The sequence below is a fragment of the Microtus oregoni genome, unplaced genomic scaffold (genome assembly GCF_018167655.1).
Source record: "Microtus oregoni isolate MIOR12 unplaced genomic scaffold, Mior012 000069F_ref0000032, whole genome shotgun sequence".
Classification (NCBI taxonomy): domain Eukaryota; kingdom Metazoa; phylum Chordata; class Mammalia; order Rodentia; family Cricetidae; genus Microtus; species Microtus oregoni.
This window is the reverse complement of record NW_024543976.1, coordinates 2,622,127-2,910,484: the sequence shown is the minus strand read 5'-3', so window position 1 is coordinate 2,910,484 and position 288,358 is coordinate 2,622,127. Positions and strand designations below refer to the sequence as shown.

The 288,358-nt window shown below is 41.0% G+C and overlaps 2 protein-coding genes across 7 annotated transcripts; one reads left to right on the top strand and one right to left on the bottom strand.

The window, feature by feature from the left end:
- The first annotated feature begins 54,275 nt into the window (after nucleotides 1–54,275).
- On the top strand, nucleotides 54,276–220,470 carry LOC121440579 (5-hydroxytryptamine receptor 4). Of its 4 annotated transcripts, none has more exons than XM_041641331.1 (7): nucleotides 54,276–54,530; nucleotides 73,563–73,635; nucleotides 132,654–132,779; nucleotides 133,974–134,174; nucleotides 149,725–149,878; nucleotides 161,885–162,453; nucleotides 219,720–220,470. In XM_041641331.1, exons 2-7 carry the CDS (start codon nucleotides 73,610–73,612, stop codon nucleotides 219,805–219,807), a joined length of 1,164 nt encoding a protein of 387 aa, XP_041497265.1. In that variant the 5' UTR covers nucleotides 54,276–54,530; nucleotides 73,563–73,609; the 3' UTR covers nucleotides 219,808–220,470. The 4 variants fall into 4 exon arrangements, with proteins under 4 accessions (XP_041497265.1, XP_041497268.1, XP_041497266.1 ...); XM_041641334.1 differs by lacking the exon at nucleotides 219,720–220,470 and adding an exon at nucleotides 187,706–188,465; XM_041641332.1 differs by lacking the exon at nucleotides 54,276–54,530 and adding an exon at nucleotides 54,753–54,800.
- Nucleotides 220,471–227,375: 6,905 nt separating this feature from the next.
- Nucleotides 227,376–269,912, bottom strand: LOC121440667 (F-box only protein 38). 3 transcript variants are annotated; one of them, XM_041641462.1, is made up of 22 exons: nucleotides 269,844–269,912; nucleotides 261,669–261,855; nucleotides 258,934–259,067; nucleotides 256,210–256,373; nucleotides 255,841–256,006; nucleotides 252,427–252,564; nucleotides 251,280–251,417; nucleotides 248,906–248,999; nucleotides 247,624–247,754; nucleotides 243,957–244,127; nucleotides 242,240–242,382; nucleotides 241,238–241,451; nucleotides 238,928–239,047; nucleotides 237,388–237,567; nucleotides 236,201–236,935; nucleotides 234,448–234,548; nucleotides 234,148–234,250; nucleotides 231,277–231,443; nucleotides 230,080–230,225; nucleotides 229,438–229,541; nucleotides 228,974–229,087; nucleotides 227,376–228,194 (listed from the first exon to the last, which is right to left on the bottom strand). In XM_041641462.1, the coding sequence occupies exons 2-22, from the start codon at nucleotides 261,794–261,796 to the stop codon at nucleotides 228,016–228,018; spliced, it is 3,570 nt and encodes a 1,189-aa protein (XP_041497396.1). In that variant the 5' UTR covers nucleotides 261,797–261,855; nucleotides 269,844–269,912; the 3' UTR covers nucleotides 227,376–228,015. The 3 variants fall into 3 exon arrangements, with proteins under 3 accessions (XP_041497396.1, XP_041497395.1, XP_041497397.1); XM_041641461.1 differs by having other exon boundaries at nucleotides 269,803–269,908; XM_041641463.1 differs by having other exon boundaries at nucleotides 236,426–236,935; nucleotides 269,803–269,908.
- Nucleotides 269,913–288,358: the final 18,446 nt, after the last annotated feature.

The following is a 288,358-nucleotide window of genomic DNA, read 5'->3' as shown; positions in this document are numbered from 1 at the left end:
TTGCAATTGTTACAACTGCTCTGTGGTGTCACTTAGGTCCTAGACACAGGTATTACCATCAAGAACATGTGACCTAATCTTCAAGGTGCAAGATAGCCATTCTAACCCGCTATCATGTCTACATTCCTGACAGGAAGAGAAGGCATAAAGAGAAAAAAGGAAAGGAGCTGACTGACTGAATGACCATGAAGGCCTTACTTGGAAGTTAGTTACTTGGACACCCTTATTTTAAGGTGACTCCAGAAAATCGCATTAAATCAGTGTTTAGTGATGCCCTCAGCCGAGCTGAATCTCTCTCTTGCTTAAAGACAAAGGAACAATGGATGAGAAGTAGGCCATTACCAGTTTCTGTCACACCACATTTTGACAGTATATTCTAAGTAAAGATCTTTAAATGCTAATTATTCTGTTACATAACAATAGAACTTAATCTCATCTAGCTGTATTTCTGTGCCTCTCTTCTATATTCCTCCCTCTATTCCACCCACTCTAATTTCTGGTAGCCACTGTTCTATTCTCTTCCTTTGCGGTCCATTTTGAGGATAGAGAGCCCCACTTTTGACCTTGCTCAATGGGAACATGCACAGTAATACCATTCTACGCTCTAGGAATGCTTAACTTAAGTTTCAGGGAAGATGCAAGTATTTTAAAAAAGCATTTTCTCATCTTTATAGATAATCATCATCAATCCTTACATTGTGCCTTAGGCTGCCAAGTACCCTCCCTCGGTCTTGGGCTGCTTAGGCGAGCACATAGATCCCTTCATCTGGGAGACTATTAAGATCCTTATTTGCCATGTGGTACTCAGCAGTGATCATTAAAAATAGATGCAAAGAGAAAGGCCTTTAGAATTCTTTAGCAGGCTGAGAAGCAGCCCTCATGTTCCTAGATTCTTGACAGTAGGTTCACTTGTAAATACTCTGGAAGCAAAAAGCTGGTGCTTCTTGTCCAGGACCCCTTCTACTTGGATTTCTGTTTTCTCTAAGATATTTACTAGAATTTCTGTGACCATGAGTTGTTTCCTGTGTTAGATGTAATCCCAACGTGAGCTTCAGGAGGCCATCATGAAACTCTAAACTTGGAACAATAACAATGATAAGAACTCAAAACACTCATTGTGCAACTGTCTGGCTATTGATATCTTTTAAATGTTTCTGGCTTATGGGGATAAAGATTGACTGAGAGGGCAATGTAATAGGAAAAGAGGTGGGCAAGGAAATCATGAACAATTGTGAGCTCAATACAAACAAAATGCCCAGTACATAGCAGATTGGCATGTGTTCATTTAATGCTAGCTTTCTTTGTACTTTGTGATTCTGGGGTGAAAAGCTTAAGAATTGTCAAGGAGGCAAACTCACAAAGGAGATTTCATCTAAGCTAACCAGGACTTTTTTTTTTGTGCTGTCATCCAGAAATAATTAGAAAATTAGAATCAAAGTTACTGCGTTCCATTTCTTACCAAAGCTTAAAAGAACTTCCCTGTGCTTTGGGGGGACCAATCATTTATTATTTGTGGGTGTCTGTGCCTCACTCAGAGAATATTTCCACTAGCAAAAATACAGCTCCCTTATCTCCCCACACCCACTCCCAGACCTCTCCTGCCCGCATCAACTGTTGTTTTCAGGGTGCACAAAGAAGAGCTCATACCCTTGGCTTCACTGGTGGTGTCTGTCTAGGAGTTTGTGGTTGCGTTTTGAGGAGATGTCACTTTCCCAGGGAAGTCTCCTTGTCCTTGTCTTGGCTGATGTTGTCTCAAAGAAACCATCAGTGTGCAAGGTTCAGAAGCAGTGACATGCAGTACTTAGATTCCCTTTCTTCCTGGGGACATATATCATTAATTAAAAGCAGATTCCAAAGACTCTACCAGGTATATAAATTCTCACACTGGAATGAATTGAAAATGAATCTATGGGTCCCAGCTTTGTGTTGCTCACTGTGTGATTCCACAGAGGCAGTGAGATATTTGCTACATGCCATAGTTAATGTAGATGGTTAATATTCTTTATTAAAATTCTTTAGTTTGTCCCCCCAATTAATGTAGCCTCCAAAACCTTCTCTCAACTGGCCTTTGACCCTTTTTCTTTTGAGTCACTACCACTACTCTGTACCCTATAAATGAACTATAGCAAACAAATAATAATTAAGTCATATTTGAGGCAGCTCTGTGTGCTGTGTGAAACTCTACCATAAGATCCATTAAGCTCAAAGCAAGACTTCCTGGAACTGAGACTGCTGACCGCATGACGAGTTGTGGGTATATTCCATAAGGAAATTTTTGCACAAGATTTATTTCTGTCCCCTTTCAAATTCCTGGAGACCATTATCTGGCTTTAATCCCAGTTTCTACTAACTTCCATTAATCCCATCTTTGGTTGATCCTTCTGGGTTTCAGGAATGTTGTTTACACTGTTCCAGACCAGTAGATGACCCCACACTGTGGTCCCTATCTGAAACATCTGAAATGTAACTGTTTCCAGGGAGTCCTTAAAATCACAGAGACAGTACAGATTAACATGCTTCCTTTGTTACCCATAGGGAGATCTAGATCACCACTCGCCCAGCCTTGGCCAACTATGATAAGTCAAAACTGTTTGCAAGCATACAAAATAAGGGACAGAAAGAAATTTAGCAGCTGCCTTGATTAACACCCTCCATACCATTCATTCTTGAGCTCTCATTGACTGACAGTCACATGGATATATGTAGAATGCACTGCCAAGTGTATCCACTATGTAGTGAGCTATAATACGTATTCTTGTGTATGTGACATGCCATTGATTTTAGTGAAAATCTCTCAAAGACAACTTCATAACAAAGTGCGTCTTCACGTGTGGTACTGCCACAAATTAATCTATTTAGTTCTTGTAGAATCTGGTAATTGAAATGAGCAGAATATACTACACTACTGAAGGCCAGAAAACGGAAGTTTATGATGATGTGTAATATGATTTGTTTGTCATTGGATGTAATTTGATTTACAGGAATATGAAATGGAAATTAATAGCTATTACCTTGAAACCAGACATTATTTTTTTGGGGGGGAGGGTGATGTGTATACGATAGATTTGATTATGACTTTAAGGCGTATGTGTTAAGTTCATACTCACACATCCCAGTACAGATCTGGGTCCTTCTGGGAAGCCAGCAGGTATGAGAACACTGGGCACCATGTGGCACTGATTGCTGGAGGTGTGGAAGAGCAGCTCCTTCTAAGTGGATCATAGTCTTTCCAGAATAAAAGTTCCGGGTTCCCTTGTCTCTCCAGTCCATTCTTTCATATTACCCTCCTGCAGCCTGTGGTTGAGGTTATCAGTGCTGAACCCTTCCTTCCCTCCACTGTGCCCTAACATCTCCTCTCCCACCTCCCTATCATTTCTCATCTCCCCGTTTCAGCTTCTCAATTGTTGTATCGTTTGCAGTCAGTGAATACCATCTGCCACATTTCCTGGGTTTCTGTTCTTCCTCTTTCCAATATTTCCACCCCATTGACACCAGGCAAACCTCTCTCAGTTCCTGCTACCACAGACCCTTACTGACCTCTAAATTGGTTCTTCACACAAGTGTAGCTGGTCATTCTTCTCAAATCTTTTTGCTGTGGAAGAATCTGACTTAGTGGTCGTTTCATCTTTAGGATTTACAGTGTAAGGCTCTGGGCATCAATAATTCACTATAGCCAAGGGCTGAAGTTAGCGCAGCATGTCTAGTAGCCAAGACAACTCTACTGCACTCAAGAGAAACATTTAATAAACAAGACATTATACTAACCATTGAGTTTCTTTAAATGCCCCTTGTAGTTGACTCTTCTTTTAACTAGGCTCTTTGCCATCTGAAAGTATTTTACTTGGACTTCTCCAACAGGTGGGTTTCTTTTCTTCCCTTATAACTTACTGCATTTGAATAACTCTCCCAACTAAACAATAAATCCAGAGATAAGTATCACCTGTGTAGATCCTTTCAAAGCAACAACAAACAATTCTATGGATGCAAGACATTCACATGACTTAAAAAGCAAAGTGAGGGAGTTCCTAACTGGAAACGTCTTCCTCTTATCCCTAATGTCTCTGGTGACAGTCACTTTAAAATACTTTGTCTACCTCTTGTTAGATTAACTTAGTATTTCTAAGCATTATGATTTGATTGTTTTATCCTTAGTAATTAATTTGAAATATTCTCTTTCCCATGCCTTGTTACGATAGGCTGTGGTTCTGCTATATTATACCAATCTTGTTTCCCTCTCATGCCTTGCTATGCACACTGGTTTATTACTATTTTAAAAATGAAAGTTGGGGGCTGGAGAGATGGCTCAGCAGTTAAGTGCACTGACTGTTCTTCTAGAGGATCTGGGTTCAATTCCCAGCACCCACATGGCAGCTCACAACTGTCTGAAAATGCAGTTCCACGAGATCTGACACCTTCACACCAATGCACATAAAATAAAGATAAATAAGTCATTAAAAATGTTTTTAAAAAAAGAAAGTTGGGAGGGAAAGGTGGTAGGGAGATAGGAATTGGCAGGGAGGGAATGGGGGATAGATTTGACCCATACACATTATACACATATATGCTCTTAAATCAAACATTTAGAAATAAAATCCAGATCCAGTCTTCACCAGCTCTTCTCATTAGTGGACACTCTCCACCCTTTCCCAGTTCAGAGCATCAGCCAGAGGGCGCCTGGAAAGTAAACAAGGGCTTTGCAAAGGGTCTTCTCTATTTTTTATGAATTTGTAAAGGGTCTTCAGCTTACTCAGAACCCAAGTCCTTACAGTGTCCTTCCTAGCTCTGCTCTCTATGCTGGGGTTAATCTCACTGCCCCCTCTCATCTGTCTTCACTGTTCTTTATGTAGCTAACATAGGTTCTTTCCCCTGGGGTCATAGAGGAGCAGCCTACCCCACACTCAGGCAGTTGGAGTTGTTACTGGCAGTTGATAGCAGCTGGAGGCGGGAGAGTCATTCTTCATTGAGGGTGTAAGCATCTTGCGCTTTAGCGGAGGGCCCCACCTCCATGCACATATAGACAGCCCTAAGTGGACTTACTATTTATTTAACAAATAAAAGAATGATGAAGAGGAAGACATGATGTAGTTGGGGTATGTGCTTATGAGGAGAGGAATTTGAGGAAGCAAATCAGGGGTGAACGTGACCATGTGTCTAGACACACGTGAAATTCTCAAATAGTAAAAACTTGCAGTAAAATAAAATGGCAACAGCTAAAGTGTCAATTGATCTATGAAACAAAACGGTGATTTCAGGTGATATGCTCACTCCCAATTGCAGTACCATGGCAGGGCCTCTTCCTTCCTCTCTAGGAGGATAAAGGAGCTCCATGTATCATCACCTGCACATCTCATTATAAATGCCCCATAATACCTGGGGTTGGCTTTCAAAGAAAGGGACTAACGTTTCTCTAATGCATTTAATTGTGACTCTGAGAAAATATTTTATCATGTTAGAGCTTTCATATGCTACTTGAAAACATATTTAATGAGATATACATAATACAATCTGCTCAGTTTAGAGTTTACAGTTCTAGTGTATCATGAGCTGATGATATCATGGGGTATCGTGTATCTCCCTAAATTTGTGCCAGGACCTCAACATGTATTTGGGTGCAGGTCTTTAGAGAAGTAATTGTGTTCAAATGAGGCCAGGAGGGCTGGGCCCTGATCCAGTATCATTAATAGGTTCTGAGAAGAGTTTTCTGTGTTTACAGAGAGCAGTGGCCATGGGAAGGCGAATCAGCCAGAGGATAGCCTCGTTCAAGTCAGAGAGAGAAAGCCAACTCTTACCAGCTTGACCTTGGCCTTGGGGATCCTTCCAAGATTCCTATTATTTAAGATACCAAACCACCTAGTCTGTTTGTGGTATTCATTTGTGAAAGTCACAGGAAGTGAATCCAGCTGGTTTTCAGTACATTCATAATACATGTAGTCATCATCATTATTGTCAATTTTAGAGCAATTATGTCACCTCACAAGGAAACCCCATACTTCTTATCTATTCCCACTTACTTTTCTCACTGTTATAGGCATGGGTGAGAGTCCAGAGGGCTCCCACTGAGATTTCCAGGTACAATTTCTGGAATAAGGAATTGGACTAGGGACACAAGGATAGTGATAGAAATAGAGACAGTTTATAAGAAAAAGAAGGGCATTCCTGTGATTGGATGTGGGCTAAATAGCTGGTATTGGGTTCAAAACACAAAAGTCCTATGTTCATGAATGACGACCCGTTATAGGCCAGTTACATAGCACCCACCCCTCCCATAGTTGTGTATCACATGCTTTTCTTGTGCGTGCTCTGTCCCTTAATTTTAGTCATTATTCTTGCAGAGAACCTGAATCTGTGTTGGGTGGCTCACAGTTGCCTGTAACTCCAGCTCCAGAGGAATCTGATTCCTCTAGCCTTCTTGGTCACCTATACTCACATGCATGTACATGTATATGTATGTATGTGTGTATGTACACATACATATACAAACACATAGACACATGTTTAAAAATGAGGAAACTAAATCTTTTAGAAATCCATTTTCCAAATGAAGCTCATAAAGATTCACTGTTTTCTCTCCATTTTACAGTTTTAGCTTTTAAATTTAGATTTGATCCATTTTGAGCTAATGTTTATGTGATATAAAGTCAGAATCCAACTACATTTCTTTGCATTTCTCTAGTGGGTTGTCCCAGTACCTCGTGTTGAAAATGCTATTTTTTTCTTACATAAGGTGATCTCTGTGTTCGTATTTAACATAACTTGGCCACAGAAACAAGTTTATTTCTAATCCTATCAGTTTTACTCTATTGATCTTAGGCACCATTGTTTTATAGTATTTAAATGAGGGTGTGTTAGTCTTTCTAAATACTTCATCTTTTTCAATATTGTTTTGAATTTTCTGCACCTATCAAAATTATGCATTAATTTTAGAAGCAACTGGAAAACTACATAGAGAAATTAGGTGAGGTTCACACAAGGAGTCTACCAAATCTGTAAATCAGCTTGGTGAGTATTGCTATCTTGAATATTGAGTGTTGTTGCTTGCCTTCAAGGCTCAGGAAATGGTCAGGAAGAGGGGCAGACAGGTGTAAGAGCCAGAGGTAGGACGAACTCGAGTGACAAGATCTTCTGCCATGGTAAAACTGATGCACACGAACTCACAGAAATGATGATGGCTGCACAAGACCTCGGTAAACATTCTAGCATGGAACGGGGAGGAGCTTGGGAGTCCACATCCCTAGCTGAGATTGGTTGCTAAGGGAGAGGGATTTGGGTTTTTTTTTTAAAGAGTGCATCCTCTGGAAAGGAAGCCATACTCCAGTGGGTGGCACCAGACCCGAGTGTATGGGCAACACAGATTGGACTCAGAGACTGAAAACAAAAAGATAGCAAAGACATTGAGATGGCAGGGGATTAAGGGTGAGGGGGGAACCAGGAGTTAGTAGGAAGGAGCAGATGGTAAATGTGACCAAAACACATTGTATGTAAGGATTAAATTCTCAAGGAATTAATAACAATGTTACAGTAAGAGGAATATTAAACAGCATTGCAAATCTACATAAACTATCTTTGTTACAATTGTATTTTTTTATTTATTTTATTTTATTTTTTTTTTAATTTATTTATTTATTAAGGATTTCTGCCTCGTCCCCACAACCGCTTCCCATTTCCCTCCCCCTCCCCCGATCAAGTCCCCCCTCCCTCATCTGCTCGAAGAGCAATCAGGGTTCCCTGACCTGTGGGAAGCCCAAGGACTGCCCACCTCTATCCAGGTCTCCTAAGGTGAGCATTCAAATTGCCTAGGCTCCCACAAAGCCAGTACGTGCAGTAGGATCAAAAACCCACTGCAATTGTTCTTGAATTCTCAGTATTCCTCATTGTCCGCTATGTTCAGCTAGTCCGGATTTATCCCATGTTTTTTCAGACCTAGGCCAGCTGGCCTTGGTGAGATCCCAATAGAACATCCCCATTGTCTTAGTGTGTGGGTGTATTTTACATACTAAGATATGATTCAAAAATACTTTAAGGATTAAAAGTCATGCAAATAAAAATTGAGTATTTTGATTTATAAGCATCAAGTGTTTATAATTCATTTAGATTTTATTTTGATAATGCTTACGATTTTCAGGGCCAAAAGTTTATTTATTTTCTTAAATTTATTTGGTATTCCTTTTGATAGTGTTGAAAATTCAACTCTCTAAATTTCATTTTTTGGTTGAAATGACAAATGTATAGAAATAAATTGTGTTTTTTTCTGTGCTAAACTTATGCCCTCAAATTTGCTGAATTTTGCATTAGTTTTAATTGTTTTTATATGGCCTCCCTAGGCTTTATATATGTAGTCACACTGTGACTAAAGGCAACTGATGCCTCTCTATCAACCTGGAGATGTTTTTGCTTTCTTCTCTCGTCTAATTGCTCAGACATCACTTTTTTTTTTCTTTTTCTTGTTTTTGAGACCGGGTCTTTCTGCGTAGTCCCATCTGTCCTGAACTCACTATGTAGAAAAGGCTGTCCTCGCATGCTCAGAGATCATCCTGCCTCTGCTCATTTAAACATTACTTTCTAAAAAAAAAAAAAGTTGAAGAGATGCTGGCAGCATACTCTTTGCAAAATTTAGAATGAAAGCATTTAGTCTAAAGGAGTGATTCTCAATCAATATCCTGCGTATTAGATATTTGCATTATGATTTGTCACAGTAGTAAAGTCACAGTTATGAAGTAACAGTGAAAATAATTTTATGGCTGTGAGTCACCGTAGCATGAGGAGCTGTATTACAGGGTGACAGCATTAGGAAGGTTGAGAACCACTGGCTTAAAGTCTGAAGTATGTCTCCTGCAGACAGCACATTTGGAGCTTGTTTTGTTCATTCATTCTGTTAAAGCCTATATTAATTTCATATCAATGTAGTTGGAATATATCTGTCAGTTTTTCTTCTGTCTTCTTGTTCTCATGTCTTTATTTTCCATGACTCTTTCTTCACTGACTTCTTTTGGAGTAAAGGAATATTTTAAGTAGCATTAGCTCTTACATATAGTATAGCTGATTAAAAACAACTTTGTACGTAAAAACAATTTAATTCAAGTATAATGTAGAAATGTTACTTCTAGCTAACCTTTGTCTTATGATATTATTTTTGCAGGTTTTATGTCTATGGATGTGGCATTCTCAGTAAAACACTTTTGTAGTTATTTGGTTATATAGCTTAATGCCTTTTGAATATGCTGGCAGAAGAATGGCGGCATGTGCATAGCCACAGGCGTTGTCATGGTAACCTTCCCCTTCATCATTTCTGCAGGTCTTCTGTTCTTCTGAGTTCAACTTAGCATGTAGAGTTGTTTCCTGTTTGGATACAACTTAATCCCATCTAGGCCCTTTGTGCCTCTTTGTGACTGCATCACATTTCTCTATTAATAGGCCTAATAATATAAACTGCAATATTGTTCAATGCAGCTGCTTCTTAAATCAATAAAAATAGGAAAGGAGAAGGAGTATGTTTATATTGTCTTAGGTACATAGTCAGCTTTATTGATACTCTTTTATTTTTAATCACATTACATTCAGAGACTGCATACCCTGAGTCTTGAGAATGTTTGATGCTTATAAAATGATAGGGAAATAACAGTTTTACTCAGTGTATAGGAATCTGGAAATTTTTTTGTCTTGCTTTGATTTTTAAAATATCATTTCTCTGGACATGGAATTTTTGACTGGCAGATCTTTTTCTTTTCTTTGAACAGGTTATCATTCCATTGTCTTCTCATAATTTTTGCTCTCATAAGAAGACACCTTATTTGCATTGCTATTCAAGTGATAAGCCATTTTCTCTTGTCACTCAAGATTCCCTTCTTTCTTCGGCTTTCGACATTTGTACAGTGATAGATTAGAGGACTCTACATTTATACCACTTATCCTGGGGAATGCTGTTGCATAATCCTATCGTAGGTTTTTCTGAGGCTCTGCTTCTCTATTTGTTCCTTTTCTTGTCTGCTTTTTGGATTCTATGACCTCTATAGAGCTATCTTTCCATTGAAATTTATTTTATCTGTGTGTTGCTAAGTGTTCACAGGTGCTCACATGGCTCCGAAGAGGGTATTAGATAGAGTTATAGGTAGTTTCTGAGCTGCCCTGTGTGGGTGCTGGGAACTGAATTCTGGCCCTGTGAGAGAGCATCAAGTGCTCTTATCAGCTGAGCAATGTCTCTTGGCCCAGGACAACGTTTTCTTTGCCAGTTCAAATTTACTGATGAATTTCTCTAGTAAAAATTTTATTTCTAGTATTGTACCTTTAATTATCAAAATTCCATCTGGTTCTTTAAAAGCTAATTTCTAGATCTTTACTGATACTGGGTTTTCTGTTTGGTATAACTTTGTCACCATTGTCCCTTTACTTCTTTAATCAGGGCTTTCTTTAGTTTTTTTTTAGAAATGTTTGTCATGGCCACTTAGAGAGCTTTGTTTATTAAATTTTGGATTTTATAGGCATTTTTTTTGCCCACTTTTCTCCTCCACTATATTATATTTCCCTTTCTTTTTCTTATCTTTAAAGCTGTTTCTAAACAACATTTTAATAAATATAATTATAGTTCTGGGTTCTGCTCTCCTCTCTGTCCCGCTGCTGTGACCTTTCGTTGCTGTGTCCCTAGTGCCCAGATGAGTTTTTAGTGCTGTCCCCATCCCTTGCCCAAAGTGTTCAGACCTCTTACGTGGCAGCTCTGTAGATCTCCTCAGGTTATCACACTGCTCCGTGCTTTTCTCAAACCTTAGAAAAATAAGGACTAGGTTTTAGATTCTGTCAAATGAACTGTTGCTATAATTTTGTTATGAACAAACTTGAAGTCAAATTATTAGCTAGAATGTTTTCCTTTCATTGTGCCTTCTAACTGCATGTGTTCTATTTGTTAGCTGACATCTAGTGTGGAATTAACTTACTTGATTGAATTTGCTTCTTTTGATGAAAATTCATATTCTAGAAGATGAAAATTAACCATGGTACTCCCCACACTGCACACACTGCACATACATATGCGCACATGTGTTTGTGTGTGCTTTTTTATGTGTGTTTGTGTGTGTGTGTGTGTGTGTGTGTGTGTGTGTGTGCTCACGGGTGTTTGTGCTGCAATCACCATTAGGATGAAGGTCAATTTTCTCCCTTTAATAGTAGTTTGTGAAGTTTGCTAATTTTTTTAGTTTGGGAGAGATAAATAGATAATTAAGCTATAATTTGGAACTTGAAAGTTTGGAGGCTATTGTGATAGGAATGTTTTCAGGATATCTTTGTCAGTGTGTTTATCACTGGTATGTAGGAAAGCTACTGATTTTTGTAAGCTGGCTTATTCCACCACTTTACTGAAAGTTTTGATCATTTCTAGAAGTTTTCTGGTGTGGTTTTTTTAGATAACAAGTTCTTTTATATATAAAATGTAATATCATCTACAAATAAAGATAAGTTGACTTCTTTTTTTTTTTTTCTTATTTGATCTAGAAGCTACCTTCCCTGAGGACTAGCTCTCATAGTATCTAAAGTGCTATTCATACTGCCAAGGAGGAAAAGCAGTCAACAGCCCTATCTAGCTGTAAAACCTACGAACCACAATAACCAGCATGGGACAATACCCATAAGGATACAACAGAGGCACATTTCTTGGGAGTAATCAGCGGAAGTCCAGCTGGACTGAAGGCTGACTCAATCGGAAGGAATTCAGGCCTGGTAATGTAAGCCAGCCAACTACCAATGGTGGGAGAGGACCTGGGACCTGGAGGGGAATGTACCACTGCTACTTTTACAAACCAGGAGAATTTCTAATGTCATTTTAACACTTATCCTTGCACACACAGATTGCTCCTCAAAGAAGCTTCTTTCAGCAGCTGATAGGAACCATTACAAAAATCCACAGCTGGCCAAAATTAAAAGAAGAACTGACTGTGGGGTAGAGGAAATATGATACATCTGCAATACAGCTGCTCAGTGAGTATCTCAGAAAAGGGAGCAGATGTCAGAAGAGCCCAAGGACCGGAACATTTGCTGGGAGCTTGTGTCTTCTATATATGACAGGGAAGAACACCATTTACATTTACATGATAAAACCCCACAAGTTGACTTTCCAGTGTGAATGGAGAAAAATCTCATGAGGCTCTATCCCTAGATAATGAACTACAGGAAATTAACTTAAGCTACTTAGAATGGGGGAATCTGCCTTCTTTAGGGATGAACCTCCTGATGAGTTCTCTAATCCTGTGGTTAGTCCTAAACACACATACACATGAGGAACACCTAATGGACTCAACAGGATATAATATTCTTAAAGAAGAGGTCATGAATTTGTTGAGAGGGGATGGAAGGGTCACAAGAGGAGTTGGATGGATAGAAGTGGTATAAATACAGCATCAATGCAAGAAATTCTCATAAAAATTAAATTTGAAAATATACATCGTCTTAAAAGAAGACATGAGTTTCAATGGAAACACTTCTCAAATATGTAGTGTTGGCATTGGTCTACTCTTTGGTCTACCTCACATAAGTCTTTAGGACCAAATCAGAGAAGGTGACGGTGTGGAGTATGTAATTAATAGTATTAATTAAGTGGTAACTATAGCAAGCATTGTATTATGAGAACATTGTTCATTATTTCGATGAACCTTTGTGACAACTGTGAGAGGTAGCATTAATTTTATACATCATTAGTTAGTCTGTTATGCCACGATTTCAAAGCATTGAGAGTAATTTCTCCCAAGCAGTTGGCAAAGCCAGCGTTTAAATACAGGTTATCAAACATCAAAACCCACGACTTTATCTTGAAAGCTATTATAAGGGAAAATATAAGTCAACATAAAGGAAAATAGGGTTAGGTGTTGCTTAATTTAGGGGCTACATTCTGAGAAATGCACCTTCACTTAGTTCATCATTGTGCCAACATCATGAAGTGTGTTTACACAAATCAAACTGGAATATGTAGAAGGCACCTACTCAACCTGGCTTCTTGACATGGTTAGGAGACACATTTAATGTAAGATGCATGAGACTGCTGCCTGTGAATTGAGCCATGATGTTTTTGCTGCAACCTCTATACAAGGAGTATATTCTTTTCTTTTCTTTTTTTTTCAAGACAGGGTTTCTCTGTGTAGCTTTTGGAGCCTGTCCTGGAACTTGCTCTGTAGACCACGCTGGCCTCGAACTCAGAGAGATCCACCTGAGTGCTGGGATTAAAAATGTGTGCCACCCCCCCCCCCCGGCTACAAGGAGTATATTCTAATGATAAAATCATGACTTTTTTCTCGCTAACCATCAAGTATGTATATGTTATATTTTTATGACCAGCACCTTTGTAGGTTAACATGCTCTTTGTACAGAGTTTATTCAAAGGGGGACATGACTTTTGTTAATGGGTTAAATGGAAGAATCAAAATATTTCTTTGTAGACAGATGGACAGCTTATTTAACTCAATTGTCGAATTTCCCCCAATGGCCTTTTAAGAACTCTTCAGATCAAATATCTTAATGATTTTGATTTTGTCAGAAATAAAAGGATATTATATTGAGTGTGTAGCTCACCTTCATAATTCAGAAATTTAGAGCTTTCATCAAGAGATTAGGAGATTTATTTTTAATGAGCCATGAAAAACCATTCCAGTATAAATACCCATTCTATTTCCCAGTGTCTCTGAGGTTTGGTGGATAAATCCATTTTTTCACACTTTGAAACTTGGTCATCCATCAGTGTTATAGTGCTCATTGAGAAAGAGCCCTTATTGTTGGTCTAGTCCCTCCTATGTATACAAACACAGGACTTTGTACCAATAATCATATGCTCCCCTTGAGATGCCAATTTGATATTAATCTATAACAATTATCAAAAGAAGTTTTATTACTGTTTCAGCGACCTACTGAGCACAGTACTATATCAGGCAACCCTTGCCTTAGGAGCATTTCAATGCCAAGTCAAGTTATACATGGCTAAGTAGAGGGGTATGAGCCCATAGTACATTTATTATATAGTGAGAACTACAAAGTTATTGTATTTTTACCATTTAAAAATACCTGGAGCAAGTCAGTGGATGAAATAACATCTTGAACCTGTCTTAATCTGTAGAAAAGTCCTGCCTCCTAAGGTCTGTCCATCCTGTCTGAGGTCCTTAGTCAACTCAGAGATGCTGTACTATGTCTCAGTGTTCACTATTGCCCAAGAGAAGCAAACACCACCATCCCATGTCTCCAAACTCATTTTTGTTTGTTTATTTAATTGCTGGGCATGCAAGGCAAGTCTGGAAGCTTTGGCGAGCCTCAGTTTCTTTACTTGTGTAGCGTGGATATTGATAATAAATTCTCTGTGAATTTCTGCTGTGAAGATAAAAGTAAGTAAAGTCTGGGAAACATTTTATAAACTGTGAAGTGCTGTGAAAAAAAAGTTATCATTTTAACAGCGATGTTTTGGCAGAGTCTAGATGCCAGCCAGAAACAGGCTGACTCAGAAGCAGGTTTGTAGGGGAGCTGGCAGCCTGCTGGGGCATTGCTAAGGAAACCAGTAGAAACACAAACGTCCCTAAGCTCTATCCTTATCTGTCTACTGCAGAGTATCTGCCAAGAGCACAAACAGTGCAAGGCTCTGGTCACGGAGAATTTGCCAAAGTTAGCAGCTTCCGTTTGTGGAGGATGAGAAAGTGGGAGTGGCTCCAAGGGAAGAAGGTGTTTCTTTTAGTTCAAAGAAGAAAGCCCTTCCTGAACATTTCTATCCTGTGTGTGCGGTGCCATCTGGGAGGCGAAGAGGAAGGGAAGCCTTTGTCCCTGGCAACTTTAAGATGTTTGTAAGGAGATCACATTAGGTAGAAGAAGTCCTGGGTGTGCCTGTGGGCTCCACCAATGGATTCCACTATCCGCATCCTTGCTGAACATAAGGAACAAATGAGAAGAGAATAGGTCTACGACTCTGACAATTGGACCCGTGATAGTCCCCTATGTTCCTTTATATTCTGAAAAAATCTCTCATGTAATTCTCCTCTATGCCACTAGTAGTTCCACCGTAAGCCATGGTTTCTGTGATGGACTTCCTTTCCTCCCGCCTTTTCTTTTGAAATAGAGGCTAGCCAGCATGCATGCCAACCTCAGCATTCTAAATAGAATTCCTCATTCTATGAGATATTCCTCCTTCCCTGGGTCTCTTCCTTCATATTATAGCTATTGTTATTAGAAAGCTATATTCTTCAAATGGGTTCTTGGCCCTGCTCCTTCTCTTACCTATCATAATGGCAATTGAGGTGCACTGTCTTCATGCCACCCAGTTTGTCTAGTCCCACTTCATCACACTGAGCATTCTGTTGGGATCTTTATTACATCTTGCATGGATCATTGGGTTAGGCACCATTTCTGCCTTCTAGTTGCTTTTTTTTTTAAATCAGACATTTCATTGAATCAACCATAAAAGGAACAAAGGCAAGACTAGAAAACAAGAGAGACAAACATGATCATTGCCTAGCCCAACTGTCATCAGAGAGGCTTCACCCAGCAACTGATGGAAACAAATGCAGACCCACAATTAAATATTAGGCAGAGCCTGAGAAACCCCAAGGAAGAGGGAGAGAAAGGATTGTAGGAGCCAGAGGGGTCCAGGACACCACAAGAAAACCCAACACACAGAACCAACTAAGCTAGGCTCATAGGGCCTCACAGAGACTGAACCAACAACCAGCAAGCTTGCATGGAACTGGCCTAGACCCTCTGCATATAGGTTACAGTTGTGTAGCTTGGTGTTCTTGTAGGACTCCTAACAGAGGGAGCAGCGGCTGTCTCTGACTCTGTTACCTCCTTTTGGGACCCTTTCTTCCTACTGGGTTGCCCCTTCGAGTCTCACTGCAGCTTCATATACTATGACTGACTGATATTCACGGTAGGGCTGCCCTTTTCTCAAGAGAAACAGAAGAGGAGGAGTGGATGGGGTTGGGGTAAGGAGAGGGGTTGGGAGAAAAGGAGAGAGGGGAAACTGCAGTTGGGTTGTAAAAACAACAACAAAACCAAAATAAACAGATAAATAAAATAAAATGTAAAACTATAAAAAGTGAAAAGAGAAAAAGAATTTTATTTTTAATAAATTTTTGGTTTCTGTACAAAAATCAGTTTCATGGTGATATTTTTATACACACCATCATACACGGTCACTTTTATGTCTCTTCCAGAAGCTGCCAATGCCTATTTTTAAAAGACAAAGTCACGCGTGCTGTTTCTCTGCTTGAAATCATCTTCTTGACTACTTCCTTTCCCTTCCATAGCAGATGAGCCCGCTCCCCTTAAGGAAAACATTGGGAATCTTGTGATCAAAGAAATAATCGTGGTGTCTTGTGGGTCTTCGTGTGGGGTGGATTTAGCTAAGCTCTCAGCATGACCAAGATTCCTCACCCACAACAAGGGGTGGTTGTAGGAAATGCAGAGAAAACTAGGTATATAATCGAGATTGTTTTAAAAATATTTTTCTCAAAATTCTATTGGGCATTAGCAACTTTTTAGGTTTCTGGGTTATTTTTAGCTTGAGTCATTGCAGCTATCAGATAAATAAGAGATGTAGTAAAAGAACAGGCTGAGATGAACAGGCTGAGATGCCCACCGGGCTCCAGTGGATAATTCCAAAGCCATGGTCACATGAGCCATTCTGGTGTCTTAGTTAAGGTTACTATTACTGTAATAAAACACCATGACCAAAGAAACTTGGGGAGGAAAGGGCTTATTCAACTTAGACTTCAATTTCACAGTTTTCCATAAAGGAGATCAGGACAGGAACTGAAAACAGGGCAGGGACCTGGAGGGAGGAGCTGATTCAGAGGCCATGGAAGAGTGCTGCCTACTGGCTTGCTCTTCCTGTTTTTTTCAGCTTCCTTCCTTCCTTCCTTCCTTCCTCCCTCCCTCCCTCCCTCCCTCCTTCCTTCCTTCCTTCCTTCCTCCCTTCCTTTCTTTATAATTTTAAGTTTTTTATTCGTTTTACATACCAACCACAGTTTCCTTACCTTCCCTCCTCCCACTCCCCTACCATCTTCTCCCTAACTCATCCCCATCCACTCCTTAGAAAGAGTAAGGCCTCTCATAGGGAGTCAACAAAACCTGGCAGAACCAAGCCCCTCCCCTTGCATCAAGGCTGAGCAAGACAATAGGGAATTGACTCCAAAAACCCCCGGCTCATGCACCAGGGATAGATCCTGGTCCCTCTGCCAGGAGCCCCTCAAACAGACCAAGTTACACAACTGTTGTCCCACATGCAGAGGGCCTAGTTCGGTCCCATGCAGGCTCCTCAGCTGAAGTGAGGACCCCTAGTTCAGGGATGACACCACCTATAATGGGCTGGGCCCTCCTCTATCAACACTAATTAAGAAAATGCCCTACAGGATTGCCTACAGCCTGGTCTTATGGAGACCTTTACTCAATTGAGGCTTCCTCCGCTCTAATGGCTATAGCTTGTGTCAAGTTGACATAAACCTAGCTGCTACAACTGGCTAGGCTTAATGACTCTCTCTCTCTCTCAAAAAAAAAAAAAATGTCAGAATACACTGTAAGCATGCCTGAAATTGTCAAAGAACAAATCAATGAAAGACAAAACAAATAGAAGGAAAACAGACTAGAAAGTCTGTGACCTGCACTTGTAAGAGAATTGGATTTGATTTCACCATTACTGAGAGCAAGTGAATGGATTAGGTCCATCAGATGCCATAAAAATAAAGTTCATAGTTAACTCTGGGAATGCTTATGCGTTAACTAGAAGGAGTCAGAGTTTGTTTCCTACAGCATTTCAACAACAATCCTTTTTAGAATTTAGTTGTTGGGTTTTTTGTTTCTGTTTGTTTTAAAGCTGCTCTCGGGACTTTTATTACGTTTAAAATAATATGTCTAGTTCTGAATTAAATTTATTTTCCACAGAACATGTTTACATGCACAATTATGGTGCCTTTATGAAATCCAGTGATTCTCTACATTTGATGAAATCTGCTACTACTTAACTTCTCAGGGAAGTGTCTCTCTCTAAATCCTGGTTTTCCAATAATAAATAATAAAGGAATCCCTTTAAGGAGATGTGTGTGGTGAAATGCGGTAATAAACTTATGTGTTTAGAAAAGCAGTATCGTCAACAAAATAAGTAGCTGCTGGGATGGTAGCACAGATGAGGACAATGGGGAAGAAGAAACAGGAGGAGCAGATAAAGATGAAGACAGTGAAATTCCCCTCAGGGATGCAGTGCTTCCACAAGGCTGTGCTGTAGGAAGGATGCAAATTCATGGTGTGGACAAAGCTTTCCTGGCCCAGCCTCTTCCCCAGGAATACACTGTCCCTCCTCCGGGAGGCACTGATGAAACCAGCGTGCACTTTGTGGCAAGTGTGATGGCCACCCCCACTTCCCTGGCTTACGAACACTTTCCACTCATATGGAAAGGAAACTTTAATACTTCCTACTGACAGGGAAAGATCGGGTTTAAGCATTTGATACTTGAAAAATTTGAGAGACAGGAATTACTCTGAGCTTGATCCATAGAAATCACATTTCAAACACATGAGTGTGTCAGACGGTTGTTTTCATGGAACAAGGGAAGTCTATGAGCCTCTGTCTTGATAGGCGAACAGAAAACCCATTGTCCTCGGAGCTTCCCTTTCTCTAGAGTCATAGAAGAAACCCTCTGGTTGTAATCTTCCATGGCTAGCACTAAAAAATGTTTTGTCTGCGTTTGCATGGCTCCTTAGCCGGCAAGCAAGGTATCTGAAATGCGAAGTTTAAAGGGACATTCTTTGCTAAGAGGTGATGTTTTCCTCAGACAGATCTCACTCGGGTCCTGATGCCTACTATAAGATGGCTCTGAGAATCAAAGCTGAGGTCCCTACTATTTATGGAAATCAGAGGCCCATGTCCTCTTATCCATATTGATGACTCTCATTTTTCTAATATTTCCTATTTCAGCACAAATTATCCCAGGATCTCAGAGTGTGGGAAATCAAGGCCCACAGAAGGTTCTGCACTGAAGGTGTCTCCCTTGGGCCTCTAAGATTTCTCTGAGGAAACACAAAGGTTTGGCTGGTTTTGAAACTCTCTCTTTCTGGAGCTCTCTTTCTCTGGGCATGTGTGTCAGGGTGTGTATGCACATACATGTGTGTTAATGCATATGTACACAGAGGTAAACAGCAGACAAACACAGACATAAATAAACACAGCTTAATATCTTCGCAAATGATTTTGCTTACTCCTATTACAGATAGGGATGCCGAGGTTCTGAGAGATGACACAATTCATAAACCACAGAGCACTAGTAAGTAGCAGTGATAAGCTGCTCCTTGGCATCAATTCTCTCACCAGCTTCCCCAGGCTCAGCCCAAGGCTCTTACATTCTTACAACAACTATGAGGAATGAAAATTTTACTTCCCTAGATTTTCAGCTACTTCAAAATTCTTGGATTAAATGACAGATGCTGTGGTCTTCTGCCTTCCCAGATGAATTTGAATGTCTGTGATGGCAGGAAAGTGTCCAGTTCTAGAATAAAGTTAACATTAAAGCCATGAAGGACTGTCATGCTATAAGCTTTAGAGACCAGTTAGCCACACTTTGGCGTATTTTACCTGTAAGTTGTGCTATTCCATGTGATTTGGTTTTAAACAGCAGAATTTTACTCTGTAACATACGTCAATCTATTGGCATGATCTGGAGTGATTGACTGATCAAAAGCAGAGAAAGAAAATCCCAGCTTTAGAAAAGGCAGGACTGGACCTCAAGGGCCCAAGATTATGCTGCCCAGCGGTGCTAGTCTTGGCCAAGTGTCCATAATATTGCAGACCACAAGAGTTCATTTTCTCACATTGAATGTCCAAGATCAAGTATTGGGAGGGTTGAATTTTGGGGATGTCTTTCTTTTGAATTGAAGATGGCTCCCACCTCCCTGATTTCTTAAGAGATTTGTCTTTTGCATCCATCACTTTCAGGGTCTTCCCGTAAGGATTGTGGTCCCTTTGTCCTTGTTTCTCACCCTATATAACTTACTTTTATCTTAATTATCTCCTTAAAGGCCCTAGCTCCAGAACCAGACAGTCTAGATTTAGGGTTCAGTTTCACAATGGTGTGAAGGTAATGTTTGTTCAGTAGAAACCATACTTTGAGTTAATCTTTTCTCAATTTGTGGGTATTATTCTCTTGTGATGGTGGGCATCAGCAAGCCTTAGTATCTAGCTAGTCATGTGGCCACCAAGGTGAACTCCAGGACAGTGAACTGTGCTAATGTACTATGATCCTGGGTAAGGTAAATATAATCAAGGTAGTTCTGTCCTGCAGTGTTTATAACAATTGATAACGTTACTGGGACACTCTCTCATCATACGTGTAGAAGCACCTGCATAGTCACATGGGAGTCGGTTAAAGTTTCAAACATGTATGACAATTTAATTTTTGGCACTGGTCTTTTCTGGTGTCTTCTGGGGGACAAACCTGCTCCAAATTCTTCGGTTCTTGGCCTCCATGTTTTAAGCTTATATTTCTAGGGATTCTGCACTGGCTTGGATCATGGAGCCAATCCCCAAGGGTGTCTGTCCTGATACCACTGCAAAGGCCATGATAAATGGGAATGAAGACAGTTTTATAGGAAAAAATGGAAGATATTTATGAAAGGAGACTGCAGAGGAGATGGAACTGATGATAGTTGGTCAAAAACCATTTGGTTATTTTCCTCAATAACAGTGTAGTGGGAATTCCACTGTCCAGGAAATAGGGCTCTTCTGTTTTCTTTGAGGACAGGGGAACTTGATATGATCATACGTTGCCTTTGTTCTTCACCCGTTCTCGAGGTAGCCCTGTAAACCACTCTGAGGGATAAAAACTTAAAAACGCTTTTAGACCATACACTCCTTCACAAATGGGAATAGTATGATCCAGATGTAGAGGAGTCTTGCCAATATTCCTAGCTTCCCAGCAAACTTGGCCTGGGTATGGATCACAGCATTGAGCTTGCAGTTCCAGTACTGGGCAGCCCCTGGTTTTGTTGTGGCAATCACTGGGCACTTCGTTCAAAGCAAGGTCAATTTGGGAACTACACTGCATAGCTCACTGGGGGTATTTTTAGATGCTAATTGCTTTCTCACAATTTTTTAAAGAAAAAAAAAGTTCAACAATATCCAGATAGTCAAGAAGAGAAATTGCAAACACTGTGGGCAGTGGATATCATGCATCAGCTAAGATCAGACAGACTGAAAAAAGTTCTGTGTGACTGATTTGCTGGCTGATTGGAAGTGAAGAAAAGCTGGGAGCCTTTAGCCTTTGGTTCTCAAGCTTGGCTCCACATCAGAGCCCAGGGAAAATTCCTGTAATTGTTGGCTTTGGAGCTGTTCGAGTTGGGCTGGATCCCAGCCTTGCCATGACTCCTCTGTGTGGCTTGTTCTGGTTTCTTAAGATTTGCAGGCACCGGTTCCCCATCTGTAAAAGTGACACTCTGATGATGTTCAACATCATAGGCTTATTTGGAGAATCAAACAAAATCTTTGTGGACCATGTCCAGTGTATGGTCTGGAGTCCGCAAATGCTCTAAAAGGTTATGGTCATTGGAGTCTTTTTCCTTTGACATGTCTCTCTCTCTCTCTCTCTCTCTCTCTCTCTCTCTATATATATATATATATATATATATATATATATATATATATATGACCCTGTTGCATACACATATCTATTGTTTGTAACAGTTTAGGAAGACCTGCTAAACATGCTAAAAATCCCATAAAATCCAACTAAGTTATCCCATGAAACTGAAAAATGAAAAGCGTTTGATCCAGAAGATCCCTTTTGTTTTCAAGTTAAAGACACTTTGACAGCAGCAGATGGTCTTGTCCAAAGCGGAGTAAGTTGTTCTTGCCTTTTTGGGAGATCAGTGTACAAGGGTTCACACACTCCATTTGCCTTTGTGAATAAAGGGTCTAAGAAGCTGTAGCTGAGGAACAGAGAACAAACGATGACTTGCCTTCTCCCCTCCCCTCCCTCCCCTCCCCTCCCCTCTCCTCTCCTTTCCTCTTCATCTCCTGCTTGTGGGTTCAGGGTAAAAAGGATGGAACGGATGAAGAAGCCAGGCTAGTCCAAGAAATTGATGGAGTAATTGGCTGCCAGCACTTGGGGAAACTTTAATATTGCTAACAAAGTTCCTATTATCACATTGTGAGGTTGTTTCCACAAACATGAGTTATGCCGATAAAGAAAGCAGTGTTATTACAAAGTCTGCATGCAGACTGAATTGTGAATTGTGTTAGTGTTTGTGAGAAAGGTTTATGAACAGAGTTCATTTATGGTTAGGTAAAACTATATTTTCTTATAACATTCATTTTCCTTTCCCTTTCAGTCTTCTAGAGTTACTAACAATGATATGGGATACCCCCCCCCCCCATCATCTTTACACCTCAAAACACCAACATCTGAAGAGACGAGAGGTAAAAATTAAAGAGTCTGTGAAAATATATTGGCTTGCCAGGTTAGAACTTAAATTTGTAAATTCTGTAAATGAATTGAAATTGCAATAGAATTGGTGGTAGGGGCTTTTGTGTAAAGTCTGGATGGTCTCATATAGGTTAACTATAAAAGGGTATGTGTTATCAGTAAGTAACCTAAAAATGATGAAAAAAATAATAGAAGAGGGTTAAGAAACCTGGATTTTGAGGTATATGTTGCTTTGTATCCCAGCTTGCTTCCTGCAGACTCATGGCACAAGCCAGCACCAAGCACTCCAGGTGTGGTGTATATGGGTCAGAGAGTCATGAGAAACTTGCCATGGTTTTACAAGTTCTGAGCTTCAGCTGGGGTCAGCAGAAGCACTGAATGACTCAACAAGTGGGAGGTAGAATTGCTTCAAGGATTACCCATCCTTAGAGCTTCAGTTCAATGTTGTTGTTCTGGGGCCTCAGTGGTAGCTGAAAACAGACTCCTACCATCTTACTTGACCTCCCTCTGCATCTCTGCATCCATACAGAATGCTGATTGGATTCTAAGTGCATGCACTACGTCTTGGATAAGATGTCAGCTACAGAATTATGCATTTGAACACTTAGGCCCCAACTGGTGACATTGTCTTACAACCTAGTGGAACTTTGGGAAGTAAAACTTAGCTGGTGGGACCAGTTCTCTAGTAGAGAGGGGGAGGGGATATGTGAGGTTTATAACCTTACCCTGTTTTCTAATCCATAAAGATGTAAGCAAGCAGCCTTATACTCCTGCCATTATAGCCTTGAGCCTCGACCGTTGTCATGAGGGGCTCTACTCTCAAATTATAAGACAAAAATCACTCTTATCTTCATTAAGCAACTTCCTATCAAGTGTTTGATCTCAGAAATGAGAAAAGTAAATAATGCAACATGCACCCTACAAAAAGCAACTGCAACCATGCCTTTTCTATGATGTAGAGTCTATCAATTCTAACCCTATTCAGAGAGGAAACACAGATACTATTTCTTGACAGGTAAATCTACTTTATATGCAAAGACAAGTGTGTGGCCTGGAATATTGGTGTGATCATCTGTGGAAAATTCTGGCTCATACTTCTCAATAGCATCAAACACTTCCCAAGAACTTAGGCTTCTGGGGTTTGTGGAAAAAACGTGTATGATAAAATTCAGAAAGTGGTTGTTTATTCCCACAATATCTGTGTCCCTATTGTGCCAGTGATTATGTCTTGCCAGGCCAGTCATCATTCTACCTTGCAGGGCTTACAGGTTTCTCAGCTGGATATGAATGATGGTCACATTTCTCCTCTAATAGCATGCGCAACACTTTCCAGTACTCTGAAAGCTGATATATTCAGTCAGTCTTACTGTCAAGTTCTGTGGGGGTAATCAAGAATAGTGGCAATAGCCTGAAATGTTTAAGGCTTCAGTGAAAACCTATCATCATCATTTATGCCCCAGCAATGCTTAAGGAAGCATGGACAGCCCATTTATGGTGATTTCCAGTTGTTCCTATCCTAGGCACTCCTAGATGCTTGTGTTATTGTCATACCCAAGGTTCCACAGTCTTCTTTTATCCACCATCATTCACTCTCATAACATGGCCGAAGTATCTCAAGTGCTGTTGTCATATCCTGTAGTTTGCTTCCTTATGTAGATGGGAATGTTTCTTAACATCATCAATGCACAGCCTATCTCTTCCTGTGATGCCAACAATCTTCCTGAGACCTGCCATCTCAAACACATTCAACTGCTGTTCTGAGGAGCATTTCATTTTCCAGGTTTCTGAGCTCAAGACAAGTGTTTAATATACTTGTAATTTTGTTGTTGTCGTTATGTCTCTTGCTGATCAAACTTTTCCTTGTGCCTGAAATGCAGCCCTCCCTACCCCTTTCTGATGTGGGATTCCCCTCTGTATACTGTGAATACCATTGTTAATAAAGAATCTGTTTTATCCAGTGGCTTAGTACAACAGAGGTAGGCGGGGAAAACTAAACTGAATGCTGAAAGAAAGGAGGAAGAGTCAGGGAGAAGCCATGGAGCTGCTGCCAGAGACAAATGTGCTGAAACCTTGCCAGTAAGCCACAAGCTTCATGGTAAAATATAAAGTAATGGAAAAGGGTTAAATTAAGATGTAAAAGCTAACCAATAAGAAGTTAGAGCTAATGGGCCAAGCAGTGATTTAATTAATACAGTTTCTTTGTGGTTATTTCGGGAGTCTGGGCATCCAGGAAACAAACAAGCAGCCTCCCTATAACATCTATTGCTTCCTGACATCTAAAATAGTTCTCTCCTTTAAACTGAGGTTTTCTCCTAGATAGACAAAGTTGACTGTTTTCTTGAGGTTTTGATTCTTAATTACAATGTTAAAATCCTTGTGCACCCTTCCCGCGTGCTGTATCTCAGTCTTCTTGGTCTTTACTTTCATACTAAGGTGTTCACTGACTTCCACGACTCTATTTCCCACGGTCTGCAGCTCAGTTGGACTTTCAACATGTTGTGCTGTATCATCAGCAAGACACAAGTTATTGATTTGCATACTACCCATCTGCACGCCTATCTCATCATCCTCCAGGGTTGTTGCTATTATTAATTCCAGGATATTTAATATATTCCTTAATATATTATATAAGATGTATTAATATCTTAATAATATTACAGTGACCAACCCATTGATCAACAACTCTAAAAGAAGTAACACATTCTTGTAATTGAGCCTCTGGTGTCTTGTATAGACATTGTGGCTCCATTATAGAGAGACTTCATTTAACTTCTCTCTCTCTCTCTCTCTCTCTCTCTCCTATGTGTGTGTGTGTGTATTTTTAGTAAGCTTCTACAGTAGTAGGTTTCCATACAACGTTTCAAAAGGCCTTTAATGCTTCTTATTTCTATCTCCCCATACCCTTTACCCCGCCATCTCCTCACCCATCCCAAATTAACCATTTCTGTATCATTATTGTTTTTTAATCCTTGATACCAATCCATTCTATCTCCTTTTCATTGAAAGCCTTTCTCCACAGCCCTTTAGTAAGTTCCTGATCTCTAGGAGTGTTCCAAATGAAATATGCATATCTGAACATACAAAGCTAACATCCATAGATAAGACAGAATATGAGGTACTTGGTTTTCTGGATCTGAGTTAGCTCACTTAAAAGGATAGTTTCCAGCTGTATCTACTTATCTGAGCATTTTATGATTTCATTTTTCTAAACAACTGAATAGTATTCATTTGTGTTAAAACACCACTTTTGAAAATTATCTGATCAGCAGTTGGCAGACAAATAGGTTATTTTCATATCCTGGCTGTTGTCAATAATCAATGAACATGGATGAACGGTTGTCTCTAGTGTAGAATACAGGACCCTTTGTGTACATGTTCAAGAATGATACAGCTGGATCATTTGGTCAATTTAATTTTAGCTTTTTGAAGAACCCCACACTGATTTTAATAGTGGATTACAATTTGAATACCCACCAGCAGTGAAGACTGTTCAACTCTCCTGACATCCATGCTAGCATTTTCTGTCATTTGTGAGTTTTTGGACTTTGGACATTATGACTAGGGAGAAATGAGATCTCAGAATAATTTTAATCATTGCTTATACTCTGTATCTCTGAACTGTGAATCCCCATAGAAGGGAGGGAGAATTTTTAAAGGCTGCTCAGAAAACTTCTTTTTAGATTTTCTTATGTTTGTACAGTGAGAGGAGACAAATGAAGACCATGGACCCTAGAAGCCCTCATGTTCTCAGATGTTGAGTATCCATCACTAATGCCAGAGATGAGAGGCCCCATAAACTGTTCTTTGTCCTATATTTTTAAAATAGAATGGCAACTGGAACTCAATGCCTCCACACGTGCCCTTGACTGTTCTATGCTAGTAAGAACCAAGTGATGTGGACATGTCCAAGGATGCCTTGCTTATCTTGTAGGTACACGTGGAGTTAGAGAGACAGTCAGTCAGACCACAGATGGTGAAGGTACATTTATCTGATAAGATCCTACCATCTAACCACTGAAAACTTGTCAGCCTCACACAAAAACAGTGAATCTCTGTCTTAGAATTCCAGTAATGAGAACTGAACTCCAGTGTAGGGAAGAACGTGAGCTGTAACAAACCAATTCCTGCCTTCTGGAGAAGATAGATGTGTGTAAATCATTCACCTGCCACCATCACCTATAGTTATAGCTTTATTTGTATGATGACTTCTTTATTCATTATTGATTATCTTTCCCCCTGAGGATGGGATGTGTACGTTTTCAGAATAAGACTGCTGCAGCAAATATAGAACTACAAAGTTGAATCAGCAAAGAGAAATGAGCTGGAAAAAGATGAATGCCCTAGACACATGTATTTGAGGCACACATTTTGGAAAGTTTATTTTTTAAGCTCTTAATCTTGTCTAGTTCTCATAGTTTTTTAGATTCATCTAAGTGTGAGGTTTAGAATCTCTGTATATTAGCAATGCTGGAGATGTGCTGAGAATTTATTTGTTTGTTTAAAAACACCACCCTTGATGGAAAGAAGCACAGTGTGGAGTGGGTCTTCCACTTCCTGTTCTGATTATTTTCTCACACTTACCTTGTTTCTGATTCTGCAGACTAGAGATTGGTTTAGGTCAACTCTGGACCACACCAAAGAACAAAAGATCAATGAGAAGTCAAGAAGTAACTGAGGTTCTGTCAGCCCTTTGCCTTCTTCATAGCTGGAAGTTCTTTTCTCTCTGTGGCATTAGGCAGGAGTGTCCCAAAGGTAAGATTATGGCTGCAGCTTCTGTGAGTAAGCCTGGCCTGGGAAGGCAATGCACCTAGACAGCAGCGGGGCTGGAAACCTTGCTGCCATTTGAGCTTAGAGAAAGCATTTCTACATGACCTAAGGCAAATCGCTTTCCTCTCACTGCATCCTAAACTACCCCAAGAAAAAGGGATTAAAAAGAGAAAGGAAGGTTATTGGTAAGCCCTTTCCAGGCTTTTCTTCTCAGTCTCACTTTTGTATACCTCTGGCTGGGAGAGCGCCACCAGCACCAGAATCCAGAATCGCCAACCTAATAGTAATATTAGTTTATGAAATTTGACTTTTGTATTTTTTTTTAAAAAATCAAGTTCAATCCCCTTAGATACTGGCTGAATACATCGTGCAATTATTAGGCTCTGTGAATCAGCAGAGAAAGTCTTTTAGAGGAGAAGGCTTCTTCCTGCTTCCAAGGACCATCTAGTGGTAGTTTTGGTTGAGGGAGCACCTGCTTGACTAGATATTAAAGATTCTCCAGCTGTTCCACATGCATTTTCCCAGTTACCATTCTTGTTAACAGGAATTATATCTAAACAGAAATTAAAAGAATTCTCTCTTAATGCTTCAACACTAAGCAAAGTGCTTAGCATAAGGATGGTGTGTAAAGGAAGTGATTAAGGATGCATTCTTATTAGTTCTAGGCTCTGCAATGAGGTGTTAGTGTTTATTTTATTCATCAAAGTCTTTCTAGCAGCCCTCTAGGTACAGCGGAAAGCCACTTGCTATCTCAAGTCCCTGGAGCTTTAATTCCTTGTTTAATTATAAAAGACAGTGGCGAGCAGCAAGGCAGGACTACCAAGGGAGGGAAATACTCAAACTGGTAATAGAGAATGGGGTGTCTATTCCAGATTTATCTGCCCAGTGAATGGCTCCTGTCATTGTAAGTGCGTGGGTACTTTGGAAGTGCAGGTTGAGAGAAACTGGTAGAAGGACTTTGTTCTGTGATAGCAACTTTGTGGAGGACTAAGACCGTAGTTCATAACAATAGCTACAAGCAAATGCTAGAGAATTTGGTCGGCCACAAGGAAAAGGATTCAGGGCTCACCAAAGAGGGAGATTGCATTAAAATGAGGAAGGTTCTGGATGTATGTCTGAAGAGAGCACTTGGCAGAAGGCAAAGGAAAGAAGAGAACAGAGAACACCCATCGCTTTATCTGATCAACTGAGGTCACTCTCAATTTCCTCAACATGAGTATTTCCCACCTTAGTGAAAGGTATCTAGTCTCAGGTCTTTCTGGATACTGACTTTATCACAGAACAAAGTGGGGCTAATTTACTTTTATTCTTGAGTAGTACTTTTTCTCCTTTAACTTTTCTGAGATCATTACAAACACCTACCAAGTTGGTATAGGTGAAACCCAAGAACCAGATTGTATTCTTTCTGATCTACCCTCATTTATAAAAGTTAATTCCTTCCCTATGTATTGGCTTTTCCCCACACTGAGAAATTTGTGTGTTTGTCCATCCTTGTATTGAGAATCAGACAATGGAAGCTGACAGACCATATTAGCTGATGATACTTACTTAGAACACAAAGGCAGAGAGGACTTTCAGGGCTGTGCAGAAAGCATGAAGCTTAGAAGAACTTGGTCATTGATACATATAAGCAAAACATCAAAGAGTTGAAGGGAAGAACTCTAAAGGTGTTTAAAATCCTGGCAGGAGTCATTTCAGGCCAAGGGAAAGAAGAGCCGAGAGCACAGCTTCTGCATTTCAGGGACAGGGAGGACCAGGGTGGTTGAGACAGTGATGGGGTGGGTACAGAAGAACATGAGGGCAGAGGGCAGAAAGTTGCCGATCCTGCAGTCCTTGGGATGATACCAAGAAGAGATTTAAACAGTTGTTTGGACATGTGTGTTTCAGCCCATGCCCAAGCGACCCCATGCCTCCACGTTTCTTTCTGCTACTCTATCACTTTTAAACCATCAGCATCTCTTAGTTGACTCATTCAAAGCCTGACACTTGACTTTCACATTCATTTCATCCGCACTGTCAAAGCACGGTGCTTCATGGTCTTTGAAATACAAATTGGATTACACACAAGTAAGGGAATTCTTATTGCATTCTGAGTATTAGCTGAACTGTTTTTACATCACAAATGTCCTGGTCAGCTTTCTGCAGTGTAGTGAGCCTCCTTCCCATTTCTCCAACACCGACTCTCTGCCTGAGAGTTCCCTGGCTCCTGACACTTCAGTTTCTGCTTTGTTTCTAGCTCTTAGCCCAGATGCTTCTTCCTGAGAGAAACCCTGATGATTTCCTGCAGGTCACCTGTGCACTTCATATGACTGCGTTTAGTTTTGCTTGCTTTTCAGTTTTCTGTTTTCCCTTCTAGACCGTGTACACCAAAGTTTGAAAGACTATAGCAAAGTGCTTACATTTTGCTCTTGGTACTTAGTAAAAATTGATTGGGAGGGGCAGAGTGTTTAATTGAGAAATGGGGAAGGAGAAAATTCAAAGAGAAAATCGTGTCTCCTAGAAGCGACAGGGAGACTGAATCTATGATACCTCAACAATAAAGCTGCCTAAACAGGACCCGAGCAATGACAATATAAGTAGACAAATTAACGTGAAAGGGGGACAATCTCATGAGGCCTAACCTATAGACAAATAGCTATAGGCATTTAAGGACTGCTGAGGGAGGGGCAATCGTCACAGGGATCAGGCTCCTAATTGGTTGTCCAGTTCCAAGTGATCAGCACTGAAATCACATACAAACAATACTAAAGAGAATCCGCAGGTTATAGTTATATATTTATGTATTTATATATACATGAAATAATTTACAATCAAAGAAGAAGAGACCATGAATTAGAGAGGGGATGGGAGTATACACGTAATGAACAGGAGGGAGGAAAAGGAAGGGGGAAATGATATCATTATATTTTACTTTAAAAAATAAAAAGGATATATTTAAAAAATCTAACCAAAGGAATAAATTTAAAAATTAAAAAAGATAATAGTTTATACCTTGGCAGGTTTTATAATCTCCTTTCTTCTCTCTCTCTCTCTCTGTCCCTTCTTCCCCACACACACAAATTGTAGTTTAAGATCTATGAGTAAACTTCATAATTAAAGCAGGACCATTATTTCATACACCGTTTTTTAAATCTTCCTAAAAACAAGAAAGGACAGCAGGTATAATGTGAATGTTTGAAATGGTGACATTTTTTGCTTTGTGAAAATGATATTTTTAGTGTGTTCATCTCCTCTAATTGTTGCTGCATTTATTTCTGTTCCCATGGGAACCTAGAGAGGGCTGGTTTCCCGGCCCCTCTGGGCTGCAGCAGAAGAGGAGGACCCCCGAGAAGAGGCGCAGTTGAGAGGCATCAATGTTTCCACCCCACAGGGCTCATTGGGGACTTGTATTCCATCAGATATGTGTGCTGCACCACGGAGAAGCAGGCACACCAGAGACTTGGCGGTGGAGGAGAGGCTCACATCAGCGGCTCGTGCTGAGAACCTAGACAACAATGAGGACCCTAAGAGAGACATACATAGATCTAATCTACATGGGTGGTAGAAAAAGACAAGTAAATTGGGAGCATGGGGACCTTGGGGGAGGGCTTAAGGGGAGGGAAAAGGCAGGGAGGGAAGCAGAGAAAAATGTAGAGCTCAATAAAAATCAGTTTTAAACAAAAGGAAGGTTAGAGGGCAGGAAGAGAGAGAGGTCCAGCAAGCTTTCAGGAGAGCAATGGCTACATTACCTGCCCGGTACATGAAATGAGTCTGGGGTTAGCTGGAGAAGAGACGAATTATCTTCTTGTTTGAGTTACTTACTTAATTATCTTCCTGTTTGAATTAAAGATCACAAAGAAAAGTGGAAACAAACACGAGAAACAAATTAAGCCTCAGAAAAGTGAAAAAAAAATGTCCAGACAAAACATATTTGAAGTTTCACCATTATTTATGTCCGACTGTGGAGGGATGCTGCTCTAGCTAAAGAACTGAGAACAATGGAAGAAAAGGATTCCAGTGCCTCCGTGACTCAGTTTTCCCAAGCAAGAGGATCACAGAGACATCTTGGGACACATTTGGGGTGTTCTCATGCAAAGGTTCCTCAGGGTGTTAATGCGCTGGGTACAGTGGACAATGAAAGAGCTGTGTCGATAGGAGCTGGCCCTGGACTTTGGCATCTGCGACCAATAGGTGCCCTAATGCTACCACAGTCTGACCGACTGGTTTGGGAATGGCATTTCCATGAAAAGAACAAATACATATGCCTAGTCGGGCAGTGTACACCTTTAATCACAGTACTTGGGAGGCAGAGGCAGGTGGATCTCTGAATTCAAGGCCTCCTGGTCTACAAAGAGAGTTGCAGAACAGCAGGGCTGTAACACAGAGAAATCCTGTCTCAAAACAAACAAACAAACAAATAACAGAAAAAGAACAAAGCCATACAACCTACAACCACTTCAAAATAAGCCAAATCCTCCCTAAGTGTCTCAACAAGGGATGGGGAGATATTCCAGGAACATTCAGGCACTCTCCTTTCCTTCTTACCCACACTTATGCCTCCATCTGCCAGGTCCTCTATGGTTTTTTTTTAATCTATAACTCCACAAAACATCTTCTTATGACTCTTACGGACATCATTTCCTCTTGATCCTAAGGAAGTATAGCAAGATCTTCTATCAGGTTTGAAAAGGTCAGTTGAAAGTTAATTATTCTAATTTTGTCACAGATCAATTAATATGACTATCAGGACCCAACTTGCTACAGACAGAATTCTAACATGTGAGAAGCAGAAAGACACCGGCCCATTAGTGCACCGTTAGCAGTTGAGAGGTCTAAGGTTGTTGTTTTTCTTGACCCTGTCAACAGTTTGGTGAGTAAGGAAGGAAGTCCAGGTTAAATGCCCATATGTGAGATTAGAACCTATTTTTCTTCTGTTGACTTCCCATCCCCAGACGATTCTGTAGTCAGTGAGGTCACAGCACTACCTTAAGCTGTCTCTCTAGGAAGTCAGAATGCGTCTTCCCTTCTATGTTTATGCTTAAAACAGGGTAACTTTATTTTTATAATTGCCTTTCTTGTTGGTATTTTTACAGATTCCCTAGCTACCCAATTAAATTAAAAGTGTAATATGGAGCAAAAATGTATGGAAACACCTAATAGTCTGCCAAGTTAAAAAGCTTTTATTTTGCAAAGCTGAGTCTATATAGAGAGAGTTTAAAAGTAAATAATCTTAATGACTAGGTACCTGGCCCTGCGCCTTGTAGATAGAGCGTGTCATCTCCCTTGGACCTGGCAGCGGGATCCAGGAGCCTTCTGCTCCCACTTGGTGAGTGGGGCTCACAGAGGTCAGGCTCCAGGGCAAATGATGTGGCCAGGATGTGAGCCCAGTGGAAGACAAAGGCTCTGTGTTCTCCCTCTCTCCTTCATGCTTGTCAAAAGCCAGAACAGAGGGACCAGAATGTGATTCCATTCCCAAGGTCTAGGTTTCACAGCTGGATGTAATGAGAAGCAGTTGCCCCAGTGGTAGACATCCCCAGGACGGGGTTAGTTAATATTACCAAGCTTTCCTACAGGCTGAGGGGTGGGGTATTGTTCTGCATCATAGATAAGGCAGATCAACCAAAGAGTGTCGATATCAGGTTAATGGCCTATCAGTTCCTGTCTAGGACCTTTGCTAAGTTCTCCCATCCCAGAATCTTCTCAGAATCTTCATGACTTAGTCAAGCCAAGAGAAGTACAGTCTTCCTTAGGTCATGGGGCTACACTATTCTCTCTCTCTCTCTCTCTCTCTCTCTCTCTCTCTCTCTCTCCCTCCCTCCTTTTCTCTCCCCCTCCCTCTCTCTCTCTGTTTCTGCCCCTCTCTGTCTATGTTTGTCTTTATATCACCACCACTACCACCACTATCAGGATTTGCTTCTTTATCTTCATAATTCATTTCTGGTGTCATTTTGATTCCTGTAAATAAGATGATAGTCATTATCAATCATTTTTATTAAATTAGCTGTAGCCATCAGCTAGGTTCATGTCAATTTGACACAAGTTAGAGATATTTTGAAAGAGGGAACCTCAACTGAGAAAATGTCTCCCCTAGATTGGCCCATGGGCAAGCCTGTTAGGCATTATTTTGATTAATGATTGATGTAGGAGGGCCCACCTCATCTTGAACAGTGCCACTGGTCCAGGGTGCTATAAGAAAACAGGCTGAATAAGCCAAAAGGAACAAGCTATTAATAACACCCTTCCATGGCCTCTGCCTCAGTTCCTGCATCTGGGTTATTGCCCTTGAATTCTTGTCTTGATTCCCTTTAGTGATGGAGTGTGACCCTAAAAAGCTGTAAGCTGAAATAAACACTTTTCTCCCCAAGTTGTTTTGGTCATGGTATTTTATCATGGTGATAGAATCACTAAAAGTATATAACCATAATGTAGTTTCTTTAGTTTTCTCACAGGCTCATAGGGGAGAAAACAGTAACAAGAACCATTCTTTGGAAGTAAATAGTTTTCCTGGAACTCCTTTGAGGACAAAGCTCAATGATGGTTTCCTAGAAAGATTCTAGGTTTAATGTTTCTTAGACATTCTCACTGTAGCAACACTGCAAATTATTCTTTATATCCAGTTCTTTTTAAAAAGACTCATTATTATTATTATTATTATTATTATTATTATTATTATTATTATGTTTAGTATATGTTTACCTGTATGTCTATGTGTGGGTATATGCATATGAGTGCAGTGCCTTTGGAGGCCAGAAGAGGGCCATGGAGGTGGAAGTCATAGGAGTCTAGGAGCTGCCCAATGAGGGTATTGGGAACACAAGTAAATTCCTCTGCAAGAACTATATATATGCACTTCTTACCACTTAACTATCCCTCTAGGCCTTGTGTTTATTGCTGGCTAGATCTTTAACCCTGGCTCCAAATGCATCACTTTAGAGAGTGTGAGGCATTACATTTAGCTGTTTTTTTTGTTCTGTTTTGTTTTTTTTTTTTTTGTTAAAGAAAACAGAATGCTTCAAATTGAATTGGTTATTCTGGTGTTATGCTTGTTTAAAATGATGGCAAGTAGCCACATGTAGTTATAAGGAATAAAAATAAAAAAATGTGACATAAGTATTAGACATAATTTTCTACTTTGAAGAATTAATGCAAGAAAAGGAGTCCTACTCTCTCACAATTTATGCCATTTACATTTATATGGTGTCAAAGTAAAACGCAGGTATTTGTCCATAAGAAGAAAGCACATTACTGCTGTGTTGCATACCAAGTTCATAGAATGTATGCTTTCCCACATTTTCTGGGAGAGATACTACAGTTCTGCCATTTTAGGGATGAAGTCTGTAGAGGATCTGCATCTATTGAGTGTTGCATAGGTAGATGTTCTGGGTAGCTTCATTTTCTGAAAACTGCAATCCACAAATATTTCCCAAGATATAGATGCTATGTATATGTCTCCCTGGTTTTCTCTCTCTCTCCTTCCCTCCCCCCATCTCAACATTGAAATAAAACTAGGCATAATTGAGTAGAAAATTAATTTCCGTAGCACAAGGGCTTTTAAAATTACAACAAAATCTAATTTCTTAACTACAAAGTCAGAGAAAAGTGGAAATATGTAAAATTCTGTGATAGAAGAGGACCTTCCATTCTGCCTGGTGCTTCATTCCTGCCATGTCAGTACATGCAGCAAATCACTCTTCCCGGTCCCCACAAATATTTAAAGTAAAATTGCATCTTGGACATGACCTCAAAATTTCTGTGAAAAGCAAAACTACATATGTGCAAAGATAGTGGAGTTAGCAGATTCCCCTTGTAAAGAACACCATTGTAAACTATTACGCTACTGCAGAATAAATCCAACCGAGCTAGATTTCTAACTCAGGTAAGTTCTTGTTTCTGACACTGAACACTCATGTTATTGTTGGTTTGCGTTGAGAGTGTGTTATCTGGAAAGCATGTCACCTGGGCCTCTCAAATCACACTCAGCACCTTGAAGTGCTCACTTTAGAAGAAGTATATATAAAAACTGGACCAAAGAGGGGAATGGAAGCTCTTTCCTCCCATTTGCTAGTTCACAAGCATGCATTCACTGATTGAAGTCAAGGAAAGAATTGGGGCTATAGTTTCAATTTGATTTTATTTCGATGTGAATTTTGGACATGTATAATTAAATTTATTAAAATAATATGAAAACACATATTGCCCCAATCTGCTGGTACCATTGGTAGATATTTTTTCAAGGATCTGCTGTAAACTGGATCCTTAAGGAAGAGATGCTGGTCAGTATGGAGTAATGCCTTTGATGGGCTTGAGTTAATGCTCTAAGTCACCTGTTCTTAGGACACTAACTAGGTATATTACCTGTGTGTTACAGCTGTCCCAGGTGCTTAGAAACTAGATAAATTAACAGACTATTCCTATATTTAGAACATTTAAAAAGTTTAGAGAATCTGTACATTAAAAAAAGTAAATACCCAGGTAGGGAAACAACTGACAAACTTAAGAGACATCCTACAGAATGGGAGAAAATCCCTTCCAGCTATCCATTCAACAGGGATACAGGAAACATTTTAAAAAGTGAACACCAAAGAACAAAGAGTCCAGTTAATAAATAGATGGATGAATGAATAAATACAAATAGATAATAGAATACACAAAAAAGTGTCAACTTCTTTAGCCATCAGGAAAAATGCAATTCAAAACTGTATCAAGATTCCAAGAAACCTAGTCCAAATGGCTGCCATAAAGAAAAACAAACAGCAATGAAATACTTATGAGGGGGACTTTATACCCTGTGGATAGGAATGTAAATTAGGGTGTCTGCTATGGACATCAACGTGGAGGTTCCTCAAACACACAGAAGTAGAGCTACTGCATGATCCAATTACATCATTTTGGATATACACTTAAAGGATCCAAAGGGACATAGTGAGATCAGAACTACTTATGTTTATTGTAGTACTTACTATTCACAATAGCAAAACAAAACCAGTCTAGCTACCTACTAGTAACAGAGAACATGAAGCATTTGGTTAATGTATGTATACACATACATACATAGTTTGAATGAAGCTATGTCACCTGTGGTTGATACGATTTTAGCCAACCAGCATGGCTGGCATTTCCAGGTTCCAGGGCCACGCATGTGAGGACAAGCCCTCAGGCAAAAATACATAACCGCCCTGGGGATCTTTTTTTTTTTTTTTTTTTTTTTTTTTTTATAATTTTTTTATTAAGAAAAGAAGAAAAAAAACATAAACAAAAAACAAGTTTCCACCTCCTCCCAGCCTCCCATCTCCCTCCCCCTCCTCCCACCCTTCTCCCCCTCCTCCCACCTTCTACCCCTCCCCCCACTCCTCTCCCCCTCCCTCTCCAGTCCACAGAGCAGTCCAGGTTCCCTGCCCTGTGGCAAGTCCTAGGTCCTCCCCCCTCCGTCCATATCTAGGAAGGTGAACATCCAAACTGCCTAGGCTTCCACAAAGCCAGCACATTAAGTAGGATCAAAACCCCGTGCCATTGTCCTTGGCGTCTCATCAGCCCTCATTGTTCGCCATGTTCAGAGAGTCTGGCTTTATCCCATGCTTTTTCAGTCACAGTCCAGCTGGCCTTGGTGAGCTCCCAGTAGATCAGCTCCACTGTCTCAGTGGGTGGGTGCACGCCTCGTGGTCCCGACTTCTTTGCTCATGTTCTCCCTCCTTCTGCTCCTCATTGGGACCTTGGGAGCTCAGTCCAGTGCTCCAGTGTGGGTCTCTGTCTCTGTCTCCATCCATCACCAGATGAAGGTTCTATGATGATATGCAAGATATTCGTCAGTATTGCTCTCGGATAGGGTCATTTCAGGTTCCCAGTCCTCAGCTACCCAAGGAACTAACTGGGAACCTCATGTTGGGCACTTGGGAGCCCCTCTAGGGTCAAGTCTCTTGCTCACCCTAAAGTGGTTCCCTTAACTAAGAATTGTGGTTCCGTGCTCCCCTATCCACCTTTCCTTTATCCCAATTCTCCTGATTCCCCAAGTCCCCCCTCCTTCCCTTCTACCTTTTCTCTCCCCATCTCCCCTTACCCCCATCCCACCCCACCCCCAAAATCCTAATTTTCTCCCCGGCAATTGGGTCTACTTCCCTTAGCCAAGAGGATAACTATATGTTTTTCCTTGGGTTCACCTTCTTACTTAGCTTCTTTAGGTTCACCTATTGTAGACTCCGTGGCCCTAATTTATGGCTAGAAACCAATTATGAGCGAGTACATCCCATGTTCATCTTTTTGGGTCTGGGACACCTCACTCAGGATAGTGTTTTCTATTTCCATCCATTTGCCTGCAAAATTCGAGAAGTCATTGTTTTTTACCGCAGCGTAGTACTCTAGCGTGTATATATTCCATACTTTCTTCATCCATTCTTCCATTGAAGGGCATCTAGGTTGTTTCCAGGTTCTGGCTATTACAAATAATACTGCTATGAACATAGTTGAACAAATGCTTTTGTCATATGATAGAGCATCTCTTGGGTATATTCCCAGGAGTGGTATTGCTGGGTCCAGGGGTAAGTTGATCCCGAATTTCCTGAGAAACCGAAACACTGACTTCCACAGTGGTTGCACAAGATGGCATTCCCACCAGCAATGGATGAGGGTACCCGTTCCTCCACAGCCTCTCCAGCAAAGGTTATCCTTGGTGTTTTTGACTTTAGCCATTCTGACAGGTGTAAGATGATATCTCAAAGTTGTTTTGATTTGCATTTCCCTGATTGCTAAGGAAGTTGAGCACGACTTTAAGTGTCTTTTGGCCATTTGAACTTCCTCTGCTGAGAATTCTCTGTTCAGTTCAGTGCCCCATTTTTTAATTGGGTTAATTAGCATTTTAAAGTCTAGTTTCTTGAGTTCTCTATATATTTTGGAGATCAGACCTTTGTCTGTTGTGGGGTTGGTGAAGATCTTCTCCCAATCAGTAGGTTGCCTTTGTGTCTTATTGACTATGTCCTTTGCTTTACAGAAGCTTCTCAGTTTAAGTAGGTCCCATTTATTCAATGTTGCCCTTAATGTCTGTGCTTCTGGGGTTATACATAGGAAGCGATCTCCTGTGCCCAGCTCCTGTAGGGTACTTCCCACTTTCTCTTCTATCAGGTTCAGTGTGTTCGGGCTGATATTGAGGTCTTTAATCCATTTGGACTTGAGTTTTGTGCACGGTGATAGATAAGGGTCTATTTTCATTCTTCTACAAGATGACATCCAGTTGTGCCAGCACCATTTGTTGAAGATGCTTTCTTTCTTCCATTTTATACTTTTAGCTCCTTTATCGAAAATCAGGTGTTCATAGGTTTGTGGGATAAAATCCGGGTCTTCTATACGATTCCATTGGTCGACTTCTCTGTTTTTATGCCAGTACCACACTGTTTTCATTACTGTAGCTCTGTAATAGAGTTTGAAGTCAGGGATGGTAATGCCTCCAGAAGATCCTTTATTGTATAGGATTGTTTTGGCTATCCTGGGTTTTTTGTTTTTCCATATAAAGTTGATTATTGTCCTCTCCAGATCTGTGAAGAATTTTGATGGGATCTTGATGGGGATTGCATTGAATCTATAAATAGCCTTTGGTAGAATTGCCATTTTTACTATGTTGATCCTCCCAATCCAAGAGCAAGGGAGGTCCATCCATTTTTTGGTATCCTCTTCAATTTATTTCTTCAATGCCTTAAAGTTCTTGTCAAATAGATCTTTCACTTCCTTGGTTAGATGTACCCCAAGATATTTTATGCTGTTTTTGGCTATTGTGAATGGTGAAGCTTCTCTGATTTCCCTCTCTGCTTCCATATCCTTTGTGTATAAGAGGGCGACTGATTTTTTGGAGTTGATCTTGTATCCTGCCACATTACTAAAGCTGTTTATCAGCTGTAGGAGTTCTTTGGTGGAGTTTTTGGGGTCGCTTATGTACACTATCATATCATCTGCAAATAACGAAAGTTTAACTTCTTCCTTTCCAATTCGAATCCCCTTGATTCCATTATGTTGTCTTATTGCTATTGCTAGAACTTCAAGCACTATATTGAAGAGGTATGGGGAGAGTGGACAGCCTTGTCGTGTTCCTGAGTTAAGTGGGATGGCTTTGAGTTTCTCTCCGTTTAATTTGATGTTAGCTGTCGGCTTGCTGTATATAGCTTTTATTATATTTAGGTATGACCCTTGTATCCCTAATCTCTCCAAGACTTTTAACATAAATGGATGTTGAATTTTGTCAAATGCTTTTTCAGCATCTAATGAAATGATCATATGGTTTTTTTCTTTCAGTTTATTTATATGCTGGATTACATTGATAGATTTTCGTATGTTGAACCAGCCCTGCATCTCAGGAATGAAGCCTACTTGATCATAATGGATAATTTTTCGGATGTGTTCTTGGATTCGATTTGCCAGTATTTTGTTGAGGATTTTTGCGTCGATATTCATGAGTGAGATTGGCCTGTAGTTCTCTTTCCTGGTTGAGTCTTTGAGTGGTTTTGGTATCAGAGTAATTGTGGCTTCATAAAAGGAGTTTGGTAATGACCCTTCTGTTTCTATCTTGTGGAATACATTAAGGAGTATAGGTATTAGATCTTCTTGGAAGATCTGGTAGAATTCCGCATTGAAACCATCTGGTCCTGGGCTTTTTTTGGTAGGGAGGTTTTTGATAACCTCTTCTAATTCTTCGCGACTAACAGGTCTATTTAGATTGTTCACCAGGTCCTGATTTAACTTTGGTATATGATATTTATCTAAAAAAGTATCCATTTCCTTTACATTTTCCAATTTTGTGGCATATAGGCTTTTGTAGTAAGATCTAATGATTCTCTGAATTTCCTCTGTGTCTGTGGTTATGTCCCCCTTTTCATTTCTGATCTTATTAATTTGCAAATTCTCTCTCTGCCGTTTGATTAGCTTGGATAGTGGTTTGTCAATCTTGTTGATTTTCTCCAGGAACCAGCTTTTTGTTTCATTGATTTTTTGTATTGTTTTCTGTGTTTCTATTTTGTTGATTTCAGCCCTCATTTTGATTATTTCCAGTCTTCTACTCCTCCTAGGTGAGTCTGCTTCTTTTTTTTCTAGAGCTTTCAGGTGGGCTGTTAAGTCTCCAATGTGAGCTTTCTCTGTTTTCTTTAAGTGGGCACTTAGTGCTATGAACTTTCCTCTTAGGACTGCTTTCATAGTGTCCCATAAGTTTGAGTATGTTGTTTCTTTATTTTCATTGAATTCCAGGAAGACTTTAATTTCTTTCTTTATTTCTTCCTTAATCCAGCTATGGTTCAATAGTTGACTGTTCAGTTTCCATGACTTTGTATGCTTTCTGGGGGTGGCATTATTGTTGAATTCTAACTTTAATCCATGGTGATCTGATAAGACACAGGTGGTTACTAATATTTTTTTGTAACTGTGGATGTTTGCTTTGTTACCGACTATGTGGTCGATTTTCGAGAAGGTTCCATGAGCTGCAGAGAAGAAGGTATATTCTTTCCTATTTGGATGGAATGTTCTATAGATGTCTGTTAAGTCCATTTGATTCATTACCTTCACTAATTCTCTTATTTCTCTGTTAGGTTCCTGTCTGATTGACCTGTCCATTGGTGAGAGAGGAGTGTTGAAGTCTCCTACTATTAGTGTGTGCGGTTTGATGGCTGCCTTGAATTTTAGCAATGTTTCTTTTATGTACGTGGGTGCTTTTATATTAGGGGCATAGATGTTCAGGATTGAGACTTCATCCTGATGAACTGTTCCTGTTATGAGTATAAAATGCCCCTCTCCATCTCTTCTGATTGATTTAAGTTTAAAGTCAACTTTGTTAGAGATTAGTATGGCCACACCTGCCTGTTTCTTAGGACCATTTGCTTGATAGGCCTTTTCCCAGCCCTTTACTCTGAGTAGGTGCCTGTCTTTGTGGTTGAGGTGTGTTTCTTGTAAACAGCAGAATGTTGGATCCTGTTTTCTTATCCAATCTCTTAGCCTGTGCCTTTTTATAGGTGAGTTGAGTCCATTGACATTAAGTGATATTAATGACCAGTGGTTGTTAACTCCGGTCATTTTTTTTTTTAGTCGTAGAGTTTGTGAGTTTCCCTTCTTTGTTTTGTGTTGGTGAAGGGTCTCTAGATGTCTGAGGTATTGTGGTCATTGTTGGACTCCTTGGTTAGTGATTTTCCTTCAATTACTTTCTGTAAGGCTGGATTTGTGGCTGCGTATTGTTTAAATTTGTTTTTATCCTGGAAAATTTTATTTTCTCCATTTATAGTGAATGAAAGCTTGGCTGGGTATAGTAATCTGGGCTTGCACCCATGGTCTCTCAGTTTCTGCAGTACATCTAACCAGGACCTTCTGGCTTTCATGGTTTCCATGGAGAAGTCAGGTGTAAGTCTGATAGGTTTACCTTTATAAGTAATTTGGCCTTTTTCCTTTGCAGCTCTTAATATTCTTTCCTTATTTTGTATGCTTTGTGTTTTGATAATTATATGGCGAGGGGATGTTTTTTTTTGATCCAGCCTATTCGGTGTTCTGTATGCTTCTTGCACCTTCATAGGAAAATCTTTCCTTAGGTTGGGAAAGTTTTCTTCTATAATTTTATTAAATAGATTTTCTGGACCATTGAGCTGCCCTTCTTCTCCTTCTTCTACTCCTATTATTCTTAGGTTTGGTCTTTTTATTGTGTCCCATATTTCCTGAATGTTTTGTGATGAGAGTTTGTTGGACTTGCTGCTTTCTTTGATCAGTGTGTTTATTTTCTCTATGGTATCTTCAGAATCCGAGAGTCTTTCTTCTATCTCTTGTATTCTGCTGGTTATGCTTGTTTCTGTAGTCTCTATTCGTTTACCTAGATTTTCCATGTCCAGACGGCCCTCTGTTTGTGTTTTCTTCTTTGCCTCCATTTCAGTTTTCAGGTCTTGAACTGTTTCCATTATCTGTTTGATTGTTTTTCCTTGGTTTTCTAGGGTATCATTCACTGATTTATTCAATTCTTCAAACTTTCTGTTATATTTCTCATCCATTTCTATAAGGGCGTTTTTTACATGCTGTTTAAGGGTGTCAATCACTTTCATGAAGTCAATCTTTTCTCCTTCCTCTTGATTAAGGGGTTCTTGTCCTCCCGTTGTGAGGTCGCTTGTTTCTGGTAGCTTCATGTTGCTTTTCAGCTTGTTGGGCGAATTCTTGCCTTGACGTCGGCCCATCTCTTCTTCCAAATGCTCCCTATGGATCTTCTTTTACCGGATTAGGTCTCCTTGCCTACCAAACGCTGTCTCTCCCCAATGTTGGCTCTCCCAATGCTGGGTCTCCCCAATGCTGGGTCTCCTGGCGCCGAAAGATCAGGCCTCCCTGCTGGTTGGGCAGCTCGCAGACAAAGCGCCTACCCCGCTTGGTGCAGGCAGGCCACAGAAACAAAGGAACTGCTGCCCCCCGGGAGCCCCGGCTACTCGGACTCAGCGCCCAGATAGGCTGGGCTGGGCGATGCCACGCGCCAAAAGAGGGCAGTGGGGGCGAAGTGGGGAGGGCTCTGGACGGAAGCTGGGTGGGCCAGGAAGAAAGAGGCAGCACCCGGGGAGTAGAGGCCCTGCAGAGAGCCCAAACAGGACAGGGGGCCAAGAAACCCCCGAGCTCCCCGTCCCAGGCTGGCGCCGTGGGCCAGAAACTCACCCCAATGCTGGGTCTCCTGGCGCCGAAAGATCAGGCCTCCGTGCTGGTTGGGCAGCCCGCAGACAAAGCGCCTACCCCGCTTGGTGCAGGCAGGCCACAGAAACAAAGGAACTGCTGCCCCCCGGGAGCCCCGGCTACTCGGACCCAGCGCCCAGATAGGCTGCGCTGGGCGATGCTACGCGCCAAAAGAGGGCAGTGGGGGCGAAGTGGGGAGGGGTCTGGACGGAAGCTGGGTGGGCCAGGAAGAAAGAGGCAGCAGAGAGCCCAAGCAGGACAGGGGGCCAAGAAACCCCCGAGCTCCCCGTCCCAGGCTGGCGCCGTGGGCCAGAAACTCACCCCAATGCTGGGTCTCCTGGCGCCGAAAGATCAGGCCTCCGTGCTGGTTGGGCAGCCCGCAGACAAAGCGCCTACCCGGCTTGGTGCAGGCAGGCCACAGAAACAAAGGAACTGCTGCCCGCCCGGGAGCCCCGGGTACTCAGACCCAGCGCCCAGATAGGCTGCGCTGGGCGATGCTACGCGCCAAAAGAGGGCAGTGGGGGCGAAGTGGGGAGGGGTCTGGACGGAAGCTGGGTGGGCCAGGAAGAAAGAGGCAGCAGAGAGCCCAAGCAGGACAGGGGGCCAAGGAACCCCCGAGCTCCCCGTCCCAGGCTGGCGCCGTGGGCCAGAAACTCACCCCAATGCTGGGTCTCCTGGCGCCGAAAGATCAGGCCTCCGTGCTGGTTGGGCAGCCCGCAGACAAAGCGCCTACCCCGCTTGGTGCAGGCAGGCCACAGAAACAAAGGAACTGCTGCCCCCCGGGAGCCCCGGCTACTCGGACCCAGCGCCCAGATAGGCTGCGCTGGGCGATGCTACGCGCCAAAAGAGGGCAGTGGGGGCGAAGTGGGGGGGGGGTCTGGACGGAAGCTGGGTGGGCCAGGAAGAAAGAGGCAGCAGAGAGCCCAAGCAGGACAGGGGGCCAAGAAACCCCCGAGCTCCCCGTCCCAGGCTGGCGCCGTGGGCCAGAAACTCACCCCAATGCTGGGTCTCCTGGCGCCGAAAGATCAGGCCTCCGTGCTGGTTGGGCAGCCCGCAGACAAAGCGCCTACCCGGCTTGGTGCAGGCAGGCCACAGAAACAAAGGAACTGCTGCCCGCCCGGGAGCCCCGGGTACTCAGACCCAGCGCCCAGATAGGCTGCGCTGGGCGATGCTACGCGCCAAAAGAGGGCAGTGGGGGCGAAGTGGGGAGGGGTCTGGACGGAAGCTGGGTGGGCCAGGAAGAAAGAGGCAGCAGAGAGCCCAAGCAGGACAGGGGGCCAAGAAACCCCCGAGCTCCCCGTCCCAGGCTGGCGCCGTGGGCCAGAAACTCACCCCAATCCGCCCTGGGGATCTTGAAAGACCCTGTCTGACCCACGTGCAGCATGTTTGCATCACCTACATATGACACAGTTGTGTAAGCCCTTGCGCGCATGCGTGAATTCTGTCATCTGCATATGACGATGTAGCTATGTCATCCCCCTGTGCGCATGTCCTAGGCAGCTTTAAAAGCTGGATGAGCCATCTTCAGCTCTTTCTTTCTGCACACCAACTTCACCAAGCCTGTACACATTGTTAGGAAAAGTCCTAAGACGAGCCGCTCCGTCCGTGCAAAGAAATCCTATCAGGTCAAATCAAACCAAATTAAAACGCCCATGTTTTATTAAATGCACCACTTTTGGGTTGCTGAGAGCATGGCAGGGGAGACAGAAAACCAGGGAGCACTTGCAAAACCTGGGACCACGTGTTCCTCCTTTGGGTGCCCACTTAAATACCCTGTGGGAGTGGTCCTGACCCTCACCTAGGGAGGGGTCAGGACCTGGCATGCTGGGATTTGGAGTCTAGACCAACAAAACTCCCAGGCCAGGGGGCTGGGATGGATACCAGGAGCTGGGTGACGCTCCCAACTTAACATCACTCTAATAAACTCCTAAGTGGGTTTGTCTCGTGTTTCATGCTTCCTTCTCACTCACACTAGGTAATTTCAGTGGTGACATGCTCCTCCAGAGAGGCATAGTCTATCTTACAAAAACCCCAGGGCTAGACTTGGAAAATCTTTCTCTGAGTTGTTTGTCAAGGGAGCCAATGAGACTCCCAAAATAATGTATGTGATTGTTACTGTCCTTGGTTGCCTCCAAGACCTTATTGCTGAAGACACCCACATTTCAGACAGATGCCTAGGAGGAGAGGAGCTGGAATGGGACCTGGAAGTGTCCTCCCTGAGGCTAACTCTCACAGTAACTAAAGATGATACGAAAGCTGCCAGACAAGAAATCAGTCAATCAATATTCCTAGCCAGTTGTAAAAGCTATGAACCACAGGGATGGTCATGACCATCATGGTAGGATAATTTTCAAGGATGTAATAATGACATGTATGTCTTGGGAATAACCAGCAGCTATCTAATTGGATTCAACGCTTGGTTAACAGGAAGGAAGTCATGCCTCTACTGTAAACTTAGCCAGCTACCTGTGGTCCTATTATTGCCACTTTCCTAAGCCAGTATAATTTTAACTACATCCTAAATGCTTATCCCTGTACTCACAGGTAAGTGTAAGCCTCACCCTTTGTAGTGGTTTGAATGAGAATGTCCTTTTAAGCTCATGTGTTTGAATGCTCCCTCTGCAGTTGCTAGAACTGATTAGGGAAAATTAGGAAGTATGGTCTTGTTGGAAGAGGCATGTCACTGGGGGTAAACCTTAAGTTTTAAAAGTCTGTGCCATTGTCAGTTTTCTTTCTCTGTCTGTGGTTGTTGTATGAAACAGCTCTCAGCTACTGCTCTGGCACCAAACTTGCCTGCTATCATGCCTACTGTTACCATGCCTACCCGGCGACCAAGCTCCCACAATGATGGTCATGGACTTACCCTCTGAACTGTAAGAAAACTTTCCAGTTAAATGCTTTCTTTTAGAAATGTCCTTGATCATGGTGCTTTGTCACATCAATAGAAAAGTAACTAAGATGCTCCTCATCGAAGAAACTTCTTTTTGTAGCAGATAAAAACCATTACGGAAATCCACAGTGGTTTAAAAGGCAGAGAAAAACTGACCACAGGAGTCACAGTTTCAATTGATAAAGCATAGTTCTGATTAGTTTCAGGTGCAGCTTATTTAATGTCGTTATTAGAAATGGGGAGAGAGAGGCTAGGAGGAAAGGAAGTGAGCTGGTTACATTTCTGTTGCTGGGATAAAATACCATGAGCAAAGGCAACTTAAAGAAGGGTGGCTCACGTGCTAGAGAAGTACATGTCCCAGAGCTGGGAGATCACATCTCAGCTTCACAGTGGAAGCAGGGAGGAGTGTGAACTGGAGGGAGGGAGTGTGAACTGGATGGGGGTGTGAACTGGAAGGAGGGGATGTGAACTGGAAGGAGGAAGAGGCTACAAACAATCCAAACCTGTCCCCAGTGAAGCACTTTCTCCAGGAAAGCTCCAGCAAGGCCCCAACCAGTGCCACCAGCTGGGGGGAATATTCAAAAGCTTCATTCCAAGGGCCACAGAGGCTCCTTTGAGGAATAGCTGCAGAACACCCCAGTGTGAGCTGCAGGGTTCACACAGTAGGGAAGAGTTCAAACTTTCACTTTGAGGACACAGGACAACAAAGTCTAGGAATGCCTGAGGGGCAAAGAATTGGAGGCTGGGGCGGCAAGTGGTTGCTATCATTAGTCTTAGAGAATTTCTGTTTTAAAGCACAAACAACAAACAAAACACTGTTTATTTTCCAAAAGTTTTTAAATCAATGATCTTAAAGGCTATCTCCTATTTTAATACTACAAACTAAAGCTGAGCGAAGAGCCATTAGATTTCCCATTTATTTGCCACATATATGTTTACCTTTTGCTCGATTTTGCTGTTTTATTTCTCTCACGGTTTTGCCTTTAAAATCCAATTGGTTAATTCACCTTCCCTTTTATATTCTTATCCTTGTATTTATTGTATTTCCTGGTACCTATGTTAAGAGACATTTTATTGACTTTGTACCTTTTCCATCTTCTCTCCCGAAGGTACTTTATGACCTAGGCAGCTTTCTTGATAAAGAAGATACTGAAAGTTGTAAACCGCATACAAAGACAGCATTGTTATCAGTTTATTTGCAGAAAGCCATGATCCCCAAGCATATGCTGCCTGCCTTGTGGCCTTAACAGGTTTCCCTGTTTCTTCTGCTCCACTATTCAGGGACCCTCCTAGAGTAGAAAATGGAAGAAGCCAGAGGGAAGCCTACAGGCCTGAGGTGGAGATGTCCTATGCAGAGGTGAGTAGCCATGTTCCCAGGGCAGTCTATCTGTTTAGAATGCTCTCTGCTTCTGTAGTTTTCTTTCCAGTCCACGCCTGCTATGACGAGCTTTAAGAGGATTATGTAGCCTGCCTAGTTTGCTTTGGGATGCAATTACAGGGCCATGACTCTGAGACTGGCTATGGTCACATCCTCCATTCCGATTTGCCCCTTAACACAGTTGATATCAAGGGCTATTACCAGTCTCTCAAATTATCTATGTTCAGCTTCTTTTTAAAATTAAAACATGTATAATAATCATTTAAAATAAAGTATAGTTATCTGACTTGTGATATGGAGAAAACTCATGCCAATGTTCTTTGATATAACTCATACAATTTTAATCTGCTACTGAAGGCATTTCTATTAAGTGTGCTGTTGGGCATTCCACTTCTTTCTTTTAATAATATTTTGCGACTATTTCCCTGTATTATTTAGATTCTCCTTGAGAGGCATTTGGATATATGCATATATTCATGCTCATGTACATAATGCTTTCCAATGTCCCCATCCATAATTTAAAATTGCACTTAGCTAGAAAACTGTGCAGGATTTCCATATTCCATAGAACATCACCTTCCGATTTGTGAGAGCGCTAGAGGCTCTACAACACAAATGTATTTCAACTTTTTTCTCCTAAGCTTAGGGATTTTCCTTGACGAACAGCAGTGTCTTCATGCAGGCTTGGAGTATATAATGTCTCAGAGGAGTCCAGACCCTGCAATTTCCCTTTGTCCATTGTGACTTTGATTTTCAAGAGGCTGTGGAGTGTGTTCACTCTCCCCAGTGGGAAGAAGCAGGAGCAAAAGGCATTCTGCAAGTTAGAGCCACAATGGGGAGTTTAAGGAATCTTCCCCTAGAGTTCCAAAGAGCACATCTATTTCCATTTCATTGGTCAAAACTCAGCTTAGAGTTGAGATGCTAGGGATGGAGTCCTCTATGACTGAATGAAAGTGAGATTTGGTTACTGTGGCAGTTTGAACGTAATCGGCCCCCATCATATCATAAGGAGTGACACCATTAGGAGGTGTGGTCTTGTTGAAGGAAGTGTGTCACTGTGGAGGCACGCTTGAGGTCTTATATATACTCAAGATATTGCCCAGTTAGTCAGTCCATATCCTATTGCCTTCTGATGAAGTTGTAGTTAGTCACGCTCCCTACCATATTGATAATGGACTGAACCTCTGAACTATAAGCAAGCCACCCAATTAAATGTTTTCTTTGTAAGAGTTGCCATAGTCATGGTGTCTCTTCACAGTGATAGAAACCCTAACTAAGACAGTTACTCATCAGCAAAGATAAAGAGTGAGTGACAGACAGACAGATGCAGTGCTTACATAAGAGCTAAAGGATTATCTAGAACAGTGGTTCCCAACCTTCCTAATGCTGTGGCCCTTTAACACAGTTCCTCATGCTGTAGTGACCCCAACCACAAAATTATTTTATTGCTACTTCAAAATTTTGCTACTGTTATCACTTGCAATATAAATATCTGATGTGCAGGATAGTTGATATGCGACTCCCAAGGGGATTATGACCCACAGATTAAGAGCTGCCAATCTATAGCATCAGGAATTGTTCAAGCCACATAAACATCATCAAGACTTCAATTCCACTTTTTAGAAATTCTGTAGGTTTTTTTTCTTTATGTGTTGTTTTGTTCCAATAGTGAACCTCTCTGAAACAGAAAGATATCTGTAGCATTTCATAAAATTTCATAAAATAACATCTTATACTTCACTGTCCAGTGAGGGAGAGAGGCATTCTTTTTAGGACCTCTTACAGAAAAGCAAGAATATTAATTACTTCCCAAAATCCTGAGCTGAGGCTTTGTGTGTCTTTGGCTCATGCTAGATTAATCCCTTGCTAACTCAAAGATTAAGACAAACAAGGTAGAATATACTGATGGATTTAGTCTGCTGAGGGCTGGTAATGGGTTAGCTTCCCTAAAACATGAATTGTCTAGATATTGCAGAGATACTTTTACTGCACAGAACATGGTGAAATTGCCTGGAGATCATTATTCATTGTGGCTCTTGAAGAAATTATCTTTCGTTTTATACCTAATGAGTTTATGTAGCCATTTTATTTACCATTGACTGACCTCCAGTACATTATTCCTCTCTCCAGTCACCTTGGCAACTCTAAGCAGCCCAGCTCATCTGGTATTTGCTCTTCCATTAAGAAAGGGCTCAATATCTCTTGACTTTTATTCTGCGCGATGGGGACATTGAAGGTTCTTCTTCCATTCATACATCTTCCTGCCTCCACTCTCCACTTAGCTTACCAGATGCATTATTGTTTTTTATAACACTAATTATGCATTCTGTCCCGTCAGTCTAGGTATATCTTTTCAAGCATCTGTAAGTTAGATGGAAAAGTTTGAAATTGGAAAATGACATTTAGATGGTAATGTTATCATAAATATTGTTCCTGGAAAGCCTAGATGTTTACATTTCCCTTGCAGATAATCAAACACAAGCCCGCTTGTGCCTCTAAAATTCAAACACTGTACTTTTTAAACCTCTACTACATGATCAGAGTGTTCTTTAAGTTTTTTAAGGTTTTAATCTGGCACAACTCTATGTTTTCTTTCCCCTAGATACTTTATTTCTGGTCATGTAGGCTGAACGGGACCAGGTACTCCTGCGATCAACAACAACTCTGGATATCTTATATCTAGAAATAGCTCTGGGCTCAACAATGAACCTGGGCCACGGTGCAAACATAGAACTTGTCAGCAAACACATGATAGTGAAAGCAAGCATCTGCTGTGCAATAGTAACTTAAAATGTGTTACATTCATTTGTGCTGTGGACTATTTGTTTAATGATACGCAGAGATATGCTGCGTTCTTTTATGTTTCATTTGTTTAACTCTGTAAAGCTGTGGTGTTGCTCTGTCTGTCTACAACATCTGATTGGTCAAATAAAGAGTTAAATGGCCAATAGTCAGGCAGAAGGGAGAAATAAGGACTGGCAGGTGGAGAGAATAAATAAGAGAAGAAGAGAGAAGAAGGAGGAGAGCCACTGAGTCAGAAGGAAAGAAAGATACATAAACTAGAGAATGATAAAAGCCCAGAGACAAAAGGTAGACGGGATAATTTAAGACAAGTTGGCTAGAAATAAACCAGGCTAAGGCCAGGCATTCATAAGTGAGAACAGGACTCCTTGTGGTTATTTGGGAGCTGGGTGGTGGGGCCCCCAAACTGTGAGAAGAAAATCAACTACGAGCCTCTAATGAAGCAGAGAGGAGCAGGAGAGAGCGAAATAGAAGAAGGAAAACATTGATATTTAAGTGCTAGCTAAAGAAGAGTTAAGCGACACCCCACTTTTCAGATTTCAGCATCAGACAAGTCCAAGGAGAGCAAGAGGTGATGCTGAACCTTGCCCCAAGAACAGGGGTTTCTTCAATATTCCTGACAGATGGTACCCAGTTTGCACTTTAGTACCGACAGTGCCAGACGGTGCCAGATGTGAAGCTCACGTCTGGATGGGATTCTTTTTTTCTGTGATGGCTCAGCCTATCCCCCTCTTTCTCAAATACTAAATTAAATGTCTGTCCTGACTCTGTTTGAGAGTCTCAATCTGCGGAGTGTCCAGTGCACTGAAGGCCATGAGTCATGAATGCTGTTTGACGTAGTTGTTACTGCTAAGACTTTTATTCCTTGCTTGCTCGCAGAAAGACAACCTGAATTCTGCTCTTGGGTCTAATTTGGACACTGCTTTCTACCCACATCATCTCAATATCAGGTTCCTTCATCCTTGTGTGTATGCTGTTTTAACTATGTGAAGGGTCTCTCAGAGTTGTTAGGAGACACTTAAGAAGGTCTATGAAGCAGTTAGCGTTGCAACCAGCAAACAGTAGATGCTCAGTGGATGTTTGTTAATTAATAATAAAATGAGGGTAACACTAGCAATGAATTCGGCTTGTCGCTCATGTTTCCATCATGAATTTTCACACAGCATGTTGAGATTCTCTGCCCAGTCTTGTCTCTTCTAGATGGCTATGAGTAATTTGAGAAGAAGGATCCGATCTTCTTGGGGTCATACCAACTAAGTCTGCACACACGTCTAAGAAAAATGTTGGGACTGGGAGAGTGCTCATGAAGTAAGAGGCTAGTTGCACTACTGTGAGGACGTGAGTTCAGAACCCAGGACTGATGTAAATAACAGAGCATGGCTATGCATGGGCTTGCAACCCAGTGTCGTTGTATGGTGGAGATAAGAGGTTCTCTGGGGCTTCCTGGCCACTGACCAAGGTCCAGGTTCAGAACCTGTCTTAGTGGAATAGGGTGAAGAATATTGAGCAGGACATGCCACAGACTCTCTTATCTCTGCATGCATAAATCACACACACACACACACACAGACACACACACAGAGGAAATTGTAGAAAATGGATATTTACCAACCTCTGGTTTACTAGGTTGCCTTTAAGCGTAAGATTGCAGTTCAAGTAATCCACTAACTCTCCTATTATAATGTTTTATTATTACTTGTAGGAAATCTCAAAGTATTCATATTATGAACAACCCAAATATGGCTGTTATACTCATGGGTGCATCTATCTCTGACCATCTCCACTGCCAGCAATACTGTTTGAAAGCAGAAACCTGCTGCCACTCCCTACTGATGAGGTTGCTGGTGTCTGGCCAAGGATTTGAAAAGCATGATCCATCCCTGAGTGCCAAAGATAGTGCCGCAGTCAAGCCTGAACCCTGTTTCGTTACCGGGCTTGCACAGCCCTGGCCACTGCCTAAAGCCCTCTTTGAACACTGTTTTCCAACTTTATTTCTTTTCTTTATACAACTTCTACTATCCCAGAGATCCTCTGGGGTCAAAAGCCACTTCCTGCAGGCCCACTTTTCTTTTCTTCCCTCCTCAGCCTCGTCTCCTTTATGTAGGACAAAACCTGAGGGGTTTTGAGAGGGACTAACTGCTCTTATGCTTATCCACATCTTCACTGTCCCATTAAATTTATTACTTCAGGTGTATCCCAAATATACTTATTCCGGTCACAGTTCAGTTTGCTCTGCGTTGAATGTGCTTTTTTATTGTTTACACAATTTTGAAGTTGGATTTGTAGAAACTAAGAGAATTCCATATCAAAACAACAAGTTTATCAGACATAAATAAAAACCATTAACCTTTAGTTTGGCTAGGGTTTTGTTTACTGGGTCATGCTCATGGTACCTGTCTTCATGCTCACCCCCAGACTGCTACCCCCAGACTAAATAGCCATTTATTGGATTTTTATTGGTAGTAAAACAGGAATCAGTTAACTGTCCCTTCAAACATAAATATTTAATCCAAACAATATCAGGCCGACTAGAGAATAAAAACCACACCAGAAGGAGTCACGGTGTTCTTATCTGGCCTATAATAGCTTTATTGTCTCAGTTCTCTACTTCGGGCAGCTGGCTTCTCAGCCCCTGAACACTGCTGGATTAACCCAAGTGCTGGCAAGAGAAGTTATTACAAACATGTTGTCTTGGCTTGATGAGGTCTCACTCCTTCTTTCTCAATTCTGCTCACTTTTTTTTTTTTTTTTTTTTTTTGAGAAGACTGGTCCTGAGAGGTTGTTTTCTGGCTGGAGACAGCCCACAGCTTTTGTATGTCTCCGTCTCCTCATCTAGCCCCTCTTGCATTGGAACCACTTGTCATGCTTGAGACACCTCTGCACCTGCGTCTATTTCTTCCCAAGCTTCATCCTTTCATAGACATTCTAGAGGGAAAAGGGATAGGGTATGTGACATTGGCGTGGAGAAGGCTGATTGAAACACAACAGGGTTGGGGTGTAGCAAAGCAGCTGGCTGTCTGCACCACGAGAATCCTGTTAATCACCAGAAAGACGTGGGTGTGACTCTAAAGGGACAAACGTTGTAAAAATTATCCATCACAGCAATAAATTACTTAATGGCTTAGGACATGTGTCACCTCACAGTTGGCTGGATTATAATATGACCCAGCTCTCACTGTGTTAATATCGAGGTTTCTGCAGGGTTGCCGTCCTTTCTAGATTTGGGACAAGGATCAGCCCTGCCTTCAACATTCATCCAAGTTCTGTCTTTTTTTTTTTTTTTTTTTTTTTCATCTTCAAAAGGGATCTTATTGTCCTGAGGGGAAGGGATCTAGGCCAGGAGGAAGACAAACAGAACTTTTTGGTGAAAATGTTGATCAATTTAAACTTTTCAGCCAAGCATAAGCACGGGGGTGGTGCCTGTAATCCCAGCACTCCGGCGGCTAAAACAGGAGTACCTCAGGTTGCAGCCTGGGTCCTGTCTCCAAACTAAGGAGACAATCAAATAACAGGACAAGACAGCAGGGGACTAGCCTAGGATATGTGAGGCCTTGGGTTCAATCCTCAGCACCGAATACAAACCATCCAGGGCAAACTCCTGGCTCACTTCAGTTTGTTCCGGCCCAATTGCAGGTTAATGATTTTTAAGACTGTCTTGGAAGATTTCTTTGCTCACAGAAGTTAATTCTCTGTCTGGCAGGCTTTCCAGGCAGCCTCGGTGGTACTTGAGGGTGAGTTCTTCACCCCATGGTCTTGCGGTCTTTCTCTGATCCAGGCAACAAAGACCCTGCATTCTCGCAACTCTCCTAGCAACGTCTTCTCATTTAAAGCATCGCCCGTTTCATCCTTGTCATTGGAGGCTTTGGTCAGATGGATTTTGCTCTGCCATAGTCCCTCACAGATACTTCAGATCCCTGAGTACCCAGGCCTAGATCTTTGGAGACCCTTCACACTACTGTCTGGTTGCTCCCTCTTTTCTATGAGAGAGCCCTGAAGCTGGCTCTGATCTAGTCACATGGTCAAGGTGACAGGTGGTTAGAGCTGGGAAACCCTGGAAACTTCAGACAGGGAGGCAAAGAGTGGACTAACAAGGTGAGGCTGATCCTTTAGGGAGCCCTGAGACAAACGAAAGCATTAGCTCTGGAGAACTTGCCATCCTGTTTCCAAAGCGCCCCGAATTCTCCTGAATGCCGCTCCCAGACAAGCCTTGCTCTGGGCCAGGCTGAGTCAGCCATAAGAAGAAGGAAGTAGGCTGCACCAAGGAAGGATTGCCCCTGGCACAGGCACCTCAGACGCATTCTCGAGTTTATTGTCTCTGAATAGAGGAAGTGGGCACTCAAAAAAGGTGAACGGATTTGCCCAAGGTCACCCAGGAGTCTGCAGTGAGGCCAGGGCTCGCTCGCGCTCTCCCTCTGTCCCCAGCGAATGGGTACGGTTCTGGTCAGGGAAGCACACTCTGGCCAGACCAGAGGTGTGAGATCTGTGCAGCCTCTGCACCCACTCCTCAGGGCGCCCCTCTGCACAGGTGGCACTCCGCGTGCCCTGTGGGGGCGGCAGCGAGCAGGACCGCAGGGACGCCCAGGCTGGGGGCTGTGGAACCCACGGAGCCCGGCTCAGCTAGGAGGAGGAGGATGCTCTGCATGCCCAGGTGAGCCCAGGCTGGAGTCTCCAGCCTGCAACTGGTGCCAGGCGCCCGCCCGCTCCCCAGCGCGGGGGCTGAAGCCCGCATCTAGGGGGCGGCGGCGAGGGCGCAGGCAGTGGCGGGGAGCGCAGCGCAGCACAGAAGCGGCAGAAGCTGGGCTCTGCGCTAAAGGTAGCCGCAACAATCTGCCAGGGCGCCGCTCTCCTTAGCCTTCCGCAGCCGCGTGTTGCTGAGAGTGCGCCAGGAGATCAGAACCCCAGGAGCCCACGTGTGCAGGTGGGGATGCCGAGAGGGGGCGGGGCGGGATGCCGGGGTTGGGGGGGGGGGGGATTCTGGGTTCTGTACTTCCGACACCCACCAGCCTTTGTCGCAGGGATGGGCTGTGTGTTGGTGTGGGTGGGTGGACTGTCTGTCTGGGTAGGACCTGTCTGCAGCTTGGGACCACTGAAGGTTGAACAGCTGCCCTCCCGCACTTGTGTAGGTAAGTACTTGTGAGACTGCATGTGTGTTCACTGACTATATGAGGTTGTACGTAAAGAGGAGAGGGGAAGAGGAGAGAGAAAGAGAGAGAAGAAAAGGGGGAGAGAGAGAAAGAGGGAGGAAGGAGAGGGAGAAAGGAAGAGGGGAAGAAGCTTATGTTGTGTATCTTTATTGGTGTGTAATTTGATGTATGATGCTTCGGTAGACTGTAGATGATTGTGAGTGTGTGACTGAGTGTTCCCTCTGTGTGTAATGAGATACCTGTTCTTGTGTGTATAAGCAGCAAGCGTGTGTAGTAGCATGAGTGTGTGGCTATTCCTTGCTGCATGGGGATGTCTCAGTCACTGACGGTACTAGGGGCCATCCTGGCTATTGCCTTTCGTAGAATCCAGTCTCAACTGAACATGCTTCTTGTCCAGGCTTGCACCTTGCCCCTGGCACACTGCTGGCTGCTCTTGAAAGAAGTGACTGTTGATTCAGGGGAATGGTAATTGGCAAAGGTGAAGAAGTCATGGCAAGTGCTTGGCTTCTTAGAGTTCAATATTAAGAGAAAATCTGGGCGACTTTCCACCTGACCCATGAAAACAACACAAAATGCTTCTTAAGGAACAGATTTGACGTGAATTGAAAGTGTGTTCCGGTGAGGGGGACACTGGTGAACGTTTGCCCTTTTGGTCTTCATATTGTTGGGATGGATTCTTCAGGTTTTCTTTTAGCTGTTGGTGGCCATGGCTTGTGATTGCTGATAGATGTTTGTCTGGTCCTGGGAGATTTCATCAGCAGTGACCATTGGAGGAGAGGTTGCTTACTGTTTCTTGTGAGCACAGGTAGGGAAGGAAAACAACATTGGTGATGGATGTGGTTGTTGCTTGAGAATCAAGGAAAAAGTCAGAGAAAAGACAAGACCCCCAGAGTTCCAAGAAGCAGGTCCCATCTAGGAAATACGTTTGTACAGAAAAAAATTACAGAGACTAACCAGATGTTGCAACATTCCCAAGTAACTTTTAGATGTTTCCCTTAGTTTCCTCATGCATCCATCCTTGTTCTAATCTCTCTGTTGGGTTTTCATCATTTCCTCTTGTGGGGAATATCTTTGTTAGAATTATTTTCATGTGGTAGAGTCACGGTTGGTGTCTAAACTTTAGGAGATCTAGACCACAGGGAAGTTACCCCGCACCTTTAGTCCCTCTTTTCTGAGCAGGTAGGGGTCCCAGAACCCCACAACAATAACGTGCCTGGTTCCCCCAAGTTTCCTGGGTTTTACTTTTAATGTGATTTCTTAGGCCAACAAACTCACCACCCTCACCCCGATCCCACTCATCCTCACACTTCTTTCCCTGTAGTCACAGACTGAAGGCAACACCTGCCGTTGTCACAAGCAACACAGCATCCCAGCAGGTACCCTTGATTTCCCATGGTGCTGAGGCAGCATCCCCTAAGTCGTCTAAACGAGGTACTGAGGTCACCTTTCCTTTCTCCAGGAACTGGCAATCTTAGTCCACTGGCAGTTTGTCTGTTTTCTCGGACCCAGTTTCCCCCGTTGTACTCTCACCACGGCCACCTCTATCAGGTGAAACCAGTGCTTAGGGACTTTCCGAAGATGGGAAGAGAGACAGACTCTGATTATGAGGAAAATTCAAGGCAAGAGAACAAATGTCGGGAAGATGCGATTCTTGTGATCATGTATGTCCAACTAAAACCTTCTATTAATTCTTGAGGAGTGTCACATGGTGTGACTTAGCTCAGGTTTCTGTCCCCCTCCGTCTTAGTTTCTTTACTTGTAAAAGTGGAAACAAACGATTTCAAGGAGAGACTTGTCCCTAGCTCATTTTGAAGGGTTCTCTCGGCACTGAAACACTCCAATTGCCACCATGTCAGCAAGAATGAGTCTTCCTAGTGTCTCAGGTGAACCTATAAAAATGTGTAACCTTTGTTTGAAAAAAAATATTGTTTGATTTTTGGGAGAAGATGTGGGTACAGAGGAAAAGAGATGTTGTCTTCAGTTTGAGGCTGAGGACTAAGTGCCAACACCATTAGCAGCAGAAGGGTTTTAAAGGCCACTTTGCTTTTCTCTTCATGAGGTACCAGAGTCTATGTCTACCTTATTAAGATAACATCATGTTACATTAGAATTCAGGTTTTCTCAGCCTCAATAGCAGTGGCATTTGGGGCAAATGACTCTTGTCCTATGCATTATCGGGTATTCAACAATATCCCTAGTATCCATTAATAGCACCCCAGAGTTACAACAACCAAATACAAACGCAAGCACTGCTAACTGTGGGAAGACAAAGTCTTCCCACACTCCAGTTGACAATCACCACTATAATTCACACTCCAGCCTGGGAGTCTTCCACAGCACCACTCTACAGCCAAACACTTGCTACAGAGAACAGCCTTCCCACCCTGTCTCAAGTCTGATACCCTCATGCCTTCTCCTTTATCCCTTCTGGATTTTCTCTGCTTAACATCGATGCCTGCAAAGTACTCACGGTGTGCTGAAGCCTGAGAAACATTTCAGAGGCATTAATAGTCTTAATAACTCACATTAACCCAGCCCTTGATATGTGCCAGGCACAGTTCTAAATGCTTTGGGTGGATGGTTGCATTTAATCTTCATTAAGAATCCTAGGAGAGAGACTTCTATTGCCCTCAGTTTAGAAATACAGCGACTCGAGCTTACAGAGGTAAGATAACATGTCCAGTTCTCATTGGGTGTTGGAGCTGGTGTTGGCTGGTGTGCTGTCCTGCTGCAGTTCATTGTTCGGACCTTCACACTTGCAATGCCTTGTATGAATGAGATCTGGTGTTACAGGCTACATAGGAGGAGCTTAAATATCTCTTAGTCTGTTTGTAGGACCAAGTCTGCCTCTAGGAAGGATGCTAAAGGCTCCAGGTTGTAAATAGTGTTCAGTAGCCATATGTAATTCCTCATTGAAAAACAAAGAAAGAAAGAAAGAAAGAAAGAAAGAGAGAAAAAACCAATTACCTTTTTTCATCCAGAGTTAGCTCAAAGGTATGTATCTAGTGAGAGCGGTAGGTGGGCGGGGTTACAGAAGAGGGAGTGTGAAGGGAAAAGGAAGGAGGTGAAAGGCACCAAACAGTGAACAAGACAGTTCTGTTGCTATTAACTACCTTACGGTCAGTCTCTGCCATCAAAGTCAAAGTTCCTGTGTTTCCGTCAACTGTCTCCTTGGTCTTCATGGCCTGCGCCTTGAGCACTCCATTCTGCATGCTATTCACTTTTTCCTATTGGGGCAGAGGTAAAAATAAGATGTAAATGGCTCTTCAACAGGGTAATCGATAGGACTGGTTGTCTGAGTAAGGATGATTCCAATTATTGATAAGCTTTAGAATCCAAGCTTGCCTAAGGAGGCTGACTTTCTTTTAAGACTGCCTGTTGAACCTGCAGATCCATGGGCTCTGACTCACACACCTGTGGTTTGGTTGAAAGCCTGGCCTTCAGTCTTTGATGAGCAACAGACTAATCCCACCGGGCTTGTTAGAGCCCACATCAATGGGCTGTCTTCCCACAGTTTCTGATGTTTCTGGGTTAGGTCCCAAGGATTTTCACTTCTAATGGGTGTCTACATTGCTGTAGACATGGGGTTAAGACTTAGATAATTAAATCAAAGGCCAAATACAGCTTTTTGTTGGGAAGATGACATTTTAAAAATAACCAAGCATTGTATTAATGAGAAGGAATCGATTGGAGCAAAATCCAAAACCAATAAGAGAGATGAACTCACATTTCTCATTAAACATCTGCCTCAGATCTTTTCCTGGCTCTGTCTACACCCACCTCTACCTTAATTTAGATGATAAGGTACCCCATTATTGACAGGATAATCCAGACCCCAAGTCCCTTACTACATCGTATGATGCCAAGTACATCGTGGGAAGCCTCTGTAAGACTAAGGAGCTTTGCTATTCCTCTCTCTAGCTTTTGTTTCTTGGACAGTTGTGTTTCCTTCCCTTTCAGAGCTATATTAGGATAATGAAGAAACTCAGTGGAAATCAGCACATTGATGTGCACCTGATGAAAAATTTAAATACCAATCAGAAAGTTTCCTTTAAAAAATCAGAATTTAAACTCATTCAACCTGTCCATTCCTCCTCAGTGCTGATACCTTTTTTTGTTTTGACCTGATCACATCCAAGCTATGGACCTTTAAGAACTCATACAGAAAGATCTTTTTAAAAAAATAATTTACTTGTCAGGTGTAGTGGCACACATCTTTACTCAGGTGGCAGAGGCATTTCTGTGAGTTCGAGGCTAGCCTGGTCTACATAGTGAGTTCTAGGACAGCCAGAGCTACATCGTGAAACACTGTCTCCAAAACTACAACAACAAAAGATAATTTTACTTATTTTTATTTTACTTGCATGAGTGTTTGCTTGCGTGAGCAAGGCAGGTGTGCACCAAGTGTGTGTCTGATGCCTGGCAAACCAGAGGAGGGCACTGGATCCCTTAACACTGGAGTTACAGAAGGTTGTAAGCAACTACGTGGCTGCTGGGAACCAAACCTGGGTCCCCTGCAAGAAGAGTAGATGCTTTTAACTGCTGAGCCATCTCCCCGGCACCCAGAAAGAGCTTGATATTTATTGTGTGTTATCAAAGTTTAAGTAGAGTCTTATATACCTGGCATTTTTGGATTTTTCTATCAACTCTTTAGAGAAGTACTGTTTCCATGAATTATAGATTTGGAAAGCAGGGCCAAGATATTTTAAGAATTCTTGTGTCCAGAGGTTAGCTGTACTTCTTGGTTCTGCATTACAAAATTTAACAATGGTTTACTTAAATAAAAGTTATAATTTCTTAGCAGGACACTGGGGCTTTTCTTAAGGATTTGATGAAACAGGCTCCAGGACAGAAAGGTAAAAGGTCATTACCAGAGAGCTCAGCTCTGGGAGCTCATGACCTGTTCTTTGTTGTCTTCATTAATGTGACACTCTTTCAAGTCTGTGTCAATCAGTTAGAATTCTCCAGAAATGACTCTCACTGAGTCACTCATCTGTGAACACAAGGTCAAAACTAAGTGGAGCTGTCAAGGACTCAGGCTAGTGGTTTTGGTAGATTTTCCAGTGACAAGAGATCTTTTGAAAAATCTAGTAAATGTTGCCTGTTCTCAAACAACTAGCGTCATGAAGACAGAATTGGAAGCCAGGTTTATTTCCAGAGCTGCCATTTTCTTTCTTCCATTCACCATTCCCTGTGTTTCCCCACAAGCCCATTCCCCCCCATTCCCCATGTTTCCCCACAAGCCCATCCCCCACAGGCCCATACCCCCCACTCACCAGTCCCTGCACAGAGTGCTGATCTTTCCATCTGTGTGCAGCTCCTGGTTTTTCTGGCACACTTCTGTCCTCTGTTTTCTATGCCATTTGGCCCATTCTTTCATTCTGTTCATGTATGTCACACCTTCAACTCACAGATCTCAGGCGTGGGCGGCCGTTACCGGCTTGTCCCAGCCATGCCTCTATATAGTAAATAATTAAGGCAACGGCACACCCTACACATGCTGTGAATTTTGCTGATAACTCTTACACTGTTCAACTTTTCTAACAACCTGGGTGCTAATTTTGTGTTTATTTCCCAATATTTTATCTTGAGAATTCATGGTGAAGTGAAAAGCTGAAGGAATTATGTAAGGAACATCTGTAAGTACAAGCCAGGTAGCTTTTGGAATTCCTATTTTGTTAGAGTTGCTTTATCATAATTCCATAACCCATCAGTTCATTTTTTAATTATAAAGTTGCTATCCTTCTCCCCTATTTTTATATTCGGGAATTGAATTCAAGACAAGTAGCATGGCTTACCCAAGGTCACATGCAGGAGAGTCTATAGGGTTGGGATTGAACTTGGGTCATCTAACTCTGCAACACACTTTCCTGTCTGCCAAGTAGCTGGATCTCCTCAGAGAAGAAAGAGGGAAAGATGAGCTCAAGGCCAGCAAGGTCAGCTAGTTGATAAGCATCCACACTTTCCACCAGTTTGAACCTTAATAAGCAGCTCACCTTCCAAAGAAGTAGTGTCCCTTACTCCTTCTGCACTGAACAGCTTACCCGGGGACCTTTCATAGAACTCATAGACTCATTTCTTCTCAGCATTTTAAATTCACTATGAAAAAGGCAGGTTGGAAAACTACTACTTTAGATAATTTCAAGAACCTTTTGTTGGTGGTTTTTAACTTGAAATAGTAGTTCTGCAAGACAGATAGGCTGACTCTCCTAGGGACACCTGACATCCAGACATTAGTGGCTTACATGAACAAAACAAGGAACTCAATGTGACAGGATGCGGAGAACCTTGCTTGGGCCACGTTGAAAATGTTTTCTCTTTAGGTACTAGTAGATGCTGAGGGGTTATGGAGTCTTTGAAGAGTTCCGTACGTACTAAGCAAAGTTAAGCTGGGAAAGTTGAGCTTGGGGCTCCCTAAGATGGCATCCTTTCATGGGATGGTTTAGCAGTGAAAGACCTGGGCTTTCGAGTGACTTTTAGTGTAACTTTGGACAGCTCCTGTTTTATATGTCTCAGTTTACAAATCTGTGAAATGAGGATAATTGTAGTTCTGCCTCCTAGTATTGTGTGAAGTCAAAAGGGGATGATGCATAGAAGGATTTGGTCATAGGCCCACTTAAAACAATTCTTTGCTGTGTTAAATGGACTTCTCTAAAAATTTGTTGGTACAGTTTCACTTTCCCTATTTTTTTAAGTCGGGGAGGAGATGCTTTTGGGAGGAGAGTATAGACAGGAGCATTTTAAAGGTGACAATTTATTGGTGACATTTTATCTGTAAAGGGTTTGGATTCTTCTCAAGCATTTCCAGGTAATAATTTGTAAATAACCTTTGCTCATTGAGATTGCATTGGCAAATCTAGTTGGATACGATAATTTGCATATTATATTTGGAATATAGAAATCTGCATAAACTATTCTCTAATCTGGGATACTCAGCAGCAATGGAAGGACAGGGGCGGAAGAGATACATATGCTGCAAAGTCCTTGCTCTTGGTATGCTCAGCAAATCCTGGGATCCAAGACTCTTGGTCATTAGGCTGTAAAGACAGATAAAGGAACACTATTGAGGAGGATTTCAGAAGCGATGCTCACTGGATGGATGTTCCCTATCCTTGTAGCCTTTCCTGAATCACCCCACGAATCATCTGCAGCAGAACAACCAACAGGGTATTTGCTAAACAGAGATTCTCGGGTTTTCTGAATCTGCAATTTTGGGAGAGACTTTTAGGTTCGTTCACACCTGAGAGACACCAACTTCAAAGCTTTAATTTAGGTGTAAAGAAAACTTCGGCTTCAGTTGCTCCCAGGTTAATGTCTCTAAAATCAATGCTGAAAAGACACATTAAACATTCTCACGCTCAGTTTCCTTGTGAGCAAGAGGGACAGTTTCTGTGATCACAGACCAGGACAGGAGGCATAAGTCATCTGGTGAGTTGTTTCCATTTTGGAGGCTCACAGTAGGAAATATTCTCCAACAATAGGCATGCATCTTTCAAGAAAAACAGACTGACATCACAGAACTCACTGGGAACCTCATGTATAGGTATGCACTTCTATATTGGTCTTGTGAGGTTAATATTACCCATGTCCCATTATATGGATGACACCATCAGCGTAGGGAGAGTTAAGTAATTTGTCAAGGTCATTCTGGTGTTTGAGAGGACTGGAACAGATTTCAGTTCTTCGAATTAGGGGTTAGCAAACTCTTTGCCCTTTCTTTGTGTGGACTGCAAGATAAGAACCGCTTTACATTTCAAATTGCTAGGAATATTATCAGGTGGAAATTTTACGAAATTCAAACATCCATGTTGATTTGCTGGAATGTTGCCGTACAATTTTATTTCTAGTTTGTCTGTGGCTGCTTTCACACAACCTGCAGAGTTTGATAGTTAGGGGTGTGACTCTGTGCTCTGAAAAACCTAACATGCCTGCTAAGTGACCCTTTATAGAAGGGTACAATATATTGCCCCCCCTGCTTTACACAACTATGCCCATGTGCCCCAGATTCCAGTCATCTGCATTCTGTCCGTGTGAATCCTGCCAACACTCATACCATCTGGAACATGATCTGTACAGCATTTTCCTTTAGGTTAATTAATTTTCCTTAAATAAATTTATTCTTAAAGAATCAAAGCCATAAATGGAAGTCAAAGCACTTGCAAGAAATAGAAGAGACCATAAAACCCATGCACTGCACACACAGTGTGGCTGAGCTAAGCTAACTAGCAGGGACAGGTCCTGCCTACCTTTCCCCTGTATTCCTGCTGATGCCTTCACTGTTTTCCTGTAGACTGTCCTGACTTCCTGACATACCTGCATGGTTTGTAGAGATCTATCCTCAATCTGCTAGATTCCCTTTGTTCATAGGCATCATAGTTGGCATCTGGGAATCCCTGTGGTCCTCTGTGATCAGCCCTAACCAACAAACTACAGGTGTGGGAGAAATGATGTCCCAGTTACCGCCTACTCTTCAGAGCAAGTCTGAGGCATATGATGTCCTCGTTTCCAAGAGTTTCCCTTAAGGGTTTTGTTTCAGTATCTGAATAACGCATTTCTCATGAGCTGCCTCTCATTTGTCTTCCCCTTTCCTTTCCTTTCCTTTCCTTTCCTTCCCTTCCCTTCCCTTCTCTTTCCTTCCCTTCTTTTCCCTTCCCTTCTCTTCCCTTCCCTTCTCTTCCCTCCCCTCCCCCTCTTCTCCCCTCCTCTTCCTTTCCCTTCCCTTCCCTTCCCTTCTTTCCCTTTCCTTCCCTCCCTTCCTTCCCCTCCCTCCTTTTCCTTTCCTTTCCTTCCTTTCTTTACTCTTCTCTCCCTCCCTTCCTCCTTCCCTTCCTTTTTATTTTTTTTTAAATTTATTTGTTTATTAAGGATTTCTGCCTCCTCCCCGCCACCGCCTCCCATTTCCCTCCCCCTCCCCCGATCAAGTCCCCCTCCCTCATCAGCTCGAGGGTTTTTGATCCTACTTCCCTTCCTTTTTAAATATCATCACTCCTTTACCTGCACTCATACCTTCACTAGCCAGATTAACTAACTATCTGCATTTAGTCTACACAAGATGTGCTTCCAGGGCACCTAACTAAAGCAATGGTGTGCTTCCTGCTAAAGATTAGGGACTGGAAGCTTGTTCTTCTTTATTATAACAATGATTAGTGAATAGCAGGAGGATCCTTTTTAAACTTATTTTTGAGGTTATAATTTAATTACACCATTTATCCATTCCCATTCCTCCGCCAAACCCTCTGATGTGTACGTTCTTGCAAACTCTAGGCCTATTTTTTCACTACACACACACCCTCTGAAACAGCAGGGAGATTTCAAAGATAAATTAGCACATATCTGAGTCCTTCTCATCAACATAAACAACAGTGGTTAGAATAGAAAATGAGGAACTCCAGAGATGGCTTTGTGGTTAAGAGTTTGCTGCTCTTCTAGAGGATCCAAGTTTGATTGCCAGCACTCAGGCACATCAGGTAGCTTACAACTCCAGCTCCAGGGCATCAAACACTCTCTCTGGACTCTGAGGGCACCCGTATTCAGCCTCTATATACCCATGTTCTCTCTGTCTCTCTCTCTGTATCTCTCTGTCTCTGTCTCTGTCTCTGTCTCTCTCTCTCTCTCTCAAATGCACACACACAGGCACGTAATTATAACATAAAAGCTTTGTGAATTGAAAAATGAAAACAGAGCCCATTTCTGCCATAAAGTGTGCTAGCATTTAATGCCGGAGCCAGCTGTTCCCTGTCATCATGTTGGTTCTCAAGGGGTATGAGTACCTTGTTTAGCCAGGGCACCACCTTGGTCCTGAAAGTGAGTCTCTGGAGCAGCAGCAGCAGCAGTATTCGTGAGCATGTTATAAACACAGATTCTCTACTCTCACCCTCCACTCCTCCTCTTCAGTAGAAACCAGAAGGGGCATTTTGCTTTAATATGCCCGCTGGTGATTCTCATGCACGAAAACTACGGCCCTACCATAAACAGCCTCTTACTTTGTTCGGTTCTCATTGCGCTTGGATTTCATTGGAAATTCAAAGTCGTCTCAGTCTTACTTCCTCCCCTCAGATGTGACTGATGGTTTTCTGGCCTCGTTTGGAGCCTCCACTGGTGTGGCCTCTTGCCAAGGCACACAGGTCAATAAGTGGAAAGCTCTGGCGATTTGAATGATCCTCATAATGGCAAGCTTCAAACTGCTCTCGAGTTCTATACATCCCTGCTCTGGGGCCCCAAATTTGGGGCTAATTCCTTCCCCAATGGCAAATTATGGTGCTCATTCAACAGGTGCTTGGTGATCTTGCCACCATCTCTCTTCATAGACTCTGGTCAAAAGGAGACATAGATCAAGTGGTCACAAAATCTATTTTAAGTCTCTCTTAATCTCCTTTCCATCCTGAAAGGCAACGATACATCCTTAATTAGACCCAGTTTGTCTCTGGTAAGCCTTCTGTTGATAGTTGGGAATCCCCACCTTGTAAAAAGCCCGTTTTCTACAAACATTCTAGGTCTGTTCCCTTCAGTTACACTTGAAGTTCCTGCTGCTTCTTCATTTTTCCTATGCCCCATTGCTTTCCCTGCAAGACAGACTGAGTGTGCCTCCTCTGTGGTTGCCACTGCTTAAAATAACAGCTTTTAGCAATGCGGCTAAACTTTCCACTGAGTAATACTTTATTTACCCATGGATGTTTTCCTTAGTTATTTTTGAAAATAAAATTAAAGAGTGTTTTACATTCATTCAGACACACACACACACACACACACACACCAGCATACTAATATGGATTTATACTTAAGGAAGTGTGGTTGTAACTTAGGACTAAGTATCCTAGAAGACTTAGCTCAAGTAGCATTTAAGCTACCGACCCTCGTAGATCCAACTTGTGAAACACAGGTACTTCTTTTCCATTTGTGTTGTAAACAGTTGCATCTGCACACTGAAACATAAACACTTAAACAAAAAAAATAATATGAATTTGGGAAGGAGGTTAGAAAGATTGTGAAAACAATATCCTACAAATTCCAAGTGTTTTCTGGGAAAGAAGTCCAAGTAAATAGCTAAGGAGAACAATTTTTCTTGTTTAGTGAAAACTTCACAATTGTATCTTTAGATGATTCTTATTTTATACCACGGTTTTTACTTTAAAAGAGTTGGGACTAGTGGACATCACAGCCAACATAGAGTTTATGGCTGTTTGGAGGTTGTTGGGGTGGCGCTGGTAGGACCATTTACCCTGTGGCTTAAGGTTGGTGGCAGGCTAGACCATCGAGGCAAAGAGGTCAGCAACACACATTTGAGTGAAGAACTCTTTTTTTGGGGGGAGGGGGTCTCGAGACAGGGTTTCTCTGTAGCTTTGGAGCCTGTCCTGCAACTAGCTCTTGTAGACCAGGCTGGCCTCGAACTCACAGAGATCTGCTTGCCTCTGCCTCCCTAGTGCTGGGATTAAAGGCGTGCGCCACCACTCCCAACTTTATAACAGTTAACTCTTATAAATACATACTCTTATTTTTTAGTTCTATCTACAAGATGGGTAGGCTATGTTTGATATGGTATGTATGTTTCCTTTCATGTTTGGAGTCTGTAATTCTCTGATTTTTTTTTTTTTTTTTTTTGCTCTCACCCTACCCAATAATCTGTGACTTTCCACTTCACATCCGGGGAAACTGAGCCCTTGATAGATTTGATTAAGAGGTGATGGAGGAAGGTCATTGGTTAAATAAAAAGAAACTGCTTGGCCCTCATTGGTTAGAAGATAGGTGGGAGGAGTAAACAGAACAGAACGCTGGGAGGAAGAGGAAGTGAGGTCAGACTCCACAGCTCTCCTCTCGGGAGCAGACGCCTCAGAGAGACACCATGCTCCCAGCTCCCAGGTAGATGCACGCGACGAAGCTCCGACCCAGGATGGACATAGGCTAGAATCTTCCCGGTAAGCGCACCTAGGGGCGCTACACAGATGATTAGAAATGGGCTAAATTAATATGTGAGAATTAGCCTAGAAGAGGCTAGATAGAAATGGGCCAAGCGGTGATTAAATGAATACAGTTTGTGTGTTGTTATTTCGGGCATAAGCTAGCCAGGCAGCCGGGGTGCTGGGGACGCAGCCCCGCCGCCCTTATTACTACAAAGAGGAACAGTGAGTCAGTAGCAGCAGGGTAGGGCTGAGAACACACAGCCCATAACCCCTTTGTCCAGTGCTCGTAGCATGCCAGGCTTGTAGCCTTGATTTAGCTATTAAGATACATAATGTTTTACTTATTCCTGACACTTGTCCAAAACAAAGATATCGAGTATGACCTTTGATGCAGAAATGTAACCCATGTAGCCATATTCTATAAAGAAATGCGGTCCATCTGAGCACAGTTATGCATGGATATCCATCCATGTAACCAAACCCAGGGAAAGCAAACAAGACACAGCCAATCAAGCTGAGGTTATGACTTAGCTGCAGGTGGGCAGGTGTTGGCATCATACCAGACTACATCGATCTTCCATTCCAATCGGTGGGGGTCATTGCAGGTGAGTCCAGTGTGCGTATTTCTTATAACAGAGATGCAACCACATACTTTCTGTTAACCTTTAACCACAGTTGCCTAGCAGTATTTCAGGCCATTCTGAGGTGCACTTACCTTGTGGGTTTTCACACCTTCGGTCATTTAAAAACTTAAAAGCCAGAAAACTGAGCCTCAGATCAACAGTGTGCAGGGCTAGAAAGACGAATTCTTCGTCCCCCTCCCCTCTTACTCTTTCAGGAACAGCATTGTGTGTGGACATGTCCATCAAAGAAAATAAGCCCCAAAGAGTCTGAGTTGTATGTTCCTGTCATTTTCTTTTATGACACATACAGTGTTTGAGTAATTCCCGTGGCTCATCTTGTTGTGGTTCCTGAGAGAATACTGAGACACTCACTGTCCCTCACATGACAGAAAGGGTTGTTAGGCTTTCTCTTCATCCCCCACCTACCTCCCACCAACGTACCAGGCTCATTTTCTGGTAGAAACAATCACCAGGTGTTTATCTGAAAGAGATTCACATGGGGAGCACAGCTCAATTTCTCTTAGATTAAGCGATAGTATATAACATAACTGTCATTAACAACCCCTTAGCTTGCGGTAGGAGGGAAAAGTGAGGATGAATCTCAAAGCGACACAGCTCTGTAGAAGTGATGCAACTTGTATGGCCATATCATACACTCGGGGCTGTTTGTGTTGTTAGTTAGTTAAGTAGTAATTAAAGTTCTGAAGTATGTTAAGCCAGAATTCTAAGGGTAGTGAGTAAAAACACTCATCACACACCCACACCACACACACACACCCCCACCCCCTCCACACAGTGAAATTCTCTGAATAAGAGATACTAATGTGCTCATAGCTCTGACTAAATTTTCTCAGCAAACAGCACAAAATACTACAGCGTGTAATTGATTAGTCAAACTAGAATAGGTGCTGATCACTCATCCTCAGTTTGCCTTGGTGTCCTTCCCCGTTAACAGAATAGATACTGTCTCACTGGTTAGCATAATGGCCACACTTTTAATTTTCAATGAGCAAAATGCAACACTGAACATTGTTATAAACACAAGTGGTTTCCACCTCGCATTATAACATTTTTCAAATGTAAACTCAATTTTATTTAACTTTCAATCATTTTTTTTTTGCTACTCGGATTTCTCTTCTAATCTGCATCTCAGAGCAATATTTATTTATTTTTTGAGTATTATTAAGGATTCTTTGAGTTGTGGCAGAACTCTAACTCAAACTGACTTAAAGCAGTAAACTTTGAAACCAGAAAAAGTAAAACAACACCATTGTGGGGGTGGGCCTAGAGAGCAATAGCTAGGGGAATAGTAGGGTGTCAGGTATCTGAAGGGGGGAATTGGTAAAAATGGGAGATGGGATTAGAGAGGAGGCAGTGAGGTAAATAGAGAAGGAGTCAGGAGGGTAAAATAACAATAAGGGTGTGTAGGAAAGGCCATACAGAATCATATATGAACTATCTACCAAAATTCCTAGTACTTCTAATACATGCAAGTCTATTTGTGTATATATACAGTTTATATATGAGAATTTCCCATCTGGGTTGGAATCTATAACCACCAGTTTGCTAAACCAGCATAATCCCTAACTACACTCTAAATATTTATATCTAAGTATTTATTAATTTAATTTATTCATTATATATCTAAATATTTATTACACAGATAAGTGTAGACCTCATCCATCATAAAGGAAAGTTCTCTTACCAGATGGAGACCTTTACAAAAAACCCATGCTAATCAAGATGCAGCGTTAGGGTGGCCCATTCACATGAATATATCTACAACAAAACTCCTGCACCTAACACTCAGAGTTCATTGAGAAAGAGGGTCCAGAAAGACTCTAAGAGCTAGAGAAACAGGAAGTTTTGTGAGATGACATCCCCTAGGGATGTCAGAGAAATCATACCCATATAGTCTCATCATCACGGCTATGCAAGATAAACCTTGAGTTCTGGAATTTATGGTTTTGTGTTCTGTTCCCAGGTTTGCCATGCATTAGCTGTGTAACTTAGAAAGTAAATTAAACTCTTTGACCTGGAGCTGGAGATAAAGATTCAGAGATGGAAGGAAAAAGAAACAGTGTCTGGCATTCATAACTACATAGTTAATTGCAGCTAATTAAAATGAAATGGATTCACCCACTAAAGCAATTGCTTTTATTTTATGTGTATGACTGCTTGCCTACATACATGTTTATGCACCTTGTGTGTGACTATGCCTGTGGAAGCCAGGAGAGGGCACTGGATCCCCTGAGACTAATATTACAGATAATTGTGAGTTGCCATGTGAGTTCTGGGAACAGAACCTCGGACTCTGGAAGAGCAGCCTGTGCCCTTAACTGCTAAGCATCTCCCCACCCTGACTTTGGCTACATTTTACTTATAATGCTGTACTCAAGGATGTTCCTGTGAAATCCTGCCCGCCCTCCCGCCCCGCCACAGTGAGAAAGTTGCAGACTGCCAAAACTCAATTTCCTCATTTGTACAGTGAGTGAATTACTTAGTTTGACTGACATGTCTGCAGAGAGACTGCAATGTGCTGGGAACCTTTCTAGGCTTTGAGGATTTGAGCGTGGTTAAGATAACAACTTATGCTTTTTCAGAGCAATCCGGACTAGCTGAACATAGCGGACAATGAGGAATACTGAGAATTCAAGAACAATTGCAGTGGGTTTTTGATCCTACTGCATGTACTGGCTTTGTGGGAGCCTAGGCAGTTTGAATGCTCACCTTACGAGACCTGGATAGAGGTGGGCAGTCCTTGGGCTTCCCACAGGTCAGGGAACCCTGATTGCTCTTCGAGCAGATGGGGGGGGGGACTTGATCGGGGGAGGGGGAGGGAAATGGGAAGCGGTTGTGGGGACGAGGCAGAAATCCTTAATAAATAAATAAATTTAATAAAAAAAAAGATAACAACTTATGGAAATTTGCGCTGACATGACAGAAACAGAACACAGATGAGAATGCAGCTGACTAGAAGAAATGCATGTACCAGAAAGTAACCAATACAATGTAGAGGACAGGAATTTTCTGGAAAAGAGGTCTGAGATTTTATACGTTGAAAAAAAGACTTCCTGGGGAAGTGACATTTGAGGTGAGAGAATAATTTTTGTTGAATCCACAAAGAGGAAACCAAAGCAGAGTTCTTGGAAGGGGGGTGTCTACTTTTGATGTTCAAGAGAAATGGCACAGCTGCGAGTGTGTGGGCAATAGGATGGACAAGCTGAGTTTGCAGGGAAGCTCAAGCCAGATCGCATGTGTGTATAGTCAGATTAGCTATGACGACCAGTTTAGATTTCGCTGTGAGTGATTGGAAGCTACTTAGCTTAGTTTCTGTTCTACTGCTGTGAGGAGACACCATAACCAAGACCACTTATACCAGGGAAGGGTTCAACTGGGGCTTTGCTTACAGTTTCAGAGGGTTAGTCCATGAACGTCAATGGTAGCGGCTAGGCAGGCTTGGCACTGAAGCGGTAGCTGAAAGCTCACATCTGATCAATACGTTTCAGGCAGAGAGAAATAAGATAGATGGGGCCTGGTGTGGGCTTTTGAAAACTCAAAGCCCATCCCCAGTAGCACACTTTCTAATAAGGTGACAGCTCTTAACCCTTCCTAAATAGTTCCACTAAGTGCGAACCAAGCAGTCAAACATATGAGTCTATAGTGGTCGTTTAAATCACCACACTACTATAACATATGCATACAAGAAATTGTGAGACTTACATTTTTTTTTTAAGAGACAGGGTTTTCTCTCTGTAACTTTGTAGCCTATGCTGGCACTCGCTCTGTAGAACAGGCTGGCCTTGAACTCATAGAGATCTGCCTGCCTCTACTGCCCAAGTGCTGGGATTAAAGGCATGTGCTACCACCGTCCAACTTGTGACTTATATTTTTAAATTACTGACATGCTAGAGGGGAGAGGAAGTGACAGTGACTGTCAGTAAGGAAACCAAATCAAGAGTGTCGTGGTTTAGGGAGAGAGGCGGAGATTTCAGGTAATGTGATTCTGGTTTTGAGCAAGGGGGGGGGGGGATAGGAAAAGAGGAATGAAGATGATGTTTTCAAGTGGTCAGAATGGATGGTTTGGCTATTGGATGGAGGAAAAGAAATTCCTTGTGAGTAACTGAGTTTAATGGTGGAGTGATGAGTTCAACTGGAAGTGTTTTTTAATCGTCCTGCATGAGATGTCAGGTGGGCAATGAGAATCTGGGAATAGCCCACAATGGAGATCAACTTCGGGTGCCTATAGTGAACCTTACACACACACACACACACACACACACACACACACAAACATACATACCACCTGAACAGATATGATCACTCCAGGAATGGTTTTACAGAAAGGAGGGACCCTGCTACTCAATAGTAAGGGCTTTGAACTTGTATATTTCAAATAAAATATTATTTGGCTTGACTTCAAAATGGAAGGTAATGGTGGGCAGAGAGATGTTGGTTCAGGCTGTGCGTGTATTTGTGCATTTGAGGCCCTAGGATCCTGCAGGTGGGGCCTTCCCTTCACTTGCCACAACCCTAAAAATTCTAGGTCTGTGTTAGACTTAGAAATTCTAATAAATACTAAATACTAAAAGCAAAAGGCCTGCCCTATGTCCTCCCCTCCTCTCACGGTTGACCATTTTCTTCCTGATGCTACCCAAGGCATCTAAAGTCTTAGGTTGAATTTCATGGTTCTCTTATGCAGATAAACAAACCTGGAGATTCAATTAGAAAAGCCACAGATGGAATTACAGACTACCAGAGCTGGAAGCTAACCCAGCCATGCTTTCTTACGATCTCTCCCGTGCTCTGAGACGTTAATGATGATGGTGCCTGGACGGAAAGGGCGATTGCCCAGGGTAACCTGGAGAGGCAGCTGGGCTCTGTCCCTTGCATCCTCTAGTTGAACGTGTGGTGGAACAAATAGGAAGCAAACCTTAAAGGTTCTTTCTCATAGGAGGTTAACAGAACTAACTTGGTTATGCGAGAGTTGTGTAGGGGCTTCTGAAAGCCTCCATCCAAGGATCTCCCAGTAATCAGAAATTTAACTTTCTTTACGTGGATGCTAGGATTACTTAGCCTAGAAACGACAAGTGAGCCTTGGAGTCCTGAATATCTAGACTCAAGATTCCTGGACTGGGGTTAGGGAGATGCTCAGTCACTAAAACATTTGCTACAGTAGCATGAGGACCTGAGTTCAGATCCCTGGCACCCACGTAAAAGCCAGTTTGGTCTGGGGCAAGGCAGAGATGGGGATCCCGGATGTTTTCTTGCTAGCCAGTCTAGCCGAACTGGTGAACTTCGGGTTCAGGGACAGAATCTAAAAATCCAAGTTTCAGAGTGATAGAGGAGGCTGCATACCGTCGAACCCTGGCCTCTACATGCATGCACACATACATGAATGTGAGCCTGCACTAACACACACAGATGACAGACAGACGACAGACATAGAGAGTCTGATTCCTGGACTCCCTAGAAAGTATATTTGCCTGTGCATGCACACATTTTCTGTTTCTGGCCAGAAAGTTAGTATTTGCTGGATTATCAAATACCCAACTTTTGCTGTTTATAAAAAGTAACAAACCTGAAAGACCTCTTAGGTAAAAAAAATACCTGACCATTTTAGACCACATACTGTTTAAATTATAGCAGCGCAGTTACCTATTTTCACTCGTTAGTGTATTAAGACAGATCATAGAAATAAGCTATGTTTCTGTGAAGAACGAAGCAAAACAAGTAAGTGGATTAGTACAGAGTGAAGAGAAGTAACCTGTATGCTTTCATCCCAGGAGATCAGTGGAACAGAATCTTTCTGTAGCATTCAGCAAAAGTGCCTCATGCCCCCCCCCCCACCTCAGTGTGCTGGTAGTTCTTTGATATAGCACTGGTTATTAAATCATTCTACAAAATGAAAATCCCAGTCAATAGAAAGCAATACTTGCTTGGCATTTTCTTCCTGTAATGAAGACCTTTATTTTTCCACGTTGCCTTCCTGCCTAACGTCTTATTTTCCTTGCAGGATCCTGTGGGCACTGACATCCAGCACACTCATGCCCATTTCCTGTAATGGACAAACTTGATGCAAATGTGAGGTATGCTACATTTCTGAGTTTATTGTGTGCTGACTGTGGGATTGTGTGCTAGGCAGCCTCTGCAAATCTGTTGTGGTGGTGGAATTGCAAAGCCAAAATGGATATTCTCAGCTGTTTTGTGAATAAACCATGAGTACGGTATACTGTTTGATTATTAGTGCTTTGTTACTATACGCTTAAATGATGAAAACCTAGCTGTTAATGTTTGAATCAGTAGACACCAGTTAAAGGTACATAATCATTTTTGCAATAAGAAAAATGGTGCATTTAAGCAGAAGCAATGCTCTAAAGATGGTCTATCTGTAGCTAAATTTTAGATGTCAATTCAAGTAGCTTTGTCTTGCATGACTTGGTTGGCCTACTTCCATTTTCAGCCCAGGGCATCAGATGGTGGTTATCTGATACCAGTTGTAGTGTTCTGTGTGGAGTTATGTTAACCTAAATGGTTTTGCTGGTGTTGTTCTTGTAATTTTCTGTAAGCCTTGGGGGATAGGATGTTCTTCCTAGAGGTGTATTATGATTTATTTGGCGTTACCAAACAGTGCGAAGAAAGTTGCACTTAAGGCCGCTTACGCGGTCTGCTGTTACAGCACTCGAGGGTGAAGATTACCCACGGGGATAATCTTGAGAGTTGGAAGGCATCCTAATGTCACATCCCAGGAAACAATACTTTTTCTCTTTCATATGAGACCAATGGGGAAGTATGTTCCAGGTGTCAACCAGGGGTCTGTCTTCTGGTTTGCTGTGGCAGAAACTCTGACAGCTGGCTTGACAGGACCTCTGGCTTTCTCTGACTTGAGTGCACTATCTGCCAAAGTTGCCCCGTCATTCCATGAGGGAATTCCTGAAGGGCAGAGAGGGTGTCTCACAATAGAGCAGAGCATCCCTGGCACCTGCTGAGTATTGACTAAAGAGCCTTGATGAGCCAGTCAGTCATCAGTGTAGAATACATATTTCAAATAGCCTTGTGTTCCAGTCCACCTAGATAGAAAAAGGGATAATTTAGCAACACTGTATTTACGCTCTCAGTAGAAAATATGGTGGACTTTGTTATTTACCCAATAGTAGGTAGTTTGATGTCGTTCTAAGACTCCATGTGGAGTTTTAAACCTACTGGCGTGTGTTTTACTTTCCTCTCAAAGCTTGTGAGTTTATTTATGCAGGGAAAACATAGTAGGATACAGAGGACATCGGTTTTCAGTTGTTAACCAAAATTCAGAGTGGGCAGTAGTGATAGTACAACATTACAAAACAGCTTTAAGTTCTCAACGTTGGATCAAATGGGGTCAGTTGGTTAAAACACACCACTGGGGGTGATAATTAAGACACCGTGATCTCTTATGTTGCTAGCTTTTAGACATTTATTTATAGCAGCATTAGCTGTGGATGGCAAAATATGATTCTATTAAGTGAACATTAGCTGTTCTCCTGGGCTATTGTGAAACAATGGTGTGGGATTCAAGATGATCTCACACCCCAGAATGTTGTCTGTGGACTGTTCTCTCAGTCCGTTTTCTAACCGGATCCGATCAACATATGTTCGTCCTTACCCACTCCCCCTCTACCCACAATATTAGTAACAGGCAAATGTCATGGACTTTCTATTCATTTCCTGCTCAGTACAGCCTCTGAGTGTCCATAAAAAAAGGACATTTTGGCTCACACTTGCCAAATTGTGATACATACGTCATTAGTAATTTACAATGAACTTAGGTGATCTTTATTTATTACAGAGAGTAAAATGAATTTCCTTTTATATAAATATATTTAAATTTGAAAGTGAGTTTCTGTAAAGAAAATTATTATTAATAAATTAACGTAAATAATCACAATGGTTCAGTATAAATGATGATATTCTAGAATGTTCTAGGTGTCACTAGATAGAGTAAATTTTACCCCTTTCCAATTGCTGCCTTCAAATGGAAAACAAATACATAATGAGGTGAGTGCTGAAAGTTCTAGGTTCTGGCCCAAGACAGGAATTCTTTTACTTGTTCTGACAGAGGAAAACCAGTGACGGGGAGAGAAAGATAGAACCAAAAGAACATCTGTGCTCAGATGGGAAGTGGCTTAACAACCGATGGTCTTGCAGCTATAACAGACATTGAGATTAGATATACATATTAGTGGATATGTATACCCTCACTGATCTCTCTCTCTCTGTCTCTGTCTCTCTGTCTCTGTCTCTGTCTCTGTCTCTCTCTCTCTCTCTCTTTCTCTCTCTCTCACACACACACACACACACACACTTCACAGTGGTATGTGTATTGAAGTCTCCTAGGACTCAATCTTTTAACAACATTAACTTGCAGAAAATTGGGTGTGGAATGTTTGTATTGTTGGATGTATGAGATCATTGCGAGCTATAATGTTGATTTGTGTCACTCCATCTAATACTTGAACAATTCTAGGAGCTACATATCATTATTATCATATACATCATTATTATCTACTTTACAGTGTATATCAATTAACAAATAAAGGTTATTTATGCTTGGGGTCATTAAATACTGTTTTCTTTTATCCTATAATGGTTTGGTCAAGAAGTTTATGGTGTGTGTGTGTGTGTGTGTGTGTGTGTGTGTGTGTGTGTAAGCTAAAGAGAGATCTGCGGTTACATTTCTGTCTGGGTAAATATGGAAATATAGTTTGGAAAAGTGAATGAACACCCCAAAGAATCAGAGAGGGGTGACATCGCAAACATCTTGGGAGAAATTTCAGAAATAATTCTCACATTCATGGATGGTTAAGATTGAGGAACCTAATCTAATCAACTCTCACAAAACATGAAGGGATGGAGAACTCTTTGGTTGAATTTAGAGCTAAATACAAAGTCTTCCAGTTTGTCAAACCACATTGACTGCTTCAGCTTTTGTTCATTTGCTCGAACTGAATTTGCTTTTATGGCTTCGTCTTTGCAATTATCTATCTGCCAGAGTTCTCGGCTAGCAGCTTCGGGTACTAACCCTGGTAAACATAATCAGAGCTAATTTGGGACCAGCTATCATGAAGTTTAAAAAGTTAAGGCCACAATGTTAGAGGGCCATGTTTTAAAATGGGCAAAGACATGAGGAATGTGGAAGAAGCCCTATAGTGAGATAAGCAGTGAGCCACGTTCTTTGTGCATTATAAGAAGAATAAGAAGATAAACACTAGATCTTGATTGTGGAGGCATGAACTGCAGTGCAGATGCTTTCTCCTGAAGGCTCTCCAATAAGAGCAGGGTTGTAGAGTGGCCTGAGTCACGATGAAGCACCGCAGTGACTCAGGACTGGAGAGCAAGTTCTGACCTTTTCTTCCTTTCATAACTAGTGTCTCACAAGTTTCACGGTCATCTTGCAGCTTTTTCTAAACAATTTGATACGGAATTCAAGGAGTTTGGGCCCCTGTGTCTCTTTTTAGGGCTTTGGGGTAGACAGCTGTCTTCTTTTCTGAGGAGGGTTGGAGGAAAAGGAAGCAGTATATCTAATTTACAGCAGCTGTTCTTCCTAGCTCTCCTTAGAGTTAGGAAGGGTAACTCACTGGTTCTCCCTTCTCTGCAAGACTGGGAAGACATTCAATGTGTCTCTAAAGAATTGCTGTTTCACTTCAGAGACAGCATGAACTCAACGTTTGTATAACTGCATATGCTTCCACTGATACCTATCATCGACTCAGGTGTGACCCCTGAAAGCAAACCAGGTCTCCATTCTTTCTTCCTGTTGCATGTTACAGGTAAAAGGTGTCTGCTTTCCATGACTTTATTCTCTGAATGCTTAGTTCTAGAAAGCACAGGATTCAGGGAAGCATTGTGTAGATAGAAGAAAGCTTTGGTGTGTCTTGAAGCAATGACCCCAGGCGTTGAGTAAAAGTAGTCTTCTTTTCTACTTAGCTTTCTTGTATTGGCAGCTTCTTGCCATCCTGAATTTACCTCTTTACCTGCTGGGATCTCTGAACTTCTCTCTTTACTGCCTCTGCAGTCTCCGGAGCGTCTTCCTTCTTCAATAAGAGCATCCTCATCTGGGATTCTGTTTCTTCTCTTCAAAATGCTTCTGTGTTTTCTTATTAATGTTTCCTATTAGCAAGCAACAAAGCATCTTATGCAGTGAAAAATCATAAATGGTGGCAATCTCCTTCTTATGCTAGGGTTCTAAAACACTGAGAGCCAAGCCTACAATTGGTAAAAGCAAGGGTGCGTAGGTGTTGGGGCTCTCATGTGCATTCATTTTTTTCCTCCCAACTCCTTTTGGTCTCTTTGGCTTCATTTGCTTTCATGATAGCACACCTGCATCGTCGTAGGCTGATTAAAACAGAGAGACAAAGCCCAAAAGTTGTATATTCCAAACACAAAAACAGTGTCTTGCTTCATACAGCATATGACATTAATTAAAAACCATAACAAAGATAAGTGGTTGGGTTTGGAATTAACCAACCAGTTGCCGTAATGTCGTGGTGTGCTTAGTTACAGTTTGTTACTTCAAGACATTGCATTAGGTATCAGTGTGACTACAAAATGTATTGAAATTATCCAGTTTTATAAATGAAGAAAGGGTAACAATTGTGTCAATAGAAAGGTTGGTTTGGGGTCTGATTATTAGTGGTGATGACAATACATATCTTAAGCTTGACAAACGTCTGGGGATGAAGTTAGAATTTTTAATGCTAACTGTTTCAAAGTCTTGAAGCAATTCACAGATGTAAATTGTCCTCCCCAGGGACTGAGCAATATGTAATGGAATCAATTTAGAACTAGGGTTAATTCGTGTTTGTAACCTGGCAATTGGAGCTGGGAACAGGTGCAATGTTAAGGCAGGGAAATGTTGTACAAGAAATTTCTCCTCAGGCTCTGAAACTGTGACATTCATTAGCATATAAGGAGAAACTGAGTGGGTATGGTTTCAAAGGCGTTGTTTTTATATTGCTGTAGATGGGAATAATACTCAGCTTTACAGCCCACCTGACAAAGGGGTGAGTTTTCCATTAATTCTTTTGATTAGATGAGGGACACAGTGAATTTGAGTTGAAACTCACCCTGTATTGAATATCTCTGTGCTTAATAGGGGCCCAGGGAACCTGAAGCAAAGCATGCATCACAGATTACCAGCAGGGCAGCAAGGGGTGTGTGCATTTCCTTACTGTGGATTTCAGCTAACATACCTCCTCCGTAGACAGAGGGCTTTCCAGAGTTCCACAGTGCTTCTGCTCCTCACCCAGTAGATCACTGCAGCAGCTGGGGTCACGTGGCTTATGGAAACAATCCACATGTGGGTTTGGGTCTCACCTTTCCCCGTGACTGGATGCATGGCCCTGAATAGGTTTATTTAGTCTCTAAGCCTTCAGTTTGCAGCTTTTGTCAAAGTTAAAGAACCTGCACATTTCTTGCATCTTGGACACGGACTACTTGGAATAAATGGTGTGAGTTTTGTCCAGGGTCACCATCGAGATCATGAAAAGTGGGTGTTTGTAACTCCTGGGACTGATAATTTCTTGATTGCTTAAATTCACTTTCTACTTAACTGATTGACCTTACTAATAATTTGTTGACATTTTTGAATATTTGCCTCTGATTACATTTATTATCTGGTATGGAAACTAAGGCTTCCAAAGAGGACAGAAAATCTTCAAGATTGTAATAATTACTGATTTATTGGGAACGAAAGCACTGGACGTTGGTACACTATCCAGCACCCCTTCTACTTTATTGTGAGGTACACAAGAACCTGGGCACATTCTTGTCCAGGAATTAGAGAACCTAGGATGAAATCCCATGTACTTTTGATTCCTGGTCTTATACCGAATTCAATATGGCCATCTCTCATTTATATGTAATCAATATAATGGTATATATATTTTTAAGAATGGGATTTTATACATCAGAGGCTAAATCATTTTGAATGTGATCCAATACAGATTTGTTTTATGCCAAGATCTTTCTAGAGAACCACATGTTGTAGAAGGATCACATATAAACAATTCTAAGAATAAAGTTGTCGGCCCCATTAAAAAAAAGAAAAAAGAATGGAGCTTTCATTCAGGAACTTAATTACAAGTTGTCTACAAATGTTGTCACCCAGCACCATGGGTCTCCTGCAGGTGCCGTCACCCAGCGCCATGGGTCTCCTGCAGGTGCCGTCACCCAGCGCCATGGGTCTCCTGCAGGTGCCGTCACCCAGCGCCATGGGTCTCCTGCAGGTGCCGTCACCCAGCGCCATGGGTCTCCTGCAGGTGCCGTCACCCAGCGCCATGGGTCTCCTGCAGGTGCCGTCACCCAGCGCCATGGGTCTCCTGCAGGTGTCGTCACCCAGCGCCATGGGTCTCCTGCAGGTGTCGTCACCCAGCGCCATGGGTCTCCTGCAGTTGCCGTCACCCAGCGCCATGGGTCTCCTGCAGGTGCCGTCACCCAGCGCCATGGGTCTCCTGCAGGTGCCGTCACCCAGCACCATGGGTCTAGAAGTGCTGCTGATGTACCAGTTCTTGCTTCTGAAAGCATTTTTTTTTTCTGCAGAAAACATTTTCTGATACAGGAGAAAAATATATTTTTCACACCATCTCGTCTCCCATTTTTAAACTTCTTATTTAGAAAACAGAACCACAAATCCACAGACAAGGAAATTTTGACAAATACAGTTTTCGATACTCTAGCTCTCTCTGGATGAGATAAGGGCATGAAAGAATAGGCATAGCTCCTCATCATGTGACCTGGGTTCCTTCTGGACTGTGCAGCTGCAGAGTTTGAGGTTGACTGGGATGATAGTAACATCGCCATCTATAGCTGTCTCTTTGACCGTAGAAAGTCTCTGTCCCCACTTATTTTGTGACTTGTGGTAGGAAACTGGATTTTTCCTAACAGGTGGCACTTGGAAGTATCTTGAATTTTGTCTGATTTGCCAGCTGAGTTCTTGTAGCCTCCTGTGCTTTGTGTCTCACCAAGGCAAGCTTTGCCTGTAGCCGATGAATGGCCAGTTGCCTTCTGCCTATAAGAGTGTACCTTGACTCAGACAGAGCAAAAATTATTTTAAATATTCTATATGTGTACTGTATTTTCACTTCCTCCCTTCCTTCTCCTTCCTCTAGCCTCCCCCCATGTTTTCAAACTCCATCTCAAATTTATGACTTCTTTTCTTTAATTGTCATTGATATATATGTATATAAATAAATTAATGAATAAATAAATATATTCTACTGAGTTCATTTAGTGTTCTTCATATATATATATATATATATATATATATATATATAATTTTTTTTTTGAGACAGGGTTTCTCCATAGCTTTTTTGGTTCTGGTTTGGCATTATGTTTATATTCTATACTTTTAGTCAATTTGAGAGGATTGTCTTGAAAAGATACACATAATTTTCCAACCTGCAAATGCGATGCTTTGCACAGTGCTGAATAAAGAACAAGAAGAACGTGTAAAAAAATATGTATATATTTTTAAGGCTGACCCAAGTAACCAAGTGAGGGCTTATCCCTCGGGAAGGCCCATTTTACCTTTCTCAACAGTTATTAATTGCCTATGGCTCTGCATCTAGGAGTGGGACCTTGTGAGATTTTCTCCATCCATGTTGCCATGTCAACAGGCAACCATGTTGTTGGAAAATTTCATGGGTGCAGCTTTCCTGTCACATGTAAAAGACAGTGTCTCAGCAGACATCCTGGTCCTCTTCTCTTAAAATATTTTCACCTCCTCTCCTGTGATGTTTCCCAAGCCCTAGGCATGGGGCTTGTGTTGTAGACAAGAAAAATCCACATTCCTTCAAATCACTACTCACAGTCATCCTCCTGCCTGCCTTTCATGCCACCTACAGAACTGGCTGCTAGTCTCTTGATGTCCTGTTGTCCCTTTGTGGGTTCTTCTGGAGTCCTGCTAGCTCTTGTCAATCTTTAATTGAAATCTCGTATTCTAGTAGCATGCATATAGATAGTTTCTTATGGCCTTACATAAATCAATAACTTGGGGAGGTAGAGGTAATGACTAATTTTGCCAAAAAATGTATCTAAATTATCCTCACTTCCCACCCAGTAAAACTCACCTCGGTACTTAATAGGATTACAGTGTGGTCTGTATTGAAGGGTCATCTGTATTACAGACAGGTTAGGTTATTTTTTTCTTTTTCCTTCTTTGTAAGAATGTGATGTGAGATTCAAGAAACATAAAACTTAAAGTATTGCACTGTGTCTCAAAAAGTGTCATTGTTCAATGCTGTTATAACTTTGTACATAATAGGCATAGATGCATATTTATTATATGACAATAAAATATGAAAGAATAATGAAAATAAAATGCTAACTAAACTTATTTAGTCATTGCATACTGTCCACATTACCAAACTGTGATGTGTTATAATTAAAATAAAGATTTAACCTTACACACATGCACACACATGTACAAACACACAAACACGTCCATATATGCGAAGCACATAATTGATGCTCAGAATTATTTGAATTATTAGGGTTCTACTTATGTCTAATAGCCCCTTGCAGTTCCACAAAAGAACACCAAAGAAATAAAAAGGGTTTCAGAAGAGTGAGGGACTCTTTCTGATATCTCAGTTTACACACACACACACACACACACACACACACACACACACGTATATATAGTGATTTACCCAAGACTAAAATACAAGTCTTTGTTGCCCAAAGCACTGCTTATTTCAAATTATCTCTCTCCAACTGTTCAAAGACAAACTATTTCCTAATGTGTGTATAAATTTAGATTAAAATGTTATATAACCACAACTAAATCTGAAAAAAGGGTCCCAGAGAATAACATTAAAATATAAAATGGTCTATCCTCGATGCTTTGAGCATTTGATAAGAACAGCTTGCCATGATGTAGTCATTCTGTGAAACAGGTGACTTGCATAAGCTCACTTCTGAAAATACTGGACGGTCTTTATTAATAGGTTGCAGTATTATACATGAATCAGCTGAGTCCAAAAGGGATCTTTATTTTTACCAAAGTCACATCTCTGAAAGTTAGAGGACAACTTGTAGAAGTCAATTGCTTCGTTAACCACATGGGTTCCAGAGATTGATCTCACTCCAGTCTATAGAGTCTTACAGTTGGTTCTGTAGAAGTTATGTTGCTGGGAAGGTCTACCATTTGACATTTTAGTCTTGATTCCAAAACCAAAGGTTTAGCAGATATGGTTTGGTTATGGGTTTTTACAAAGTGACTAAAACCCTCGGTGGGGGGCAGGAGAGACAGTTTTCCCAAGTGGCTGTGCTTCCTTCTTACTTGAAAGAAACTGAACTGTTCTGTTACCTAAGGCACTACACAGCATATCGGTGGCCAGAGGGTCTGTGATCTGCTGGTCTGGCCCCATGGTCTTTTGACTTGAGCACTTAATTTGGGAAAACACTAGTTAGAATTATCTCTAAAGAGGCAGGCGGATCTCTGTGAGTTCGAGACCAGCCTGGTCTACAGAGCTAGTTCCAGGACAGGCTCCAAAGCCACAGAGAAACCCTGTCTCAAAAAATCCAAAAAAAAAAAAAAAAAAAGAATTATCTCTAAAGTTACAGATCTATATTATGACATATGCTTTCACCTTGATATTTAATTTATTGTCCTTTAGCAAATGGGATTTGTTCAATTTAAGATATTTTTTTCAAGTAAGGAATCAGAACAGGTTTCTGAATAAACACCTGGTAAGTAATTACCATTTTATCAGCCAGCATTTGAGCCAAGTTCTATTCGCATTTCTAAAGAACTGAAGGAATAACCTTTCCCTCTCTCATCTGCTCACCCTCTTGCTCCCCCAGCGTACAATGGCTTTATCTACTTCAGTGCTGGTGAAAACTTATACAACTACTCATCTCTGATTGCTCAGTGCTAGAGTAATAGATACAGGTGCATACTTATTGTAAGCATCCTAAACTCTCGCTGTGAGAAGCGAGACTCACATTTTCCAGTCTCTTTGTCTCGAGTGCCACGATTGCTCATTTTTATAATAACTTCCAGGAAATGTGTGTAAAGAGATGTATAAAGTTATAGTGATTTTTGTTGCATGTATTTATTTATTTATTTGTATATGTGTGTGTGTGTTGTGTGTGCAGTTACAAGGCCACACGTGGAGGTCAGAGGACAACTTGGGGGTCCTCTTACATAGCTCTAAGTGAGGGTACAGTGAAACTACCTATCCAGATCACTCCATGGGTAGAAAGAAAGGTTTACTGAGGACCAAACTGCCAAGGCAACTTATTTCCCCTCTCCGCAGTGACCTGGGAGAAGGAAGAACACAATGGGGAGAAAAGCAAGCAGAGTTTATGTCAGCACAAAGAACTGGTACAGTCTGTTTGGATTGCTGGAGCACTAGGGAGCTAGTTGTCCCTGCCCAGGATAGTTGACCTTTGGGGCAGATTTAGGGAGATTCCTGGTGAATGGACATTACCTTAAGAGATTTGCTTTATAATGAACTGAATGACATAGGAATTGATTCCTAAAAGGACCAATGATTGTTCTGACTCCTGGAAGAAGAAGGTGGCTTCTTAGGTTCTGAGAGCAAGGAGACTGTCCTTTTATGGAGCCATTTCCTTTCTGAGGTTTCAGGGCTTGCTCTTGCTCTAACTTACAAAGCTTCTGGATGTTTTGTATAATTAGGGAGTATATAAACATTAGGATCCTGACCCTTCTGATAGCTGCTAGCCTTTGATGAATACTTATGGGTGCAAACCACCTACAGCAAGTCTATAGGTGATATCAGAATTATGGAAATTCTTCTACTTTCTATACTCGTTGATGGTGAGAATCCAATTTAGTTCTTTGCAGAGTAAATAATTTCTTCATGGCCTGTGAAGACTATCATGTAAAAAATGCCCAAATATTTGAAAAATAAATAGTACAGTGAGTTCCTGTGAGTTTTAAACAAGCTATGGCAGCTAAGAGCTCAAGCCAACTTAATACTTTAGTACAGAGCATCTCTTTCCCAAAGGGAATGTTTGGATAGTTTGCTCTGAGACTGAACTAAAATTTATCATTGCAGTATTGACAGAAGTTTTGCAAAACAATAAAGTCACCCTAGGGATCTTGAGAATCAGAAGTGTGGCTGATTACTGTTTATAACCTTAAGCATATTGCCTTCCTATTCTTATTTCATTTTATCTTGTGTTTTCGTCTGTTTGCTTGCTTTTGAGACAGGACTTACCACTGCAGCACAGGCTAGCCTCAGAGTGGTAGCAGTCTTTCCGCTTCAGCCACTTTGGCACAAGACATATTTCTTTCTGTGTTGCTATTGTAGATGGGTTCCATCACTTAGTTTGAGAAAGAAGAACAACAGCTAGTCAGTTCTCCTTAACTGAAAGGTTTTATAGGTTGGATAGTCAGCCTGAAGCCATAGAAACAGCTTCTTATCCTAAGCACATAGGTGTGAATAAAAGTAGAAAAAAACACAAAGGTTAATCCTCTTAAGAAAAAAGAAAACCTTTTAAGAAGCTCTATTTATTTGCATGTTTCTAGGGCAGATCATTTGGTACTGGATAACCAATCTGTATTCCCCTTCCTGGGGAAGATTATGTCTACCCCTCTGTGTTCCTTAGTTGTCTGTAGCTTTTTGTCTAGGATTGAAGCCTTGTAGGCGCTCCCCTACACACATCAACATTTCTATTGCTGTCATCCTTGTTCAGGTCCTGTTTAGGCTGAAATATCGGTAAGACTTCAAGAGTGTAGGCTCTGATATTTCTAGGAGACACAATCTCATAGTAAACTTTCTATTACTTGTGCTGGTACATCTTCCTATCCCCTCTTTTGCAATAATCCCCAAACACACACACACACACACACACACACACACACACACACACACACAAATTGAAAAAATGGCCATGAATTTGAAAGAGAGTGAGGTGAGGGGGTGGGTACCTGGAAGGGTTTAGAGGGAGGGGAAGGGAGGGAGAAATGTAATTATATTATCTCATGAAAACACAGAAGCATTTAAGAAAAAGACTCTTACTTTAACTGTTGCAGGGGCACTGATGATGCTAACTAAGTAAAAGTAGGGAAGTTAAAAGTTATTGAAAATACCTCATCTAGTAAAAAAAAATCCCAAGCACTTAGTCATATTTTTTAAAAACCTGTAATTCATATTTGATTAATTTTGACATGCTTCTATCCAATTATGATGAACTGATGAGATTTTACTCTGTGGGGGGAAAAGTAGTAACCTTTTTAGACAGCTTAATTTAGCTGTATTTTTTTCCCTAAGATTACATAACTTTAACTCTGCCATGGGCTTCCTACTCTTCCTACCTACCTTGTCGTTATGCTTCATCATCTTGCTTCTGAAGGAAATTTTGACTGTGCTGAATATATTCCTTCCTACCTACAGGCCCTTTAACGTTTCCCATGACTGACCATTTTCCTTCTAGGGCTGAGTTCTTACTCATACTCAATATGAACTCATTTGTCACCAACGGACTACCCAGAGCTCTGTGAAAGCTCCCACTATCAGTTGTAATTGTCAAAGTTGTTTGTAATTATTCATTTAACGCATGTACATCATGTTTCCAGTAGCACGCACATTGCCTGGCATGTTAGAATGTTGGAGGAACTTAGCTAGGTTTGAAAGGCTTTTATTTCACCTCTCAACACTTTGGGCAATATTGTATTATCAAAAGCCCCATATGAAAAAGGTTTGTGCCCAAGGACTATTAATGACAAGACTACCACCACCATCGGCACACACACACACGCAAACGTGCACACACGCACATGTACACACACACACAAACACACACACCACTGAATCTCAATTGCAACCATAGATTCTGAAACTGAAGAGATGGAAAGATGAACAGCATATGAGTTCTCTGGTTGAAACTGGAATTCCTCTTCTGTGGAATGGGACCTCTAGGGATAAGTTAACTGTGCCCTTTGTTTTTAGCCACTTGTGGGACTGATTCCTTTGCCAGGGCTGTCACCTGACTCCTGCTTCCCCTTTTGCTAACAGACCTGGGAGTACATGATAGATCATTATTTGGGCTATAAGTGTTTTCTTGTTTATTCCATAACAGCTTTATAAAGAGAGATATTCTTGCTTATTTGCATGTTATGGAGCCATGTAAAATTACTAGGTCTGCATACAGAGCTTAAACCTCTAAATACTGTGCTCCAGCACAACTACTATTGAATTTATGAATACTGGTGTTATGCCACCAAGCCCTGAAACCACCATTACTCATTTTGCTTCAATAGTTGTTACTACTACTATAACTATTTATCGTATTAAGCCTTGTTCTCCAGTATCATGACCGTGAGTTGCTAAATCTTTCTTTGTTCTTGACATTGTACTAAGTAAGACCTGTGCAGGCAGTGTTCGGCTTCCCTGGGCTAGAGATGCAAAGAGCGTACCTTGAGAAAGAATGCCTATGGCATATGGACTGACAACATGGATACAATGTGGTGTGGTTAGAGGGAAGATTCTTATTGCAGTTGTGAAAGAGAGAACAGCCAGAGGCATGTGGAAGAGTCCAGATCAGAGAGAGAAATTAGTAGACTGAATACCAGCTGACTGGATCCAGCCATGAGCAGCAAGTGCAGAGTGGAGAGAAAAAGAGAGGGACTAACCAGAGAGAGGGACTAACCATAGAGAGAGGGACTAACTATAGAGAGATGGACAAACCATAGAGAGAGGGACTAACCATAGAGAGGGGGAGCCGAGGGAAATGGAGGGGAAGACAAAGGAAGTGACCATAGCAAAATTTAGCGGGATTATAAGGAAAACGAGTACTTGTGGGAAGGAAGCCCACGAGCTGGAAGGAGGTCAGGATAGGGAAGGAGGTGAGAACTGGTGTGGACGTTGAAGTGTGGAAGAGTTGCTTGTGATGCTGAGAGAGCCCGGAGGCCCGCGTCCAGTTTAGTACGCTAACAGGCACTGCAGGTAGTCATATGCCCCAATGCTTCTTGAAATTTGGGGAAATGGAATATCCTTTGAATCCAACGCATCTCAGGTAGGAGAGGCAGTGTCCTCTGTGACTCAAGATCTCCTGAGGAGACTAGCTCCTTAAATAGCTTGTTTCTCTTTGACTGATTCATACTCAAGAAACTCTCCCTCAGTTTTGATCAGAAGTTCTGTGAGGTCTCAAACCTGGCACAAATGACTAACTGAGGTGCCAACTAACACATCAAATCTGATGCTGGCTGCTATAGAAGGAGCGGCGGGCTGTGTTCCTGGCGCCCGGCCCCCGGCATGGCTAGCTTTACCCAAAATAATTACACAGAAACTGTATTCTTTTAAACACTGCTTGGCCCATTAGTTATAACCTCTTATCGGCTAGCTCTTACATATTGATCTATCCCACTTCTAATATCCATATAGCCACTTGAGTGTGGCTTACTGGGACGAATCTAATGGGCATCCATCTCAGACAGGAGAGTCATGGTGACTGCTTGAATCTGCTTCTTCCTCCCAGCGTTCTGTTCTGTCTACTCCACCTACCTAATTTTCTGTCCTATCAGGCCAAGCGGTTTTCTTTATTAATTAACCAATAAAAGCAACAGATAGATACAAGACCCACCTCCATCAGGCTGCCAGTTTCTTCCAGCATCGCTCAGCCCCTACCTGTCACAGGGTCCTCCTGACCGGCATACCCCACTCCCTACCCAGAACTCTCAAGCCTAGGGACTAGTCTTCCCTTTCCCCTAGCTGATCTTCCCTATATATTCCAGACATTTTGGCTGCATGGTCCTTTTTGGCCCTTTTGGTCTCTTGACTAGTCTCTTGGCCTAAGCCACCCTTCTTGGCTGGTGGCTCCTCTCTTGCTCCCTGTCCCCATCTCTCCTCACATAGCCTGGCTCAGTCTGGCCACATACACTCTGGATTCTCAGATGTCTAGGTCTTTGCCCCTTTCTATAGTCTCCCTTTTATCTGCAATAAACCCTTTCCTCTATAATACCTATATAATAGGAACAGTTATATCTTTCTTTTATTTCTTTTTTCTTTCACTGAAGTTCATTAGCTGCCATCCCTCTGTCTTCTTTTGGTGTCTTCAGAGATGCTGTGCTCAGTCAGGGATCTTGAATGTTAGCACAGGAATACTCTTAAGAAGCCAATCCCCTCCATGCATTAAAATTCCGACTGCAGCGTCCTTCAAAGTAGCTACCCTGCTCAGACTTGAGAATCTCAGTTTGTTTGTTTTTAAATTGTTTTAGTATTCCCAGATAATTGGTTGAATTAGATTTAATAATCAACTAAACCCAGATTAATCGACATCTTAGTGAAGCAAAGCAACAATAATGAGATTGTGTCAAGTTATGCAATGTCTTACTGCCAGGCTTCATTTTGTAGATTAAGATCCCTGATTCCCTTACCCTTCTGCTCTTTTTCTGTGATGTTCTTAAATATCCTAGGCTTAGTTTGGGTGTGGTGGTACACACCTTAATCCCCAGAACTCAGAAAGCCAAGGCAGGCAGATCTCTAGGAAACCAGCCTGGTCTGCATAGTGAGTTTCAGGCCAGCCAGGGCTACACAGGCTGGAGAAGAGAAAGATAACAGGAAACAGGAAAAATCTAGGAATGACTGATGCCTCTTGCTCCATGGCTCTTTCCTGTTCCCTGTTGTCTTTCTCTTCTGCATCCTGCATTGTGTTTCTGCCACCTTGTATCCCACTTGCCCATGGTTTGCTGACTTAATTTTCTTCTCTGCTCAACACTTTCTATCACATTTGTGACCCCCATTTTTCTTCTTCTTGAACTTTATCTCCTAGCCCCAACTTACTGGCAAACATGCTATTTTGCTTTGTAAATACATTTTTAGGGATAGTTGAAACTATAAGTATTCTCTAACAGCATACAAAACCTCTGACTTTGGCTTAAAAGAAGCATAAAACTAACAGTTTGGTGAATAATAAGCTCCCATGTTAATAGTTTATGTCTTTGGTAGCTCAAAGTTTACAATGTTCTTGCGAATGTATTGCTTTCTAATTCTACAACATTCAGTGAAATAGAACAAGTGTTCCTTTCTTTTACTTCTGAATTCTGTTTGTTTTGAAAAGCCACACAAAACCACGATTAGAATACAGACATTCTGATTCTCGGTCCAGTGTTTTCTTACTATGCGTGTGTCAGTAAATGAACATAGGGTGCCATCAGTGTCAGCGTGATGACGGAGATGTCTTGAGATGTGCACTCTAGTTAGGGAGACATCTTAGTTGACGGTACTTATTCTAGGTAGGGATCTATGCAAAGCCTAACTGCAGCTTGGTAAGAAGTTTCTGGGATCTGCAGTTTAATTTATCCCTTAGGACCAGGTTGGTTAGGAGAAAGGCTACTGCATAATAAATACCATTATAATATACAGTTACTGTTCACCGGGTCAGTAAATAATAATATCCACTATATTAAAGGGCAATTTGCATGGTGAAAGTTTTAAATTATAGGCTTATTTTTTTAGGTTTTTTTTAAAGGACTTCCTCAGAACCTCAAACTTCTCGTAGTTCGTATAGATTGGGAGGAATGATTCCTGAAGCCGGTAGGCTGGGAGAAAGCATTGTAACAGGCAGTAAAAAATCTAGCATACATTTGGATGCTAGTTGAAGCTGGAATGCAAGTTGGTATCTAGGTCTTAGGACCCACACAGAAGCTAAGAGCCTAGAGTTGGGCTATACTCCAAGACGCTGCAAGGATGACTTGATGGTGAAAGTTGCCAACAATTGAGCACCAAGTATTCAATTGACCTTTGAATTTCCTTATTATAGATGGACCAGACCTCAAAGGAAGTTCTAATGAGGATAATCATGCCCTATAGACAAGGAAGTGGGGAGTTTCAGAGTGAACACACATCATCAGGGAGGCTCTGTAAGACACTGCTCCCCGAGGCATAGGAAGCATCAGCTATCTACACATGGGGTCCCTAAGTGTTTAGAGTTCCGTTAGTTAGAATTCTCCTAAGAGAACTGAGTTCTGTGGAGGTTAAACAACGGCGGGAGTTCATTAGCTCACTTCATGGGATCCAAACAAGGGCATTGGAATTAATCTTTCCTTTCTTATGCTGTCGTGCTTGTAGGGCTGGGTTGCCCATGTAATAACACCTTGAAGTTCTCAGCTTCTGTCCTAACTACTTTCTATTACAGAGAAAACACACACCTTTCCGATATTTCTAATAAAGCCCCAGAATTAAACTCATGGAAAGAGATTTGCACACATTTACTCACCTCTAAACCCATGCAGATCGTATGACATGTCCCTTTGGAATATCCAGGCATATGAAATGTGGTAGCCAGCCAAGACAATCATCGTTGAAGACGAAATGGGAAGAATGAATTCAATTCGGATCATGTGGACTAAAAATAGGGGCAAACCCAATTCATCTAAGGAAAATGGAATTGTTTTACCAAGTTAAGAAAGAACATGAATACTCCATAGTCTAAAACAGTGATTCTCAACTTGTGGATCACAAGGGATCACAGGGGGCGCCTAAGAAATTTGGAAAACATAGGTATTTACATTAGCATTGATAAAAGTAGCAAGATTACAGTTATGAAACCACAATGGAAATAATTTTGCAGTTGGGGGTTACTACACCATAAGGAACTGTATTAAAGGGTCACAGCATTAGGAAGTTTGAGATCCACTGGTCTAAAGTGTGGGTCTAATACCAGGCCCCACAACCTTCCATGACTAGCTTAAACAGTCAATGTGCTTTTCAACTTCTTTGAAGTTCAGGTTTGAAGGAAGTCCTTTTCTCTCTTAAGTAGGACCTGCATTGCATCCTTCCGAACAATTGAGGTTTTATCGACTGAGGTAAAAGCCCAAAGCAGCCCTGTGGCACAGAAAGCAGGTACTGGCAGGGTGAGCTAGGGTGGTAGCATCCCATGGAACTGGTGAGGCTGGGAGGATCGGGTGTGCTTATGACTTCAAAAGAGCAGATGTCCGAAGACAAGAGCTGAGTGACTGGAGTACAGTTGTATCACTCCTTAGGTGGCAAGGGAGGGCTTTATCCCAAAGCAAACTCGTGGGCCTTTTGCTTCCGTCCTTCAATTGTGTTCGGGCAGAAATCTCGACTGTGGGTGGGAAGCTTATGCCGCACTCATTCCCCCAGCTAACTGATTTTTTGTTATTATATGGAAACCCCAAGGTTTAAATATTTGTTTGACTTTCAAAGAGCTTATTAACAAACACTAATTACTATTCCTGATTTAAACGCATGGTCATTGGAGTTAACATCAGAAATGTAAATTCCCCTGTAAGAAGACATTCTGCGAATTACTCCTCTATTTATAGCTATTCTTCTGACACGTGCAGATACGGCTGTGCGCATATATGGTAAGTGGATATTCGTGTGAAGAGGCGGTGGTGACCATTTTTCTAAGTGAGTGTATTTGCCTGCGTGGGTGTGAATTGTGTGGACACGGCAGCTGTTGAGTCTTGATGCAGTTTTCATCCTGTTAGTCAAAAGCCAGGCTGTGTGTGAGATGAGAAAGATGGAGGGCTAGGTCAGGTTTTCCTGGATGCTGCAATATCACCAGAGCCCAGAGAGAGCACACAGGCCTGTGTGGAAAAGCTCTGCTCAGTAGAAGTACTGTCCGACCACACAGATGCAAACCACAAATGTGATTGCAAGTGGTCTAGCAACTATACAGAAAGATAAGGAAAAGACAGTTGAAATTAATTTTAATGATTTATAACGTATAACAATACATCCAGAATATTATTTATGCATGTGATATCATATATCAATATATTTATTGAGGCCGTTAACAGTTTTGGTTACTTAGTTTTCAAAATTTCAGACTAACCCCATTTAAATGTCTAATCATTGCAAGTGGCTAAGAGAAACCACATTGGAGCGCTGTCGGCCCATATTTCTGTATAATGTGGCAGTCAGGCGATAAAGCCATAGCCCCCATCCGAGGTGGTCTCATAGATCTGCAGACAAGCTGTCTCTGCCTAACAAAAGGCAGGATGTTTGGTGCTTCTTTCTTTGTAATTTGGAGGATATCTTATAGAGATGCTAATTCAGGCCTACTTGACAGCTAGCATACAGGTAGAATGCAGATGTGACTAAAGCCCATTCACCTGGTTGCCTAGGAGACAACCTAATGTGTTTTCCTGCTCAATTTATGTAATGATATATAAGCTATTTGGATAATAAACGAAAGAGATCTTCAGGAGATTGTCAGAAGAAAAGACCCTGAGATGCCCTTCCATGATGACCATGCGAGTTGTGTCTGATTATTCCTCGCGACTCCATACCAGTCCCAGTTAGGGAAAATAATTATCTGTGTTGGACCCACACGGGCCTCAACAGAGTGCAGTGGCAGAACCTAGGTCCCAGAGCCAGAAAACTGCCAAGAAGACCACCGCTGGCCTTCTAAAGCCTCACCCAGATTCCACCATTACTGTGAACGCTGCCAATCTGCTTTTCCTTTTTAATTCTTTTTGGGGGGTCCTATTATGTCTTCATCATCTTTAACAAAATATTTCTTTTATTGTTATTGCGTATATGATGTGTATGTGGGAGCGTGCATGCTCTAACAGCTGTGGAGGTCAGGGGACAATACTGCGGAGCCCGAGGACAGAATGCACACTGTCAAGTAGACACAGAAGCGTTTTTTACACCCTCTGTGCTGTGTCTGTAGCTCTGACCCTCGCCACACTTCAGAGTATCTGAGACAGCGTCTACCAACTGAGCAATCACTTGATGAGTAACTTCCAACCATCTTGCCAGTAGAGTTTGACCTCTGAAAAAATCCCAATAGTCCCCTACTGTCAGCACCTGCTGAGCTATCCCTGAGCTGGGTACAAGACCTTAACTTGCCCCAAATGGCCATCAGCCCACAGGACAGAGATCACCTCCTGGCATACTTACCTATTAAATTAATTTTATCTGTTGCCTGTCCTTCCACACTGGCTGTTTCTAGTAGGTATTTTTAGCATGAAATACTAAATTCTTTTTGTCTTCTGTATCCATTTAAATATTATCAGTTACTTCACTGCAGACTAATCAAGCTATATTTTCCAAATTCCTTTTTTGGACCTGATATGGCTCATGTTTTTCTGTTTTCTTTTTGTGATTCTGTCAAATTATAACTCATTTCTTGCTGTTGGCCTTTTAAAAAAAATTCTACTATAGCTTCACAATCTTGGCTGGACCAGATAAACCACACAAAGAAGTGTGGGGACTCCCTCCCTTGTAATTGTCTTGTTTATGGTTGGGGATGGGGCTGTGTGAGATCCTGCTGACACTCCTTCCTTGGGTCTCACTGCAAACTGCATCATGCTATCTGTTTTAACATTTGGTCTACAGTGAAAGTCTGAACTGAGGCTAGTGTCCTAGCTTTAGGTTTCAATATTAACTTGACAGTTGCAGAGCGTTTAGACACAATTTGCTTCCTTAGTCAGGAGAGACCTTTTTTTAATGCAATTAGTAATGCAGAAGTAATAGTGACTTGAATTTCATATCGAATCAACAAGATCTCCTAACCTTGAACTTCAAAGATGCTCATCTATTCCTTGAGTGACGACGCAGCTGGTTAAAAAGCTCAGGTTCATTGCTGATGTGCAGGGGTTCTCATCAACCAAGCAGCTTCGGAGGGGGCTGTGGCTGTGCACATCCCCCAGGAAAGTGAAGAAAATGCAGAGGGCTAAAGGTCTGTAGCGAGCAGTGGAGGATGAAGTAGCACTTTGGACTAGCAGTAGCTTGTGAACTGTAAGCATCTCGAGGACCCTAGGTTCCAGTCTCTTATACTGTGAGAGTTATTTTCAGCTTGTGGAAATCCACAGAGTTTATGAACTTTAGTACAGGGATATGGCTACTACTGTCCACCTGAGACCCAAGGAAGAGAGTTGGAGAAATGCTCTTGCTACTCACTTGCTCATGCCTCTTCCTGGTGCTGGCCAGAGGGAAAGAAAGCTAATTGATGAGGTCCATATGCCAAGCCCAGATGGAGAAGAAATGGGTTCAAAGAAGACCTGGAGCCCACAGGCTAATGGTAGGGACAGGTTAAGAAGACCTGGAGCCCACAGGCTAATGGTAGGGACAGGTTAGGAAGACCTGGAGCCCTCAGGCTAATGGTAGGGACAGGTTAGGATTATTGATAGATGGAGAGAAAGATGCTGGATACCACTGGATTTATCTGACCCTATAATTGATGTATCCATTTCTACTGGAAATTTTATCGATATAGCCAGAAATTAATTTTTTAAAACCACTTTGAATTTGGGTTTGTAACATTTAAAACTATAGTCTACTAGAGTTGTTAAAGCTAAAAACCAGGCAAAAGACTCAAACAAAGGTCGTTTTAGTAGAAATAAAAAGGAAATGAACTATTTGAACTGGGAAACTAATAGTGCTAGCTAGCTATGGTTGGATTCGAAGGAAGATGTAGTAAGATTAGTAGAGCTGTCTTGCCATAGATGACTTACCTGTTGTCCATTCTTCCAAGTTTTATAGTAATAGATAACTATGACATGATATAGGAGTCATTAAAATTGCATTGACTATTATTAAATATATAACGCAAGCAACAAATATATTTATGGGCAATATAAGGAAAGGGTATGCTTGTGTATATACATAAAATAATCTGAAATATTATGTGCATAGGTATTTACACTGCCTGCCACAGATAAGAGAGATCATGGGAGCTGTTCATACATCTGTCTGTATTGCACAACTTTTATTTAGTGGCCATATATTATTTTGTAATAAAAATAAAGTAATACAGACATAGCACAGTCAAGAACATTGTATTTTTTCTTCCTAGCAACTGAACTGAGCAAGTTCTGATCACGATAGGAGACAAAATTCTCCTGGAATTAATAGCCTGGGTGGACAGCGCAGTAGGAGAGTAAGAAGAGAGCCTGCTTTCTGGGACCAGGAAGGAGGCTATGAAGCACCCAGGCTGTGAAATACGGTCTGAACCAGAGAAATTGAGGGCCTTCTCCCCTCTTTTCATCTCTTGAGATGATTATTGTTATAACAGTTTGTGTCAACTTTTCATCAAGGAGAATTTTGAAAAAACGTTGAGTACCAGAAAGATTTGAAATAAGTGTACGTTTTCCTTTCCTCGTGTGTGTCCAAGAGTATTTACTCCTGTGGTTATGAAGACGACTCTTGATGGCTGCTTGTATAATCCAGCTGCCCAGAATCCATTCATTGTGCTGGTACATGGCCCTTGTTGCTTAGCAACAGGGATGGAATTGCTATGTGTGCTTCTCAATAGCCATAGAGTCCTGTTCTTTATTTTCCATTTAAAAAAATAAACAGAAGAAAGACGGAGGAAAGACCACGGAAAACAAAGTGGAAAAAAAAAGATCCATTTGACCTTCCAGATGCAAAACATAGTGTATGTCTCAGTTTAAGTAGGTGAACAATTTTGGCAAAAATTTTGTTTTTGTCCCAGTGAGGAATTGATTGACAAGTGAAAGTTTCCAAGTCAGCGTTTGATTGAGCAGTCCGGAAGAATGGGAACTTAATCATGTCTTTAGGAAGTATCTGCTTACATGCTCACGAGGAAAGCGAGTCCTCTCTTGTTTGAAGACTGTCTTATTAAGGTTGATCCTTAACCCTGTGGCTTCCCTTTGCATCCTCATGCATCTCATAATCTGTATTTTCAGATTCTATAATTTGTATGATGGTGAATTCTGTCACTGTCCTTTAGACCAGAATCATACAGAAAGATCCTTAAGAGCAACACCTAAGTGGATTACAATGTAGTCAAAAATCACCCTGAACATTCCTCAACATAAATAGTGAGTGCAAATGCAAACAAAGGTGTCTTTTCCTCGATGAGTCCATACGTTGGTTTCCAAGCATTGGGACAAATCCTTTTTCCTTCCTTGTGAGCTGTCTGCAACAACTGGCTAGCTTGGAGGATATGTGTTGCTTGACTTTTCAATACATAGATCTTTGATTTGCAAACAGAGTCTCAGTGTCTGTACCTAGTGATGACCGTGGGGAACTGGACTGGAGGAGAACAGATAGATGCCAGCCTTTGTCTCCGGCTTTTCTGGGAACCTGAGATTCCTCCGTGTATAGTGAGCAGAATCGCCTGCAGCGTAACAGCCTCCTCTCTTGGAATCAGTTGAGTCTATATTGCAGCACTATGATAGGAATCCCCGCCTGCTCCTCTGGCATCTATGATCTTTTTAAGGCCAGGAGCACCCCACTCTTACCATTCAATAAATCAGTCAATAGATGATTACCCATTGTTATTCTGCATATGCAGCCCAGAACCAGAACAGGAAAGGCTTGAATTGAATCCGAAGTGGTGCAAACAAGCTCCCTCCATGACATATTACTCCATAACAGAATGTATGTTTTGATTAGCTATATCGCACCACTTTCTACATGTATTCCAGGTCCTGTGTGCTCCTTCATTTACTCATAAATTCTATTTTCTTGCAACGGAGAGCAGCCTTCCCCATCTCTTCACATGACATTGCATCACCTTTACCGAGTCCTAGATTACATGTCATTTTCTAGGGAAAAGCCTGAATTAACTGTCTGTACTCCAACATACGTCTTACACATTTTGTTGGTTTCTCATTTTAGTACTTATGAGATTTTCATGGTCAGGTTTGCCTGCAAGGCTTTATGATGCTTAAAGATAAACACCGTCTTTCTTTACCCAGCTTCTTACTACAGTAGTGCCCAGCCAATATTAATTCAGGGATGTGGATGTAAAGCCGACTTTCACTGTTGCTTCTAAAGCGGCCTTATATACACCATTTGTTGAGGCTGCTGTCTTTTCTCCAGCGTGTTTAATTTAACCTCTTCATAAAAACGTCAGATGGCAGCAGGTGCGTGGATCTATATCTCAGCCCTCAGCTCTTTCTCACTGATCCGTGTGTCTTTGGATGCCAGTAGTGGGCAATTATTCTTGTTCTACCTCTGTAGTATAACATGAAATTAGAGATGGTGACACCTCCAGGAGGTTATTTATTTATTTATTTAAAATTTAAAATTATTTTGGCTATCCTTTGTGTTATCATTTCTTTTCATTTCTGTGAAGGATTGAGTGGGAATTCTTTTGAATCTGTAGATTGCTTGTGGTAGACAAGCAATTCATTTTCATATATTAATTCTGCTAATCCGTGAACATGGGAGGTCTTTCCATCTGGTATTCTCTTCAGCACTTTTCTTCAGTGTCGAAAAGTTTTCATTGTGTATGCTTAGAGTTATTCCCCAGTACGTCTTGAGGCCATGGTGAGCGAGATCGCTTCCCTGATTTCTTTCTTTTTCTGTTTATCATTGGTTTCTAGGAAGGCTGTTGTTTTTTGTGTGTTGATTTTATATCCTGTGACTTTGTTGAATGCATTTTTCAGATGTCGGATGTGGGAACTTTGGTGGGTTCTTTAAGAGTCTTTTAATAAATTATCTGCAAATAAGAAGATTCTGACTTCTTTTTTATTAAGAATTTTTTAAGTCTTTAATACAATCTTTTCTCATTTTACATAGCTATCCCCGTTCCCATTTCCTTCCCTCCTCCTGTGTCCCCCCCTCACCCCACCATTCACTTCTCAGAAAGGGTAAGGCTTCCAATGGGGTGTCAACAAAGTTTGAAACTTCACTTAGAGGCAAGACCAAGACCTTCCCCTGTATCAAGGCTGAGAGCAAGGTTTGACTCCAAAAAGGAAGTGCTCCTAAACACCAGTTCAAGCACAACAGATATATCCTGGCCCCACTGTCAGTGGCCCCACAGACTGCCCAAGCCTCACAACTGTCCCCCACATTCAGTGGGCCTAGTTTGGTCCTATGCAGGTTTCCCCACTATCAGTCCAGAGTCAGTGAGCTCTCACTAGCTCTGGTCAGCTGTTTCTATATGTATCACCATCAGTGGAGAGGGCACTTAAATTGGCCTTCTCCTGTAATCAGATTGATGACTACCTTAATTGTAATCATAGAACTTTTGACCAGCAACAGATGGAAGCAGGAACAGAGATCTACAGCGAAGCACTGGGCTGAGCTACCTGAGGCCAGCCCAAGAGAAGAAGGAACAATAATATTAGCAAAGGAGTCAAGACCATGACACTGACTTCTTTCCCTATCTGCGTTCCCTCTTTTTCCTTCACGTCTTCTATTGCCAGTTAAGAATTCAAGCAATATACTGACATTAATTAATCTCTTTAAGGTAAAGTTTGTTCTAATGTTTCCAAGGCCTTCAGGAGCAGCTTTAAGTTACCCAAATGAGGTCTCTCCAGCTTTAGTGTAGGCACTTGGTGTTATAAACATCCCTCTTAGGACTGCTTCAATTGTGTTCCATAATTTTAATATGTCATGTATTTATTTTCACTCAATTCTAGGAATTTTAAATTTTCCTTCTTGATTTTTCTTTGAATCCATCATTTTATTCAGTAGTTCATTGAGTTTTTCTTGAGTTTGTTCTGTTAGTGTGTACTTCCAGTCATCAGCATTGCTGTAGACATCCAGGTTTTTTCTTTTTGTCCTAAATTTGTTGAGACTTGCTTTGTGTCCTAATAGGTGATTAGCTTTAGAGAAAATCCCATCGGCTGCTGAGAAGAGAGTGTACTCTTTAGTGTTTGGGTGGAATGTTCTGTCATTGTCTGTTAGATCCTTTTCTTTTTAAAATGACATTGTGATATCATTTAGCACCCAGATTTCACTATTGAGATTTTGTCTGTATGAGCAGTCTATTAGTGAGAGAATAGTATTGAAGTCACCCACCATTGCTGTGTTAGGGACATTTTGTGATTTTTAGATATAATATTTATGAAACTAGATGCCTTGTTTTTGCTGCATAAATGTTTAGAATTATAGCATCCATTCAGAGAATATTTCCTTTAATGAATATGGGATGTCTCTGTCTCTTGTCCTGTCTCTTCTGACTACTTTTGGTTTGTAATCCCTTTTGCATGGTATCAGAATAGCTGTGCCTGCTGTGCCTTTGCCCCATTTTCTTGGAGTACCATAGTACTATTTTCCATCCCTTTACTCTAAGATTTCATTATTCCATTCTGTTGGTCTGTCTCTTTGTTATGTAAATGGAGACTATTAATGTTGAGAGTTCATATTGAATAATGTTTATTAGTTCCTGCTATTTTTTGTGGTTGTATTATTTTCTTAGACCTCTTTAGTTAACTGTTTTGTTACTATATATTCCCTGTTACCTCTTGGATATGTTTAATAGTCTCTTCAGATCAAAATATATGTTTCTCTGTAGAGCTGGTTTTGAGTACATAAATTCCTTAAGTCTGTTTTTATTGTGACAATTTTTTCTTTCTCAAAGGTCATCAAAATCAAAGGTCATCATCCTTTGATCTGGTTCTTTCTTCTTCATATATAACTATTATTCACAGGTTTGGTCCTTTCATAGTGTCAAAGATTTCCTTTATAGCTGCATTTCTTTTTTTTTTTTTTTTTTTTTTTTTTTTTTTTTTTTTTGGTTTTTTCGAGACAGGGTTTCTCTGTGGCTTTTGGAGCCTGTCCTGGAACTAGCTCTGTAGACCAGGCTGGTCTCGAACTCACAGAGATCCGCCTACCTCTGCCTCCCGAGTGCTGGGATTAAAGGCGTGCGCCACCATCGCCCGGCTTCTAGCTGCATTTCTTAATTGGAGACTCCACCTTCCACTATCAGGGAACACTTGCCATTATCTGGTAACGTTTTTAGTTATGATGCTGAAAGATGCTTCTGGTGCTCTTGGCATCCAATGGCCTGCTGTCAGTTTTTCTGTGAAACAGCCTTTGTACTAGTAAAAAAGCATATACTCTGTCTTTACTGTTAGAAATGCTGAGTTACTGTTAATGAGGTTGAGCAACCTTGGGCTGGAGACAAGGACAATGGGATGAGTGCGGAAATGGTTCTGGGTTGGTAAATATGGGTTGAGCACCCACGTAAATACTGTGGACCCTGGGCAGTCTACAGTGGGAACTGTTGTGAAATAATGAAAATTCAGCCATGTTTTTTAAGAAGCCAACTCAATTTTTTCAGTTCATTTTACATTCTAGATATTAACTCCTTGTCTGAATTATAACTTCCAGAGATTTCCTCCCATTGTTTGAGTCTCTTTCCTTCCTTCTTTCCTTCCTTCCTTCCTTCCTTCCTTCCTTCCTTCTTTCCTTCCTTCCTTCTTTACTTCTTTCCTTCCTTCTTTCCTTCCTTCCTTCCTTCTTTACTTCCTTCCTTCTTTCCTTCCTTCCTTCTTTACTTCTTTCCTTCCTTCCTTCCTTCTTTCCTTCCTTCCTTCTTTCCTTCCTTCCTTCTTTACTTCTTTACTTCCTTCCTTCCTTCTTTCCTTCCTTCCTTCTTTACTTCCTTCCTTCCTTCTTTCCTTCCTTCCTTCTTTACTTCTTTACTTCCTTCCCTCCTTCTTTACTTCCTTCCTTCCTTCTTTCCTTCCTTCCTTCTTTCCTTCCTTCTTTCCTTCCTTCCTTCTTTCCTTCCTTCCTTCCTTCTTTCCTTCCTTCCTTCTTTACTTCCTTCCTTCCTCCCTTCCTTCCTTCCTTCTTTCCTTCCGTCCTTCCTTCTTTTTTCCTTTCTTCCTTCTTTACTTCCTTCTTTCCCTCCCTCCCTTCCCTTCCCCTTCCTTCCTTCCTTCCTTCCTTCCTTCCATCTTTCCTTCCTTCCTTCCTTTTTTATTCTTTTTGTTCAGCAGTCTTTTAATTTCAGGTGATCCTATTGGTCAGTTCTGGTTATTATTTCCCATGCTATTGGAGCTCTTTCCAGAAAACTCTCATGTGTTTTGAAGGTTTTCCCCTTGGTTTTCTTTGAGAAGGTTCAGTGTTTCACTTTTTATATTCAGGATTTTGATCCATATAAAACTTTTATTTATTTTATTTTCGGGGGTACAGGGTGAGAGAGATGGGCATATCTTCTTTCTTCTGCATGTGATTCACTTCTGTGGGAATGTAAACTTGTGCAGTCACTGTGGAAATCTATGTGGAGGATTATCAAAAAGTAAAACCAGAACTACCACATGAGCCATCTATACCAGTCTTAACTACACAGCCAGCCAAGGGACTATAAATCTTGGCAGGTCAATGAGATAATGACTGCAGAATACATTAAAGCTACAAAAATCGTTGAAGTCTTCTGTTAAAAATGTTATATTGCTGCATTGTGGGATTTGTCAATCCCATCTCCATGTCTGGAGTGTTTTCACTCCCTGTTGATGGAATGCATCCTGTGTCCTGAAGTCTGCATGCCATATCTACCCCAGAGAGGCATACACTTGGAAGAAAAAGCTATGGTGGTGCACATGCCTTGAGGAACCTGTTTCCTAGCAGAACAGGTAGTGGTGGGTCTGAGATTTGAAGAAAAAAAAGTAAACGTTGCTCTAGCGTCTTCCCCAGACACCGCAGTGTAAACTCTTTCACCTGTGCCACTGGCGTCCATGGGACTGGAATATTCTCTGAGTTGATGCTCGGTGCTGTTCCACTGTTTTGCAATTAGGTGCCTAGCATCCATGGCTCTTTAACCTTCCCAAAGAGTCTGGAGCTGCCCAGGTTTTTTCAGGGAGAGCCTTCTTTATCAAGGTAGCTCAAAATACATTTGAAGTTGCAAATGCTGTCTGATCCCCCTGTGTGGTCACATCTGTTTTTCTATCTTTAAATTATTTGTATTAAAGAAAAGCAGAATATCGTTCTGTTATGCCAGGTAGGATTTCTGAAGATCTCTATCTTTTATGTATTTGCTTTCAATTTTTTTTCTATCATACGCAATTGGTTTTTAAAAGCAGTAGAAAATAAATACATGAGAAAGCTTGTTCTCTTATAGCTTTACTCCATTTATGAAACATGGGAAATGAAAGCTCACATAGGCATTTTGGAATTGCCTTGCAATGATTGTAGAAAGCTATCATCGTAGCTCTCATACTTCATGGAAACTTTCAAGATCAGGATTTAAGCCAGCTTTGTTCCTGACTGTGTGTCTTACTCAGGGTTACCATTGCTGTGATGAAGCTACATGAGCAAAAGCAAGCAGTGTGTGTGGGGGGGCGGTTACTTTGCTTGCACGTCTACATCATAGCCCCTTGTTGAAAGAGGTCATGGCAGGAACTCAAGCAAAGCAAGAACCTAGAGGCAGAAGCTGGTGCAGAGTCCGCAGAGGACTGCTGCTCACTGGCTTATTTAGCCTGCTTTCTTTGATCAGTTGAACAGTAATTAGAGTCTGGATGTCTCAGCTGGTCTTCAGTATATTCTGGAATCGTAAAGAAGTAGGCTCTAATGTCAGTGAAGGGATTGTCTTGCCACTAAGAGTGAAGGCAAACAGACAAAGAGAGCAAGTTCGTTCTTTCTTTCTTTCGAAATTCTTCTTCTTCTTCTTCTTCTTCTTCTTCTTCTTCTTCTTCTTCTTCTTCTTCTTCTCTTTATCCTCCTCCTCCTCCTCCTCCTCCTCCTCCTCCTCCTCCTCCTCCTCTTTTTCCTTCTCTTCCTCCTCCTCCTCCTTGGTGTGGCCCAGATTAAAGGCGAATCTTCCTGCCTCAAAAGATCTGGATAAAAAAATAAACCCTCATAGGTGTGCCCAAAATCTTACTAGTAAAGTTAAGATGAAGTTGGTCATCCCCTAACAGAGGCCAGCAAGACCCTGAGAGGAAGCATAGGAGGGGAGGAACTGTGCCAAAGAACCTTTAGAATGCAGCCTTGATATGGGTTGAGAGGTTGAGTCTGGGTCGCTGACTGTTCCTTCTAAACTGAACTTCCCCAGGATTTCAGGTGGGAAGATATAAGCTCCAAAAATGGAAAAATAAAAAATAAAAGACACAGGCTAAATTTCCCTTTGCTGCAGGTCATACACTTCCATTAAGGCTTCCTTAAAGGAACAGTGTTGTCACCAGTAGCTTGGATACCCAGTCATTCTACCTTAAAAGAATAAACAGTGATTAGTTATATAAAGTGACAGGAAAGAAATGTAGTAATATGAGCGGCGGGGCTGCGTCCCCAGCACCCCAGCTGCCCACATGGCTAGCTTATGCTCCGAAATAACAACACACAAACTGTATTCATTTAAACACTGCTTGGCCCTTTAGCTCTAGCCCTTACAAGCTAATTCTCACATCCCAATCAACCCATCTCTAATAATCTGTGAGCACCGGTCTTACCGGGAAAGGTTAACCTGGCGGCTTGCTTCATCGCGTGCGTCTGCCTGGGAGAGGGGCATGGCATCTCTCTGAGGCGTCTGCTCCCGAGAGGAGAGCTGTGGAGTCTGAGCTCACTTCCTCTTCCTCCCAGCGTTCTGCTCTGTTTACTCCACCTACCTATGTTCTAACCAATAAAATGGGCCAAGGCAGTTCCTTTATTAGCCAATGACCTTCCTCCATCAAAGAAAGACACAGGTACAAATTAGTGAAGGAGAATAGAGATGCAGATGTGTCCTCATGAGGGAGGGGCAGGCCTCCCACCTCTCCAGGTTCTGATGGAAGAAAATGTCTGAGAAAGATGGGCTCAGCTCAGGCAGAGCCCATCACCCCAGCTTCCTCCAAACCTTAGGATTTCAAAGAATCTCTGACTTGCACCAATTCACCCTGGTATTAGATGCTCAAGTATATATTAAATCCCAGATGTACTACTAGCTTACTCTGTGACCTGAAAAACCGTCCCTCAAGTGTCAGTTTTTCCAGCCTCAAGGGAAGGTGATGGGCACAAACTATATCAATTTTCTCCTACTTCTGATAACTGTGCAGTTAAGAATCTTCAAGGCCCTTATTCAATACTTCGGGATAATAACTTTGGTTTATTTACTCATGGTCAGTTATAGTTAGCTACTGCTGGCACTGGTAGCACCTCAAGTCTTCCTACTTTTCACCCTGATGCAAAGCTAGCTGCCAAGTACCAAGGCAGCGACATAAGTTCCCACAGGAGCGGTCAAATGTGACACAGTAGCCAGCAATGGCAGCACAGCTGAGTTCCACAGTGCATGCCTTCCCCAGCGGCAGAGGCATCGGAATGTTTCCGCAATGCTGGGCTGCCAGTGTCCACCTTATACAAGAAATGAACATGTCTATGAGTTTCTGCAGCCATCAGCGTAGACTTAAGAGGATAGGGAATAGCAGGGACTGCGGGGTGATGAAAGTAGGGACATCCATTATCTCATCTGTTAGCTATCACAGTATTCATTGGCTTTTTAGACATGCAGCCCACCATGGATCTCGCTGCCGTCCTCAGCCCCAAACACATTGGTGGAATTCAATTATTTGTGTCTAGAGACCAGGCTGTATCGCCACTTTCCTCCTCTCCTAAATAGAAGCTCCTTGTGGCTAGATTCTGACATACCTTCTACATTTTATACTCTATGAAACTAAAGATAGAGTGGTTTCAGGATTCATTCATTTCATTCACTTATTCCTAAAAGCAAAAATAAAGAAAAATCTGCCAAGTCTAGCTCATAAATATTCATCAAATATTGTCTTAGGAGCCTAGAATTCTAGAACAAATAGAATTACATAACATTTAGTTGACAAATATTAGGTGCCAACTCTGGCTCCAGGCATTGTTGTGACCTCTGGAACACAGAAATAAACAAGGCAGGGACGTTCCTTGCCCTTCTGCAGAGCAGCAACAGGTATGTGCGAATATAAAGCATGATCTAGTGGTTTGTGTGAACTAAGAAAGACTTGGGTAGCAGAGAAGTAACAGAAAAATAAAGAAGAGCAATCAGAACTGGCTGGTATAAAACTCTGTAGCCAGGAACGAGAGTGTCCAGCTTGAGGAAATAAAATCAGGGTCACACTCTCTAGGCAACACGTTAGGTTACAGAGGGGATCAGGAAATGAACTGAGCACGGGGGCAGGACTTGGAATGGGGCAAACTCTCTTACCCATAGGCAGGATGAGAACTGCAGTTTAGCTGCAGCGAAAGAATGGGTTCCGTTTTCTCTAAGAGTATAGCCCAGGAATATTTCAGGTAGCACAAAATGGTCTTGAAGTTTGTTTGTTTTTCTAAGAACGCAAAGTTGTGTGACTACGGAGGAAGGGTGGATTTGGGAAGAGTTGGGAAGGTAGATAGGATCCAAACACATTGTATGCAATTTGAAACTCTCACCCCTGGAAACATATATATGGGTAACATTATACTGGAGCGAGCAGGTCACATTTAGAAATATGTGCATATATAAATACATACGCATGCAAGAATAATAAGTGAAAAAAGAGGATGAGATTTGAAGGAGAGTGGGCAGGGATATGTGGGAAGGTTTGGAGAAAGGAAAGGGAAGGGAGAAATGTAACTAGCATATGAAAAAGATGAGCCGAATTTGAGAGAGAGCATGGTCATGGATATTGGGGGAGCAGGTGTGAGGAAAAAGAAGGGAAATGATATAATTATAATTTCAATAATTAAAAACAGTTTATAAAAGATAAAAAAGAAAGAGGGACTTCATGTTACAGCTGCAGGAAATAATGATAATGCGAACTACACAAGAACTGAAACTCCACATGCAGTTAGCAAGGAGTTTTGTCTGGAATTGGAGTTCATTCCTGAGCAGAGAACCCGCTTACCATGCCCAGGCTTCAGCACACACCTGCACTAAGCAATGGGTGCTATCTTAGTTCACCAAATTTCTGAAATGTATTGTCTAAATATAAGAAATGAACACACTTCCCTTGGGCATGTAGTTTGCTTGTAGTTTGGACTCAGTTTTGGACAACTCTAAAGCTTAAAAAACTCTCATATTGAAGAATTAAGCATATGACAAATTTTATATTATTCAAAGTAGGTTTTAAAATTTTTAATTCATTTTAAGAATATACAATAGTGGGTGCCATTATGTCATTTCATATGCATTTATCATTGTATTTTATTCTTTTTCATAACCCCTGTTACCTCTCATTTCCAGTTCTGCCTTATCCCTTCCTACTTCAAAATAATACCTCTTCCCTTTCCAAGTCTTAGATTAGATGATAGATAGATAAACAGATAATAAGCGAAGTAAAACAAGGTCACCATTTAGATATGAATTTGAATTTAGTTCTGAGAACTCTAAGGAAAAGCAATTTCCCACAAGCTACATATTCTGTGTAAAAACCCAACACAGAATATCATTTGTATCATTAGAATGAAGTGGAGAGCTAGACAGGAGAGAAGGCTGGCTGTGTCCCGTAGGTTTAATTTAAAGAAAGGATGAGGATGTACGAATACTTAATGTATTTCCCTAGTTGTCAAATCAAGTTGGCAGCAACTGATAGCTATGGATGATTTGAAAATCCTCCTTTAGGCAGGGAAGAGCCCATCAGTTGGTTATTCAATACCCAATGGTCAGCCCTAAGAACATAAACACAGGTAACATTATACAGACTGAGCAGGTTGTATTTAGGAACAAACATTTATATGCAAAAACTATGTATGTATGTATATTAAAACAATGAAAATGAAGCCATGGATATGAAGGAGAACAAAGAAGAGTATATAGACTTTAGAGAACTCAAAGGGAAGGGGAAATGATGTATTGTATTTTAATAACACGTCAGGCATGAATTCCCGCCTATTGAGCCAGCCTTATGAGACACCTGTTGGTTACTGCCAGGCTGTAAATGCCACCTATTTCACCTTTCAGAATAGCTCTCCATTCTGGTTTGTGTGCCTTTTCCCAAATAGTGTTATTGACTGCTTTTCTCTCTTGGCAGTCTGCATAGCTCCTTCTGGTACTGTGAGATATACTCAGGTAAGAACCTTCCAGATTGGTTCCTGCTCAATTTATCCAAATACTCTGTTCAAAAAGTGTATTGTCTTCAGCTATAGGGTTTTATCGTCAATTTCTGGTAAGCAGCCCAGGGCCATGTTAACAGCCTATATTGGGAGTGGGTATCTTGAACTCCTCCCCCTGATCAACAGCTTGAAAGGGTGTTTCCCATGGCTGACACCTGTTTATATATTACTTCACACACACACACACACACACACACACACAATCACACACACATACACACAATCACACACAATCACACACACATACACACAATCACACACAATCACACACTGGTAAATAAACATAAAATAATATGATCCCCTTTGGTCTTTAAAAACACCTTTAGTGTTATTTACACATCTTGTGCTCTGTTGCTCTCCCTATCCCTCTCAAAGTATCCAAGTAAACCTGTCTGTCTTCCCCACTTCCCCATTCATATCAGCTGTGTTTGACTGTCCTCCTCTCTAGAATACCCCTGTCCCCACCATGGTCCCTTTTTAATTTCCTGGAATCTACTGTTACACCAGACTAGACTCTCACATCTAAAAGTTCAGAGCTAGGATCTACAGCTAAGAGAAAGTACATATTGTTTGTCTTCAGGGTCTGAATTGTATCATTCAGTAGAGTAGTTTCCAGTTCCATCCATTAACTGTACATGTCTGTTTTTCTTTCCAGCTGAATAGGATCCATAGTGTATATGTCCTGCATTTTCATCAGCCATCAGCCATTTGTCAGTTGAATGGCATTGAGACGGTTTCCATTTCCCAGCTACTGGGAATAGAGCAAGAGCGAAAATGGCTGAGTAAGCACCTGTAGAATAGTATGCCGAGCCCTTCGAGCTTATGCCAAGGAGCGGCATAGCTGGGCCATAGCGTAGAGTTTTTTTTTTGCAATCCTACCAACAGAGAATGAGGGTTTCCCTTTCCCGACTCCTGGCCAGAACCTATTAACAACTGCTGGCTTGTTCTTGGCCATTCTGATTGGGGTTAAGGTAAAATCTCAAAGTGGTTTTGATTTACATTTCCCCAACTGTTTGTTAATGGTTTTATTTTAAACATCTTTTAAAACATTTATTAGCCATTTTATTTATTCTTTAGAGAACTCTCTGTTTAGATCCATAGCCTATTTTTTTAAAATTGGATCACTTTTTTCTTGACTCTGTTTTTTTGAGTTCTTTTTATATCCTTAATATATTCTATATATATTCTTTTCATATTGAAATGAAGGGAGCTAATGACTCCTGCAAAAGCCAGCTTTCTTCCGAGCATCAGACAATTTGTACTCTGAGGGTGAAGAGGAGTCGCAGGAGTAAAGTGTCCACTCACAAGGGCAAGCCGCATAGGGTGGACAATCCACCTGCTGCAAAAACATGGTTTTCCATACAGGCATATAAATAAATGACAGTAGCCAGTTGTAGTGGCTACCCTGAAGTGAACTCTCTCCTATCTGCTGTACCTACAAGGGGCATGAAAGCATAATCCAAGAAAAGTTCCATGTTGTTGAAGAAACTGACTCAGGGTTACAGGCTCTCGTCTTGCTTTCTTGGGGTTTTATCTCAAGCACTCAGAAATCTCCTCATGGGACTTCATTCTTGGACTGTGTTTCAACATACTACTACACTTTCCTAAGGAGTATAATTCCCAGCTACTTTCTAAGTACCCATCCTTATATCTAACGATAAGTACAGCTCTTGCCCCCGCCCAGTCTAAGAAGCTTATTTTTTTGCAGCAGAAAGTGACCATCCAAGAAAACCGTAGTTAGTGACTCTGTCCAGAATCACCCACACAGGTACCCATCCCCGGCTGATACATCTACAACACTTCTGCAAACCACAAGAAGGTGTAACATGACGTTGGAGAGGATCTTGTTACCACTAAATAAAGGCAAATACAAAAAGGAAATAAGCTAGGCAGAGAAACATAACGAAATTCACACATGGATCCAATGTGATATGATCATGGAGATGTTTCTGTAATTGCAAAACACTAGAATCTATATGTATGCTCATGAACAGGAGAATAAAAATCATTGTCATAGAGCAAACTCTCACAGTTAAGTGAGAAACATATGAATATTGATATATTATATATATTTACTATCGAAGTTAAAAAAGGATATATTTTGAATATTGTTCCAACACAACGTGTAGCATTTTGCTTACATAAAATTAAAAATACTAAAAATATAGAATAAAATTCAATATAGAAATATAGAATAGAATTCAATATAGAAATATTGCATCGTTCTGGAATACTTAATGTACTTGCTTAATGTACTCAAATAATTAAAAAAGCACAGGAATAAGATAACTTCCATATGTGGGGCACAGTTACCTCTGTTGAGTAAGTGGGAGGAGGATGTAAACAGAAAGGAGGATTGCACAAAGCAGCAAGCAGATGATAATGGAATACAACCTTTTACGGAAGATGTTTATCTTAGCTGTCAAAGATCTTGAAGACTGTGAGGAAATCTCGAAGCTAGCATAGATCATCCTAATTTGGCTGGCAGTGGATCAGTGAGCAGCATTTGCCTCCTTTTCCAGTTTTTACAACACTTCATATCCACCGGTCTTCATTTGCAGCTTACAACCAAGGCTGTAAAACAATACACCCGCTCTTCATGAAATAAAATGTACCAGGATTTTGAAATTCATACATTTTTATTTTAGTACTTCTCATTTCAGATCAGCTACTAACTTCCGCTTTTATCAGGCAATATTTTAAATATCTCTTTATGATACTGAAGTGAAATAAGTCTTTCCTTGAGAAAATTTATTTATGCATGAATAAAAAATCTCAACATTGTTCACGAACTAGAATATTTTAGAAGTTTGAGTAATTTATAATAAAATTACACATGGGATATAAATACCTAGGTTTGTCTAAAGTAGAAACAACAAAGGCTCTGGCATATATGTGTTACACATTGAGGGCCAGTGGATGTGACAATTTCTCACAGCCTAAAGAGTGTACGCTGGATTAACAGCTCCAATACCGTGATTGGCTGCAGGCGACACCTAACAAAGGCATGAACGGAATGAACTCATAGCCGTCTTTCCATCTAGCTAGTATAAATAAGGAACCGTGGAAAATTCTTCATGTTTACAAGTAGAAGAAGCTGAATACTAGATTATTGTATTTACACAAATGCCTGGGAATGCATGTTAGCCTCATAGAGACTATGGGCTGTATTTTCTGCATGAGCGATTCTCTGGCGTATCGCAGTATGTTACCTGCCCTCCCCATTAGGACCTGCTGTGTTCTCTAAATCATAACCATGCCCAAATGTCTCCATTAGTCATCACAAACAGCCCCCTGGAGATTATACTACATCCACTAAAAACCATGATTCAGATGGGGATACACATAAGGGAAGTCTCTGAACTTACCAAGATCAGAGCTCAAAACCCAACTGACTGACTCAGTAACTCACTGCACTGCTGTCTGTTGGGGGCTGCGGACCACCAGACCCTGAATTTCCTGTAAACAACTCATTTTCCTCTGCTCTGAGCAGCCTGAAGCTCCTCTGAGCACGAGACCCTGATGGGAGGGGAGTGGTTTCTAGTGGCTGCAGCTGAAAGATCCCCAGAGCTGGGGTGTGGCCAGAGCACTACATAAGCTGCCCCTGAGCACAATAAAGTGGGCATTCTGGGCATTCTTGTTTCAAGGATGACCTGTGTCCCTATCTATACTCCGTCTGTGTGTGTGCAAATCAGCCCTCGCCCAAGGCTCGCAGACCATACCGTAGCACATAGAGCAGATGTAGTTTTTTTACAGTTGTCTACCCTGATAATCCAGACAGGGACTATGCTGGTGTCATCCCCAGTATTCTTAGGGCAATCTGTGACTCCTCACTGAGTTGTCAGGGCAATGATAAGGCACAGCTCCGGTGCCGCCACTCAGATCCGCTTTTCCGATCTCATTCTGGCTCGCTACCTCTTTCTACTCTCTGCACTCCAGTGGCTCTTCTCCTCTGCTACACTAGGCCATGTGCTTGTTACTGCTGCACCAGCAGCCTTGCTCCTGCTTACTGCCTGCTTTTCAGTAACTCCTGTTCTCCCTCCAGTCTCACTTCAATGGTCACTTCTTGGAAAAACATTGTCTTGTCTTTCACAGTGCAGCTCCTGCTAGGGCCAAATGCTTCCCTCCCAGCATCCCCTTTTCCACAGATGCAGTTTGGGGTTTTTGCCTTCCCTACTGGCTTCTGAGTTCTGTGTGGGAAGACTTGTATCTGTTTTCTCTGCTTAGTGCCCATGAGTCTACATTTGCAAATACTTTGTTGGCTGCATGCACACATGCCTGAGTGGACAAGAGATGATCGGATGAACACATGGCCAAACATGCCTGACTAACCTGACATTCCTTGGCCAAACCTCTTTTTGAGTCAGTGAGTTTGTTTGTTTTCTGCTTTGTAGCAGAGCTTACATGCCAGCTACCTGGAGAAATTAATGACTTAATGTTTGACCTATTTGGCAAGGACAATGTGTTAACCTTCTAGTTTGATGGATTAAAGAAAGGGAAAGCGACAACTTGTGAGTATGCCACAAATGTAAGAGTGGCTGGGTTTCACAAGAGAGCGAGGCTCTCCTTTATCTCCACTTGAACAAGCAGCTCATAGACATACCCATTCCCAAAGCTACATGTTCCTTAAGCTACAGCAACTCAAATTAAAAGTTGTCCTGTTGGGCTAGAGAGATGGCTCAGTGGTTAAGACACCAGCTGCTCTTCCAGAGGACCAGGGTTCAATTCTCAGCACCTGTGTGGCAGCTCACAATGGTCTTTAATTCCAGTCCCAGGTGATCCGATGCCCTCTTCTTGCCTTCTTGATTCAAGGCACTCGTATATGGGCATGCATGCAAACAGAGCACCCATCTGCACAAAAACAGAATAACAAAAAGCAAATAAACAAAACAAAAAACTACTCCTGTCATCTTTGAGGCTAGCTACAGTGAGTTCCAGATCAGCTAGGGATTGCACAGTGAAATTCTATCTCCAAAAAAAAAAAAAAAGGAAGAAAAAAAATCTCCTCTCATTAATTGTTTTCTGCCACACTCATTTTTAAATGTCTTGAGCCCCTTTGTTAAAGGACAGTAGAATAAAGGAAACTGTAGATCACCTTTGTAGGTCTTTAAAATATGTTTTTGAAAATTTGATATATGACATACTGTATTTACATCATTCCCATCTCCTGTGACCCTCCATCCTTTTAATTCATGCCTTCTTCACTGTTATTAATTAAACACACATATGTCCATATAAATGCTTGCTTGTCTGCATATGTCCTTAGGGTTGGCCATTTAGGATGAGATAACCTGTTAGGAGGTATATTCCCGGAGAAATCTGCTGTCTCCCCTCTCCTGCCAGTCATGAATTGCATACGGTTATTTGTCTAAGTTCCCCATTCACACTGGCATTTTGGCTCGTTTTGCCATTGTGCTGTCTTGTTGAGATCACCACATCGTTACACATTCGTGCGTGTAGTTCCCCATCCTATTTAGAGGACAGTCTTGCTGCAGATGCCCTGTTCTGCTTGTCCTTACAAACTTCCCACCTTCTCGTCCATGACATTCTCTGAGCACTTGTGTTATACACACATATCATTTGGAGATGGATACTATGTGCTCATTTATTCTGCTTATTTCCATCAACCCTGGGTTTTAGTGATGGTCTCTCTGCTGCAGAAAGAAGTTTCTTGGATGAGGAGTGATAGTCACGCTTAGGAATGGGTGGAAGGATGGATATTTAGAATGTGTTGGGAATTATACTGGCTTAGGGAAGTGGACATAGCAGGATCTCTTCTTTGGCCGTTATCAGTACAGCCAGTATTTACATGGGTAGTTTTACAGTACCAGGCATGATTCCCTTCTGTAGTGGGCCTTGAGTCCTTCCAAATCAATCACTAATCTCCATTTTCATCAGATGATTACTTTAAACATTCTCGATCATACTTAAGTGAACTAAGTCCATGATCAAGTTAACTTATTTGTGCACAGATGAAAATGACAGCTGTTAGTTACTTCCAAGATACAAATGCCATTATTATCATACCAGTGGGGATGTCTTGGGTTGCTGGTAATTTGTTGTGATTCTTAGGCTTTGCAACTGGGTAGGCTAGTGATCGCTTTTCTCCCTTGAAGTTTTTCTCATGCAGAAACGTCAAATACTATGAAAGCTAGTCCTCTGAGAAGGGGCTTCTGGGTTGATTCCAGCTTGATTCCTTTAAGACCCATGTTTGAAGTCAAACCCGAGATTGGTGTGCATTTATGTTTAGATCTTCTGTTTTGCTCCATTGATCTGAATGACTGTTTTGGTGGCAGTGTCATTTCTGGTTTTATTAATATAGATATGTAATATAGTTTGCAATCTGCTATTGCAATCCTTCCAGTATTGTTCTTTTTGCTCAGAATTGTATTGCTATCTAGGGTTTTATCTAGGAATTTTCCTATTTCTTTCAAGAAATGCCATATAAATTGTAATTGAGATTTTACTGAATCTATCAATGTTTTTTGATGGGATGGTCATTTGATAATATCATTTAATATTAATATACATTCTACTTAGTGGCCCATGTAGAGACTCAAGAATAGATTATATATTGAAATACAAAACAAATATTAACAAACTAAGAAAAACTGTAGTACCTCTTTGTAGCCTATCTGACCACAGTATAAGAAAACGTAAAATCAATGACAAAGAATTCTGTAGTAAATACACAAACTCACAGAGATTAAGCAATACAATTACTGAATGATCAATATGTTGAAGAAGAAATTGAGAAAGAAAAATTTTAAGTCTTGGAATGAAATAAAAATGGGAACACAACATAAAAACACCTCCGGAACCCATAAAAAGCAGTCCCAAAGAGAAATCTATAGCTACAAGTGTCTTCATTGAAAAAGTCAGAAACTGCAAATACACAATGATGCGACTTAAGAATTTGAAGAAGCAAGAATAAATCAAACACGAATCAAGTAGATGGTAATGAATAAAAAACATCAGAGCAGAAAGAATGAACGGAATCAGACGTGAGCAGGCAAACTTTACAAGAGACAGAAAAGAAAGTCAGAATGTAACAAAGAAGTGCTTTATAAACCTTTGCTCCATTAATTTATAAAATCTAAAAGAAATAGACAATTTTCCAAGTTAATTCAAACCACCAAAATTAAACCAAGAAGAGAACAACGTAGCAACTTGGAGCATAATAAGTCAGGAAATTTAAACAATAATAAATGCTGCCAACAGAAAAAAAATAAAACAACAATAACAAACAAAAACCAAATGAGCCTAACTAGATTCACAGCAGAATCCCTACTGTCTTTCAAAGAAGTTCTACTTCTGATATTCTTAAACTAATAAAAGCAATAGAAAGTCCTTCTATGAAGCCAGTACCAGTCTAATACCCAAACCAGATAAAGACACAGCAGAAAACTACTGCTCAATATTTCTGATGAACATAGATTAAAAAATGCTCAATAAAATACTTGTAAACAGAAACCAGATATATATCAAAGACATCATCCATCATATCCAAATAGACTTTATAACTCTGCTGTGTGGATCACTCAACATACGTAAGTCAATAAAAGTAATACACCACAAAAATGAACTTAATGACAAAAAATCATATGATTATCTCAATAGATGCAGGAAAAACCTTTGGCAAAATCAAACATGCATCCGGGATAAATACCATATTGAGAGTAGGGCTAGAGAAATATACCTCAACATAATAAAATCTACATGTGACAAACCCACAGCCCAAATCATCCAAAATGGAGATAAAGGTGAAGAAACCCCATTAAATTCAGGAAACAGATGGGCGCTCAATATCCCCACTCACTTGTAACATAGTGTTTGAAGTAGTAGCTCAATCCATAAGAGAAGGAAACTAAAGGGATACAAGTAAAAAAATAAGTCAAAATTTTCCCTATTTATATGATATGATATTATTATATGTAAGAAATACAAAAAATTTCAAGATAAAACTTCTATATTTGGTCAATATTTTCATAAAAGTACCAGGGTGAAATACAAAAATTAGGTATCTCCCCAGTGTGTATGATGTCAACAACCAAAAGCTATACCGCAAAGAGATAATTGGTGGCCCTAATGCACCTAACTCAGGAATAGTTAACCCCACTGTCTTGTTATAAGTCAACAAATAAACTTCTATGTTAGACTAAATCACAGATGAACTGGATTAAATATGTATCTACAGAATACTTGATCTAATATAGGTAGCATACACATTCCTCTTTCCAACCCAAGAAAAATTTCGTAAAATCTATCCTATTACAGACTACAAACCAAACCTTCACATACATGACAAAATCAAAATACTATTTTGTATTAGATCATTCTGTGGGAAAACTAGAAACCAACAGTAGGAGAAAACACAGAGACTCCACAAATACTTGGATATGTAGCAATCCATGTTTTTAAAAAACAAAACAAATAGTAAGTCATTGAGAAAGCAGGAAAGTCATTTTAAAATAGACTCCAAAGAAAATAACAAAATAACTTATCAAATTTTATGGAGCCAAGACAGTTCTAACAGAAAAGTATATAGTTATTAATACTTTGAGTAAAAAAAAATCAGGCATATCTAAACTAAACAAGTATACATCCCAGGGGCTTGGAGAAGAAGAAAAATCCAGTCAAACCTAAATGGCAGAGAGCAAGACACAGTAAAGGTCAGGCCAGAGGTCAGTGAAATAGACACTACAATGATAAAACAAAAAAAAATCAATCATAAAAATGGTTATTCATTGGAAAATAAACAAGATGGTCAATCTCCTATATAACGAAGGAAAAATTAAAGAGCTCAAATTATTAAAATAAGTGATGAAAATGGGGAATGTTACAACAAACTACAGTGAAATCCAGAGATTTACTAGGGAATTCTTTGAAAAACTTATATTAAAAAAGAAAAGAAAATTTCTAGACATGCATTACCTACCAAAATTAAATCAAGATATAATAGCAAGCAACAAGATTTAAGCAGTAATAAAAATTTCTCCACAAAGAAAAGTCCAGGACTGTGAGGACTGACTGATGAATTCTATCAAATCTTCAGGAAAATAGTCACATGAGTATTTCTTAAACTCTTCTAAAAAGTAGAAATGGGGGGAATAAAACCTACCAAACTCATTCTACAATGTCATAATTACCTTGATACTCAAACCAAATAAAAACAGTTAAAACGCAAAGCTATGGACTGATTTGCCTGATGAACACTGTTGCAAAATTTTCAATAAAATATTTGTAAACCAAATTCAAGAACATGTGAAAAAAATTATATAAACTCACCAAGTTGATTTCCTGCCATTGGTACAAGGCTAATTGAACATACACAAATGAATAAACCTATTACAATATATGTAAAGATATAAAGAGAGAAATTGCATAATCATCTGAATGGATATAGAAAGGCATTTGAAAAGGCTTAGCATACCTTCACTATAAAAGTTCTGAAGAAGCTAGTCATAGAAGGAAGATATCATAACATAGTAAACATTGTACATGATAAGCTTATAGCCAATACTAAAGTAACTGGAGAAAACCTGAAAGTGTTTTCTCTATAATCTTCAGCAAAACAAGATCTCCATCTTCTCTACCCTTCCCTTTTTCCCTTCTTCCCCCCATGACCCTTTCTCTCTCTTTCTTCTTCTTTTTATTTTGAGACAGGGCTTCTCTGTGTAGCTTTGGAACCTCCCCTAGAACTTGTTCTGTAGACCAGGTTAGCCTTTAACTCACAGAGATCTGCCTGCTTCTGCCTCCTGAGTTTTGGGATTAAAGGCATGCATCACTGCCTCCCCAATTTTCTCAAAGAGAGAAAAGCAGAGAGAGAGAGAGAGAGAGAGAGAGAGAGAGAGAGAGAGAGAGAGGAAAACCAGGAAATAAATCAAATTATTATTTGAAAATTATATGAACCTATATTTAAACAATTCTAAAGATTCCACTTAAAAACTCAAAGCTTTAATAAACACTTTCAGCATAGTATCATACAAAATCAACCTACAAAAATCAGTAGTTTTTCTATATACTAATAACGAATGTATTGAGAAACAAATCAGAAAAAATATTCCATTCATAATTGCTTCAACAAACAACACTCACTAATGAAGAAGCCTAGCCAAGCACATGGAAGACTTCCACAATGACATTGAGCAAGATTCCAGAAGATAAAAAGATCTCTCATGGTCATGGGTTGGCAAAATTAATGTGAAAATGTCAACATTACCAAAAGAGTCTATAGATGCAATATAATCTCCATAAGACTACAACAGCATTCCTCAAAGCGCTGGAAAAAGCAATCCTGGAACCCTAGATAGACTTGGAAACAGAGACAGGAAGAAAGACACAACAATGATTGATCTCAAATTGTAAGTCTGTACTAGCAAAGATAGCATTTTATCTAAACAAAAATAGAAATGTAGCTTCAACAGAGTAGAAAGGAGGATCCATAAATAAACCCACACAGCTGTTGCCACATAGTTTGGACAAAGGTGTTGTGGTGACTAATCTTCACTGTCAACATGACTGGATTTATAGTCACCATGGAAACGCAACTCTAGATGTGTCTGTAAGAATGTTTCCAGAAAGGTTAAATCGTGGAGGGAAAACCCACCCTGAATGTGGGTGACACTGCCCCATGGGCTGAGGTTTTGAATAGAAGGAGAAACGGTACTGAGTACCAGCATCCATTTCTCTCTGACTCCTAACTGGGATACAGTGTGACCAGCTTCCTCATCCTGTCGTCATGGCATTGCCATCATTGTGTATGTAACCTCAAACTGTAATCCAAAGCAAACTCTTTGTCAAGGGCGCATTGGAGAAAATCCCTTTAAAGAAATGGTGCTGGGAAACTGGGGTCTTCCTATGTAAAAGAATCCAAGTAGATCCGTATCTCTCATTCTGCACTAAGCTAATTCAAAATGAATTAAAGACCTTAATATCAGACCTGAAACCTTGAAGGAACCAAAGGAAAACACTTCACAATCTGGGCAGAGGTAAGGACTTTGTGCAAAAAACTTCAGCATCACAGGAAATTATTCAAAGAATTGGCAAAATTACAAGAGATTAAAATAAACAACAGCATAAAGAGTCACAAGTCTTTGTCAGCTATACATCAGGTAGAGGATCTGTATCTACAATATGTAAAGAACTGCAAAAATTGCTTACCTAACTTCAGGAATAGGATTTACGCAAGTTTTCAAATGAATTGTCACTGAAGAATACATAAAATTTCATTCATAAAATGTTCATTTTCTTTTTTGCTTGCTATAATGAAAAGAATCAGTTGTTTTTTCACCAAAAAGTATATATTATCAGTAGCCAGAACACAGGCAGCTTATTGTCAAAGGAATTAACACTGCTGTAGCCACTATGCCTAATGGCATAATATTTTCTTCATTTCAGGAAATTCCTATTGTAAAAGTGATGCATGCCCCTTGTGTTGTGGTTGTCAATCTGGAATTTCGCACTGTATGCAGTCGTCTTTGTAAATATGCCTAATTTGAATGAAGAATTGCAAAAAATAAACATCAAAATAGCTTTCAATTGCTAAGTGGGCTGGTGAATCAAAATAGATATTCCTCAAAGAAGAATATAAATGCAGATAAATATTTTTTAAAGTGCTCGATGTTGTTAGCCATCAGGGAAATGGAATTACCCCAGTCAGAGTGGCAATCACGGAGAAAACAAACGCAGCAAATACTGATGACATTGTGGAAAGGGGGAGTTTTACATACCGCTGGTGGGACTATAAACTTGTCTAGTCTGTGTGGAAATCAGTATGTAGGTTTCTCAACTGGAACGAAGTGAGATCCTAGACGGAGAGGTCCAGGTAGACAGGAAGATGTAGGGGGCGGGCAGCATCTGATGAGAAAGCTGGGAGTGAGATGTGCTTGGCTCATCCTGGGAACTCTAAGGAAGCCTGGGAGCCCCTCTATCTGGATCAGTGGAGGAAATAGGAATCTAGCTCTCTAAGATCACAATTTAGGTCACGATTGAGGCTTTGGGTGTTGCTATCCAGGGAGTGGCGAGGCATGTCGAGGGTAGTAAGTACAGAAGTGGTACATTACAGGCAAGATGTTTTGCAAAGCTTATCCAGCCTTACGGATGACTGCAGTGTGTGTGGAAAGCAGTGGATGCCGGGTCACACGTTTTTTTTTTGGGGGGGGGGTAGGGGAAAAAGTCATGCAGCTATACGGCTGGATGCCACAGAACAGGAACCAGAACAGGAGCTGATGAAGGGCCAGATATAAGGTGACATCCAGAAGGCAGAGCTGGGAGGATTTGCTGACAGGTGTGAATAGTAGAGAAGGAGACATAAAAAAAAAAAAATGATTCCAGATTGCTGCCTGATCAACTGGAATGGTGGGTTTGCCCTGTAGTAGGATGGAAAGCAGGCTGAGGTAAGAAAAACAAGAGTTGAATTGAGGCCACATAGATTTAAGCTGCCTGATGAACTGCCTCCCCCCACCCCAAATGGGTAGGAGAATGGATACTTAGGAATGTCTAGACAAAGACAAAAGAAAGACCCCTCTTGGGGGTTGGCTGGAAATTAGGGAGAAGTGAGAGACTGAGAAAATAGTAAAGAATAAAGAAGGAAGACAGAGGCGTGGTGCTTTGTCAACGGCTCAGCCAATAGGAAGGCATCACTTTCACTGATGGAGGAAACCCAGGTAAATGAAAGCCCAAATTAAACAAGATCTTGTTAGTGGCTCCTTTGGTCTTACTGTTTCTACACTATGTTCTTCGAAATTTTTATTTATATTTTAATATTTTTAGTCTTGGTCTTTCTTATATAGCCTTGGCTAGCCTAGAACTCCCTCTGCAGCCTAGGCTGGCCTCAAAGTTCATGTCTCAGCCTCCCAACTTCTTAGATTATACCCATGTACCACCACAGCTGGCATCTCAATATCTTTAAATCACTTTTGTCTCTGGTTCCTAAAGATTGAGGGCCATCAAACTTTTTTTCATGAAAGGCCATGGAGTAGGCCGTTAGCTGGCCAGAAAGCTCCCACAATAATCCCTGGGCTCTGTCTATGTGGCGTGAATGTCACCATTAAAATGCAGAAGCCCATGAAGGGTGGTGTTTGTGTTCCAGTGAAAATCGTATTTACAAAAATGCAGTGGGCTGACCTTGGCCACCGACTGTTGTTTGGCTATCCCAGCAGCAGAGTAACATTAAACAGGGGTTTATTTTGTTTTGTTTTCCCTTCATTTAAATGAACTGGAGGCAGGTCATTAGCAGACTGTGAGAATCTGCTCTCACTTGAGCGCTTCATGAAGTGAATGATTGACCACAACGGAGAGGCCACATACAATTCCCGTTCTTCCCCCACCCTCCCACACTGACCTTCTTACAATCAAGGTAATCCTTTCAAAGAAATCACCATCCAAACACTAAAAAGATATTATTGTACATTTTAGCACGGAGGAAGATATTTCTGTACTCAGTAGGCATCTTCCCAAACAGTTGTGGGTAAAGAGATATTGGCAAAGTAAGTCCAAGATGCTATATGGAATCCACAAATAAACATGAACGTGTCTCTATCTGCTCCCTTTCTATTCTGTTAGAATGAACTTTCTTAAAATGATGGAACCTCTTTTATGGTCTAATTTATAAACACTATCATTAATCATGTCACATCCCAAAAGAATGGACCCATAGCAATTGACACACTGGAGTGGAGAGGCTCTTCCCTAACGTAGTTGGTACTTTGTCAGATTGGTTCTGGATTTGGTTTACAACACTCACACATGGCTCAGAGAATGGTGTCTTTGATTTTGATGTCCTTTGTACTCTCTTTCTTTTGTAACTTAACTCTGTAATGCTCTGTATAGACGAAACCTCTTTGAACTTTGAAGCTTTTCGCATGCGGTAGTGCACTGTATAGACAAACCTCTTTGAACTTTGGAGCTTTTCTCATGCCTGCTATGTGGGATCTTTGGTTTCAAATGTGCTTTTAGGAGGATCCAGGAGAATGTCAGTCCGTGCGGTTTCAGTTCCGAATTACCTAACTGTCAGCACACGTGTACCAACTACTTCTCTTCAAAATCGGTGTGAGCTATTTTAATACTATAAAGAAATTCCATTATATATAATTTCTATCCCATAGGACTTACTCTTTGTTTATACCATTTCATATAGCCAGCATGTATTACGAATATTAAGCTGTCATCGTCAGCCTATTTTTCTTAAGCTCTTAGACAAAAAGTTAAACTTCAGCATGTCTTTTCTCTAAAGGAAATTTACTCAGTTTCAAATTAGCATGCCTCTAGTTAATGAAATAACACTGAACTTGCAACCAGAATACATGGGCTTAAATCCCAGCTCCACCATTTGACAGATGCAGAATACTGTCTCTGGACCATGTGGCAGTATAGCAGTGTCAGATGGCATAACTGTGAAGATAAATAAGCCAGCACAATAACAACAGCAACAACAATTTAAAAAAACCTTCCCTGAAGTATGATTAAGTGAAGCACAATTAATAAAATCTCAGGTTCAGAAACTGAGGTTCAACCTGAAGATCTGAAAAGCAAAAGAGCCAGCCACTGGCTCTTACCTCCATTTCAGTCTGAAATGGCGGTCCTGCCTCCAGGAATCTCAGAATGAGATTGTGTGTTTGAGAGCTATCTTCCCCCATTTTATACTACTCTCTAGGGCTGGGATTAAAGGCAGGCACCACCCAGTTTCTATGGTAACAAGTGTGGCTACTGGGATTAAAGGTGGGTGTCATTGTGACTACTGAAATTAAAGGTGTATGCTACCATAATCTGGTCTGTAAGGTGAACCAGTGGGACTGCTTTACTCTCAAATCTTCAGGCAGTCTTTATATATTAAAATATAATTGAAATACCACTACATTTCCCCTTTTTGTCTAAAATAAAAAGAAGACTATAACTAATATAAGAAAACTATATATAATAAGTACAATGACTGTATACGATATATACAGGCAGTAAATACATCAACAACGTCTAGATCCATATCTATCACCATGCACGAAACTCAAGTCCAAATGGATTAAAGATCTCAATATCAATCTGAACACACTGAACCTGATAGAAGAGAAAGTGGGAAATAGTCTACAACATATGGGCACAGGAGACCACTTCCTATGTATAACCCCTGTAGCACAGACAATAAGGGCAACATTGAATAAATGGGACCTCCTAAAACTGAGAAGCTTCTGTAAAGCAAAGGACACTGTCATTAAGACAAAAAGGCAACCTACTGAGCAGGAACCTGGAGGCAAGAGCTGATGCGGAAGCCATGGAGGAGTGCTGATGAGTAGCTTGACTCATCATGGCTTGCTCAGACTGCTTTCTTACAGAACCAGGACCCCCAGCCTGGGGATGGCACCACCTACAAGAGGCTTGGCCCTCCTGCATCAATCTCTAATTAAGAAAACGCCCTACAGGTTTGCCTACAGTCTGATCTTCCTAATTGAGGCTATTTTCTCTCAGATGACTAAAGCTTGTGTCAAGTTGACATTAAACTTTCCAGAACACCTATCTTCCACAATTATTGCTAAGCCTTGGAAGGCGGGGGAATGGTTCATATGTTTCATCTAGGGCTAGACATTCTTTAGTCTCTTATTTTCTTCACTCTGGCCATTTGTGGGTCTCTATGTGCTATATACTACAAATAAAATTTTTTCTGACGGCGATAAGAAATGTATTAATCCATGGGTATAATGATGAAGCATTGGGGGTTGGTTTAATATTATGTCAATATAGCAAAATAATAGTAATAGGTTATCTGCTAGCACCTATGACCTGTCTACCTACAGGTGCTTGGCTAGATAATGGTGCTAGGTATTGTTTTCATATTGGGAAGTAGGACTCAAATCTAATAAAAAAGTCATGAGTTACTTCCTTGATGGTCATGCTACTATTGTGCCAGAGAGCATATCTTGCTGGACCAGTCATTACTGTAGCTTGTTGGTTTCACAGCTCGTAATGATTGATTATTACTTTTCCTTTTCAGTAGTATACATATTATCTTCCAGCTCTATCAAAGATAGCCAGTAGGGATGAAAGTCCAGGTCAATCCCAGCTTGATTTTTCTACGTTCTATGATTCAAGTATATAGTTTCTTCATCAGTAGGGTCTTTCCATTGCATTCTGGAAGGTAACTGTGATGGTTTTAATGAAAACAACCCCATAGTTTCACAGGGACTGCCACTATTGGTATTGTGGCCTTGTTGGAGGTGATGTGGTGTTGTTGGAGGAAGTGTGTCACTGAGGGTGGGCTTTGAGGTCTCAGATGCTCAAACCAGGCTTAATGCCTCATTGTCTCTTCCTGCTATCTGCAGATCCAGATATAGAACTCTCGGCTCCTATGTCAGCACCATGTCTGTCTGCATGCTATCATGTTTCCCATCGTGATGACAAAACATCTGGACTGTAAGCCAGCCCCAAATAAATGTTTTTCTTTATAAGAGTTTCCATGGTCATGGTGTCTCTCTTTACAGCAATAGAAACCCTAAGACGGTAATCAAGAACATTAGCATTGCCCTATACTGACTGAAAGTCTTTGAGACCTTATTACTAACAACTCCAAAATGAGTATCCTAGTCCTGACACTGAACATTATTATTTGCTAGCCTCTGATGTCTAGAAGGGACATTGTTGCTCTGTTATAGGGTAACACTCTGTGTGTGTGTGTGTGTGTGTGTGTGTGTGTGTGTGTGTGTGTGCAGGTATGTGTGTGTTTATGGAAGCTCCTATAGTTCTAACTTTCTATTTGTCTTTTTTGTAAGGTCTTGTATTATTTATCCCTTCTTGTTCTCCCACCTCTATCATGCCCTTCCCTCACCAAAACCAATTTAATCCTTCCTGCTCAATTATTCCTATTTAACTCCTTTAGCCCTATATTTCATTCCATTCTATCTCCTCTGCCTTAAAAGCTTCTCCCCCATGGCTCCTTAATAATTTACTAGCCTCCATGTGTATTCTAAATAAAATTCACATCTGAAAGTTCAAAGCTAACCATCCCAAATGAGAGAAAATATACAACGTTTGTCTTTCTGGTTCTGGGTTACTTCGTTCAGAATGATTTACTTGCCGATTTCATAATTTTATTTTTCTTAATACCGGAATAATATTCTGTTGTACAAATATGGCATATTTTTATTATACATTTCATCAGTTGATTGACATTAAAGCTGTTTTCATTTCCTAGCTATTATGAATAGAGTGGCAATGAATGCGGATGAGCAGGTATCTCCACTTTAAGATAGAAAATCCTTTGGGAGCCGGGCGATAGTGGTGCACGCCTTTAATCCCAGCACTTGGGAGGCAGAGGCAGGCGGATCTCTGTGAGTTCGAGACCAGCCTGGTCTACAGAGCTAGTTCCAGGACAGGCTCAAAAGCCACGGAGAAACCCTGTCTCGAAAAACCAAAAAAAAAAAAAAAAAAAAAAAGAAGGAAAGAAAAAAAGAAAATCCTTTGGGTATATACTCAAGAGTGGTGTAGCTTTTTTTTAGATCTTTAAGGTATCTCCACACTGATTTCTGTAGTGGAAATGCCAGTTTGCAGTGCCACCATCAGTGAAGAGGTGTTCCCTTTTCCCTCCGTGTTCATGCAAATATATATTGTCAGGTTTGTTTTGCTTTCTGGGTTAAAAACCTTAGCCATTCTGACTTGGCTAAGATGAAGTTTCAAGGTAGTTTTGATTTGCATTTCTCTGGTGAGTAAAATTGTTGGATATTTAAAAACTGTTTTTTAGATGTTTAGATTTGAGGTCCGTGCCCTACTTAAATTTTTTATTTGTTTTGTTTCTTTGATGATATATATTTTGAGTTATGTGTATATTCTAAGTACTAACCTTCTGTAAAATGTGTGTCTAGCAAAGACTTTTCCCATTATATGGGTTGGCTCTTCACTCAAGTGAAGGTGCCTTTCTGTACAGAAACATTTTAGTTTACTAAGATCTCATTTATTAATTGTTGGTTTTAATGTCGATAACTTCAAGGCCCTGTTCAGAAAGTCTTTCTTTTGCTAGTGAGTTCAGATTGGTTTCCTACTCTATCAGATTCAGGAAATTAGGTCTTATGTTGCCTGATCCATTTGATGTTGAGTTGAGTTTTATACAGGATTTGAGATAAGGATTGCATTTCAATCTTCCACACATAGCTACCTGGTCTTATCAGCATCATTTTCTGTCTCCCCCAATGTATATTTTTGCACTCTTTATCAAAAGTCAGGTGGCAAAATTCCATTGATCAATGTGTGTATATGTGTTTGTGTGTATTTATGTGTGTGTGTATGAGAGAGAGAGAGAGAGAGAGAGAGAGAGAGAGAGAGAGATTGTGTTAATGCTAGTACCATGCAAAGTAACTTGAAATGGTGATACTGCCCACAGGTTTTTGCTCTTGTTGTTCAGGGTTGGTTTGGGCTATTTTAGATCTTTAGAGTTTCGTTATGAAATTTAAGATTATTTTTAAATTTTCTGTGAGGAATTGTGTTTGAATTTTGATAAGGATTGCACTGAATCTGTAGATTGTTTTGAATAAGATGGATATTTCCCCAATATTGATCATAACAATCCATGAGCATGTAATATCTTTCCAAATCTTCTGACAAGTTATATACATCAGGAATTCATACATTTCTTTTAGATTTTTCAATTTAGTAGAATGTATGTCTTTAAAATATGTTCTAAAGATCTTATGAAAGTCATTAGTATGATATAATGCCTCTTTTTATCTATAATTTATTAATTTGGGTCTTCTCTTCCTTGTTGGTGATCATTAATTATTGATTCCTGCTATTTTGTTGTATTGGTGTAGAAGTTTCTCCCTTTTGATTTATTGTTCTGGGATTATTTATTTGTGACTTCTTGGGTGTCGTTAGCCTCTTCATACTGAAGTTTTCCTTCTAGTGCTTTCTATAGAGCTGACTTGATAGGCAGAAATTGCTTAAATTTGGTTTTATTATAGACTGTTTTTCTTTCTCTATCAATTGTGAGTGATAGTTTTGCTGGGAATAGTGATCTAGGCTGACATCTGGGGTTTCTTAATGAAATCTTAGAATTTGTGGCTGTGTGGGTCCATGGGTGTTTTTGCTGGTGACATAAAGGGGTAGACATAGGCTAAGAGGAAAGAATGAGATGGGCAGTGAGATAGAGCTAAGTATAACCTAGGACAGCATCAAGAGACGGTATCCCCAGGGAATAGATATGGGTTGGGAGGAGAGGCTCCTAAAGAATTAAGTCTGGAGAACCAGAGTAAAGGAGCTATGGGACAGTGAGTATGTACCAAGAGTGATCTTATATTTGTCTCACTAGGTTTGTTTTTTCTATTTGTCTTTTAAATAACTGATTCTTGGTTTCTCTATATTGCTTTATATTTTCATTTCATTAAGTCCTGTCTACCCATTATTTCCTTCTATGTGCTGATTGAAGATTTGGCTTGCTTTATTTTTATTGCTTTGTTTTGTTTTTCAAGGCCCAAAGGTACATCATTAAGTTATTTATTTGAGATTAAGCAGGTGAGAAACTGGAAAACATCAAAGACTACAAAATGACAGGAACTAATGCACACCTTTTAATACTAATTCCAAATATTAATGATCTTAGTTTCCCAGACATAAAACACAGCCTAGCAGCTTTGATTTAAAATCAGGTTCTTAATATTTATTGCCTCCAGGAGATGTATCTTGCTACCAAAGCCAGACTCTTTGTGTGGTTTATTGGTATCAGTTGCCTCGTGTATATATTTATCTTTCTTTTTGTCTGAAGGAGTCCTTTTCTGTAAAGCAGATTTAATTAGTTCTTTGGCGTGTTTTTATTGTGAACAATACTGATAATTTTGTTGACTATTGTTGTCTTTGTTGACAGTTGTTATCCCAAAACTTGAAATGTAATATGACAAGCCTGTCTCACTTTTAAAGTTTGAAGATTCAGCTATTATTCTGATGGGCCTGCCTTTATATATGATTTGTTTCTCACTTACAGATTTTAGTATGCTCTCTTTGCTCTGCAGGCTGATACATTGAAACCCTGAAAACAATGCTGTCCTCTGTGTGTGTGTGTGTGTGTGTGTGTGTGTGTGTGTGTGTGTGTGTTTAAAAGAAAAAAACATTTCAATAGAATTTATGGAAAGAAATCGAGAAAACTAGAGCACAATAACACTGGGGAATAATTAAGACTGACTCAGATGTGATACTGAGTAATTCTTTTATATACATACAAATTGACCATCCCAATAAAACTATGTTGAAAAGAGAACTTCATCATTGGACTAAGATCTTTGTCAGAGGAAAAGCCTACCATTCCTAATGTTAGCATCGCCACATACAGGGGAAACATCTCTGAAAAGACACAGTGTGAATTCACAGAGGATTCCGGGACACTCAAATATGCCCATGCAGCTCTTTCTGTACCCATCCCCACCTCACAATCTCGGTGCACTCACACAACACAGGATGCTCTCAAGAAACTTTCCTTTTGTTCTTCCTTCTACAATGCCACATTTATCTGGTGCTCTGACGTTGTTTCGGACTTTCTCGGTATCTTCAGCTGCTACCTTCTCTACAGTATGTTGAAGTCAAGACTCTGGCCCGCTTCTTGGATGTTTACATTCTTCCCCAAGGCAAATACCATGTGTATTTCCTGCCTGAATAACCCTTCTCAGTTGTAGATATAGGTACCTAGCTGTCTATTTAAGATGTATACTCGAAGCTCTTACAGGTATTTCACATCTTATTTTTCCATTGAATAATTATACCATATATATGTATGCAAATTAGAAATATAGATTCACTTTTGCTTCTTACCACTACCCATGCTATTACTCTTTGAGTATTGGATATTAAATAACATATATGCGAATGTTGCCCCTTTTGTGGGAAGCACTGTCTTCTTTGCACCTATAAATTTTCAAACATTTTTATGATTGAGATTATGATTACAGCATTTCTTCCTTCTTTTTCCTTGCTCCAAAACTTCCTTTATACCCTCCCATTCTCTTTCAAATTCATGGCCTCTTCTTTCATTGTTATTGTGTGCAAACATATATGCATACACATATATACATATATTCCTAAACATAATATTCTCAGTTCATATAATGTTGTTTGTATTATGCTTTTTGGGCTGACCATTTTGGCACTGGACAAGCAGTTGGTGTGCTCTTCTGTGGGGAGGACCACCTCTCCTGCCTCCTCGTAGCTCTCATTCTGCCAACATCAGCATCTCACCAGGGAGGAACAGCCCTAAGAGGCTGCTTCTCATTACTTTTGTGAACTCATTTCAGGTGCTTTCCTACCCGAGAGAGAACACAGAAAGGAGTTACCATCTCAAGGCATTTCCTCTTGAGCTCTACTCAGTTTCCTCGATGTCTGTGTCCTCTCCAAAGGTCACCTGGATATCATCTGCAGTGTTCCTGGACTACCTAACATTTCCCTCTCGTTTAATCGCTCTGTATCACACCTTCATGCTTATGCCCTTTAGAGTTTTATAATCCAGGTCTAATTCAGAAGATTGGAGAGATGAATTATAAAGATCTGAATCCATTCCACAGCATGTGCAGTAGAATTGCCAGGCAGAGTAGCATTGTCACTGAAATCCGAACATGGGTGAAGCAGACACAAGAGGACACCTGGGCTTAGTAGCACACTAGTATAGCCGAATTGATAAGCCCCAGGTATAGTGAAAGACCCTGCTTCAATGCACAGGTGGAGCGGTGACTGAGGAAGATATCTGAGGTCAGCCTCCGGCTTCTGTGTGCGTGCACAACCACATGCACCTCATTCTCCCTGCACAAAATAAAAGAAGGTGTGCTTCAGGAAGAACCTGAGTGGCACAGAGGGCGAGCAAGCTAGAATCCCATGCTTCACCTGAGATGCTCCACGCCGGAATCTGTAACTGGAGAGGATACTCAGTGAATCACCGAGATGAAAGCAAGGGAACTACTTTGAAGCTCTGACCATGCCTGCATTTGTTCTTTGGCTGTCCCTGTCTACCTTCTCTGCTTCCACCACAGTGGGCTTTATCCGTGTCCAGCACAGCACTCGGCATATGGTTGCCTCTCAGTGTGTATTTGATGGGTGTTGAGACATCGGCTCAAACTTCTATAAAGCTAATCCATAAAGAAACCGAGGCTCAGAGAAAATAAGTGAGTGTTGTAAAGTCACGTAGCTTATTATTAATAAAGCCAGGATAGAATCGAGCACGTTTGTAGCATGATATGCACCTTATCCTATTGTGTGTATAGGCTTCTGAAATTTATAACAATTATTTGTTATCAGCGCTGTCCTTTGACATTGGCTTTATATAAACTAACTTAGCATAGAATACCCAGGTTTAGTCTTTCCTTTTGCTTTGACTAAGAACAGAGAAAATGTTAAACACAGCCTACAATTTTGTAAAATCTCTTTATTAATGGGTCAAAAGATCTCTGAAAAAAATGTAAGAAAATCTCTCACAGGAAGAGCTGTCAAAGAACCCACTTAGTGTAGATGGCAGCTCTGTGGTGAGAACTGTCTCATTGCTCTTGCCAGGGTTCCTGGAGGGTGTCAGAGGCCACCCAGGGATCTAACGTAGGTTTTGAAAAAGTGGCTCCTGATTTATTTTAATTGTTGCAACTGGCATTTATACTTACTTTTGCCTAATTATAAAAGTTCTCTCTGTGGATACGTTGTGCTTATCACTCACAATTTAATGGCTAACATCTTCCAACTGCTAATTGGCGTGCAACAGATGAACCACGACATTAACCCTCTGACCCACATTCTTTAAATATAGATTCTTTGCAGCCAGAGGTGCTAGTTACAGACACTCTGAACATGATTGTTTTCTTTTCGTAAAAGGAGAAAATCAACCCAAGGAAAGTGGTTCTGATGGGGAAGGTGAGTTATGCAGAGAATCTACCTGCTAAGGGTATATTCGTATCAGCCCTTGTAGGTAAGAAAGGGACCTAAATTACTCAGCCCAGCTGGCCACTAGCACAGAAGTCTTGTGTACTAACATCCTGATGCATACTCATCTGTATATTTTTTATTATAATAAATCACAAATAGACCTTTTTACTGGTAATGTACTTCATAATGATTATAATTGCACACTTCAGTAATAAGTACGTGCATAATGGTGCGGAACTATTATCATCAATACTGTTTCCAGAACTTCCCCTGTACTCCGAAGGATCACTCTGCACCTATTAAGTAATAATTTCCCACTCCCTTTTACCCCAAAACTTAGGGAGTCATTATTCCACTCTCTTTCCTTGTGGATATATCTATTTTATGAGTCTAATGTAGGCAGAATCATGGATTTGTCCGTTCATTCTTTTCGTGCATTTCACCTGGTGTGATGTCTTTAAGGTACATCGACTTACAAAATAATCTTAAAAGTTATTTCAGGTAGTCAACACCTTGAAGATGAGAAATGTGTGTTGGCTACTGGACATGGCCTTAGGGTTGATCAGACAAGAATGGCAAAAAGCAGCCAAACGCTGAAAGCACATTTTATAAAGAATGGGTATTAACGCTGGAGAGATGGCACAGTGGATCAGAGCACAGTTGCTATTCCAGAGGACCCAGGTTTGATTCCCAGCACCTACATAATAGCTATAAATCATTGGTAATTTCAGTTCCAGAGGATTTGACACTCTCTTTTGACCTCTGTGGGCCCACATGTGATGTATGTATATATATATATATATATATATATATATACACACACACACACACACACACACACACACACATGCAGGCAAAGTACTCATACACATAAACTAAGTTTTTTTAATTATAGAGAATGATGAGCATACAATACAAAGCCCTGAGGAGGAAGATGATTCAGAGGTTCTCTGAGTCTTTGAGTTAGAGCCTGGAAAGAGCACACAGAAAACAAACCATTATCACCTTCTTTATTAGGCTCTTTATCTCAATCAATATGGCTCAAGTTAAAATTAGGTTTTGGTGAGCAAATCACTGTGTTTTTATTGGATTAGATCTTCCCTCTTCAGTGTTTGAAGGCTGGAGCTTAAGTATAGAAGGGTGATTTAGGTAAACAATTCTTTTTGTGTGAACTCCAGCCCTAAGCATTTCAGTCAATGTAAGGAAAGACAGAGTGAAGTGTCTTCCACAGTCTCCCACTGGCTAAGGATCATTTCTTATCCCCAGCGGCATGCTTTCTTCTGGGCATGCCGACAGGAAGAAGTTGTGAACAGGGTCGAATTTAGAACTGAGCCAACTCTGGATATTAGGGGTCAATGCTCATTTTAATTTTTCGGTCAAAGAAGTGCGGTATAGACAGGAGATTCTTGGTTTTTGGGACCTTGTGTTCTGTGTGTTGTGTTGAAGTGAAAAATGTCCTCTCACAAACCAGACACTCAACTATCCCAACAACTTTGACTTTCTTCCTTCAGTTTTCTGTGCTGACACGGACAGTTCACGTCCAGAAGTTTAAAACCATTTTCAAACTTTTTTTGTTTGTTTTGTTTTTTGAGAAAGTGTTTCTCTCTGTAGATTTGACTGTCCTGGAATTCATTATGTATACCAAACTGGCCTTGAAGTCACTGAGATCCACCTGCCTCTTCCTCCTGAGTGCTGACATTAAAACTCAAGCTTCTTAAAAAGAGCTTTTTGTGACATTAGGAACATGATTGTTTCTTACAGTTTCTGAGCAACCAGAAAATATTTTGCTTTCATTGAGAAGAAGCATTCACTTCAAGTTAATAAAACAAAATCCTGAGCTTATGCTTGTAGGAGAGAATTTGTAGAGTCTAATCAGGTGCTGAAATTGGCAAGAACACGAATTTGAAGTATCAACATGACATAAGGTGACAGAAAAATAACACAGTCATAAAGTAGACGATGAGATTGAGCTTCTTGTCTCATATACTTCCCAGAACCTGAGGTCATTTGTGAATTATCACAAGAACACCTTTCAAGCATGGCTGTCCCTTCCCAGACAGCCCACCTATAAAGCACAGCTTTTACTCAAGCTATACTGAAACTCAGAAAAGAGTAGCCCTTGCATTCATGCAGCCCTTGGTTTCAGTTCCTATCATTCATTGATCAACCGTCATCTCCTCCATCTGATAAGTGAGAATGATGCATTGAACACACACCAGTGAGTAAAACAACTGGGGTCCTTGTGTTATGGTGCCTGCACTGTAGATGAGACAGGTGTGCAAAAACAAATCGACCAAGTGAATACCTGAGTATTATACGAGGTGAATCTCAAGGGAAGAATGAAACAAAATAGCACCATGCAGTCAAGGCTAGAGATTCCCCTCCTCAGACCTCTGCTCATATTCTCCAGGCATCCAGGAAAGCCCAACAAGACTCTGGCAAGTTTAGCTGTTACTACTGCTGATTGATGGTGAAGTGAACTTCCTGGAGATTGAACGGAAGCTGAATTCCTTCCCAGTGTCATTGAGGCTCCCTTACATCTTTGTGTTTTGTTTTCACATGTCCTCCAGTTCCAATGAGGGTTTCGGGTCCGTGGAGAAGGTCGTGCTGCTAACATTCCTCTCGGTGGTTATCCTGATGGCCATCCTGGGCAACCTGCTGGTGATGGTGGCTGTGTGCAGGGACAGGCAGCTCAGGTGAGCACTACAGGGGAACCTCTGGTGAAACACGGGTGTCAGAGGGATCACCCTGGAAAATTGGCTCTGAACAATTTCCATTTTAATTTCTCACGTTCATGAGAACAGGTTTTGAAAGACAGAAAAGGGATCATATATAATCCTACAACCCCAACACTAACATAACCACAGGAGCACCCTGAGCTAATTCCATCATGTCTGTTTATCGATGCTGTGTTGCATTTGTTTAAATAGCTGTGATATATATGAATACACCCTTCTGCTACCAATGATTCAGGGCAGAGTAAGAATAAACATTGTATCTATCACATATTGTCCATTATCAGTGTCAACTGTGACTACATTTATAATCACCTGAGATATTTTTCAAAATACTACCGTATGATATTGGTATGTCCTGTGCAATATTGTGGAAATATTTATGTTTAAAAAAGTAATTCAGTGTTAAAAGTCAAACGGCCATCCTGTATCTTATGTAGCAATCTTCAGTGGAGGAAGATGTTATCCACAAGACTTTTTGTCTAATTGATCCTAAGTTGAACCCTGGGCACTGATATTTGCTAAAATCCACCAAATATTTCTAGTGTGTGGCCTGGTATAAGGACCGTTGGGCCGTGAAGGAAGAGATGAGCTAAAGGTAGCTCCTTTCTAAGCAGGACCTGCCCTGAACCAGTAAAGAGGGGGAGAAAGGGCAATGCAGACTTTTGGCTGGGGTCACACACTAAGGGGGTACACAAGAGGGCACCCTAGTAGCTGCAAGTAGTACACTTGACACTGTCTGTAAGAGCAACATCTTGAGAGGGCTCTGTGGGAGCGCCTCAGCCAGGACTAGAGCCAGGGTGGACAGTGACTGGGAGAGTGGGTGGGGAAGAGTGCGATTGTTTGGAGCCTCAGAACCCTTCTCAATACACTGGTGGCCTCTGGTCAGGCCAGAAAAGAGAGGGAAAGGTATCTTTGGGCTTGAAATGGGTCTGGAGAAGTCAGAAGAGGCTGAACCACAGCGTTTCTTTTTGGCCGTGGTGCAGAAGGGAAAACTGAGTCTTGGGTATTATGTTTAATGTGTGACTTTTCTTTCCTTGTCTACCTCCCTTCTTTCCTTCCTTCCACTTCCCCCAACTCTTCTCTTGCTTTTTCTTCCCACTTTCTTCTCCAAATCCTTCCCCTGCCACCTTGCTCATACTTTTTCACTCACAGGAAAATAAAAACCAATTATTTCATTGTGTCTCTTGCCTTTGCCGATCTGCTGGTGTCGGTGCTGGTAATGCCTTTTGGTGCCATTGAGCTGGTCCAAGACGTCTGGATTTATGGGGAGATGTTTTGCCTGGTCCGGACCTCTCTGGATGTCCTGCTCACCACAGCATCGATTTTTCACCTATGCTGCATTGCACTGGATAGGTAAGAGCTGAACAATACGCAGAATGGAACCCAGTTGACACCAGTGAACTAGCAGATACTAGCCAGTGTCTTTCCTTCCTAACCCATCTCACGAAATTAGTTCCAGAGTCAGAGGTGGAAGGTCGGTGATTCCTGCACCAGGGCAGTCCTCGTGGAGGACTTCTTCCCAGTCAGGCACTCTTAGGGATGTTGAAGATCCAAAAGTTGCACAGTCTGGCAATTGCTTGTAGATAGGTATCCTTACCTACGTTGACTTCTAGCTTTATATTATTGACAGGAATGAAATGCTAAGGGAGATAGGTAGGTAGTAAGATTTAAGTGTCTCTGCCCAGGAGGGTATGGGCCAGTTCAGAGTGACATCACCGTGTTTGAGCATGACTGTCTCCTAAAATATGCCACATGATAACTAAAGTCTAGGAAAGTGCCTGTGATCATGGGGATTTTTTCCCTAGAAAGTGAAAGTTGATAATAAAATTTCTAGTAATTACTGTTTTAGAAATTCAGCTTATCATATCTATCCCAATGTTAACTGGGCTCTTATTGTTCGTTTGTTTTGTTCTGCTTTTTTGTTTGTTTGTTTATACTTTAGGTTGCCTAATAATTCCAACCTTTGCCCCATTTTTTGGGAGTGCATGGTTATCAGCTCTTTCCATTCTCCAATTTCTATTCATTCTCATGGACTAACAGATGAAAGAATATTCTTTAGAAGTCAGACAACTCTGAGAATGTATGTGGCATAGGGGTGAGAACAGAAGAAAATGTGAGTCAGAAGTTTCATGAGCTTAGATTGTCAGAGACAGCATCTCACTTTCTCTCCAGCTGCCCTGAGACCTATTTCCCTGGCTTGGGAAAGACGCGTTTCTTAAATCGAGAACTTAGAAAAATAGTCCGCAAAAGTTAGATAATGTTATATGTCTAAAATATTCATCTTTAAAGAGTAAAGTAATGGCTTCTTAGAAAATTACTCATCAGGGGCAGGTACTTAAGACCTGCAATGTGCTGTGGTAACAACAGCTTCACCCCTTCCCTATGAGAGCACCGATTGGAAGGAAGGCAGGTGTGACAGCGACAGCCTCCTCCGCCTCTTCCTCCTCCCCCTCTTCTTCTTTTTGTTTGTTTGTTTTTCAAGACAGGGTTTTTCTGTGTAACAGCCCTGTCTGTCCTGGAACTTGCTGTATAGACCAGGCTGGCCTTGAACTCACAGAGATCCACCTGCCTCTACCTCCCAAGTGCTGGAATTTAAGGCGTGCACCACCACCGCCTGCCTGGCAAGCCTGCTCTGTTTAAATCACTTTCTTTGTTCTTCTGACAAGAGCACAAAGTCAAATTGCCTAGGTTCTGTGCAGGTATAATGAGATTCCACTGCATAGATAGGTGCCAACAGCAAGACCCACCATGAGTCCTAATTAGAAATTTCTGTGTCTTAGCTTGCTTATAATTGGACACCAGTGTCTGAAGAGCATCTCAAAGGCATTTTCTACTACATGAAATTTCATATTACAGAAAAGAAAGTATGAGGAAGGAGAAAATGTAGGGAAATCCTAGAGGTTAGCCTGTATATCTTCATTGCTAGAATGATCTGTAAGACTTGATATAATATAGAAACTTAGAGAAAAAAAAGTAAGGCTGGGGATAAAAGGGAGCTGGAAATCAGTGAGATTTTCGCAAAAGCCAGGAGAAGAAAATGAGCCATGCAGGGAATAAAAGAGGACAAAATTCATCTCTCTGCTGTAGAGAGCAGACAGCCCCAAGACAAGAGCCGAAGGTCTCCCATGGGGTTTGGCTTCAGATTTACAGATTTAAGCTTATACTCCCTCTTGAACATTTCTTCATGAAGGCACACATCGTAGGGAAGCAGTGAAGAATTGGACATTAAAAGCCATCTGTTTTCAAATTTGAGGGATTTAACTTTAAATTTCAGCTCTGTCAGATTTTGCCTCTGAGATTGGCAGTGAGTTAATAAGTCTTTCTGAGTCTCAGTTTTCTTTGTTTCAAAAAAAAGGGAGAGGCTAAAGTATGTGGGTGCACCCCTCACGGTCCTGAGTTCCTTGCTCGTGCTCTCTCTCCTTCTGCTCCTGATTTGGACCTTGGGATTCAGTCCGGTGTTCCAATGTGGGTCTCTGTCTCTGTCTGCTTTCATCACCTGATGAAGGTTAATCTCCAGGAGGATGACTATATGTCTTTCTTTGGGTTCACCATCCTATTTAGCTTCTCTAGGATCACGAATTATAGGCTCAATGTCCTTTATTTATGGCTAGAAACCAAATATGAGTGAGTACATCCCATGTTCCTCTTTTTGGGTCTGGCTTACCTCACTCAGGATAGTGTTTTCTATTTCCATCCATTTGCATGCAAAATTCAAGAAGTCATTGTTTTTTACTGCTGAGTAGTACTCTAATATGTATATATTCCATACTTTCTTCATCCACATACTGAGACATTGGGGATGATCTATTGGGAACTCAACAAGGCCAGATGGACTGGGTCTGAAAAAGCATGGGATAAAACCGGACTCGCTGAACATAGCAGACAATGAGGACTGCTGAAAAGTCAAGGTCAATGACACTGGGTTTTGATCCTACTGCACGCACTGGCTTTGTGGGAGCCTAGGCAGTTTGGATGCTCACCTTACTAGACCTGGAAGGAGGTGGGAGGTCCTTGGACTTCCCACAAGGCAGGGAACCCGGACTGCTCTTAGGGCTGATGAGGGAGGGGGACTTGATTGAGGGAGGGGGAGGGATACGGGAGGCGGTGGAGGGGAGGAGGCAGAAATCTTTAATAAATAAATAAATAAAAGAAGGCTAAAGAACTGATGCTGCAGGACTGACAGCTGTTGTAATTAGGAGCGGCGGGGCTGCATCCCCAGCACCCGGCCGCCCACATGGCTAGCTCTAGGTTATGCCCCAAAATAATTACACGGAAACTGTATTCTTTTAAACACCGCTTGGCCCATTTCTATCTAGCCTCTTCTAGGCTAGCTCTCGCACCTGGACTAGCCCATTTCTAATAATCTGCTGTAACCCACAAGCTGGCTTACCAGGAATGATCTTAACCTGCCTCTGTCTGGAGTGTGAGAATCATGGCGACTCCTAGACTCAGCTTCTTTCTCCCAGCCTTCCGTTCTGTTTTCTCCACCCACTTATGTTTTAACCTATGAGGGCCAAGCAGTTTCTTTATTGCTTAACCAATGAAATCAACAGATTGATATATGACACTCCCCCATCAGACAGCAGTGAGGAAGAAACGAGCTAGGCTGCCTGAGGGGGGAACGTTGTCCACTGTAACTCAGTACTGCGATGAGTGGTAGGTGCTACTGAGCTAATCATTGCCTGTCTTAGCAAGGTTTGACTTCCCTTACAACACCAGAGCATCCTCTGATTGTTCTCCTTGCATCAGTTTATCATCTACTCTCACAAGATCAAACAAATGCCAACCTTCCAGATGGCAACTCTGAGCATTACTGCTTGTCTGGGACTTTTCAGTAGTTACTTGCTTTGAGATATGACCTCATTTCTTGATGTGGGGAATCTTAACGTTTAATTTAATTCATTTTGAATTCAATTTAATTTATTTAGAATTTTATACCTATGTATTGGATTTATGGTGTTTCTACCCCACCGTCTCCCTACACCCTCAAATGTCCTACTTCCACACACACCCCCCATCCTGCTGAGTCCATTAGTGTCACTCACATGTGTAAGTGTTTAAGGCTGAAGACTTGGCATTGGATAACCTCATCTCTGGAGAAGACAGATTCCCCTTCTCTAGGCAGTCACTGCCTGCCTGCAACTCTTCTTCTGAGGGTGGAGCGCTGAGATGTCTCCATCTGTGTTGGCCTGCTGATTGGTGCTATCATCATGCAGGTCTTCTTCAGTCAATGAGATTGAGATTTCATGAGTGTAGCAGCTGCCTTGTCCTATTATAGAAAACACTATCTTGCAGCAGATGTCCTGGTCCTCTGGCTCTTACAGTCTCTCCACCCCTTCTTCTACAATGTTTCCCAAGCCTTAAGTGTAGAGGTTACATTTTACATATTCCAATTGAGGTTGCATCACAGTGACCTGTTACATCTTAATCAATTGTTGATTTATTAATTGTTCCCATCTGCTACAAAATGAAGCTTCTTTGATGAAGGAGTATCTCCACTTATCTGTGGATATAAGGGTAGGTATTTAGAATGCGGTTAGAGATTTTACAGGCTTTAGGAAGATAGCGATAGTAGGCTCTCTTTTAGAGTCCAATACTCGACCAGTCATGCGTAATTGAGTAGGTTTACAATACCAGTATGGATTCTCTCTCATTGAGTGGGCTGTAGGTCCAATTAGATGGCTGTTGTTTACCCCTGAGATTTGTCACTCTTGGACCTTTGGCCTTTGTGGTGACATGTAGGCTTTACAGTTGGGTCGGAGTGCTGTTCTGCCTTGACAGATTCTTAGGAAACATCTGTGTCATATCCATGTTGATCCCTGTGTTTGAAGTGTGGAGTGTTTTCAGCAACACGGTTTTACCTTCAAGTTCTTGGAGGAAATCAAGGGCAATGGCCACAACCTGTGTTGGTTTGGGTTGCCTCTTGTCTACCCTGACCAACAGCTTGAAGGGAAGTTTCCCGTGCCCAGCACTTGGGTTTGTTAGTTATCTATAGCTCTTGGGGAGAACATTATTACTACAAATGACATACTTCATTTAAATGAACTTACCTGTATTACACATGATTTTAAGTAAGCATAAAATGATACTTCCCTGTAGCTTTTAAAAATATTTTTGCATTATTTATCCCTCCCCTCTCTACATTTAAAATTTCCCCTGATTTTTTTCCATTTCCCCCTTATTACACCTGCATCTTACTAGCCATCTGTGAAAAAGATTTTTATCAAATCTTCAAGAATTTCATATAATGCATTTTGATTTTATTCACTCAACTCTTCCCCCAAACTCCTCCTAGTTCTACCCTACCTCCCAAACTTATGCCCCTCTTTAAAACAGCCTATGGCCTCCAATTGTGCTGCTCAGTTACCTCTAAGTGTGGGGCCACTTAAGCACTGGAGTACAGTCCATCTACTGGGAGCCATGCCCTTAGAGCAAACTGACTCCCTTACCTGAGAAGGCATCAACTGTCCATAGCTCCTCAGGTAAGTGTGAAGGCTCATCTTCTTCTCCCTCAGTGCTAGAATTGGCTTGGTGTTGTGCATGTCCTATGCAGGCAGACAAAGGTAATGTGAGTTCAGCAATACAGGAGTCCTGTCATGTCCCAAAGACGCCACTTTCTCTAATCTTTTCTCCAGTTTTCTCTAATCTCTGGTTCCTCTGAGCTCTCTGCTTCCTCTTTGCTTCAGTGTCTGAGTCCTTGTCTCTCTCTCTCTCTCTCTCTCTCTCTCTCTCTCTCTCTCTCTCTGTGTGTGTGTGTGTGTGTGTGTGTGTGCAATCTAGATGTTTCATTTCTGGCTGAGCACTCCACTGACAGTCTCTGCACATAGACCAATTATGAGTTTATGTGTTAATCACCATCCACTGCACAAAGAAACTTTTCCGATGAAGTCTGAGAGTGGCTATGATTGATGAGTATAGACAGTTTTAACTATTTTCTGTCTTTGTAGCAAGTTTCCCTTCAGACCCTTCCCTAGCCCCGTTTCTTGGCTCTGACTACCTTGATCTTTTCTTTCTCCTGTTGCTTTTTAGGCATTGGCTCCTCTCTGTCCCTGGAAAGCTCCTTTGCCCTCTGTGTGACTTTCAGGTTGAGCTTAGTCATATACCCCTGCTGCAGAAGTCATCTCTATTCTCCTCAGATGTGTTCTTTGTAGAACTCATTGCATTTTTTATTAAATGCAGTTCTGTATTTTCTCCCACAAAGTCCTTTTTTTCTCCCATGTGGGAGGAAGCTGTGCATTATGAACAAGGCCAAGAGGATGTTTGAATCTGTGGAATTTGCATTTAATGACAATTTTGGCAATTAAACAGTAGCTGCATATAAATATTTATATAGGTATGTGGCAAATTTTCATTTTCTTCCCCTAGTAGACATCAGAAACTTGAACACCCAAGGAAGATGGGACTAGACAGCGTTTGTCTCATTTTGCTTTTCTTTATCTCCAGTATGATCCTATCCCAGGTGATGCCCTCACTAAGCCAGAGGATCCATTCTGAACGTTACAGACAATGCCCTCCTTGCCTTTAACGGCATGGTTTTATTTATCATATAGCTTCCGCTTTTTGCACTGTCCCTTCTGGTCTTGCATTTGACCTGGGCCGAGACAGAGAAAGAGAGAAGGGGTGGGGTATGATGCTCTTTTCATCTGGGTGAGCCCTGACAAGATGCACAACTCTCTCACCTCCAGCTGCTGTGAGTGTTCTAGGAAATGATAGCACCATTAGAGAAAGGCATCTCACTTTTATTATTAATTGTTGCCTAGATTGTTGACTCCTGGGTCCAGTAAAAATGTACAACTCCTAGAATATTAAAAGACCCATTTCCATGCCTAAAATTCTGTACTTCTTTGGTACTTTGACAAATGACATATTACTGAAAATTTAAAATAATTTCAAAACTATAATTGCTATATTCAGTATAGTAGGAGTCATGGAAGGTCAAACACTGTATTGTCTGAGGTTCTATGGTGAATGAAAAACAACCAAGTAGCTATAAAAATTTGCTATTTTTGAAAGTGAAATACAATGAAGCTATTGAAACTCCTGGCAGATCATATGTGCTGAGAGGTGTAACTGTTATTTGAGAAAAATCAAGTTTCAGACTTAAATGCTGGTCACAATTCCACTCATAAAATAAATTCAAATATGATATATCTGAACATACATTAAAAAATTGAAGGAGGGGAGTGGGGGAGAGATCGATTGAGCATTCATGAGCAGATTTTCTTCACTCTCATCTTGCTTAGCCCCATATGGGTTTGCAGTTACTCCATCCTGCCATATCCTTTCCTTAATACTAAATCAAAAGCATAGTAATACCTAACCTTTGTAAAAAAAAAATGCCTCCAATACAGAAGCATGACATAGAGAAGGTCCCACACAGCCTGCCTACCACGTTGACGTAACCATGGTGAACACAGCTATCTGTAAAGTGACGTCATGTGCAATAAGTGTATTTGCTTTTGTAGCTTTAGTAGTTTTTGTGTTTTAGTAGTTTTTGAAGGCTTTGTCTGTAAAGATGCCGGTCAATGTTGGAATTGTTCTTCCCAATTTGCTTATTGGACAACACATTAGTAAACACCATTTCTGGCAGAAACTAAAGTGATGGACCAGTTAACTGAAAAATCTGGCACTAGACATGGCTTTCTTCAAGGATTTGAGCTGCTTCATCCTGTCTGCCTTTCTCCTACTCTACTCTCTTCTTGGTGCCCATCTGCATTTTCCTATTTTCTATACCTTTGTCTCTATTTATGCCTGTTCCTTGTTGTTCTTATTCCATCTCTCAGCTCCGAACTCTTGTTGAATTTACTCTCAAGGCAGGTTCTTCCTGGGGGGGGGGATGGGAGCATTGACAACATAAGTCTAAATCACAGAAATCCACAGGAAAAGAGCTCTATGTGTTGTGTCTAAATGTTGGAACCACACATTCCCCAACACCTGCTCACCATGGCATGGGGATGACACATGGTTTTTCCTGGGCAAAGCTGAAGCTCTATGACCCTCCATCTTCACTGAAAGCATGTAGTAGCAAAGCTTGGTAGTTCCCCCAGAACTGGGACACTGTGTGGGATCAGATTCCAACTTCTTTCAGGCTAGCTGAAGGCTTAATGGGAACTTTCGGAGTAGTGGCAATCAGTGGGAAAGTGTCATCCACTGGTTCCCTCTGTATTGACTAATTATGACTTCATTCTTCCTCTGGGTTCTTAAGCCACACTTTCTTAGACTTCGTTGTTCTACCTCTGTTTTTTGTTTTGTTTTTAACATGTTTGCAATTTATCCTGTATTTGGCCTTAAATGCAATTACATCGAAAAGTCTACTTTACTTTAATGAAGAGGTCATTTCCTGTAAGGATGGCTCCTTGCTCTTTATCGTCAACCTCCTTCTGCCATCCAGAAACTTGACACGTTCTGGCTGCAAAACCCTCCCCAGTTCTCGAGTCCCAGGTTTTCTTTGAAACACATTTATTTCCTTGTAAAAACATGTTCTCCTGACTCCAGGGCCGCATATTTAATCGTGTGCAAGAGATAAGTTGTCCGTGTCTCTTAATGATGTCCCTGGAGCATAACTAAATTGGACAATGTATAAATCAAATGTGTCAGTCATTGGGAATGCATGTCACACAGTTCCGTTTGTTTTCCCAATATAACGGAGGGATTTTTGCAAGGAGAGTGAATAAGAGTTTCTTCTTTTTGCATTTTCTTAATTAGTGATTTATGTGGGAGAGTCCAGCTCATTGTGGGTGGCCCCATCCCTGGACTGGTGGCCCTGGGTTCTATAGCGAAGCAGACTGAGCAAGGCCATGGTAAACAAACCAGTAAGCAGCTCCCCTCCATGGCTTCTGCATCAGCTCCTACCTCCAGGTTCCTGCCGTGTTTGAGTCCCTGCCCTGACTTCTTTCTACAATGAACAGTGCTGTGAAAGTGTAAGCCAAATAACACCTCCACCCCTGCACTGAAGAAAAAAATTCTTCTTCCAAGTCTACACACTATACCTAACCTTCACATTTGGATCTCCCGGTGGAGGTTATGAACTGTAATTTTTGTATCCATTTCATCACACATTTCTGGAGTGCTTATGGATGATGGGAGCACTTCTGGACATCGGGATTAGGTGCCAAATGGCAGGAAAGGCTGACTCACAGGGCTTTTAGTGCAGCGAGGGAACATAGTGGTAGAAAATGGGATATTAGCGTAAAATTACTAATAGTTGAAGAGCAATATGATCCTCCACGGCATGCAATGTCCTTCAGGAGGTTAGGTTGAAGCCAAACCCTGACTCCTCATTAACTATGGGCTAGATGTACATCTTAGCCTTTGATTTTCCTCGTATATCCTTAGCATTTGCAGGAACCATCACATATAAGCGTGGCAGCTCATCTTCGTCTATTTTTTGTCAGCCTCTCCCTAATTGTGAATGTCAAAAGAACCAGATCTGTCTCATCAACTCTATGTTCTTGCTACAGGCATATAGAGCATCTCTTCCACACATGCTTGGCTGAACATAGCATGCTCTGAGATGTGCCTTGGGTTTTTTTTTTTATTGTTGTTACGTTTTTGTGTTATTTCCTTTCTTCTGAAAGCTTTTTACTCTTCAGCCTGAAGAGCCATTTGTTGTTGGCGGGTTCCACATTTTCCCAGCCCTGTGTGGCTCCTCTCTTTCCCTTGAAGAATTCGCTTATCTGGTGACTCGTTTGTACCTTTGCTTTTAGTCTGTCTTTCAGTTTATCTCTGGGCTCCAAGGTCCTCTCTCTACCTGCCAGTTAAGAATGGCATCTTAGGCATCTTTCTGTTTCTCTCAAACCCCATAGGCTCAAAGTAAAACTTTCCATCACACCTTAATACTCTTTCTACTTAGTACATCAAAGGATGCAAAGTATTGCCTTGCAATTACAGACATTCGATACAAAACAGGACCCAGTTCTTGCTACACAGTGCACTTCAATTAGTGGCAATGGCAATGCAGTTAAGGAAACACCATGTGAAAATAGCAATGGTAAAAACGATGCAGAAATGGGGAACCCCATCTCTGATCTGAAGAAAAGGACACATTCAGAGATCTGGACCACTACATGGAAAAAAGGCTACTACCCAACAAGTAACCCCAGACAGTATAAAAGTATTTAGATATATAGAGATAGACAGATAGATAGATATAGAGATGATATTTCTGTTTATCCTGTTGTGATTAGGTATGAGTATAGAACATTGTTCCCAGAACTTGTAAGCATAAACTTGTAAGCATATATATATATACTGTTGCTTACAAGATACACACACACACACACACACACACACACACACACACACACATATATATATATATATATATATATATATATATATAGTGATAAACTCCATCATTCACACCATTTACCTGTAGGGAACAACTTGTTTAGTGTTTGTCTTAGACTCTACTATAGGAGGAGATGCTGATCCAAGTGTTTTCATATGGTCTGGCAAATAGCTTAGAGCCCAAGTTCCAAAATGTAACTGAATCCATTTAAAATTCACACATATACACATGTTTATGTATGTGTATGTGCTGGGAACTTCTTATGTTTTCAACATGTTATTTTATCAGTTCTCACAGTGAGTGGATGGTGTAGCATCATTATCCCACTTTACCGAAAAGGAAACTGTCTTAGAGGTCAATAGCTAGCTCTGAGACCAGAGGGAGTAAGAGGTTAAGGTAAAGGAAGTCAATGCCCCTCTGTGAGGAGACATGAAGTTGGCTGCTAAGTTCTCTAATTCTGAAAACTCAGGATCCCTGTTTGTTCTGAGTACTTCTCCCTTTCCTGTGATTGGAGTGCTAGGAACAAGGCAGAAGAGTTCTCCCCAGTCGCAGGAGTGGTGAAGGGGATTAGCATGGAGCTTAAAATATATCGCTGTCAGCTAAGACTAAGTAGACTGTGTCCCTAGAGACACCGAAAAGCAATTAGATCCTACATTTGCATGTGGTTGTGGTTGGAAAAGCTGCAGGTTGTCTACCAAAGGGGATTTTAGTGGAGTTTTATGAGCAAACTTGGAAGTGTTTTGCATAAGAACTTACTTTGTGAATACCTTTGCTACATTCTAGTTAATCCTGCCCATCTGGAACCTAATTTGTCATTTAGAACATTTATTAAATCACTTTATTAAAGTATTTTTGGTTAAATAGAAAGTGTCCTATGAAAGGCTAAAGAGCAAACTTTGTATATTAATCTGCTCCCGAGATGAACCGCAATTCTGTTTGGTAAATAACATCCATTCAGTCTGAGAATCAACAGCTCTTCCCTTTGCTGTAATTCTTTCTTAGAAGAACATGCTTCAGAATTGATCTGGATGAACAGTTTCAAGTTTTGTGACCTCTTATAGGTTAGCATCCAAAAACTGTTTTTAAAAGTAGTGTATTTTGCCAATTCTTTAAGAATTACATATGACATATTTTTGTAATATTAATTAATTTCCCCCAAACTCTCCCCAATCCACCCTCTCTTTCTTTTCCTGCCCCCTTCAACTTTGTGTCTTTTTAATTTTTGAGAAGAGATTATCTTGAAACAGATGTCCTGATCCCCCCCTGGCTCATACCATCTTTCTGTTGTCTCTTCCGCTATGTTCCCTGAGCCTTAGATGCAGGAGCTGTGGGGTAGATATATCTGCTGGGGACGACACCCACGGTCAACTGTTCCTTCCATTTTGAGCAGTTGTGGTTTTTCTGTGCCAGTCTCCATCTATTGAAAAAAGAAGCTTCTTTAATGAAGGGTGAAGCTACACTTGCCTGTGTAGAGGCTAAGTATTTAGAATGCAGTTAGATACTATACCGCTGTGAGAAAGAGGCAGTACTAGATTTTTTTCTATGTCCCATGATCTCACCTAGTCGGTTATTGTTACAGTTCCAGACATGAATTCTCTCTTGTTTGAGAAGTCCCTGAGTACAATTAGATGGAGGTTGGTTACCCCAGAATGTCAGTACCACTATTGCACCTCTTAGAATATCTTTCTATGTTGAAAATTGTGGTTCATAGGCTTTACATCCAGGTAGGATGATTAATTGTTTTTCTACCCTGGGAGCTTACAAAGCTGCTTCTGAACCATTTCTGTCCTCATGAAGCTCACAATCCAGTAAAGTAGACTTTCTTACCTTTGTCCTAGGTTGTGCTTTGAGGATGCACAGGTGCCTGTGCTTCTGTGGGCTATGTGAGCTATGGTAACATGGTGGACGGCAACAGGCAACAGGGTATTGTGCTCATTTATGGCACCCCACTCTTATAATGACACAGATGGAACATATCAGGGCTATGGAGCCCCTATTACCGATGAAAGTGACATCACTTTAACCAGAGGTTTTCAATAGCAGCACACTGACATTGTAGATCAGATGCTTAGTTACTGTTGGAGGCTGCCCTACCCATTGTTGGTGGCATACCTCAACCAGCAGGATTCCAGTAGGATCACTTCAAGGTTGTGACTACAGAAACTTGTCTCTAGATTGCCAAAAGTCACCTGGTAAGCAAAGTCACTCCTGGCTGAAAGCAACTGAGAATTATTTTTTTTTTATTTATTTATTTTTTTTTTGCTAAACTGTGACTTCAACGGGTTATAACAATGCTTTTCTAATGACCATGTGACAGCCATGCAGGAAAAAACCTTTAAACATAAAACATTTTAATTGGGTCAGAGGGTTAATATCAGAAGAAACAGAAAATCATTTTTAGAGAAAAATTTATTAGCTTCAGGATACTCTTAGTTTTATAACATACTCTGGTAGAACCTACAGAATCCTCAGGTCCTGGTAATTCAAGACTTGGATACATACCCCTGTTTAGTAGAATTTAAACATTTTGCATTTCTGATTTTCTTCATTTCTCTCTGTTGCTGTGATAAATCCCATGACCAAAAGCAGTGCATGGAAGAAAGGGTATTTGACTTAAATATTTCAGGTCAGAATCCACTGAGGGAAACCAAGGCAAGAACTACAGACAGACATCTGGATGCAGGAACTGAAGCAGAAGCCACAAGGGTATCTTGGTTGTATCTTGGTTACTGGCTTGCAACCTTGTGACTTGATTAGTCTGTTTTCTAATATCACCTAGGACCACCAGCCTAGGGGTGGCATCACCCATAGTAGGCTCACAGCCTCCTCTTCCCCTATCAAACATCAATCCCAAAAGTGCACACAGATGTGCTTACAAGCGATCTAATGGAGGCATTTTTCTCAATTGAAGTTCTTCCCAGATGACTCTAGATAAACTAACCAGGACATGAAACATCTTTCAAATCCTGAATATTTTTATTTTTCATTTATTTATAAGGTGGGTATTAAAGGAATTAAAAGAAATCTCTTGGGGATTCTGAAGAGATATCGGAGTGAAATGATAGCAGTGGTGGTCCAGCTGGCTTTTTAGTGGTCTGTCTGGTCTGTCTAAGCCCAGTGCCAGCAATTCTTCCCAATGCAGAGTGTTGGCCAAGATCCTGACACACGCACGTACACTCACACACACACACACACACACACACACACACACACACACACGCACGTACGCACGCAAGCACACACACCCTTTTTATTTCTTCATTGGACACATTGGTGTATGTCCTCATATTAAAAACCCATACGGGGCTGGAAAGGTATCATAGTTGATATAAGTACACACTGTGCAAGCACAAGGACTTGAGTTCAATCTCCAGAGTCCACATGAAAAGGCTGGGTGTGGTGGCACATGCTTGTAATCTCAGGGTCGGGGAGGGAGATACAGGCAGACCTCTAGGGCTTGCTAGGCAGTCAGCTGAGAATACTTGGTGAGCTCCACACCAACAAAAGACCGTTTTCCAAAAAAACAAATGAATGACAACCAAGATTCACCTCTACCCTCCGCAGACACATGAACACAGGTGCACCTACACAGACACAGATACAGACACACACACACACACACACACACACACTAGTTATGAGTGTTGTAAAATATTATATAAATATGGCCTTTGGTAAGGAAATCAATGATAACTGTTATGATTAATGCATCCAATGCTCTTTATAAATGATCTCAGAATACTTGCCAGCTTGACGAGCAACCTCTCACTAGTGGTGCTACCAGGCATATTGTAGAGGAAGTGACGATAGGGAAGTTTCCTTCTTTTTTAACTTTTCTTAATTCTTTGCTTGAAAGAAATGATTTTATGCTATGAGGAAAGATATTCAAAATATATCAGGTGTTTTTTTTTTTGAGGGCTCTGCTAGGAAGAATCTTCAGTATTTATGTCAGTGTTGTGAGTTTTAGCTAAGAATCTCATATTTCATAGGCTTTGCTTTGTGCTACCGGTTTCTAAAAATTACATAATGCCTATTGTAGGATAGAGACAAAAATTTAAGTCAATATAAATCTAGGCGTGACCACACGTTTTTATCTGTATATACTAACCTAGCACTCAGAATTTCACTAACCTAGTTTAAAATTAAGCAAAATAAAATCATTTCCCCCTCTTTACTATTGCTAATATTTTAAAGAGAGAGAAGAAGAATTTTTACCACCCTTCTCAACAATCCAAGTCTATGCAAGAGCGCGTGTCCATAGCTGTCTGTGCAGGGGACATCCCTGCATTCCACCGTAGCCCCTGAGGATGGAACTGTCCCAACAGCTGTAATTCAGGTATCCGTTTTCCAGGACTGACTGTATCTGTGAATTGTACAAGGGTTTGGAAAACTGTCTGCTGGCTCTATAGCATCACCCTCACAGTTACATTTTAAAGGGAATTTGAAACTTCCATTTGTTTCTCTGTAGCAGCAACCCATACTATTCTAGAGCAATGCTAATCAAGGCACAGAAACTTTGAACAGGCTGGAATGACATACATGCAGGATTCCAAGTTTGGGAGTTAGAGAGGAGGCCATTTGTGGAAGCAGAAGAAGTCTAAAACCTAAGGCACAATATAAACACAAAAGAGAGTGAGCAGTGAATCCAAGAAAGGGTCAGACCCAGGAAATAGAGGGAGGGCAGTTTCAACAAGTAGGCAATAATTAACAGTGACATGTTTGCAACTTTATATTCCTTGCTTTAGAATAACAATGAAATGGTCACTGTCAGAAACAATTCATGTGAACTGTACTTGTATCTCTTTGTCTTGAGCCCATCACTTGGTCTCATGCTAATAGGGAACCTGGAAGTGCATGCACCTCTAAGGGGGAAGTAAGGGATACTTACCTGAAGGTAGAATTGACTTGCTGGTGAAAATGTACACTCCAGGTGGCTTCCCAGAAAGCTGTGATTCAGGAGACCCTTGGGGTCTGCATTGACCTTCTCAGCTAAATCTGTTGCAGGGGAAGGGGAGAAGGGTAATCCTGGACACAATTTAGGGAACATACAAGTACTTCTCAGTGCAGCCATCAAGAGGAAGAGAGAGCAAGGGTAAAATAGGTCAAATCATAGTCACAGAGGCTAAAGGTACCTGTGTGCAGCGGCCTGGAGGGCTTGAGGAGGTTTGCAGTTCTCAGAAAGTGGATCTGTGTCTGAAGTAGAGTAGACCTTCATGAGGTCAAGCTGATTAAGACATTGGGAGATGAAGAGGGATGTGAAGCCAACTCTAGGCAATGACCTTCATCTAAAGCATATTTATAAATTAACAGAAGTATATGTCATGTGTTATTATTTCGATTGTTTAATTGTGTTTTCTCTTTCCTTTGTTCCCCTCCTACCCCCTTCCCTTTCTTTCTACTCCTTTATCACCTTCGCCTCCATTTATTCTCAATTTTTCTCTTCTCTTTCCTATTTCACTCTCTCCTCTCCTTCCAATCCTCCTCTTCTCAATACTCCCCCTTCTTTCCATCCTTCTTTGCTCCTTTTTTCCTCGTCTCCCCCATCTATTATTATCTTTCCCCTCTCCCCCTCATTTTTCCTTGCCCATGACCCACCCTTCACTGTCTCTCCAGGTATTATGCCATCTGCTGCCAACCTTTGGTTTACAGAAGCAAGATGACCCCTGTCCGCATTGCACTGATGTTGGGAGGCTGCTGGGCCATTCCCATGCTTATATCTTTTCTCCCCATAATGCAAGGCTGGAACAACATCGGCATAGTTGATGTGGTGAGTATCTACACAGAAGCCTCGGGATTATAAATCCATCAACTTTACTGGGCATGCTAGATAAACAGACAATTTTAAGCTGGGTAGCTATTGTAATAGATATTCCAACAGCAGTCTGAGTCATGTTTCTAAATGTCTACTGACAGAGTCTCACCTTGGCCAAATGTTAGTCAGGGTCCTCTGAATTATCTTTCCACTGGACCATGTGTTTTTAAAGTTTATTTATTTATTCTCTGGAAATTTCATGCATGAGCACAATGTATTTAGATCACAGGAACCCCTAGGCACCAAAGTTTGGATTTCCATGTCTATCTTAATTTCTTTGCTGTGCTATGATAAAATACCTTCAAAGACTTGACATCCTTGTCATACAGATCTTTCACTTGCTTGATGAAAGTTAAAATATATCTTGGTTAGAGTTACACCAAGATATATTATTTGAGGTTTTTGTAAAGGGTGTTATTTTCTGATTTCCTTCTTAGTCCTTTTCTCATTTTATATAGGAAGACTACTGATATTTTTTAAGTTAATCTTGTATCCAACCACTTGACTAAAGGTATTTATCAGCTGTGGCAGTTCCTTGGTAGAGTTTTTTGGGGTCACTTATGTATAGTATCATAGCATCTGTGAATAAAGTACCCAAAAATAAGTAACTGAAGGGAGAAATGGCTTATTTTAGCCCACAGTTTAAGATACCATCATGGCAGAGAAACTAAGGCAGTAGGAACTTGAAGCAGCAAATCCCACAATGTCCATAGTCAAAGAAGATCAATGAATGCACATTATGACTCAGTCATCACTGCTGGTTTCCACATTCCAGAACTCCTGCTCACAACTGGGATGGATCTCCCCACATCAGTTAAAATACTGAAGATAAACCCCCACAGATATACCCAGAGGGCTTTTTTGCTGGTGATCCCAAGTTCAGTCAGGTTAACAGCTAATTCTGAGCAACGCATTGCACAATTGTGCATTGCTCAGTGTCAGCAGGCATGCTGATAAGCTGGTTTAACTAGCATCCCTACCCTCAGTAAAGGATCGGGCACATTCTCCTTCACCTTCCCCAGGTTGTGTCTGATTGCCCTGGCTTGTCTTCTGCAAGAATCCTGCTAAGTTGACTCAGCTCGAATCCCACTTGCTCCTCTTGTTTCCTCTTCCTAATTTTCTGTCCACTGAGCCTCATCAACCAACTCCTTGGCTATAAGTCCCCACTTTTTTTGTTGTGTTTAGAGTTGGAGTTCATTTCTTTCTGCAAAACTCACAGTAGCTTCTCGTATTTATAATAATGTAAAGGCTGCTTTAGCAAGTGTTTCAAATCATTTTTTTTACATTACTGGATATTGAAAAGTACAATAAGCACTTTACATGTAACCCCCAGAGAATCCCTTTTTGGAAAAGTTTAAACACATGCACTTTAATGATGAGCGGATTAAGTTGCATTTCTCATGCCACATAGCTTTCCTGTAGGTGAACAGGGACTCACTATTTAATAATCAGTTCCTGGAACGGGGGATATATCCTATGTCCTGAGAAGCATTCATCCTATTTCGTGTTCAGAGTCTTTAAGGTGTGCAGTGCCTGGGGAAAAACATGCCAGGTAAATGTAGTCTGCCAGGGAATGAAAAGAGTCCTGGGCCAGAAGTCAGAGAGCTAACCAGTGACCCCAGCTCTGTTAATGTCCAACTTCCTAAGGGTTGTATTAAGAAGGGAAGCTGGTACTGAGTGAAAATGGTGTCTAAAATGAGTGTTAAGGGCACATATGTTACATATGCTATGCATTGCCCAAACCCTGGGTATTGGTTTTCCAGAGAAATAGAACCAATAGGATTTTTGTATGTGTGTATATATATGTATGCATATATGTATATTATCTATCTATCTATCTATCTATATATCTATCTATCTATCGTCTATCTATATCATCTATCTATCATCTATATACCTTTTCCTTGTCATGTATCTGTCCATCTATCTACTTATATACTTTTATTTAAAAAAGTAACAGAGTCAGATAAATAGACAAATTATAACTGATCCACATGGTTGTGGAAGTTGACAAGTCTCAGCACATTAGAGACTCAGGAGAACCAATATTTCAGTCCAGGGCCAAAGATAGGAAAAACTGATAGCCCTTAATTAAGACAATGATAGAGCAATCCGCTTTCTTGTTCTGATCAAACCTTTAATAGGTTGGCTTCAGCGTTAAATTAGAAGAGAAAACTGATGTATACAGTCTATCAGTTCAGAGTTTCATCTCAACCAAAAATATTATACTCAGAATAGGGCTTTACCAAACTTCCGGGTACCCCATGGCTTAGTTAAGTTGACACATAATTGCCGCGCACAAGCCCCAGTGTCTGCGCTTGGTGCACTATTACCCAGTTACCGAGCTTTGGCCAAGGGGCTGGAGGTTAAAATACACAGACACACACAGACAGAGAGACAGTAACACGGGTTATCCTTGAATTCCCCAAGAATGCCCCCTTTATTGTGTTCAGGGGCAGATTATATAGAGATGGCCACGCCCCAGCAAAACCCACCAGAAACCACTCTCCTGTGATCAGGAACTCCTGAAGGTCTCGTGCTCAGAGCAGCTGTAGGCACTCAGATCAGGGGATTACAAGAAATTCAGGTTCTGGGGTCTCACTGCTTCCAACACATAATATTAACCATCTCACTTTAAAATCATCTTTAAGAGTTCTACTCTGGCATACAAGAATTATAATGATGATTAAAACTGACAATCTGGATCCATTGGCAGGGCTATGGAAAATGACATGCAGTCACTTAAAGTCAGTCCTCCGAGGATGTGGGGAAGAGAATAGAAAGAAGAGACTGAGAATGGGTGCTGGCCCAGAAGGACCAGAAAAGGGAGAATGCCCCTTCCTTTCTACACAGAATGATTTTAACTTCCTCTTTGAATAGGAAACAGCATTCATTCAAATCCCATGGCAGGACTTACATTTCAGAACAAGTGCTTGAGCCCCTGAAAACGTACTAGAGGCAGGGAGTAGAGAGGTAGGGACTCCTTCCTGAGAACCTGTGGATAATTTCTTCAACCCTATACCTTTCTTTCAGAATGTTAGGTTTTGTTTTGTTGTTTGTTTTTTCACTTGGAGGGAAAATGAAATACCAGCTTCCAAGTGCTATGTTTCAAATACCAGTTGTAATAATGGTCAACAAATGTTTTGTACTTACTGTGTATCAAGCCTCACGTTAATCACCATTCCAGTGAGCCTCATTAAGGACATTCTTGGCTCAGTTGAAACACAGAAGTTGGAGAGGTGGTCTTGGGCCAGATAATGTTTCGTTTGTTTGTTTGTTTTTACTTTGAACAATGGTAGGGTTTTTTTCAACTTTGAAATTGGAGGATTCAGAAGAATTATCTTAGTCAGCCTGCAGAAAATAGTGATAGGGCTGTAGAGAACTGGGAAAACCCTGAGGAGAGATTTAGTCCTGCTGGGTGATGAGGGTAATGAGTAGGGTGCCAGTCACCTGAAGTGGTGAGACGGTTGGAGAGTTTAGATGTTTTCTCATTCTGTGTTGATTGGACACCCGCTTTTCTAGGTGCTGGGGCTGCATCACTGAGCAGAGCTGGTAGTGGTTCAAATCCTCGTAACTTTATATCCAACCAGGGAGATGCAAGCAGCAAGTGATACACTAAAAATCAGCAGGTATCTAGCATGTGAGGCGATAATGACTATATTTTACGTCAGTTTGGGGCTGAAGAGATGGCTCAGAAGTAAGAATGTGGACAGAAGCCACACCACTCAGAACTGCCTGTAACTCCAGTTCCAGGGAATGCAACACCCCTGGCCTCCCTGGCAACCTGTTCACACGTGCACACACCCACATGTGGGTGCACGCACCCACACACACACAATTTTCAAATATTAAATCTTTATAAGGTGGGTTGCTAGCAGATTGAAAGTCTAAATAGGGAGATCGAGTAGGCTCTATTGAGAAGGTGACATTTGAATAAAAACTTTAGGGAGATGGAGGAATTATACTGGTATGTATCTTTGAGAAGCATGCTGTGGGCATAAAACAGTTGATACAAAGGTCCAGAGGCAAGATGACCCTGTCATAAGCCGATACAAAGTTAATGTGTAGGTAAGAAAGCAGGAGAAGAGTTTAAGAGATGATAAAATACAATAAATAGGAAAATAATGTGTTGTTCTGAGGGACATTAAAGGCATCAGATTCAACTTTGAGAGATATGGATTGCTGTAGGGTCTGAGCATGTTATTAATATGATTTATAATATTTTGAAAGAATCTTCATTTTTTCTGTTAAAAAGTCTGCTAAAGTAATGTCATGGGTAAGAGGTACTTTCAGTGGGAGTGATGGAGATCGTGATTCAGAATATAGGTAGGTTTTTAATATAAGCAGGATCGTCCGTATGGTTGGAAGAGAAATGGTAAAGGGAAACTTTAGTTTAATACAACTAAGATTTTGGTCAGAACAACTGGAAAAATGGAGAGAATGACTATTGATTTCAGCTGGAAATTCCAGATTGGAAGTACTGTAGGATAAGTTCTATGGGATAGAAAGCACAACATAAGTGTTAAATATCTGTTAAAAAAATAGTGATATTTTAGTGCAACAGTGAAGTAATCAGCTTATTATCAAACCATGATATTTATGGGAATTCTCTACGAGAAACAAACAACACATTTATATCATTCTCAGAGCTAGATGCTATTTAAGCCCATACAAGTAGATGTAATCACCTGGGGAGTGAAGATATGTAAGAGAAGATGTCTAAGAACTGAAAAAGCCACTAATGGAGGGTTGGAAGATACAACTAAGAAGGAAGCATAAAAAAAGAGGGAAAATTCTAGAAAACCAATTTAAAAACACATCAAAGACTGGAGAATGCTTTTTCTGGGTATGACAACAACTGTTCTAGCTATGACTATAAGGATGAGTAAAATGTATTATATTCAAAAACCAGTATCAGGAATTGTAGTTCATGCCAATAGCCATAGGCTTTTAAGAAGCAGATGCAGGAGAATTTATGGTCAAAGCCAACTTAAACTACGCAGTAAAAATCCGGTGCAAGCCTAATCCAGAACAAATCCCAGCTTGGAGTGAGAAGTTGGGCATACAATCCCATCCCTAGCCTTGAAGGCATTGGTGACTGTTAGAGGCTGGGAAAGGAAGGATCAGAGTCTCTTGGAGTGTACCTCCTGGCAAGCTGACCATGCTCTGGTTGAAGACCATACATCCAAGAATATTTTATACTGTACAAATTGGTCTGGAAGGCTTCTTTGAATGGGAAGAGGAGTGGATAGAGAAGGGGGTGGATGTGGGAAGAGCATGGGTCATGAATAGGTGAATGTGGTCAGAACATGCTGCATATAACTAGAAACTTTCAATAACTGATAAAATGATAAAGAAATCAGCATGTTTTTAATAATTGCTTTAATTAAAGATGTTTTTACACAAGGAAAAAATTCTGCAAAATTTTTATCCTAAATATTATTTAAAGAACATTTTTAGTCCCATTCTCTACAGTTAAAAAAAGCCCCAGATAAAAATATCAGACAGCAGGAAAAATACAGAACACTCTGAATTATGAGTATATAAACAGGAAAGCAACAACAACAGCAAAACCAAAAAAGAATATTGACTACTGGGATACTACGATTAATACCTCCTGGATTGTTTTTAGTACATATAGAATTAAGATGCATAAAAGTCAACATACCAGGAAAGAATGGGGTGAGAAAATGAAGATTCAGTGTTTAAGATGTCTGTATTGTCAAAAAGAGTAATGTGGTAATTATATTTCATAGATGGGCATGGTCTTCATGGAAAAGATGAGAACATATAAGTAAAAGAAAATGGAGGAAAGAGGCCAAAAACCCAAGGAAGAGGTTTGAATAAGAATTCTCTCCCAGAATCATATATTTGAAGGCTTAGTCACCAGGGAGTAGCACTATTTGAAAGGGCTAGAAGGATTAGGAGGTGTGTCCTTGTTGGAGGAAGTGTGTCACTGGAAGGGGCATTGAAGTTTCCAGAGCCCATACCAAGCCCAGCCTCTTTCTGCCAGTGGATCAGGGTATAGCTTCTCCAGCACCATGCCTGTCCTGTCTACCACCATGCTCCCCACTATAATGATAATGAACTATGTCTCTGAAACTGTGAGCAAGACCCGAATTAGATGTTTTCTTTTATAAGCGTTGCTGAGGTCATGGCGTCTCTTCACAGAATTAGAAAAGTGACAGTGTCTTAAGATGGATAGACTCAACCTGTGATTATCGTAAATGTCAAATGACTAAATTCTGTGAAGTAAATTTGCTAAAAGATAAATGCGGTTATATTGAATCTAGAAAAATTGCAAATGCATGCTGTTTAAAGAGCGGCCCATTGTGCAGAATACAGTAAAAAGGTTAAAAATTTATGAAATGGAAAAATCACAGTACCTTGTGAGTACTGAATTTTTTATTATTAGATTTTCTTTAAAAAAAAAAACCAATCCAAATTCCCACTCCCTCTCCTCCTCCCATTCTCTCCACACACCCTCCCACCCCACCCCCATCTAATCCTAAGAGAAGGTAAGGCATTTTGCTTTGTGGAAGGTCCAATGCCTTCCCTTCTACATCCAGGCTGAGCAAGATATTTATCCAAAGAGAATAGAATCCCAAAAAGCCAGTACATGCAGTAGAGATAAATCCCAGTGCAACTTTCAGTGGCCCCTCAGTCTGCCCCAACTGTCAACCACATTCAGAGGGTCTAGTTTGGTCCTATGTTTGTTCCTTCCCAGTCCAGCTGGAGTTGGGTGAGCTCCCATTAGCTCAGGTAAACTGTTTCAGTGGTTGAACCTTTCATGGTCTTGACCTCTTTGTTCATATTCTCATTTCTTCCACTCTTCAAGTGGACCTTGGGAGATCAGTCCAGTGCTCCAGTGTGAGACTCTGTCTCTGTTTTCATCTGTTGTTGGACAAAGGTTCTGTGGTGATATTTAAGATAATCATCAGTCTGACTACAGGGCAAGGCCAGTTCAGGCCCCCTTTCCTCTATTGTTTCGGGTTTTAGCTGGGGTCATCCTTTTGGATTCCTGGGAATTTTTCTAGAGCCAGGTTTCTTGCTAATTCCATAATGGTTCCCTCAGTCAAGTTATCTCTTTTCTTGCTCTCATATCTGTCCTTCCTCCATCTCGACTATCCCATTCCCTCAAGTTCTCCTCCTGACTCCCCTTCTCCCCTCCTTTTCCCCTTCTACTAGCTATAAACAAAGGGCATTGAGCCTATAGTTCATGATATAGAGAAGCTAAGCAATAAGGTGGATCCAAAAAAAAATAACCATATACAGACCCATCTGGAAATTGGAAACAGACAAGATTGCCAGACAAAATTGGGAGCATGGGGGCAGGGGGTAGAAGGAAAGGGAGAAGTACTGAATTTTTAAAAAGCTTGTATAGCTTTACTACTACATGTGATGAAGCATATTTAACACACATAGTATTAATTCAGATAAAGATGTCTTATGCTGATAAAATAAAAAGTTAAATAGGAAGATATATTTGCACATGGCTGTGTGTCAGGATTTTCTATATTGCTCTCAAGATTTTCCTACCATTTCATTTTGATTTTTAAAATTTAATTAAATGTGGATTGTCTAGTAACAAAAATCTTTCTCCTACTCCATACCTGTGCTGTTTGTTTTTGTCAGTGTGACAAAAACTCTACATATCTGTGAAGAGGGAATCCTAACTGGGAAAATGCCTCCATAATATTGATTGGCTTTTAGGCAAGTCTGTGGGAGTACAGCCTTGATTAATGCTTGATGTAGGAGGACCAGATCACTGTGGTCAGTGCCACTTCTGGGCTGGGGGTCCTGGCTTGCATAAATAAGGAAGCAGCTAAGCAAGCCATGGGGAGCAAGCCAGTAAGCAGCACTCCTCCGTGACTTCTGCTTCAGTTCCAGATTCTAGGCTCCCACCTTGAGTTCCTGCCTTAACTTTCCTTGGGGATCGAGTGTGATCTGAGAGTTTTAAGATAAAATAAACGCTTTCCTTCCAAGTTCCTTTTGATTATGGTGTTTTATTATAGCAATGGAAACCACAACAAAAAAAACTTACAGGAAAAGTATATACCAAAAGAACTGAAGAATTCACAATGTAAAAATTCATACATCAAATGTGTACCAAGATATGAGAAAATGTCTTCAAGTGGTAGATAGGAGAATATTTCTATCATGAGGGATAAAGATTTCTTAACAGGCCACAAAGGCACTAACTGAAGCTAAAGGTTCTTAAAATTAAAATTTCCATCACCTAGTACTAGTAAGAAAACAATAAAATAAATAAACCAAGAATCTGTAATATATAGATTTGATAATGAACATGTCCAGAATATCAAACTATTGAAACAAAAAAAGACCTATATAGATCTTTATTAAGGAGAAATTTCCTGAATAATGACTTCTCAAGAAAAATGACAAAGTGGTAATTGACATCTAGAAGTCTGGAAATGTGTGGTAAAACCGTATTCCCAATGTGAGCAGCTATGATTAATTTAGACTTTATTCTGTGTTACTGTATTTGATTCAAAATTCTAGTTCCTCAGGTGAGGTGAGATAAACATGAAACAGAGTACAGAGGACAGGGTACACTGAGTCTAAGAAGACTAACATGGATTGAGTCTAAACACACAATTGCAAGATTATGGCCTGAGAAGTTGGGAAGTAGCTCAGTGTTCTAATCTAGTCTTAGAGGAGGAACTAAAACACTAATCAGGAATAGAAGCAAAAACTCATCCCTTCTTTCCCAAGAAATGCATGTCAGTATGTTTAAATCATGTGGGCAAGGAAGACCAAGAAATTGTTCAAGTTTGACCTCTTGTCCCATGAGCTTCCCCAAGATGGTCACACAATAAAGGCTATTGCCAGTCTTCCTGGTTACCAACCAGAACTTGGCAATAAGACCAAACTACCAAACACACCACATTATTGAATCATAGAACATGGAAAATCAAGCTGGTACTGACTTGGAAGCTTCATCCCTGCTGGCTAACTTTCATGGTGCTGGCAGAGGTTATACATGCTACCAGAGGAGAAAATCCATCACCAGTCATACCCATCTGTGAATCCTGTAAGCTGTAATAATGACTGGCCTTGAAAGACATAAGTCACGAAAGGCATGAATCTTGTTGGAACAACCAATCACTTTCTGATTGAATTTATGGTCACCTTCACAAGATGAAGCCCATACCTGTTCCCATTATCAGACAAAGAGCCTATACTGCACAGATCACAGACCCTGGGAAAGAACCTACTACTATTATTCTGCTAAATGGATATAGTATTGAATGGTCTCCTAATGACATTACACCTACAGATTAAGGCAGCTCTCAACCTTCATCAGAGAGGCTTCTGTTTGCGGTAGACCATGATCAACACAGATACCCACACCTAATCAATGTGCAGAGATAAGAGACCATAAAATGTTCATCCCTAAAAGGTACTTGTGTGCCACACTTCCTCAGCCAAAGATGCAAGGATCATTGAATAAAGAATGTAAGAGTCACTTGCTTTGAATGATGACAGCAAAATACTGTCTTCTGAATCCATCAGAGAAGCTGCACATATGAATTCACAGTGGTTATGACAGCATGCATAAGACATATGCAAACTCGAGCCAGACCAAATCCCAGCACTGACTGGGGAATTAGGCATCAAGTCTTACCTCTGGCAGTTACTAGCTGCTGGGCAAGGAAGACTCAGTTTTCCTTAAGAGTGTAGCCATTGATAAGTCTGTCATGCTTCAATGGAAGACCACAATCCAAGTATATTTGGGAAACACAAGTTGGCCTTGATGGAAATTAAAGACACAAATGGGTGAAAAAGGAATGGGTCCAATCTGGAGAGACTTGGGGGGAGGAAGGGTGAATATTATCAAAGCACACTATTGAAAATTCTCAAAGAACTAACACACACACATTCACACACATGAGAGAGAGAGAGAGAGAGAGAGAGAGAGAGAGAGAGAGAGAGAGAGGAGACAAAGAAGGGGGAAAGAGGGAGAAAGAGAGAAATGGATAGTACTTTCAAAAAGTTTCAAACAAGCCCACAATGAGGAACATCTATGTATAGACTATTGTGACAAGTGATACCTAGGATGTGGAGTAACTAGTGTGCTCCTAGCCTAGTGGCAGAAATGTTCATTGATACAGTCCATTGGGAACTACATGACTATAAGAACCAACTATATGCTTATAACTGAGAGGGGCATTTTGGAGGCATTAGAGATGCCACTAATATTCTATACTTTAATTTGTACATGTATGGGTACATATGTATTTTTACTTTGTAAAATTCATTCACCATACACATTTACGATTTTGTACATTGCACTTTAATAAAATATGTATTGTAAGGGAGGCTTTGAGGTTCAGATGTTCAGATGCATCAATACGTTAATGCATCAATACACTAGCTGATTTAAAATAAGACTTAGATTTGTGGAGGTCTTTGGCAACCTTGACCATGGCAGTCTGGGTGGAAGGACTGGAAATAAGTCCTGAGTGGAGTGGATTCAGTAGAAGATAGGAGACAAGAATGGATATCCCATTATCACTAGGTGTTGCATTCCAAGACCCCTGAGGATTCCTGGAACCACTACATATATACTACATATACATACAATATCTTCCCTATACACATGTATGATAAAATTCATCTTATAAATTAGGCACTGAAAGAGATCAATAACAATGACTGTAATAAAGTAGAACAATTACAACTACATGCTACTATCAAATTGCACTAATCTTGTGCTTTGAGCCATGGTGAAGGAAAATAAGGGCTACCTGAAGGCAAATATCTCAACAGTCATTCTGATGATTGAGAATGTCACCAAGTAGTTAATGATTGTGTGACATATATAATGTAGACATGCTGGAGAGAGGGATGACTCACTTCTTCTGTGAGACAGAAGAGAATGGAGTACGTAGAATTTCTTAATGTTACTCAGGATGACATACACTTTAAAAATTAGGAATTGTTTATTTATCCAATGTTTGAACTGGTTGACCTATGTTAACAAAAGCCATGAGAGGTAAAACTATGGACAATCGGGCAACTACTGTGTTTTATCTTTTGTGATTGTGAAATATCTACCTTTCCTTTCTCCCAAGCCCTATACTTCTTTTGCTCATTTCTCTATGTTGATGCTTCCAGTACTATACTTTCTAAATGGTAAAACTTCCATCAGTATATCTAGAAAGCAAAGAAACAAATCTAGGAAAGAGCTCAGTATTTCCCAAAGATCTGGGTTTACAATGATACAGGGTGAAGTTTTCAAACATTAACCAAGTTATTATTTAAAAATGTGGCAGCTAGCCGGGCGATGGTGGCGCACACCATTAATCCCAGCACTCGGGAGGCAGAGGTAGGCGGATCTCTGTGAGTTTGAGACCAGCCTGGTCTATAGAGCTAGTTCCAGGACAGGCTCCAAAGCCACAGAGAAACCCTATCTCGAAAAACCAAAAAAAAAAAAAAAAAAAAAAAAAAATGTGGCAGCTAAAATGAAGAAATTGAGCAATTGATCTATATGAGGGATCAAAATCTGCACATATCATAAACATATTTGATGGTGGTAGTGATCTAAGATATCCTGTTAAAGGATATTCATGTGTTATGAACAAGTCAGACAAGGAAGAAAATGTGTAGATGTAATTGAGAATGATTACCGATTCTATCTTCCTTTTCTTCCTGAGACCTCACATAGACAAACTCATTGAACTCTGGACTATGTTCTTTTTCTACCGTGAAAGTCTTATGTGCTATAGATTTGTAAGAAAAATAAAATTTTAATAATAAATTTTATTTTTTTCTTTTCTCTTTCCCCTTCTTTCTCTCCTGCGCTCTTCTTTATCTTCTTCCTCTTCTCTTCTCTTTCCATTTTTTCCCATTTTTTTTCACTTTTGCCATTTTTTCATTGTTTGCTCCTCACTTACCTTCCCACCCTCATTTTTTCTCCCCACCGCCCACTCTCAGATAGAAAAAAGGAAACTCAACCACAACTCTAACTCGACATGCTGTGTCTTCATGGTTAACAAGCCCTACGCCATCACCTGCTCTGTTGTAGCCTTCTACATTCCGTTTTTCCTCATGGTGCTGGCCTATTACCGTATCTATGTCACTGCTAAGGAGCATGCCCAGCAGATCCAGATGTTACAACGAGCAGGAGCTACCCCGGAAAGCAGGCCCCAGCCAGCTGACCAGCACAGCACACACCGCATGCGGACAGAGACCAAGGCAGCCAAGACTTTATGCGTCATCATGGGCTGCTTCTGTTTCTGCTGGGCCCCCTTCTTTGTCACCAATGTCGTGGACCCATTCATAGACTACACTGTCCCTGAGCAGGTGTGGACTGCCTTCCTCTGGCTTGGCTACATCAATTCAGGGTTGAACCCCTTTCTCTATGCCTTCTTGAATAAGTCTTTCAGACGTGCCTTCCTCATCATTCTCTGCTGTGATGATGAACGCTACAGAAGACCCTCCATTCTGGGCCAGACTGTCCCCTGTTCAACCACAACCATTAATGGATCCACACATGTGCTAAGGTGAGTGTTGGGGGGAGGCAGGTGGTAGATCAGTTTGGTTGGTTTGCATTACTCAGAAGGGGTTAGGATCCAGTTTTGTTCTAGGTAGTTATTCTTGAAAACGTGTATAGTGTTTTCAAAGATTCAAGTCCATTCTACCATCTCATCATGTAACCAGTTAGTCGGTTAGGACTCGGGCTCTGGAGGGAGATTCACTTGCATTCATAGTCCTTGTTCATTGACCTTGGCGAGATCACTAACACTTCCAAACCTTAATTGTACATTAAAAAATTGGTATTATGACCACTGTATGTAGATCCCAGGGTTTGAGGGAGCTTAACGAGTGTGACAGTTCTAATACGGAGTCTGAGTTCACTAAATACGCAGAGCTGGTGTTGTAAGCTCCTATTCACAGGGTAGCAGCTAAAAGCATGGTCCTTAAAGCAGCAAGGGCTTGATTGTTAACTCCCCTGATGCCCTACTAACCATCTCTGTCATCTTTCTTGCATTTACTTTCATCAGCAACAAACACATCAATAACACTACTAACTTTCTAGTAGGATTTTGTGGCAATCGGAGAGAATGTTTTTATACAGCTTTACCTGTAGTATGTTCCTAGCATTAGCAATTGTTTTAATATTTGTTAAACTGGTAGAAATTGTGTATTGGCCGGCAACATAAATGAGATGATAAAGCTAAGATAAATTGAGGAACATGTTTGCAATTATAATGCTGTGTAACAAGTTAGACAGCATAGTATGGGGGGTCAACGTTAGTCATATGGGCAGGAAGAACACTGATTTGTAACTCAGGGAAGACTTCCCAGAACAGCAATTTGTAAGAAGCTGAGATAAGGAAAATAGAGCAGCATCGGAAAGAAAGAGAAAAATAGGGACTTACGAAGGCCACACCAGCTGGTGGAGGTGGGGATGATGTTGAAGTTAAATGTGCATGTCGACGCTTCTTACTTAGGTCACACAGTCTGGTGGAGGTGGGGTGACATTGGAGTTAAATGTGCCTGTCTATGGTACTTACCTAGGTCACACAGTCTGGTGGAGGTGGGGGCGACATTGGAGTTAAATGTGCATATCTATGGTACTTACCTAGGTCACACGGGCTGGTGGAGGTGGGGGCGACATTGGAGTTAAATGTGCCTGTCTATGGTACTTACCTAGGTCACACAGTCTGGTGGAGGTGGGGGCGACATTGGAGTTAAATGTGCATGTCTATGGTACTTACATAGGTCACACAGGCTGGTGGAGGTGGGCTGACATTGGAGTTAAATGTGCCTGTCTATGGTACTTACCTAGGTCACACAGGTTGGTGGAGGTGGAGGTGATACAGGAGTTTAATGCCATTGTTCCACACAGAGAGAGCCTTTAGTTGTGAGCTTGAATTGTTCTCAACTGAGAAGTTACAGGCGTAGAATCTTCACTATGCTGTTCTTTGCTCTAAGACACATCAGGAACTTTGAAGACTACTTTCTTCCTGGGGTTAAGCATTTGTCTTTTTTGATGATGATAGTATGAAGTAGTTCTAGCAGCTGAGACTATGAAATGGAGGGATTTCCATTTGCAGGCATAAGAGACGAGGAACAGACTTAAATTGCTAAGAAATATGAACAGTGGTTCTCAGAAGCAGCCCAGAAGCATGGATTCTGTCTACGGCCACCAGTGTGGGCAAGCTTCACACAATGTTGAAGTTGCAGCTGGTGGAAGGGCCTCGAAGGACAGTCTGACAGCCTGGCATTCTCCTCATTACCATGGAGGGAGCAGCACTGGAAAAAAACCAACTACAGAGTGTGTGTAGAACTTGTGTGTGCTAGGAGCTTCAACTATTCAAGCTAGCAGTTGCCCAGGTGCAGGCTGTCTGCAGCTTTCATCAATGTATGTTTTCAGCAACACATTTGCTAAGTCAGTCATTTCTGAAGTTGGCGGCTTTCTAGCTCAGGTGCTGTCATAGATGAGATCTGGACACTTCTGGGACAAGTGAAGAGGGTCTCTTTTGCTGACGTTGTACTATTTTTGCCCTGATCCTTTGGTCACCTGTGGATGGCTATAAAGCAAAGAGATGGGTTTGGTTGGCTGTGATTGTATCCTCTGTACAGTCCTCCATACACTTCTTAATGGAGTCAGGAGGAGCAGGAGGTGGATTAGAGTTGTGGGGAAGAGAATCATATAAAAGTCAGAGTGGGCCAGATGGTGGTGGCGCACACCTTTAATCCCAGAACCTGGGAGGCAGAAGCAAGTGAATCTCCATGAGTTCGAGATTAGCCTGGTCTACAGAGCAAGTTTCAGGACAGCTAAAGCTACATAGCCAAACTCTGTCTAGAACCCCTTATGCCCCCCAAAAGAAAAGGAAGTCAGATGGTCTCTGCAGAGAAAACACATCTATTTCTAAACTGTAGGGAAAGTCTTTCAGGTGCAAGAATATACCTATTTGGTTCACGGCTCCATACCAAGGACCCAATGTCTAAGGCACCTAGGAAATTAAGCTGTTGATGACTGCATAAAAAAAATTTAGTTCTTCAGACCAAGTGTTTTAACTTAAATGTAATGTTCAATAATCAACATTGCCTTAAAGATTTCACATGTAGAATGTCAGTGACTTGAGGCAAATCCAACAAATATAAGGCCAAAATAATAAAAAAGAAGTCAACTTTTAGTGGCCACCCCATCTCCAGATAACTTTTTTTCACAGTATCTCTACACACATTCTTAAAACAATATAAAGTTATAACTTTTCCCCATTGTCTTATATAAATGGCACTATTGCATTGGCACTTTCCTGTTTTCTGGATCTTGAATTTTATTTTATTTTTTAACAACAGTGTATTTGAACATCACTGGAAAATGTGGAAACAGAACTCATTCATTTTTTCTGTATCTGTCTTATTCATTTTCTACTACTAGATCTGTAGGTGTTTCTAGGATTTCAGAAAACTTTATGATTTTAATGCCCTGAACGCATTTCTTTATGTATATGCTGGAATTTCAGATAACAACAAAGCTGAAATGCTTTATTAATATGTATGTTAATAACATGTTTGCCACAAACTAGATCTCCTACAACACTGTATTAATGATTATCATTTTTATAAATGGTTATAAAAGAGTATTTATCTCACTCACCAATAACAAACATTATCATTTTGTTAATTAAAAACATCCATTTAATTTGTCTTTCCCAGATGACTTATCATATTAAACCTTTTAAAAAAATTAGTACTTTCAAAAATGTATGACTCCTTTTAAAACAGTTGATTTTCCTTTTAAGTGTGCACATAGATGCACAGAAATGCCACTGAACACCATACAGACAGCATTACTTTTAGCAATCACAAGGTCTGAATTTTAGTCTTGATTTCCTCCCTTAGAAACTATATAGATTCTCTGAGTCGCTCCTTACTCATGCAAAACAAGAGGAATAAATGAAGTTCTCACTGAGTAACTTGGTATCCATCTGCTACCTATGATTATTTAAGTAAAAGTTTGAGTTAAATATATTTTAAAATACAAAAGGATGCTATATATTATTCTTGTTAATTCTTTAATCATCTCACACATGCATGCTATGCACTTTGTCTTGTTCACCCCCATTCTTCTTTGCACCTCCTTCAAGAACCCTCTGTTAACCCTCATGCCCTTCCAATCTGGGTCCTCTTTATTTGTCTTAACAATTTGCTGATACAATGTGTGCTGCTCATATACTCATGTGTGCAGGACCATCTACTGGAGTGTGTTCCACCTACCGGAACCACGCCCTTAAAGAAATTGACATTCCATCTCCCTCAGAATCCATCGACTGTTGATGGCTCCTCAGCAAGAGGTGGGCACTAGTGAACCTTTCCCACCTAGAAGCTGAGCACTGACTATTGATCTTGTGCAAGCAAACACAACCTTGTGAGTTTATGAGAGCAGCAATCTTACTGTGTCCAGAGGATGCTCTCTCATACAGCCTTTTTGGTCCCTCTCCACGATGGAGCCTGAACCTCTGGAGAGGAGGTATAGTATAGATGTCCTGTTTGCAGCTGAGCATGGAGTAAACACTCTTAAGGAGTATCCTAACCCAGAAATGAGAGGCTAGCTGCCATTGGCAGGAAAACAGCCATCCTCTAGCTCTTGCAGTACTCAGAAGGGCTTGAATTTTCTTGATGGATCATCACATGGCTCTTGTTTGAAATAATCTAATCACATATTTGTTAATAAAAGGGAAATTGAAAATTCTGATGTCCACAAATAGCAACCATGTTAAAACAGAATATATTTGAATACAAAGACAGCCAGGTCACCCTCACCCAGGAAAATCTATGGCTATGAACTGACCGAATTTGGCTAATGATGCTTTTCCAAAGAAGCATTTCAGAGAAGAGCAACAGTCTAGTGCCACTTCGAGAGGGCTGCTGTTTGTTAAACTGAGCCCTGTCTGTAGGGCTGGTCCTCCTATAATGATGGCATCACTTAACGCCACTTACTTTCCCTTTGGTAAAATTGAAAAGAGATTGTTTTTCATACAATATATTCTGACGATGATTTCCCCTCCCCCAACTCCTCCCAGATCGTCCCCTACTCCCCATCCAGGCAAATCCCCCCCCCCCCCTCTCTCTCTCTCTCTCTCTCTCTCTCTCTCTCTCTCTCTCCTCTTCTCTTCTCTTCTCTTTGTCACACACACATTCACTTTCTTGCTCTCACTCTCTCTGAAGAGTATAATAATAATAATAATAATAATAAGAAGAAGAAGAAGAAGAAGAAGAAGAAAACAAACTGAAATAAGAAGAAATAAACAGCTGGGAGGAAAAGATCCAAAGATAAAAGCACAAGGAACACATCGAAATCTCATAAAAATACAACATGGAAACCATCATATATATATATATATATATATATATATATATATATATATATATATACAAAAAAAACCTAAAGGGGGAAAAAGGAAAGAAAATAAAAATCATGCCTAGACAAAACCCCAAGAGACGAGGAGCCTCCAGAAATGGTGTTGAGTTCCCTTTGTGTTGTGCTCGGCATGGAGTCTGTCCCTAAGAGTTGTTTGTATACCCAGTGAAGACGCCACCGGGAAAAGCTAAGTTTTTCATTTGTGAGCAGTTATCAATTGGAGATAGTTTCTGGGTTAGGGAAGGAGCCTTGGGTCTGCTCCCCCTCTCAGCACTGGGACTCCATCTGGCTTAGACATGTGTAGGACCTGTGCATGCTACCACAGCCTCTGTGAGTTCACACGTGTGTCAGTCCTGTTGTGCATGGAAGACCTTGTTTCCTGGGTGTCTTCGATCCCCACTGACTCTTAGAGTCTTTCCTCCTCTGCTTCCATAGGGTTCCTTGAGCTCTGAGGAGAGGGATTTGATGGAGATGTCCCAGTAGGAATGAGCATTCCAAGGTCTCCTACTCTCTGTACATTATTCCATTGTTGGTCTGTATTTGTCGCCATATGCGCCAGGAAGAAGCTTCTCTGATGATGGAGGAGCAAGACCCTGCTCTAAAGGCATAGCAGAATGTTATTGAGAGACATTTGACTGCCATGTTCCTTCAGCAGAACAATAGTGTTTGGTTTTTCCCAGGACTCTGGTCTATCTGGTCTCGGGTTCTTGGCCATCTGAGAAGTGTCAGGTGTGAGTTCCACCTCATGGAGTGGGCCTTAAATCCAATCAGATATTGCTTGGTTAGTCCCACAGGTTTGTGTCTTCGTCACACCAGTTTATCTTGTAGGCAAGTCACCAATGTAGATGGGAATGTTTGTAGTTGGGTTGTTTACCTTTCTCCCCAGATAATGTGCAGAGAGCCTTCTAGTACCAGCAATACTGTTCAGGAGGAGTGAAGGCTCTAGACAAGCACCAGCTCAACTTCTCCACGTTCATTGAGTTATGTAGGTGTTGTCTTTGGCAGTAGGGCCTTACCATCAGTTTGTAGAGAGCACCCAATAGCTTTGGCAATAACCTATGGTTTTGGGGGTGTCCATGGGGTCCCCTGGTCAACAATTCAATTAGATGTAACCCATTCATGGAACTGTAGGTTTTGGTGATGAGAGATGTCTAGTCAGGATTTTGTCTCCTCTGATATTTGGTTATTCCATTTTTATTTTTTCATATATGTGTATATTTTAAGAAGTTTCCACAGAATTGGGTTTCCATATAATCTCTGTAATGGTCCTTAGTTTTATTTGTCCTTCCCTTAATCACTCTTCTCCCCCCTCATTAGATCCTTCTGTCCCTCCCCACCTCTTCCATTCATAGTGATCTATTCTATTTCCTCTTCCTTGTGAGACCCGTCTCCCCACTCCCTTACTCTATACCTAGCCTCTGTGAATATATGGATTATAACCTGTTTACCAAAGACTTAACAGCTAACAGCCACATATAAGAGAATATTTCTCTTTCTGGGTCTGGATTACCATACTAGGGTTAATTTTTTTCTAGCTCCATCTATTTACCTATGAAATGCATAATTTCATTTTTAACAGCTGAATAATATTCCATTATGCAAATGTACCACATTTCCTTTATCCATTCTTCCATTGATGGACATCTAGACTATTTCTAATTTCTGGCAATTTCTGGCTATTATGAATAGAGCAGCAATGAACATGGTTGAACAAGTATCTTTACTGTAGGATGTAAAGTTCTTTGGTTCTTAATTACTTTTATTTATATTTATATCAACCATATACCCCTCTAAGTCTGGTCCTTTTTATGACAAATTCTATGTGCTTTTCTTTTTATATTACTTTTATTTAATCTTTGAAATTTTTACATATGTATACCACATCTTAGTCTGTGTTCTATTACTGTGAAGAGACACCATGACCATGGCAACTCTTATGAAAAGAAAACATTTAATTGGGGCTAACTTACAGTTCAGAGGTTTAGTCCATTATCAGCATGGCAGGAAACATGGTGACATTCAAGCAGACATGGTCCAGGAGAGGTGGCTAAAAGTTCTGTATATGAATTCCAGTGACAGACTTCCTCCACACCTCCTAATCCTTGTCAAGTAGCCCCATTCCCCGATGACTAAACATTCCTTTCTCCCCTGGCAACCTTCTCAGTCCCTTCTAGTACTGTTAAAGCTAGCCAGCAGGGACTGTATCCTGGTCGATTCAAGACTGATTTCTCCTTGTCCTGCCATTTAAGTATATGTGTTCTCTTTATTGATGTCTGGGCATTAGTCATGTTTTAGATACTAATCTTTCATTCTATATTTTTCAAGTGCAGCTTCGCCTTCTTCTGCTTGGTTTTTGACCTTAGTTAACAAAATAATAGAAGTCTCAAGTTTTGAAAACAATATTATTACTTGACCTCTTATAATCATTTCGGCTTCCTTTTTCAAATACTTCCCCCATTCATTTTCCTAAGCATTCTAATTCCCCAGTTTACTTCCCAACTCAGTGTAGGTCGTTTCTTTCCCCATGCGCTCATCCTTTTCTCCCTGGCCTCACCAGTTCTCAGGAAGTTTTCCTCCATACACATGTGATTGCCCCACCCATGACTTTTATTGTCATCTAAACGCCACTTACTTCCTTCTTTTATTTTTAGCCATAGCTTCCTCTGAGATCTAGACAAGAAGATAAAGTGTGCTTGCTGGATAACCCCATATAGACATTGTTTCAAAATCTTAAGTCGAAATGAGCCAAATAGAATCCTCAGCTCCATGTTTCCCTGATTCCAGCCACATCCCTTGGGCCTTCCCTATCCCTACTATGGACTCAGCTTCTCATAACTCAATGCTGCTTTCTGTGACTCAGGAAGAACTTCTGTATAGGAGATCAGAGTTACATATTTTAAAAAGAAGACCCAATTCAAGTAGGATCATCAGTTTGCTTGATTAGAATCATCTAATTACTTAATAAATCAGATTCCTGGGGCCTACTCAGCAAATCAGAACCAGATCAATAAAACCATATTTCTACCAAGACTAATTTTCTGCCTCATGAACTGTAAGATCCACCATTTCTAATTAATTTATATTGATTGGGATGCTCAGTGCTTGATGGCATTGCTTGTATTTCAGGGCTTCCAGGTGTGATACACATTTCACTTCTTGAAAATCTGATAACGTCTGTGTAAGGGTAACTATTAATTGTACTTTAACTAACAAAATGTACTAGAAAACTATTTTTGAATTTGCTTTCGTGTAGTCATGATTTAAGCCAGCATCTTTACTTTTGAGAGACTTGATATGACCACATACCTTTGCTTTGTGACTACAATAATTAGGTGACAGGTGGTAGACAAGTCACATTGATTTGATCTGAGGTTCCTCAGCAATTATATTTTGCTAATATGATGCACATCTACGTGGGATAGACAGAGTTAGGCATCATAGCAGAACTGTCTACAGTTTAGATTTAGAGATGAGTCACCTGTCCCATCAAGCTTAGATATCTTTCTTGGATTCCCGATTTCAGGTACTCAAACCTAGGACACTTACTTAGTTCTCAGTTCCTAGAAAGGCGGGGAATCTTTTCCATAGAATTGCTATCTATCTTGGTTCTTTGCTTCCTCCGTCCTGGCTCCAGCACTCCTGACACACAGGTTTCCATTGTCTAGCTACCTCTAAAATATTGTATTGGTGTAAATATGTGTCACGTGTGACTATTAACATTTTAATAAACTTAAAATGAAAGAAAACAAAAATTTACTTTGCTAGTGATAATGGCTCCAGTTCAGTCACATGAGTAACTTCTACATTGAACAATGCAAAAAGGTATGAGTAGAAAAGCTCTATTAGATAATGTAATTTAATGTATTTTAGAGACAGTCAAATGTTTTCTCTTGAAGGAGATACAATATACCTTTCTCTTAGCCTTAACAACTCATGATACCAGCCAGAGCTCGATCTTCAATAATGCAGTTGTGTATAATGCATCCCAATCTTTTATGTTTTTAAGTATGTGGTTAGTATGCTCAAGTTTGTAGGGTATCAGAAGAGGAAAATGTGAGGCCAGAAAGAAAGTAAAAATATACGGGCAAAGAGTATAAGGACTCCATCTTCCCCCTACACAAAGCAGAAAAAAAAATGATTCCTTGGAGATTTTTGCTTCTTTTTGTTTCCCTTACAACCAATTATCAGAACATGCATTGTGTTTTCTGCTAGTTTGACTGTCCTTCCCCCACTAGACTATTCAATACGAGAAGAAAGATAATTATCTCTTTAATTTCCTAAAGTTTCCCCAGGATTTAGACATTTCTCTGTATGTTTACTGAATAAATAGATTATTCCATGGTGTAGATTGATTGTGTGTTAGAAAAATTTTCACACACACACACACACACACACACACACAAGTGACTACTAAAAAATCATTATTTTTTTTCATCATTTATCTACTTACCATCATTTGACTTCAACTCAACAGAATTCCTGGCATTCCTTTTTTAAAAAATAAATTTTCACAATGTGAATTAGAAGATTTTACTACTCCACCATATGAGCAAATAATTTAGATTTGGTTTCTTTGGGATCCTGAGAGATATTTACTAATGTTGGAAGGTTATATGACATTTTTATGGCCTTACCTTTAGAGGTTACAACTGAAGTCAACATTTACTCATTGAATTGACCCAAAGCAAATTTGATCTGTGTTAAATTGAGGATGTATGTGGATGCCCTTGCTCATCTCCCTTAATCTTCTTCAGGGTCGGTGTAATTTATAGCTCAATACAAAAGGAACATATTGGGTTACTTGTTCAGAGAGCAGGGAAAATTGCCACTAAAGGTACTGAAACGTGGCCTTTTCCTTCCATCTACCTCTGTTATCTGGTAGTTTATTGTCATTGCTCATTGTGTGCCTTTATATAGAAGAAAATTTAATTATTATCATAAAGTTTATATTTTTGAGAATTTCATGTATTAGTACATGAATTTCCAATGGAAATTTCCATAATTTTCTTTCTTTCCTTCCTTCTTTCAAACTCTTCGTGTCTCTCTCATAACTCTCTCTCAAACTTGTGACCTCATCTTTTTAATTATTGTTGTTAAATCACACAGGTGCACATAAATACTACCTGCTAGTCTATTTAATGCTGCTTATATGTAGTTTAGGTTTGACCACTTGGATTGGCTAACCTATCAGGGGTTTGTCCCTGGAGAAGCCTGATTTTCCCTCTCTTAGCAGCCACAAATTACCTATAACTCTTTATTGTGGGGCAGAGTCTTGGGAAATTTCTACCCTGTATGTTGAAACATGAACTAGTATTGTTATTACGCACTTCAGATTTCATGGGTACAGCTTCCCTGTCCTATATACAAGACACAATCTCACAGCAGATGTTCTGATCCCCTGACTCTTACTATTTTTCTGTGCCCCATTCTGTGATATTTTCCAAACCTTAGGAGTAGGAGTTATAGATGTATCAGCTGGAATTGGCCATTCCTCTGCTGCTTGTTTTCTTCATTTTGACCAGTTATGGCCTCCAGCGAAGGTCTTTAGCTGCTGCAAAAAGTAGCATCTTTGATGAGAAATGGGTGCTATACTTATCTATGAATATAAAGATGAGCATTTAGAATGCCGTTGGGAATTTTACTGGTTTGGGAAAATGGCAGCAAATCTTCTCTAGTGTACATGACCACACCAGTCATGGGTGTCGGCTAGGTATACAGTAGTAGGCATGAATTCCTTTCTGTCTAGCAGGCCACAAGTTTAGCTAGATGGCTGTTGTTTAACCTTAAGACATAAAGTATCAGGATTGTGCCCCTGAGAATATCTTACCATGATTGCTATTGTGGTTCATAGGTTTTACACCTTGGTGAGGCTGTTCATTACTTTTCTCTCATGGCAGCTTCCATAACACCTTCAGATACTGTGAGAGTAGTTCTCAGGGAGGAGTCTTCTAGATCAGCTCCAGCTGTATGCCTCCACACCCTTTGCCTGAAGCATGTGGTGTCTTCCTCTACAATATCTTACCTTCAAGTTCTGGAAGGCAACCAATACCAATGGTAATAGCCAGATTTGCAAGTCTTTTGGATGCTCTTGATTAACAACTTGAGAGGAAATTTTTATATCTGGTGCTGAGGTACTTTGTTAGCTAGTCTATGGCTCTCAGGGGTAGCATTATCACCCCAAGTGACCTAAAATTGTGATATATATATATATATATATATATATATATATATATGTGTGTGTGTGTGTGTGCGTGTGTGTGTGTGTGCGCGCGCACATACATGTATGTATAAATATCTTGAGATATATATTTAAATAAAGATCAATGTATTAGTTATTTTTCTATTGCTATAATAAAGCACCAGGACCAAGGGAACTTGTAAAAGAAAGCTATGAATGTAGCTTATGATTTCAGGGGGTGGAGTCCATGATTGCATAGTGAAGGCATAAAGAGAACACTCTGGAAATGGAAGAGTCTTTGAAACCTCAAAATCTTCTGTCCCATCTGGCTTAGATCTCTTAGATCCCCAAGTTCAGATATTCAAACCTAGAATAATTACCCAATTCTCAGTTCCTAAGAAGTTGGAGAAACTGTAAGCAATTTTGAAAGTCTAGCCCAGTGATAAACCTCCTCCAACGAGGCCACACCTCCTAATTCTTCTTAAACAATTCCAGAAACTAAGGCCCAAGTATTCAGGCACTTAAGCCTTTGAGGGACATTATCATTCAAGCCACCAAAATAAAATGTTTCCCATTCGGGCGGTGGTGGCGCACACCTTTAATCCCAGCACTTGGGAGGCAGAGGCAGGCTGATCTCTGTGAGTTCGAGACCAGCCTGGTCTACAAGAGCTAGTTCTAGGACAGGCTCCAAAACCACAGAGAAACCCTGTCTCGAAAAACCAAAAAAAAAAAAAAAATGTTTCCCTTTGACATTTTTAACCACATTTGGGATTATTTATTTCTCCCCCCTCCTGTTTCCTTTGTATTACTTTTCCTCTTTCCTGCCCTTTCAAGTCTGTCCTGAATTTTCTCATTTCCCCATTTAGAGCTGCTGTGTCCTACTACCCCATCTCTAAAGATCTCTCTGTGCCTCCACCCACGGTCCCTTTCTACTTTCTTTATTTCTTTGGTTACTCCAGGCTATATTCTCACATCCAGAGAGAGACTCAGAACAAGGAACCACGAATGATAGAGAAGATGTGGTGTTTGTCTTTCTGGATCTAGGTGATCTCACTCAGCATAACATTTTCTAGTCTCATCCATTTACCTGAAAATTGTGTGCTTTCGATTTTTCCAGCTGAGGAATATTCCCATTATGCATACATATCACATTCTCGATATCCATTCATCAGTTGATTGGTGTGTAGGTTATTTCTACCTCCTGACTCTTGTGAGTGGAGCAAAAATGAACATGGCTGCCAAGTATCTGTAGGGTAGGACGCCCCATCCTTTGTGCACATGCCAAGGCCTGGTACAGTTGCATCATTTGGCAGATCTATTTCTCCGTGTTTGAGACGTCTTCACACTGATTTCCACAGCTTCTAGACCAGCTCTCAAAGCCATCAACTGTGCATGGAGGTTTCTCCTCCTCAACTTTGTCGCCAGAATTTGTCCTCCATAGTTTTTTTATCTTAACCATTCTGATTGAAGATAAAAATATCAGAGTGATTTTAATTTGCATTTCCATGATTCCTAAAGATGTTGAAGACTTTTAAGATTATTCTTTTTTTTGTTTTTGAAATTATAATAATTGCCTCATTTTTCCCTTCTAAATATTTTAGCCATTTTTATTTTTTCTTCAGAAAACTCACAGTTCAGCTTCATAGCCATGTTTAGTTGGCGATTTGTGTCTTTGATTCTTTGTGTTCTTTCCATATTCTGGATACTAATCATCTATCAGATACAGACAAGCAAACGCATTATCCCTTCCTGTGGGTTTCTCTTCATGTGACTGCTTGCTTCCTTGCTTCCTTTGCTGTCCAGAAGTATTTTATGTTCATGGGGTCTCACTTGTCAATTGTTGGCCTTCCTCCCCAACTGGAACCCAAGTCAGAAATTCCCTTCCTGCATCTGCATTGTGTAAGATGCTGCCTAGGGTTTCTCTTAGCAATTTCAGGGTTTCAGGCTCCACCCTGAGGTCTTTGATGCATGTGCAGCTGGCTTACGGGGAAAGGCAATAGATGTGGGTCTAATTTCATCCTTCTACATGTAGCCATCAAGTTTTCTTGGCATTGTTTGGTGAATACTCTGTCTTTTCTGCAGTGGATGTTTTCGGGTTGTAATTAAGGGCGCTTATGTTTGGACCTTCGATTTTGTCCATTGCTCCGTGTCTGTTTCTGTGCAGCACCATGCTGTTTCGTTACCTTTGCTCCTCAGTATAACTGGAAATCTGGTATGGCCATTCCATCACCATTGCTCTTTTCCCCCACACTGAGCTTTGGTGGTTTATACGAATCTAGAAATTTGCCCTTTTCTTTTAGATTTTTAAAGTAATAGAGCATAATTTTTAAAGTATTCCCTTACAATATCTTGCAATGTTTTCTTATCATCCTGATCCTATTTATGTGGGTCATCTTTTTCTTTTCCTTAACAGAGCCAAGAGTCTGTCAATCTTGTGTTTCTTCTCAAAGTGGCAGCTCCTAGATCCTTTCTATTGTTTTTGTTTCTATTTCATTAATTTTTGTTCTGATTTTTATTCATTTATCCATTGTCAACTTTATATAGAATAATAATTAATATCCTAAAAATGTACCCCTTTTGAGACAGAATCTCACATAGCTGTTGTATGACAGCTTTTCCTAGGGAAAGACAATATGTACATCTACTCACCCTAGATAGCGAATCCATGGCAACCAAAGAACAGATCCCACCAAAGGTCCACATGGTGAACCAATGAGTTTTACTGGGGTTGCTTGCTTACAGGAACATAAATGCCTCAAAGACAACCGCATCACGATGGTACTTGTGTGCAGGGCAAACTCATGGCAATCATCATCTTGGGCACCTTGATGTATCCACATGAAATATCCAAGGTCAAAAATGGGCACCGTGTGGTATGGTGTCATGTCTTTGAGTCCTGAGTGCATATGAGAGATACCTGGGAACTTTTAAGCACTACCTGAGAATGGGAGCCATATGGGCAAGAGGCTAGCCCAACTGACCTGTGAGGGCCAAAAAGCCAAAGGGTTTAAGTGGTCTAACATGCAGTAGGGTGAAAAACCATTTGTGTACTAGAGATGTCAAGAGGCCCTTTATCCTTTATGGGTCACCAATCAGTTATTCTCACTTCATACCAGTAAAATGAGGTGGAATTAGATGATACCCTAAGATCAGGCCTAGATCCAGTTTTCTAGATACTGAGATAACATACATTTAAACCATCACGTCTCAGTGGTATAATTCTACCTACCAGGGGATTGGCAATATGTATGTGGCTAGACCTGGGGTTGCTACTGACAGTTTGTGACCAGAGGCTAGCAATGATGCTAAACTTCTCGCAGTACTCAGGGAAGCCCCCTACAGAAAGAACTGCATGGCCCTAAAAGTGCTACATGTCCTGAAATGGAAAGTTCTTTATTAAACTAGTCATCTGGAATTCACAACAGAGAAACTTCTTGTCCTTGCCGGGAGACAATTGGAGATCTCTTGAATAGTCTCTAGAGGTAACACCTGTACTTATTGACATTTCTCAACCCATGCAGTCTCAAGACAAAGAAAAAGAAGGCCTGCAGAAGGCGGCTGATATTTGTGCCAGGAAGACGCCTAAATTTCTGTGGTTAGGTGTTGGCAGCCACCTTGCAGATAAGCTTTCTACCAGGGAGGCTCTATGCACTTGTTGTTCCCTTACAGCATGTACTTGGCACGGACGCAGCCCTCTCGATTTAGTCAGAGCAGCTGTTCAGGAAGGAATTGCCTCCAAAGCACACCATGAAACCCACTGAAAAACTATATTCTTGTGTAAATGGGTGTTTAACCCACAGTAGAATGGTGTAGGTCTCTGGTCCATTGAATCCGTAGAAGCTTCCTCATATGTAGGGAACTGGCAAACTTGGTGTGCTCTAAAGAGGGCAGCTACCATGATTTTTCTTTGTGTGTGAAGAACGGTGGGAGGAACAGGATGCCGTGTGCAGAGCAAATGATTCAGACCACAAGCTTTGAAAAATATATTTAAAGGCCTGCTCTGGGGAAAGCAAGCAGCTGGCTTGTTCTCTGTGGTTTGGGGTCTTAGGAATATGTGTTTCAGCACTGAGTGGGATGGTTGGCCTTGCTTAGAGGGCTCCTGCGAAACAGGAGGAGTCAATTGGACCACCACTTAGCAATGTCAGTTGTGGGTTAAGTCACTGGAACGCCCCCTGGTCATTGGTCAGCGTTTCTGAGGAAGTATGGGAGATTGCATGAGAGGGTCTCAGACCCCCACTTTCTTCCTACGACACAGTGAAGTGCAGTAAAAAGCACAGCCCACTTTAGCCGCTGTGCTTGGCTGAGGCTGGAGAAGTTTTCAGTGAGTAGAGAGGTGTGCAGAGGATGCTGTCAACCTCAAAGGCTGTTCTGTTCTTCGTGACCATTCTTGCAGGATGAAGAAGTAGAGCATTCAGACTTTTCTAAGCGAGAGATTTGTTCCTGAGTTCAATAGTGTACAACTATCGGATGCCTGAAATTGCCTTGGTGGAAAACCTTGGCCAAACCCACAGATCTGGAGACGTTTCTGCACCGACTTCATCTTTCTGGCCATTATCAGCTGGCTACCAGCTACTATCTCATGGTTTATATGCAAAGCATTGAGCTAACTGTATTGTATGTGTTGTCATATTGAGTTCTTCATCATCTCTGGGCAGCCATTACTCTTCTCAATTTACTGAGAGAGAAAAGACTCAAACAGATTCAGTAATGACATTCTTAGAACTAAGCCATCAGGGGACATTTAGCATCCAAACTGTGACACCAAACAGAACAGAATCTCTTCGACAATGCTCTGTGGTAGCTGTCTAGCTCTACTCCCAACAAGAAACATCTCAATATTATTGAAGGTCAGGCGTCCTACAGTTTGAACAGCCCTCATTGTTGCAAACGTGGTTAAATTTTACTTACCTGTGTCTGAGATGTGAATCTTATAGGTGGAACTTGTACTAGAACTCAAGCTTAGTGCCGTTCACACCTGTTTTTCAGTTCTAGAAACCATTTCATTCAAATTGAATCTTATTCAAAAGTGTGTCAATACAAAACAAAACTGCATCAATTAAAAGACACACTAGTATAGGTATATACACATAACCATGGCCATTGCTCCATCACACCAAAGTCTACAATGGCTACTCCACAAGGGGTCTTGATAAAGTTCTATAAAATTACCTGAATTAGAACCCAATATGTTAGAGACAATAAAATAGGAGGCTCAGAAAACATTGAGAGTCCATTGAGGAATGGAGATCAGAACTCCTGACCAACTTTTCTCTCCCTCACCCGTCTGTCCATGCATTCAACACCTTGCTGTTATATTTCAAGTAGAGTGCAGACAGTGTTCCACAGGGAAAATTCAGCACAAATGCACACAGAGAAGACACCTCCCAGACAAGACTGTATAGGATGTTAATAATCTCTCACTTCCTTCCGATGGTCAAAGTCCTGCCTCTGCATGGCACACACAGAACTGCATACAAATTATTCATACCATCCTGGGCAGCCCCTGTAGTCAGTCCAGTGTTTCCACAACTTTCCAAATTGCTTGAACTCAAAGCTCAGTACATGTTTAAGTGATTTTAGGAGATTTTTCCCTTGAAAGCACAGTAAACCATATGTGTATTTTGCTTCTTGTTTTTCTTTTGGACCACTGTATAGTATAGCCTGGATAGAGACTCCGTATCACATAATATCATCTGTGAGGATGGAAAGGTCACTCGGGCATGTGGGATTTAAGCTGAAAATGCCAGCTGGATTGGGTTGTGCCAGAATAAGCTTAAACGGTGTAACATGACTTGCTGTGAGCTGATGGTGAAGAGGTGTATCAACCTAGGCCCGACCCAATCTCGTTTTCTTGCTCATTTCTCCCTCTGCAGTCATGTTCTTCATGTGGTGATGGTCAAGATGGGTGGTTGGCTTTCTCTAGATAGGCAATGAATGTTCCTGCCACTGGACCCCTTGGGTTACCTTGAATGTTGTCTCAGTTTCTTCCCTGGCGTAACATTCATCTCTCCTCTAGGGACCGTTCCAATATTAGCTGGTGTGGGAGGTCCTTTTGTCTATGTGTTGCTTTTATTGGTTAATGAATAAAGAAAACTATTTCGGGGCTGAGCAGCTGGGAACCAACAAGCACCCCATTATACTACAGTTAGCTCTCTATACTTCCCTGATTCCAGTCCCTGATCTCTGAGCAATAATCAATTGCTTTTTCCTGTGGTCTCTCTTCCCTATTCTTCTCCTTTCTCATGGAAGCTCAGCTTATCCCAGGATCTTAAGTGTTCTTTGTGCTCCTTTTACATCTTCACCCACCTGTATTGCTTCTCATGAACACTGTCTAGGGGTTTAGGGAGTCCCTTGGTTGACAGTGAAAACTTTGTGATGCTGGCTTGATGAGGCTCTCCAGTTCTACCTGGGCCTAGTTAGTAGACCACATTCCTTTGCCAAAAAAAGATCAGTGTGATATAGCTCCTCTATGATTCTGTGAGGCATCCATAATTTATCTAATACAATAATAAAGACAGCAAATAGGTATAGCAGATATAGGTCTTTGCTTGGTGGAGTACTTCAGAGCTCCTTGGAATATATTTTTTTCAGAGACCACAGGGGTAGGTATTAAGAGCCATACAAACAGATCTCGAGAGTCCTTTCTGAAAGCAACCCAAAATCTACTGTAGCTACAGTAGAGAGCGCTCTGGCCTAAGATCTGAAGGTATCTGCCCTGTAGGTACATTGCTCCATCTCAACCAGACACTGTGTTCCCAAGCCTGGCACCGGGCATGTTTTCGTGAGATGGTGTGTAACTCTTAAGAGGAGCATTATCATCCCATTCACTCAAGCACACACACACACACACACACACACACACGATGTATGTAAGTTTACAAAAGAATGTTTCTCTATGCTTTTTTCAAGAATATTTAATGCTATTTATTTCTGCTTCTTCCCACTCTCCTAATACTTTGCTTACCCCAAACTCCCCAGCTGAAGTTCCCCATTGTTCCTATTACCCCTTTAGTAAGATCAAACTTTTAAAAACATCAATTGACAACAAATGCTGATGAGCCTGCAGGGAAAGGAGAGAGCCCTTGTTTACTGCTTTTTGGGTTTACACACTGGCACAGCCACTATGGAAATCATTATGGAGAATTCTCAAAAAGCTCCATGTGGATCTCCCGTATCACCTGGTAATACCACTCCTTGCTGTACGTTCAAAGGAACGAGTGTCATCCTATAGAGATACTTGCTGTACCATGTCCATTGGCTCTCTATTCACAATAGCTAGGAAATGGAAACAACCTAAATGTGGCACAATATGCACAATGAAATTCTGTCCAGCCATAAAGAGAAATGAAATCATGAAATTTGAATGTAAATGGAGGGAACTGGGTTACCGAGAGAGTTAACCCAGACCCTGAAATTTAGATGCTCTATGTTCTTTCTTATTTGTAAATCCAAGCTCCGAATTTTTAGATTTGATCATATAGCTGACATATACAAAGAAGCCAGGAAAATAGAAAGGGACCCTTTGTGGGGGAGGGTCACATAGAGGGAAACAATAGGAAATTAAGTGGGTTTTCATTATCATTGCTTTTGTACATTTCCTTACAATGTTTTGCTTTCCCCTTTGCATGATTTGGTCACCAAACCTTTCCGTCATCCTTGTCAAGGAATGATTAAATGCCCCCTTTCATCTTGTTATAGAGGGATATATTGTATCTCACGTCATTGCTTCCATTCTGCTCAGTTTGACAGCACCATTGGTTGCTGCATACCGTCAGCTCGGGTCACTATGACACTCTTATGTTTCCTCTTGGGTATTAATGGAAAAGTTTGGTACTCACTTGTCCAAAGACCCTCATACTCCTGTGTACATAGACATCAGTTGCAAACAATTTTTGAGTGCAGATTTCTTCTCTTCTCACCTAAACCCTGCCCTCTACTGAGGGAGGACTTGTGTGAAAGCTTGGACTCTATTTGTGGCAGGTACATGATGTACAATCATCATACAGAGAGTCTGGAGGCCTCTGGGAGAGATGGCTGAACTGGCGTTGCGTTTCTCCTTTACTCTCCTTCTCCTCCTCTTTTACAAGGCATGCATACTAAAAGTCTGTTGATTAACTGTTCATTTCAAACTTCACTGCAAAACTGTTTCCTCCAAAAAATGACCCCATATTTCCCAATAGAGAGAACTCTATCTTGGGAAGGAGCTTGAGAAGCAGAATTGGGAAGAAGTCTCAATTTATGGCATGGGAGCCACTGTTAACTACCTCTGTTAGTTAATTTTATGTTCATGTAAAGAACACCATGACCAAGACAAGCTATAAAAGGAAGGGTTTCTGGATCCATCCAGGAAGGGATAGAAAGATTCCTTCACCATCACGGTAGGGAACAGGCAGCAGGCATGGTGCTGGAACAACAGCTGAAAGAAAGTTCACTTCTTGATCCAAAAGCAGCTGAAAGAGCTAATTAAGAACGGTGACTTTTGTAACTTCAAAGTCCACCCCCAGTGGCAAACTTCTCCATCAAGAACACATCTTCTAATCCTCTCTGAACAGCCACCAACTGGAAAACTGTTGTTCAAACATATTAGTTTGTGAGATCCATTTTATTCAAACCATCCTCTACTGGGATAAGGCTCCCTCACCACCAAGGCAGGGAACACGGCAACAGGCAGGCAGGCATGGCACTGGAGCAGCTGCTGAGAGCTCACATCCTGATCCACAGAGGGGAAGTATAGAGAGGTAACTTGAAATGGCGTTGAGTCTTTTGAAATCTCAAAGCTATGTCCAGTGATGTACTTCCTCAACAACTGTGCACCTCGTCATCCTCCACAAACAGCCACCAACTGGAGAGCAAGCATTCAAACACGTGAGCCTTTAGGGAATGTCTCATCCAACCACCACACAGTCAATCAATCAATAATCAATCCGTATCTACATTACATTTCCCTCTTCCTATCAAATGAGAATGGTATTCTCTTCATTCCATCCTCATAGATTTGTGCTGAAGATTAAATGTGGAGAAATGTGCCATCAATTTTAAAATATTTCACAAAATTTATAAAGCAAAACCTTGCATTTTTAAACTTACCTGCTGGATTATTGGAGAAAACGTCATTTTTAATGATGTTTTGTGTCAGGGATTTTGCGTAGCTTGGTCAGTGTTTTTTTTTTTTTTCTAATCAAATCTGTGGTTGAATAGAGTCAGTTATGGTCTCACTACATTTTGAACCCTACCCCACACGGTTCTACTTAACAGCTTTCGAGTGTGATTTCACAGCTCAGAAACTGAGGGCTTTTCCATTCTTTGACACAAATGAAGAAATTGCCCTCCCTGTGTTTCCATCAAAACCTCTTCTTTCTACGTGGAATATAAAGTCTCAGATACTAACAATAGGATATTAAAAGCCAAATGTGAAGCAATTACCCACAGCTTTGCAGAACAGTCCCCCACACAACTGCCACCCAATCAAAAGGCCCGTGTCTGTCACCCACCATCCCCGCTACTCAGGGAATCAGAATGTCAGAATGACAAAGGATCTTATGGATTATTCTCCTCCCACTCACTTAACAAATGGGGGGAGGGGATGCGGTGCAGGAATAGAACTGTGCAGTTGGGTACACACTCCTGTAGACTAACACCATGCTAGAACTCCCTGTCTTCTGCTTATTGTTCTTCTTATTGCACTCTCCTGCTGCTCCTGCTGGGGTAGAACAGTGAGCTGGCAGCAGAGGGGCTCCTGGGATGGTAAAGCCATGCACTTTCAATGTTGCCTTTTGCACCAAACGTCGGTCTCTTCTAGTGTGGTTGAATCTCTCAGAAACTTTTATCTTGAATCAAAACTTTCAGGCCCTATCATACAACAAAAGTATATGCTCAACTATGTTCATGGCAGCATTGTTTGTAATAGCCAGAACCTGGAAACAACCTAGATGCCCTTCAACGGAAGAATGGATGAAGAAAGTATGGAATATATACATATTAGAGTATTACTCAGCAGTAAAAAACAAGGACTTCTTGAATTTTGCATACAAATGGATGGAAATAGAAAACACTATCCTGAGTGAGGTAAGCCAGACCCAAAAAGAGGAACATGGGATGTACTCACTCATATTTGGTTTCTAGCCATAAATAAAGGACATTGAGCCTATAATTCATGTTCCTAGAGAAGCTAAATAAGGTGAATCCAAAGACAAACACATAGGCATCCTCAGGAATATTAACCTTCATCAGGCGATGAAAGGAGACAGAGACAGAGACCCACACGGGAGCACCGGACAGAAATCTCAAGGTCCAAATCAGGAGCAGAAGGAGACGGAGCACGAGCAAGGAACTCAGGACCACGAGGGGTGCACCCACACACTAAGACAATGGGGATGTTCTATTGGGATCTCACCAAGGCCAGCTGGCCTAGGTCTGAAAAAGCATGGGATAAATCCAGACTAGCTGAACATAGCGGACAATGAGGAATACTGAGAACTCAAGAACAATTGCAGTGGGTTTTTGATCCTACTGCACGTACTGGCTTTGTGGGAGCCTAGGCAGTTTGAATGCTCACCTTAGGAGACCTGGATAGAGGTGGGCAGTCCTTGGGCTTCCCACAGGTCAGGGAACCCTGATTGCTCTTCGAGCAGATGAGGGGGGGGGGGACTTGATCGGGGGAGGGGGAGGGAAACGGGAAGCGGTTGTGGGGACGAGGCAGAAATTCTTAATAAATAAATAAATTAAAATAAAAAAAAAAAAAAAAAAAAAAAAAAAAAAAAAAACTTTCAGGCCAATCACACTAAAGTATTAACTGGTAATTTAATAATATATGCTGAGGCTCTTCCAGGCCAATGATGTCACCACATCACCCTTTTATTCTAAAGTCCTGTACTGCCTTCGCTATTGCTGAGAGGGAACTGTTACATCTTCTATGGATGTAACAAGAGGCTTGGACATTATGAAGACTTAAGCAATGGCATATTAGCAGTCCTTTCTTTCTCTTCTCCCTTCTATTTAAACCTTTCTCTAACTCTTCATAGCTACTTCAACGTATGTGATAAATGAAGATATCGGATACTGTGGTGATTTGAGGGTACATGTTGAGTTATCTAGAGAGTTAATGGCATTTGAAAAATTTAGAAGAAAGAACATAAAATCAAGAACAAATCCAAATCCAAAGTATGTTCAGAGAAAGTGGAAATCCCAGAAACACTTGTTTCTCCCTATTTATGGAGGAAATATTGCATATTCTGCTACAATAAGAGTAAACTCTCATTGAAAAAATAGCAAACATTTTGGGACAAGTTGCTGTCTAGAGTTACTGAAAAGCCTGAACTGAATCTGAGCAAAGTATACAAACTCTCATCGACCAGAAGGCTAGCTCCAAATGGCTCTTCTGCAGCACAGGTGAAATAGGGAAGCTTAGACATCAGTAAGCAGTACCCCAGTTCTTCAAGAAAAACTAAAGCCAAACCCTAGAAATTGCAAAGTTGCACCTTAAAAGTGGGCTTTACTGGAATTTTATGAACTTCATTATATAAATGACTAAAAGTAACTCATGCAAGATGAGATCATCTTCTCATGGGACAGAAGAGTTGCTTGGTGAGACATTTAACAGATCATCAGGCAAAGCCGTACAGGATGAGCCCATGCTTAAGCACGTTGAGCCTTATGTGTTTGTAGCATAGTGAGCATACTTCGTTCTGCCCGCCTGAGTGTTTTTCCCTTGGCTGAAAACCAAAAAGGCAGAACTGAAATATCTAGGTAGTGACCACTACAGGTCATCTATGCTCTTTGAAGACATTTGAAACATGGCTTAGTAGGTAGGTATCCAAAATCATTTGAAACACTGAAATTTGTATAGCATGCACTCGAGTGGCAAAATGGTTAATAAGCCCAGAATATGAAGTTTAACTGAGACAAATTTTCTTTTTTGTCTCAAATTCACAATAATGTATTACAATCTAATAACATAAAAATAATCAGAAGAGACAAACTATATAAACCAAGAAGACATTAAAATATTACACATATATACAGCAAACTCTGACACACTCAATTTCATAAAAAGCATTCTGCTGTCAAGGTAAAGATTAACCACAACACAGTAATGATGGGTGATTTCTATAAGCCAATTTTTCTAGAGCAAATGGACAAAAATTAACAGAGAAATGTACAAATTAATTGAAACACAAAACAAATCTCAACAAATATAGAAAAATTGAAGTAACACTGTGTAACCTATATGACCATGATGCAATAAAGCTAAAATTCAAAGAAAAAAATCTCTAGAAATTGCATAAGCTTGTGGAGATTAAGTAACACACCACTGAATGATGAAGGGGACAATGAAAAAAATAAGATGGAAATTTTTTTTTTTTTTGGTTTTTCGAGACAGGGTTTCTCTGTGGCTTTGGTTCCTGTCCTGGAACTAGCTCTGTAGACCAGGCTGGTCTCGAATAAGATGGAAATTTAAAAATTCTTGGGAACAAATAAAAGTGAAATCAAAGCACAACAAAACACATTAGACACATGCCCTAAAAGGGCGATATAAGCTCTGAATGCCCTCATTATAAAGGCAGAAAGAGAACTAATGCAATGCAAAAATCTGGAAAAATAAGAATAAACCAAACCCAAATACCCTAAATGGGAAGAAAAATTAAAAACAGAACAGAAATTAATATAATAGAAGCAAACAGACCAATGTGAGGAATTAACAAATCTAAGACCTGGTTCTCTGAAAAGATAAGCCAAATTGACAATTAACCAAAAGAAGGAAGAGATGACATGGCCCAAATTAGCAGAAATAGAGATAGACATTACACTAGATGCCAAAGAAATTTAGGACATTGTAAGGTAATATTTTGGAAGCTTACACTCCATTAAGTTAGAAATCATAAAAGAAATGGATAAATGTCTATATTTACCCACCACAGAAGTTAAATCAAGAAATTCGCAACAATTTAAACAGTATCATAACAAATAAGGAGATTAAAAATCAGTAATGCAAACTTTCACCTTAAAAAGAGCAGATCCTGACGTATTCAAGGCAGAATTCTGCCAGACTTTCAATAAAGAACTACAACTAATAGCTCTCAAATTAAAAAAAAAATAGAAACAAAGGAAATACTTCCAAATGTTTTCAGTTACTGCTATAATTCCAAAACATATAAACTAATATTCCTGATGAACATGGATGCAAAAACTCTCAATAAAAATATTTGCAAACCAAATGCTGGCATATATCAAAAAGATTTTCACCACAATCAAGGTGGATTCATCCTAGAGATGCAGCTATGATTTACTATACATAAATTAATACATGCAATCCTATACATGGACTTAAAGACAAAAATCACTCAATCATCTCCTTAGACGCAAAAAAGAACTTTGACAAAAATCTAACATGCCTCCATGATAAAAGTCCTAGAGAGGGTTAGACTGGAGAAAATATACCTCAACATAATAAAATGTGTATATGACGAACACATAGCCAATGTGAGCCTAATGGGCAAAAAAAAAAAAAAACAAAGCTAACCCATTGAAGACAGGAACAAGAGAGGGCTTTTGCTGTCCCCACCTCTTTTCAACACAGCACTTAAAGCACTAGCTAGAGCAATAAGAGAAGAGAAAGAAATGAAAGGGATCAGAACAGCAAACATGAGTTTTTATGTTTATGACAAACTCATTATCAATCAATAACACGTTAGCATTGCCAGGAAAGAGATCGATTGGGTGTCTCCACTTAAGTAAAGGGCACAGCCTATGTCACGTTTGCTGTGTATGAAGTGCTGGGCTCTTTTCAAGTGCCTTACTTTGAGAGGAATCATCACAATATTTAGTTTTCATAGGACAGTGCTCATTACGTGGGATGATATGGAAGATGTAACATACAATAATCTATAATCTATTGGCTTGGGAAAGAAAAAACTTGAGATATCCCATCAGGGGAGATGAGGGAGTTTGGGTGGGCCTGGAATGTAGAATAATCCCGCTGGGAAGAAATTTGGGGAGGGTGAAATTTGGGTCAAACATTAATGAACTCCTTCTAAATAGGCAAAGCTGTTCAGAAATAATTATTGGCTGTTTTGTTACTCAGCTTAGAGGCTAAGTTAGAAGCCATGTGCATGGCCCATGAAGGGCACCTGCATGGTGAGTTTATTCACAGTCCCTTGACACATTCCAGTGCTTGAGCCTTTGTAATCTTCTCCCCCTCCAGGGATGCAGTGGAAGGTGGTGGCCAGTGGGAGAGTCGGTGCCACCTGACAGCAACTTCTCCTTTGGTGGCTGCTCAGTCCAGTGATACTTAGGCCCCTGGGACAGTGACCTAGAAGACAGCTGTGGCTCGAAAAGAGGCCAGTCCTAAGCTGCTACCCATGTGTATGTGGCTGTTCCTGGCACTCTGTTCTCCAAGGCTTTCCATCAGCATGCAGCAACGCGCCCAGGACTTTTCCGCCAGGATTGCAGCAGGTGGTGTGTGAGGGAGTCAGGGGAGAGAAGGGCTTCCTTGTTCGTTTTCCACTTCTCAACGTTTCCTCTTCCTGGAGTCTGCCCTCTTGTTTGATGGTCTCTGAAGTTCATGGCCTAGTCCCCTTGTTGTTTCCAGTCTGTCTCGTAAGCATTCACTGTGTTTGATTTTCAGTTTCTAAATAAACCTTCTTTGAGGTGTCTTCTCACAGATACTGTCAAAATATGTGCCTGTCTTGGCCACATCTCTTGCCTGGTCACATCTACCATGGCTGTGATCAAAATCTCCACTATCCTTTCTTTATGCCTTCCTTTGTGCTGGGCACTTGTACACTTTCTTTCTTGTGTCTAGGTGTAGGCACACTGAGCTCCGCTTTCTTTCTTTCTGTGTTCAATGTCAGTGTTCCGTTTAGGCCAGTCTTTGTTCATTTGCCGCTGGAGACACAGAATCGAGATCTGTCAGTGGACAACAGTCTCTGCATGAACCCTGCAGGGAAGTCAAAGATGATTTTCCCCAGCACCAGGACCAGATCTATCTCATCTGAGAAATTTCCTTTCCTGTCAGCTAGGATAGAAACACCTAAAGAGTCTTAGGTAGGGCTGGTGGCATTATGGGTGTCTATTAAGAGATGTGGGCATCTTTTCTATGAGTTTGTGGCAAAGCCCACAGCAGCAACTTGGAACTTCTGAGTATGGCTTCATTGTTTACAGTGGACAGAACAGATGGAAGTTCACACTGTGGGGCCTTGTTACCCTTGCTATCTGTTAGACAGAGAAGTTCAGAATCCAGAAGTGTTAGGAAAGAGAAAACGATACCTGACTCCAAGTCAGAGAACCCAGACGCCAGCCTCGGTTCTGAGAGACCATGAATTATCATCTTTTCCTCTATAACACTAACTTTCTACATTGCCAAATGAAGCTTGGAGTAGAGGCATCCTGAAGATTTCTTTCCATTTCTAGGACAACAGGATGCTGCTATTGCCAGCCATCAGCTACCTCGAAAACTCATGGCCTGCCTACCTTTTGACTTTGTTTCAAAGGAACTGCCCTCCTCCTGATTTGGCCCTTCTAGACTTCTGACTTGGTCAGCCAAACCCTTACAGTTAACCCAGTATCTTTCACTCACAACCAAGTCCACAGTTTGTCACAACTAGCCCAGAGCAAAGGTCTCAGTGAGGAAAGTGTCACTTCTCAGAGCCAAGTGATGCTTTCTTTAGCTTTCGTCTTGGCTGTGGTTTGATTCCTCCTCAGGACTGTTTACTGCACTCTTCTTTGGAGCTGCTCATGAAGGGACATTTACTATTCCTGTCAGTGATGACTTTAGTTCTGGAACTGAATTTGGCAGGAATGAGACTTTGGAATGAGGAAGAGAAGATTGCCAAAAATCCATTCAAATGCCAAAAAGATTCTCTGTTATGTGAAGACTTAGTTTTCTTGAGCACAAACCATGCCTTATTAAAGGAGGTAGACCCTGAGAGAGAACTCCCAGATGCTGCTGAGAAAAAAAAAAAAAAACGTTCTGTGCTAAGAAATATTGCATGTTGAGATGGTTCATGTTAAGACTGATCCAATAGAGTGGTCCTGACTGGAGGCTTCTTCTTGTCAACCATGAAGAGAGTTGAAGCTTTAACTCGCACATTGACTTTGTAACTGGACCAGTCTGCTTTGTATTTGTGGGTCCTTGCTTCCCTGCCATCACTAGGTTCGACATTCATTTGGGGGCAAGCATCATTTTGAGGTTGATTTGTTTCTAATACCGAGTATGAGATGCAAACAACTTATCTTGGCTGGCCAGATACCCACCCCTTCCATGACCACAGAGGTGAGAAAGTAGCACGCAGTCAATGACTGACATTCTCAGTATATGGGACTGGAAATTGGATGATTTGGGCCTCAGAGTATCTTTTGCTTACTTCATAACAGCTGATTTGGAGATAAATGATATGTATGGAAACATTCTGTAAACACCATGAAATGATAGTCTGTATGATTGTTATTATTATGAGTATTTTGAATTATTATAGATGTGCTTGATGTCTCATAAGCTGAGCATGTTTTTTCACTAAGAAATGAGATCAGTTTAGAATGAACTGTGTTGGAAACAAAACCCAAGAACAACCTTTGGGTACCACCATGCCCCAATCTACCCCTCCTCATTCAGTCACTCCATGCTGCCCAACACACTCCATTTAAAGGGACTTCCTTAGTCTCAAAGAGGTGAATAGAGAGGAGACTATGGGAAAATTTTGCTAAGAATGATTATTCTAATTTTATATGTAACTTCCTAGTCTCATGAGCAAAGTTCATATATCTGTTTTTCACATAAAAATCTCTGAAGAAAAAAATTGCCCATCTATAAAATTAATTCCCACTTTATAAATTATATGATACATATAAATTATATATATATACATATGAAAGATTAAACGTGATCCAATCTATGAATGACCAGCTGAGAAGAATGTTACATAAAGGGTCACTAAGTTACTGAACCAGGATAAACTTTTCCATTTTCTGACATGCTAGTCTGTGTAAGCAGCTGTTGATTACAGCATAATTCCATTTTTAATCTGATGATCTTAATTTTGTTTACATTTTTCTAAGTGTAGTTATGAATGGGGCCACTTGTACAGTTTATAGTTGCACTGAGTCCAGCAAGTACTGTAGTAGAGAACCCGAAGCTCAGCTCTTACAGTGTTAGAGGGGGGCAAGTTCCAATGACGGTGTTACCTTTGGTTTCATGAGCTTGCTGGTTATACCTGTGATTTATTTGAAGCTACTGTTTTTAAGGCATCAAGAGCCCTGACTATAACCTTGTTTCCACGGGAAGTATCCTTGGTTTTATGTTAGATTCTTTTTGATGCAGTTTCCAAGAATATGCTCTTGGAAAACACAGGGATTTGCCCAGGTTTTTTTTTTAACTGATTAATTATATGTATTGATAAGATCCTGACATGTTACACATGTTTAAATAACTTCATCTGTACATGTTTAAATAAAGTATGCATTAAAGCAAATCATAAGCCCTGAAAGAAATAACCGAGTTTTGATTATGCAATAAAATGCCAGTCAATCTGTGTCTGCCAGTGCTGTGGGGCTTCTGTTTATCCCTCAGAGACAGGCCATTCCCTAAAAGCTCCTGTCAACTGGATCTGGAAATGTTCTCTCTTCAATATCAGTTCTCTTTAAAATAAATCCCAAAGTCCAGGGCTCCTAAGTAGTTTTACTCTACCTGCCCGCCTGCCTGTCATCTTTCTTAAGGCCTCAAGTATGGGGAAAGATCTCTCTGACATGGTCAACCTGTGGCCATAGTGTGAGGATACAGTTCAGAGACACTAAAGATATGAACCATAGGGAACCTTTCACAGCAGTACGAGCATGACATATGCTCATGTCCTGGGTTGAAATTATTAAGCATGTACCTCTTTTCTAATATAATAATATAAATTTTTGATTTAATAAACTACCTTGGAGCCTGTCCAGCTCCCTTCAGGACAGATTATGTCTTAAAAAAAATCTCAGTCCCATCTTTTCTGAGTACATGGCAGCAGAAAGACTCCCACAAACTGGGGCAGAGTGAGAAGTGACTAGTTCCAACTCCTCAACTCTCAGGACTTCAACTTTCTGATATAGAATGTAGAGAATGGGACAATAATCAGGTTTTCAGGTCAGAATCCTTTCATACGGAAGTTTTCAGAGTCCCATTGCATAAAGTATTCAAGGAGTTTGGTAATTCTGAATTTCCCATATCTGTTCATTTCAGCCCACATACTAGAAGGGCCCTTCTTGGGAGATAAAGCCTAAACAACTGGGCTTGTGGGTCTGGGGGTGGTATCCATTTTCCCATCATTCTTAGTTTTTCTAAAACAGTGCCCATAGAACCCAGGAAAACTATTTTTTTCCAGTTGCCAGTCCTAGACCTTGATGAACACAAGACTTTACAAAACCTCTCCCTGCATATTCTACCACCTAGAACTTCCTGGGATGAAAACTTAAGCCAGTACCAAATATGGAGTCTCTGCTACATTCGGATGAAGTTCTAGACCCTAGAAATATCATGCAGGAGAAACTAACCAGGTTGTTTCTGTCCATTCTGTAATTTAATCCTCCCAATGGCACTACAGAGTTCAAAGAAACAGTTTTAGATCACACTGTGTGTTAGGGTTTATCTCCAGAGTCCTGCCAATGAGTGTTGAGAAGCTCTCTGTTCTGTCAAATAGAAAAGAAGCAGGAAGAACACATATATGTGAATTAGACATGTTTAGATATCGGTGTGTGCTGGAGAGAACATAAATAAAAAGCATAGCCCGCATGAGATGGTGTGCCACTACTACCTGGCTTGTTTGGAGGTTTAGAGAAGAGAGTTCTCTGATCAGAGACCCCGGGTGGGTGGACATATTGCGTGGGACAAAGGGAACAGCAGATACCAATTCCCTGGGGTTGGAGTGAGCATGACATGGGCCGCTGGAGTTCAAGGAGTGTGGGATGTTGCAGAAGGTGCACTCAGAGAGCTATGTAAATATTATATGTAAATATTATATGCTAATTCAGACAACTACTGTGGCTCTTCCGTGACTTTAAGTTGCCTGCTTCCAAATAGGAGCCTTCTTAAGAGAAAAAAAATCATAACCAACCACTAAGATGTTTCCTACTAAAACAATTCCTGTCTTCAGAAATAAGTGAAGTCCATCCTGTGTGTAATCAATAGATATTTTTCATCGCGCTTCCTTGCCTACATCCTGACTGACACTCTCTTCCACAACTTGGCATCACCTTTATCCAGACTGGGACATTAGACCCTGACATCCACTGCTGCGCTGCCGTCACCTCATCCGACCCCTTGGAGCACTCCTCACTGCACACAAGCAGCGGTATTCTACTGTTTCCTGACACTAACATGTATGATTTCACTTACAATTACTCCTCTTTATCCCGGCAAGGCAAACAAGATGTTCTGGGCTACGTACTCTCTCCTTTGAGGTCTGCAGTCAGGCCACTGTTATAGCTGCACTTTCCCTTAGGCACGTTTTCATAGCCATATTTTCCAACACTCATGGCAGATTTTTTTTTAATCTTTTCTATCCAATATCTAACTTTTTTTTATTCTTCTCCTGTGACACTTTAAATGCTTTCCTGTGTGGTAATTATTGACTCCATTTCTGGGATCCCCTAATTAGATGTGTTTCTAGTGCTCAGAAAAGGTTCTTATGCCCTGAGGTTACTCAGCAACTGAACTAAATTTGCATGGCTAGAATAGTTTAGAACCATTCAGTGTGGTTCTGCATAATGACATCCTTCTCTATTCCTTTGCCCTAACTAACCTTCAGTGTAGCTCTCATGGTTAATCCGCCACCCACTGCAAAAGCTACAGCCTCCTGATAAAAGGAGTTTTACCTTCTGTGACAGTATCATCAAGATGCTTATCATATTTTTGCAAGTAGCTAGAAGATTAGCGTTTAAAATACCATTGCTTCTCTGGTCTGCCACAGGCTTCTTTTCTTTTGGGTTCAAGGAACTTAATCTTGACGTTTTATACGTCTTGGAAGCAGTAATGAATCAGATGGAACTTATGTAAGTTACTTGACCTTATACAACGGCCCAGAGGACATTGGACAATATTTTACCAACAACAGTATTTATTGACACAAAATGGCATGAAAAATGGGTAGGTTGTGATGGTAGAGTACAGGGTGAACACAGGAACTTCTTAGACGAGGACTGAACTTGTTCAGATGGTGTTGGCTTCTTGATGCTTCCGGCCTAGAATCCCGAGTAAATTACTGCTACGACTGGGCACATAGAGCCCCGTTCTGGCTTAAGTTTTACCATCTACAAATTAAGAGACAGTCTTTACAAGCCTGAAACTTCAGTGTTATTTGGACTTGGGTTGAGCTCTAGACTCTGCTACATACTGAATATGGGCTTGTAGGCAAATTGTTTAATGCTCATAGTTTCAGTTTCTTCTTTGAAGTGAAAGTAATAGAGATTCTGACAGCATGTCCTCCCAATGCTCTTATGAAAATTCAGGGAGTAGACAGACCAGTGTCTGACATACAGAACTGTAGCAGTTCACCTTGTCCCATGGAGTGTGGGCCCTGGTACCCTGGACAGGGGCAGCAAAAGAAGGAAGAAAGTACAGACAGAGAGACAGACAGACAGACAGAAGGAACAGGAAGACTGGGAGCAGGTAGATGTGTATTCATTTTGATAAAGTGGCACCTACTACTCTTGGCAACAGAGAAGCTCAGTGTGTATTAGGTACACACAGCAGGTGGGGTTGGCAGGTTTCCATAGTTCTCTGTAGATGAGCCGTCTGGGGCTGTAAACACTAGGCAGGAGGGAGTTGCTAGTTTTCATACATCAGTTACTCACTTGCACTTGGATCCCTAAGGAAGAGTTTGTTATCCCACTTGGCTCTTGTGGGGAATGGCCTTTCCACTCCCCATGGTTCAAAGCCTTGGTCTTAGTTAAGACTGTCCATATGAACAATGCACATGTATGCAGTAAGTCACTCACTCAGGGCTTCCTCTACTCCCCACGTCTGTTACAGTTATGTTGGATTCCAGACATTTAAAGTTCGGAGACAGCATGTAGAATCATATGGAACTAGTGTCGAGAAACCACGAGCTGGAACACAGTGGAAGTCACAGTGCTGGTTTGTTGTTGTTATTAATGATGATTTTCTATGCCGGGTGTGTAAAAGGACAAGGGTAGTTAGTATTCAGGAAAACATGGAGATAGCAAAGGATTCGATGGCAGAATCAGAAAAGGAATGCATACATAGCAGATGTGGATGGAAAATGGAGTACAGCTGTCATTAGTGTCTCGTTACAGATCTGAAACTATATAATGTCTATAATGTTCTCCAGTTGATGTTTCTCAAAAACAGTACTCATCATTTCCTCTTTGAAAAGGAATGAAAGGATGTGACTTAAATAAGCATCTATGGTATGTTGGTATTGCCTCAATCTTGTTCTCAAAAGGTTTAAGTGAATTGAATCCCAGCCTCCCAATTTGTATTTCTTTAGGCAATTTCTTTGTGCTTCATTTTTTTTCAATGATAAAAAGAGAACTGCCATTGCTAGTTAGTTTGTGAGATTTTATCATTTAAATAAAAGGATGGTTCACAACTAATAGGGCAATGCCAGATAGGTCACTGGTAGTTCCTATTCTCATTTTCATTATTCCTTCATTAACTCCCATTTTATAAATAAGGAAAAGGAGGACCAAGGAGGCTACATTTTTCAGAGGCTAGGAAAATGGCTCAGTCAGCAGAGTGTTTGCCTTTTAAGTATGAAGACTTGATTTCAAGCCCTAGAACCCATGTTTAAAAATTTACATTCAGCACACGCCTTTAATCCTAGCACTTGGGAGGCAGAGGCAGGAGGATCTCCGTGAATTTGAGGCCAGCCTGAAGTACAGAGTGAGTTCCAGGACAGCCAAAGATACACAGAGAAACCCTGTCTCAAGAAACTACACACAAAAAAGTTACATTTAATTTACAAAAGCTAGGCATGGTGGCATTGCTGGAATGACCAAGTCAGTCAGGTTCCTAGGGTTCACTGGCCAGTGAGCTTAGCTTACTTGACAAATTCCAAGCTAGGAAGAAACCATGTGTCCAGAAGACAGCTCCTGAGCATTGTCCTCTGATACTAATACACACACACACACACACACACACACACACACACACAGTAAAATAAAAAGAAGCTCTGCCGAGATGCTTTAGTGGGTACAGGTGTCTGTTATCTATTCTGATGACTTGAATTCAATTCCTGGAGCCCACTCTGTGGAAAGAGAGAACAGACTCTTCAAGTTGTCCTCTCTCCCACAGGCACTCCCTGGTGCCTTCCCACTGTCATCTACACAAAATAACCAAAATGTAATAAAATAAAAATAAGGATTTTAGACCAGGCAGTGGTGGCACACACATTTAATCCCAGTATTTTGGAGGCAGAGGCAGGAGGATCTCTGTGAGTTCGGGCCCAACCTGGTCTACAGAGTGAGTTCCAGAATAGTCAAAACTGTTACACAGAGAACTCTGTCTCAAAAACCAAAAAGGAGGGGGAGGGTTATTGAATTTAAAAATAAAGATGATTAAGTTTGTGACACAATGCCAACAAATAACAGGCAGGACCAGGACAGGCCTCGTTTTGCCTGTATTAAGAATATAGGCTATATGATAGAAGAGAAGTAGCCTTCAATGCATGGGCATAGGAGACCACTTCCTAAACATAACACCAGTAGCACAGACACTGAGAGCAACAATAAATAAATGGGACATCCTGAAACTGAGAAGCTTCTGTAAAGCAAAGGACAAAAAGGCAGTCTACTGAATAGGAAAATATCTTCACTAACCCTACATCAGACAGAGGACTGACTTCCAAAATATATAAAGAACTTAAGAAATTAGACATCAAAATTCCAGATAACCCAATTAAAAAATGGGGTACAGAACTAAACAGAGAATTTTCAACAGAAAAATCTCAAATGGCCAAAAGACACCTAAGGAAATGCTCAACATCCTTAGCCATCAGAGAAATGAAAATCAAAACAACTTTGAGATACCATCTTACACCAGTCAGAATGGCTAAGATCAAAAACACCAATGATAACTTATGCTGGACAGGATGTGGAGTAAGGGGAACACTCCTCCATTGCTAGTGGGAATGCAAACTTGTACAACCACTTTGGAAATCAGTATGGTGGTTTCTCAGAAAATTTGGAATCAACCTACCTTGGGACCCAGCAATACCACTCTTGGGCATATACCCAAAGGATGCTCAATCATACTGCAAGGACATTTGTTCAACTATGTTCATAGCAGCACTATTTGTAATAGCCAGAACCTGGAAACAACTTCAACTGAGGGATGAATAAAGAATATGTGGCACATTTACATATTAGAGTACTCAGCAGTAAAAATCAATGAGATCTTGAAATTTGTATGTAGATGGGTGGAACTAGAAAAAAACATCCTGAGTGAGGTAACCCAGACCCAGAAAGATGAACATGGTATGTACTCACTCATAAGTGGATACTAGCTGTAAAGCAAAGGATATTAAGCCTTACAGTTCATGGTACTAGAGAAGCTAAGTAACAAGATAAACCCTAAGAAAAATATATATAGATCCACCTGGAAAGGGAGAATAGATAAGATTGCCTGGAAAAATTGGGAGCATGGGAGTAGGGGGAGTAGGGAGAGCAAAAGGGGGAAAGGAGGGGAGAAGGGGAGTCAGGAGGAGAACTTGAGGGAATGGAATAGTTGAGATGGAGGAAGGACAGAGCAAAAAGAGAGATATTTTGATTGAGGGAGCCATTGTGGGGCTAGCAAAAAATCTGGCACTAGGAAAATTCCCAGGAGCCCATAAGGATGACCCCAACTAAGACCCTAAGCAATAGGGGGGGAGAGGCTGAACTGGCCTTACCCTGCAGTTAGACTGATGAATATTTAAAAAGTCCTATAGAACCTTCACCCAGCAACTGATGGAAACAGAGGCAGAGACCTACATCGGAGCACTGAACTGAGCTCCCAGAGTCCAGTTGAAGAGTGGGGGGGAGTGAGAATATGAGCAAAGAGGTCAAGATCATGATGGGTACAGCCACTAAAACAGTTTACCTGAGCTAACGGGAGCTCACAAACTCCAATTGGAGAGGGAAGGAAGCAGTATAGGTCCAAGCTAGTCCCTTTGAATGTGGGTGACAATTGTGTGGCTGGGGCAGACTGAGGGGCCACTAACAGTGACTCCAGGACTTATCCCAACTGCTTGTACTGACTTTTGGGGAGCCTATTCTCTTTGAATGGATACTTTGTTCAGTCTGGATATAGTAGGGAGGGCCTTGGACCTTCCTCAAAGCAATGTGCCTTGCCCTCTTTGAGGAGTAGATAGGGGGTGGGGTAGAGGGAGTAGGTGGAAGAAATGGGAGGAGAGGAGAGAATGTGACCTGGGATTGATGTGTATAATGAAAGAAGATAGTTTGTTTTCTTTAAAAAATAATTTAAAAGTGGAAAAAAAGAATATAGGTTATAGATAGATGGAATTGCAACAAGTATTGAAGAAGCATTCCTTCCAAATTAGAAGACAATTTTTAGTATATATGGATATACTAGTACCTTGGGTGGACAGTCATTTAAATTGGTCTAGACCTTTCAAAAAAGAAGGGCAGATACGATGTGTAATTTCTCAAAACTTGGTTAAAATCAAATGATTTAATTTCAGTTTATTTTTTCAGTGATTATGCCATTTCAATCCAGCAAATGGGGCCCATATGCCAATGCTTAATGCTCCAGTTCTTGGCCAGAACACAGGCCCTCCTCTTCACCCACACTCTTTCTCCGAGGCCTTATAGCAATCTCTCTCCATCACCGTCAGGCATTTGTTTGCCAGTGTGCTGAGGGCACTGAGTCATCAGTTGCTGAGACTCCGCGAAAGGGAATTGGAGGCAGGGTTTCCTAATGTCAAGTGAAAAGCTCCTGCGTGGATCAGCTAAGGCACCGCTTCTGCTACCTCCTATCCCAACCAGCCGGAGAAAGTGGGCCAAAGTGGTGTGAGTCAGTGTTGGTAGCCAGGAGCTGGCAATCTTACCAAGGTCACCCCTTTTCACCACGGGCTTTTAGCTGAGCACAGAGCCTCTGGCAACACTAAGCTGGGAAAACGCAAAGCTCAAACTCATTCTCAAATTCAGTTTCATCTAATGGCTTCTTCCCTTTTGGTAGAGAGCAGTCAGTCTGTTTGCTTTCTACCACCCAGGCATTTTATTGCTGTTCATGTATTGCCACTGAGGCTGATGTTTTCCCTGTGGTATAATGAATGATGGGATCACATGGATTCTGACTTCACCTTGCCTTCTGCCGCATAGTATCCGGATGAGCCTTGACAGGCTGTTACTCTCCAGTGTCTTCCGTTTTTCATGATAAATTACCAAGTCTACTCATCCACTCAAGTTCACTGGATAGATACATGGATGAGCTTTGTTCAGTGGGCTTTGATGTGTACAGATATGTGATGGAGAAAGGTCATTGGCTAATAAAGGAACTGCCCTGGCCCATTTTATTGGTTAGAGGATAGGTGGGAGGAGTAAACAGATCAGAACGCTGGGAGGAAGAGGAAGTGAGGTCAGAGACTCCACAGCTCTCCTGGGAGCAGACGCCAGAGAGAGACGCCTCAGAGAGAGACGCCATGCTCCTGGCTCCTGGGCAGACGCACGCTATGAAGCTCCGACCCAGGATGGACTAGGCTAGAATCTTCCCGGTAAGACCGGTTCTCACAGATTATTAGAGATGGGTTGATCGGGATAACAGGATTAGCCAGTAAGGGCTAGGGCTAAAGGGCCAAGCAGTGATTAAAAGAATACAGTGTCTGTGTAATTATTTTGGGCATAAGCTAGCCGGGCAGGCGGCCTGGGGTGCTGAGAATGCAGCCCTGCCGCCCTTATTACTTCAGATATGCTAACGGCAGGGGAAAGATACAGTCACAAAAAAAGAAAGAGAGCCAGGCGGTGGTGGCACACGTCTTTAATCCCAGCACTTGGGAGGCAGAGGCAAACGGATCTCTGTGAGTTCGAGACCAGCCTGGTCTATAAGAGCTAGTTCCAGGACAGGCTCCAAAACCACAGAGAAACCCCGTCTCGAAAAACCGAAAAAAAAAACAAAAAAAACAAAGAAAGAGAAAGAGAGAGAGGAATCCAGAGAGAAAGTAGTAACCACAGTAAGTTTAATTAGAACATAATAGTTTAATTAAAATATAATTTTTGGCCGGGCAGTGGTGGCGCATGACTTTCATCCCAGCACTTGGGAGGCAGAGGCAGGTGGATCTCTGTGAGTTCGAGGCCAGCCTGGTCTACAAGAGCTAGTTCCAGAACAGGCACCAAAGCTACAGAGAAACCTTGTTTCAAAAACCAATATATATATAATTTTTGAAGTATAGAGGAGTGACCAACAAGTTCAAGCTATGATGATTATACACACTGCTTTTTTAATGTTCCAGGTGTGAAGTCATTTCTGACCTTTGTGCTGTCCAATCTTCTATGTATTCTCTAAATTCCCTTAGTTTATCTGGTCCAGGCTCTCTGGTTTCCCAGCCACCTCTCAGAGCTCATTCCCCATGGCTTCCTACTATGACAGCTTCCTCTACCATCCACCTCTTTTCTGCCTACTTCTGCACATGCTGAGTAAACTGCTTTTTAAATCACCCATTTATACAGAACAACAGCAATAGAGTAGTAGTCTTTTCTAACACTTCCCCCTTTCAAAGATGTTTGCGCAAAGCGTTTAAGTGATACATACCCAAGAGCTCATTGCTGAGTTGTCTGTATCAACAGCACAGTGCCCAGTTCAGAGTAGAATAAAGAAAGCTGTACCAGTTCCCACTTCCTTTCCCAGCTCTCTGGGCCTCTGGGCCTTCTTTCTGCTCCGTTGCAGCCCACTAGCCGTGCCTTCTCCCTTCTCCTGCTACTTCCGACTCAACACCATGGCCTATTTCACGGACTGCCTCATCTGTAAGAGTTAATCCAGGCTATTCTGAGCTCTTTAATACATTTTCCACACGACCTAGTTCTCTGAAAACATCAGCCATAATCTTCCTAGATACTTACGTATCATACTGAAGAGAAGTGTTCAAATTACTGAGCTATCGCAACATGAATCAATCACTACCAGTAATAGCAGGAGGTAAAAGCGACTGTCACTTGAGGACAGGAGATAATGGGAGTGGAGTATTGTTACTAAGAATGTAATAACTTCAAGAATGTAAGAGATATTTGTGCTTATACCCATGTAAACCAACTGTGTGTTGGGCATAAAATTAGATGCCAATGCTGCAGACTCTTCATTGATGTGTTGTGTGTCTGTCTTCCCCAGTGGAGCCCCTAAGTAGTAATTGCAGCCAGTGGTGATCTTTCACGTAGATGAATGTACTTTCTTAATCAGCCAGGACCTGGTGAGAGACTGTGAGACTCTATGTGGGTGTCCCAGGGATTAACAAAAGCATCACATTACCAGGACATCTGGAAACCCCAGAACTCACTACTACACCCTGTGACCCCCACCTCTGCCCTTTCTGGGCAGATATAAACTACCCAGGAATGATTTTACAACATAGCCTACAGTCAAATTATAAAACCCCTTGAGGGTCTCATGGAAAATATATCACCTTTTTCTTTAAAATTCTGGATATCTCCACAAATATCTTAATATGCTTCTGAGAATTTAATTTATAAGACAAAAGTCCAAAGTAAACAAAACTTTAAAAAATCCCCACCTTAATACAAGAATATATAACATTCATTTGTGATGAAATTTCTAAAACCTTTCTTGTTGCTGTGCCTCCCAGTTTATGACATCGATTTAGGAGTCATACTATACATTCCTGGTGTCATTTCTGTCAAAAGAATGATTCATTTCAGAAAAAAAATATTTTTTAATGTAAAATATTTTAGCACAAAATTTTCTTTCCCTCAAGATATCTCTATGGAAACTATAACATTATTTGCAACCAAGTACATATGATCTCAACTTGGAAATATTATTATTTTAGCTCACACTCAAACACTAAATCAAACATCAATTATTTCAGCTGGGCATATGGTGCACACGTTTGAGCTGGGTACTCAGGAGGTAGAGCAGGCAGATCTGTGTGAATTTGAGGCCAACTTGGTGTACAGAATAATTTCCAGGCCATCCAGGGGCTATTTAGTGAGACCCTGCCTCAAAGTAAATAATCAATTATTTTGCCCAACAGAAGTTTATTTATTATTTGACTCCAATGTTGGGCATTGTATCCACCATCAGGATTGTGAACCCAGCCTTCTGTTTTCTATACAAATCAATTCCAGGGATAAAAAGCATACTTTATTTGGAAATTGACTGGGGAAAGTACAAAATTTGCTCTTTGTGATGTTCTTATATTTTAGCATATGTTACAGGGGTTGATACTTTTTCTAAAAGAAGGTAAATTAGATTAAAATCTTGATTTCAGCACTTACTAAATGATCTTAGGTGAGTAACTTGAGTCCTTGATCTTTAGTTTCCTTATCTATAAAACTGAAATATTTCTAGAGCACACACATACACACATACATACATTATTTTAGAGCATATGATACAAACATATATTTGTAGTTACAAAACTAAATCAGCCTGTTTGGTCATAACCTTGAGTTAAAAATGGTTATTATGTTTGCAAGACAAAACCAGAGAGTAATAATGACAAAATTAAACCAAATTTACAAAGACATGCAAAAGGCTACTGAATACAGATGCCCAGACACTAGAGAGTTTAGCAAACTCTGTCCTAGGATAGAATGCCTGTGTATGAACCCATGTGACTCCCTCCAGTGGTCTTGAGTAATTATCTAAGTTAGATACCCAGTTTCCTTCATGTACCAAGTAGATCACAATACCTATGCTAAGATGCATGGAGCTTGGTTTATAAGAAAACATTCATGAAATGCAGGGTTGCCCTTTATGTTGTGTGACTGGGTCTTGGTTTACAGCTCTAAATGGTCTGGTGCTCACTATATAGCCCACGCTGGTCTCAGTCTCATGGCAATCCTCCTGCTCTTGTCTTTCAAGTGTCAAGATTATAGGCGTGAGCTACTATGCCTTGTGAGCCTTTCTTCTTCTCCTCTGGCTCATCAGCACATTTTTCTTCTTCAGAAGGAATTTGAATTAAGTGATGCTGTGCCTATCCCACATCTAGTGCTTGGTATGGTGCCCTGGCATGGCATTTAGTCAACTAATATCATTTATCATGGATTCTGTCACCACCATCAATGTCACTCTCCTCGTTTTCAGAGCTTTCACACAAACCATCTCTCTCGAATGGTACAGCAGTCTAACAACTGGCGTTACCATCTCAGTCCAAGGAGCAAGAGATTGACCCGTAAGAGTGATAGAGGAGATGCCAAAGCTTAAAGAGGCAGAACAGGGCTCACAACATGACCTTTGCATTCTGCATTAGTAAGTCCCTTCCTACGCTGTACTACCACTTCATAAAAATGATTGACGATCTATTGATTGCCTGTTTTCTTCCAGCGTTAGCTGTTGAATCTGGGAGCTTGATGAGGTAGACAAACATGAGTATTCTTCCTTGGCAGGGCTCTACACACAGGAAGCTGGGATAATTGCATTCCAGTAATTTGGCCTTGGAACTGCATTTGTAACTAGCTAATGCTGATGGCCAAGCCTGGTGGAAAAAGCCCTGACCGCACAAACACGAGCATGATTCAGAGGCTCATTGTTTACGCTGCAGTGAGTGGTCCATTAACAATAGCCAGCCGCTTTCTGATGGTTCCTGCCCAGGAGATGACTGGCTTCAGAACCTGCCAGGTCCCAAGCCGCCACCAGGAGCGAACAGGTGCCTGGAGTGTTCAATGAGAAGCCAGGGAGTATTGGACAACGTAGCTGCTGCAGTCGCATCCGAACTGCTTTTTGTCTTGATTTGGACGAAAGACTTTATTTGAGTGAAGCACTCTCAGATTGGTGCTTAAACAAAACAGTTAAGAACAAGTGATGTCGATATAGCTTTGGAGCAAACTCTTGATTATAAAAGTTGGGGGGGGGTTAAAGAAAGTATAAGGTTTATGAGTGAGACCCCCGGAGCCAGGCTGAGGCCAATGAGCAAAGCTATATTAAAGTACTAACTGTCAGGCTGTTGCCAAGAGAAGGAAGAGCAGTCCTAATAAAAGGGAGTCTGGGTTTTGATAGGATGGCCTAAGTTGGTTGGGCAAGTGGTGGAAGACCACTTAGGGGAGGGGCTGCTGGGAACGAAGGAGCTGTCATAAGTAGAAATATCTCAAGAGGACCTTTGGTTGTTAAGACAATGGGACTCTGTGCTCATGCTGCTTTTGCTGAGATAAGGGTCAGATTCCTGACGTGTGTGGAACACGCAGTTTCCATTTCCACAAAGGGGCAGGTTCCCACACGGGTCGTCCATCTTGGTGGCTTAGGTGGCTCTATCTTGGCCAGGGACTTGGGCCAGCCTCTTATTGACAATAGAGGGTGTACCAATGGTCTCCTCTAGCTGGGCAGAGGAAATGAATCTAGGGACAGAAAGGTAGGGCAGAAAAGTGGCCTCTGCTTCAGGATACCTAAGTGCAGATACGGAAAGAAGACAGACAGGCTAGGAGGAGCTGGTTAGAAGGATGGTGGGTGATTTGTTTACCTGGTTTTGCATACATCTGAGGAGGGCTAGGAGGAGGAGCCAAGTAAAAGGTCTTAGAAAAAGCAGGAGCCATGGCCAGATGCTACCTAGCTACTGAAGACATTCCATGGCCCAGAAGGCTATGAGTCCCCATTGAGCTGTAGATGGCTAGCTTTGGTTTGGAGTTTTTAGTTTTCATTTCTACCTGGTTTGATTGGTTGATATAATGGCAGAATTCTTCATTGAGACAGGCTTCTCCCTTTCTTTCTGCTGTCAAGAGGTCTAAGGCTCACTGATTTGGAAGGTTATCTTTAGGCAGAGAAGAGAGGTGTTCCTGTAGCATTCGGAGACTCCTCGCTGAACTCTTGGTTATTGTTATTAGTTCCGCCAAGAGCTAATCACAGAGAATTCCAGGTGATGCCAACCACCATAGGGAGGTAAACAATCAGCCCTGTTTGAGGGTGTTAAAGAGCACAGGAGCAGGAATAGTTTCCACTCAGTATAATATGTTTTATTTATTTATTTATTGTAATATGTTATTCTTACAGTCACTGGGATACACGGACCCTTCTGTTTGGGGCTACTCGGGAGAATAAGCTGGATCCAAATGAGAAGACACCAGTTGGGAGGGAATGCTGGTTAGAGAAAGAAAGGTTTTCTATAAATGGAGCCAGCACTCACTAGTGTCATGGTGCCAACAGTTCATTAATCTTGCAGGAAAGAAAGAGAACAGGAACAGGGTGAGGGGAACACTGAGCAGGAGAAATTGAAAGTGTCACTTTTAACCCTCTAGAGCTGTAATTCCCATCTCTTATCTGATTAGCTTGATTACCCCACCCCCAACTGCAAGCCTTTTTATTAGCCTTCCCTGTGCTCTGTGCTGCCTTTTGGACCCTTAATCTCCCTTTTAACCTCGGGATCTGCTCTCATTGCAGCATATATGATCAACTTACAGTTTTTACCATGGAACTTCTTCCCTTACTACCTAGAGACAGCCAGCTCCGGCATTAATGAGGGCGCTGAGCCAATCATTAAAATTACCCATATGAATCTTTAGAAGCATATCTGACGTCCAGGACAAAATAGACAACGTATATTCTGTGGTTAGGGCTTCACTGTGTTAGGCTAAGCGACCAGCATCTGCTATTCAAGATGGTGATGAATTTTGCTTAGGACCAGCACTGTGATTTGTACTCCAACATTTGCCCAGGGGACGGCTGTCAAGGAAGAAACCAATGCAGGTAACCTAAGCCTAGTGGCCAAGTTGCCAAGGTGGTCTTCTCTTCTGAGGAAAGCCAATTTAAAGTATTAATATTTATGAATAAGACACTTTTGTGTTTCTGTGAGTGCCTCCAAAAAGAGTGTGACATTTGACGTACTGTGAGCTGATTGTCTAGGACTTCCTCCCTGTACCCGGCTACTCTCTAAGCCTTGAACATAGTCTTTAGCCATTTCACAGCACCAATGTCCAAGACAGCTGTTACCACCATGTTTGTCTGGGATCTGCCATAGGTTTGTCTCAGATTGATAGCCTTATACCTGCCTGTAATAAACATATTTCAACACACAAAAGGTAAGACTGACCAGTTAACATCTGCTCCTGTGCTCATTCAAAGTTTTCTATGCTGTCTGGGCAGGGAAAGGCCTAGGATTTGTGACTCTCTCCTGCTCAAACACTAAAAGCTGGGTTTGTGGTATAGAGAGAATATGACGTTGGATATGCAAGAGCTTATAGCATATTATTTGAAAATACAAATATGAATGGCAATTTCGACTGGTAAACTGCAGCTTCAACTTGATGTGGATTTTAACATGACTATCTTTTCACCAGAGACTCAAGCAAGTGAAGATATCAGGAAAACTACACTGCTAACTTAGGAAGGTTTACATGGAATATAGAAAAGCCATGTACTTAAAATTGTATAATTTTTGAAAATCTGAGCCTTTGTTACACCAGCATTTAAGTCTCATCTGAACATTTCTTTGACATAGAGTGGCAACTAAAGCCCATTTGGTGTGTAGTTTAAAAAAGTATTTATGAATATTCTATCATCTTCTGAGTTCCCTTTTCACAAAGAAATATTATTTTCCCTAATATTTTCAGACATATTCTCTCAAATTTTCTCAGTCATATGATTGATTAATGTTAGATCTACAAAAGAAATTATTAGGTGATGCGTTTCCAAGAAAATATGCAGATGTGACCCTCATCCTCAGAGAAACTCCAATCCTGTAGTTTGTGGACCATGTGGAGAATCATGAATTTCCTCCAGGGAATCATAACCCTAGACAAGGAAGGTCAGAAAAATATTTTCAACAAGATAATAGAAGAAAATCCCCAAACATATGTCTATCCTGCATAGACAGGATCAACAAAGAAACTCCTCATGGTATATAATAGTCAAAACACTAAATGTATAGAACAAATGAAAGATACCAAAAAGTAAAAAATATAAAAATCAAGTTATAGAGAGCATCAGGCCCATCAAAATAACAACTGAGATTTTAAGTCTAGAGAGACTTTTAAAGAAAGAAGGATTTAGACTGACGGTCTACAGGTTCTGGAAGACTATAGAATTTATATGGATCAAAACTATCAGTGATAAGCAAAGGATAAAGAAAAACTTTTCACGATAAAGGCAGGCTAAAGGAATGAATGCCCACCAAGTTAGCTCTGCAGAGGATATTGGTAGTAATATTTCAAACTGTAGAAAGGGATAAGTATATCACCAAGAACTGAGTGGGGAAATGATATCAATGTTGGGTCAGTGATTAAACAAAAGAAAACAAAGATCACAACATCAATCAAATGACATGTGTTGATTCATCAACATGCATCTTTCAGTAATAACCTTGAACATTCAATGTCTCAACTTCCCAGAGACTGAAAAAAAAAAACTCAAAAGATCTCCAGATATCCAAATAACTTTTGATCATTAAAATCACTGCTGAAGGTAGCACCATCCTTGATTTCAAGTAACAATCAGAATAGCATGGTATTTTCATGAAAATTAGACATAATGATCATGGAAACAGAATAAAAACCCAGGCTTCTACAACCATCTGATTTTTAACAAACAGCCACCAAATATGCATTGAAGAAAAGCAGCATCTTCACAAACGGTGATGGAAAACTGGATAGTTCTGTGTAAATGAAACTAGATCCTTATCTCTCACCCTGCACAAGATTTGACTGAATAGATCAAGAACCTCAACAGAAGATCAAGCACTCTGGATTGGTTAAATTAGGAAGTTGGAAATATGTGTTAATTTATAGACACAGGAAAAGACTTGCTGAATAGAACACCAATGGTACAGGAATTCCAACTGGCAATTGACAAATGGGATCTCATAAAACGTAAAAGCTTTTTACAGTAAAGGACACCATCAATCAAGTGAAGAGGCAAATAGAAAAAAAAATTGCTATCTAGAGAGAGGAACAATGTCTGGAATATAAAATGAACAAAACAAAGCAAAAACAAAACAAACAAAAAAACCAAACATCAAGAAAACAAATCATTCAATTAAAAAATGGGTCATGGAAATAATCAGAGATTTCTCAAAAGAGGAAACAAAAATGTTAAAGCAATTGTTTTTTGCTCAGCATCCTCAGCCATTAGGGAAATGTAAATTAAAACTACTTTGAGAAGATTTTATTAAAAAGACAATGTTGTAGGAAGCCACTTGTTTGTTTCCCAGCTCCCGAAATAACCACACAGAAACTATATTAATTAAATCACTGCTTGGCTCATTAGCTCTAGATTCTTATTGGCTAACTCTTACATGCTAATTTAACCCATTTCTATTAATCTGTGTATCACCACATGGCTGTGGCTTCCTGGCAAAGTTTCAGCATGTCTGACTCTGGCTGGAGCTCCATGGCTTCTCTCTGACTCTTACCTTCTTTTTCCCAGCATTCAGTTTAGTTTTCCCCACATAGCTCTGTTCTATCCTACCAGGCCAAGCCAGTTTCATTATTAACCAATGGTATTCACAGCATACAGAGGGGAATCCACATCAAGACAGTAAACTATGGCACAGATGTAGAAAAGAAAACATATTCACTGTTCATGGGATTTCAAACTGGTGGAACCACTATGACTATCAGTATGAATTTTCCTAAAAAAGACTGAAAATAGGTCTCCCACATGAGCACACCCCCCAAAGGACTCTATGTCCTTCTACAGAGACACTTGTTCCATGATTCTCTATTTTCAAATTTCTGGTAGAAAAAAAAAAGAAAGTTCCACTGTTTTTATTAGGAAAGCATAGCAGTTTAGTGCCCAATATTTAAAAATTGTAATTATTTAGGCTGGGTAGCTAATATACATACATATCTTACCACCTAAGCTCTAAGTGGTATAATTAGATATTAAAAGGATAGTAAATATACTTATCCTACATTTTCATATTTTAAATCCAATGCCAATGTCTATAAAGCAGTGCTTTAAACACACTACATGGAATAATCACGCTGTGCAATGATCATACTCCACTCTCTACTAAGTCTCCATTGGGAACAACTGGATGTTCATGTAGGTTAAACCGAGCATCTACTAACCTTTCTGTTTTATTTCTTTTTTTCTCCCAATTTATGCTTGACTCTTTCTCATCTGTGGCTGTTCATCTGTGTCAAGCTTCCCCCTGCTCTTCTGCAGTAGACCTGTTCCTGTCTAAACCCTGAGAGTGTCCTGCAAGGCTGTGTGAGTCTGTCCGGATCTGTCCATCCATTGCTTCATGTAAAACATAATCCGTGTTCATCCTCTGGCATCTCTCAAGCAGGCTAAGAGTGTACAGGGGGAGGCCTGCTAAGCCCAAGATGCCTTCTGCACCTTGATGGCTATTGACCTGAAGGCCAAGGTTCATATGGGATGAAAGGTTTGTTTTCTACCTGTTAACTTCTCAGTGGAGTTTTTTGTTTCTTGACTTTGCAAATCTTATGGGAAATATGCACTGTGGTGGACCTGAGCGCTAATATAACCATAGTCCTTGTACCCATATAAAATGTTTTCTTATCTAGATTACCTCCCATGCCCAACTCTTTTTTTTAATCACCTTGACTGTAATGGGGCCTTCCCTCATGTACCTCAACAAATCATGACTAAATCAAGGTAATGTTTTAAGATATTTTATGTATACTTTGGCTATATGGAACTTTCTTTTTTTCATATAAAATATTGAAAGATACAGATATTTCACATATGCCATCTGCTGTCATAGCTTCCCCCATTGTCAACATCCCTCAACAGAGTGGTCCATTGATTAGAAACAAGCCTGCACTGATTTCTAATTTCCTGCAAGGGCCCATAGAAGACGTTAGTTCTCACTCTTGGTGGTGTACAGCCTGGGTTTGGACAAGTGTGTAATGATGCGTATCTACCATTGTGGCATTTTATAGAATTATTTCATCACTATACTAAAATCCATGTGCTCTGTCTTTCAGTTCTTACTTTAAGCTTTACACCTGGCAGACACAGAACTTTCTATGTCCATACTTTTTTATTTTCCAGAATTTCATTTGGCTGGAATAACGCACTATCTAGCACCCATAGATGGGCTTTCTTAACTTAGTAATTTATACTTAAATTACTCTCATATACTTTTATGGAAATAGCTTATTCCTCTACCTTTGAATAATCATATTCCATTGTCAGATGTGCTACCATTCTGATAGCTCAGTTACCTCAAAGCTTTAACAATTTTGAACAAAGCTGCTATAAACACCTGTATATTCTTGCAAATGCATAGAGACTTCTGCAAATGTTAACATAATGACTTGCTAGCATCAGAGTTTTTCATATTTTTCCATGCATGTCATTATCTTGCCATCTGCAAGGTCAGTTATTTTTTTTTATCTTTTTTTCTAGCTGTATAACTTTTTGGTTGTATTGCATTCCCTAAAACTTCCAGCATGGCACTGAAAAGTAGCAATCAGAGTGGATGCTCTCATCGGTCCTGGTCTTAGCAGGAACTCGTGGTTTCTCTCATTAAGCACAATGCTGGTTGCATGTGTTGGGGGGGTGATCTTCATCAAATTGAGGAAGTTCCCTTTATTCCCTGCTTACTGAAAACATTTACTTAGAAGGGCTATTGAATTTTGTCAAATGCCCTTTGTGGATTTGCTAACATGATCATCCATTTTTGCTTTGTTTAGTTTTTTTCCGATTTGGTCTGTTGATGTGATAGATTATACCGACTTTACTTACCATTCTTTTCATGCTGAAGGTTGGACTCAGGTCTTATTCATTCCAGGCAAAGCAATCTCCTCCTGATACATGTCCCCAGCCTCATTGAATTTTCAAGCTAAATTTCCCTTGCACACTATAAATAAATAAATTTGGGAACCTGGTCAGTCATGTTCATCAACTTAGACTATGAAACCCAATATGGACAAGTCCATCAGAACCAACATATACGGGCTGCCCACGCATGCTTCAGCCTTGCCAAGGCATAAATTTCATACATTCATTCACAGTTCTTTTTGTACATTGTTAGCTTTTATTTGTTAAGACTTTCTTGAGGATTGTTGCATATATATATTCATGAATAATGGCTACAGTCTCAATAAGGTTTGTACCCTAAAAGTCCACGTGCTAGGATCTTGGTCCTCAATATAACAGTATTGGAAGGTGATGGATAGGGGTGGGGCTTAAATTGGGGGGATTAAGTAAGGCACCATCCTCATAAAGAGTTAACTATTATTTCTGGAGTATGTGTCAGATCCCATGGGACTGTTTAATTCCCAAGAGAACAGATTGCTATAAAGCAGTTTCAGCTTTCAGGGCTCTTCCTCCTCTGCTATCTTTTGTCACATAGCTATTTCCTATGCAGTCCTTACCTTGTAATGATGGAGGCCTAGGGTTGGCAGGGGCTTACTCAATGCCAGAGCCATAGAATTGGGACTTTTCAGCCCCTTGTATCATAAGCCAATTACATAATTTTATAGGTTAACCCATTCTCAAATATTTTGTTAGAGCAATACACAGTGGGTTAAGGCATTTTCTTTTGGCAGTGTCTTTGGTTCCAGCAGTAAAATCATGCTGTTTTCATGAAAAGACTCATTTAGGAGACAATCTTTCTGTTTCTGTCTTTGGAAGGATACTGTAGATAAATAATATGATTTCCTTCCTCCACTTTTTAATAGAATCAACACTTCTGAGCTTGGACTACTGTTGCAGAAGGTTATTAGTCAGGGGACTTCATGAATAGATACGGCTAGTCTAGTAAATTGATGTTCCATGTCAATTTCTTCTCTGTGAGTTTTGGTATATTTGTATTTCAAATAGTCTTTTTAATGTAGATTATCAGGTTTGCAGGCATTGACTACTTGATTAACCTTCCAATGTCTGTGGGGTCTGGAGTCACCAGCATCTCTCTTCAATGTTTGATGTAGTTGTTTGTGTCTTATACTAGCTCTTAGTTTATCACCTTCTATTCACTTTTTGAGAACATGAACTTTTGGTTTTATTATTTCTTCTTTATTGATCTTTTAGTCTCGGTTCCATTGAATTATGCTTTGACACTTTGTTATACTTACATTGAATTTAGTTTTTTTTACATAGATGTAACTTAAATTTGTCTTCTCCATATACAAGACATGTGGTATCTGCCTTTTTGATACTGATTTGTTTAGATTAGCATAATGATTTCTTACTGTCTCTGTTTTTCTGTAAATTTCATTTTTCTGACTGTCTAAAATTTCAGGGTGTGTACATGTGTCTATATGTGTGTGTGATTTTATTTCTCTGTTGATTAAACATCTAAGCAGGTTCCAGTCCTTAGCTGCTGCAACTATACAGCAGTAAACATGGCTATTCCAGTATCTTCACCATATGCTGACTTAGATTTCTTGTATTTTCTTTGTGTATACACCCAGGAATGGGATAGCTGGACCATATGGTAAATTCTATTTTTCTTGCTGTTTCTAAGAAACTCTATAATAAATTCCATAGTGGCTGCACAGTTTTACGCTCCCAGCAGTTTTGAGTGGTAGCTTCTCCTTCCCCCATCTTCACTATCATGTGTTATCACTTGTTTACTTGATAGCCACTGCACTGATTGAGACATGAAATCTCAAAGTTCTTTTTGTTTCCATTTCCCTGGTAGCTAAAGATGTTAAACACATTTCTGAGCACTTATCGATCACATGTGCTTCTTCTTTTGAGAGATGCCTACAGACAAACCAGCCCATTTGCTGGTTGGATGATTTGGGGGTATCGCTATAATTGTTGTGATTCCTTATACTAACATTTTGCTTAATGTGTAGCCAGTAATACTTTTCCATTTTATAGTCTGTCTCTTGACTCCTAGAATTGTTTCCTTTGCTATGCTGAAGCATCATAATTTTATGTAACCCAATTTTTCAGTTTTCATTATTGTTATTATTTCTTGTGCTACTAGAGACAGAAAGTTTTTGCCTATAGCCTATCATTTAGGGAGACTGTTCTTCTGGAAAGTGAATGTCACAAGTATTTCTCAGCTCTCCCTAACTATTTTCTGGAACTAATGAGTGGAACTAACAGAAGTTGTTCATCTCCTCCCTATCACTCAGTTAGGCACTTGGCTTTTCCTCATGGCCAACTGTAGAAGGAAGCGGCTTGTTCTCCCGGCTGCCCAGAACCAAAATAACCACACAGAAACTGTATTATTTAAATCACTGCTTGACCCATTAGCTCTAGCTTCTTATTGGATAACTCTTACATATTAATTTAACCCATCTTCATTAATCTGTGCATCACCATGAGGTCATAGCCTACCAGCAAAGTTTCAGCACATCTGTCTCCGCTAGCGGCTCCATGGCTTCTCTCTGACTCAGCCCTTTTATTGCCAAGCATTCAGCCTAGCTTTCCCTGCCTTCCTAAGTTCTGCCTTGTTATAGGTCCAAAGCAGTTTCTTTATCCATTAATGGTAATCACAGCACATAGAGGGGACTCCCACATCAGCCAACCTTGTTCAAGCAACAATAACAAACAAAACAAAACATGTTTGAGCTCTCTCTCACTCCCTGTCTGAAACTGCTGGATCTCCTGGTTTTTTTTTTTTTTCTCTACAATGATGCTCTGAGCAGCCAGACCCTTCCATGATGGGTCCTTGGACTTTCCAGTACATTCCATACCTCTGCTGTGTGCATTTGGAGTTTGGCCCAGGGACCTGAGTTCAGTTACATGTCTAGGAAGAGTTGAGAGTTTTATTATTTATTTATTTAAGTTTGTAAAATTTTTCACTTGTTAGAATAGAACCACAACACGGAAGCCAGGCAGAGCATTTTTCTCCCAGTTTTATAAACAATGATTTTTTTTTTTAAAAAAAATTTAAAACGACATCTATAGAGAATAAAAATAGCTTAGAGAACTGTCTTACTTTGGTCCATTGCCTCCTTAAGTGAATATTTCATATAAACTTGGTACATTTATCAAAACTAGATAATTACCATTGACCGTTACCCCCCACCTCTCTCTCTTCTTTTGTTCTTTTTGTTTGGTTTGATTTGGTTTGGTTTCTCTGTGCAGCTCTGGCTGTCCTGGAACTCACTCTGTAGACCAGGCTGGCCTTGAACTCACAGAGATCTACCTGCCTCTATCTCCCAAGTGCTGGGATTAAAGATGTGCACCACCACTGCCCAGTCTGACCAGTACTTTGAATAGAACTCTATTTTTATTTACCTAGTAGTAAGTTAGTTTAAAAACAACTTTGTTCTAAGTTGTCATTTTATATTCAATTAAATTATCATATTCTAAAATAATGGCCTAGGGAGTTATTTGAAATATTTTTTTCTAAGATGTTAGTTTGCTGTTGACTTTCTTCAAAGTCCATTTGTGTTACATCAGCAGTCATCTAGTGCAGTCAGTTCAGTGACTACCACCTCAAGCCCCCTTCCTGAGAAGAGTCTCCAGTCTCTGCTATTATGTGTTAAGGATTTCTATAGAGGTATGCACAACACCTACACATCGCCAGAGTGAGAAGGCCGAGGGAGGAAAGAAAATTCTACAACTTTTTGAGAACTACCCTGGTTGTCAACTCGGTTTAGGTTTCTGGATAGCAGAAATCACTGAGTAACTGTTGGTTTTTGCTGTTGTTTTTCGGGAGTAGGGGTTGAAACTAGAGCCTTCTGTATGCTAGGCAAGACTCTACCACCGAGTTACATCCCCAATAACTCACCTTTGCTTACAGGAAAGGGTAGAAATCTACAAAACACACTCTCCAGAATTTCTTCTAGAAGGTTTCCAAAGGCATTTCCTATGGATATGGAATAAGTTAGTTCTTGATGTTAAAATTTTCCAGTCACCTTTTCAGAGAAAAGCCCAAACCCAGAAACAGCAACAACCAGAGTATTTCAGAGGGAGAGCTACGTGGAGTAGATTGCTCTACCCAGCTCCAGTCCAGAACCATACAGTGCTGCCCACAGATCAATTGATGCAGAAGCTCCAGATGCAGAACTGCAGGGAATGGTGTAGCACCTAAAGCTTTGGGGAAGACCATTGGGATATGAGTTGTCACTACCATTTGTAACCAGTTCAAATGCCAGGCAAAGCTATTATGCATTTAGTAAGTATTTCCATAGACTGTAAGAGTTCCCATGCTTCATGAGTTATGAAGAACCATAGATTAAACGTTAAAAATGATGTTGGAGCACACTGCTGCAGAGTGCTCTGGATTCCAGCAGGTGGATGTCTAAATCTAGGCTCTGTGAATCATTGATTGAGCAACTCAGTGACCTTTAGCAAATCTTTCCCTCCCTGAGTTTCCGTCTTCCCACCTCTGAAATGTGGACGTTTAAAATAGCACTGGCATCATGGTCAATATAAGAACTACAATACTTAAAGAACATTTAATAGGGTCAGGGGGAGAGTGGAAGTGTGTTATCTCTTAGGCCACGATGAGATGTGCACTCCATCCCTCAAGAACCTACGGAGGCCATACATAGGCTAGACCAAACATCCCACAGTGGCAGATAAAGCAGACAAGAACTGGTGAGGAACTCTGACAGAGATGTGAGGCTAACGTCCAGCAACAACACTGAGAGCCTTCAAAGCTGGACTGCAGCTGGGTGGAATGCTTACAGGATGACCAGTGAACAGAGCAATGACTGCCTTGGGGGAGGGGGGAGGTGACATCTAAAGCTCAGACCAGTCTCTGGAAAAGAGAAGGATGTGAGAATTAAGAGCATCAAAGGTGGTAGCAGAGAGGAGAACTTTGCCCAGAATAATGGGGCCAGATGCCATCACTGGTCCCAGGAATGGGCTGACTTGAGTGTCTAGCGTGAGTCTAAGTTTGTAGCCTGGACACATCAGTACTTCTAGCCTCACTGTATAAGGATGCTCTTGGCATGTTCCCGCCTCCTTACCTGAAGTCTGTGCTCTATGATAGTCCTTGCTTCCTTGTGTTTCCATGGATGCTCCTGGGTCCAGAGCAAGTGTTAACAGGATCTATAGTTTTGTTCCTCACTGCATGTCTAGAATGAGACTTCTTCCCAACCCCCGACTGCAGCCATTCTACAGATCTTGGGTCTGGGGATCGTTTAAAATCACCTGTGCTGGGTGAAATGATGCCCACTCAGTTAGATCTACATCCTGTTCTCTAGGGCCTTTGAATATGTTATACCATCCGTTGAGAGGTTGATTATGATACGGTTGAACTCTGTGTTGTCTTGATGTGGGCAGGGTTCTCAAGACTGTGTGGAGGATCTCAGTAGTCACAGGTTTTCTTATAAGGAATGGGCAAGAGGACCAAGTCAGAGAAGGAGCATATAAAAATAAAAGCCGAAGTTAACAAATTGACACCATAAGTCTAGGAATGTGGGCAGGAATGCTGGAAGATGGAAATGGCAAGGAATGAATTGTCCTTCTGAAAGAAGGCAGATCTGCCAACACCTTCTTTTTAGTCCCGTGAGACTCATTTTGGATTGATAGGCTCTAGAACTGTAGGACTTGAAGTTTATGTTATTTCAAGCTTCTGTGTTTGGCGGAATTTTTTACAGTAGCAACAGAAAACTAATATCACTCCCAATATGCTGTTGTGTCCCAGTACAGCCTCGTCTATACCACAGCCTAATTTTCCTACAGAACATGAGGACCTGGGTCTGTCTCCTGATTGCACTTAGGACACGGGCAATGGCCCTAGCGCCGTAGGGCTCTGCCAACAGCACATTTTGGGCCAATGAATGCCCCTCCTCTGCTCTGCTCCACCACTGTGGGTTTTGCCACTTGCTGTTGTTCTTATCTCTGCCCTGATGCCCTCACTGGGTTCGTGTCCTCCTCATATGCCCTCTGCACCACCAAGGACGTCACATTTTTACAGATGTCCTCCTGACTGCGGGGCTCACCAAGTACTGGGAACTCTATGAGCAACAGCTGTGTCAGTTCCCCACCTCAGCTTCTCCAGGCCTGGCAGAGGGGCTGAGCCTCAGTAGGTCCACAGGATGAATTTTAAAATGAGTAGTTGGGTTAATACATGCCCAACATTTGAAAATCTTGTTTCTTTTCTCTCTCTCTCTCTCTCTCTCTCTCTCTCTCTCTCTCTCTCTTTCTTTTTAGACAGGGTTTCTCTGTTTTGGTGCCTGTCTTGGAACTAGCTCTTGTAGACCAGGTTGCCCTCGAACTCACAGAGATCTGCCTGCCTCTACCTCCTGAGCGCTGGGATTAAAGGTATGTGCTACCACCACCAGGCAAAAATCTTGTTTCTTCATAAACATTGGGTGTTGAAATAGGAGCGGCGGGGCTGTGTTCCCAGCACCCCGGCCGCCTGCTCGGCTAGCTTATGCCCCAAAATAACAACACACAAACTGTATTCATTTAAACACTGCTTGGCCCTTTAGCTCTAGCCCTTACTGGCTAATTCTGATATCCCGATCAACCCATCTCTAATAATCTGTGGGCACCGGTCTTATAGGGAAGATTCTAGCCTATGTCCATCCTGGGTCGGAGCTTCATGGCGTGTGTCTGCCCGGGAGAGGGACATGGCATCTCTCTCAGGCGTCTGCTCCCGAGAGGAGAGCTGTGGAGTCTGAGCTCACTTCCTCTTCCTCCCAGCGTTCTGTTCTGTTTACTCCTCCCACCTATCTTCTAACCAATCAAATGGGCCAAGGCAGTTCCTTTAATAGCCAATGACCTTCCTCCATCAATTGGGGAAAAAAATAACCCACCTGCTCCCGAAGTATCTGGGATTCCAAGCAACAGGGCTCTGAACTGCTTGAGTGTTTGATCTATTTAAATGGAGCTGCTCTTATTTTGCAAGCATCTTCAGGGAGAGTGTGCAAGGACTGTTGCCCAGAGGAGGCCTGAGGCCCTATGCACTAAAGTCTAAGCATTTCCCGGTGGTGCCAAGCTAGGCAGGGAGAAGCGGCACTGTGATGCTGTTAATTATTGCTCTATCCAGGCTGCTCCAAGTTTGATACTAATTGCTCAGTGAACAAATTGCAGATTCAGGTAATCACCAAACCTAATGTGGCTCCCGTCATGTCTGAATAAATTAATACAAAGCAGACAGCTGCTTCCAGGCTGCTTGAGAAGCAGCAGTGACTTTTCCCAGGTCATGAATCTCAGCAGATGCAAGCACTCCCTCGCAGGGGTTGGTGTCTCCCAGGTCAGCCTGGCAGTTAGATCTCACACCAGAGCTTGGAGACCTTGGCCCTGCTGAGGGATGACAACCCCTCCCTAGGTGTGCTATCTCATCTCTCGTGCCATCTTGAAAGTTCCCTTCATCCCTGTGATCAGTTAGCAGCAGGCAACACACACGTCAGTTCCTCGGGAATGGGATTCTGCACTAAACCAGGAATTAAGTGCTGGGTTCAACTGGTTCAAGTCCTGCCCTTAGACGTCTTATAACCAGGTTATCGCTGTTGCTTATTATTCAGTATCTGGCTGTCATTAACAAGAGTTTGATGGTAATTTTCTCATTTAATGGGCACAACTTTCCGGAAACCTTGGAACTTCACACAGCAAATAAGAGGCAGAGTTAGGGTTTGGACCCAAGCATTCTGCCTCAAGAATTCTTAACTACCCATACATATACTTCTTATTCCTAACTATCCCATATCCCACTTCAACCTTAGGAAAGTCACATCTTCTAAGCTTGATTTTGTTCATGTGTGAAGATTCTGCCACCCACTATGTGCCCAGCTGCTTGATAGATGTTAATTTGACCCTTACCTCAAAGGTGTCAGGTACACAGGAATAGCTGGCTTGGTCAGCTTATACAACTAGCTGATGGAGAGTTTGATTTTCTCTCAATACTTGTTCAATCTGAGGAGGTACGGGTGTTCACAGGTATGCCTGCAGGCAGCTGGGGTTTGGGCCTTCTAAGTCTGGCAGGCAAAGAAAGCATGCAACCTCTTTAGCAATTAGCAACAGTTGGTTCAGTTCTGGAAGGTGGCGAGCAACTGTGGTCACAGCCTATTGTTTTAGGACTCCTAGGACGCTGTTGCTAACAACTCCGAAGGAGGTAACCTACTCCTAGCACTGGGATCCCCAACTTCATGGCTTTTAGGAGCATCTGTTTACAGACAGATAGACACACACACACACACACACACACACATAAACACTCACACACACTCACACATTTACACACACACACACTCTCTCACACACACAAACACACACACACACACACTCACACACACACACACACACACGATCCTCCTTCAGACCATGTGCAGGGTAGTCAGTTGGTATGGAGGCAGTTGAATACTAAGGAGGGGGTGTAAATTGTAAACAATCCCAGATGGGATTTTTTTTTTTTCCAGAGAGTATAGATGAATGCCCTAAGATGGCAGCTGCCTGGTTTGAAGGACAGTCCCTCAGAACACGAGTTGTGTGCATCTTCCCTCCTCAATCAAGGCCACAGGGTGTAGTCTGGCATCAGAAACCACAACAGATAGTTGATTAACATTTTAGCACGGGCACCAGAGAGCGACTGTAAGGGCTTATTCAGGTCTAGTTTGCGACTGTTCGCGGGTTTATTCTGACAAGTGGCACAGGAACCGCTTTGGAAAAAGGAATCTGGGTCCTTGCCCCAGCTCTATCATTCGCTCTCTGTGGAACTTAGGGCTCCTCCCCCTACTATGCCATTCCCCTAGGATGCCATTCCCCTAGGATGCTATTCCCCTAGGATGCCATTCCCCTAGGGCTTCTTCCCCTAGGATGCCATTCCCCTAGGATGCTATTCCCCTAGGATGCTATTCCCCTAGGGCTTCTTCCCCTAGGTATTCCCCTAGGATGCTATTCCCCTAGGATGCCATTCCCCTAGGATGCCATTCCCCTAGGATGCTATTCCCCTAGGATGCTATTCCCCTACTATGCCATTCCCCTAGGATGCTATTCCCCTAGGATGCTATTCCCCTAGGATGCCATTCCCCTAGGGCTTCTTCCCCTAGGATGCCATTCCCCTAGGATGCCATTCCCCTAGGATGCCATTTTCCTAGGATGCCATTTCCCCACCTTTAACTTAGACAATCTAGATGGGTGCTTTGGTTTTCCCTCTCTATGTAGATTCATCCCATTCCATTTCCACCTCTCTATTCCTCAAATACATTCAAAAAAGGGTGTGGAAAGGTGACATGGGTGCCTCTGATGTCTTTGAAGGATGCCTGCTGAAACTCTTCTGCTTTCTTGCCTTCCTCCTTAGGTACACCGTTTTGCACAGTAGACATCACCAGGAACTGGAGAAACTGCCTATCCACAATGACCCAGAGTCCCTGGAGTCATGCTTTTGATTGACGACATGGTTTGCCATCAGGCTAGCCATTCCCATTCATGTCTGCATGAACAGGACCCCCTGGACACACTCTTGACCCTGGTCATCACCAGTGACGCATGAAGTATGGGGTACCAGCGCCCAGTGAAGATACACGGAAGGTGGTGTTGAGTGGAACCTGGATCCAGCACATCAAGGACTTCCAAATTGTGTGGGGACTTCAGGCATCATCAGACCCAGCGTTGTACCAGAGCCCGAGGGGCACCTCTCATTGCATACTGACATGAGGACAGTCTCTGCTCGCACCTCTCCAGGGACAGGAGCTCACTACCTCCTAACGCAGCCCCTTCTGTGGTGGAAATGCTCTAATCACGTGGAAGCTCTGTCGTTCATTGGCACACGAGTCTGCTGTGCTCTAGCTTCTGTCAGGACAGAGCAGTTCGGTCTCCTCTTCCTGTCAGAAAGCCTTAGATATTGGAAGGAAATGACCCGCCTCCCCCCACCCACCCCTCAGTCTTCTCTCTCAGTGGAACACCTTCAGTTTCCTCTTCTTTCCAGCAGTCTTCTGGACCGCTTTGCTGGGTCCAGTTGTCTGTCCAGAAGCACTGAAGTACTGACATGAAGGGCGTCAGGAAGTTTGGTTTACAGCTACAAACATTTTCTTTTCCTTCCTTCTTTCCTTCCTCCCTCCCTCCCTCCCTCCCTCCCTTATTTCTTATCATAGCATACTACTTGAGGTAATAGTTCCCCCTCCAGGACAGATTTTAAAGGCTCTGCTTACAGTTTGGCTTTGGATCCATTACCAAAGGACCTCTATACAGCGTGTGTGTGTGTGTGTGTGTGCGCGCGCGCGCACGCATGTGTGTAAACTTGTCATTTTCCCACTGGGTCATCTGGAATGAATCTTTATTTGCTTCCCTTCCATGACATTAAACCTGGACCCTTATTGCTATGGATGCTGACAAGGAACAGTCACAACTCAAAAACTGAGGGGTGGGAGTAGGGGACTGGAAAGATGGCTCAGTGTTTAGGAGAACAATACTTGATACTCTGGCAGAAGACCCAAGTTTAGCGCCCAGCATCTACATAGTGGCTCACAACCATTTGTTACTCTAGTTCCAGGGAATCTGACACCACTCCTGACTGCCACAGGCTCCTGCACACATGGTCACAAACATACACTCAAGCACATTCAGCACCCCCGCCCCAACACACACTCACACACTCTAAGACAAACAAACAAACAAAAAAAAAAACCAACAACAAAAAACGTTAAGGAAGGAAAGTGACTTGCTCCCATGGAGATTGTCTTTTAAGGATGGTCAGGGTCCTGTGTTGAACAACCCAATAGTCTAGTCCTAGGCCACTTTCCGCTTTGAGCAAAGAACAAACCCATCTTTCTGTATTGGGAGCTGTCATTGAACCCTAGCTTTGAAGCTACTATGCTTCCATCATACAAATATTTTGCAGAACGCTGTTTGTTCTAAACCCAAGAGGTATTTTCTCTCCCATGCTAAATCTGTCATCACCTTCTTTGTCTTGGGTAAGTTATGTCTTTGAGAGAGAGAGAAGACTTGAAACTCAACAAGAGTTTTTCTTTCATTTTTTTCTGCTGACAAGGACCAGTTTGATTTATTGCTGGTGAAACGTGGGGAATGGGGAAGGTGGGCATGGCCTGGCATCCTTAGGCGGCACACTGTAAGATCAGGATGTGTCCGGAGCCTCAACCAAAAGTTCTCCTTGCCCTGTTCTAACCCCTCATTCTTTTTCCCTCTTCTCTCTCCCACTCTTCCACCATTCTCACTTCTTTCTCCCCTTATACTTTTTTGAGACAGGGTTTGGCATTGCCCAGGCTGGCTTTAAACTCACTATGTAGCTGAGGCTGAACTGAACTCCGTCCTCCCTACCTCCATCATCCAAGTGTTGGGGTCACAGATCTCAGTCATCATACCAAGATTTCCTTGCCTTTCTACTTCCTGTGCCGTTCCTTCTTCACCCGTAATGACAGGTCACAATGGCATCCTTGTCTCTGAGAAGGATGGTCACCCCTCACAAAGCAATGAAGTTAAACACTTTAGATAGAGATCTGAGTCCCTTTCTCTCTTTTCAAAAAAAAAAAAAAAAAACCTGAAGAAAGGAACTAGGGACAAGATGACATGATGATAGACCAAATGCGAATTCATGGGGCAAGACTGGATTCATTCTGTCTGGAGAGCTGCTATTACAGCATTAGTTCCATCCATGGCTTCCAGGAATCCAGACAATCCAGACGGCTTGAGGGTGGAAGACGCAGAAGACATACAGCGGCCCAGGCTTCAAGGAGACCCAAACCTGTCCTCTTCCTAAAAAGTCCTCTTTCAGGAAGGCTGCTGTTAAGATGAGATAGGAAAGAGGAGACTGTGGTCCAGTTACTCTGGCCAGATGAACACTGGCAACTACTTGGATGTTTAATGAAGTCTGTCTCCATGCCAGGGATAAAGGGATTAATTCACTGTGTTTCTCTCCATTTGACTTTGCAGTCCATAGAAATGCCCAGTTCTGAAGATCCCAGCCCATCTTGCTGGGAGCCAGAATGATCCTAGGCTCAGAGATCTGGATGAAAGGAAAAAGGGCATGTTAGTTTTTTTCCTTGCCCAGGAGCAGACTTGGCAAGGCCCGGTCTGAGGCCTGGGCCTTGAAGGAGTTAAGGCTTCAGTTCCTGGGAAACCAGTTTCCCCTCTGAAGGGCTGTGGTTATCAGTCCTAAGGCAGCTGCACCTGCGATAGCCCATGTTTTCTCATCAACATTGACTGATTTAGCTTTCTGTCGACCTTGGCCATTCTCCCTCAGAAAATAGGATACAAAAGATGCTTTACTTCTTAAATAAGCTTGCTTGGCATAAGACACAGCTTGTGCAAATCCTCTCAGTCCTGGTTTTCCTATCTTCTCTTCTGGCCTTCCAACTTAGAAGGCTGTCACTGAAGAACAACCTGCTGGTCCAGGTCACCAGCCCTCTCCATTAGCAATTAGAAAGTAAAAGAAATAAAACCTACAATGTATTGGTTAAAAACAAAAGAACAAAACCAACTTTCAGATTTCAGCTTTGCCTCTCAGTAACGTTTCCACTTCCTGCTTGCTCTGCCCTGAAACAACTATCTGGGAAATGGGGTAGGGCAGGGGCATTGTGGGTAGTTGAGGGAGGGGACTCAGTGAGAGACCAGAGAGCAGCAACAACCAAATTATCTTCAAGTGAGAACGAAGTGTCATCCTGGTGCTGTGCTGTCCAGCAATTTCTCTTTGGCATTGTGGCTCTCTTAGGTGAGCAATGCAAGGTACTTTTCTTTCCCTCTTTCCTGCAATTAGCTGTGCTCAAAAGCTGCCCCTACGAGGAAAACGTTTTTTGCCCTTTTTGGCCAAAAGTGGACTCTTTGCACACAACCTAGGAAACCAAGACTAAGAATTGGATTTGAATGTAGCCAGCACAGGGACTGACTTAAGATCTGGGTTCAGGCATACTGTTGCTCTGCTCTGAGCAGAACTTTCCTCGCTCTATTCTGCGAAATGCAGACGGTCTCTGAGCTGGCTGTATCTGCGTGAACATCCCAACATGGGTCACCAAAAGCCACTGTTACAAGTTTCGCTGAAGATATGCTTTGCCTGTACTGTTAATTATGTAATATCTTCATTTCACTTACAGGAATTTAGTTTAGAAGGAAATGCTTTATCAGACCCAAAATAGAAAATCAGCTTTATTTGCTGTAAATAGAAAGCAGCCATAGAGATAAATAAAAATAACATCACGCTGTTACATACTAACCAGATGTCAATACTCAGAGCATGTCCCCTGCCTCTTCATGTCCCAGGAAGACAAACACGTGCTGGTAGGGTCTCCCTATCTCCTCTCTGGGAGTTGGAAATATCACAAGAATTTAAACTGGATCCCAAGCTATAGAAATTCATCCACTTAGTACAAATTACATTCCATGTTTTTGGAAACAAAGATAGAAGGGAAACAAATTGCTTACTATTTTTATTAGCATTGTACTTAATCCAGGTTGCGTCTCCTTTACTCTAGCACCTTCTGAACTTAATGAATAGTAAGACAACAGCAAGAGAAGCTAACTAACTCCTTTCCACTGGGCACTTGGTTAAGTGCTTTTCATGGATTTTCTCATGAACACCTTTACTGCAAGTACCAAAACTACATCCCACTAAAAATGAGCAAACCTCAGCAGAGAAAACATCTGGTGACGAACCTGACAAGTATGGATGTGGAATGGAGGCCCAGGCCTCCCGATTCCGTAGTCCACCATCTTCAACACTCCCAATGGCCTTCAATGGGAGGATGCATTGAAGTACTGGGCTGTGGTAGGAGAGAGCAGGGACAAGCTCTTTGTTCTCATGGCCACGTCCCTCCCCTATCACCTAGGGACCCAGAGCTGTGCCTGTTCTGGTCTGAGCTCTGCCATTCACTTGCTCTATTGTTTTCTTCCCTGGGCATTGTTTCCATAATTAAATCAAATGATGGAGGTATTCTGGTCCAGGGATGAGCAGCAGGAAGGCTCTCTAGCACTCGGAGCCTGGGGTTACTGGGTAGCCAGCAGCAGACTGAGGCAAATGGTTGAACCCTGAATATTGCAAACCTTCATCAAGGCCCCCTGCAGGAGGCAATCTGAATTCTCCAGACTTCTTGGTTGAACTTAAACTATTTGGATGCAAGCCTGTTTTTCTTAGTATCTGCTCACCACTATGGGCACTTTACAGTTTATCTGCCCTTTCACAAGTTCTCAGAACTTCACAACAGCTTGTGGTATGATTACTGGTTCATTTTTATAGACAAGACTTGGTCACAGCAAGTGACTTGCCCAAGGAAATGTGACAAATGGATGGAAACACATAGGTCCTCCTATCCTGGCACAGTGATTTTTTTCCCCTCCTACGTAAATTATGGTTTACATAAATGATGCATTTATGTAGTCTATTCCCACTATAAAAAAAAGCCCCATAACACTGATAAGGTAAATACTCTTGACCCCAGTTCAGTGCCACTCCATTCCCAAGGTGGGTGGGGGCGGGGACTTATCACTTGGCATATGTAGTTCAGTAATTTGTGGTTGTGCGCTGTTGTTTACGACTAAGGTGATGCTGTACGTGATCCGCTATTTGCCTCTCAGCAGTCAACACTGCACATCACTTCACACCAATACACATGTGTTTCATGCTGCCAGTCTTGCAGAGTGGGAGATTCAGTACCCGACTCCATCCAATGTCTTCCACGAGGTCAGCTGGATGGTTTCAGGATGAAGCAGCAGCTGAGACACAGCCGTTGCCCTGTGGGCAAGAGCCAGCCTCACAATGGGGCTCACCTGACTTCCTTTTCCTTGGAGGGATTCTTTGGAGTCAGACTGATAAACATCCACATCCAGTAATCCTAAGCACCTGCTTTTGAGCAAGGTATCTATCTATACTGCTAAATTGGATGTGAACAAGCTTAGGAGGCATGGTAACCAACTCAAGATGCTAGTGTCAAGTGTGGCCTCCTCTCTAAGGCCTGTCTAGTTCTCAAAGATCGCTATCCTAGGATATGGTCTAAGGGACATTAAGGAAATATTAAGGAAAAAAAAACATGAAAATAAACTGACAAAAACCACACACACAGACACAAAACCCAGAAAACCAAGCAAACCTGACTTTTATAATAAACCTGGGATTATACTCGATGTTCCCGCTGAACCCTCACCCCTGCCTGGTGGGGGTGGGTAACTATTATCACTTTACAGACGACCAAATTACAATGACCAAAAGAGAGGCTCCAGCTCTGGCCTCTCCACCACAGAGCACTCTTCTCCTGGTGAGAGCTGTTGTCTGAGGAAGTCAGAATCTGAATCCAGGACTTCTGACTGCAGGTACTAAGTCACCTTAAGACTCAGTGTCGGCTATTGTTTAAAGTATTAGATCCATATACTGGGCCTGGCAGCATGAGACACACGGTTCTTTTTGATCCTGATGCTCAGTCAGAGGTCATCTGTGAACTATTTAAGGTCTTTTAAAAGCAGACCTTTGTACCACAAAGCTGGTGACATAACTGAATGGATGGAAAACTCAGCTGTCCATGAGGTGTTGGTAAACTGGCCAAGATGTAGTCTGCAAACCTTCAGAATGGTTTTTGCTTTTTAGTATGTCTCGGCTGAAACCCAAGAGTACTATTTTGTGATGTGAATATTATGTGGAATTCAATTTTCTGTCTATAAATAAAGTTTTGTCATAATATGACCATCTTTGTGTGCTGTTCATGGCTTACCCATCAGAGGTCTATGGCTCACTGAACATAAAATATTAACTCTCTAGCCCACACACTTGCTGACCTTGCTATAAGACAGTCACTCCTAGCTGTTTGTTCATATTTACCAAGTGTCTGAGAGTGGGTGGCTTCTACTCTTGTGTTTTCGGTTGTCTACCTTCAGCATCTTTATTAATGATCTTAGGGCCCCTTTGTATTCAAGGAGTCTGTGATGACTGGCAACTGAGTAACGTTAAAGAGCAGCTACCTCTTGTGGCCAATGTAAGCATTGTCTATCTGAGGTCCTTGCTACAGCGAGGAGGAAACTAGAGGGGTTGGTTCTTGCTGAGAACTATAGGTTATTATTCTGCATTTGTGTCCTGCCTCTTACTGAGCAGTTATAACCTGAGCAGTCAACTAAACAGTTAAAAAACAATGCAATGACCCCTGAATTTGGGTGACAGTTATGTACCTCAATCTGTGGGGAGAATGGTATACCAGACTTTGTTGACTCTCCAAGGAGGCCTTACTACCTCTACTGACTGAATGGAGCTGAGATGGGATGAGGTGAGGGGGTGGGAGAAGGGGAGGAAAGGGTAACTGGGCTAGTGTGCAAAATTTAAAAAATTTAAATAAAAAAAGGGCTAAAAAAAACCCCAATGCAACCAAAAGATGAACTATCCAATCATATTTAAGATGTTTAAAAACCTTGCAAGTCAAGAATTTTAAAAGTTTTGAAGACACGGGCACCTGTCATGCAGGAGTCCAGTGTTAGGGAAGCTCACCAGCACCCGTGCCTGTCTGTCTATACAGTTGGGATCATAAACCAAATTCATGTCTTATCCAGCAAACACCAAGTCCTGATCATGGATGACTGATATTTTCCTTTCTTGGCCTTAATTAAACCCAGGGAAAAGGAAGGGGCTGAACAAATTCTGAAAGACCTGACCATTTCGAGACCATAATTCCTTTGACTTTAGCCTTTGGCTTCTGAAGCCTGTTAAAGGTCACTTATTTATCGAATGGCAAAGTCATTTGGTGATGCCCCTGAGAGTGAACAGCACCACCACTGCCGCAGGAGGCAGCCTCCAGCTGCAAGAGAAAGGCGGTTCCTCTGAACGAGCCCGTGGCCCATTTCCTCAGCATTCTGCCGCAGCTCTGCAGCCCGCAGCTTTCGTGTGGTTCGTGTGCTGCGCTGCTCATGGCCACACTCTGAAATGGGATCAGAAAGTGGACACCGTTGCTGAGTCAGACACAACCACACACTGCTTCTCTGTGTAGCACTGCTGCCGGCCGTAAAATACAGTTTCAAGTCCATGGCAACAATAAAGTTTTTACTAAATGTTTATTTTCATGTTCAAGATAAAGCAGATACACAATTGAATGCGGAAATAAATAACTAGAAATGCTCTGAAAACTTTCTATTTGCCCTCCAAATTCATTTTTTAAGTTTGTGGATCTTTTCATTTAAAGAAATATGCCAAATATAAACACTAAGAAAAACAGAAGCCCACCATAGTACAGAGACAGCCTTCTCTGACTGAGGGTTAGTTGGCATTTTAATAACGAGACACACAGGACACAGCACTCTTTAGCACTGACGCAGAAGCTCTGCTGAAGGAGAAAAGGCACAGACTGAAGGGACAATGGCGAGTAGCAGAGAAAATGGGCTCACTCACACGGCACTGAGAACTAAGTCAGGAAAAGGGAACAGAATCAATTGTCAATTATCTGCCTTCATTCAAATGACTTCTTTAAATTAAGATGTATAAACATAGGATATAAAGATGTTACTTTTGGAAATGTCTTTGTATATTTCTTCTATATATAAATCTTTGTATACAATTTCCATGTTCCTTATATATCTCCTATATAACAAACTGAGCCAGGGCCTCCCAATTCCAAGCCCGAAGTTTCCTGTGTAGTCTTCTTGACCATTCTGAGGCAGAAGAGTCAGGGAAGATCTCTTTAAATGTAGTCGTCTTCAACTGGCTCTCCATTGACATCACAGTAGTGGATAAAAATGGCCACCACTCGCTGAAATACGCCCCTTTTCATCTGGCGCATCTCTGAGATTTCCTCTCCTATTGTCTCCATACAAATGTCTGCAGACAGCTGTCCTTTCCTTCGAGGAGCATAGATGGTGCCTGGGAAACAGCAAAGAGACGAGAAAAGACTTAGAATGAATCACCGGGTCCATTTCCTGTACCACAATGTAGCTGACACAAGGACAGCTCATAGAATTTGTCCTTGCTACTTCAGTTTTATATCAGAGCTGAAGTCTAAGACAGCAGACATGATCAAAGTCTCCAGGTAAAAATAATGCACCAACGAGTAAATTATGCTAAGTACAACTTTATACATATTTATTTCAAAGTTTTGCCTATAGGTAAATATACAAATATGTTAAAACTTAGAAAAAATTATTAAAAGCTTCCCCCCAAATTTCTACACTTAAATCACAGTAAGTTGCAGTGACACAATGCTTCCATGATCAGGCAACTAATTAGTGTAAGTGAACAATCTGAACCACCAAGTTTGTAAATTCTTCAGTAAAGATCAGTGAGCTTGTCAGGTGCAGGTGCACATGCTGAACATAATCCCAGCAACCTGGACTAGGCATTCAAGGCCAGACTCACTACACAGATAACTGGAGGCAAGCTTGGGCTACATGAGAATCTTTCTCAAGAGGCAAACTCGAAGTGGTTTAGTAAGGCTGCTGTATTTTTCATTAGTCCTGAGTTAAATTTCCAGCGTATATCCAATGTACCATACAACAAAACAACTAAATGCACAGGAAACTGAAGGTATTCGAGATTACCATCGTGTGGACAGCAGACCCACTGTGCATCTGCTGCTATTAACTATTTAACACACTAAGACAGACTCAAGCTAGAGAACACAAGTTAGATCAGGTCATAATTACTCTCTTCATCATCTTCAAAATCGTATCTGGCGAAGCTGTTGGGCTCTGCTGCCCGCAGTGACCTCAGCCAAGGGAAGTCAGAAATCATGGAATATGGTGCTCCATCCACAACACCTGAAATAAGCAGACAGCTATCAAAGTCCCGTTGGCATAGAAATGGTGATAGCAGCAAACTAGACCTAAGCAGTTACAGCTGGGTACAGAGACTGAAACAACTGCCTTCAAAGGCGTTTCTAACCACTACAACTCTTAATTTTGATTTACCTTTTGTGTGTCAACAGATTCTGGTTATTCTAGGGGTGGTAAAGACATAGACAAATATTTATCCAGCCTCTGCTTCTTGCAGAGATTCACACCCAATCTGATGAATTAATTCTAAGGCGCTCCATGTCTCCCCTAAGGCATGCCCCTCCCATCTAGTTCACAGCTTGAAATTTAACTCCCCAGTCTAGGTAAATTCTTACCCTCTAAAGTGTAAATTTCTCTCCCCCAGGGGTACTTAGGGTATTTCTTTAAATCTTCTTCAGTCCTAGTGGCTTCCAGGAAAAATTCATATTTAATGAGTTCTCTGGAGGCAATAGGAGAAAAAAATCAGGTAAATAAACAACTGAAAAAGAATGCTGGAGAGAAAGCAACCGTCTGGTTCATTCAAGCTTAGATTCTACCAACAACTTCAGGTAGAAAGACGACAACTCTCTGTCATCACCAATGACTCCACACAGAGAGCAAGTCTAACCTGCATTCACGGAGTCTCTGGGCAAATAGCTTGTATATTAAGGGTACTTAGTACACTGTTTATAAAATTAAAAACAATTTTCTGTAGAGTCTCAAGACTGTCATTAACTTGAATTTTTGGCATCCTCCATGTCTGGAGAAATAACATGTGTATGCGGTTTTCTTAGGATTTTTTCTCTAAGTTTGAATAAAATGTTACATAAATACATGCATGATTTTAAGTTTGAAATTTTCTTTGAAGCTTTTTTACACATTTATGTCATGACAAGTCTACTTAAAAAGACCAATTGGAATCATTTAAAATGAATTAGAATTTGCTCCTAAAAGCAACCAAAGGGAGAACTATGAAAAAGTGCCACAGAGTCACTTACTGATTGATATTGGCTATAGTGTCCATCCAGTTGCGAATGCGCACCTTGTTCCGCACATTGGGAGGATTACTGAACTCGTGGATGATACAAATGTGATAGGGGTAGGGGCCACTAAACAGCTTCTGCTCCAAAGTTAGTGTATCTACCTGTGGAAGACACCAGAAAAAGGTTTTCGGACTAATAATATGTCTGAGACTTCTGAAGACCTTGAAAAGCTTCAGTTTTGAAATGCCTGGCTGATTTGGAAATCAAATAATAGCTCTGTCTCAAAGCACAGCTTGCCATGTTTGGATTAAGACTTAGCGAATTCTCTGCACAGTGGACTCAGCAATTTCCCCCTCACTGCTGTGTAAGAACCTGGTAAGTCAGAGAGCTGACTCAGGTGATGGCCATCAACTCCCCATCTCCAGAGGCTGTCCTTCACAGGTGTAGCTCCAAGCTGCTTTACAGAACCCAGAGTGTATACAACTGGCCTACTTAGAACAATCGCTAAGTTTCTCGTTACAGACTCTGTGCTGACAGTGCATTCTCGTGGATGCCCTTCTGAATCTTGAGCTTTCAGGGAAACATGAATTTAACTCCTTCTCAGAAAGGAAAACTTGCTTAAGGAAGAAAAACATCATCTAGTTTTAATCATGTAGCCAGTTTTGAGTATTAATACACTTATGAATTTGATTAACTAATTTTAGGAGCCTAAATCTCAAGAGTCCAAGAGTTGTTTAATATTTCATTCTGGCAACAAGCATCATCCTACATACACACTTCCAATAAAAATTACAGCTATCACACTATTGCTTAAGGTACACCAGCAACTGTCCTAGTATATCATATAAATTAGCTAAAACACCACAAAAACTTAAGTATGATTTTAATTTTACACATAAGAAATTAAGAGACAGATGTTAAAGAACTTGCTCCATGCCAAAGAAGAATCTGAACCAGGAAGTCTGTGATCTGAGCGCATGCTCTTAGTCAACAGCCCACTTCCAGCCTGCTGAAGGAGACCATGTAGCTGCTAGGAGTCCCTAAAGAGTTAGCAGCAAAGCATTAACATGCAATATTGGCAAAAAAAATCTGGTTTGCTTATGAAAGCTCAACAGATTTTAAAGAATCATTACTGAAGATTGAACAAAACAGATTTCATAAACAAATATTAGTACAAGATGTACTTTATCATAAAAAAGCAGAGCTCGTTACCTGCTGCATTGGACGCAGGTAGATGATGCGGTTCCTCTCTGGCGGCATCTTCAGTATTTGATCTAGGACCTGATCCATATTTAGTTTCTTGCACTGTGCATAGTCAAATCGGTTTACAATCGGTGCATTTTCTACTTTTAAATGTTTCAGTACTCTGCACCTGGTAGCTATAAAATAAAGCAATAAGTGCTATAAATAATTCACACAAGAGTGCAAAGCATAGAGTCCTAGAAGCTTCTCTGGGAAACCCTGGCCCAGGCACTGTGTTTGTGAACACAGGTACTATGCTGGTCAAATACAAATAACAGCTAAGAGATGACACCGTGACTCAATTCAGAAGCTGGCTATCCTCATGTCAGAAAGACAGTAAGGCCCCTCTTCCTTAGCAGCTGACCTGCCCAGGAGACATTTAATGCTGAAGAACTACTGAATGGCATAACTACATAGTTAAAGGTCATACCTAGAACAATTCACAAATATTACCTTGTATTTAATGGTAAAACTGAACAGAGTTAATTTTAACTCCTGTCACAAATACAGAAACAGATCTTGAGAAAAGGCACAGCACTATGTGAACTCTGAAGTCTTCGGCTAGGGATTCCAGCACTGTGCAAATATCTACTGGAAACATTACCTAAAACAACTTCTTGTTCAGCACAGCAAACATCAAGTCAGAGGGAGAAGTGTCTGCTCCTCACCTCACAAACGTCACTACGCTGATACACCAACTACACCCCATCCCTTCTCCTTTCCTTCTTTAAAACATGTAGTTCATCTGGAGAGAGGATTAAATGGATGCAACTGTACAACCACAAAGCTGATTTGCCTGATTAAACTTTCATAAAGGTCTACAAGATCTTCAACACAAACACCATCTTCCAGAGCACTCTGCCCTCTAACTAACTTCCATGTTTAACTACTGCCAGCATCCTGCCTTCAGGCTCACTGCATCCTCTGTTACATAAAAAAGAAGGAATTAGACAGAAATAAAAAAGAGAGTGAACCAGATGGTGATACGGACCTGATGGCTCTCTGCTGTAAAACCAGACAAAGCTTAGATCTAATCTCATTTAGGCATCCCATTTGCCATTAACTTAGCTGCTGTCTAGAGGTTGAGTTACTTTTCTAAGACTCTACACCTTGCTTTCAAGGGCAGAAGGTGGACCCTATGATCTATATCAGCAGGCTGAGGATGATGCCAGAGAATTATGGGCAAAGCACAGCACTAAAGCCAGTGGCACTCTCTAAGAAGCACTTCATTACTTTGAGAGGTTGATATAGCAAAGGGGAGTGTCTGGAAGTTGTTTTAGATGCCCAGAGGCAGAGGGTGGACCCCTGAGCAAGTTAGGAAGGGCAAGCCTATTGTATGCATTCAGAGCTTTCTGTTTCAGGAAGAAACTCCAAATGGAGGTAGTGACTTGATCAGATATTCTATGGCATAAACCTTGTTGGTTGAAATAGAAAAATATTCAAATTTCTGCAGCATGAACAGAGTCTGACATCTTATAGAAATCAGAGGAGAGAGTCATATCTGTCCTTTTTATATTCTCCTACTTTGATGACATATTTGGAAGGTGTCTTTTAATGGAATTAATGGGATTTCTTTATCATATGTAGCACAAATAATAAAAACTCAGAGTCAGATATTGACTAAACCTAAAACTCAGAAAAGCAAGCAGCCAAGCCACTAGAAGTCTTAGCTCTACTAAGGCTGGGTGCCTGTAGACTAAGCAGACAGAGCCTCTCTCCTCCCATTTTATACTCCCTCTAGTGCTGAGATTAAAGGTTTGCACCACCACCACCTGGATTTGATTTTGCATTGATCTTGTGTAGCCCAGGGTGGCCTTGAATTCACAGAGATCCATCTGTCTCTGTCTCCCAAATCCTGGGATTGAAGGTGTGTGCCACTACTGCCTGACCTCTAGTGGCTTAGCTTGGTCCTTCTGCTCTTTAGGCAAGCTTTATTTATTAAAACATAATAAAATATCACTATAATCACCAGTACCACAGGAAACAGAAAATATAACTAAACTGTTTTAACAATTTTTCTGAAATACTAATATAACATCTGCTAGATGTTTCCTTCAAGACAGATTCTTGCTCTGTGGCCCAAGCTGGCACTGGGTTCCCGGCAATCCTGTTTCAGCCTCTTAAGTACTAAGACTACAAATGTGAGTCATGCCCAGTTGTATAAGGTATCTTGTAGCAGGCATACTCTGTACTGTGTACCTCCATGTATGTATATATGAATGTACACACACAACACACCCCACTGCATTTAACTACAACAAAGGCCAAAGGCCATGTGACTTAAGCAAAATTATATACACTTTACACACAGAAGAAAATGAACATACAACATGTAAATCACTCAAGGCAGGAACAAGGCAGATATTAACTTGTTTTTTTTTTTTTTTATACAAGGTCTCACTGTGTAGCCTTGGCTAGCCTGGAACTTGCTATGAAGACTAGGCTAGCCTCAAACTCTAAGTACTGCCTACCTTTTCCTCCTAAGTGTTTTGGATTGAAGGTGTATGCCACCACACCCAGCCTAGATTATTTTTTTCCTTTTATATTTCTATTTAAAAGGAAAAAAAATATAAATAGGAAACAAAACCACTATAAATGGGTATAATATACATTTAAAACTTTAAAACCTTACAGAGACCAGCCTAGATTTGAGGCAGTCATGTGAGGAAGGTCATGAAAGATATATAGGAGTATATAAAATAAATGAGAAAGAGAAAGCATGTGCAGTGGGACTGGAGAATCCTCCAGCCTCAGTCTGTGTAGCTGGGGTTACAGCCTGCACCAACTGGTCTGGCTTTAGGATGCATGATGCTCTTATACAATATAACCCCAAATACATACCATGGATGAACATCATCTTGGGGCAGTCTTTCAACACAAGATCTGTGATTCCACAATTGGTCATTGTGACTCCAACAAGATTTTTAGATTTTAATACAAGAACCTACAATGATAAATGTTTAAAATTTACAAGTGAGTATATCTTCCCCTGGGCTTTGTTTTCTTAAAGGGTAAATTTTTCAACATTAGAACCTAGAAGCTGCTAACAAAATTTTCTCTTTAGAATATAGAAAGTAGATAAAGATAGAAACTTCAGAATCGTTGCATGAAAACTGGGCTGGGCAGTTAGTTCTTTTTTACCTGTACATGGTCATCCTCAATCACAGGGTCACTGGTACTGGTAGACTTATCTGCAGTTCGCTTCCGTTTCACGGCATGACATGGCTTTGTTTTGGCAACTTCTATAAAAAGAAAAACAAACCCTCAAATTTTATCCTTCTTTATTTCCTCCCAGAGCAAGTTCAGTTGCATACGAAAACTCCATCATAACTCCAAAATTCACTTGGTTGTTGAAACTGTTAGGTGCGTTTCCAAGACAGCTCCAAGTCATGATCACCCCTCCTACCTGAACCAGCTCATCCTGCACGCAACCCCCAAATCTCATCCATATTCCCGGTGTAAAACTCATTAGAGATACTCTTGGAGGATTAACTCAAGACTTTCCTACCAAATCCTTTCAATGACTGCTGCTTAGTGTGTATGCTTCAATTTCTGACACTGGGGGTAAATGTGAGGCAAAGGCCCCCACTGTACTGTTCTCAACAGTATTCTCCTCTCTATCTCCCAATACTTGATGTGAAGCCATCATTCTTTCTGCTCAGAACATCTTTGTGTATTCAGGGTAAAGATGACCTATCTCAGTCCTATTCAATCATCATTTGCTTCTAACAAATTTATTTGGACCTCCAAATATTTATTGTTCTACAAAATTCCCTGTATACCTGTTTCCATATTTAAACTAAAGTTCCTTAAAGGCAACAACTTTTCTTCCGTATTAGCCATTATGAATTAAAATGAATACTGGCTAAAAAAAACCTGGCTTTCAACATTGCTTTTAATCCCAGCACCCAGGAGGCAGAGGCAGGCAGATCTCTGTGAGTTCGAGGCCAACCTGGTCTATAAGAGCTAGTTCCAGCACAGGCTCCAAAGCTAGAGAAACCCTGTCTCAAAAAACCAAAAATAAATAAATAAATAAATAAAAATAAAAAGCAGCTCACTTTTGTGAGCTCAGTGCCTCATGAATTCACTTTTGTAGTAGATGAAAAAGAGGACCCTGCCTCTGTTGTGGGACTTATTTTAAGGCTGAGATGCTTAGAGAAAATTAAAATCCATTACTATCTACTGATAAATACTAGTAATTTAATAAAGGCAAGAGGGATCACCTTAAAACAGAAATAGAATTAAGATTAAAAACATGTTCAGTTCAACTCAATGCCAACCAGATACACTACAAATAGCAATGAAATTAAGTGTGTGTGTGTGTGTGTGTGTGTGTGTGTGTATGTGTGTGTGTACTTTCACCCAAAGAATCCGAGGAAAACTAATTACTTACCTGCTTATTTCTTGCCAAACCTAGTTGGGAGCAAAATAAATTTCAGGAAAAACAAAACAGTAACACACACACAAAACAAAAAGCAATCACTAAATCCCATAAAAGTAGAACAAGGAACGGACAAGGAACTGTACCAGCCCAGCCACCTCATGCTCCTGCCATCCCCTGACCACTTTCCAAGGTACCCTGAGTGTGGGGTGGAAGTACTGTTCATCTATGGGGGCTGAGGCATCAGAATCGGGACTGCATTCTGGGCAAACACACATGGTTTCTCTTTTCTTAAAGGTGAAATGACTCTGGGTTTTCTGGATCAAACCTGTTTTATACCCCCTTCCACCAAAACATTCTTAAAAATTATTTAAAAGTTTCTATGATCCACAGAACTCCCAAATAGAGTACTATTTACCATAAATTAACTTTTTATACGAAGACTCATGACACAAGCTCGGGCCATTGTCCAGCCCTGCCCTACAGTTGCTAACCCTGGGAGCATTGTCATACCTGACTCAGATATCAGCGGTACATGGGACAGTCTGCTCCTGGCCCTGGTAAGGGGCCTCCGAGGGTAGTCTTCATTAGACTGCACGTCACAACTCTCAGGCTGGGAGCTCCCCCTCCTGTCCTCACCTGTAGCCCCACAGCCACTCCCATTAGTCCTCTCATCATCTGCTGGGCCTGAAGACCCCCCTTGTGGCAGAGTCCTAAAGGAAAAGGCGGATCTCGTACCATCCGGGCCATTCACAACACAGGCTCGGCTGGTTGAAGGACGTTCCTCATCAGAACACCTGCTAGTTCTCCTTTGGGACTCCTGGGGCCTGTGACAGCAGCATCTGGGGCAGACAGAACTCTCTGCGTCTCCCTCCTCCATGGCCTCAGAGTCCTCTGACCCAGCAGGGGAGCAGACACACTGCCTGGACACATCCACTTCTGCAGGGCTAGGCTCAGAAGAGCCCCCGCTGGTCACCGTCCTTACAAAGTCAGGGCTCTGAGAAGCAGTGCTGGATGAGCTGGAGTTTCCCACTGCGCTGGCGCTGGTGCTGCTGGAGCTGGGATGAACATCCTTGCTTTTTTTCTTTTCAGGAATATCCCTCGCTGCTTTCATGTCAGCTTTGATCTGCTCACTGGTGACCTGACAGCCTTTCTCACAGCTGCCCTCCTCCAGGGGAAACTGCTTCGACGGGCCCGTCTGATGGGAGTTGTGTCTCTTCCGAAGTGGAGTCTTGCCTTTTCCACTTACTGCTTACAGAAAAAGAAGAACGGCCCGAGGGAAAGAAAAGACTTCAGTGCACACTCTGGACAAAAGGCAAGAGTAAATCTGGACCAGGAGCCAAAGTGCAGCACCTTTCCTAGTTGTGTACCTCACTACTACAAAACTCAGCACCCACCTCTAGTGCCTCCCTCATTAGCTCTCCACCCATCCTTCCAGAAACCAAGGCCTTCTGCTGACCACTGACAACCTGATGCACAGCAACCTAAAGCCGCACTGAAGGATTCCTCACGGCCGTCTCTGCTGTGCTACTCACCCACACAGTGGTGCCCTCTCCTGCTCAGACTTTTGCCCTCCTTGCTTTCTAGCACACACCCTAACATGCAAGCTGCACCGTGGGCTGCAGTAAAGACACATACGAAGATGGAGTGAAGCAGCTCAGACACCTCCCACTGCCAAGCCAGAGCTGGGCGCTGCTCACCTGCCGGCTCCCTAGACTGGACCGAATCTCCATTTTTCTCTTCCCGTTCTGAATAACGCCGGGCGCCATTCTTAGGAATCCAGACTTCTTGGAGTTCTAGACTGTCTTCTTCGTCATCACTCTCTGAATCATGAACTGTAATTGGGGGTGGTTTTACTACGCGTTGTAGACCACTAGGTCCTAAAGCAAAAAACAAAAACAATGACTAAGAATACTTGTTCAAGAAAAACTCTCACAGAAAGTACTATTTCTGAGACCTAGGGTCAGAAAGATGCTTTGGCAAGCAGGCTTCTATCACTTACTTTGGTGAAACAAGTCCCTGTGTGAGATTCTGTGAAAGCATTTCAGCAAGCTACAGCCATTATGACAACATGAAGCTGACTAGAATGACAACTGGTATCATACATTTCTAGAGGCAAGTTAAAACATCTGTCCCAATTTCAATATTTCACAAAGCACAAGAATCCATCCTAAAATAATCCAAGTAACAGTTGCAATATTTTAAAAACTAAGCTACACAATTTCCCAAAAGTATAAGAACACAAAGAAGATAACCCTCAGAATGTATGGAGTGGTGAGTACAGTCTCTCTGGAGGACCACTCGCTATACTTTGGTAGAGAATGGGCACTTAAGTAAAGCACAGCTTCAGACCTCCAGCTCTTCCAATCCGGATGATCCTGACAGAACACAAACTGCAAGGAACCTTGTCTGCCCTTGCCTGTCACACTGACTGGCAAAGCTGGCAGTAAGTCTGCGGGGTAAGTGACTGCATTCGTCAGACACTTGGAACAAGGTGAGCCAGGAAGGACAGTGCTGGGTTCTAATCTCAGGCTGCTCCCTGTCGCTGTGCTGAGCACACCACTCACCTCTGAAAATCTGTTTCCCATAGAAAGCAAAGAGCCAATCAAGACCATTTAAAAGACTTGTGACACTAGCCTGCCACTAGGGTCAGAGACTGGGATTTTTTAGTCTACTCACTAATCCAGAACAGCCTCTGCCTTGTTCCTCCTCCCCTCCAAAGTGAGGTCAGAGTACAAACATATTTTTTAAATTTAAATAAAATATTAGCTTTGAGACTCACATAAGTAAACACTGAATTTGCATCATTTACACTCCTCTCTCCTGACCTCTCACACGGATAACCTCTTAATGATTGTTACACACACACACACACACACACACACACACACACACACACACAGCTTGCTGTGTCCATTGAACATAGCTCATACAAACACAAGAGTATGTAATCAAGTTACTTTCCATCAAAGTCTGAGTGCTTTCTTTTTCTACATCTACACATGAGACACACAGTGAAATGAAAAAGCAGTTGTTGGCTGAAGCTACAAACAAAACAAACAAATAAACAACTCTTAAGATACAGATGTATGCGGCAAGGAGAATATCAATGATTTATAACAAGGCTCAGTAGGGAATAGCAGATAACACATCAGTGCTTGTTCTCAGTACTTCCTATTCGCCATTATACTCCGATTCTAATTTCCTGGATGATGAATGTGGGAAGAGTGTCATGATTACCTGCTTGTTCCTCATCAGCATCCATAGGAAGGAGTCCCTGATTGGGAGCTGGCACGTCACTTCCACTCTCAGCTCCCACCTCTCCATCCTCCTGCACCATGTCTTCCATATCATTTAATGCTTAAATAAAAATAAAGTGAAAACTAAAGAAATGCAAATATCCACAATGCATGTAAAACTGGCAGTTCTGGCCAGGACAGCACACACCGTCATTATGAGACCTACTCTTAAAAGAGTAGCCTGTAACTGTTTCAATAGAGACAAAGAAGGGCCCAGCTAATCCAAGAGAAGGAAACCACAGATGGGAAAGAATTATTTCATAAATCAATGTAAGACAAAGGCAGGAGAAAGGTCACAATTGAAGATGATGATCATCTTATGAACAATGATCCTTGTGGCACCTGCTGTCTTAACCAGGCTATATTGAGCACACAAACTCAAATTCTACCTTTGGCTGATATATGGCAAGGACCATTAATAAACTACATACAGTTTATAACTCTTTAATGGCATTTAAATGCCTGATTTTTTCAGTGTTTACTCTATCAAGTGCCTATCAATGAATGAGAACATGTGGTTTTATTCTCACATTATTCCAAAGGATAAGGTCCACGAAAGCCTTAAGACCAAAAAGCTTCAACTTACTACTACTAATAGCTAACTTTATCAGATGTTAAAATTCTTGCATATCATCATAGAACCTTCATCTGGTGATGGATGGAGATAGAGACAGAGACCCACACTGGAGCACTGGACTGAGCTCACAAGGTCCCAATGAGGAGCAGAAGGAGGGAGAACATGAGCAAAGAAGTCGGGACCACGAGGGGTGCACCCACCCACTGAGACAGTGGAGCTGATCTACTGGGAGCTCACCAAGGCCAGCTGGACTGTGACCGAAAAAGCATGGGATAAAACCGGACTCTCTGAACATGGCGAACAATGAGGGCTGATGAGACGCCAAGGACAATGGCACGGGGTTTTGATCCTACTTAATGTGCTGGCTTTGTGGGAGCCTAGCCAGTTTGGATGTTCACCTTCCTAGATATGGATGGAGGGGGGAGGACCTAGGACTTACCACAGGGCAGGGAACCCTGACTGCTCTTTGGACTGGAGAGGGAGGGGGAGAGGAGTGGGAGGAGGGGGAGAAGGGTGGGAGGAGGGGGAGGGAAATGGGAGGCTGGGAGGAGGTGGAAACTTGTTTTTGTTTTTTTTTGTTTTTTTTTCTCCTTTTCTCAATAAAAATAAATAAATAAATAAAAAATTCCTCAAAGCAATATTCAAGATTTCTATAACAATATCCTATTTCCCAAACTCGTTAACTGATCTTAGTTTGAGTCAGAACAAGACCAGTATTGAATGTATTCTAATGAGATTTTGCAACAAAAGGCAAAAAACACTAATGCTATTACTCTAAGTGACAATGAATATGGAGAGGGGGGGAGGGGAGGACAGGAGAGAGGAAGAAACTGAGGAGGAATGCCAAATGAGGTCAGGGTAAAACCAGGAAAATGACTACGGAGTCACCAAGAGAAGAAAGTATTTCAAGAAGGTAGAAGTAGACAGAACTCTCAAATACAGTTGATCTGTCCAGTAAGATAACCACCAGGATCGAGAGTCTTTGGTGATTTTGCTGAGACCAAAAAACAATAAAAGTTTATAGGTAACTCTGTTCAGGACATCTATGTTCACAGCACGCCTTTAGTTACAAGTCATTCCACAGGATCAGGACACCCATTTCTTATCAGTTACAACGTCTATGCGGTAGACAAAAGAATGACAGGAAGATGGCTAGAGGAATTATTTTCCTAGCTTTGAGGGATCAACTGAGAAACCAGAAAACTACCTTGGCTCATTCGTACTCACTGGCAGAGGGCATGGAGATGAAGCCTATTAGTACACAGGCTAACAGACAGCAGCTGTTTAGTAGCTAGGAAAGAACTAGGCAATTACAGAGCTGACATTTCATAGGCTGGAATTAGATCATGCACTTTGTCTGCAGGGCAGCTGTAAAGATCTGCAGACTGAGAGCATGTGTAGCTTGCCCATGCATGTAGTGGGTACTCATTTCCTTTTTAACCTAAGTAGTTTAAAGGCTACTTTGCTATAATCCTCAGAGTTAAAGCTCAGTTAAATCAAGTCTCTAATGCTGTCAACGTACTCTGAGTCCTAGTATTACCAGTCCTTCCACTCTGAATTCTCTGTGTGTGGACCACGAGTGACAAGCTCAAGTAAGAAAAAAACCAACAGGATAGAATCAGAAACTAAAGCAAAGCTCATTTGCATCTGGAGCTCATGAAAGATCTGAGTTACCATCAGCTGCAAACTGCTGCTCTCCCGGCTGTAGCTCTTGACGAAAGTCATTCTCCTCATCCGAATCATCTGGGTGATGGTGATTGTTGTCATGGATGTTGGCATTATTATTCTGAGCATTATTATCATTGTCATTGTTGGAATTCTGGTTGCTAACAAGTGCTGAGGAAACCCCAATTCCAGTGCCTGCACTCAGACCAACTCGAGCACAGCCCTAGGCAAAAACAAACCATGTGCTTATTAATTTGGGTTGGAATACTTTATTAATAACTCTTCATTTCATCCTCACATAAGGACGAGTATTTAAAAGTACAACTTAAGAAATGCTTTCATATATGTAGAAAAGATCTCATTCAAAGCTACCACACTTCAAGCAAGACAAAGCATCACTAGCCTGATTTGCAATTATCAGTGCACACTGGGAAAAAAGATGTGTGCCATCACATGACTGATAAGTGGCTTAGCTGGGAACCAAAAGCAGATCCTATGTTTTCCCCACTATAATGAACTGTTTCAGCAGTGAGGAAAAACCACAGCAGCACAGATTACCATGAATACTGTTCTACTGGCGAGGCTGTTTAAAAATAACGTTTTGTACAATGGGACAACATTGGATTGTTCAAGATATAACTTATTAGGAGATGACAGCAAAGTAAAACATTTCCAAAATGAATTCCTAGCCTCAGACTTGAGCTTCTGCGGACTAATTTCTAAGTGCTCTGGGAAAGCACTGTGTCCTAACGTCTTTACAAATTTACAAAACAGGCAGCAGCCTAACTTTTACTCTCCCTTCCCTGAAGACCCCTTAACACACACTGAAAAATAAGAAGCCATCCAATGCTATAAATGCCACACCTTCACTGAAGATAGAATTTAAAAATACAACTATAACAGCAGAAAGGCATATATGACAGGTTGTTTTGCTTTCTTCCCTGTATCCATACTGAAACACAACAAAACAAACAAAAAAAAACCCAAAAACTTCTCTCAACTGAGATTCACCTTGGGTGGCTCACGAAACATCTGATCCAGGGAAATAAACTCCAGGCTGGGCAATAATTCAATAAACTGACCGAAAGAATCCAGCTTCAAAGCATGGCACCGCACAAGGTTGATATCAACCAGCCGTGTCCATCTAGAGTGATCTGTTGAAAACAATACGACAAGTGTTTACTCGGCACTGTCCCCAGGCAACTCATGAATTTTTGCTACAGATCACAAAAGTCTTTCCAATCCTCTCCTTTTGAGTAATTTTTCCCTTATTTCATAGTCTTTAAGACTTGATGACTACCTATTACGAAGCTCCAGAGCTAATTTCACTGTGAGAAATACATGGCCCAGGAAACACTGACATGAAGCTAAGGTGGCCCTGATTGAAATGTCACTCTCTATCAGCCTATATCCTTTCAGCAACAGGACACTGGGGAAAGCAAGCATGGCACATTCACTTAGCTGAACAGATGCACCTACTTTGACAGAATGAGGAGAGCTACAGGCTTGCTGAGATGGACCGCTCTCCTGAACATACTTAGTATGCAAACTAAGGCACAGGACAGTGCAAACACAGGAAGAGCCTTCGAATAAAAATCACTTTAAATGCTATATAGGTATAGGATGTAATATGCACAAAATAATTTGTCCAGAAGAATATATAAGAAACTGTTGATGATGGTTACCTTGAGAAGAGGAGACTTTTCATTTTGTACCTTTCTGTACTGTCTGAAATTTATCAAGTGCATGTATTACTTTAATTTAAGTGTTAACAGGAGTTCTGAGTGATGGGATTATAAGCCATTTTTTGTTTTCTTCTTTAAAATCTTCTGTATTTAAGAAAAACAAACCAAAAACCCAATAAATGTTATTTTTTAAAAGTGATCTATACCTGTTATATCCTAAAATTCCTAAATTCCAGTAACATGTTGATTCATCTGGGCCACAGATAGGTAAGGTACGGACATTCTGGCAAGCAATCTCAGAAGAGGCTCGAGGGCTCTGAACAGTCCTGAGGGCAGCTCTGCAAGGAGGGGCAGATCCTTGGCAAGAGGTCAAGGGTTCAGTATGTATTTGCGAGGGTATTTGGTTAAAGTAGGTATCACAAAAACCTTATCCTCTAGCCGGTAATCTACTTAGGTTTTGTGAATACAGACAGTTGAAGGCCTTTAAAATAAACAGCATTAAATTTTTTTCATAGGAGAAAATGAGCTTGTGCCATAAGGAAAAATATCAAGCACAAAAGTCACTTCTATATTTGAGATGGGATAGGCAGGACAGGTTAAAAGGAATAGGACTTCTGGTCAATCAAAGCTTTAATTTCAGGTTAGTGTTTAATAAGTCATGTAAGTAAGGTTTTTAGAAATATGCCCCTACTTTTTCCTTTCAGATAATGTGCCACTTTGAAGGTAATTCAAAGGAATCAACAACAATATCCTAGGTTCTGGGCAGAGACTCTTAGTTTTAATCACACGTGCAAAGTGCAGGCAAAGGTCAGGGCACTTAACTCTGTAACTGGGGCACTGCGAACTTGTAAGCTAAGAGCTTTAAAAACTGAGAAAGATACTGATCGTATTTCTAACTCACTGAATAATGGTCCTCAAAACTTGTATAAATAATCCACATCAAGTATATGTATATAAAATCTACATTAGGAATACAATCATATCACATAAAAAGACATATTTCACTACCAGAAAACACAGTGTTATTGTCAAGTTTACTGTACCTGAGATCCAATTGTATGGGTTGTGTAGATGAGGACAGTTATAAATTGCCAGATATTTGATACAGGAAAAAACTTCATTGACTGCCTTCATTCCTATATCAGTGATGATACCAGGATTTTCTACCACATCTGCCAAACCATACTTCACCAAATCTGCATTAGCCATTCTGCCTAGAAAGAAATCAATTTTAAAGTCTCAGTGCCATGGAGTGTTGCCAATTCTGTATCTTATCATTCCATGTGATTAACCTGTTCTGTTTCAGCCATCATCAGGCTGACCTCAGGTTTAAAGTCTGTTCTGAATATATGGTACCATTCTCATACCCACAGAATTTATGTTAAAAGTCAAAGGATAAATAATAGGAAACAAATAATATTAAACTGTTTAGAAAGAAGAAAAAGACTAACTCAGAGATGTACTGGTTTGTACAACTATAATGCTTTAATTTATCTTTTAAAAAGGAAAACGAAACCATAAAATGGAACTCTCTCATGGTATAAGGAGTGAGTTTTTAAAGTATAGTGTGGCCACGGAAAACTAGGATCAGAACCCATAATACAGGTGAATAGGTGTCTACCCTGAATTGATTCTAACTCAGACACATGTTACTGGCCAGGTCACAATGTGGAGGGGAGGTTGAGGGTGTTAAGTTATCCTAAATCATGCCACTGGCAACCATACTTCAACTCTTACATATCATCATTCTCTCCTCCGAATGGTGGGTCCTCACACTTCAGGACAGTTAAACATAAGAGCTCTCTGAAGGATGTTAGTTAAGTTGTATCATCCTCTGTGTGTTAGATAGTACTAGCAATCTAAGAGAAACATACACAGATATACATAAACCTTATAGTCCTTTAAATTAATGCAACAACCCTACAAACAAAAACTCAAATGCTCTTGGTGGAACTGTTTTTGAACAACAGAGCAATGTACATTTTTTGCTTGGAATATTCGTTAACCAATCAATCTACCCCAAGTTCTGCCCATTTTATTCTCCATATAGTTTGTGCTTTCTATTACTGTCCAGTATTGGTAACTGCAGGCATTTCTTGCAGAAGTCATCTTGCCATCCTAAACTTAAACCTCTTTGATGCTCTTTGGACTTTAAGATTACTTATTCTCCTACAATGAGCAAAATCTTGAACTGACCCTATTTATTAGGTGCTGTCCACATAAACGCTCCACTGTAAAATGACAAATGCATGTCCTACGACCAGCCTTTAGGGCAACCCATTACTGCTCCTAAGTTTTTCTACTGGCTAAAAATTTTAAAATCCCAATGATGTCATCAAAAATTCATTTCCATTCCTTTTCTTTGTTTTAAGCTTACAGGGCAGCTAATGGTAAAAACTACTACTATTTACTAAATAAATACCTCAAGTGTTAGAAATTGCTATAAATGAATTTATCCTTTTTTTTTTTTTTTGAGATAGTCTCACATTGCCTAGGATGGTGTCCATTTTGTTACGTAGCAAAGGATGACCTTGACCTTCTGATTCTCCTTCCTCTAGCCCAAACTTGGCTAGAGAAAAATTTATCATTTTTCCAATATCTCCTCAGAGCCAATCAAGAGAAAAGTAGGGAAGTACTTAAGTATCACATACAAACTCATGACTAACAACAGGCAACTCTCAATTCCATCTCTCTCTAGAGTTCTAAAACTTAAAGTTGATATTGCTGAGTTTTACATCATGATCACCTTCACATAAAGCTCTGAGATAAAAAATCCTTCTCCAAATATCCTTAGGTCACTGAATCCCAGCAACCTCTATTCCTAATATACAGCATCCGCTTTTCAGAACATTCATAACCCAATCTGGCCCTGACAATCTTATTAAGTCCTAGAGGACAGGGTTTCTCCGTAGCTTTTGGTTCCTGTCCTGGAACTAGCTCTTGTAGACCAGGTAGGGAAGTTGCTACATTATGGGCTTTTAGAAAGACCATGTTCCTAGAGAAGCTAAATAAGGTGAATCCAAAGACAAACACATAGCCATCCTCAGGAATATTAACCTTCATCAGGCGATGAAAGGAGACAGAGACAGAGACCCACACGGGAGCACCGGACAGAAATCTCAAGGTCCAAATCAGGAGCAGAAGGAGACGGAGCACGAGCAAGGAACTCAGGACCACGAGGGGTGCACCCACACACTAAGACAATGGGGATGTTCTATTGGGATCTCACCAAGGCCAGCTGGCCTAGGTCTGAAAAAGCATGGGATAAATCCGGACTAGCTGAACATAGCGGACAATGAGGAATACTGAGAACTCAAGAACAATTGCAGTGGGTTTTTGATCCTACTGCACGTACTGGCTTTGTGGGAGCCTAGGCAGTTTGAATGCTCACCTTAGGAGACCTGGATAGAGGTGGGCAGTCCTTGGACTTCCCACAGGTCAGGGAACCCTGATTGCTCTTCGAGCAGATGAGGGGGGGGGGGGGGCTTGATCGGGGGAGGGGGAGGGAAATGGGAAGCGGTTGTGGGGACGAGGCAGAAATCCTTAATAAATAAATAAATTTAAAAAAAAAAAAAAAAGACCAGATTCTGACATGAGGACTTCTGAACACAGATGCTACAAAAAAAAGAGAATAGCAGAATCTCTTTCATAACCAGAAGACCAAGACAAGGGAAGAGTTAATTTTCTATGAAACCATCTCAGCCTCCTAATGCTATGCTGATAAAACCTGAGAGTTTCCAAGCTACATAGATTATTCCAGTATTGTCTAAAAATAGGTATTTTGATTTATTATTCTTTTAAAGAATCCTGCACTTATACAAATGAGAACCTCAACGATGAAGAAAAGAAATAAAAGCACATGCTATGACATATCCTGAAATGAACAAGGAAGGTAATCTTTTTTTTTTTTTTTGCACAGGATTGTCCTATGCTTGTCTCAGTCAATAGTATTTATAACTTTCTATGTTCTGTAATGCAAATTAGAGCCAAAGGAAACACAAAAACTATCTAGTATGACATTGGATGTTCAAAAACTTTTATAAATTATCTGAGAAACAAATTAATTCTTGATAGAATGAAAACACATTGGTGAAAATTTTCTTCCCTATCTTACAAATGCCTCATGGAAAAACAGTTTGAATAATGAATTTGACTGGCTTAAATTCAACCCCAAGGCACGAGTTCCTAATTGTAAATGCATACCCCAAATGTTATCAAGCCAGCAGCAATTACCATAAAATGAATACTAACCACTGTGTGCTACAGTATCTGCAAAGTTCAGAATCCCAGCAGGCTTATTATGGAAAAGGAAAATCTGAGCAAAGAATGGGGCCTCATCTGAGGAGACCATCAAAAACTTCAAGAAATGTGACAGATCAAATTCAACAAATGCAACTATGAGTGACATTCTGTGGAAAAATGAAGCAGAATCGGAAAGAAACGTGGACAGTGAAGAGGAAACAACTGCAAACCTAGATACTGATCTTGTTGGCATGGTGTTCATCACTACACTCCTAACAGCATGTTAACAGACCCAGAGGAAGTCCATACGTCTGAGTCTAAATACAACAATTCTTCTCCGAGACATGCAAGCACTTAAGACATTAGGTCAGCTTACGCTCAGGAAAATAAAGGCACATAATATCCAGATTTCAGTCTATCAAGCATGTTTCCCTCAGCAAATCCATGGAATGAAACATCATGTCTTACTCTGCAACAAGAACTCATCTACGTATCCCAGGTGCAGTGTTTCAAACTGTGGAAACTCCAATTCTGCCATCTTTAGGGCAGAAAAGACACCATCTTTGGTTAAAGAAGGCTGGATGCGAACTTCATGTAACCTACAAACAGAAAAATTTATTAAAACACTGAATTAGATTCTTCCTGATAACAGAGCTCAATAACCGTTTATACTCTTACTAAAGTTATCACAGGTATCAACAACTTTCCCCTTTCCATTAAAGACTAAACAGCAATAACAAAACCAAGAAATCAAGCAAACAACTCCCCTCCCCCCCAGGTTGCTCAAGTGCAGCCTATATTAGCAGTGCCCTACAGCAACAATGACCCAGAGAGCAAGAATCCTACAGCCTGCTGGAGGACCTTTTCTTTCTTCCCTAAGAACTACATTAAGCATGATCAGGGCGAGAGTGTAGAGCTGGTGGATGGAAGAGCACTTGCTATGCAGGCCTGACAATGACAACCTCGGTTACCTGAGTTCAATTTGAAGAACCCACAATGGAAGGTGGGAATTGCCCACTCAACGTTTAGTCCTCTGACTTTCATATGCATGTTGTGCTGTGCACATGCATACACACACGTGGAGTAATAAAAACAAAAGTGTGATATCTGGTATCAGAGAAGAATATCTGACATTTTTCTTATGTTAGCATTAATGCTTTATTTTAATTAAGATATACTTCTGTGGTATGTAAAAATACTTAGTTAAACACCTTTGTTTTATTCATAATTAACATTCTACTGGTAAAAACTTTTAATAAGCTGATAGAAAAATTCAACATAAGGAAAAAAAAGTAAGTAGAGGCAGACCTCTGAGAGGTGGAAAACAGCAAATGAAGTATAAAGTGATATGAAGACACATTAAAAGATATGGAGGTCCAACACTGCAAAAACCAATTTAAGACATGTTTCTAAAGTTTATCAGCTAAAACAATTCAGGAAACGAAGTACAGATGGAAAATACTTCCAGAGAGGGCCACCAACTTCTATTCATGCTACACTCACGGACTGATTTCCTGTGCAGTGATATCATACACCCTTCTAGGGCTGACCTACCCAGAATGCAGCTCAAATGGCTCCAGTTCTTCATTTAAACAAAACATGAAGAAGACGAGTCACCTGCTACTTAATTTAGATTTTAAATCCAAATGAGACATGGTCATTATACACAAATATTTATTTACATTAACCCCAAAGTTTTCTAAAACTTCTAATTCTCGAACAAAAACCATAAGGTGAAGACAAAACATACCTACGGGCAGCAGTGATGATGAGGTAACCGAGGTCTACTTCCAGGGCATTCTTGCAAGCTCCCAAAACAATAGTGTGCAAATTTCTAAAACCTCCTGGGTAGAGACAAAGGGAATAAAAACAATCATTTCTCTGACCTCGGAACTTCTGGTAAAGGAAATAATTACTTGTTTAAAAGGAAATGCTTTGTTTTTGCAACCAAATTACCAGGCGAATTATTTCTCGTAGTTATTTCCCCCAAACAGATACTCACTCTGAAAACACACTTGGAGCATCAGAACACTTCAAGCCTTAAGACAAAGAAAATGCTGGAAACTCATGAGGGAAGTGCAGAAGGATTGATGTTTCCTGGCCAAATCCTGAACCTCCAGTGTATCATGAATAAGACATTACTACTTCAATTCATTTTCATGTTTAAATTTTTCAAACTTTATTGTGTGTGTGTATTGGTGCACATGCCCATGTGGTAGCCAGATGTTTATTTCCTTTTAAATCTTATATGTGTTAAGACAAATCTCTCACGGAAACTAGAATGTGCCATCTGGCTACATTGGCTGGCCACCCACCTGCCTGCCTCCACCACCAAGCACTGTGGGTGATGCATGTTGCCTGTGTGCTGTAAGCCTGACTGTTGAGTCAGGTCCAGCTTGTCTGTATGCTAAGTACTTTACCCACAGAGACATTTCTCCTTTCCTTTTTTTTTGAAAGGCATAACTACGTACCAAAAGGGAAGAACAGCAGACAAAAATCATAAATGTATAGATCAATGAATTCTGCTTGAACACAAATTACCAAGTATATACACTTTTGTGTCTGGCCTCTTTGACTGTCGTGTGATTTATACACTGCTGTTGGTGGCTCTCAGTCTGTTCCTTTGCATTGTGCAGAACAGTATGTGAATATGCCACATATTAATTATCTATTCTATGGATTATTGAGGTTTGAGCGTCCCATTTGGGGGCCTTTTAGCAACAATGCTCCTATAAACAATCTCCCATGTATTTCTGAATAAACATGCATTCTTTTCTGTTGGGTTTAAAGCTTATCTGAATGATCAATGTTAGCAGATAATGTCTACCAACATTTCCAAGGGCTTTTATCAACTTACATCCTCAGCATTGTCTTGCTGGTGTACAACCTGGCCAACACTACTGTTTTTCATATTGGTCAGGTCAGTGCTTGTGTGGCACACTATAACTTTAATTTGTACTTCCAAGTCCTGCCAAATTTTATCATTTCTTTTCATGTTTATCAGTCATATGGATAAAACTCCTACCTATGTGAAGGCTTTTGTTATTAGCCCTTTCCCATTTTTCCAACTACAATGCCTGCTTTTTTTTCTTAATTTCAAGAATTCCTTATACATTTTTAATGCAAGCGAACTGTTAGAGATCTGCACTCAAGAGTTCTTCCTACTCTGCATACAGACTGCCTTGTCACTCTTAATCATGCCCTTTGAGATAATCCCTGGCCACTCTCTTCAGGCCTTCTATCTAACAGATACTGTGATCTTCTTGATTCTTGACTTTTCTCTTGTTCATTAAAATAAAATGAAAGTACTGATGGTGGTCTGGAGGGAGCCTGTTCCCATCTATGATTTAATGCAATGCAGGGAACTCATCACTGACTTCATTAGGTGACAAAGAGTCTTCAACATGAGTTAGCAGTATTAGCCACATCTACATGTTACTGATGTTACTGGATGATTTTCCATTTTATTATTTTTCATTTTACTTTCTTTTCCAACTTGCTTTATTAATAATTTATGTTAACTATGTTTCTAGTTTTAATTACTAATCATCTTGGTTAATTTTTTCTTTACCAGTGAAATGATTAGCATCCTGCATCCCTGCATCTAAGGGATGTTATGAGTAAGTACTTTTTCTTTCAAGAGATGTCATGTGGCAGTTGAATCTAATGTCAAGGTTATCCGGCATGATGAACATCTATACTCTCTAATAGTAAATACCAGACACATCAGCAATACTAAAGCCTGAGCTCGTCTAGAGACCTAAGATGTCCAAGTCATAGGACCTCTTTTTCAAAGGGCAACGAAACTGGGTCAGCCGTTCTAAGAAAGAGCTCAAATATAACAAAAGGTATTACCTATTTACCAAGTAGCAAGTAACAAAACAGAAAACCAGCCTCATCACTCTTCTGTTTCTCCTGAGGTTTAACATGCATAAAAAGGCAAAAGATATTAGCCTGTGCTCACGGATGTGAGTCATCCTCGAACACACCATAAAGAAAGCAAAGACAACCAACTACATAAGCATTGTTTTTTAAAAATTTAGAGGATAAGAGCATCTAAACAAAGCTTAAAATAAATAAAAGCTAATTTTAAAAACTGTTTTGTAACTAAGAGAATCCAATACCTGATCTCCAGCTGTCTTCAACCACATGTTGGATGAGACCTCCCAGAAAAGGGACTCGGACCATTTCCAGGTGTTCTAAGTTCCGGGCAGATGCCAGACCGGTTACCAAGGGCACATATTTCAAGGAATTTGTAGGTCCTAGAAAAAGTAAATAACAATAAATCTTAATTTAATAAATTATTTCAAAGATAAATTTTCCTATAAACCTCCTATGTTGAAAAGATAGACAGACTATTGGTGACTGTCAGTGTCCTGTGCTTTACTAGGCCAAAGGGCTAGTCTGCTAACCATATACTTATTCAGCACAAGAATCTTTCGAAAACCATGTTGAGATATTCAATATTTTTAAAATACACTTAAGTTTCAATAATTTTAATTTCAAAATAATAAATGGGAAAAAAATCTAGAGGAAAATGTGTTCCTTCACTCAAATGAGTTGCTCTATCATTTCAGCATCTATGTCCAGTAGTGTGTTAGATTCTCTCCAAAGGAGAAGCAGCATATAACTAATTTCAAAAGGACAAAAAGGCCAAATATATGAAGTACCAAAATAATACATACCATATTCAATAAAAAGGAAAAAAGAGAAAAGAGAGAGAGAGAGATGTCAGGAAAAACAGACCCTGAAGAACACGCATAAGCTGAAAAGATGCATGCATCTCAGGGTAAGAAAGAGTAACTGAAGGCAACCTCAGGGGAAGCCGCACATCTGCATGGGCAGTAAAGAGGTAGATGTGACCAGGAAGATGGTCAGAAAAAAGCCACGGGAAGGATAAACACCCTTTAACAATGCCATCAGCAGACTGGGTACTAAGGGCTCTGTTCAGTTGCATAACATCATAAAAACAAAGCTTAAGGTGGAATAACTGTTCACAATGCTTAGGAAATCAGAGGCTAAAAAGACGAAATCTATTGAATTTGATGGACTGAAACCTGAGCTTATATAAAACACAAGATAGTCATAGTCTTTGTTTTTTGCTAAGGTTGATTGTGTTTCTATTGTCCACAAAACAAAAGATATGCATTCCTAAGATGTGTAAGTCACAAAATGTAGACAGTAATAACATACTTTCAGTCAGACGTAGAGTCTGCCAGGACATTTTTAGAAAAGCGGATGCTTAATTCAAGCATAACTGTATAGTATTACCTGCGCAGTTCCTCATGACAAAGGTTCTCAAGCTGATGCAAAGAAAATCTTTGAACGGCTGTGGCTTAGTGAGTCTCACCCACTTCATGTACAGGTGCCTTAGCATCGGAATGCAGGGGATTTCAGGAACATTGACCCCTGAGCACACACACAAAAGAACAAGAACATGACAAAAACAATCAGCACTCTCTGTACAGCATGTTCAAGAATCCAGTTTTCAATTGATAAAACTATCCTTCGAGCTTATCTATGACATAATTAAAGTCCATCAAATTTGGTTTATGTAAACAGGTAGTAAAGACGGAAACTGTATTATAAAGAATGGGAGACTTAAAATCTATTTCTGTATTTAAAACACACAACTAACAGCCATATCTTATAGGATGCAAAGTAAAAGTAAATTTCTGAAAGTACAGTTGTGATGATAGAGGTGAGTTACGTAAATACTGTATGGCTGCCAATGGCCACTACTGCCCTATCAGTAAGAAAGACAAATCTCTCAGCTAAAGGTAAGATTTTTTATTATGGTTGGTGACAACACATTCAAGATACACCTTGAAGTCATTTCTACAATATATAAGAATCTTAAGCATTTGTAAATATGTAGAATAAGCTAGCACAGCCTTGAGAACAGAATCTGACAGCTATTTATTTCAATGCCTCAAAATGTTAAGGATATTTTATGCCTCTGATGACTCATATCCCCACAGAACTCAATCTGGAAAAGGTGAAGGGTATGTACTAGGGAGACGTCAGCAGATGTGAAAGAAGAAAGATTGCTAACTTGTAAATCCTAAACGGAAGGAGGCAGCTTCAGAAATGTGCTCTAACAATCCAAAAGCTAAAGAAAGCAAAGCCACAGAACTTAAAACTGGTTGGTTCTTCGGAAGATAAACTGAAGAACGCCCTACTATCACTTACATGGATTATTCCTTAACCCGTCTTCTCCAAACTGTAGTGTACTTCAGTTTTACTATGTAAACACACCATACGGCAACAAACAGGAAATAAAATGGGGATAAAACCAAAGGAAGAAAATGAGACCAAAAAGCAAAGAATTTACAAATTAAACTTAATGTCTACCATGAAGGTGGTACTGCTGGCTGCCATGAGGGTCAAAGGACAAGGTCAGAAAGATCCAAAGACAGTTATCTGATGCTCAATCCTATTTTTTGCCAAATGTAGCCTATAAACAAAGGATAATGTATATTTTCTTCACATTACCACCATATAGTCAGTACAAAGCTATGAGCCATAACTAACTCATTTCAGTGAAACGTAGCAAATACTTATATTTGCAATTAACTGGTGCAGGCACTACAGAAAATGTGAAGATATAAAAATCTTCTACCTTAAGGTTACATTATAAATTTCAGATATTACAGAAGTAGAACCTCTTTACAAACTAAAAATCCAAATGTCCAAATCCTTGCTCAGACTTATTCTACAGTCTTACAGACAAGAGGTTCTGTACTGTCCTTCCATAGTCATGCGCATGGACTTAAGTCCTGTCCCATATTATCCTCAGGTCGTTCTATGACTATCTAACCTGTTTTAGAAACTTCTATATCTTTAGAATATCCCCTATATCTGGAATAATTATTGGAATATAGCATATATTTAATATAAATATTAATAGAAAAATACAAAATAAACTTAAAAGTAAAAAAAAATCTTTTTTCTTCTTTTTAAAATTTTTTATTGTATTTTTCTCCGCTCCCCTCCCTTTCTCTCCCCTCCCCTTCAACCCCATGATCCCAGTTTACTCAGGAAATCTTGTCTTTTTCTACTTCCCATGTAGATTAGATCCATGGATGTCTCTCTTAGGGCCCTCATTATTGTCTAGGTTCTCTAAAATATTAATAAAGTATAAAACTGAAAATATTTTGGCTGAGGATATGGCTCAGCCATAAGACAAGAGTACTTGCCTAGCATGCGCAAAGATCTACCTGGATTTCATCTTTGTCTGACACCACATAAAATTGAGCATTTAGTGTATTCATAATCCAAGCTCTTGGGAAGTAAAGGCACAAGGATAAAAAAATTCAGAGCCATCCTTAGCTATTTAGTGAATTTGAGGCCACCCTGAGCTATGTAACACTCTGCCTCAAAATAAATAAATAAGGAAATAAGTAAATAAATAAAGTGTCAGGCTATATAATAAGGGTCCCTCAAAAGTGTCTTAGTAGACTAAGGCAAAGATGAAAGGCTAAACTTGATAAAATATCTGCCCTTTTTGAAATTACGGTGATGTAATTTTAAAGAGCATACACACAGACAAAGTACAATGTAATGATGGAAATAAAAGAATTTCTGGAAATGACCACTCCATCACCATCTTTTTAGAGAAAAATGGAAAGAGGCAGAATGTTCATTTCATTGAAGAACATGGTAATTGTTTTACTTAAAGAAAAAAACTAACAATTACTGGGGGTTGTATGTTCTAGACTGAGGTTTAACAGGCACTAGCTATGTCTGCCTGTTTAAATTTAAGTAAATTAATTGGGCATGGTGGTGTGCACCTGTAATGCCAATACTCGGGAGCTGGAAAAACAAAGATGGATAGACAATTCATGGTCAGTCTGAGCTACATAGAAGATCCTGACTCATCTCTTTGTTTAATAAAAAGGAATTTAAATAAATTTTAAAAGTGTAGTTCCTTAGTTTCAGTAGCTAGAATGAGTGCCACACAGCACAGTAAAACACTGTCTATGGCTTGCTGTTGGAAAGCACTTGTCATACAGTAAAGGCACTTGCCATGCAAGCTTGGTGACCCAAATTCCACCCACGGAGCCCACTTAAAAGTGGAAAGGGAAGCTGGACAGTGGTGGCGGTGCATGCCTTTAATCCCAGCACTCAGGAGTCAGAGGCAGGATGGGTCACTGTGAGTTTGAGGCCAGCCTAATCTACAAGAGCTAGTTCCAGGGCAGGCTCTAAAACTAGAGAAACCCTGTCTCAAAAAAAAAAAAAAAAAAAAAAAAAAAAAAAAAAAAAAAAAAAAGGAAAGAGAGAACTAACTATATACACTTTTCATTTAATCTCCACGTGTGCACCGTGACACACACACACAGCAAATTAGATAAAATTCCTCCTCTCCAAAAGTTGTATAAGAGATCCCACATCTAAAATCAGAGTAAGGGCAGGGTTCTAGTTCAATGGGAAAACACAAAAAGATAAAACCTTCACAACGTCTTCAACATGGCAATAGACTGTTTGAAAAGCAACATAACATTTCCCCTTGAAAGAGATCTTTATCTAATGGAAAAATCTGAGCTTTCAAACAAACCTCACAAGCACTTCTTTTTCTACAGCCAATCAATAACACAATCTTTAAAATGTCATAACTGTTTCAGTGACTACTCATTTACACGGTATTATAAGGCATGACAAGTGAACCAGAAAGCAGGTACTCACCAACTAAATGCAAAGTTTGGATTTTGGCTCCTATGGGGATTTTCAGTTTATTTTCAGGAGGAATTGGAAATGCTCCATTACGATTACGAAATTTCCCCAAAATATGAACATGCGGCATATATGTCCAAATGGATTCTACCAACTCCAAATGAGATGTTTCTACACCCTAGAAAATAGCACCATGGCAAGCATAAGGAAGGCTTTCATTTCACATCCAAAGTGTCTCTGTACAAGATGCTGAATATGCAATGCAACTTAAGACAAAGTCTATTAAGTGTGTAGTCTGCATGTGATTGAACAGGTTCCACAGTCCTCTGAGCCACCGTTTCATCAACCAGCCAGTTAAAATGTTCCACCAGGTACACTTACCACCAAGTTTGGGCATGCTTGCAAAGCTTCTAGGACTCCTGGAATGCTGAAAGCCTCATGGCCCCTCACTCTTCGCCTCTCGAGGTATCTAGGGTGAAGGCCATACAGCTGTTCAACATCTGGCATCTTCTTCAAAAGAGTGAGGAAACTGGAATCTGTGAAGCCTGAGAAGGTCAGAGGCATTTAGAACAGGGACATCATTCGTCCATCAATGTTTACTTATAAGATCCAACAAACATTCAAAAGAAAAGGGTCCTTTGAAAGTTCTATACAGCTAATGCTGAGTAAACTTTACAACAGAAGATGATATGTATGCTAGTCTCTACACGGAAAATGAGGCACAAGTATGACTTGCTCAAGTATCCACTGCATGTTTAGCATACTTTACAACTAAGGTTTTTCATCTGCGTCCTAACAACACATATTTAACCTAGATAACGTGGACTTCTGGATGGGAGGATGGTAAGGGACTACTCATCACATTACCACCCAGTCTCTTCACCTCCTTCATAGCTGCTATTCTAGAAAACCTCCAGAGTACTGCAGAACACTAAAAGTAAAAATAGGATACAATCCTCACCTTTAAGAAATTTAACGTTTCATCTAAATGCCATCCCAAACTGAGTTCATCCTATTCTAACCATTTCCTGGCAATTGCTCTCTTCTATGTTTAACTGTTACTCCCCATTACTTCTGACAGTTCAAAAACAAAACAAAACAAACAAACAAAACCCAAAAGACAGCAGGAACCTGGCTAGGAAAACAAGAACAACTGAATGTGGGGAGATGCTGAGATGGTAAGAACTATGTATCTGGGAGGCCAAGTATGCTCTGTAGCAGGAATTGACAAGATGCAAACTTTCCGAGCAGGAGCTACTGGCAGAATACAAATGGAGACAGGCAGGACATACTTTCTATTACTGAGGCCCTGGGAGGTGTGTGAAAGCCAACAGTCTGCTAGCTGATAACAAAATATTAACCTTCCAACTAAACAAAAGTACTGAAGTTATCTGTTATACTTGTACAGGGCTAGTTCAGAGTTGCTAACTACAGAATCAGAAAGGTAAATAGTGAGCCAGGCATGGTGGTGCAGCCTATAACCCCAGCAACAAGAGGTAGAGGAAGGAAGGGCCAAAAATTCAACGTCAACCTCAGTCCACTTCCATAGTAAGTTTCAAACCAGCCTGGCCTACAAGCAAGTTGGTTTTAACAAAAGTGAACAGTAAGTAACCATTATTCTCTTGTAGTGCTTACTGGCTGAACCATTAAAAATTAACTATTTTATATGTTTCTCATTTCTAACAACATAATAGATAAGGTAGATTAGCACCTCATATACAAATGAAAAAAATGAAGAACCAATCAGCAATGCTAGAATTCAAAACCTAATGTGAGCACCATGAATGTCGGCTTCTTTTTACACAGACTATAACCATCATAAATAGGGAAAGTTAATTGAGATAGGATGTGACTCCAAAGAGATCATGGGTATGAGTCATCAGGTATGTCTATCAAGATTTAGGGCTTTGGTTGGGTATGGTGGCGCATGCTTTTAATCTCAACACCTGGGGCAGATATAGCTGAATCTCTGAATTTAAGGTCAGTTGTCTATATAGTGAGTTCCACAGCCAAGGCTACACAGTGAGGCCTGGTCTTAAAAAACTGATTCAGGGCTTAAACTCCAGAGAACAGGCCAGTGGATCATTACACACATTTAATGTACTCTTCACCTAGGCTACAGTCTATAAGCTTTCAGTTTCTTAAATTCGCTAAAGAAACGAAAAGTTCTGGGCTCTCCGGTATTTACTGCAGTCTGAAAATTGGCCGTGATCACACAGATTCTTCCCTAATGTGGTACGTGCCACGGTGTTAATGCTAAGCTTGGCGCACACAGGAGCTATGCTATCTTCCAGAATCCTGCTTTCAGGCCCCTGTAAAGCAAATCTAACAGAGCATCACATCACTATTCTCATGCTGCCTTGACTGATTTCTTGCCCACTACAAACCGTAACTGTCTAGAATTAGATGAACACTTTCCCTTCATACTGCTTCCTAAGTAACTGTGACAACTGCGTTTGTTTCCTTGAAGCTAAGTGCTAACCTGGCATTGCAATGGTCTTTTCAAGACTGCATATGCTGCTAACTGCTGTGTATGAATGGCAAGAGTTCCGCGGGAATCCTGAAAGGACAGCACCACAAGCTGCACACTACAGCACTCTAGAGGTAGTCTGTCTGTCTGTTCAGGAGAGCACAACAAGGCAGCTCTTCAGCCTTCCACCTCTGTGCTTCTGGTAAGGAGCTCATGTTTTGATGCTGTTAAGGTGTTTGCCTCAGCTTCAATCCATGTTCAAAGTCTTACATTCTGAATATTATTTTTTAAAAGCATGATTTTAGAAGACTCTAATTAAAAATTAGAGCACAGTAACTAACAGACTACTGTTAAAGAAAGGCAGTCTTTATTGTTAGTTTAACAAGGATACAAACTAGGGCTTCTTTTGCTTCATAGACGCATATCATGGATTTCCCCACCATCTTTTGTTCCCCTTTCTCCTGCTAGACCTACTTTCTCCCTCCCCTCCATACAGTCCCTCCTGTTTTCAATTTTCTTGTCATAAATTGGGTCACCAAAATAAACAAACACTTTTTAAAAAGGTGTCACATTCTGCGGAGCCATTTTTATTGGTTCTAATGGTACAAATGTACTTTAAAGCTTTGTCTACTTACCACTCGGCATATATTCCCACCACCGGCCTGCACAGAGATCCACAACTCTGACAACTCTCAGATACAGAGTAACTGCTTCCTTTAGCTTCCGAGAGAGACATTCCATGCACATGATATCCTGCAGGGGGAGGTACCTTTGTAATGGAAAGAAATATTAATCAAGGATGTATGCAGTTCCCTTCCCTCTACCATGCCCCCACCCTTTAAATGATGTGAGGTCTTAGGAACATCAGCAGCACCTTAAGGTATAAGGTCATTCAGTTTATCGTTTTTAGATTTATTATTTTATGTGTATAAATGTTTTACCTGCATGTATATATGAACATTGTATGCACCCTGGTAAACTTGGAGGTCAGAAGAGGGTACTGGATCCTTTGAGACTAGAATTAAAGATGGTTGTGAGATATCATGTAGACACTAGGAATCGAATCTGTACCCTCAGCAAGAGCAACAAGTGCTCTTAACCACTGACTGAACCAACTCTCCAGTCCCGTTCTGGCTTTTGAGTAAATATAGGTAAGTCAGCAAACTCAAGTACCAAATAGAGTGCTGAGCTCTTTCCATGTGATAGCTGATAAAACCTGCTATGCTTCCCACAAGTTTTCATGGACAAAAAACATTTAAAAATAAGCATAACAAAAAGCAAAAATGACGTAAAGAAGATAACAAACAAAAAACCTCAGCACATTTTTAGGTACACTGACAAGAAAAGGAAGATGGCAGCCGAAGAGCAGAGATTGGAACACAGCCAACATGTGTCAGTGTCACAGCACGGTCCCTGCTGCTCCCTCTCAACCATCACTGCTCCCTCAAACGCCTTCGTTTCTCTATCAATAAGCACTTAAGCACGAGGTTACAGCAGTGTGGCTCAAGTCTTCCCTGTGATGCACCTCTCTTCCCAATCTTCTCATCTCCTTCCTGAAAGTCACAACTAATCTGTTTCTAGCTTGTTTCTAGTAACAACATGTACCTTTAAATAGCAGAAAACCTCATCTTTGTCTCTTCGGAGTCCTCCACACTCACCTAACTGTTGAGTGGAAGCCATGTTTTACTCAGTGGGGACTGGGTTACAACTGCATCACAAGGTATGCAGCTGGCTGCCCAGTTTCTTTCTCCTCTGTGTCATCCTGTGCCTGGTCCTCTCGCTAACAGCTACTGTGGCAAGGAGGCACCAACTGCAGGGCTGCTTTCTGCTGCCACCAGTCTCCTAGATGAGTCTTCAACACACTTGACTGCTCCTTTATCCTCAAAGTCCATGGTCTGCTGGAATCCTCACTCAGCAGGTAGGTGCTATTATTATGCCAGTTTAAAAGCAGAGGAACTGCCTCAGAAAAGCTAAGCCTAAAAAGTTCCTACAGCTGGCTAAGTGGGAAGAGCAACAATGACAATCATTGCAGCTGACTCTAATCCCTAAGAAGCGTGCTAATTTTAAGAGAAACGTCTATGTGTGGATGCTCAGTATTTTTCTACTGCATTGTTTTCTTACCACTGGCCCTTCTTCAAAGCTATTTAAATAAAGAGATTAAAGTCAAATTAAATTTTCACTAAAAACATTATCGCTGGCTATAACCTAACTAGCTCTCTAGAACTCAAACAATTTTCAGAAAATACAAGACTACACATTATGTATGCAATGAAAAAAAACACTGCTTGCTTTTTAAATCAAGTTTTCTATCATATATATGATATATATATATATATATATATATATATATATATATGCCATTTTAAAAGCAGAGGAACTGCCTCAGAAAATATATATTGGATTTTCAAGACAGGGTTTCTCTGTGTAACAGTCCCAGCTATTCTAAATCTCACTGAGATCCGCCTGCATCTGCCTCCCAAGTGCTGGGATTAAAGGCGTGCACCACGACCACCCAGCTTTCCAACACTTTTACTGTTATCCAAAAATATTTGCCCGTGTTAGTTTTATAAGCCCTGACCAACTTTAAAAACATAAATCAAGATTGTTTTATATAAAACTTTTCCTAGGGAGAAATGTATGTTTTTCTACGGTAGATGTGATTAAAATCTATAGTTGAAAGGGCACATAGAAAGTGGGGTGGGGAGAGGCAGGGGATGGGTGCACACCAATAATATTTTATTTGAAAAACAGCATAATGAGACCTAATTCTTCATAAGTTAATAAAAAACCATATTATAAAAGTATGTAAGTGCATTTTGAGTCAACAAAGAAAAGGTTTCTTTTAAAGGAAACAACTTTTTTGTCTCAAAAACATGTTAAGTAATCATTACACCGTCACAACAAGAGTCCTCTGATAAACATTTTAGGAGCCTACAAATAAAACTTGAAAAGAAAAAGAGTGAAAAGAAATAAAACATTTTCCTTCTTGCTTTAATTAATGGCTATAATAATGAAGTTAAGTAAAAAAATAGTAATTTTAAAATTGTTTGGAGGCTAGGAAATGACTCAACAGTTAAGAGCACTTGCTGTTTTTACAAGGCTCAGGTTTGATGCCCTCCAAACAGCACACATCATCTGCAATTCCAGACTTAGGGGATCCAACACCCTCTTCGGACTTCACAGGCACCAGGCACACACGTGGTACACAGACATATATGCCACACGGCACACAGACAAACATGTCAGCAAAACACCAATGCGTATAGAGTAAAATAAATAAACCTAAAGAAAAAAACAAAAGCTTTATAAAACAAGTTTGCTCTTAGCTTTACGTTTCAGGTACATAAAAATGAACCAAATAAAGTCTCACCTAAAAATATGACAAAGCACTTCATGTGACAGCTGATTCATGTAGTCCTTCGTTTCCTCTGCTATCGTTTCCTCTGGGATCTCATCGTCCATCAGACACATTTTCACGCTTTTCTTTCGTGGCCCCATTGTTGTGCTGCCGTTAGTGCCAAAGAACAAATCTGGCCTCTGATTTTAGTTCAAAACACCTGCAAGAAAAACAAGAGTAGAGGAGTCTAAAAGCAGCACACCAAACTTAAACCCCAGGCTGTCCCTGTTACAAGTGAGTTACAATAACGTTCATTTGGAACTGCCAACGGCCAAAAGCCTAAAATACTGATGTTATTACAACAGTACACCATATTCACACTTAGAAATTATTCATTTGTCCTATTCTCAAGACAGAGTACCTTTTTCTGGAGAACAGTTGAGATTATAAACATATTTAGCATGAACAAACCCCAAAGAATTAAGTCCCATTTTTTTCATTTGTATTCTGGAGCTTCCTACCCAGCTGGTTCTCTCAGTTTCTCCAGGCATCAATTTCTTCACTAAACTAGGTAGCAAAACTGCTTCTGGCTGAGAGCTTATGATTCTAAACATGCAACCAAAATTAGTTTGTAAAGGGATATCTGAACTCAGGAGTGAACCTCTCAGCTATTAACTGAAGTTGCCCCCTCATCTGCAGCGCTTCATAGAAGCTACCCCACCACAGCAGAGACTCTTAAGACTCTCAGCTGTGATCTGTCACAAAGAATTACTTCCAAGACAGGAATCAACCTTTCTAATTCTTCATTCTCCTATCTACAAATTGAGGGAATGAAACCATACTCTGTGTGAACAGGGTAAAATCAAACTACAGACACTCTCCTTAAAAACCATACAAAGCTAACAATTCTGGAGGGAAAATTCACTTTTATAAAGTATATACACTTTGCTTTTAAAATAAAACCTTAGTAAGGGAAGAGGAAAAGGGAAGGAAAATGAGAAGCAGCAACATATTTTGTTTTGTTCTGTTTATTGGTATGTGGGAGTAACACCCAGATTGTCAGACTGTCTGGGAATAACTATGTGAACGATGGTGATCCAGATATAGAATAGTTAAGAAATATAGATCTCCTCAGTAGGAATGGGGCTCTGTAGACATAAGATTTGAGTATTCCTCAATTCAGACATGCCTTCACATACTTTCAGTGCCTGCAGTAAGCCTAGCAGCTCCCAGAGTAAACAAAAGACCTTGGGGAAGCCAGTGAGGAGACAAGGAACCCAGCAAAGGAGCTTAGACCTTCAAGTCAAGATAAGCGGTATGAAGAAAGCAAACTCAGTTTCAAAGTAGCAAGTGTAACACATCAGCCTCATTGACTGCTGGTTCTTTGAAGGACAGGGCAATTAAAATGATACCTAAGGGGTGATCTGAAAATAGGGCAAAAAGGGAGTAAGAGAGTTTTAAAAAAGAATTTTAGGAGATCCCAGTAGCATGCGACTGCATGTCCTCAAATGGCTCCAAGAGAGTTGGACCTCACTAGGGCAGAATGAAATGCTAAGAGTTAGATGGGCTGGGATCCCAGGTAGAGAAACTACAGCACCCCAAACAGTCAGTGTGTTTACCCAGAGTTAGACAGGGAGGTGGGGCTTATGGTATACAAGTAGACTAATCTCAATAGGCACAAAGTCTCTGTAGAGGAATGGTTTTCAGGCTGTATACATCCCGTGGGGGGGGGGGGGGTCTATGGTGGACTTTTTTGCATACACTATCAGCATCCATGTGTGGACCAAAAGGGAAGGTTTTGCCATTTCCCTCTGGATCTGATGCTAGGGTCTTCATGAGATGGCACCCATGTTAACAACATACATTCATTCAGGACTTTACATTCTCAGAGTTCCCTTTCCTCCCCAGATGTGCTAAACTCTGGAGGGAATCAATTTTACAGAATTAAAAACAAAACCAATGATGATGTTAGGATAAAGAAGGTGAAATGGAAGATGCGGCTGAACTATTAGCAGAGTTCTTAATCCTCAATGTGATGAAAAGCCGGTAAAGAACCATCAAAGTGAGCATGCACTATACCTAGGGAACTTGGGCACCTCAAAATAGGACACAGCTGAAATATGTGTAGTTCCCAGGAAGCCTCTGCTTCAGCAACAAACAGGAGCAAACTAAATGAATCCTTATATCCATGTGCTTGTCTGAGTTCTGACCTCCTCTTTCCTCACTGAAAAAGGTTCTTGTTGGTATCAGCATGCTTGCCACTGCTTGTGTTCCATTAACCATAAGCATACTCCCTGATCGGTTGCTTCTCCCCAGTCACAACCCAGTTACTTATGTAACTGTGTGGGTTCTTAACAAAAGGACCTAAAACATTCTGCAACCAGTGGGTTGCTAGAGGAGACGAAGCTAGAGTACAGTGAGTTTGTGACACCGACGTTGGCTTCTTGGTGGCTGATTTATGTTATCCACCTTATTATGGCTTTCAGACCACTAGTGACAGAACCTATGAAACTATTTAAAAATTATACAAACCAGTTTCTGATCATATCACACCCACATTTTCCTGCTCATTGTCCCTTCTCACCAACTGAAACTCTGCATGTTCCAGTAACTCCTGAACCTGCTTCTTTCTCATCCTTGGGTTCCGAAGTTATCCTCTTCTCTGTGACCACTCTTTGGTCTTCTTTGCCAGTTCCCCTGTAAGCCAGCTTCTCACTGATAACTGTGCTCATTCCTAAGGTTTCACTATTACAAATGCAAACACAACATATAACATATTGTCCTCTATTATGGGTCACTAAATTCCTAAATTATAAACCTTGACCATTGTAAACACATCCAGGTATCTTCATGTTCCATAACTACTCAACAAGCTATCATCTATTTTCCCAAAATATTGTTCTTGAAATATGCATTCCAATTGGCTTCTGAAACTCCATCAACCCTCATCTATGCTATTGTGGCTCATGGCTTTCTATGAGGGACACAGCACTGCACTGTCAAAGCCTACAGCAAAAGCCAACCATTGCTCAGGCTTTCAGAAGGCAATTCGTTAACTAAATGCTTACCATACCACATTTTACACTGCAGCTATGGCTATCTTTTCAACAAATTTCTCTGATTTCTACTATGGTTACAAAAAAAAAGTATAATCAAAACAAGGTGTAGACTAAGTCTCAGTCTCAGGTATGATTTTCTCTAAATAAGAGTAAATGACACATACGCCTGGTTGTGACAAAATATTCACAGTGGTTACTTCTAGGAAATGAGATTTGATCTGAACATAAAAAAGGAACTTACTTTTTATGTCATATTCACCTCAATCATTTGAGATTTTCAGATTGACCTGCATATGGGATTTCATTAAAAATTAAAAAAGGAAAGAAAATCAAAGTCCAAGGAACCCTGGCTCTTAAAGAGTGAGATCCTTCTAATCCAGCTGTAGGTCTTTTCTGAGCTCACCTGTGACTCCCATCCATTCATCTCTCTAAACATGGATCTTTCCTTACACCACCCCCTCCCATTTCCCCTTCTCCCTAGTCTAGGAAACCATTAATTAGCCTCCAACATCCAATTTAAAGTTTAAGTGTTTTATGAAAACTTCTCCTTTCATCTGTACTCTATGGAACATAACAGAAAAATTCTACGGCAATTGTGTATTGGTCTAATTTGGGGGGAGGCAGGAAAGGGTTTCAATCTCACCTCCAGGCAACAAGTCTTTTCTCATAAGAAATCCATTATTCCATATGCATCCACTAATCATTTCATACTCCTATGAGCAGTTTGCTGCTACAATATTCAGTAATCTCAGCAGTAAATACTATCAGAGTTTAGTCCAATAAAAACATACATAACACCTACCTCTAGCATGCAAAAGCTCTAAAACACACTTAACTTGTAGAGCCCAATTTACCCAGGGGCAGTGCAGATGTTCAGAACAATCCTCCAGGTGCTGAAGACATGCTTCAGACTTAAGAGTTTTGACAGCCCTTCAGATGACACGCTCCTGGCGTTTCCTGAGCCCTTCTTCCTTTCCCCCACTGAGGCCACTGCTCTTAAAGCACCTTCCTTTTATGCCTGGATCTCTGACTATGCATTATTATTTTGCAGTGCTCTTCCTGAGACATATTTAGTAACCCTCAGTGCCCCATTTATTTGTCCCATGTACACTTCAAATTCTAAATTAATTAGCATTAACATCATTAACTTTACAAAATTTGTTTAGAACTCTACAGAGATAAATCACATAGAAGATATAATAGTTCAAGAAGCCTATGAAGTCTACTTAGCCTATAATCTTTATCTAAAATCAAAAACCAACGACAAAAAAAAATCCAAATGACCAGGACTGCTAGGGCATCAGAGCTCTATCAGGCCTGTAATTAAACATGTGTTCTCTATCATACCTGTCAGGTAAGGAAGGTGTAAGCCTTCGGTGAAGGGGGGACGTGAAATGGCTCTGGGATAAGGGGCAGATCTCTCCATCAGGAGGTTGACAAGCAGAGGGCCTACAGACAAGGGGAAGCCCTCTCCAACATAAGTAGACCTCTGGAAATGTGTGAGAAAATCTCCCTCACTCAAGGACTCTGCTGATTTCCTTAGCCCAGTGCACACTGACAAAAAACAACAGAATTGTTCAACTCCACTGGGCATCATCTCATTTACATCAAATACCAAGCTGAGCTATGCTGAGCATCTCCTGCATGTGAAGCAAACTCCCAGGTAAGAAGGGATCTCTCTAGGAAGGAGACTATCATGCTTTTCCTTCGTCACAAGAGGGATTAAAGAGCAAGTAAAAACCGGAAGGAAACCACCACAGCTAGCCTTTATTTCCCTTTCTTCCCACCTTATCCACCCCATACCACTAAGCACTCTGCTTCCCTGGAGAAATGCCAAGACGGATTAAGGAGTACCAAGTTAAAGGAGAAGATCTAGTTACCAGCAGCAGCAGAGATGAGGTGGACCTGGCTGAATCATGTGAGTGAGGGGCAGGCGACAATCAACAATGCAAACGAAGTATGTGAAGATGGTATTTTAAAACACCAAGCATTATTTCTAAGGTTAACAGCTTTGGGAGACTCTGGTTGGCTCTGAACCTGTAGGAAATGTTACTCTGACAGGAATGATAATGAATCCCTGAATATTACATGCTGCAAGGGCCCTCAGAGACCACACAGTGACACCGCTGACAGTTTGTGGGTTACCAACTTGTCTGAGAATACCACAGTGGTGTTTCTCTCCTACTCCCATGCCAAGGGAATTACAAATAAACTTTCAGAGGCTCTTTCAGATGAACAAAGAGCCAGAGAGGATAAATCGGGAAGCCACCTGCCTTGGGTCAAATATGAAGTGTCAGAGCTCAGAAGACTCTGACTCCTGGCCTACATAACATACCTGACGACTGTCAGTCCTCAGCCACCACAGCTGTCTCTCCGCATTCCAGAGCTACTCCCCAATGCCTAGAGATGGGCTTCAGGATGCTCCTATTAGAATCCTAACCATACCCTTCCTCACAAAGCTAGGCTTCCACACAGTAGCCCACAGCCACCTGTGCGGTCCATTATCCTGCCACAGAAGCCTGTTTACCAGAGCTTAAGCACTGAGAGCTTCAATTTTGTCTGGGCACCCCCAAGCACTCTTCAGCCTGAGTTCTCTGCTAGTGCTCTTGAAACTAGGGCTTTCTAAAATACACTTTCTTTAAAGTCCCTCTTCATCTTCAGCCATGTACTCAGCTAAAAGGACATTATAATATAGCTGACAGATTCGTTTGTGTTACTCCCCAAATTGTGCCTGTCTCAAGCTTTAATGCTCCAACATTCTCTTGCCTGGAATTAAGTTCGTTTAATTGTGTGTTTCCATCAAAGGTTTTACTGAAAACTACAGTGCATACTTCTGAAATCAGCTGTGCCTACAAACAGCTTACGTCCTGGAGTCCTTAAACCCCTTTCAACCGACAGCCCGAGCTATCCTGTCAGCGTCTCTAGCAGGGCCTACTAATTACATGGAGTAATTACTCCTTTCCTCATCTCACACAGGCACTCTGGAACACACATTCGTTTCATACGGGTACTTCACAGAGAAGAGCTAAACTAACTTCTCATGAAACTAGCCGAAAATGCAGGATCTAGTAACCCCCCCCCCATTCTGAATCAACATTTCCATCTATGTCTAATCAATGGCAACCCCCTTGAAAAGGCTCCTTTCTCCTGATTCCCAGCATCTCCCCATCCCTCCCTCCCTCCCCTCACTCACTTATTTACTGTTTGGTAACTAAAGGTGGCAGCAAAGCCTTCCCACACGGTTTATCCTTAGAGATAATTCTCACTTCAATCATTCCCATTGACTAAGAGCAAATGACAGCTCAACGCCCTAAAAAATAAACATAAACACAGAACAAAGATCTCTTTCAAACATCCCAATCGTTTTACAATGCCAATGTCTTTCCTGCCTGTGAGGTTTCTAATGCCTCTTTATTTTCTGTTGGCTTCAATCTACGTCACAGTAACCTTGCAAATCAGCTAATTAATATTCACAAGATATTTTATGTATCTACTATCTAGGATATACTCTCTGCCTCAAAAGGGTCATCCAGCCATCACACTTCTGATTTAAAGGAGGAATGGGAGCCAAACCTATACTAATGAAATGAGCAAGGACGCTAGTTCAACCATTTATTTTACAAATAATGCAAATGAGTACCAGAATGACATAGTACCTGCCACTGAGGCAGAACATACCATTTCTGAAGGAAGACTCTAGGCCTTCAATTCCAACTCAAGACCAATTTTTGTATCACCTAACTTTAGTGAAAACTAGTTTCCCCTTTCTATTATATCCTTTTGTCTAAAGATAAAATGTGTACTTCAGGCACACAACCATTTAAATACACAGTGTTGTCTGAATTCCGTCTCTGGGGAGACATACCATCTCCCTTCTGAGGCCCCAATAACAAAGGTACAATTCCACCAAAGTTTACCCTGAGGGACTAATGTTTGTTTACTAGCTAGGCTTACTACAGAGCATGACTGAGGGGCTACTTACAGGAGCCTGGTGTACTCAAAAGCAGCGAGACTGTCAAGTCTTCACCCGGTATGGATGACAGCTTCCTCAGAGTTGTACCCACAGAGTTAACCTTTCCAGACTAAATACTTTAGTGCCCCCCTACCAAGGAGGCCATGTGCAACTGGGGCAGAATTACATACAAAAGGCCAGGTGGTTCAAGGAGTCCTGAATCTCAGATGAGGGCCAATGACCCATCCCCCATCACCTTCTATGAAGGAATGACAACAAACAGTAGGCCCAATTGCAGGGTCTTTTCTGCAGGAAGTCATAGATGCTCTGACAAGGGCTGAAGGCTGCTGCTAAGCTTGGAGGATGGTGCTCACTCTACAATACATATGTTCTACAACAGCCTTCTCCCAAACCCAGTACAACTGCAACATCACAAATTCTGACGAGAAGGATGGAGTCTTTCCATACATCTAAAAATGGAATTCTCAAATAAACGTTAAAATTACAAGAATAGATAGTCCTCAGTCTGTACTACATGGTATGTGCTCTCCATGTTCCAATTTCTCCACCTCCAGAAAAACCTTAGCTTTACAGAAACCTTCTTTTATCTCCCATTTGTGACGGGTTTGGGGGTGGGAGAGGAGATTAAGCCAGTTGCTCTGACAGATAAGAAACTCCAGGTTCAAAACAATGAAGGGATCGGCTCAAAAAGAAGAAAAGAAAGAAAGAAAAGAAAGCACCAAGTAACCAGCAACACTGGGACAAAAATTAGGGTCTCCCATCTTTCCTAAGATGAATAAACCGCATCATACTAGAGCTACGTCCTCTGCAGGATGAGGGCAGGCGTTCCTCAATTTACTGGCCTAAACGACTCAACACTAACATCGTTGAATTTGTGACGCTCAGGGTATGTGTTGGGGGAGAGGCCCAAAGTCCGGGCAAATCTCCCACTTCGTCGATGAAACCGAGACACAAGGAAGGCTCTCTATGGCGGAATAGAAGGTTGGATGCCTTACAAGTAAGGCCCACAAGGCCAGAACCACATATTCAGACACTCCTTTCTCGGTCACTATAGGCCCCCAGGAGTTCCAGAGCCCGAGAGGGAAGGTCTGGGCGGTGAGAGCCCCGGACCCCTCCACTTGCCCACACCGCGCACCTCCACCTTCGCGACAGCCTCCCAGGCCGCGGCTCACTTACGCCGGCCCTCCGTCTGTTTTTGTGGTTGAGAGGGACCGAGAAACGCGACAGACTCTTCCTGCCGCCCCCACCTCAGTGGAGCTTCCGCTTCCGCCGGCTCAAGAGCCTTCGGAAATAGTGTCAGCGGAGGTTGGGCGTGGGCGGGCCCCCGCTGTGTCCATATTGAGTGTGGCTGCGTCCCGCCGAGGCAGCCATGTTCAACGTGGCATTTCCTGAAGCGTTTCAACCGGCCCTTTTTTCCGGTGACGTGGAAGTTCCCCGCCAGAAATCCCGGGATTCTTTTGACGTCGCTTTTGTGGCGCTGTAGTCCTGGTCATGCTTTCGCTCTTCTCATCATTATCATTTGCAAAATTAATAAGTTCACTAAAGATATTTTCCTTCAGATTTTTTTTGACTAAAAATAGGAACTTGTTTTCGAGGGATGTGGCTAAGTGGAAAGGCGCAAAGGTACTATTAAATTATAGAGTCATTTCGAATACTTCCTTTGTATGTGATTTATAATCTTTTGAACATCGAAGTTTTCTTATCAGTGTTTCATTAATAAATAAGCCTTTGACTTATGAGAAGTGAGCTTGATCAGTTTTGTTTTGTTTTATAGCCAAATTGTCTTCAGAGAGGATAGCTGTGACAATGTCACAAAACTGGACTGAAATCGATTTTTAACGTACAGCTCCCTTGTCAATGTGCTCACAGGCCTGGAACTAAAGTGACTGGCACCTAGTTGTCTGTAAGCACCCAATAGGGACAGAGTTCGTGTACACAGGACCATTTTAAGACAATTTGTTAAGAAATGGGGACTGGGCTGGGGGAGGGGGGTGGATACGGTAACTGTGCTGTTACAGAATTAAATATGGCATATGGGAACACCCTGCACCATATTGTAATTTTTAATTTATACCAGACTTTAGTGGATCTTCCCTTGCTAAGAATTAGCACCCTAAGCTAGCTTTTTCTTCCACACTCAGGGCTCCATTTATCAACCATGTATCCGGATCAATTTGGAGCTCTGGTGGAAAAACTAAACTTCATATATGTTCAGGCTAACTTTCGTACTGCATGCTCCTGTAGGTGAAGAAATGTGTGTACTCATGGTGCTTATTTCTTTTCAATTTATTTGGACTTCAGTAAATAAGAATAAGCTCCCTTTGCCCCCATTTCCCAGGTTCTGAAAAATAAATAGCAATGAGATAATAAAGATATATGACAGCTGTAAGTGTGAGTATAGCTTCCCAAAGTAGTGTGGCCTTTACAAATGAGAATTTTTTGCATCATAAAATTGGCCACAGTTTTTTTCTTTGGTATATAATTTTTGCTGTTGGAAGATGGAGAATGGAAAAACAAAGTCAGAGATGAGAGTTGGACATTATTTCATAACTTACATATGTGTATATGTATATATACATACATATGTTTGTGTTTATATATAGTTTAATCTCTAAAAGTTTTTAATTTTAGTATCTCCTTTACACTTGTTTTTAAAGCTATTATGATGAATTAGTAATTATATCATTTCTTTTAGAGATCATTTTACATTCCAAGTAAAAGAGGCTACATGTTTGTCAGTGAGCCTAGGACCTTTAATTAAGTGTACAAAGAAACCAATTTGGAGGCAGTAAATGTTTTTCATTGAGAGGAATCTTTTTTAACTATAGTTTTCCATTTTTAAAAAAATTGTAAGTTAAATTAGTGCACTAATCAAACTCACAATCAACCCAACATGTTCCCATTCCTTAGGTTAGATAAGGGAGAAGAGTTCAGGAAAACTGGAAAAAAAGAAGAAGGGGAGGGGGACAAGAAGGAGGAGATATTATCCAGTTTCACTACTTAACAAAATACCTTCAGAGATCCGAAAGAAAACAAACAAAAATTGAGTGTTGAGTCAAAATTCTTTCAAAGCAAAATATATATCTTAAACCAAATACTTTTGGCACAAATAAAAAGGTATCTACAAAACAAGTTCTTTAAATAACCAGCTCAGAATAATTCTGGGGCCAAAGATGAGTGACTATGTTTGGCCCAGAGAACATAGATTTTGGTTGCCACAAATGCTCTCATTTTGTGAACTTTTTTATGGTAACAGGAAGAAGAAAAGTCATAACTCGAGGTACCTTTTAAATACATTGGTGGGTATACCAAATTGGCTGGCTAAACAAGACAGGGGAGACTCTACTGTAGGTCTTCAATGCTATCAGACACTTTCAGCCCTTTGATTGGTGGAAAGCTAGGGTTTTGTTAAGTTAATATGTTCCAAAAGGTTTTTTGTCTGTTAACATGTCAGGCCTGACACAGAAAAGAGCAAGAAATACCTATTAAGTAGCACAAAGATAGCCAGACGTAAACTCTAACTAGGATCAAGGTCTGCAGCATTCCAGCTTCTCCACATCACTTAAGTTTAATCTGTCCGTCAACCTTTGCAGACATAACTTGCTCCCAGGAACTCTTGTTCACAGAGTCAATGGAGAGGCAGAAAGGATTACAAGAAAAGCATGTGGAAGCTATCCTCTGGTCTGGCTTACTCCTCCTAGCCAAACAGAAGCCACCCTTGTAAGACCAGCCTGCAAACAGTCATCACATGCAGGCTTCTTTACTACTGATTGTCCTTTATAGTGAAGGGTGTGGGAAAGGACGTTGAACCCTCACCTGGTTGTCCAGACACTCCTTTCAGCCATTCTTGTGCCTGACCACAGGAGCTTGGAGATGCTAGAGTATGTAGGCTGGAGAAAGAGGGCTTTAGATAACCATGGAGGAGTGATCAGCTCTGATGGATGCTGACTTTCATTGCTTGAAGGTCACTCATGCTTCTGCTCATATTCCTGACCCATGGTGAGTATCTAAGCCTAGTAAACTCATTGGGTATCCAGGGTGACCTGTGGTGCACTCAAACTTTGTTTTGCCATTTCTTATGATGAGCATGGGGAGGCAGCATAAGAGAAAGAAAGTATGATTAGCTAAATAACCCTTCCTGGGATCTCAAACTTGGAACCCATGGGAAGACCAAGGCTGCAAGAAGGAAAGATCAGGAGGTTCAAGTGATAGAAAACAACCCTCAGGTCTTAAATTTAATTTTAAAAAGAAGGAAAAAACCCATGGTACAGAATGCAGATGGAGACCTTAATAATGGCCCACTACAGGAAACTATGATGCTCACGAGAGTACTCTGCCTTTGAATTGTGCTTTTGAGTAGGAAAACAAATAAGAAAAGCAACAGTGAGCCGGACAGTGGTAGCACACACCTTTAATCCCAGCGCTTGGGAGACAGAGGCAGGTATATCTCTGTGAGTTCGAGGCCAGCCTGGTCTACAAGAGCTAGTTCTAGGACAGGCTTCAAAGCTACAGAGAAACCTTGTCTCGAAAAAACAAAACAAAAAAGAAAAAGAAAGAAATGCAACAGCTTCTCACAGCTTGACTTATGAGGCTATAGCACGTAAAGGCAGCTGAGTTCAGTCTGAGTACTGTGGAAGCAGAGAGACTAAGTACCCCAAACCCTTGAGACAAAAGTTGCACAACCTGAGTAATCAGGAGGAAAGTTATTCTCCAAAGGACTGACTAAAGTGAGTCATTAGCTACACTTGGTTGTCACTGGCTGAGGTCCCAGCAACACCTGCCCCTCCTCTACTCTCCTCCACAAGTCTCTGTTATTTGTCTGCACCTCAGCCATGTGGACCAATTCACCAGGCTAGATGAGACTATTTTCACCAAAGAGTAGGGCTGGTATGGTGCTTTCATGGTTTAATGAGTCCTGCCATTTGGACATAGTAATTATAAGGTAGGAGTGGTTCTGCCAGATCTGAATGATTTAGACTCACATGCAAATCATGTAAATAAAGTGCTAAAGCAACCACAAAAAGACGAGGGGGGGAAACAGGCAGGAGGGCCATCGGGTCTGTCTGGATTACTTGAAAGCAAATTGGCAGGATGTATATGAAGCTGGAGTTTCTAAGAAAAAAAAAGTAGATACTCAAATTATGTCATAGTTACTTTTCTTATTATTGAGATAACGTACTATGACAAGGGAAGGGCTGCCAAGATGGCTCAACAGGAAAAGGCACTTGACTTTAAGACTGATTCTTGGAGGGTCTTTGGATCACTCCAAATGTCCAGAAAAAAGTCAATATGCCATTCTAGGAAGCAGCTTTATTCTTGAGAAAAGGCCAACATGCTGGGGTCCACCAAAAATGGCTTCGACCCTGGGGGAGGGTAAGGCAGCCCTTTTTAAGCCTACTTAGGGGAATTCTAGCTGTGATTAAGGATACTTTGAAGTGATTGAGTATAGACCCTTACTGATACAGGCATCATTTTATGATTGGCTCATGACAGCTTGTCAGCAACTGTGGTTGTGGTGTCAAAAATTTTCCTGCTGTGTTGGGTCTTTCTGACTGAAAATAGCAAGAACAGTTTCTGCTTGTGGCCAGGTAGGACCCTGATTGGCTCCCAAAGCCATAAAGTTGTTAAATGAAAATCTCTCAGTGCCAGGAACAAGCTGTTCATAGCAGCTTTGTTTGTTATAGCCAGAACCAGGAAACAACCTAAATGCCCCTCAACTGAAAAATGGATAATGAAAATGTGGTCCATTTACACAATGGAGTACTACACAGCAGAAAAAAAATAACGACATCTTGAATTTTGCCGGAAAATAGATGGAGCTAGAAAACATTATTTTGAATGAGGTAACCCTGACACAGAAAGACAATTATCACATGTACTCACTCATAGGTGGTTTTTCAACATAAAGCAAAGAAAACCAGCCTACAAACCACAATCCCAGAGAACTTAGACAACAATGAGGACACTTAGAGACATACATTAATCTAATCTACATGGAAAGTAGAAAAAGACAAGATCTCCTGAGTAAATTGGGAGCTTGGGGACCTTGGGGGAGGGTTGAAGGGGAGGGAAGAGGCAGAGAGGGGCACAGAGAAAAATGTAGAGCTCAATAAAAATCAAAAAATCTAAAAAAGAAAAAAAGGAAGTGCTAGAGTTGAGGGGTAACTCCAAGGAAACAGTGTTGTCCAAACACAACGGTACCTGTGTACATATGAACTCGTACATAATGTGGCAGCACACACAGAGGCAAGTCAGATGGTGTCCCATCCCTGAGAGGGGGTTACAGATAGGGCATGGGTTCTGTCTTTAACCAAGAAGCTGTCTAAAAATTGATATGCACTGGCAAAGGGAAAATCAATTTTGTCCAATGGAGTGTCATCGGGAATATTATCCACATTACAGAAAGGATCTAGGAGGAGGTGAGGGAATAGTTACATGATAAATTATATTATATGGAAAAATAGATTGTGGGAGGAAATTTCTGAATAAAATTCTATTTACCCAAAAATTCAGGCCAACAGTTGACAAATGGGTTCTCATAATATGAAATCATTTCTCTTCAAATAAGTTGAAGATACTACCTACCTCTGGGTTCTTCCACTAGATGGTGTAGTTCATTTATTGAACTGGAGGTAAGCTATGGCAGTAAATGCTCTTATATGGCTATTGAAAAAAGCACCTCCTGGCTGCATAATAAAATGCATTACTTTCTATATTACCTTTGAATGTTAATTAAAAAGAATGCCAATTGTGAAGGTGTAACCAATAAAGTACAATTGCTCAGCAGCAGAGCTCTTCCCTAAGAGCCCATACCTTGGAAGGACTCACATGGCTAAAGGTATAGAAATGAAATAGTACAATAGGGTTTCAGGCCCAGGATAGCCACTTAGTTTTAAAAACAAAAGGGTAAGAACTAGATGGTGAATGTTTCCCTTTCGTGGAGTATGATGGCAAAGCATGCCTAGTTGGTCCGTTGAGAGAGATTTTGAGCCACCCCCAGCTCAGCAGAGTGTGCTGTCATTGATTACCAGCAACGTATGTATGTGGGCACGAGAAGCAGAAGGGGTGAATATGATTGACAGGGCTAAAGGAAGGTGAAAACATTAGAATGTATTTTATGAATTTTTTTTCAATAAAATCAAGATCCCGTGTACTTTAAAAGCCTGTTACGAAGCCAGTATTTTACTCTAACATTATTGTGGTAGACAAAGAATGACTTAATATAGATTTATGTGAGGTTTTAATTTGAGTCTCAAAGTCTTCAAGACTAAGGAAGAAAATGAGGAATCTCTGGATTCTAGGACTAGGCTGAGCTTTGTAGTCAGAAGACGGATGAGAATGGAGATGAGAATGAAGAGACCAGCAGAGAAGATGCTCATGGTGACAAAGTTAGTTAGAATCTGACAGCGTGGGTTGATAAGTCAGTCATATTAACAAAGAAGAAGTGGAGAGCCCCACTGCGTGGAAAGCAGTGTTGCTTAAACATCAGTGCTACTTGGGCTCCGTCACCCCACCTTAGTTTTCCACTGTCACACATGTTCTTTGGCCAGGATGCTGTCTTTATTAGCAGTACTAAGCAGTTTTCTTTGATACCCCAACTGCATTAACAATACTGACCACTTAGGTTTTGGAGAGCTAGGTAGTTTATGAGTTAATAAAATGACAAATAAATATTCCTTTTTCATCAAATTTGGAGATGATCTATTTCCTTTGTGACTCTATAGATGTCCTTGCAGAAGAGTAGAAAGAAAGTTAAAGGGAGAATGAAGAGAGGAGAAGAGGAAGAAAAAAAGAATTATGAAGGAGAAGAAGGGAAGGAAGAAGGGGAAGAAGAGATGAGAAGAGAAAGAAGAGGAGAAGGAGGAGGAGGAGGAGAAGGAGGAGAAGGAGAAGAAGCAGAAGCAGAAGAAGAAGAAGAAGAAGAAGAAGAAGAAGAAGAAGAAGAAGAAGAAGAAGAAGAAGAAAATTTCTTGTCCAACAGAGATCAAGTGCTACATTTGAAACGGCCTAATCTAAAGGCCACCAGAAACACCCTAACAGTTGAACAAGTTTGTGTTACTACTCATCACAGTCTTGGAGATGGCATAACTTGGAGAACATGCCTATAAGAAGACATTAGAAAGAACTTACTGTAGGAATTTGTATTGTTGAACTCATTCTGAGGAAGTTTTAAAGAAAGGAGGCTTTGTCTTGGACTAGGTACTCTCCTAATGTAGATACAATCTTTCAACTGGATGTCCTCAGAAACCTTAATTAGAAGGAAGGATGATTGAGTCTAAGAAAAAAGTCATAATTGGTGAAACTTCAGTCATTTTACTAGTCTTAATATAGGGGTGTATCTAATATTCTGTGGCTTAGATAATGTGCCTGTTTTGCCAGTATTCAGACATGATTAACCAGTTATCCAGCCTTTCTTGTGATTCATCATATGCACAAAACGACTTTGTCAGACATGAATGATCTGTGAACTATTCATCATATAACAAGGCTTGGGTATAATAGGAGGCTAACCTGTGTTGCTTTCCTTTTTCTCATATTGTATAATATTGTTAAATAATTATGTATTTTCTTATTTCTTCCTGGAGAGTAAGCTTCAGAAGTGCATGCATTTCTTTATTACTGACAACCAAGAACCTATCCAAATTTCTGATTCACATGAAACATATATTCTTGGAAAATGAATAGTAGTTCAATTAGTTCATTAAACTATAAATTTTTTAGTCAGAGACAACTTTCAATTTCATGTTTTATTTCTAGAATCAAACATAGTTCCAACCTGTCTCATTAATTTTATCTCAAGCCAAAGAGGAGATTTCCATAAGATCAAATTTATTGATTTTTAAAGGTAATAATTATGAACTTTGCCTTATGAAGAAAAGATGATGGTTGATTCAGATGTCTCATTTAAGCTGAATGTAGAACAATCAGGAAGTAGGCTTCATACATTTTCCACTGTGTTGGATTTGAAGAGTGAAATTCAGAGCTCTAAGGAAAAGTAATATAAATATTTATACACAATTTATATGAAATATAACTTTGCTTCTTCTTAGTCTAATTGTATAATAATTATAAGGGACTGGAGCCTTGATTTGTAAGTTCCCGAGTTACACATGGACTTGAGTGAGCTACAGAGATTTGCTTCTTTTCTCACTAAACATTTCTACCACACCCTTCTGTCATGGCAATCCCTTTGTTTTGTAACCGTAGTGAATAATTATAAAAGCTTTTAGCAAAGATAGAAACCGGTGCCCTAAGAGGTAGAAGGAGGGGGAATCGATAAGTTGATGTATCCTGGGAAAATATTTTCACTTCTCTGAATTATAATAATCAGATATATAAAATTATGACAGTTGTGGCAGCTTACTGACGAAGATTTGGGGGGACTCAGTGTGAAAATGCTGAGTAAATGGTAAACAACAATATCACCTATCATGAGAAAAATAACACAATGGTCAAGAAATACAGCAGAGAAGCATGGGAAAATCAGTGAAAATGTTTGTTGACAGAATCATCATTATAAGGGAAACCCAATTACTGCATCTTAGACCAAATTTCTGTCTGTGGACTTTACATGCATATTTTATACAAAAGTGGCCTAGCCTTTTGAAAGCTAAAAATACTCACATAAAACCCACTTGAAATGATGAAAACATCCATCTTCTATAAATACACTCAGTATAAACTTGGGCAAGAATATTAACTTTGGAGTCCGTTTTTATATATGAAAGGGAATGATTCCCCCATATCTACCTATCCTACTACATATTAATGTTATGAGTATTATAAGGGCCCTGCTTTGGGAAATTGTTTGCTCATAATAGTATGTTTGTGTCCATATTATTTGACACAATAGTCTGAGGGTAATAACATCTTGTTTGATGTCCACTTTTCTTTCTCTACACCTAGCCCCAGTCTCTGGAATTCACCAGATATTTGTTAAATACTCACACACAAATGACAGTTACAAAGAAGTTATTCAGTGCACTGGGTAAGACTTAGGGCTTTATAAGTCCTTGTGCTACAGCTCCAGTCCAAGAAACTGTTTTTGTAAAAATTCTAGACTTCTGTACAGATATGAAATTCCAATCTTGAGAAAACAAAATGGGAAGCTAAGCCTGCTTCTTGTATGGATAAAATTTGCTGGTTTATTTCTAGGTCGGACAAGCCACAAGTCTCATTAAGTTTGTTTTGTTATATGTAAAATGAGAAATAGGTATTTTTATCTCTACTTTGTAAGACAGTTTTGAATAGTAAAGAAGACAATTCCCAATTCTTAAGTGGAAGCAAGCACAGTATCTTAAAATGTAATACATTCTAAGTTAAAGTTGTATATATTAATAAGTCTTAAATAGATTACAACCATGTTTTCTTTTAATACTTTATATTTGCTTCTATGCAATTCATATATTTTTAAAGTCACTATATATATATAGATATATATCACATGGTAGTTTCCTTTTATAGTTAATATTATGTCATAACTGTTTTCTAGAAAACATAATGTTAAATACATAATAAGATTTTAAAAATTATATTGATATATGTGGGGCTCTGGGTATAACTCATTGATAGAGTTATTGCCAGCATGTGTAAATGGTGGGTTCAATCCCAAACACTAAAAATAAAATTAAATAAATACAAACAAGTAATGAATCTTGAAGCAAAACATAACACCAAAGACTTTGGGCACAGTATTAGGGAGAAGCATTGCTAGGGCTTGAACAATGAGGGAGGCACACATATGGTGAGGGGAAAAGTGTCTCTGTGCTGTCACTTTATCACAAATAGGACCTGGGCTTACGTTTTTAATTCCTACAAAATCTGAGAAGAGAAAAACCGAAGGCTTAAAGGAGCTAACTCGGAGAGTGTGAGTCAGACAATCGTTATGTAGGAACTCCTCTGAAAGGGTGCAGGAGACATAGAATGGATTTTAAATTGGCTTGGGAGAGCAAGAGAAGAGCAGGAGAACAAAGGTGTACTATATACCAAGGCACACCGTACGCAAAGGTTCTTAAGTGGTAGCACCACCAGCATGGCCAAAGATGCACATTTTATTTGAGAAAAAAAACACACTTTGCAGTCTCATTATTGTATTACGAAATGCTAAGAACTCTTTGAAACACAGCTTGGGATATATTTGCTAGTAAAGATCAAAATTTGCTAGAAAATCAGTGCTTTGGAGCACTGATATTCAAACCCTTTTCATGTGTACCAACACGGCTGCAATAACATAACCAAGTGTTTCACAGGGAATATTAATTATAAATGTATAATAAATTATAGAAGCTAGGTACTGTAATGATATTTAACTTTTCCTAGTATTTACTTTTAGAGCTATGGTACTGACATCTGTGATATTCTCTGAAAACATCTCTACTGCTTCCTAAGCACAGGATGCAAAATAACCTAATTACTAAAAACAGCAACATAAAGAATCATTCTTCCCAATTCCAAACACAGAGAAGAAACTACAATAATCAAGGCAGTGAAGTATTAAGATAAAGGGCATATACACTGGTAGAACTAGCAGTTCAGAAATGGAATAGTTATAGTCAAACAATTTTGAATAAAACTGCTAAGACAATTCAATGTGGGAAAGAATTGATTTTTTTCCCACAATGTTTCTGGGACAACTGGATGTCTATGTACAAAACAATGAAGCTGAATTAACTTACTAGCAACATCACACGAAACCCAAATAAACCACATAGAAAAAATGGCATGTGGCAGGAGAATAAATGCAACTGAAAACAATTTATATTAAGAAAATGAAGTCAATCTCATACAAATACTATATGCTTTTTCTAAGGTATTGTTTGTAGTCTTACATATGCACATCAAGTCATGTGTATATTAATGTGTGCATATTTATCTAAACATAAATGGCATGAAAATAAAAGTGAAACATCTAGGGGACAAAGGTCCAGAAAAGGGAAGTGGAGAGAGTGATGAAGAATAGGCTCAATATGTAATATAAATGTGTGTGCAAAGCTTTAAGAACATTTAAAAGGCTCTCCAAGGTGTTCTGAGTTGGGTGTCATTTTAACTTACATCCTGGCGAAGCAGTACACGCAGGAATTAGGATATGTAACATTATTAGATGCGCATAGTGGGCTGACCCTTATGGAGCATATGTGTTTCTTCTGCACAAGCTTCTTCTGATAATGGCCGCACGAAATGACCTAAAACAAAACTCACAGGTTTAACGTATGTCCTGCAATGATGTGTTAATGGCTTCTAACAAAGTATTGGCGCAATGGTAAAGTGTCTCCCTTTTAAATCTCAAATGTCAAAGTTATACTTTGATAAACTCAGCAAGCAGTGCCTTTGTGATTAACATTTTACAGTGTAACTGAGGTTACGAAGCCCAGACCCTTGACTACACTGGAAATTTTATGAAAGGGAAGAGAAGCATTTGGGAAAAATAATAAGGACTGAGCATCTTAAAGTTGTTGTGGCAATGGTTTTATTTCTTCAGAACCTTATTTTAGCTGTGGTGTCTGGAATAGAATAGAGTTATTTGTTCTTCTCCCAGATGCTGGCTATAGTTCAGACCTCTGGGAATTAGGATTCTGGACTAGAAAGGGAAGGAGTTGGGATGGTCAAATCAATCTCATGTTTATCTATTATTTTGTTTTTCTTAGCAGTAGAAAGCCTTCCCTGGGGTATTGCGACTATTAGCATATCTACAGGAAGAAGGGAGGCTGGGAAGTCAGAATACTGTGCAGCACACTGATCAGGCAGGGACTGCAGCACTGTCCATCTCTCTCCAGCAGATGTCCAGATCACAGGACAGTCAACACATGTAGCGCAGAACACTAGGCTTTTTATTGCCCTGGAAGTCTAGGCACCTCCCAGTACAGAGCTGTTTCCAAAGCTTAAGTCACTTTGTTTATGATTACTCCCAAGTTTTGTGATACGTTCTTTAAAATATTTTTCTTTAAAGTAACAATTTTTTAACTTTGCAAACAACTATACATTTGTCTTAATCATGATGGACAATAATAAATTTGAAGTTATAGCTACATTTTTCTAAAACATTAAAGAATGGCAGTAATTTTTGAAATAAGAGATCTATTATCATGTTAAGTAAAATAATAATACTACTCAACTGCTCTGAGGGAAATATTGTTTCTATATTCTTTCTCAGTGATTAAGTCAGAATGGTATTTTTGATAGATTCTACCAAGAATTGATGCTTTAGCAGGATATTCAAACATGCAAAAGTGACATCTAATGTTGGATATGGACATAAGAAAAATCATTTTTAAAGGTTTATTTTTACCCTATGCATACAAGTGTTTTGCCTACATGTATATATGTGCACTGTGAGCATGTCTAATACCCTTTGTGGCCAGAAAAGTGTGGTTAAGCCCCCAAAACTGGAGTTAAGAATGGTTGTGAGCATGGGTGCTGCGAACTGAACCTGGTCCTCTGGAAGAGCAGCCAGTGCTCTGCCACTGAGCCATCTCTCCGGTCTCCACAAGAATGTTTAATTAGAGAGGAATGTGATGATATTTTGTTTACGCTTTAACAAAGCTTGCCTGAATAACAGAGTGCAGAGCTAGCCACATTAGTTAGCCATAGAAGCCAGGCAGTGGTGGCATACACCTTTAATCCCAGCACTTGGGAGACAGAGGCGGACAGAACTCTGTGAGTTCAAGGTCACCCTGGGCTACAGGAGATTAAGACAGTCTAAAAGAGAAACGGAACTAAGCAGTGGTGGCTCGCACCTTTAAACCCAGCACTAGGCAGGTGGAGAAGGGAAGTGATGTCTGGGCAGAGAGAAGGATATAGGGTGGGAGGAGACAGGAGTTCAGGATTCAGTCTGAGGTTTGTTAGAGAAAGGATTGTCATAGAGACAGGATCTTGCCTATTTGGTCTGAGCTCTCAGAGAGGTAAGAACTCTAGTTCTATTCTGGCCTTTCAACTTTCACCCCCTAATATCTGACTTCAGGGTTTTATTTATTAAGAACAATTAGAGTTCACGTTATAGAGAAGTATATGTATTTTTGAGTAAACTTATAAAACGATGTTTCCTTGTGTCTTTGGGGGAGGGGCAATGATTTGAATACATTACTTATGTGTTTAATTTTCCCAAAATTTAAAAATCAGATAAAGTTATATACTCAGTAACACAAACTGAAATAGTATGTGGCCTCAAATACTATTAACTACTAGAATCTAGAAAAGAATATCTAGGGTATCTTTTAGGGAGAAGAAAAGGCAGGTGAAGCCTGCAGGACTTCATCTTAGCAACACTAGGAGCCACTGCTTTAAGTAGAAAGACACTTCACTTAGGTTTATATTGCATAGATTCCATCCTCATGATTAAAGTGGAGGTTGGCAAATATTTTCTCTTCAGAGCTAAGTGGTAAATAACTAGTTCATGATTTTTCAGCCATTTGGCTTCTGATGGATTTACCTAACTTTGTAGTGAACTGAAAAGAACCACAGCTACAAAGGGAGAAGTAGGAAGGAACACATTTTGGTTCTAAGAAAACTCTGTTTTCTAAAACAGGTGACTGTTGTGTGCCAGTGATTGAAGCAGGTTAACCATAGGGAGTTAGTGGAGATAGAAAGAGGAAATGAGACATTAGAGAGGGAACAGTTTGGAACTTCCTTTGCCAGCGGTAAAAAGGGTATGAGAGCGTTCAGTCCCTAGGATTGATTTTGACAGTGATATGGTCTCACTTCTGTCAATTTTACTTTTGCTGTTACTCCACAGCTGACAGGTGGGCTGGCTGGGTGGCTGGGTGGCTGGGTAGCTGGGTGGCTGGGTGGCTGGGTGGCTGGGTGACTGGGTGGCTGGGTGGCTGGGTGGCTGGGTGACTGGGTGGCTGGGTGGCTGGGTGACTGGGTAGCTGGGTGACTGGGTAGCTGGGTGACTGGGTAGCTGGGTGACTGGGTGACTGGGTGACTGGGTGACTGGGTAGCTGGGTGGCTGGGTGACTGGGTAGCTGGGTGGCTGGGTGGCTGGGTGACTGGGTAGCTGGGTGGCTGGGTGACTGGGTGACTGGGTAGCTGGGTGGCTGGGTGGCTGGGTGGCTGGGTGACTGGCCTCTGGAGTCTTCCTCCTCCTCTTCTCCCTTGCTCCTTCTTTTGCCAGATTTCTCCTTCTATTTATTCTCTCTGCCTGCCAGCCCTGCCTTATCCTTTCCTCTGCCTTGCTATTGGCCATTCAGTTCCTTATTAGACCATCAGGTGATTTAGACAGACACAATAACACAGCTTCACAGACTGATTGCCAGTTTTCTGAGAAAATGCCATACTAATTTCCAAAGTGGCTATGTAAGTTTGCACTCCCCCCAGCAGTGAAGTGTTGTGCTTACTTCACATCCTCTCCAACAGAGACTGTCGTCAGTGTTTCGATCTTAGACATTCTGACAGGTGTAAGATGGCATTTCAGTGTTGTTTTGTTTGGCATTTCCCTGATAACTAAGGATGCTGAGTAATTCCTTAAATGACTTTCGCTTTTGGGATTCTTCTGTTGAGAATTCTCTGTTTAGATCTGTATCCCATTTTTAATTGGATTATTTGGTATTTTGATGTCTAGTTTCTTGAGTTCTTTATATATTTTGGAGATCATCCCTCTGTCAGATGTGGGGTTGGTGAAGATGTTTTCCCATTTTGTAGGTGGTTGTTTAGCCTTATTTACTGTGTCTTTTGCCTTACAGAAGCATTTCAGTTTCAGGAGGTCCCATTTATTGATTGTTGTTTATGAGTGCTGCTGGTGTTATATTTAGGAAGTGGTCTCTTGTCCCAATATGTTCAAGGCTACTGCCCACATTCTCTTCTGTCAGGTTTGGTGTACCTGGATTTATGTTGAGGTCTTTGATCCACTTGGACTTGAGCTTTGTGCATGGAGATAGAATATGGACCTATTTGCAGACATGTTGCTATTTTTATATGTTGTTTCTACCTATTCGAGAGCATGGGAGATCTTTCTATTTTCTGATATCTTCTTCAATTTCTTTCTTCAAAGACTTAAAGTTCTTGTCATACAATTTGTTCACTTAGTTAACCCAAAATATTTTATATTATTTGTGGCTATTGTAAAAGGTGATGTTTCTCTAATTTCTTTCTTAGCTCTTTTATCATTTGTATATAGGAGGGCTATGTCATCACAGAACCTTTATCCAGTAACTGATGGAAACAGATGCAGTGATCCATAGCCAAGCACCAGACCGAGCTACAGGAGTCCAGTTGAAGAGAGGAAAGAGGTTTTATATGAACAAGGGAGAGGGTCACAATCATGATGGGGAAATGCACAGAGATTCAAACTTGTGAGAGTTCATGAAGTCTAAACCAACAGCTGATGAGTCTGCATGGGACCAAAAGGCCTTCTGCATGTGGGCAACAGTTTTATAGCCTTGTCTGTTTGTGAAACCCCTGGCAGCAGGACCAGAATCTAGCCTTGGTGCATGAGCTGACTCTTTGAAGCACATTCCATATGGTGGGATGCCTTGCTCAGCCTTGATGTGTGTGTGTGTGTGTGTGTGTGTGTGTGTGTGTGTGTGTGTAGGGGAACTTGTTCATGCCCCAACTGAATGAACCAGGTACTGTTGACTCCCCATGGCAGAAGTATTACCCTTTCTGAGGAATAGATGGGGTGGAGTGGAGTAGGGGGAGGTGAGGGAAATGGAAAGAAGGGAGGGAGAAGGAACTGTGGTTGGTATGTAAAATGAATAAAAAAATAATAAATAAATAAAATAGAAAATGTCCAGATGCTAACTGTTTCATATGGTTTAAAATAAAAGAAACTACAAGAGTGGAAAGTTACTTTTATACAGAGGTGAACTTACCTTAAATGATGGGTCACTAATAACATCTGTAATAAAAATGTTAAAATATCCAGTAAAACAAGGAGGTGTTGAAATGTGTAGCTCATTAAGTAAGTCACATAAATACTGGCCTGACCATAGGACTAAGAAGTTGTCTCCTTAACAAAGTTCTGAAACATGTCTGATCCCCAAATTTGTTTCCTTTCTCTCTTCTTGTTCAAGACCCTTTCAGGATGGAGAGATGGTTTAGCAGGTAAGAGCATTTGCTGTTCTCACAGAGGACATGGGTTAGATTTCCAGCATCTGTATCTCTGGTTCCAAGGGATCTGACACCCTCTTCTGGCATTCTTGGGCACCGGATACAGACATATAAACAGCCAAAACATCCATACATATAAAATAATAGACCTTTTAAAAGAGCCTTATTATTTTGTCTGAAAACTCAACCTTGACCTATGCCTACATTTAGTGCTGATCTTGAGCAGCAGGGACATAACCCCAAGCTTCATCATCAGGGGCTCAGCAATGCCATACACTACTGGAACCCACAGATTGAGTAGATTTGTTTCAGAGAAAGGACTAATTCTTTGTACCATCCTAGCTGTTTGTTGATAGACACTGTAGACATCATCTTCATTGGTTATTTCTGTCTCAAATCTCTTTCTCTCTCTCTCTCTCTCTCTCTCTCTCTCTCTCTCTCTCTCTCTCTCTCTCCTACCTGTTAAATAGGTAAATAGGAAGTTTCTTTTTATGGAAAATATATGTCAATGGTTGCCCAGATTGTGAATACTTCTTTTACCTTTATATTTTACGTTCTACTTCACAACCATGGTTTCTTTCAAGCACTGCTTAAGGGCCATTCCTTCACCTGCCGCCATACTCTACCATTGATTGGCAAATGACACCATCTATTTGTGCTCTTATCAGAGTCACGCTGAGCCATCCAGAGACTTGACATCTGTAGTCCTTCAATAGTAAGCTATTTCCAAAGCTGATGCTGCCTTGTTTAGAATGGTTTGTGCTTGCACATCAGTCACACACACACACACACACACACACACACGTGTAGGAGTCAAGAGGGAAAGAACTAGAAAGAAGAAGAAGAGTGAAACAAACACTGATAGTCAACGCAAAAGACCAAATTATCTCTCTCATCTACGGATTGCAGTCCTCATAGATCGCTGTCTGTGGTAGATTTCTTGGAATATTAAAACAAAACAAAACAAACAAAAAACAAAAATGGAGTCAACCATTCATATTCATTCTGGTTAAGATATTAAATTCTTCATCTATGAGAAAATACTCAGGTTTCCAAACATTTTTACATCTAAACAGGAGGACTTATTTATTTGCTCACCCAACCCGAAATATTATATTAAATGCCCATTTTTTCCATGAAGCTCTTGACAGATCCTTACGTGAGAAACAGCTAGTAACCAGGAAAGCCAGGAGGAAGGCTTTTGACTTTCCCATGGGAATCACTGTGGTTCATCTGCCTGGATTCCTTTAGCAAGTCCCTTGAGGTTGAGTTCTGCTACGAAACCAGTGGTGATGGCCCGACTGTGAGAACCTCAGTCCTTATTATGATGTCATCTGCAGGTGTTCTATTTCCATGTGGCAGGAAAGCAAACGTCACTGTGTTATCAAGCATCAAGAAGACTTCGAAGAGAAAACATTAACGTTCTTGTTAACAGACTGTAGAGTGATTCATCTTTATTCTGTACATTTTTTGTCATTTGGTTGCATAGAAGTACATTATGCTTTTTTATAGGGAGGAAACCAAGACATAAAACCCTAACTGAGAATGAGTAGCCCTGGGGACGCTTTTCTGCAAGGCTTACATTGCCTCTTCTCTCAACCTTAATTCTGATTTAGTGTATCCAGAATGAAGAGCTAATAAAATAAGGATGGGCAATTTTCAACTAGAGGGTTATCTTCTATCCCTTTATCTCTTATTCCCTAGAGGCAATTGTTATTTTATTATCCCTTACCATACCCATTCCTAGCTCTCTGGACATATCCACGTTTAACATAGGACATTTAGATAAATGGAGCCCTGGCCATGGAAAGTCAAGAGCATTACATGATATTTCTGTTATTATGCCTGTATTTGATGATCTCTCTCTCTCTCTCTCTCTCTCTCTCTCTCTCTCTCTCTCTCTCTTTCACACACACACACACACACACACACACACGCATTCAATTAGTGATTCTACAATCAATGGAGCGTGTAACATAGCAGATCCAATGAAGCTTGGCTTGTATCTTTACCAAAACGACACCGTGAGAAAAATCAAGCCTACCTTTTAAGAAAGCAAGTTCTTAAAAACAAAACAAAACAAAAAAAACCTGAGATCTGTTCTCAGATTTCCTAGGTACATGAAGTCATGAGTACTGTGGCCTGCTTGGTCAAAGGGAACTGTCTTGGAACAGATGGTTCTTTCTATAATGCAATAGAGTAAAAGGAGGAATGAGGTCAAGCAGCTTAGCTGTCCTCTCTGTGCCTAACAGTTTTAACAGGGTAAGTTCTGCCCCCTTTCAGAACCTCAGTTTCCCACTTGTGAAATAAGCTGCCAGTCTTGCAGACTTTGAAAGTCATTCCCCGATTCTGAGGCAAGATGTTCAAATCACTTGGGACATAAATTAGGACAAATCCCTTCAGACCATATTTGTGATACCATGGTAAGTTCTGGACTCTCCGCTTAGAGTGGGACTTTGTGGGCTGCCAGTATGGTCAACAGTATGGGTACTAACTCACAACTAATAGAAGAACTCGGGTGACTTGCTAAGGAAGTACAGATTCAGAAAGGCGCTAGAAGATCTTTGAATGCCTTGTGGCTTTCAAGGAGAATACGGTGTTCACTTGTTCAATTTGGGAGTGAAGAAAGAAGGAATGGTAGCTGATGT

Excerpts from the sequence above, each read along its gene's own strand:
- LOC121440579 (XM_041641334.1), top strand. The coding sequence starts at position 73,610 with ATGGACAAACTTGATGCAAATGTGAG. Across the intron at positions 132,780-133,973 it reads TGCAGGGACAGGCAGCTCAG|GAAAATAAAAACCAATTATT; the intron begins GTGAGCACTACA and ends TTTCACTCACAG. Across the intron at positions 134,175-149,724 it reads TGCTGCATTGCACTGGATAG|GTATTATGCCATCTGCTGCC; the intron begins GTAAGAGCTGAA and ends CTGTCTCTCCAG.
- LOC121440667 (XM_041641462.1), bottom strand. The coding sequence starts at position 261,796 with ATGGGGCCACGAAAGAAAAGCGTGAAAATGTGTCTGATGGACGATGAG. Across the intron at positions 256,007-256,209 it reads AAGCATGCCCAAACTTGGTG|GGTGTAGAAACATCTCATTT; the intron begins GTAAGTGTACCT and ends GCTATTTTCTAG. Across the intron at positions 237,568-238,927 it reads TGCTGATGAGGAACAAGCAG|GACCTAGTGGTCTACAACGC; the intron begins GTAATCATGACA and ends TTTTTGCTTTAG.